Source organism: Anabrus simplex, chromosome 1 (assembly GCF_040414725.1).
Source record: "Anabrus simplex isolate iqAnaSimp1 chromosome 1, ASM4041472v1, whole genome shotgun sequence".
Classification (NCBI taxonomy): Eukaryota; Metazoa; Arthropoda; class Insecta; order Orthoptera; family Tettigoniidae; genus Anabrus; species Anabrus simplex.
This window is the reverse complement of record NC_090265.1, coordinates 1,637,212,040-1,637,500,397: the sequence shown is the minus strand read 5'-3', so window position 1 is coordinate 1,637,500,397 and position 288,358 is coordinate 1,637,212,040. Positions and strand designations below refer to the sequence as shown.

At 40.6% G+C, this 288,358-nt stretch overlaps 1 protein-coding gene across 1 annotated transcript; it reads right to left on the bottom strand.

Moving 5' to 3' along the window:
* Positions 1-85,867: 85,867 nt before the first annotated feature.
* Positions 85,868-208,832, bottom strand: LOC137497052 (myrosinase 1-like). Its single transcript, XM_068225645.1, has 11 exons — positions 208,634-208,832; positions 165,948-166,081; positions 165,732-165,866; positions 144,858-144,980; positions 126,629-126,818; positions 118,306-118,400; positions 105,408-105,555; positions 96,671-96,822; positions 90,196-90,330; positions 87,874-87,980; positions 85,868-86,071 (listed from the first exon to the last, which is right to left on the bottom strand). Exons 1-11 carry the CDS (start codon positions 208,791-208,793, stop codon positions 85,954-85,956), a joined length of 1,497 nt encoding a protein of 498 aa, XP_068081746.1. The 5' UTR covers positions 208,794-208,832; the 3' UTR covers positions 85,868-85,953.
* Between the last annotated feature and the right edge of the window lie 79,526 nt (positions 208,833-288,358).

Below are 288,358 nucleotides of genomic sequence, written 5' to 3'. Positions count from 1 at the left end.
CATCTCAACTACCCCGAAAACTATGGATTCGACACTATTTTCGATTTTTGTATCTCACTCCCCCTTCCCAAAAGGGGGCTGAACTTGGGCATTAAGAAATTCCGGAGTGTCACCATTCATCTCAGCGACCCCGAAAACTATGGATTCGACACTATTTTCGATTATTTTTATTTCTCACTACACCCTCACCCCCCACCGCAGAGGGGGCTAAACTTTGACTTTAAGAAATTCGGTGTGTTACTGTTCATCTCAGCGACCCAGAAAACTATGGATTCGACACTATTTTCGATTACTTTTATATCTCACTCGCCCCTCGCCTCGCACCCAAAAGGGGGATTATCCTGGATTTAAAAATTTCCGGACTGTCACTATTCATCTCAGCAACCCTCAAAATTATGGATTCGATACTATTTTCGATTATTTTTATATCTCGTTTCCCCCCTCGCCCCCCCCGCAAAGAGGGCTGAAGTTTGACTTTAAAAATCCGGAGTGTTACTATTCATCTCAACGACCCCGAAAACTATGGATTCAAAACTACGATTAATTTTATACCTCACTGCCCCCTCGCTACCCCGCAAAGGGGGTTGAACTTTGACTTTAAATAATTCGGAGTGTTACTATTCATCTCAGCGACCCCGAAAACTATGGATTCGACACTATTTTCGATTATTTTTATACCTATCCCTCCTGACCCCCTACCCCTAAAGGGGATAGAGATGGCTAACCCCTGCAATGCTCCTCTCCAGATAGCAATAATAAGTGTTCAAAATTTGATTGAAATTACTCCAGTGATTTAGGAGGAGATGTGTCATTTACACACATAAATCCATCTATACTTCTATACTAATATTATAAAGAGGAAAAATTTGTTTGTTTGTAACGAATAGGCTCAAAATCTACTGAAACGATTTTAAAAATTACTTCACCTATAGAAAGCTGCATTGCCAGTGAGTAACATGGGCTATATTTTATTTTCAAAACAATTCCTGGTGGGGGGTACAGGGGTGGGGAGGTATAAAAATAATAGGCTAATATAGGCAAAATATCGAATTTGTCGTATAAGGACGAGACAAAGCTCGATTTAATCCTCTTGACGCAAAGAACAAAACTCGGTAAGCCATACGGGCCCGAAAACCATGTTTTAAGGCCCTAAAACCAACAGTTACGGAGATATTGGCACCACATTACCCCTATTCTAGGAATCCGATAAAGTAATGAACTGCCGTAACCATGGCAACGTCAGCTTCAGGATTCTACAACAGCGAAATTATCTTACTATATATAAAAATGGATGTATGTGTGTAAATGACACATCTCCTCCTAAACCACTCGAGCAATTTCAACCAAACTTGGTACACTTATGATTTACTATCCGAAGACGAGCACTCTGGGGGTAAGCCATCCGTAGCTCCCTTAGGAGTGGGGGTCAGGGGGGCAAGGTATACAAAAATTGTAAAAGGTGTCGAATCCACAGTTTTCGGGGTCACTGAGATAAATAGTGACATTCCCGATTTTTTTAAAGTCAAAGTTTAGCTCCCTTTTGGGTAGGGGGCGAGGGGGGAGTGATATATAAAATTAAACGAAAATAGTGTCGAATACATAGTTTTCGGTCTCGCCGAGGTTGAATTGTACACTCCGAATTTTTAGTATCAGGAAACAAATCACGTGGGGGTAAGACAGCCCAGGAACCCTTACGGGCGAGGGGGGAGAGGGGGTCAGATATACAAATTAACGAAAATAGTGTCGAATCCATACTTTTCGGGGTCGCTGAGATGAATAGTGACACTCCGGATTTTTTAAAGTCTATGTTCAGCCCCCTCTGGGGTGGGGGGCGAGGGGGAGTGATATATAAAATTAAACGAAAATAGTGTCGAATACATAGTTTTCGAGGTCGCCGAGGTTGAATTGTACACTCCGAATTTTTAGTATCAGGAGACAAACCACGTGGGGGTAATACACCCCGGGAACCCTTTGGGTCATGCGGGGCGAGGAGGCTGAGATATAAAATTCATCGAAAGTAGTGTCGAATCCATACTTTTCGGGGTCGCTGAGATGAATAGTGACACTCTGGATTTTTTTAAAATCTCAGACCAGGTCCCTTCTTGGTGGGGGTGGGGGTTGATGAGAGAGTGATACATAAAAATAATCTAAAATAATTTTGAATCCATTGTTGTCGGCGTCGCTGAGATGAATATTGAGAAACCGGATATTTTATAAGTCCAAGTTCATCCCCCTTTGGGGTGGAGGGCGAGGGGGGGAGTGATATATAAAATTAATCGAAAATAGTGTCGAATACATAGTTTTAGGAATCGCCGAGGTGAATTGTACACTTCGGATTTTTAGTATGAGGAGACAAACCACTTGGGGGTAGGACACCCCAGGAACGCTTAAGGGCGGCGATCTAGGGGATATACTGTAAAAATCGTCGAAAGTAGTGTCGAATGCACACTTTCCGGGGTCGCTGAGACGAATAGCGGCACTCCGGAATTTTTTAAAGTCCGAGTTCAGACCCCTTCGTGGTGGGGGCGATGGGAGAGTGATATATATACAAATAATCGAAAATAGTGTCGAATCCATAGTTGTCCGGGCCGCTGAGATGAATAGTGAGACTCCGGATATTTTATAAGTCCAAGTTCATCCCCCTTTGGGGAAATAGTGTCGAAGACATAGTATTCGGGGTCACCGGGGAGAATTGTACACCTCGAATTTTTAGTATCAGGAGACAAACCACGTGAGGGTAGGACACTCCAGGAACTCTTAGGGGCGGGGGACGAAGGGGCTGAGATATAAAAATAATCGAAAGTAGTGTCGAATCCATACTTTTCGGGGTCGCTGAGATGAATAATGATACTCCGGAATTTTTTTCAAGTTCAGTCCCCTTCGTGATGGGGGGACGATGGGAGAGTGGTATATAGAAATAATCAAAAATAGTGTCGATTCCATAGTTGTCGGGGTCGCTGAGATGAATAGTGAGACTCCGGATATTTTATAAGTCCAAGTTCATCCCCCTTTGTGGTGGGGGCGAGGGGATTGAACTTAAAAATAATCGAAAATAGTGTCGCTGAGATGAATACTAACACACCCGATTTTTTAAAAATCAATGTTTAGCCCCATTTAGGGTGGGGGAGGGGGGAGTGAGATATAGAAATAATCGAATATACTGCCGAGTCCATAGTTTTCCGGGTCGTTGAGATGAATAGTAACATTCCGGATTTTTAAAGTCCGACTTCAGCCCCCTTCGTGGTGGGGGCGATGAGAGAGTGATATATATACAAATAATCGAAAATAGTGTCGAATCCATAGTTGTCCGGGCCGCTGAGATGAATAGTGAGACTCCGGATATTTTATAAGTCCAAGTTCATCCCCCTTTGGGGAAATAGTGTCGAAGACATAGTATTCGGGGTCACCGGGGAGAATTGTACACCTCGAATTTTTAGTATCAGGAGACAAACCACGTGAGGGTAGGACACTCCAGGAACTCTTAGGGGCGGGGGACGAAGGGGCTGAGATATAAAAATAATCGAAAGTAGTGTCGAATCCATACTTTTCGGGGTCGCTGAGATGAATAATGATACTCCGGAATTTTTTTCAAGTTCAGTCCCCTTCGTGATGGGGGGACGATGGGAGAGTGGTATATAGAAATAATCAAAAATAGTGTCGATTCCATAGTTGTCGGGGTCGCTGAGATGAATAGTGAGACTCCGGATATTTTACAAGTCCAAGTTCATCCCCCTTTGTGGTGGGGGCGAGGGGATTGAACTTAAAAATAATCGAAAATAGTGTCGCTGAGATGAATACTAACACACCCGATTTTTTAAAAATCAATGTTTAGCCCCATTGAGGGTGGGGGAGGGGGGAGTGAGATATAGAAATAATCGAATATACTGCCGAGTCCATAGTTTTCCGGGTCGTTGAGATGAATAGTAACATTCCGGATTTTTAAAGTCCGACTTCAGCCCCCTTCGGCATAGGGGGTGAGAAGGTTAAAAAATAAATTGTCAAAAATGACCGAGATAGTGGACGTGTGTATGTTCCAGTGTGACTTTCAAGTATGACTTACTACCTGGAAAACATACTTTGGGAGTAAGACGCCCCTAGAACCACTAGGGAAGCGGGTGAAATATAATCTGTATTAATGAATGGAAGTCAGTTTGGAGCGATCTATATATACTGTACTACATATACACTGACTGACAGAGCAAATGCAACACCAAGAAGGAGTGGTCAGAACTTTATGCCAACTGCAGGGTAGACTGACGTCACTGAGGTATGCTCATGATGTGAAATGCGCCGCTGTGCTGCGCACGTAGCGAACGATAAATGGGACACGGCGTTGGCGAATGGCCCACTTCGTACCGTGATTTCTCAGCCGACAGTCATTGTAGAACGTGTTGTCGTGTGCCACAGGACACGTGTATAGCTAAGAATGCCAGGCCGCCGTCAACGGACAGACGACTTTACGAGGGGTATGGTGATCGGGCTGAGAAGGGCAGGTTGGTCGCTTCGTCAAATCGCAGCCGATACCCATAGGGATGTGTCCACGGTGCAGCGCCTGTGGCGAAGATGGTTGGCGCAGGGACATGTGGCACGTGCGAGGGGTCCAGGCGCAGCCCGAGTGACGTCAGCACGCGAGGATCGGCGCATCCGCCGCCAAGCGGTGGCAGCCCCGCACGCCACGTCAACCGCCATTCTTCAGCATGTGCAAGACACCCTGGCTGTTCCAATATCGACCAGAACAATTTCCCGTCGATTGGTTGAAGGAGGCCTGCACTCCCGGCGTCCGCTCAGAAGACTACCATTGACTCCACAGCATAGACGTGCACGCCTGGCATGGTGCCGGGCTAGAGCGACTTGGATGAGGGAATGGCGGAACGTCGTGTTCTCCGATGAGTCACGCTTCTGTTCTGTCAGTGATAGTCACCGCAGACGAGTGTGGCGTCGGCGTGGAGAAAGGTCAAATCCGGCAGTAACTGTGGAGCGCCCTACCGCTAGACAACGCGGCATCATGGTTTGGGGCGCTATTGCGTATGATTCCACGTCACCTCTAGTGCGTATTCAAGGCACGTTAAATGCCCACCGCTACGTGCAGCATGTGCTGCGGCCGGTGGCACTCCCGTACCTTCAGGGGCTGCCCAATGCTCTGTTTCAGCAGGATAATGCCCGCCCACACACTGCTCGCATCTCCCAACAGGCTCTACGAGGTGTACAGATGCTTCCGTGGCAAGCGTACTCTCCGGATCTCTCACCAATCGAACACGTGTGGGATCTCATTGGACGCCGTTTGCAAACTCTGCCCCAGCCTCGTACGGACGACCAACTGTGGCAAATGGTTGACAGAGAATGGAGAACCATCCCTCAGGACACCATCCGCACTCTTATTGACTCTGTACGTCGACGTGTTTCTGCGTGCATCGCCGCTATCGGTGGTCCTACATCCTACTGAGTCGATGCCGTGCGCATTGTGTAACCTGCATATCGGTTTGAAATAAACATCAATTATTCGTCCGTGCCGTCTCTGTTTTTTCCCCAACTTTCATCCCTTTCGAACCACTCCTCCTTGGTGTTGCATTGTCACTGTCAGTCAGTGTATATATAAATTAAGGCATTAAAATGAAAACAAACGTGATTTAATGAGACCATTCTAGGCATCTTAGAAACTTAAAACTTGGTACCAGACAAGCTGATGACTTCGGGATCCCTAGAAAAATCTAAAATTCTCATAATTCTCTGAGGGGGACACGCTGGGAGTTTCAAATCTGCTTAAGAACACAGTTGGTGATATTTATCCAGAACGATAACTTATAGGTTTCATGGGCTTAAAAGTTTCCTGAAAGTCCTCATTTTTAACCCCCTCCTCCATACCAAGATGGCGGTACAATCTGCCAGACAAGTTAGAAAATTGAAATTTGGCATAATTATAGCTTTTTGTACGTTAAATTTGGCTGTATTTCTGGATTTACCTAAATTTTCCACTTTGTACGCGTGTAATTGATGGTTTGATTCACTTATAGGAAAGGCGGGATCATCAACTTCTACACGAATATTGGCCCACCCAGTAGCCATATGTGAGCCAAATTCTATGTTTGAAGCTGTATGAAAAGTAATTCACTGTGTGAAAATCTTACACAAATTTCACCCTATTCAACGTTTCTGCTCAATCATACCTTTAAAGAGATGAGATACGAGGAAATATGAGGCCAGAGGTGTCTTACCGTACAATCCGCTTTTCGATATCATGCACCGTTTAGCAGCAGATATTCTGTAAATGTAGGTGAACATGCATACACTTCCGTATGTCGATCTACGTTTATTCATTGAAGTCGATTTGTAGCGATCTAGAAGAGGGTGTGTCTGACATTGTAATTAATACTTTACAAATCAATAGTGAATGTCAGCTGGAGGGCGTCTGCTGTAGTAATCAGTACTCCCCACATCGACTTTAACTGGCAGTAGGAATGGGGACCTCCTCCAACGCCTGTGTACAATTGTCTATATATATATATAAAAGCAAGTCGGGCTGGAGCGATGTATATATAAATATTTAAAAATGAAAAAAGACGTGAATTAATGAGGCACTTCCAGAAATCTCAGAAATTTGAAACTTGGTACGAGGGGAACTGATGACCCCAGGATCCCTAGAAAAATCGGAAATTCTCAAAATTCCCTGAAGGGGGCACGCTGGGGGGGCTCAAATTTTGGGCTCAGTATAAGAACACAGTAGTCATGCTTATCCGTCATCTATATAAATAAAATCGAAACGACCGTGTGTCTGTACATTGATTATTTTGGCGAAATTTCGGTACAGTTATCCGTTTTAGGTGTAATAATGACCATCTGCATCATTTTTAGCTTTGGTGTCTGTTTGTCTGTTTGTCTGTTTGTCTGTTTGTCTGTCCTTCTATAACTTGAAAACTACTGGAAATATTTCCACCAAACTTCATATTTAGAATCCACCTGTCCTTGGGTAGGTTTTAGCGCAAACTGTGTGTCTGTACACTGATTATTTTGGCGAAATTTCCGTACAGTTATCCGTTTCAGGTGTAATAATGACCATCTGCATCATTTTTAGCTTTGGTGTCTGTTTGTCTGTTTGTTTGTCTGTTAGTCTCTTTGTCTGTTTGTCTGTTTGTCTGTCCTTCTATAACTTGAAAAATACTAATTATATATTTCCACAAAACTTCATATTTAGAATCCACCTCTCCTTGTGTAGGTTTTAGCGCAAATATCGTTTCTAAATCCCTGAACTGAGTGGGGATTTTTACGAAACCGAGACCGTGATTTTGCACTCCCTCAAAGTATACACAACCGAACTTAATGGAAATCAACCTGCCTTAATGAAAATTAATTTTTAAACCTTTTTTCTCATGTGCATCATTTCGATAACAGGATTTAGTAAGGGAGATATCATTAATGGACCGTTTTTCGGTACAAATCCCAGCGGACTTAACGCAAGAGCGGGTGCGTGTAAAGCGTACTTCTTACAACTTGAAAACTAACAAGATATTTGAACCAAATTTTATATATAGCATCCATCTGTCCAAGGGTAGGTTTCCTTGGTGTCTGTTAGTTAGTTAGTTAGTTAGTTTGTTTGTTTGTTTGTTTGTTTGGTCTGTTTGTCTTTCTCTAACTTGAAAACTACTGGATATTTTTCCACCAAACTTCATATTTAGAATCCACCTATCCTTTGGGGAGGTTTTAGGGCAAATATTGTTTCTAAATCCCTGAACTAATTGGGGGTTTATACGAAACCGAAACCGTGATTTTGCACTCCCTCAAAATACACACAACCAAACTTAATGGAAATCTACCTGCCTTAATGGAAATTAATTTCTAAACCTTTTCTTCTCATGTGCATCATTTCAATCACTTACAGGAAAGATAGTATGATCAAACTCTACACGGACATTGGCCCACCCAGTACCCATATGTGAGCCAAATGCTATGTCACATAATTATCCGAAAAGTAATGCAATGTAAGATAATATTACACAGATTTCAACCTATTCAACGTTTCCGATTCAATCTGACCCATGAATAGATTAGATGCGAGAAAATATCATAGGACCAGCCATTTAGATCGCTAAATACTGCGCCTTACGGTACAATCCTTTGTCGATATGACGTACCGTTTAGCAGCTGTTAATCTGTAAATGAAGGTCTGCAATATTGTAAACATTCATATACTTTCGTATGTCCATCTGTATATATTCATTGATGTCGATTTGTAGCGATCGAGAAAGGATGTGTCTGCTATTGTAATCAGTACTCCCTACACCGACTTTGACTGCTGGCAGTAGGAATGGGGTCCTTCTCCAACTCCTGTGTAACTGGCATTAGTAAGGAGGGCCTACCATTTTAATGAATAATTCACTTTTCGTTTTGTCTTGCAGAAGGCAAGGGATCATGCAGTTTTGTTCGAAAGTCCCCTACTCTATTGTGTTTGGCTCTAGGCCAGGGTGCCCGCCATTATAAACAAATGTTCCAATCTAAAATTTGACTAGCATTAGGCATAGTGGCCTGCTATTTTCATGGAAACTCACTAATTCCGTGTGACTGGCAGTAAGCTGGCTAGCAGCAGTAAAAAGGGACTGTCATTATAATGATAACTGCACAACTCAATTTTGACTGGTGGTAGGGAAGTTGCCTGGTATTATAATAAAAACTCCTCAACTGTAACCTGTCTGAAAGTAGGAAATGGGTCTGCCATTGTAACTAAAACTCCCCAAATCGATTGTGACCGCGCAGTAGGCATTGGGGCCTGCAATTATAATGTAAACTTGCCAACTCGATTGTGAATGGCAGTAGGCAAGTGAGCCTGGCGTTATCATCACAACTCCGCAACCCTCACTTTACATTGGAAACAACGTATGTGGACCTCCCCATGCTATTTCTCGGATAAGGCTAAGAGACATGCAATTTTAAAACAATCTCATTTGCTGCACGCACAGTATTTACGTCGATATCCGTATACAATGTAGAATACCGTAGCGAAGCACGGGTACATTTGCTAGTAATGTATAATTCCCTTCTTGATTTGACTAGCAGACAGCAAGGGAGCGTGCATTTTTCAAAACTCTTTTAGCTGATTCTCTTTATCGTTAGGAATAGGTGCCCCATTGCAAGGGTGCCACCGATTATAAAAAAAATTTACCCATCAAAATGTGACTGATGTTACGCATAGTGAATTGCGGTAGACAAGTGGACCTGTCATTACCATCACAACTCCTCAACTCGCACTTTACATTGGAAACAACGTCTGCGTACCTTCCTATGCTGTTTCTCGGATAACGTCAAGAGACATGCAGTTTAAAAAATTGTATTCACTTCATGTACAGTAATTTACTTCGATATCCGTATACACTGTAGAATACCGTAGCGAAGCACGGGTATATTTGCTAGTCTACAATAAATCACAAAAACTTAACATGTTACAGACATGAAAATTGATATTTGCAATCCTCTTTAAAAATAAAAGAACACACACATTCGTTTTTAGTAAATCCACTTATATAGGGGGGGGGGGGTGAAGAGAAGTGAGGAAGGAGTTGAATTATTTATATGAGGATACATATATCTCAAAAAATGAAGATGTTACAGACTTTAAAATTGGTACTTGGATCTCTTTTAAAAATGAACACACTCTTTTTGGAAAATCCACTTAAGGGGGTGAAAAGAATAAAAAAACGGGTGAATTTTAAAATGAGTATCTTTTTCTTCTATCGCTTTACCCACACCTGTGGGGTTGAGGGTGCGAACTGTGTCGCACATGTGGATTTGACCGTGTTTTACGGCTGGATGCCCTTCCTCACGGCAACCGTATGTGTAGGGATGTAATCTATACTTCTATACTACTATTATAAAGAGGAAAACTTTGTATATTTGTTTGTAACGGATAGACTCAAAAACGACTGAACCGATTTTAAAAATGACTTCACCTATAGAAAGCTACATTACTAGTGAGTAACATGGACTGTATTTTATTTTCCATACAATTCGATGGGGGGGGGGGGGCGACGGGGGAGATATAAAAACATTAAATTAATAGGCTAATATATGCGAAATAGAATTTGTCGTACAAGGACGAGACAAAGCTCATTTTAAGCACCTTGACGCAAAGAACAAAACTCGATAAACCCTTAGGGCCCGAAAACCATGTTTTAAGGCCCTAAAACCAACCGTTATGGAGATATTGGAACCACACTACCCCTGCTCTAGGAATCGGATAAAGAAACGAACGGCCGTAACCATGGCAACGTCAGCTCCAGGATTCTACAGCAGCTAGATTATGCATGTACGTTTGGGCATAGCTGCCAACCAAAATTGATACACATATGACTTACTATCTGGAAAAAATAAACTGTTGTGTAAGACGCTCATAGCTCATAGCACTCCTTTCGTCGGGGATGGAAAGGGAGTGAAGGAGATCTCCGTAGTACAGCGACCAGCGGTAGCCGACGGGCCTCCGTTTTTACGTACTGGCTTAGGTTTTAGCATTATGCGGAGTCTGTTACCTATAGTTTAAACTATTTTCTATCAAATCACTGATGTTATTTGTGCCGATATTTTGGTCCACTTTTACAATCACTGTAATCATGAAAACAACCTATATACTGTACACAATTGTCAAGTTGGTGCGCCCATGACTTGAAAAAGTTTCTCAACATTTATACTCAGATTCATTATATGATGTGCGACATGAGTGATAAGCCCTGAGATTTATAATTCTCGATAATTATAGTTGTTTCTTTTATGCATCGCGTATTTCCTTGATTATTTGTAATAGTTACGAAATGTCAGATCAAACAAATACATTCAATAATATTTATATTTGTGGTACTATCTAGCGGACGTATACTTGCACTAAATCTGCAGCTTTGTGAAGGGAGCAGATATATCTAGGTGGGAATGAAGGAAAAACATGGTAGCAAAAGATCTTAGAGGTCGACGATAATTAGGAACTAATATTTAGAGGCCCCCATGAAGAAAAGTAGAAGAAGATACACTATAATTCCTAACATGACAAATAATTTCTACGTACTTACGTAAATACACCAGTGATATAAATATCTAATGAAGTCAGTCACACCGATATTATGAGTAACTAAAGCCAGTTTCTGATAACCCATACGAAGAACGGGTACTTCTACTAGTTTTTATATATAGATAGCAGGTAGACAGATTTTTATATCTCACTTCCCCCTCTCCCTCACCGCAAAGAGGGCTGAACTTTGACTTGAAAAAATCCGGAATATTACTATTCATCTCAGCGACCCCGAAAACTATGGATTCGACCCTATTTTCGATTATTTTTATATCTCACTGCCCCCTCGCCCCCCACCACAGAGGGGGCTGAACTTTGACTTAAAAATATTCGGAGTGTTACTATTAATCTCAGCGACCCCGAAAACTATGGATTCGACACAATTTTCGATTATTTGTATATCTCACTTCCCCTCCGCCCCCACCACAAATTCAAAGTGTCACAATTTACCTCAGCGACCCCGAAAACTATGGATTCGACACTATTTTCGATTATTTTTTTACACCTGACCCCTCTAACCCCCCATCACTGGGGGAGCTAGAGATGGCTTACCCCCACAGTGTTCGTCTCCAGATAGCAAATGATAAGTGTTCAAAATTTGATTGAAATTACTCCAGTGGTTTTGGAGATGTGTCATTTACACACACACACACACACACACACACACACACACACACACACACACACACACACACACACACACACACACACACACACACACACACACACACACACACACACACACACACACACACACACACACACACACACACACACACACACACACACACACACACATTTTATATATAGTAAGAATAAGAGTTTTGTCTGTACATTGCTCATTATTAGAAAAGAATGGTATTTCTGTATCGGTCGTGTCCACAGTAACAAGGAAATGCACTTTTTACTTTTCCGTAATTTCTCTCTATCTGCATGTACTGTATGTACACGCATCACGAGAAAACGGCTGGAGAGAATTTAATGAAAATCGGTATGTGGAGTCGGGGGATGAGCCACTACAATCTAGGCTATAAACCATTTAATTCCAGCTGAGTGAAATGGTAGTTTAGGGGAAGGCCTACAATTACATTCTCAAATATTTATATTATTAGCGGTCCTATCGATAAATACTGCATAAATAATGTTATATAGAATTCAATTCATTTATGCCTTATGCATTTTTACCGTACCGGCTGTGATAACACAGATATTTATGAATTTGTATTTTTGTAGCTAAGTCTATATGAACGCCGAGCCACGAGAAAATGGGTTAACAGAATTTAATGAAAATCGGTATATAGAGTCGGGGAATAAGAAACTACAGTCTAAGCTATAAACAATTTTATTCACCCTCGATAAAATTGTAGTTTAAGGGAAATCACCTAAAATTAATTTTTTAATACCTATGTTACTGGTCCTATCGGAAAGTACTACATAATAAAAGTTATAGAGAATACAATTTCCGATCATTTATGTTTTATTCAGTTTTATCGTACGACTATGATAAGAGTGGTATTTCAGAGTCGGAAGAAAACTAAATGTGAAGGCCTACAATATCGAAAGCGCATAAAATTGATCAACAATAACATTACATTGACCATTGTTTGTTGTCATATTCTTTGCCTCTTATGCTGCCACTCAACTCCGATATACCGGGCGAGTTGGCCGTGCGGTTAGGGTCTCGCTGCTGTGAGCTTGCATCCGGGAGGTGTGGGTTCGAATCCCACTATCGACAGCCCTGAAGATGGTTTTCCGTAGTTTCCCACTTTCACACCAGACAAATGCTGAGGCTGTACCTTAATGAAGGCCATGGCCGCTTCCTCCCCACTCCTAGGCCTTTCTTGTCCATCGTCGTCATATGACTTATCTGTATCGGTGCGACGTAAAGCAAATAGCAAAATAGCAACTGCAACTGCTGCGTACCGAGTATAACAGCCTGACTGAAGAAATATCAGAGGAGTTAGAAAACTTTCTTCTTTAACATGCCATTCCTCTGGTTCATACATTTTCTGCTACTGCTGGTACGTAATACACTGGTTCATCATAGTATTCCAGCTACCGAGCTCGATAGCTGCAGTCGCTTAAGTGCGGCCAGTATCCAGTATTCGGGAGATAGTAGGTTCGAATCCCACTGTCGGCAGCTCTGAAAATGGTTTTCCGTGGTTTCCCATTTTCACACCAGGCAAATGCTGGGGCTGTACCTTAATTAAGGCCACGGCCGCTTCCTTCCCACTCCTAGCCCTTTCCTGTCCCATCGTCGCCGTAAGACCTATCTGTGTCGGTGCGACGTAAAACAACTAGCAAAAAAAAAAAAAAGTATTCCAGCTATTCGACCCCTACTCTGAGGCGCTGATTGGAATGAGCAGCGTACACACTTACGGCAGAGGCTCACTTATGACCTGGTCTAGAATTACAACTTAGGCCTATTCCAAATTATAGCACCACAAATAACTCAAAATTCAACCATGAAAAGAACCGTTTCTTAAGAAAAGCTTCTTCCTCTTCACTTTTATTAAATTCTACATTCATTTTATTCCAAATTAGCAGTGAAGAGTGTGTTTGTCCTCTGGATTGGAGGAAAAATTTGCCAGATAGTAAAAGGGCATAGTTTTTGCCCTGGAACTCTCCACTATTCGACCCCCGCCGAGAACAGACGAGTGTTCACGGATCACGGCTGTCTGCGGCTTGGTCGTTCCAGTTCTGGAACTTTGCACTGTTAGATCGGCAGTGTAGTACTGTTCGCTAAAAGTGAGAAAATGTGTTGTTTTTTCATTTGATTGTATCATATGAAAGCATTGCTTTTAATCGCGCCATTTCTACTGACGTCATGTAATGACCTATGCTCATTTCAGTCGGGAAAACCACTAAGATAGTCTTTCTGAGGATGTAAAAAGGCAGGTGGAACGTGTCTGCCATTACAATGAAAACTCCCCAACCTGATGTGACTGATGGTAGGCATGCGGGCCTACCATTACAATGGAAATTCCCTAATCCAGTCTTCATATGAGAAAAGATGTTTGGTGACTTCTCCGTCGCGTTTCTAGGGTAAAGTTAAGATCTATGCGATTTAATACAATCTTGCTCACAACGTGTCCACTACCTAGCCTAGAATTCTGTATTCAATGTAGAATTCCGTAGCGAAGCACGGGTACATCAGCTAGTATAAAAATATTTTCATGTTATCGAGCCGCTATATTCTTTTAAAAAAGGTATCAAACCTGTAAATATTTGAATACTTATAGAGAAAGAAGTTGTTTCCTCCATTTTTAAACAAACGACTGAAATCATTGTCTCGCGCCCAGCAGATCTTTATGAATTTATCATTCCACTTAACTTACTGAGTTGTAAACGGTACTGCTCTAACACTGTTTAAAACTTTCCTTTCATTAAAATCTATTTGAAAGTAAAACATATCTGTTATTTCAGTTTTTTTTTTACGGAAGCCCCACTTCCGCCGAAAAATCCTAATTTCCTAAGAAAATATTTTCTGGGTGCGGCCTTGCGTAGTCTTCATATTTTATGCGAGGATTACCCTTGGTCATTGTAAGAAACTCCACAGTGCACTACACAGAATTCACAGCAGAAATGTAATAAAGCAAATATTTGATAACGAAGCAGTGGGTTTAGAATTTACTCCCAGAGCAGTGAGTGATATGCAGGTGCGCTATAGGGAACATTCCATTTGAGCGGATTATTCACAACCTTCCATTCAAGTGGAAACTTCACTGAGCCCACTTTCATGAATTAAAAATTCTCAACCCAGGATCGAACGGGATTCCAAACCCAGCCTTCCGGGTTAGAAGCCAACAGTCACGCTACTGAGCTAATCACTCCCCTCCCCCCAGTCCATTTGACCTCCTGAATCTAAGATATGTACTATATCTTGTTCGAATCCTGCAAGATGAGCCTCATTGGAATAAACTTTCCTAAACCACTTATTAATTTTAGATTATATCTGTATTTATATTTAAAATAATATTATTACCGGTATTTTATTACCAACCAATAATAATAATAATAATAATAATAATAATAATAATAATAATAATAATAATAATAATAATACATAAAAGGTTTGTGATTACCAGATTGTTGTTCACTTTTGAAGCAGGTCATAACTTTTGCTATTCACTTCCAATGTTAGAAACTGGCAATCCTAAGGGAATAGACCACTTTTACAAGTGAATAATTGTCTTTCCAGATCATCCTGAATCACAGCTTATTTTTTTTAAAGTTGAGGATTTGTGCAACGTGCATCACTAGCTCCTATGTTCCTGTACCTTGGCGCTAATCGGAGCTTCATCAACTGACTTGACCCACCACATTCGTTGAACTCGTTAAGTAGATTAGATATTCTATTATTCAAAACAACAAACAACTTGACTTTGGCCTATCAGAAGAGTTGAAATGACACATCCCACAGTACTGTGGAATAATCTGAAGACCTATTGTGCTTCAGCATTTGAGTGTGAAGAAAACACTCACGTTCCTCCTTATCATACTGGAGGTGTGTTAGCAATTCACTTGATGATAAGAAAAATATCATTGACGGAAAATACCGTTGACGGAAGATAAACCCATATTATCAGCTGTTGTCCGAAACTTAAGCGAGTTGAGATTTCTTGTTGTTATTTTTACGGCTGCTGCTCGATGTAAGGAATTTGGAACAACGTTCACAAACTAGAACTAATTCTTCCTGACCACTCTACCAATATGCGGGGTGATCTTGAAAATTGTTCTAATATTTACAGATGAGGCAGCACGCAACAAACGAAAGAAGAAAGAGCCTATAAACATTCTTCTTCCTCTGTAAACCTGGTACATTTTACAAGGACACCTTGTATATTGCAGTTGACACTTGATATGGATTTAGCCCTCTTTTATGACCGGGTGTCCTTTGAAACGCCAACACTACGTGGAAAGAAATATTCATAAGTACGTGTTTCTATGGCGGTTGGTAGCGTGGAGTGTTGTACGTAAATGAAGACTATTTTATTTACAAACTAGCAAGATACCCGTGCTTCGCTACGGTATTATACTGAAATTTATAATTGAATGCTTACTGTTTTAGATATATAATCCGCCGAAATTCGCGATCTGACTCGTTTTCTGCGAGAATCCGCCAAAATCCGCGACCTGACTCGTTTTCTAATAGGTTACGGCAAGTTTCCTCCCATTTTTCAACCTTTCTTTCCAGCAATCGATTTCATACTTCCAGGGCTAGGTCTAGGTATTCCACCCTGTCAGTTGGGTCCCTAAATCTTTGCCATCTTTTCCTTTATGCATTTTTAATATGGATCAAAACCTTCACGAGATCCGGCATGGTGTCGTCTTGGGTGCCTTGGCGGTACTGAACCCGCGTCCGGACTGCATTCTTAGTCATTACCCGTCCAGGACCCGTTTCCAGCGCGGTCCGCACATTTGACGACGGTCCAGAACATTATTATTATTATTATTATTATTATTATTATTATTATTATTATTATTATTAATATTATCATCAGATGTTCTGGACCCCACAGCAAGATCCAAGACCACTACTTGGCGATAACTTACATCTGCTGCCATTGTCATTGTTGACAATGTGACCAGCACTATTGTCGCGCGTAGGCAAGTGTGCGGGATTTCTGGCGATACGAATGACATACTTCCGTGAGGTGAACAATTTGACGGTCATTGCTATCGTTTATTTCAAATGTGTTTGAATTCTTATTTATATGCCAGGAGAATCTACTGTAATCTAAGAAAGTTCTCCGAAGGAAAAGATGGCTCTTGAAAACATACCCAGGAAAGATTAAATATGATCGGTTTATGATCAGAATAGGTACATCGAAAACCTACAGCCTGTTTCCAGTCATTCGACAGGGTCAGGAGTGGAATGAATAAAGCCCCATCTAACGGCGACAATAGGAATTATGCCGGCTTCCGAAGCACTCCGCTGGGGCGATGATCGATGAATGACAAATGAAATGAAATATTGGAGAGTGTTGCTGGAATGAATGATGACAGAGAAAACCGGAGTATCCGGAGAAAAACCTGTCCCACCTCCGTTTTGTCCAGCACGAATGTCACATGGAGTGACCGGGATTTGAACCACGGAACCTAGCTGTGAGAGGCCGGCGCGCTGTCGCCTGAGTAACGGAGGCTCCTTTTAAGTTTATTATGAACAGTAAAATCAATTGGTCTCACCTCCTTTTACACCCCACCGCCGTTAAGTTTATTTACCCCCCCTCTTTAATAGTAAAGGATCTTCTAAATACCAATTATCACGACTCTTTCTTCAGTTTTTTATTTATGTGTCCTCATGAAAGGAATTCAACTCCTTTTCACTCCCGTCCCGCGAGATGGTTTCCCCCGCAAAACGCGTTTTTCTTCGTTTTTAAAGGAGATCCAAATACGAATTTTCACGTCTGTACCAACTTTAGTTTTTATTAGATGTATGTATTCTCATACAATTAAGTCAATTAATTTTTCAATTCTTTCCCCTCCCCCCCTTCATTGGAATTTCCGAGAATACGTGTTTCTTTACTTTTAAAGAAGATTCCAAATATCAAATTTCACTACTGCAACATCTTCATTTTTGAGATATCAAGAGCCTAATTAAAATAATTCAACACCATTTTCAGTCACTTTTACCCCCCCCCTTCCACCCAAATGGTATTTCTGAAAACTAAAAATACACGTTTCTTTTTTATTAATAGAGATAAAAATACCATTTTTCACTTCTGTAACATGTTAAGTTTTTTGAGATATGCTGTAGAATTTCTCATTTTAAAATTTCACCCTTTTTTTAGTTCCCCTTAAGTGGTTTCTCCAGAAACAAATCACCTATGTTTCTTTACATTTACAGGAGATTCCAAATACCACTTTTTACGTCTGTAACATTTTACGTTTCTCAGATATTATGTAGATATAGTCTTTCAAAAAATTCACCCCAATTTGTCACTCCTGTTTAACCGCCATTAATTGGATTTTCCAAAAACAAAAAATACATATTTCTTTATTTTTAAAGGAGATTCCATATACGAATTTTCAGTTCTGTAATATATTCAGTTTCTGAGATATATGTACCCTCATTAAAGGCATTCAACACATTATTCACTCTTTTACACCCGTCCTATTGGGATTTACAGAAAAAAATACTTCCTTTATTTTTAAAGGGGATTCTAAATAATAATTTTTACATCTGTAAACTTTTAAAGTTTTAAGATGTAGACACACTCATTTTAAAAATTCACCCCCCCATTTCACCCCCATTATTTGGATTTTTCATAAACGAAAAAATACCTGTTTATTTATTTTTAAAGTAGATCCCAAATACCAATTTTCAGGTCTGTAATATCTTCAGGTTCTGAAATATAAGTAGCCTCATTAAAGGCATTCAACCCATTTTTCACCCTTTTCCCCACTTTCTATTGGGATTTTCCGAAAACAAAAAAATACGTGTTTCTTTATTTTTAAAGGAGATTCTAATTACCAATTTTTACATCTATAAATTTAAAAGTTTTGAAATATAGATACATTCATTTTAAAAATTCACCCTCTTTTCAACCCCATTAATTGGATTTTCCAAAAAAAATACGTGTTTCCGTATTTTTAAAGGAGATCCCAAACCAATTTTCAGGTCTGTAATATCTTAAGTTTCTGACATATAAGTATCCTCATTAAAGGCATTCAACCCCCTTTTCACCCCTCCTATTGGGATTTTCCGAAAACAAAAAAATACGTGTTTATTTATTTTTAATGAAGATTCTAAATACCAATTTTTACACCTGTAAACTTTAAAAGTTTTGAGATATAGATACACTCATTTAAAAAATTCACCTCCCCCTTTTCACCCTCCCATTAATTGGATTTTCCAAAAACAAAGAATGCATGGTTTTTATAATTAAAAGAGATCCAAAGTACCAATTTTCATGTCTGTAATATCTTCAGTTTCTGAGATATAAGTCTCGGTATCCTGATTAAAGGCATACAACCCCTTTTTCACTCTTTTCACCCTCCTATTGGGATTTTCTGAAGAAACAAACAAACATGTTTCCTTATTTTTAAAGAAGATTCTAAATACCAATTTTTACATCTGTAAACTTTTAAAGTTTTGAGTTATAGATACACTCATTTTAACATTTCACCCCCCTTCTCACCCTCTTAGCGACGGAATTTTCAAAAATCCTGTCTTAGCGAGCACCTACATCTTAATATAAATGTATCCCCAAAATTTCATTTCTTTATGTCCAGCAGTTTTGGCTCAGCGATGATGAATCAGTCAGTCAGTCAGTCAGTCAGTCAGTCAGTCAGTCAGTCAGTCAGTCAGTCAGTCAGTCAGTAGATAACTGTAGATAACTTGTCCTGACTGACTGACTGACTGACTGACTGAGATCTTTTATAATAAAGGAACAGGTATTTTTTCGTTTTTGGAAAATCCAAATAATGGGAGGTGAAAGAGGGGGTGATATTTTAAAATGAGTGTATCTATATCTCAAAACTTAAAGTTTATAGATGTAAAAATTGGTTTTTACAATCTCCTTTAAAAATAAAGAAACATGTATTTTTTGTTTTCGGAAAATCCCAATAGGAGGGGTGAGAAGGGGTTGAATGCCTTTAATGAGGATACTTATATCCCAGAAACTGAAGATATTGCAGACCTGAAAATTGGTATTTGGGATCTACTTTAAAAATAAAGAAACAAGTATTATTTCGTTTTTGGAAAATCCAAATATAGGGGGTGAATTTTTAAAATGAATTTATCTACATCTCAAAACTTTAAAAGTTTGGACATGTAAAAATTGATGTTTAGAATCTCCTTTAAAAATAAAGGAACACTTATTTTTTTGTATTCTGTAAATCCCAATAGGAGGGCTGTAAAATGGTGAATAATTGATTACATGCCTTTAATGAGGATACATATATCTCAGAAACAGAAGATATTACAGAACTGAAAATTCGTACATGGGGTTTCCCTTAAAAATAAGGACACAAGTATTTTCGGTTTTTGGAAAATCCAATTAATGGCGGTTAAATGGGAGAGACAATTTGGGGCGAATTTTTGAAAGACTATATCTACATAATATCTGAGAAACGTAAAATGTTACACACGTAATAAGTGGTATTTGGAATCTCCTGTAGATGTAAAGAAACATAGGTGATTTGTTTTCGGAAACTCCACTTAAGGGGAACTAAACAGGGGGTGAAATTTTAAAATGAGAATTTCTACAGTATATCTAAAAAAACATAACATGTTACAGAAGTGAAAAATGGTATTTTTATCTCTATCAAAAATAAAGAAACGTGTATTTTTAGTTTTCGGAAATACCACTTGGGTGGAGGGGAGGGGGTGTAAAAGTGACTGAAAATGGTGTTGAATTCTTTTAATTAAGCTACTGATATCTCAAAAATGAAGATGTTACAGACGTGAAATTTGATATTTGGAATCTGCTTTAAAAGTAAAGAAACACGTATTCTCGGAAAATCCAATGAATGGGGGGGGGGGGCTGGTGAAAGAATTGAAAAATTAATTGACTTAATTGTATCAGAGTACTTACATCTAATAAAAACTAAAGTTGATACAGACGTGAAAATTGGTATTTGGATGACCTTTAAAAACAAAGAAAAGCACGTGTTGCGGGAGAAATCATCTTGGGGGGCGGGTGTGAAAAAGAGTTGAATTCCTTTCACGAGGACACATAAATCGAAAACTGAAGAAATTAGAGTCGTGGTAATTTTTATTTAGAAGATCCTTTACTATAAACAACAAGTATTTATTGCCCGAAAATTCACTGGGGTTGGGGGAGTGTGAAAGGAAGTGAAAAAAGTTAATTATTTTTATGGGGATACTTATATCTCAAAGCTGAAGGTAGTACACGTGAACATTGGTGTTTGAAATCTCCTTTAAACATAAAGAAACACGCCTACTTTTAATTTTTTTTGTGGAGGGGGAATAAACTTAACGGCGGTGGGATGTAAAAGGAGGTGAGACCAATTGATTTTACTGTTCATAATGTCATTATAAGGAGCCTCCGTTGCTCAGGCGGCAGCGCGCCAGCCTCTCACAGCTGGGTTCCGTGGTTCAGATCCCGGTCACTCTATGTGACATTCGTGCCGGACAAAACGGAGGCGGGACAGATTTTTCTCCGGATACTCCGATTTTCCCTGTCATCATTCATTCCAGCAACACTCTCCAATATCATTTCATTTCATTTGTCATTCATTAATCATTGCCCCGCAGGAGTGCAACAGGCTTCGGCAGCCGGCAAAATTTCTATTGTCGCCACTAGATGGGGCTTTATTCATCCCATTCCTGACCCTGTCAAATGACTTGAAACAGGCTGTATATTTTCGATGTACTTATTCTGATCATAAACCGATCATTTATAATCTTTCCTGGGTTCGTTTTCAAGAGCCATCATTTCCTTCGGAGAACGTTCTTAGATTACAGTAGATTCTCCTGACATATAAATAAAAATTTAAACACGTTTGAAATAAACGATAGGAATGAGATTGACCGTCCAATTGTTCACCTCCATAATAAGGTCAATAATGCACGGAAGTATGTCATTCGTAACGCCAGAAATCCCACAAACTTGCCTACGCGGGACAATGGTGTTGGTCACGTTGTCAACAATGACAATGGCAGCAGATATAATATACCGCCAAGTAGCGGTCTTGCATCTTGCTGTGGGGTCCAGAACATCTATAATAATAATAATAATAATAATAATAATAATAATAATAATAATAATAATAATAATAATAATAATAATAATAATAATAATAATAATAATAATAATAATAATAATAATAATAATCTGGACCGTCGTCAAATGTGCGGGCGTGCTGGAAACGGGTCCTGGACGGGTAATGACTAAGAATGCAGTCCGGCCGCGGGTTCAGTACCGTCAAGGCACCCAAGACGACACCATGCCAGATCTCGTGAAGGATTTGATCCATATTAAAAATGCATAAAGGAAAAGATGTCAAAGATTTAGGGACCTAACTGACCGGGTGGAATACTTAGTCCTAGCCCGGGAAGTATGAAATCGATTGCTGGAAAGAAAGGTTGAAAAATGGGAGGAAACTTGCCGTAACCTATTAGAAAACGTGTCAGATCGTGAATTTTGGCGGATTCTCTCAGAAAACGAGTCATATCGCGAATTTCGGCGGATTATATATAAAACAATAAGCATTCAATTATAAATTTCAGCATAATACCGTAGCGAAGCACGGGTATCTTGCTAGTTATATATATTGAACCATTCTGGTCATGGTCGAAAAATATGGATTTTAGCATAAAGTTTTGGAATTGCATGAGACCACCATGAAAGCCCTTTGTCTATCATTTTATTAGGTAAGAGGGTATGAGATTGTGCGTCTTTCGTGGGAATATAGCACCAGAAGCGTAATGAAGATTTCGGAGACTCATAAAAGGGATTTATTACCCAAGCGAAGCTTTTTCATTAGTGGCGTGGGAAGCTCATCACTCCGTGTATTTCGCGGGTAGTTTTTTATCTTGGAGGGAAGAGGAAATTAATTAATATTTCCACCTACATACGAGATGCACAGGATTTGATATAAAAACTGCAACCTGGACAATTTCCTGTAAATTTTGATATCGTAATGAGTGCAAACGATAAGTGAGACACTTGTCACTAATTGTGGGGGAGAAATTTCTATGAGCGGGCGCGCGAAAGGCAGACCACCCACATTGGAGCTTTGTGATGAGGACGCGAGCCTGATTATTTATATGGCGGCTAGGCGCGCCAGATTCATTCATCAGGTGAACCGCTGCAGGAAGAAGATCGTCACGCTGCAACTCGGCGAATAGAAGAGTATCTTTATCGACGAGCTGCGTACGCCAAGTTCAACCAAGTCTTGGGAAAAGTAACTAACCACCATGGATAATTGAGCTTAAGTATGGAAACAACAGGCGTTGATCTGTTTTTCATGAGAATGCATTCTGCTGATAATGATGCTATTTCTGACTAGTCGCTTCACATTACTTGAGGTTCACATTGTATCAAACGAATGACACATATTAGTGTAGGCGCAGGTTATCGATTGGGTTCGAAAGTTCGGTTGAAGTGAGAGCAATATTGTGACACTGCTATCTTGTAATGTGGAATAAAAAAAAATTGAATATCAGGTGTATACTTGGAAAGGGACTTGATTACCAGACCCCATAAAGTTATGGTGGTAGAGGAGACAGGCGTCAAACCAAGGATATAGTGTAATGTAGATTTTTTACAGTTTTCCCTACGGCATCACGGAACGAGATACTGCTCATGTGGTTTGGTGGAGCGGTGACTAGAACTGAAGCGGACAAGGAGTCTTCACGGCATCAACAGTCGACCCAGGACCACCAGGCACGTCGACTCAGCACGACATCGAAGGGGCGATCGTCCAACCGCCAGAAACAGCTGTAGGAAATGCTACTGCCAGACAGGATGTCTACAGCCATCAAACCGTGTGTGCCACCGGCATCTAAAGGCGACAGGATGCAGTAATTTGAGACGTCCATAGAAGAGCCGTTCCGTAATGTTTACAGACACAGGTCAGAGCTATCCAATTGTAATTGTAATAAGCATGATATAATAGATGCCAAAACAGGGGAGAGGTTGGCCTTCTGCCAACATGTAAATATGTCAGGATATATAGTCGTGTATATAGCGTCTATGCCTCAGGACTCGAACTCAGTTAGGCTAATAGCAAGTAGCATGTTGTTGTTTCTTTGTTTCGGGTGATACTTCTTGCCTATGGTATCGCAATTGTTGCGTATTTGCTTTATAGATCTCGCATATCGGACCAGCGCAGTCTTTATACACTAGTTAGACAGATATAGTTATGTGGATATGTGTCATAGTCATGTAGATAAAATTCGTGGACTATGATAGTACGTGTAAGATCTTTATAATTCCCTTAAACCTGCTCGGGTTGACGTATCAGGTGGAGTGAGTAAAATCCTATGATACATATGAGAATTCAGCTGATTGTGTATGGAGAGGTAAATGAGGTCATATCGCATATTGTTGGGAAGTATGTTTATGATATGTATGCGCCCTTATGATGGACAGGATATGACTGCGCTATGGATAGCGCCATGTAAAAATGATATATAAGCTCATAGTAGGTAGCAGCTAAAAATATGTAAGTTGATAATGTCATAATCATGATGGCTGGTAGCCCGTGTATATTAATGAGCGCGATAGGATGGCCAGATTCGTGGGTGTGGAGGCAGAATGAGATTTCCCGCTATGTGTTTACGTTTCGTCAGCTGTAGGCTATTTTTAAAACCAGAATTGCCGCCCACTTATCACGTGCCCGTAGTGAGGGGTGAAGGGTAGCATGTGACGTCAGTACCCAGGCTCGCTGAGGGTAAAAGCAGGCTGGTATCTGTCTAGTGTTTTGTTGAGAACAACAACCTTTATGTTGCGGTCCAAGTAGAGATATTGCAGTCCCATTTGTCAATGTAATTTCTGTGCGACCACCCTTAATTTGATGTGTGTTGGACGAGATATTAGAGTTCCTACTATTTTATCTTATATGATAGGTGCCTTGCTCTTGGAAGACCGAGGGATCGATTCCGCGTTGGAGCTGTGTAAATAGCATGTTTATTTTATATTAGTAGGATGTTTGGAGCACTGAGGCATGGATTAGTTTAGATAGAAGGATGTATGTGAACTAGGAGAATTGTCTGTTGTGCAGTTACTTTTCAATACTCAGTTTCTTACAGCATTTTGTTATGCTTGTTACAGCACTGGATATGAAAGGACGGAGTTTCCCTCTACCCCAAAATGTAGGATATCTTATAGACGTCTCCAAGATAATGAATCAAAGTCATGCGTATTATACCTCTCACATTTGCTTGTACATTTGTATCTCATCGTAATCCACTTTATTGTAATGAACCTTATTGTTATAAATTTGAATGCAGCAAATTTTGAGTTAATTTCGTTAGGATTGCTTAGACCCTGCATATTTTTCTGTAGTATCCTCTATATTTAAAGTTATTTTGGTACCTCGTTTATACCCATTATCCCTGATTCATGCTGTTTTTCCTGAGCTGCTGGAGGATATACTCACTGCAAGGTAATCTATGTGCCATTTATATTCACTTTGGGTGGATGTATTGTACACTATGGTGCACTTAGTTCGATCTCGGCGCTTGCCTGACTGGAACTAAGTCATTATAGGGCACATAGTTTTATGGCGCCGACACGTGGTGCTCGATATTCTGTAAAACGGGGCCGTGCGACCATAGGTCTATGGCAGGCAAAGTGGGCTCGATATTTCAGTAAACGGGCTCATACAACCATAGTTATGGAGCCGATATATGGAGCTCGAGACTTCCGTAAAGAGAGTTACACAGCCATAGTTTTGAGCATAGTTAATGCTGCATACATTTCCGTAAATAGGGTTATAGATCATATCTTATGTCGGTGAATGCAGGACCTGATATTTATGTAAACAATGGTTGTGCAAGAATTTGATCTCAGGCATATGTTATGATCAAGCTGCATTTACTTATAACCAGTACAGGAGCACCAAGATTGGTCTGTGATCTGTACGGTTAGCTTCGCGATATTGTACGGGCATCCAGTGGATGGTCGGAACAGTATTATGACTTCCAGTTCGTAGTGGTATTATATGCTGGCATACGTCCTTTAGGTCTCATCGTTAGGAGGTGGATACTGCAGTTGATGTGGCTTAGAGATGATGTGCTGATTGGTTGATTGCAGTGGATTGTAGGATGGTATTAGGATTGAGAGAGAGAGCTTAGTTGACTTGTGTGGTGTTTTGTATATTATGGATAGTTCATTTGTTTTCTTTATTGCATGATAGAGATTTGGTGTCCCTATGTTTTGTGTCATTTGTGGAAAATTATGTGCCTGTGAGGTCTATGTTTTGTATAACATTTATTGTGATGGAGAGATGTGAGGCTGCTTAGGTGTATTATTGCTTATGCTTTGGAAGCTCTAATTTTTGGCAGTTAGGAACATTTATTGTTAAATTATGTCGGATGAAATTTATAGTAATAGAAAGTAGATCTGTGACATGCGGAACGGCTCTTCGCCGGACTTTATTATAAGTGATTGTATTATGTCGGTCGACATTGGAGAGGTGCTGCGGCACGTAAGTGAACAATTAAGGGAACAGTTTAAGGAGCAGGTAGCGATAAACACGGAACAATTGAGGGAACAGTTTAAGGAGCAGGTAGCTAAGAACACTGAACAGTTGAGGAAACTCGAAGAACTCTTAGCCGAAAAATTCACGGAGATGTTTGCGAAGTGTGAGGAGAAAATAACAAATACATGGACCGAACAGTTAGCTAACACAGAAACACGCGTGTCGAGTCAGACAACTGAGCTAATAGAACACACTGGCGTTCGTTTGGAACAATTGGCCTCGGAGAGTGAAGCGACTAGGGAGACACTAGCAAAATTGGATGCTAAGATAGAGAATGTGCGTCCATGCTGTGTTGCCACTACAGAGGAGTTGCGAAGGCAGTTTGAGGAATCGCACAAGACGACAGATGAACAGATCAGTGAAGTAAAGGGCAGGATAGCTGGAATAGAACAGAGGATGGAAGAAAAAGACGCGACAACGAAGGAGTTAAGTACGGTCACAGAGAACTTGATTGCAGTGGTGATTAGAATGGATCACACGCAACAAGAGGTAGAGAGGATAGAGAAGAAATTAGAACAGCAGATCGAGTTTAGGACACAGGAAATAGCCGATAAATGGGAGAAGGCTACGGAGAAAAGTAAGGCAAAGGTAGCGGTATTGGAACTAGATCTCCAACAGACCAGGAAGGAGGTTAAGGCCGAAGTACTGGGTTTGGAAAACCGCAGGAAGCAGACGCAGAAAGCGACAGAAAGGCGCATGCGGGGATTGGAGCACGAAATAGAGGAGATCCGAGATAAGTTAAAACGGTTAGAATTTCCAGATGAAAGCGAAGTAAAGAAAAGGAAACTGAGCCTCCCACATAATACCGCCGAAAATAGATATGAGCGCGACAGCATGAATGAGAGTCACGGAAGTGAGCATGGGCTGTTAGGGGAGTCATTTAGCTCCAAGCCTAGAGTAGGAAATACAACCCTGTTTAGCAGTAGCCATGCGATTCCGGTTTACGGATTGATGCGGTCTCCGGAAGACAGGCCGAAGAAATTTGAGGCTAATGGGGAGATCACGCCAAGATCATTTCTCAGGAAATTAGAGACATATATGGATGAATGCCAAATTCCACAGGAGAGGAGGCTACGTCCTGCAGAGAAATTTCTCGGAGGAACAGCAGGAGCTTGGTTTAGAGCTTTTAGACAGATATTTCAGACCTATGAAGACTTCAAACGTGCATTTCTCAATAAGTTTTGGAACCAAGGACATCAATTAATCTTACGAATGGAGTTATACGCGCGAAAATATCCAAGAACGACTCCAACAAGGCTGAGCGAATATTTTTTAGCTCAATACATACGTTTACAGGAGTTGGACCATCCCCCAGACGAAGAAGAGATTGTGATCACCATTATTAAGCAATTGCCGATTGAAGTACAAAGGACTCTAATCGCGGCGAAGGTCAAGATGGCAGTCGAAGCTAAAGAGGCCCTAAGGTTATGGGACCAGACGTCCACGTTACACCAACCGAGGGTTCGAACAGTGGAAGCCGTCCATCACGTGGATGTCTTGACGGGAGAACAGCAAGGAGAAAGAAATGTAAAGGACTGTCAAAACTCGGGTACACAAACTCCGATGCCGATGGAAAGGGAACAAGGAAACTTGAGGTACCGGGAGAGTCGAACTGGCGGGCCAGAAGATGGGACACTCAACTGGACAACACCGAGGGATGGAGAAGGCGAGATAGAAGTAAATATCTTGAGAAACGGAGAGAAAATAGACCATCTTGGAATCAATAAAATAATTATCGCGGCTCGAAGCGAAATTACCATCAGTGGAGCGAGAACAAAGCGAACAGTGTCAGACTGCGAGAAGGGCAGATACACTCGCATGACACAGGCAGGCGAGAGAGCTATTTCCACACTCGAGAAAGAGAAGAAAAAGGTCTACCTCCCCAGACTCACTGGAGGGAAGCTATTCATACACACGCGGCCGCTAACTCTCCCGGAGCGGCAAGTCTGGCATATCAAGAGTATCATAACGTTTCAAGACCTCATGATTTGAATCCGAATGCGACTGCGTATGGAGAAAACAGTCGGGATGATAAAAAACTTGGGATGTAGGTGAAAGAGGTAGCCTGAATCACGAGGGGCCGAATGGACGACAATAGCCATACACAGTTGGGTAATCAAACCAGAAGATTTACTTGAGGATCCAGTCAAAAACAATTTACCTGTACCTAAAGAGTTGCCAGTCATTTACACTAGGGTTCATGGGTTAAACGTTCGTTCTTTGACAGATACAGGTGCCACTATCAGTGTGGTGTCACAGGCACTTGTTTCGGAACTACAAAGCAGAGTTCGAATCCCGTCAATACCTATTTCAAAATTAAAGGTTAAAGGTATAATCCCAGATAAAGCGACGACCTGTAAGGAGCAGGTGTTACTGGATATTCAGATTGGTAATCTGCTAGTCTCTCATCCGTGTATAGTACTCCCAAGGATGGAATACAATCTCATCTTAGGAGCGGGTTTTCTTCGGGAATACGAAGCCGTGATTGACATGGGCTCTAACTCAATAAATTTGAAGACGGACGGGAGTCATGAAGAGATAGAATTAAACAAGAACAAGAATTACCACCCTGAAGAACGCATATGGATAGCAGATTTGCAGAGGGAAAATAGCTTTTCGGAAAGCTGGTTAGAGGGACATGAGGAGATAATACCGGACTTTGAAATCATGCTATCAAAATTGGAAGAACAAAGGGAAAAGGAAAAATTCTTAGGGCTTTTGCCTGATAAGGTGGACGAAGCAAAGATTGTTGCTGAAGACAAGGGGAGGCTGAAAGAATTCTTGTTAAGGTACGAAGCAGTATTTGGATCAAAGCCTGGAAAAATTCCAAATTATCAGTATAAATTATGCGTAAATAATTGGGAACCTTTCAAGCAGAAACCATATCCTATTCCAGAGAAAGTGTTTCCCCAGGTCCGGGAAATTATTGAGGACATGGAGCGAAATGAGATAATCGCTAAATCCCCGAGTCCGTTTCTAAACACATTATGTATAGTACCAAAGCCAAACGGATCTATACGTGTGTGTATGGATGTGCGTTCTCTCAACCGTCGTCTAGTGACAGAGTACGAACGGGCCCCTAACCTTAAGGACATTCTAAAGAAATTTGGAGATATGGAATATTTTAGCACGGTTGATCTGACATCCAGTTTTCACCACATAGTGTTGGACCCGAGTACTAGTATGCTCACAGGCTTCCTATTTGGCAACCAAACGTATATTTTCTTGAGATTGCCCTTTGGGATAAAAAGGAGCAGTTCCGCGTTAGTAAGGGCATTAGAGAGAAACCTTAGCCAAGAAGTAAAAGACTTTACCATTCGGTACATTGATGACACTTTGATTTGTACCAAAACTTTGGAGCAACACTTGGAAAAATTGAATTTATTATTTCTGGACCTACATAGAAGCAACATTAAAGTAAATTTAGAAAAATCACACTTCTCTCAACGCAGTGTGTTATTTCTGGGTGATATTGTGGATGGCCAAGGTATCCGACCGAACCCAGCAAAGATCGTGGCGATCCAGAATTTTCCAAAACCAGTGAGGATAAAACATGTTAGGCAATTCTTGGGCCTAACCAACTTTTTCGCGGACCACTGCCCTGTTTATACTGACACGGTGGCACCCCTTCAACTAACTAGAAAAGTTATGGAAATATTAAGATAAAATTGGTATAAAATTAAATTAACATGGTATCCAGTCTTATACGTTGGTAATTTAATTCAGTTATGAGTATGACAATTATTCATTACAAGTCTAAATAATGAAACATTTAAAAGCTCTTTTCTTAGTAAGTACGTTTAGAACACAACATTTACTTTTAGTTTTTGTTCTTGTAATTTTAAGGTCATAAAGGTTTTTAAGGTCATAAGTGCCTTATTTACAGATAATTTAAAAAAATATTGATAGGCCGTTAAATCCTAGTCCTATGTATGACTATCGCGGAGCACTAGAGCATTGGTTTGCTTTTATTCACTTGAGCTCCTTTCCTTTCTTTATTCAGAATATCTTAGTGGACTGGTGATAGGGTGTTCGACCTACCTTGGTTGAAATGGCCAGCTGCTGTTTATGGAATTTTATGCCTAGGCGGGTGGCAAAGGTGTGCTCAGTTCACGTGATTTAGGTTCCCCATCAGGGATTTGAAACATTTAAGAAACGAAATTTCCACACTGCACTGCACGGCTCTGAGGTTCACACAGTCTAAACCTAAAATGAGTACTAGGGAGATTTCTGCGGGGCAAAGGTGGTCGGACATAGGGCTAACAACTCTATCCCACAGAGTGCCGAGGTTAAGGAATAGTGGAAGTATTTACCTCCCCCTACTCTAAGGGCCTTCTTGACTTGTGTGGAGATGACTTTGCTTTTTATGAAATTCTATACCCGATCTTCCGGTGTTGAAATGAAACAAGTCATGCTTATAAAGGATGACATTTCCGTGTTTATTGTTGAATGACCGAATTCACTCTTTTCGGGGGCCCCGTGGGGAGAGGTTGCATCCTTGCTTTAAATTTATCATTGGGACATTTGATATTAATAATAACAGTAGTTTTAAGTCCTACTAACTACTTTTACGATTTTCGGAGACGCCGAGCTGCCGGAAGTTTGTCCCAAAGGAGTTCCTTTTACGTGCACGGGGATGACGTATTTGAGCAACTTCAAGTACCACCGGACTGAGCCTGGGTCGAACCTGCCAACTTGGACTCAGAAAGCCAGGGCTTTAACCGTCTGACCCATTCAGTCCGGCATTGTGACATTTAGCTGTAGTGGTGGTGGTAGGAACTTTTATTTGAGAGGAAGTAGTACTAGGTAATCATCCTCTCTAAACAAACTAAATAGAAACCAAAAGTTAAAATGAAATAATATATATTCTATAGAGGAATTTGAAAATTAATTTAAAAACAAAAATTATTGTATTTAGCCGAAACTGTCACAATCGCATCAAAGGGGGAACGTACCTTTGATTGATCCACTTTCACACATAATGCGAATTACGAGATCACCTGTACTGGCGTCATCTGCTGGTATGAGTTCGAGTGTCTCCTGCATCTGAGATTCCGTCTTATTCCAGAGGGCTCGGCGCACTCTGTGAGGATGTGGGTCACGGTGAAGTGGTTACCATAAAACCATTCTGGGAGGTCTTCCCTCTTTAGGATGTAAGAGTGCGTAGATCTGCCAAGACCTATCCTCAGCCTACACAAAACTACGGCCTCTCCCTGTGAAGGGCGAAAAGTGGACCGCCTCGCGGTACTTGTCTTCATAATTGCTCTCAGCTTGTTGGGAGTACGGATAGCTAGCCACTCCGATTTCCTGGCCACCAGGATGGTTCGACGCGGCTGGGAAGAAATATCCCTAGCTGGTACATTCACAGGTCTAGGAAGTAAAAATATCGCTTCTTTTTCTGCTTCGCCCACAAGTTTATTTCCCGCAATCTCAACGTGGCTTGGGGGCCACGCGAAAGTGATTCTAGTGCCAGCATCATATAACCTGGTTAGAAGGTCATAAATCTGCCGTACTAGTGCGTTTTGCGGGATACACATGCCAGTAGACAGCAGAGGGAACTTACCGAGTCGCTACACACGAGAAAATAGTTTCTTTCGTCACCCAGTGCAAACTGCAGTGCTTCTAATATTGCGAAAAGCTCCGCAATAAACATGCTACAGGCACTTCGAACCATCCGCGAAGGCATGTCGCACGGTTGGATACTGACGAGCGAAATCCTGGAAATACCACCGGTGAACAAAGGCATTCGTGTTAACCTTGGATCCATGGAGTAGATCAAGCCGTATATCCGGCTGCGGAACTAACAACGGAGGTATTTCGCTGGAGGTCCCCTCAAGGCAACGACCGATAGCCACATTTAACTCAAGACACAAGCTATCATTCGAATCCCAACTGGAAGTGTGGTATTCGGTCAGTTTGTGGTACCTATGACGGTATTGCACCCATCTGATCGAGTCTGATTAAAACACAACATTTTCTTTAATGAATATTAAATGGTATTGCAACAAGTGCAGCAAATGTCAGCCCAAACTCGCCGGTCAAACTTCAAAGACCTCCCTGGTAGAGCTTTTAAGCTCGCCAAGTCTCCAAATGTCACGCATCTTTTGATCCTAAAAGTATTACCTTTGAGAAGATAGCGCTCCCTTTCCGGTGCACCTGCAGGTGAAAGCTACGACAAGGAAGCAAACGCTGGAACAGTCCCGTGGACAGTTGACAAAGGAGCAGGAAATAGGCAGCGAAGGAAGGTCAACCCCCCTTCTTCATCTTGGAATCGTTCAGACAGAGAAACATCGACAACCTTTGAGCCAATGAAAGTGCGCCATTTTTACAGTTTTAAAACTAGCGGGCAGGAATAATCAATTGATCTGTGAAATGTGACCGAAATTAAAGCAGTATTTCTGTGGTCCCAACATCAGGTTAAAATATTATAATTTATGTGCAAGTGGCAACTTAAATTGTGCAACATGTAATTAATAATCAGAAAGCGTGTAGTAGTGACACATGGGTTGGAGGATAGCGCGAGTTATCCGACATCAAATACTGTGCCAAGAAACTTATCACCACCACAGCCATCAAAGCCATCTAAAATAGATGATCAATTTCTGAATCAAGGTATATACATTTTTGTTTTGTTATTTGCTTTACGTCGCAACGACGCATATAGGCCTTATGACAACAATGGGGTAGGAAAGGTATAGGACTGGGAAGGAAGTGGCTTTGGCCTTAATTAAGCTACAGCTTGGCGTGAAAATAGGAAAACAGGAAAATTATCTTCAGAGCTGCCGATAGCGGGGTTTGAACCCACTAGCTCCCAGATACAAGCTCACAGCTGCGCGCCCCTATCCGCACGGCGAACTCTCCGGGTTGATATATCAATCCAAACACAGTAATTTTGCCAGGTAGGCAAGGCAAAATGTGAAGTGATACGACTTATGGTATGGCAAGTGAAAGATCTGAGTAACTCAATCTATTGTATTGTATTGTATTGTATTGTATTGTATTGTATTTTATTTCGTCCAACTGATCATACAGTGATATGGGACACGTCAATAATCATATTTACAGTAACAAAGGATAAAACAGTAATATACATGCCATGATAAATAAAGAGAATTATACAATGTGGTAAAGAGGCACAGATTTAAAAAAAGTGATACATGAGTTAATTTTCAAGAGCTAAGTATTCTTCAATCGAATAAAAACAATGCTTAGAAACAAATTTGAATAATTCTTTCTTAAATTTTGAACATGGTTTTATCTGCTTAATGTAGTCTGGTAATTTATTAAATAAATGTACTCCTGCATAACTCAAACTTGATTCATATAGCTTAGTTTTGTGTGGTTCTATCTGCAGACTGTGTTTATTTCTAGTATTATACCTATGTACATCAGAGTTAATGGTGTAGCTGTTTACATTCTCCTTCATATATACAAGTGTATGGAAGATATAAAGGCTAGGCAATGGTAAAATAAAATAAAGTTTAAAGTATTTCTTGCAGCTTGTCCTCCTGCCGACACCGGCCATTCCTCTAATTATTTTCTTTTGTAACTTAAAGATGACTTCGCTATATCGTGAATTCCCCCAGTAAATGATTCCATAGGTTAGTATGGGATGGACATATGCAAAATACATAATTTGGCAAGCCTTTAAATTAAAACTATTTTTCAAAGATATTATCATGAAATAAATTCTACTAAGCTTTTTCCCTATAAACTCTGTATGTTTATCCCAGGTTAATGATTCATCCATCCACAAGCCAAGAAACTTTGTTGATGATGAGTACTCAATTATGGTCTCTCCAAATGATATTGGACTAACTTCCATATTGAAATTAATCTTATGGTGAAATCTAATCACAGAAGTTTTCTGTTTACTTAAAATTAATTTATTATCTTCAAGCCAGCTCAGGATATTACTCACTATATTGCCTGCCTTCAATTCTAACCCTTCAGAACTTTCATCAGCTACAAAAACAGTAATATCATCTGCAAACAAAGTTAATTGCACTCCTTGAATATCATCAACAATTTGGACGATATCATTAATAAATACTAAAAATAATAATGGTCCTAAAACTGACCCCTGTGGAACACCATGATCTATGTTTCTGGCACAGGAATACACATTCTTAATTACATTTTTGCTCAAATCAGTACCGGTATATGATATTTCAACAATCTGTCTTCTATCCCCTAAAAATGATTTGAACCAGTCATAGGCCATTCCCCGAACTCCATACATGTATAACTTTTCTAAAAGCAAGCTGTGGTCAATTATATAAAAAGCTTTTGTTAAGTCCAAGAAAATACCTAAACATGCACCCTTCCCATCTAGTGTGTCATATATCCGTTCAATAAAGTTAATGAATGCTGTGGTAGTTAATCTATTTTTACGAAAGCCATTCTGGCAACCAGCTAATATATTATGCTTCTCTAAGAATGATAACAGTCTATCGTACATAATTCTTTCCAGTATTTTGGAGAATACAGAGGGGAGGCAGACAGGCCTATAGTTACTAGCATCTTTTTCACTACCCTTTTTATGTATTGGAACAACTTTGGTTACCTTGAATTTGTCTGGAAATTTACCAGTGGTTAGTGACAAATTTATCAAGTAACAGAGAGGCTTTGTTATGTATTGGTAACAGCATTTAATAAGGTAGTTTGAATAACCATCTAAACCAGAAGACTTCTTTTTACCCATCTGTTTTATTATCTTAACTATCTCTTGCTCAGTCACAGGAGTAAGAAACATGGATGATACATTCCTGTGAACTGTATTCAAGTTTGTTCTTGTCACTGATGTTTGAAAATTTTCCGTTAACCTCAAAACTGCTTCTATAAAATAGTTACTAAATATTTCTGCAACTTCTTCTGGATCACTGATTTCTTTCCCTGCATTTGTAAGAGTAATATTATTTTTTAATGGAACTAGAGTACCTTTCTCCCTTTTTATAATGTTCCACATACATTTAGACCTGTTTTTAGAATTTTTTAGCTCATTCTCATTATGCAATCTTTTGGCAGCCTTCAAAACTTCTTGATATATGTTCTTATATTTCTTATAATAATCCTTCAATTCAGATGAGGTGTTACTCCCTTTCACACATTTGCTTAAAAACCTTAATCGTCTACTTGAATTTCTAATTCCTGTTGTAATCCACCCATTCCTATAATTCTCTACAATTACCCTTTTGACTGGTATTGCCACTTGATAATAATAATCGAACAAACCCAAAAACTCACTGAAGGCCTCATTAGTTGAGTTATTTCTATATACACTCTCCCAAGTTTCCTTGGCCAATAACTGGTTAAAATATGAAATATTTTCCTTGTTGCACATCTAGTTTCCCTGTAAATTACATTGTTATTTTTTAAATTATGGTTTCCTATTACCCTAAAATTTAGATGCACAATTTGAGCAGAATGATCTGAAAAACCTGTATCATAAACTTCTATTTCATAGTTCCACATTTCCTCATTCAATACAACTTGATCTACTGCTGACTTTGTATCCCCAGATATTCTAGTTGGTTGATTTACAACTGCCTTTAGACCGTACAAGGAAAACAACATTTCTAGCCTTTGCTTATCTCGCCCACCATTATTCCCTAAAAAATCTACATTGAAGTCACCCATGATTATTACATTTTTGTTATGATTCTGTAGGTCATCTAAAATAATTTCAATATTATTATAAAAAGTTTCAACATTACTAGAAGGATTTCTATAAATGCATATAAGTATTAACTTATAATCCACTAGTTCAACAAAGCTAGCCTCGAAATGCTCCTCTACATTCAGATATTCAAATTTATCCAACTGGTTACATTTGATATTATTATTCACATATATACATGAACCTCCACACTTCATTTTCTTTCTACAAAACTTACTTGCAAGAGCATAACCTTTTAATATAAAATTTGAAATCTCATCCTCTATCAACCAATGTTCAGTTAAGCATAAAACATCATACCCTTGTAGGTTATCTGCCAACAGAACCTCCATACTTAGAATTTTATTTCTTAAAGATTGAACATTCTGGTGGATCAAATTTAGCTCTCCCTTTAGATTATAACTATTGCTACCTTTTACCGTAAAAAAACCTGCTCTAGTAATACTGGTCGTTTCCTTGTCCTACTTGACGTTCTTATTTCTGGTTGTTTAGCTTGCCCTCCTTCAGTTCGTCCTGATGGTGCTCCAACATCCAACTTCTCCAGTAACTCCTCTCCTCGTTCATCCAACTGACTGCTACTGACGATCTCAATGGTTTCCTCACAAGTTTTCCCTGAGTACTCAGTGCTTTCTGGCATTGCTGTCTCTGATGATTGTGGTAGAATCACATTAATCCCTTTCAGCTGATTTTCTTCTCCTAGGCATCCTTCTTTAGTGGTAGCACTCACCTCAACTACTTCCTCAACTTTTCTTACTTTCATTACCTGCAAATGTTCTACAACTTCCTCATCTTTATCGAACAGCAGTGGTATGGCATTAGTTGTGATAGTTGTTCCTGAAGTCTGTTGTATTTTCTCTCTTATCATATTACATAGCTGCTTTTTCCCTCTTCTGCTAAGATGCATGCCATGATTTGTGAAATATCCTCGATCCATATTGCTCATATCAATTATTTCTGTATTTTGAAAGCATTTGACAATTTTCTGTAGCCGCCTGTTTGTATCATGAACTAACTTATTTACACAAGACCATTCAATTAAATCATGTCGATGTGGAATATTACATAATATTACATTGGTGGTCTTTAATTTGCAAAGTGCTTTCTTCACCCCAGAAATCACATTTGATGCTTCATTTCTGGCAATATCATTCGTCCCTGCCATAATAACCACGTAGTCATTCTCATTAAGTGTCCCCATCTCTTCCATATCTGACTGAAGAACCTCTTTGAACAGAGCACCTGGCTTGACAAAACCTACAACTTCAGTCTCCGGTAGCATATCACCAAGTTCGACAGCAATACCCCGACCATGGCTATCCCCGTACACAACTACCTTACATTCTTTCTTCTTCAACCCCAGTGCAGGCTTCCTTGTAATGGCTGGAATGTTATTAATCTTTACACATTCTTCTTCACTAGAGGTAATTGATTCAAGGACCTGGAACTTATTCCTTAATTCAATACCTAGGCCTACGCCCCGATCATGTTTAATTTTAGGCCTACTGTTACAACACCTCGTACTTACTTCCGACCATGTCTCAGTTTGCACTTCAGTCACACCATTTAAACTAAGTCTATTACGTTTAATACTTTCAATGTCTTCCCTTAACATTCGAATAATTTCATCCCTTGAGGCCAATTCGGATAATAAAGTAACACAGTCAACACACTTTCCCGCTTCCGCATGCATGATGCGTGCGTCACATATACAAACACTTCGCGAATTATTTTTCCTTTGGCCTATGACCTGATCCACACTTCCACCGGTATCTGACACCTTCTTCTTCCCGTCGTTAAATTCCATGCACTCACTACTTTCCATTAAACCATTACATTTCTGAAAATTCTCAACAGCTTGAGGAGCAACACGACCGGCAGGCGCCATATTATTAAAAATATGCAAAAACGTGCAGTAATATCCTTCTGCCATAAGTCGAGGGTAATATACAGAGCAACTGACAGTTCAGTTGTGCTCCGAGTCGTCGTCAATTGTGATCGGTCTCCACAAGTGAGTGAGTTGGAGTGTACAGGCCAGGAAAGGATGGCGCAGATGCTGATTCAGAATTATTTGATAAGATAATCAGCTATGTGGGAAACGATAAGGAAAGGAACGTGATTGTAGCGGGTGATCTCAATTTACCAAATGTCAATTGGGAGGGTAATGCGAACGACAGGAATCATGACCAACAAATGGCAAATAAGTTAATATGGGAAGGGCACCTGATTCAGAAAGTGATGGAACCAACTAGAGGGAAGAATATTCTGGATGTGATGCTGGTAAAACCAGGTGAGCTCTATAGAGAAACCGAAGTAACAGATGGTATTAGTGATCACGAAGCTGTTTTTGTGGTAATTAAAAATAAATATGAAAGAAAGGAAAAGATTAAAATTAGGACTGTTAGGCAGTACCATATGGCTGATAAAACAGGCATGAGAGGGTTTAAAAAAAGTAACAATGATCGATGTAAAATGGTAAATAAAAATGTAAACAGACTCTGGGGTGGGTTTAAAGCAATTGTTGAGGAATGTGAAAATAGGTCTGTACCTTTAAGAGTGGTAAGGAATGGTAAAAATCCACTATATTATAACAGGGAATTTAAGGAGACTAAGAAGGAGGTGCATGTTGGAACGAAATAGAGTTAGAAATGGTTATGGATGTAAGGAGAAATTGAAGGAACTTACTAGGAAATTGAATCCAGCAAAGAAGTCAGCTAAGGATAACATGATGGCAAGCATAATTGGTGGTTATACTAATTTTAATAAAAAATGGAAGAGTATGTATAGGTACGTTAAGGCAGAAAAAGGTTCCAAGAAGGACATTCCAGGAATCATTAATGAACAAGGGGAGTGTGTATGCGAGGATCTTCAAAAGGCAGAAGTATTCCGCCAGCAGTATGTAAATATTGTTGGTTACAAGGATAATGTCCAGATAGAGGAGGTGACTAAAACTAAAGAAGTATTAAAATTTACCTATGACAGCAATGACATTTACAGTAAGATCCAAAAGTTGAAAACTTGAAAAGCAGCTGGAATTGATAAGGTTTCGGGGGATATACTAAAGGCAATGGGTTGAGATATAGTACCATATCTGAAGTACTTATTTGATTATTGTTTGCATGAAGGAACTTTACCAAATGAATGGAGAGTTTCTATAGTAGCCCCTGTATATAAAGGAAAGGGTGATAGATATAAAGGTGAAAATTACAGGCCAGTCAGTTTGACATGCATTGCATGTAAGCTTTGGGAAAGCATTATTTCTGATTATATTGGACATGTTTGCAAAATTAACAACTGGTTTGATAGAAGGCAGTTTGGGTTTAGGAAAGGTTATTCCACTGAAGCCCAACTTGTAGGATTCAAGCTAGATATATACAAACATCCTGGATTCAGGAGGTCAATTGGACTGTATCGCGATTGACTTGTCTAAGGCATTTGATAGGGTAGATCATGGGAGACAACCGCAAAAATGAGTGAAATTGGACTTGACAAAATGACTGAATGGGTGGCTCTGTTTCTAGAAAATAGAACTCAGAGAATTAAAGTAGGTGAAGCTTTATCTGTCCCTGTAAAAATTAAGAGGGGAATTCTTCAAGGCAGTATTATTGGACCTTTATGTTTTCTTATATATATCAATGATATGTGTAAAGAAGTTGAATCAGGGATAAGGCTTTTCGCAGATGATGTTATTCTGTACAGAACAAAAAATAAGTTACTAGATTGTGAGCAACTGCAAAATGACTTCGATAAAGTTGTGAGATGGACAGTAGTCAATGGTATGGTAATAAACGGGGATAAAAGTCAGGTTGTGAATATCACAAATAGGAAAAGTCCTCTCAGTTTTAATTACTGCGTTGATGGGGTGAAAGTTCCCTTTGGGGATCATTGTAAATACCTAGGTATTAATATAAAGAAAGATCATAATTGGGGTAATCACATAAATGGAATTGTAAATAAAGGGTACAGATCTCTGCACATGGTTATGATAGTATTTAGGGGTTGTAGTAAGGATGTAAAGGAGAGAGCATATTTGTTTCTGGTGAGACCCCAACTAGAGTATGGTTCCAGTGTATGAGACCCTCACCAGGATTACCTGATTCAGGAACTGGGAAAAATACAAAGAAAAGCAGTTCGATTTGTTCTGGGCGATTTCCGATAAAAGAGTAGCGTTACAAAAATGTTGCAAAGTTTGGGCTGGGAAGACTTGGGAGAAAGGAGACGAGCTGCTTGACTAAGTGTTCCGAGCTGTCAATGGAGGGATGGCGTGGGAGGTCATCATTAGACGAATAAGTTTGAATGGTGTCTTTAAAAGTAGGGAAGATCACAATTTGAAGATAAAGTTGGAATTTAAGAGGACAAATTGGGGCAAATATTCGTTTATAAGAAGGGGAGTTAGGGATTGGAATAACTTACCAAGGGAGATGTTCAATAAATTTCCAATTTCTTTGCAATCATTTAAGAAAAAGCTAGGACAACAACAGATAGGGAATCTGCCACCTGGGCAGAAGATATTCTGGGGTTAGACACTGGCAAAAGTCAAGCAACTTCGACTTTGGTACGACCCTGCCAGTTTTAAAGCAACGATCTTAAGGACCGAAGGGAAGATTTCTAGTAACGAAGTTATTCTGAATAGGAGGTTTTGTGGGAGGAATCGACACTTCAAGTCTTATTTCAGTATTTAGCTGTTATAATCTCGCTGCGTAAACATTTTTCGGGAGGCGAGATTCATGATCAGTATTACCGAGGTACATCTAGGTACAGACTTTTCATTTCATTCATTTGGAAAAGAAAGTGGTAAGGAATGTCCTGTAACAATTGTACAAACTGTTTCTAACATTTCTCAGTGGAACCGAGGTTAGCCACGTGTACAGGGACACCCAGAAGCGAGGGGTTAACGACCAGACAACCAATATAAATATTACGAGTCGACCTTGCAGTGGGGGCGCCCTAATTTGGCCATTCAGACTCACAACCATGGGGAAAATTCTAGTAAGACAGCTGACAAAACAGTAGTTCACAAAGAACATGTTCGAGTTAGTAACTTAGGATCAGAAGTATATCCGAGTGTATATTTAAGTATATTAGAGAATGCAAGTGTATTAGTATCGAGTATCATAGAATGTGTTTAGAATGAAGACTTCAAGACATATATATCGAGTATATAATCAATTTAATGAAGGCCATTTGTGGATACAGCAAGATTATTGAAATGCCCTCCACCCAGGTCAACATGTTCTAAATAAGCAGAACGGAAGCTGGCAGACCAAGAATGAAATAAGCAATGGGAAGGTTAACGCTGACGCTTGATTCAAAATTATTTGATAAAATAATCAGCTATGTTGGAAATGATATGGAAAGGAATGTGATAGTAGCAGGTGATCTCAATTTACTAAATGTCAATTGGGAAGGTAATGTGAATGACAGGAAGCATGAACAACTAATGGAAAATAAGTTAATGTGGGAAGGGCAGCTGATTCAGAAAGTGATGGAACCAACTAGAGGGAAGACTATATTGGATGCGGTGCTGAAATGAAATGAAATGTCGTATGGCTTTTAGTGCCGGGATATCCCAGGACGGGTTCGGCTCGCCAGGTGCAGGTCTTTCTATTTGACTGCCGTAGGCGAACTGCGCGTCGTGATGGCGATGAAATGATGATGGAGACAACACATGTACCCAGCACCTGTGCCATTGGAATTAACCAATTAAGGTTAAAATCCCCGACCTCGGCCGGAAATCGAACCCGGGGCCCTCTGAACCGAAGGCCAGTACGCTGACCGTTCAGCCAACGAGTCGGTCGATGCGGTGCTGATAAAACCAGATGAGCTCTATAGAGAAACCGAAGTAATAGATGGCATTAGTGATCATATAGCTGTTTTTGTCGTAGTCAAAAATAAATGTGAAAGAAAGGAAGGGATTAAAATTAGGACTACTGGGCAGTACTATATGGCTGATAAAACAGGCATGAAGGAGTTAAAAAAAAAGTAACAATGATCGCTGTAAAATGGTAAATAAAAATGTAAACAGACTCTGGGATGGGTTTAAAGCAATTGTTCAGGAATGTGAAAATAGGTTTGTACCTTTAAAGGTGGTAAGGAATGGTAAAAATCCATTATATGATAACAGGGAAGTGAAGAGACTAAGAAGGAGGTGCAGGTTGGAACGAAATAGAGTTAGAAATGGTTATGGATGTAAGGAGAAATTGAAGGAACTTACTAGGAATTTGAATCTAGCAAGAAGTCAGCTAAGGATAACATGATGGCAAGCATAATTGGTGGTCATACAAATTTTAGAGAAAATGGAAGGGTATGTATAGGTACTTTAAGGCAGAAACAGGTTCAAAAAAGCACATTCCAGGAATCATTAATGAACAAGGGGAGTGTGTATGCGAGGATCTTCAATAGGCAGAAGTATTCAGTCAGCAATATGTTAAGATTGTTGGTTACAAGGATAATGTCCAGATAGGGGAGGTGAGTAATACTAAAGAAGTATTAAAATTTACCTATGGCAGCAATGACATTTACAGTTAGATACAAAAGTTGAAAACTAGAAAAGCAGCTGGAATTGATAAGATTTCTTAGGATATACTAAAGGCAATGGGTTGGGATATAGTACCTTATCTGAAATACTTATTTAATTATTGTTTGTTTGAAGGAGCTATACCGAATGAGTGGAGAGTTGCTATAGGAGCCCCTGTGTATAAAGGAAAGAGTGATAGACATAAAGATAGACATAGACATACAGGCCAGTCAGTTTGACATACATGCTGTAAGCTTTGGGAAAGAATTATTTCTGATTATATTGGACATGTTTGGAAAATTAATAACTGGTTTGACAGAGGGCAGTTTGGGTTTATGAAAGGTTATTCCACTGAAGCTCAGCTTGTAGGATTTCAGCAAGATATAGCAGATATCCTGGATTCAGGAGGTCAATTGGACTGTATCGCGATTGACCTGTCTAAGGCATTTGATAGGGTAGATCATGGGAGACAACTGGCAAAAATGAGTGCAATTGTACTTGACAAAAGAGTGTCTGAATTTCTAGAAAATAGAACCCAGAGAATTAAAGTAGGCAAACCTTTATCTGACCCTGTAATAATTAAGAGGGGAATTCCTCAAGGCAGTATTATTGGGCCTTTATGTTTTCTTATATATATCAACTAGCGCTTTACCCGCGGCTTCGCTCGCGTCATAATTGAGTTATGTCCCATTATATTATTTTATTTCCCATTTTCTTTTGAAGTCAATCGAACCAACCTTATGCGTTTATCGACTTTCGTAAGAAATGTAAGACATGAACGTAAATTATGCGTTTTCCCGTCCCGGCTTCGGCCGGAATTGAAAATTTTCACGTGTATTCCGAGTTCGTTGTTGAATGAAATTCTCCTGTAATAACAGTAGTTTCTATTATTTTTTAACCCTGTCACACGTAATCTAGTGCCATTGCACAACTTAGGTGGTTTGAGGTTACGTAACAACATTACAGGTGCTCCTACTTTCAAACGAAATTTGTGATATGGGAATCGTGTAGGATTAAGAGTATTTAGGAATTCTACTGGATAATTGACAGCATCTTCCGTTTGTGATACCGTGTCGACCGATTTAGACTCTATTTCTTATGCATCAAAATATGTAAGCAAAGCTTCATTTAAGTCAGTGCCTCTCAAACCCCCAAAATCTCAATCGTGCAAATCGAGGCACAAGAGCTCCGTGCACTGTGCATCGGTCCCGCTCGGCTCGGACCAACGCTTCGTCTCTGGGCTACTCGGCTCGGATTTGGAGCGCTACGGAGCAAGTGAGGAAGAGGGAGACAGGGAGATAGAGCGAGATAGGTGTGGGGAAAGAGAGAGACAGCGCTATTGCTCCAAACCGAGGAGTGGGGTCTCCACTCTGGTCAACCAAGCGAAGTCGTCGTTTGCACCGTGCACAGTGCATGCATCAGGCGCATGCACCCTGAGAGGCCTTGATTTAATTCATTAGCCGTCTCATTAAAGTAAATCTGCAAAAATCCAGGATCTTGATGAGCATTTGGCAATAGACTGCCTATGAAATGCTAAATTTGTCCTTGTATTTTGAAGGTTGGCATAAAACCGGGTTGGATGACTTGCTTAGCACCAAAAAAGTCATTTGAAAACAGCTGCCTTTTCTAATTCGATCAAAATAATGACCATGATCTGGATGGGCACCCATTAGTAACTGTGCAATGGTTCAGGTAGAGATTAGAGTGGTGGCAGCTGAACCTTGCCAGAATCGCAACGCATGCCTGGTGTTTCATCTTTCCACTTGAGAGCATTGCAGAATTGGCATTTATGGATCATTGTACCAGTGATTATCAAGCTGTTATTTTCCTAATTAATTTCAGGATCGTAAGACATCCCGGAACGAAACTTAATTTTACATGGACGCAATCGTCTTTCTTTTCGGACCCCAGGGTGATGTTGCTCATATCGTATTTGAATTGCTTTGTGATATTCGCGATTATTTTTCTGGTATGTCGGTGCCGCTGCTCTATGAACCTTGGTGTTATTCTTCTGGTACGTGACTGCCGCTGCTCTATGAACCTTGAGATTATTCTTCTGGTACGTGTCCGCTGCTGCTCTATGGACTTCGGGATTTTTCTTTTTGTATTTACTTCCAGGTCCGCCTCTGTGGTGTAATGGTTAGTGTGATTAGCTGTCACCCCCGGAGGTCCGGGTTCGATTCCCGGCTCTGCCACGAAATTTGAAAAGTGGTACGAGGGTTGGAACGGGGTCCACTCAGCCTCGGGAGGTCAACTGAGTAGAGGTGGGTTCGATTCCCACCTCAGCCATCCTGGAAGTGGTTTTCCGTGGTTATCCACTTCTCCTCCAGGCAAATGGCGGGATGGTACCTAACTTAAAGCAACGGCCGCTTCCTTCCTTCTACCTTGTCTATCCCCTCCAATCTTCCCATCCCGCGCAAGGCCCCTGTTCAGCACAGCAGGTGAGGTCTTCTGGGTGAGGTGCTGATCATCCTCCCCAGTTGTATCTCCGACCCAGAGTCTGAAGCTCCAGGACACTGCCCTTGAGGCGGTAGAGGTGGGATCTCTCGCTGAGTCCGAGGGAAACGCCAACCCTGGAGGGTAAGCAGATTAATAAAGAAAGAAAATTTACTTCCAGCAATGGTACGTGTGGAAGGATTATTCTGTAAAAATGTGGCTGCTTCTTTTTTAAATTATATTTTTCTCGTAGCATTTGAGTATCGAGTACGACGTTTTTCAGAAACTTTTGTAACAACGAATGAAGCACTTGTTTCTTCGCACAGACATTCATATGCAGTACTTCAAAATGTCCGTTAGAGAGATTACCAGTAAATCGCAATCTTTTTACGGGATTAGCTTCATCACTAAATGTCCAGTATAACATTTTATCACGATAAACTTCAACGCGGAGTGGAAATATTTTTCCTGCTGCCGTCAACTCACATGTTCCACCATAAGTTTAATCTTCTGACACGAAAAGTCGGCACTATTCTGAAGAGGAATAGTTATTACCAGGATGATTTTCGGACAAAATGGAGACAACTTACGAAACAATAGCTTCACGAACTTCTATATGCCGTAACTGAGTAGAATATAAAATGTAAGAAAGAGATCTAATTAGACGCGCACCGTCACCTACAATAGAAACAATGTTATGTGGCAACACTTCACCATTAATGTTTAGATAAGTTACTCCCATTATGCTGTGTGCGTTAAAAAGACGTTATCGCGCTGCAGTCTGTTATTTAGCTGTCTCCCTGAATCTTCTGATATGAAATGTTGGTACTCTTCTGAGGAGGAATAGTTATTAGCAAGCATTGGAAAAATTCAAACACCTATTGCTCATGAGTTCTATGACACTCACTTCATTACTGGTCGACAATATTATTCAAGTTGCCTCCTTTGTCAATATGAGTGACATATCTTCGAACCATAGACGCATGCACGCGCCGAACCGGTACTGCTTTCGCCTAGCTTGTTTTAACAGTTGTACGGATGAAACAATTCATTTAAACTGTAAGCGGCTGCAGAACTCACTGACAAAATATAAAACTGTAATAAGTCTCATTGATAAAACAATATTTTTGTGTTAAAAAAGACTGCCAACAGTCAGATTCGAACCTGCGTTTTTGCAGTCTGTTGTCCGTTGACTTAACCATTGCGCTATCAGCGCAGTGCAGACCGGTTTAGTCATGAATTAACTCACAATCAATCGTATATGTAGGCCTATATACTGTTAATTGTATTTTCTTTTCTTTAAGGATTTGGTTTATTACCGTCCTAAAATGCACGGAAGCGGAGTGAATTGACGCGTACACTTATGTGTTGGAGGAAGTGCCGCGGCCATTTTAATTGGCAAAAGCCAAAGATTCATGCGCGCAAGGGAAGTATTTCATCTGGAAAATCTTGAAAATAAATATATTTCCGTTGACCTTTCAAGGAATGCAAGACTTTTGCTGTACTATTGAGACGATTTGGAAGACTGAATGAATATATATGTACAATATTGTTCAAAAACGGAGATTTTGAACACAAATGTAAAATCACTTATCACCTCTTTTCACCCCCTTTAAAATCGGTATTTTAAAAATTTCTTTTAAAATAGTATTTATGATATATGGTCCGCCTCTGTGGTGTAGTGGTTAGCGTGATTAGCTGCCACCCCCGGAGGCCCGGGTTCGATTCCCGGCTCTGCCACGAAATTTGAAAAGTGGTACGAGGGCTGGAACGGGGTCCACTCAGCCTCGGGAGGTCAACTGAGTAGAGGTGGGTTCGATTCCCACCTCAGCCATCCTCGAAGTGGTTTTCCGTGGTTTCCCACTTCTCCTCCAGGCGAATGCCGGGATGGTACCTAACTTAAGGCCACGGCCGCTTCCTTCCCGCTTTCTTGCCTATCCCTTCCAATCTTCCCATCCCTCCACAAGGCCCCTGTTCAGCATAGCAGGTGAGGCCGCCTGGGCGAGGTACTGGTCATACTCCCCAGTTGTATCCCCCGGCCAAGAGTCTGAAGCTCCAGGACACTGCCCTTGAGGCGGTAGAGGTGGGATCCCTCGCAAAGTCCGAGGGAAAAACAGAACCTGGAGGGTAAACAGATGATGATGATGATTTATGATATATGAAAATAAATATCTGAATGAATATAAGTACAATATTTTTCACAGAAATGGAGAAATTCAACAAAAAATAAAATCCCTTTCAAATAGGAATTTTTAAAAATCCTTTCTTAGTGCGCATCTCAGCTACGGTAGAAACATGTCCTCAAATTTTCATGCAATTATCTTCAGTAGGTTTAGCTGTGCGTTGATTATCAGTCAGTCAGTCAGTCAGGACACTTGCTTTATATGTATTGTACCGGGAACGCCGCTACAGAAGACAAGTTCGAAGTATGTTTATTGAACTTCGCGCGAGGCGTTGGATAGGCAGCCCGCCGAACTCAATGACGTACGCAGCGAGTGACGTAGCCGCCTCGAGTGAGCTCCCATCTGCAAAAGTCTATTTTGCGTTAAAATATTGCTATTTTGACACTGCCATCGTAAAGACCATTATAATGGACGCAACCTGTCAAATTCTTAGGAAAATCCACCGTGTACTTTAGGCGTTATAGGGGTAGATAATACCCATGTTCTAGATACTTCCCCACAATCTGGTATAAAAGGAGGGCGATCCGGACTACAATTTCAGTATATGTCACTCCACCGTCTCTGCAGCACGGGTGACGGGAGGAGCGCTACGAGTGCGGACTGAACCTATAGTCAGATAAGTCTTTGAAATTCGAGTGTTGGAACTTTGTTATTTTCTTCAAGTGTCGCGTTAGGACTTGTGCTCCGGTGACTATTGAAGGAACTTAGAATTCTCGTGAGTGTCGTGACTTCTGCAAGTACCACGTTTGAACTTGCATTTCGAACTTGTACTTTCGTGAACCGATTTCAGGAACATAGAAATTCTCCGAGTGTGTAAGTTGGACTTGTGTTCCACAACAAAGCTGTGGCAACGTAAACTTTCGTGTGAATGGTATGGTGTTTTTTTCCAAGTACCACATTGAACTTATGTTTCATGACAAACTGTGGAACTTGGGGTATTTTCAAACATTGCGTTCGATTGTGAAAACATGAAATACTTTCTGAGTACTGCAACAGGAGTGTTTAGACTCGTGTCAGCATAGTAGACTGTGACAACTCAGAGTACACATGCCATGTTCCGACGGAACATAGAACTTTCCAGCGTTATAAGTGAACTCACAATTTATGGAGTTAGACTTTTCCCAAGTACCATTTTTTTAAAGTTACTTTGCTTATCGACGGAATAAGACATTTTCCGAGTACTATTTCATTTACTAAGCTTATTGCAAATGTGCCAGTGTGTTTCGAACCTTCATAAACTGTGCATTGAGAACTGTGGTGACTATAATCAGTAACCCTATAGAACATTCTAGTTTACCATGCCTGTGTTAGTAAACTCACGTCATGAACTTGACATTTTACACATTAATTCGACCAAGACAAGGTCAAATATTCAGTTCAATCATCCTGTTTTTCAAGTGACGATTTATGAACATTTTCGATTCAATGAAATGTTTTGAGTCAAGGATTTAGTAACACTGGCCATATTACATTGTACGAGTAGATGCAATAATTTAAAGGTCATATCTATTTAACAATGCTACAAATAAGTGGAGTGCCGTACGGGGAACTTGTGTGTGAATCACGTCTCAAAGATCGAACCCCGGAACGTGTGCGTCTGGAGAATCGAGAACTCTTAATGACAAACTGTGGAACTTAGGGTATTTTCAAACATTGCGTTCGATTGTAAAAACATGAAATACTCTGTACCAACTCCAATGTTTTTAAGCCACACCCTAAGATATAGCCCATGCTCATCAAATTAGTGTCAAGCGCCTCAAATATAAACATTTTTTTCCTGGTACAATATAGATGATATGTGTAAAGAAGTGGAGTCAGAGATAAGGCTTTTTGCAGATTATGTTATTCTGTATAGAGTAATAAATAAGTTACAAGATTGTGAGCGGCTACAGGATGACCTTAATAGTGTTGTGCGATGGACGGTGGGCAATGGTATGATGATAAACGGGGTTAAATGTCAAGTTGTGAGTTTCACAAATAGGAAAGTTCATGTCAGTTTTAATTACTACGTTGATGGGGGTGAAAGTTCCTTTTAGGGATCATTGTAAGTACCTGGGTGTTAATATAAGAAAAGACCTTCATTGGGACAATCACATAAATATGATCGTTAATAAAGGGTACAGATCTCTGCACGTGGTTTTAAGGGTATTTAGGGGTTGTAGTAAGGATGTAAAGGAGAGGGCATATAAGTCTCTGGTAAGACCCCAATTAGAGTATGGTTCCAGTGTATGGGACCCTCACCAGGATTTCCTGATTCAAGAACTGGAAAAAATCCAAAGAAAAGCAGCTCGATTTGTTCTGGGTGATTTCCGACAAAAGAGTAGCGTTACAAAAATGTTGCAAAGTTTGGGCTGGGAAGAATTTGGAGAAATAAGACGAGCTCTTCGACTAAGTAGTATGTTCCGAGCTGTCAGCGGAGAGATGGCGTGGAATGACATTAGTAGAAGAATAAATTTGAGTGGCGTCTTTAAGTGTAGGAAATATCACAATATGAAGATAAAGTTGGAATTCAAGAGGACAAATTGGGGAAAATATTCATTTATAGGAAGGGGAGTTAGGGATTGGAATAACTTACGAAGGGAGATGTTTAATAAATTTCCAATGTCTTTGAAATCATTTGAGAAAAGTGTAAGAAAACATCAGATAGGGAAGCTGCCCCCTGGGCGACTGCCCTAAATGCAGATCAGTATTGATTTATTCATCAAAACAACACATAAGTTTCATTATGTTTAAAGTGCACGGATTTAAGAAGATTCTATATGTAATTGTTCGTGCGTCCGCACACTGAGTCTACCAACTGCCTTAAGAATGTAACATGATTGTTGCGGCTCAAATCAATCGGGTAAACAAATGATGAACGTAGACCTGCGCATGTCAATGTTACCAAACGTTGAAAACGTAAGACAGTAAGAGACAAAGATTATAGACCAAACATTTCTACGTGTCCAAGAAGTGCCGCTTCCAAGGTTTTAATCATATATATAAAACCAATGTCCTGACTGATTGACTCATAAACGCTCAGCCGAGACCATTGAAGCTAGAGACGTAAAAGTTTTAGGATATGTTCGTATACGTGTGCAAGGGAGTGCTAAGAAAGTGTTTTATAAAATTTTGATTTTAAATGGTTAAAATTGGGGTATACCTCGTATTCGAAATTTAACGTTGTGCCCATAGCATTTTCGGACGTGTTCCAAAATGGCACCTAAGAAATGTATAGACCACTCAAACTCAAGAGAGTATACAACAAAGTATTAACATTCGGATACAAGAGGAGGCCATGATTAACTTGGAACGACTAAATTTCAAAGGCGGTGCAGAACAGAGTAAGGTCAAGCGAATTGTTTAAAAAAACGTAAAATAGAATAGATTATTGAAAAAACTTGACTTGAAAAACTAAACTCAAGAGAACAAAAAGCAAATTGCTATTGCTCTGTAGAAGGAAGGGAATTGTCAAAATTGAGGCGGAAATCCTGAAGAAAACTATTGTAATTTAGAAGAACACGGCAAAACAACTTGCAGAAACACTGTGGAGGATATAAATACAGGGATATGTACGTGAATTTGAATTTATTGAAATACGTATACTGATAGACCCGAGGCGCAAGACCAGCGATACTTCGGAAAACATAAATTGGAAGCCGTAAGAAGAAAAAAGGATAGGAGAGAATTATTTCATTACAAGAAAAGTCGAGGAAGGAATATTATTTTAGGAAATAAATAATTTAAATTTGAAGATTTTCACAAGACCAAATTTCTTACGCGGACTTCGAGATTTGGTCGATTATAACACCAAAGAAGACTAAAAATAGTTTAAAAAGAAATATTATTCTAACAAGAAACTAAAATGAATATTTTCTTCTCGAAATATTTGATTTTATTGGCAGTTATTCCGAGAAGAAGATGATCTGCTAAGCGTCCAGATGGACCAACCTGGAGGAAGATATCATCCGAACAGCTGAACCTACCCGAGATGAGAGGTGGAATCGCCCAGCTGAACCTACCTAGGATGAGATGAGGAGTCCAGCCGAACCTCGAACCATGGCCAATGAACCAGCGATGTGACGAGCAGAAGGAGAGCAACCCGACGGCTGATATGATGAAAGACGAGCTAAGTGTTTATAATAAGTAATATAATTCTTAATTTAGCTAGGCATATGCAATAAAATAGAATGTTCCAAGTGTGAAATATTTAAGTGTGCAAGTGAAACGGTGAAGAGTAGTGGGAGAATGGGGTCTAAAATCAAATTCAAGGTCATTCTTTTGGACGTTGGCTGTCGTTTTCTGTGCGGCGCCATCTTGGGTGTTGGCTGTCGTTTCCCGCGCAGGCGCCATTATGGGTTGTGGCTGTCGTTTCCCGCCCAGATGCTAGGGCCTTGGCGGTAGCATATCCTGCAGGCGTTGGTTAGACGAGTACTAGTTTTACGCCCGGATGGCCTTCGTATGTCGTGTCCACCATGATGGTGATGTGTTAGCGGTGGATTACCCTGCAGGCGTTGGTGAGACGAGTACTAGTTTTATGCCCGGATGCCCTTCCAACGTCGTGCCCGCCATGGCGGTGTGTGTTGGCGGTGGCTGACCCGGCGGGCGTTGTGAGACGAGTACTAGTTTTACGCCCGGAAGCCCTTCCTACTTTGTTTTTTCTTAGTTTCTGCCATGCCCAGAAGGTGTTGATGAGACGAGGACTGGTTTTACGCCTGGATGCCCTTCCCACTTTTCTTTTCTTAGTTTCCGCTATGAAGGTGACCGACTTGCTGTGGTTACCCTGCAGGGCGCCACGGTAGGAGGGTTGGCCCCTGGGTGTGCAAGATGGCAGCTGAGCGGGAAGCTGTTTTTGGTGGTCTCTAGCATATGTGCTAGGTCACTCAGATGGCAGCACACAGTGCAGATGTAACTATAATAGGAAAGGCTTTGTCATGATAGCTAACGGTTAAAAAGGAAAACGATGTCTAACGGTTGTATGACTAATGCTTTGAAAAAGTGTTACAGTGCACGCTTCTGTTACAAGAAGTATATGTATGTAACGAATAAGTTCCCGAGAGACAGTGTTTGAGAAGATATTGTGAGTGGTAGATGTGAGTGTGTGAAAGCAGCTACGAGTCTAAATAAAATATCGCGAGAACATTAATTGTAGATGTACAAGCGTTTAAGGTGAATGGCACGTTTTTACTGAAGTAAGTTGCTGTTATAGGTTGTACAACGCTGTGGTGGTCAAGTATAAGCGGCGTTTCTTTTGAACCACCCTATCCACTCCATATGCAGTCTGAAAAAGATAGAAAACAAACGGCATGATTAAGGAAACATCCAGGATTGAAATGCGAAGACGGAGATATTCCCTATAAGTTTGTGTCTATGATTATGAAGGCCTATTTTGTTGGTGCTCATGTAATTTTTGTGAAAGGTGGTGAGAAAAAGGAATGGCTACGTCCTTATGTACCGGCATCGTGTCAGCTGGTTGATTTACATGATGTGGGATGTCCTTCGCTACAAACGCTTAGTCATGATGACAGTGACGGTAATAAAAAACGTTCATTACTACATGTATGGAAGTTATTTGATTGGCTGTGTTACAATGCATGCCGGGAAGTAAGCGAAAAGGTTAAAAGGCAGTGTGAGAACACAGAACAATGTATTGAGGAAAAACGTGTTGATATGTAAAGACGAGTTTTTCTTTGTGTGAGGAAAAACAATTATGTGTGCTGTATTTTTGTCTGATGGTTTCGACAGCATAGAGGTTAGTGATACTGAGAAGGCTGCATACGTTCACAGAAAAAGAGTTAAAGTGTTTACCCAAAGCATTTCTTGTGTACATAACTGCTAATGCAGGAAAGGACATTTGGGACCGTGTACCGCACGAGTTGAAAGAAGATTGCATACTTTCGGAACTGCAGCCCTGCACTCAACATCAACACCATCATGAAGTAACATTGGTGAGGCAGCCTTCTGTGAGACAGTGTCGTACTTGTCAGCTTATAAAACTTTACCACAGAGGTAATGAAAGCGAGTGTAAAGACTATGTAGCATCATACCATGACTGCGAAGCGAAACAGGACAGCAAGGCGACGTACAGCGAGGAGAACTTTTGCTGATCGTGGAATCATTAATACAGTGACTGACTGGCTTCCTTTTGAACTACATTTGCCAAACTATCAGTACTGTGGGCCTGGTACAAAGCTCGACCTCCGATTGGCACGAGGGGATCCAGGTATTAATGCTTTAGATATAGACTTCAAACAGCACGATTTAGCTTATTGTGTAAGTAAACGTGACAACCCAGAACTGCGTCGTGTTGCAGACCAAGAACTGTTAAGAGAAGCACTACAACGTGTGGCGTCGAAGGACGCCACTGCTTTGGAAAAAATAGCGGCTGTAGTGGTAGCGGGTGCAATGAAGGGAAAGCTGATGCTAGGAGCTGGAATAAAACATGGACGTAAGAAGAGAAAAAGCTATAGACTTACCTGATGGTGTGTTCATAATTCTTTTGTGTGACCTTTGTAAAATCTTTTACCATTGTAAAATGTAAAAATTAAAAATTGACTTGAGATAAACGTTTGCGCTTTTTATTTTGAAACTAGTTTAACTTAGGTAGGATTGCTGGGAAATAGATTAGGGCGGGAAAATATAGGGTAGAAAAGTAAACACAGTATATATAGTTATCATGTATTTAAGTATATAGATTTTCATGTAGAGTATGTATACATTTTTTTACAAAAATAAGAAATATCATTTTATATATACCTATGTTTACATTCTAGGAAGATAGAAATAGCTATTAAAATGTACAAAGCTTGTGACTGTTAGAAGCTACTTGTTGTAGTCCCATGGTAAACTAGTGAGACCGTCAGCGGACCACTGTCGTTTATCATCCAACATACTAAGAGAATATTTTACTTGTTCTACAAGAAACACTTCATGGGAACGGGAGAGTATTCGCATCTGAATATGCTGAGTAGCTGTATCTTTATGTAAAACATCGAGGTAGTCATCAACACGTAATATTTTTACTAAGTTTTACTGCACACCTTTTGCTTCAGCCGTTTCATTATGCTGTTCTGTTCGATAAGCGTACGTTTTTGGTGCCAAGCCTACGAAATCAATCATAATATCAACACCAAATACATCTTTCATGAGACCCATGACTTTTTTGTTGAGTGGTTGAATCTGATAAACATTATCTGATGGATAGGAAGATGTATCAAATTGGTTTGAGTGCTGGCGCATGACGTCATACACGCCACAATTAGAAATGAAATAGATGAAAGAAACCGTATCCATGTAGAGCAAGGAAATGTTTCCAAAGTGTGCTTTAGCATAACCGTAGTGAAAGTCATACATGACTAATTTAGAAAAATCAAGAATAGTCATGCCTAAGTAGATGGGCTTATTGTACAGGATTTCTACCTTGCTCATCTCTACAGTTACAAAATTATTTGCAATAACCCGTTTAGATTTAAAATTTGACTTTGAAATGTTCTTTCGAATTCCCCATCCACCTTCCCATGTGTTATGCAAATGTATGTTTCTATATTTTCGCACATTTTCCATAGATTTACCATAGATACAATTATTCATGAGTTTAAAGAAATTAGTTTCAAAATTGCTAGTAGCACGTTGTCGGTTCTAGGTGTTTAAATCCATGTAAGATTTTAACCAAGGGCGCTGTTTGAATGACACTACTCGATGGATTTTGAGTAGCAACAGACCATACATGAGACATTGCACTAGATTCTGAATGTGCAACACATACCGTTCCTTCGGATATAGTGTTCCTAACAATTTACTATGTTTTGCTGTTGGTGAAGGAGGAACTTTTGACTCAACACAAAACGGCAAGTCAGGATTTGCTTCTTGAATGGTAGGTGGATAGTCTAGATCTACTTCCAGAATATAACCCTGTTCATGATTACTAGCTGCTTTATGGGCATCAAAGTCAGCTACTTCTTTTTCTGACAGCCAACGAAAATCTTTATAGGGGAGAGACTGACTCATAGCGTGCCCATATAAATTATTCACATCAAGTAGGCAAGAAAAGAAACGGGTTTCTCAGGATCTTGACTTTCCATGTAGACGTTATTAGCTTTGGCATGCCTTTGGTTGAGTGAAACAAAACCTCCTCTTACACCCTTTTAAAAACAAAAGCATGTCTACATCAGTGAGGAGATCTAGTTCAACTCCAGTCATCCGTAACATAGCATCCCACGATAATGCTGGGCTTGTAAAGTAATGGGCAGGATCGAGATGGTAGATAGATAAGCACATGTTTCGAAATTTTTCGAAAACATCGGTGAGTAAGAGAACATCTATTTTCAGATATAAATCTGCATAGGAACCCAGCGACTTTATGTTAAACATTTCCCACACTCGACTGGCATGCTGGTAGTCCTCGTTTGATACTGTGGTGTGATTTAAAATAGAAAAGAATATTGACTGATCAGGTAACTTGGTGTTTTCTAAAACTTCCTAGTTATTAACATAATCACAGGGGAAAACCCCTTTTCAGATACATAGCTGAAACTGCTCTGGATTAGGAAAATACTGCTTTGTGTAGATGAGGTCATCAGCATGCAGACCTTTTACAGGTGCATCGAGCGAAGAGACCATAAACTTGTAAAAATCCAGGAAGCGAAGCACATTTTTCCTATCCAATACGAGAAAGGAATAAACCGTTCATGGTTTTGTGGTAGAAGAGAGAATTTGCTCTTATCCAAGTTAGCAAACTCTTGAATAATAAAGTGACTGTCATAACCTGAAAGGTTATGGAAGAAACAGGGGATGAAGCTGGGTGCACGAAACTGCAAGTTACACACCTGATGGGCTACTCCTAGGTAACGTCCTGAGAAATGACAGTGATTTCTTACTTTAACATCTGTCGGCATAAAGGGATTTTCACAAATGTGACAGATGGTAGCAAGGTCGAAGTTACGCAAATCAACTTCGGTAAACACCATAGGTGTGGGTGTTTGTGTATAGGTTTCAATATGCCGTGCTAATGTTTAAGGCTCACTGAGAAGCCATGCTGTGCAATTAGGTTCACGAAAAGTTCGAAAATATGATTGCTTACTATCAAAAGAACAAACAACGTGATAGGCAACAAAACGGAATGTGATGTTGTATTGCGTCAGTATACGAACAAGATGGATCTGGTGCACATCGCTGAATTGGAACAGTAAAGCATTCAAAATCGGCCTAGACGACAAATGGAACTGGAATTTGCTTGTGAATGTTCACAAACTTCATAGTTGCCTTTTCAGTTTCCGGAAGAACAAGTTTTACCCGGGATGAGTAGCACAATTATCAATGTGTTTATCTAAACGTGACTGACTGCTCATAGAGTTTAAACACCGATCACAAACAAACTTCTTACTTTTATGTGTAGAAAGTTGTGAACCTACAAGTCTTGAAAGGTTAGTTGTTAAACAATAGTGGTTCACGTCGTTGTTCGAGAGGTATAACAGGTGAATATGATAACGCTTGTGTTGTTTTGTTGCACACAAGGGGCCTACAACAGTATTTCCTTCAATCCCGTAAACCATAAAAGAAAACTCTGGATTGATTTTCTCAAAGAGGGAAATATCTGTTATTTTCTTGGGAAAAGTTACACCGACAAAATTAAGTGTTTCTAGTAACCGGTTAAAGGTGACCTCATACTGTTTTGGACGGTTCTTATTTATACGCACTGGTTGCAAAACTGCAGCTATACACCACAGAAAGCAAAATATATCTGTGTTTTGAATATTTACTACAGCACGTTTGCCGAAGTTAGCAGGTAAAGGAATATAACTCGATCCGGAATTGAGTGGATCATACCTACAAATGTTGATAGATAAAAAATTGATGTTTTCAAGGGCAAGTCCACTAGGTCCCTCTTGAAATTTATCAAATTTAGTAAGCAGTGCTTTTAGGATATGCATGCAGTACCATTCATAAATATTATCAGAACGATAAAGTGCAGTCATTTTAGTATTCAGGTAAACCACTAAAAAGATGGATAAAAATATAACTTTGAAATAGAATATAAAACGTCTATAAAATGTTTTCTAGTACCAAGGTATAATAGCTGAATTATGAAACTATCTACTACTTTATATATAGTTTTATTAACTAGCAAAGATCTTCAGTCAGTATGAAGATTATTAAGCAGCTACACACTCTGCCAGTCACTAACCTTGTTTCCTGTCTGCTCTCTAAATTGAATACCAAACGTCCTCACGGTCGGCTCTTTCCATCTACTATTCGCTGCATCATTGCAGGCCGCTCAGGATTTGGAAAAACGAACCTTCTATTAACGGTAATTACCTCTCTAAATGGGGTGCGGTTTCAAAACCTTTACATTTTTGGCAAGTCGCTGTATCAACCTTTGTATATATTTCTCCAGAGGGTAATGGAGGGCCTTTGTCATGTTAACATTCCATTTCACACCCATGAAGAGGTAATTCCTCCAGACTCTGTTCGACCTAATTCTCTTATGACTTTTGACGATGTTGCTACAGAACAGGAAGCTATTATTCAAGCCTATTTTAGCATGGGACGAAATAAGTATATAGATTGCTTTTACTTGTGTCAAACGTATTCTCGTATACTCAAGCAGTTGATTCGTGACAATGCTAACATGATCATTCTCTTTCGACAAGACGAACGTCACATGTAAACACCGATATGACTTTTCATGAGTTTAGACGTCTGTGTGCCACGTGTTGGTCATCACAGCGACATGGCTTTTTAGTCATCTATAAAGAGAGCGATATTAAACATGGACGCTACCGCACAGGTTTTGATTACTTTGTACGTATTTAAGGCTTATTTTTAGGTTTAAAGAACTCACTTACTCGGTGACCATGGAAAGAGCTAGCAAGCAGGTGACACAACAAATTATACGTGCACAAAACAACATCCGGCGTAAATTTAAAGAGTTGAAACGTATCCAAGCAGACACAGATTTCTTTTTAAAAACACACTGCAACAGCTTCTTCAGTCTACATCATCGTCTAAGCCCACTACAAGTTCAGTTACTACACAAACATCCTACGTTAAAACTATGCAAGATAAAGAAGAAGAATAAGAAGACGAGGAGGATGTCTTTACACCAACAAAACAAGTAAGGCGGGTTCAGTTTTCGCCTGCAGATGTTATTACAGAAACACCTACTACGTCAAAACAACGACAAGATACACTACTAAAACAGGCAAAGCAGGTGGAGTTTTTGCCAACTGATGTTGCAGAAACCCCTACACAACAACAACAGCCTTCTTTATCCGAGGTCTTGGCTACACCAGAGTATCATGCACAGTTAAAGCAATTTCTTAAAAGTACCTACGGTCCACTTACCGCTCCCTACTTAGAGAAGCATTTTACAAGGAAAACTGACACTACTTATGGCATTCGTTACGAAGAAGAATGTTTTCGCATAGGTAATGCAGACATTACAATTGATGGTCACAGTCTAGTCGTAAAAAATGTCACTTACAAACCTACCAAGGGTCTCCTCGTCCTCCTGTTTTCACGAATACCTGACCTAGAGAACATATCTAAGGCAGATCTTCAGAAGTATAAATCTATTCTTATTGCTACAGAAGCCTTACGGCGTAATTACGAGACTTCAGAAGCTGTAAATGATAATAAGAGCTTCAAGTATCGTGAAATTATTTCTAAGCTGTTTCCTACACGTCACATGTCAGCACGTGGTTACTATGTAACTTACAAGCCTCTGTTACCCTATGTAGATGTAACGTATTGGAATGATCCTAACGAACTTGTAAACCGTCTGCAATTGTTAAAAGCCTCACAACACGTTGGTCATACAGGACATGAAGCAGAAATTTTAGAAATAGAAGAAGAATTGCGTCATGCAGGTATTATCGTGTAATGGCTCCTCAAAGCAAGACGCCTTCACGCGTGAAAATAGCGATTGCCCACGAATTGCATAAACCTGCTCGGCGCACTTACCTTCGAAGACGAGTCATTACACGTGGGAAGGATGAACTTTGGCAAGCTGATCTTGTTGAAATGATTCCTTACGCTGGCAGTAACCATGGCTACAAATATTTGCTTACCGATATTGATGTGTATTCTAAGTATGCCTTTGCTGAACCAGTTCGTTCAAAGACTGCCTCTCTAGTAACAGAAGCATTTAAACGTATTATCCAGCAGGCAAAGCGTCGTCCCCGTCTTCTTCAAACCGATCGGTGTAAGGAGTTTACAACCAGGTGTTTTCTTCCTATCTCAAGACGCTTGGCATTCATCATTATTCTACTTATAGTAATCTTAAGGCAGTGTAGTGAAACGCTTTAATCGCACACTCAGAACACTCATATGTCGAGAATTTACAGCTCGGGGCTCTTATCGGTGGATAGAACTTCTACCTAAACTTGTTTCTACGTACAACGATACATTTCATCGCACCATTGGCACAAAACCTCGTCTTATTATCAAGAGTACACCACGCTTAGATACTATTCATCACGTGATTAAAACAGCTGACCCTCAACGTCATCGATTTCAAAAAGGTGATCTTGTCCGTATCAGTAAACACAAGTCTGTCTTCGCTAAAGGATACACACCAAACCGGAGTCTATCAAAGGAGGATTCTACGCCGAAGAGCTACAAAAACCAAGTATCCTAACCATTATTTAGTGGAGCGTGCACTTCGCCGCCGTTGTAATAAACTTTATATTAAATGGCTTGGTTTCAATAATACCTTCAATTCTCGGATTAATGCAAAATATATTGTGTAGCTTAAACGTTTCAACAGAGAAATAGTCTATCTACACTGACTGACAGAGCAAATGCAACACCAAGAAGGAGTGGTCAGAACTTTATGCCAATTGCAGGGTAGACTGACGTCACTGAGGTATGCTCATGATGTGAAATGCGCCGCTGTGCTGCGCACGTATCGAACGATAAATGGGACACGGCGTTGGCGAATGGCCCACTTTGTACCGTGATTTCTCAGCCGACAGTCATTGTAGAACGTGTTGTCATGAGCCACAGGACACGTGTATAGCTAAGAATGCCAGGCCACCGTCAACGGAGGCATTTCCAGCAGACAGACGACTTAACGAGGGGTATGGTGATCGGGCTGAGAAGGGCAGGTTGGTCGCTTCGTCAAATCGCAGCCGATACCCATAGGGATGTGTCCACGGTGCAGCGCCTGTGGCGAAGGTGGTTGGCGCAGGGACATGTGGCACGTGCGAGGGGTCCAGGTGCAGCCCGAGTGACGTCAGCACGCGAGGATCGGCGCATCCGCCGCCAAGCGGTGGCAGCCCCGCACGCCACGTCAACCGCCATTCTTCAGCATGTGCAAGACACCCTGGCTGTTCCAATATCAACCAGAACAATTTCCCGTCGATTGGTTGAAGGAGGCCTGCAATCCCGGCGTCCGCTCAGAAGACTACCATTGACTCCACAGCATAGACGTGCACGCCTGGCATGGTGCCGGGCTAGAGCGACTTGGATGAGGGAATGGCGGAACGTCGTGTTCTCCGATGAGTCACGCTTCTGTTCTGTCAGTGATAGTCACCGCAGACGAGTGTGGCGTCGGCGTGGAGAAAGGTCAAATCCGGCAGTAACTGTGGAGCGCCCTACCGCTAGACAACGCGGCATCTTGATTTGGGGCGCTATTGCGTATGATTCCACGTCACCTCTAGTGCGTATTCAAGGCACGTTAAATGCCCACCGCTACGTGCAGCATGTGCTGCGGCCGGTGGCACTCCCTTACCTTCAGGGGCTGCCCAATGCTCTGTTTCAGCAGGATAATGCCCGCCCACACACTGCTCGCATCTCCCAACAGGCTCTACGAGGTGTACAGATGCTTCCGTGGCCAGCGTACTCTCCGGATCTCTCACCAATCGAACACGTGTGGGATCTCATTGGACGCCGTTTGCAAACTCTGCCCCAGCCTCGTACGGACGACTAACTGTGGCAAATGGTTTACAGAGAATGGAGAACCATCCCTCAGGACACCATCCGCACTCTTATTGACTCTGTACCTCGACGTGTTTCTGCGTGCATCGCCGCTCGCGGTGGTCCTACATCCTACTGAGTCGATGCCGTGCGCATTGTGTAACCTGCATATCGGTTTGAAATAAACATCAATTATTCGTCCGTGCCGTCTCTGTTTTTTCCCCAACTTTCATCCCTTTCGAACCACTCCTTCTTGGTGTTGCATTTGCTCTGTCAGTCAGTGTATATAGCATGTTATCTCTATATAACTTTCACATCAGTCGAAACATGGACTCTTTCGGCCGAACACAACGCTCTAGAAAAAGAGTAATACCATCTCAGCATGTAGATAATCCACGTCAAGGTACCGAACGGGTCAATAAACGCTATGTAAATACGTGGGCTATACAGCGCACAGCAGACGGACATTATGACTTGAAGGAGAAACGATTAACGAACATACAAGACCCAGTAAACCCTTCTGATGCCACTTCTAAAAAAATATGTAAGTTATTATCGTTTAAGGCGAATAAAAGGAGAGTATGAGGCACAGCATAAACGAATCACGAACGCGGCTGGTCCTATAGATCGTCAAGACGTCTGTACGAAAGCATATCTAGTAGCACATGCTGTAGTAACAACAAAAGGCTATGACTATGATGTGTAGGAACGTCGAGTAATACGATTAGCTTCCCCGACAAACGACACAGACGCAGCTAGAAAAGATTATGTGGATAATAGGGTAAACGGTTTACAGCGAATAGCGCCAGTCCTAACTGAGAATGGTTATTCAGCAAACAATAAACAAGTTGCTGATCCTGTTAATGAACAAGACATCTGTACAAAAGGTTTAGATTAGAGTAAACTCGGAACCAGTCAATATGGGATGGTTTATATGAACAAGCTGGGACTGGCAGATGCAGCTGATGCAAGAAATCCTTTTGATGTTGTTACCAAACAATACTTAGAAAACAGGCTTTCTTTATACAAGGAAAAAAGAGATGTTAGCGATTCTTACCACGTTGAATTCAAACCTAAAAAACCCTAGATTATTTAGCAGTAATATGATAGATAAACGAATAAAATCAAGAGGTACCTATCAGTTGGTTAGTAGGTGTTGACGAGAGAAGTTGTGTGCAGGATGGTAAAAAAACGTTATCCTGACGTTGTAAAGAAGAAAACGAAGGCAGTAGGATGGCAAGCAGCTGTAAAAGCAGCACTACAGTCTTTTCGAGGAGAAAAAGATAATAGGATAGCCATTACTAAGGCACTGAGAGCAGCAAAAGCACGAGTTCGTCCTAGAAGTAAAGTGTTGTTTCACAAGCGTGCGCGGATTATCCCCGTACCAAAACGTGGAGGATTTTTAGCTGCATTATTTGCTGGGATAGCTGCCCTTGGCTCCCTCCTTGGTGGAGCTAGTGCTGTAGCAAGAACAGTTAAAGCCGTAGAACAGGCAAAGCAGCAGTTGAAGGAGAGTGAACGGTGTAATAAAGCTATGGAAGCAATTGCATTGCGTGGTAAAGGAGTACACATAAAGCTGGCGCCATACAAAAAAGTACTGGGCATATACATTTCACCAAAAAATGCCTACTGAATGCACTGCCACGACGAGCCCTGACCCTTGAAGAAGTGACTAAGTATGCCAAACAACTCGGAATTCGTGACTTCCGCGGTGTTTTTATGCGAAATCAGCTACCAGCACATCCACGTTACAACGAGAGTGCCGTCATCAACTTTTTTTTGCTAGTTGCTTTACGTCGCATCGACACAGATAGGTCTTATAGCGACGATGGGACAAGGAAGGGCTAGGAGTGGGAAGGAAGCGGCCGTGGCCTTAATTAAGGTACAGCCCCAGCATTTGCCTGGTGTGAAAATGGGAAACCACGGAAAACCATTTTCAGGGCTGCCGACAGTGGGGTTCGAACCTACTATCTCCCGAATACTGGATACTGGCCGCACTTAAGCGACTTCAGCTATCGAGCTCGGTCGTCATCAACTTAGATTACATTCACGGTCCAGGAACACATTACGTTGCTTACGTCAAACGTGGTCAACATGTATGGTATTTCGACAGTTACGGAAACTTATCTCCTCCAGCAGAGCTCATACGTTATTTCCGAAGCAGTGCAGTTATTGTTTACAATAAAAACCGTGTACAAGAATTTCATACACACACGTGTGGTAGATTGTGTTTAAAGTTCCTATATGAAACTCAAACATCGGACCAAGTGCATCAGTGTTCACATGATGTTCGGCAATGCAAGAACGTTTACAATACACGGGCAAGGACCTGAAACCACCGTCTACTTCAACCCACCGATTGAACTTGGACATCGACCTTACAGGCTTAGACTAGTATCTTTTGAAGGTTATAATAAAATCTATAACGTGCGAGAAGGGTCAAACGTGCTAACTTTACGGCAGGGTACTTATTCTGTAGATGATATTTATGAATACATTGAAAAGAAGTTAATTCAACAGTTTAGTCTCGAGAGCTTTATTATTAAAAACAACAGTTCTCTCTCACAGCAAGCAACGTGACTCATAAGTGTATTATCGAATCATCATTTAAAATCGATTTTAAAACACAACCTGACTCGATTGGACCGTTGCTCGGATATTCTCCAAGAGAACTAGCACCGGAAGTACGTTACGAGTCTGATCTCCCTACAACACTTTTAGACGATCATCACGTGACTCTCACCTGTAATATTATTACAGACGTGTACAGCGATCAACAAACTTCGCACGCCCTGCACGATTTTATTATTGAGAAAGAAGGTGGATATAGCATACGTGAGAAACCATCAGCAGTGCTCTATCACCCTGTAACTGTGACACGCATCAGTGACATTACCCTTCAGCTTGTCAATAAAATCAATCAGCTTGTTCATTTAGACCCTCTCACACACGTCACGTACAAACTTCATCTCAAGCCAACATAAAACTTATTTACACATCTCGATACAAAACAAAGAGTTCACCGAAGAAGCGTCTCACTTGTTCCCAACAACTCATGAGGCTAACACGTGCTCATCAACAGGTGTTAAAAGATCTAGGTTACACCTTACAGCACCATGGAAAACATTCTAGACGTCGTGAGCTCAGCGGAAACGCAAGGGGGCGTAGTAAGAAGTGAGCTTCATTCCTATCAACCCTTTACGTTTGGATTAAACAAGAACGATGAAATTCGCACGGTCATTCATCAACAAGATGTGTACACCCTACCCCATGAAAGTTACATTTACATTGAAGGACAGATGGTAAAAAGTGATGGGACTAGTGGAAGCACCTCAATCCTAAACAATAATGCACTCGCTTTCCTCTTTTCGGAGGCTCGCCTTGAAATTAACGGGGTAGAGGTAGACAGTACAAGAAATGTAGGCATTTCAAGTGCTATGAAACAGTATCCATCGTACGGAAGTGAAGAAAGTAAACCATTACGCACGGCAGGATTGTGTCCGGGAGCTACTAATGAGTGAATGGTTAATACAGACGGAACCTTTACCGGAATGTTACCATTAAAACACATTCTCGGAATTGCTGAAGATCATAAGCGTATTATACTCAATGCAAAGCAAGAGCTCATTCTTGTTCGCGATCGCAGTGATTACAATGTGCTCAAAGCAGCATCAACATCTATCGATTCAAAAATTATCCTACAACGTATTCTATGGCGAGTGTCCCATGTTACCTTATCCGACAGAGCAAAATTACGTATTCTTAAGATGGTAGAGACTGACATGGCAATACCGATTCGCTTCCGAAGCTGGGAACTACATGAGTATCCGGTACTACCAACTAAAGATAAACACAGTTAGTCTGTAAAACATCTCGCTTCACAGAAAGATCTCTTTACATCCTGTTCGGTTTTCAAACCAATCGTAAATTTGTACACAGTGCTGATGCTTCACAAATTATTTGATCATTGTCAATTTAGAAACTTTCGGCTGTATCTGAATGGAATTATCTATCCTTACGAAAACATGGAACTAAATTTTGAAAAAAAACAAACAAATATGGACCCCTATACGCTATGTTCTGCAATTTTCAGTTTTCGTATTATCAGAAAGAAAATAGTCCTTTGTTTTCTCCAGAGGAGTTTAAAAACGGAGCACCTTTAGTTGTCATAGACTGTTCTACTTAGAAGAAGCTATGAAGGAGTCACCGGTCGACATTCGTCTTGAATTTGAAACAGCTGAAAACATTCCTGCAAATACAACCGCTTACTGTCTTATTATTCACGAAACGGCTATCACATATTATCCTATGAACTGCACCGATTGTATGGCCATGGAAGAAAACAGTTTTAGTAATACCGCAAGTCTACCTACCGACCCGTCTTCCACATGTAAGTGTGAGGCCTGCGTCTTTGAACAAGCAAACAACACATTAGTGAGTGAGACTATAGATGCCTATAATAAACATAAGTTTTTGTGGTATGTGCCAAAATATTTAATACCCTATCTACCATCTAGTTTTGTGGCAAAGTATGCCTCTAAGGATGTAGAATATTCATGGAACCTGCTACCACTTCAACTTAAAATTGCACCAGAATTTGCCGCATGCCGGTACTGTAATCGACATTATAATTAGAGAGGTAAAGACGACTCTGATGACTGGGACGGACCAAACCCTATGATTAAAGACTGTTTAGAATGTACTTTACGATAATGTAATCCATTCATGTTGTGTATATCTATAGTTATGTTTCAATAAACAACTGCATTGAATCATCTACCAGGCTTAATGTTTTGTTATACTCCTCCTACTATAAGCAGTTACATCTCAAGGTGCTTACCATTTATAACGTCTCACATCTTATCTTTTATGTTAAATTTAAGACTTACCTTATTTTAGCAAACATGTCGCTTCCACTCTCGCTGCCAACTCAGTACTATTTCACATTCAGCATGTTATCTTGCGTCAAGGATACAAACAAAGTACTGTTTGTTATCCTGGCATTACTATTCAGAACAATATAAAAATGTATACAGAGCAGGTAGTAATCTAAGTATTGTTTGGCATTAGTCATTTATAAAGCCCGGATTTTTATGCAGTAAGAGGTTAGATTGCAAAATAATTTGGTTAGTAGAAAGTGTCGGCTACCCGCTCTTTCATAATGTAGCAAGGGTAATATAAACTATAGGGGTTCTGATGGGCCGTACCCCTAATGTTTTTCAATCCCCATAGCATAGCCGTTGTGGGGGTAGACTATACTAGCTGCTCGCTTCAGTAACCTTGCATTCTAACCTATTAATGCATAAAAGTCTGGACTCACGTCATTTACTTTTCCTGTTCGTGACAGCAGGTGATAAGAAAATTAAGGCCAAGCAGCTATCAGACATGTGCATAAACAGGAAAAAGCAGATAAAGAATAACCTTAGTTTATGCTAATCGTTGCACACTGCACTAACTCAGTAGTAATAGGTGCTAAAGAATATACTTCTAATGTTTTCCACGACAACAGAATATAAAATAGAATAAAATATAACATAATAATCCTTTACCATAATTTCCACACATTAAAACAGAAGAAAAAGCTATCCGTATGTAAAACAGGTAAGCGATCGCCAGCGCACACCGTTATAGCGGAAACTATTTATTTATTTATTTAATAAATGTGCCACCAACAGAGACACGCTCCAATTATAGGTCGCTTTTACAAATTATTTGAACAAATAACATAGAAATTCCAAAAAGAAGAAAATGTGAAAACGCTATGTAAATGAGATGATAATGCTCTGTATGAAATGGATGAAACAATATATCATGGATGAAACAATGTAAAAAACAAAGTGGGAAGGGCATCCAGGCGTAAAACTAGTATTCGTCTCACCAACGCCTGCGCTGAGTAAGCCACCGTCCACGCACACCACCATAGCGGAAATAAAGAAAAACAAGGTGAGAAGGGCATCCAGGCGTAAAACTATTACTCGTCTCACCAATGCCTGCTGGGTTGGCTACCTCCAACGCCTGCCGGGTTGGCTACCACCAACGCACACTGCTATAGCGGAAACAAAGGTAAAACAAGGTGAGAAGGGCATCCATGTGTAAAACTATGCTCAGCAAACAGCCCCTTAATTTTAATTACGTAGGCTGAGCAAACTCCGATCTAGTCTCCATATCTAGGTAAAAATTCCCTGTCCTGTTCGGGAATCAGACCCGGAGCCTCTAATTAAAATACAAGCACGCTACTCCCGCGCTGCAGTGCTGGTGCTATTACTTTAACGCTGTTCGTTTATTTGCTATCATTACGTTTTTAAAGTCACTACAGCTAAAACACGTTTTTAAAAAAATGTTTTGTTACTCACCAAAAGTCCTCTAGTATTCGGCGTTGCTAAACACTTCAAACACACACTGTTCAATGAGCCATTGCAGTCCGTCAACTTCCTGCACTTTCTCAATAGAAACTTGCCAGAGATAACGTGTGTCCCACATACATAGATAACTACCGGTACTTAACATGCATACGGACTAACCGTTGGTCACCCTGTCGAAGCTTTTTCGCGCTATTTTTTACCACCCAAGATGGCGCCTGCGCGGGAAACAGCGGCCATGGCCCAAGATAGCGCCTGAGCGGGAAACGACAGGGAACGCCCAAGAGAATGACCTTGAATTTCATTTAGAACTCTTCATCTGTCACTACTGTGAAGTGCGTTACATTTAAGCTGCTAATAATATATTAAGTTAGTGTATAATTAGATAGATTTCTCGTGAAGTATGACTATGTATGAACAAGTGGATCAACGAGGTAGTTGAGAATACTAGTAGGAAGAAAAGTTATATAACAGCTGATAGCAAATGTTGTCATATGATGAATAATATCCATGAATCTCGCGAAACCATTCAGTCAAAGATTACGTCACAGGTGGATCGCGTGTGAGAAGTGATAGATAGAGTCGAGTTATTCCGTATAAAGTAATGTTGTTAAATGCACAAATACAGTATTTAATGTTAAGCATCGTATTTTTGGAAGAGAATTGATCCATGTAAAGGAGTATTTACGTACAGAAGAATATTATGTCTCAGTAGTTGCAAATACTATGAAGGAGGTTATGAGTGATGAGAATAGATATTGAGAAAGATGAATTGAAATTAATTGGAGGTTGTATAGTGTAGTAAGAAGTTATATGAGTTGATTATAGTATAATAATGTGCGTTGTGGTTATTATGAGACATATATATGGATGGTAGACGTTAAATATGAATGATATTGGATCAGTTAGAAGATGCCAGCACTGGAAGAGAAATTCACTGCAGGAGTGACTTGAAGTAAGGTATGGATTGTGGATATTCGTATATATTTGAGATCTGAGAGGTGATGTAGTATCGAATACAGCTGTTAATATATATAGTGAACCCATGACCTTTGTGCCCTAAGAATATTATGTATTAAATTGTCAATTGGAATAATAAGTTCGATTCTTGATAGCACGGATCTGACACGTGACGAGGGGGTGGCTACCTTTTGTCCAACGCTCTGGGACACGACGGCGGAAGAATCTTAAGTCATTTTGAGGGCTATTTTAGAAGAATGCGTGTGTATGGCGTGCCCAAGCCAAGTCGACAAAATATAGTGCCTATCTAATGAGGTCATTTATCCAGCTAATTGAATATGTATAAATTTTAAATGTCCATGAACACTACCGCCGGAAATGTAGCAAGTATGTAGTCACCTTCAGAACTCTTGTAATTACAGTTTAGTTAAGTCAGAAAAGTTACAGAAATTTTCTTGGCGGCAAAGGGAGATGCCCGGAGAGAGGGGAAATTTCTATAAATAAGAAGTGACGCCATGATGAAGCCCCTGCATTTTGTATCACGAGGATGAAGACAGAAGGTTGAGCTGCTCTGTAAAATCGAACGACAAAAGTAGACTAAGTCCAACCAAGAGATTTTAGCCGTTGTGGCTGGGGTCTTGACTCCATGTGGAGATAGTTTTTCTTGAGTGGAAATAATTGTACCAAAAGGACTGTCGAGGGACGGAATAAATTTGTATGTGATAAAGAAAGTAATTCGTGTGCGGAAATAATTACAGTCCATCGTGTGCGCTCAACAAGAACAAGTGAAGGGCATTTTCTTTTTTAATGCTTTATTTCCAGGAAACCGGAAGAATAAAATGATCTGTACAGCCAGAAATGTAAAAATGGCTAAATAAAAATGCCAGGATCACAGGTGAGCCCTATGATGAACGCTGGAGCGACTTAAGGTATGTGACTTACCATCTTACCACCTATTATATCTTGTTTCATGATATCTAAATTGTATGTATTTGAAGGGGGTATATACGACGCAGTTGGTCGTCCCTATGTGGTTTTTGTAAATGTCAGAATACGACGAAAAAGGGTCATTTGTACCGGGCGAGTTGGCCGTGCGCGTAGAGGCGCGCGGCTGTGAGCTTGCATCCGGGAGATAGTAGGTTCGAATCCCACTATCGGCAGCCCTGAAGATGGTTTTCCGTGGTTTCTCATTTTCACACCAGGCAAATGCTGGGGCTGTACCTTAATTAAGGCCACGGCCGCTTCCTTCCAACTCCTAGGCCTTTCCTATCCCATCGTCGCCATAAGACCTATCTGTGTCGGTGCGACGTAAAGCCCCTAGCAAAAAAAAGGGTCATTTGTTTTATTTTCCACTTGGATAAATTTTCGAAGTCTTGCGAGTGCCGTATGATGTTGTAAAAAGTTATTAAATAGGGTTTCGAAGTGATATCACGTCCAATGTAGATCGTCATTTCCGTGTGTTTAGTGCCTATATTTTGTGATGTCAAATTAAGATGTTCATCCGACGTAAAAATTTTCTGTCTGAATTTTTGACGTAAATAATATAAGAAATCCATAGTTACCCATTTTCAATCGAGTGGAAGCGCGCTGTCGGGTGAGAGTATAGAGTGATGAATTTGGTCACGGAGTGAACGTTTTTCTAGGCCCATTTAAACTGTGTCTGATTGACAATAAAAGAGATTTAGTAGAATTTTACAGTCATTTTCGTGAAAATCCAGTTATTAAAATACGATATCATTTTATGCGAAGTTATTCATTATTAAAGCATTGTGCGTTATTAGACGTCATGGATTCTAGTAAGGATTTTATTCCAGTTTTTTTGTCAGTGATAGTCGTGAGTTTGGGAAACAGAGGTTAGTTTTGTCGTGTGAGTCGAGATGAGATTTATGAATCAGGTGTTGGAGACCTGTCAATGAAGCCGGGACTTGTGGAAGCCTGAGGAAGATTTTATAATGTTGGGAATGGAAAGCAGTATACAAGAATCCGCGCCGGTATTAATTTGCTACGTGTACAATTATTATGGGCATTTTGAAGTATAATCTATGTGCATTTTGTTGGTTAGAATATCGTATTTGTGTAATTATGTCGGCAGAGTTTAAAGGTTGCATTCTGAGAGGCTAGTCAGATAGAACGACCAGATGTCTCATATCACTGCCAAGCGAGGGTTGGGGCGAAATGCCGTCAGTTGATAGGGGTTCGCCTCCCGGATATCGGAACATGCAGAGTGTGTTACGCATTGATTTGAGATTGCATTTCTCGGTAGAGGATAACGTTAAATGTTGGATTTAGTTGACATTTTCAACCGGGAATAACGTATGTGTTATTAGACATGGTAAATTTGTTTAATTGAGAACGTAACGTGCATTTGAGACCACGAACTTAGAGTCTAATGAGCAAGATTAGCCAAATTCAGGGTTGTCCAGAATATAGAGTGATGGTAGTGATGATTGTTGTCTGTGAGGGGTGCGCAAACTTTATGGAATGTTATGACGAGATATGACATCGTAATTGGCTTACATGATACGGCTAATTACTTTGGTTTGTACGTAAATTATTAGGGTTATCCAAGTGTTAATACTGGCTAGGGTTAGATTAGATTTAAAGTGTGAGGTCATGAAACAAGATATAAACTGGACATGAATGATGTAATAGTTCTTTTCCAGCTACTGGAATCAACGATAGACATCCGACATGATTAAATTAAATTATGTCCAGACTTGTGCAGGGACATGTAAAAGAAACTATTAGTCCGCGGAGATAGAATTTGTTGTTCTTTAAGATTTCATTAAATCATTTAAATTTATTTAATTATTAAATTCAGTGAAAAGCGTATTTTGAAATAACTTTAAAGCAAGCGAATAACTTGGAGATGCATTCTGGAAATCTTAGTTTGTTTTCTGGGGAATGTGTAAATGTTGACGTAACGATTAAGGGGACATATCCGAAGGTAATGGATTTTACTGCCACAAGGTATTGTGAGCATTGCTATTGTTGTATTAACTTATTTAACTTTGATTGATTGAGCAGTGAATGTGCTGGGGATAGTAAAGTGGAAACTTTGGCAACCGATGTAACTTAAATGTTTAGCCTTCAGCTAGAAACTTGGATGGTCAGGGGGTCATCAACCTCAGTGACTTAGATTAGGGCCATATGCCACTGTAGCATCATTTTCCTTGCGGTCATCATCCACAATGACTTTAAAGTAACTTAGAAGTTTAGATGTCGGTCCATGACATAGTCGCAGGTCACATCGATTCAATTAAGGGTCCATGCCGTATAACCACTGTGTGGCACACACCGATTGGACTGCCTTAATTATACCCAGAGTCCAGAGTTCGTGTTACGAGGGCTGGACCATAAAGAATCACTATGATGGTACATGTAGTCTCACATGGAAGCCGAATTTAAGGATTTCCAGACATTCCTTTCTTTAATTAATAATTGAGACAATGGTTTCTAGTAAGAATGCCCATCAGGCAGTTACGTCAAAGGCTCACACCAGTGTTCTGACTCTCTATGTAAAATAATTGTGTTGTCCAGTGGACACGATTGAGTTAAATGATACCGTTGATAAATCAGAAATGCTTCATGAAATACTTGAATAAATAGGAACATTTTTAAACAAACCTTTCATTTGAGTAGATAGATTAGAATTACTGAACCCTACCTTTACCTTAGCAAGTGATGAAGAACGCGATACGACCCAAGAGACAGATCTCATGAACTTTGCTGATAGGTAAGAAAGGTAGGTATCCTTCGGTATGGACCAAAAGGGTTCAATAGATATGTGAATTTTGTGACGTATTCTCATAATATGTGAAGTGTGAGGTATATAAGACGATATATATATATATAGTGGAGGCGACGTATACACATAGTACCGAGATATCATAACGCGGATACTTGTTGAATTACTTGCACACATGATATATTTGAGATTAACTTAACGAATGAATGCATATCGAGCCGAATTGCAATAAATTAAGTATTATATAGATAGAATAGTGAGATAGATTATTTTATATTTTGAGTGTGGTTTTATAATTCATGCTAGAATTTTAAATGAGAAGACAGTAGATTAGGAGCTGTGATTTAAGAGGCAGTAGGGATGAAAACCTTAGCATGTCAGTCGTCATAATACAGTTCTTCGGAATGATATTCTACATTAACGAATTCAGATTTCATGACTTAAAAGTGTATAAATTTTAAGGAAGAATTCCAAATTGTCCTAATTCCAATGTAATTGTGTTACATTGATGCATGTGAATGACTAATTTAATTTTTCAAGGATGATTATAGATAAATTAAGTTCATTTCAGAAATATTGAACTCAGATTATCATGTTCTTTTTTAGTAAGCCAGCGCTGACTTAAATATTGAATTTCATGAATGATTATTAATTATAAGCAACAATTGTGGAGTTTTCATAATTATACGAGTTCTCAGTTCTTTTGAGTTTTCCCTTAGTTTAATAAATATGTTTCTTCATTATTTTATAATTTAGTGAGTGATAATTTATAGTAGTTGTAAGTAGATTGACTTAGTGTGTAAGGTGTTTTTCATGTCATTTGCGTTAAGAAATTGCGGTGAGTGATGAATTTAAATTTTTAAGCGATAGGATGGAGACGTTCATAGGTGATTATCGCGTACTGTCCCTATGTTTTTCTCGGAATTCACGTAAAGCCTAACCTATAAGAAAAATTAAATATTTTTCTTAATTGATGAGATACCCTGAGATTACATCTGACTGTCGGGAATTGGTAGCGAGGGAAGGGCTCAACGTTTTTGATATCCTCGGCCGCGGAATAAATTTAAACTTCGTTCATGAACCAAAACTTTCTTCATATAAATTACCAAAAAGAAAAAAAATGAATGAATCGCTTTCAGCTATTTTAAAAATTGGACTTAAAATGGGTGCAAAGGATTGGACAACGCTATATTCGAAATTTACATTATTTTTCGATTTTCTAGGCCGCGAAATAAAATACAACTTCATTTTTGCACTAACAATTTCCTTATATAAATCCTTAAAATACAATTTCGGAACATCTTGAAATTCGACTTACAAGGGTTGAGCAAAGTAAATTTTTATTATAATTTATTGTTCTCGATAGTGTGCCGAACCAAGTTTGCCTTGGTGACGCACTTGTTAGAACATACCACATTCTTTGACCGCTATCGACAATTTTGTCGATCTATTCCCTGGACGTGACGTATGACTTGTTTTATCCTTGACAGAGAGCGTTTCCGGCCATCAGCCTAAGTGTCTCCCAAGAGTCTTGTGCTCGCCTTCTTTGGAAAGAAGATCGTTAGACGGTGAAGCCAACATGGCGGTCTATAAAACAATGAGCATCTTGAGATGTGAAATATTTTACTTGTGTCGTTTCGTTTACTTCTCCTGCCGTGGATTTATCCACTCAATTGCCCGACTCTTCCTTTGACTCGCTATTTTGTGACTACCTAAAGGCACTGCACTCTGCCCGATTATTCAGGTAATTTCCATTCCTTGGCTTGCTATGGTTGCGTGGGCATATTAGTTATATATTTTTCTGCTAACTTCACGTTTAGTTTTACTGTAGGTTTCCATTGATTTTTTGTGTGCTCTATTTTTCGTGTCATATAAATCTGTGAGGATGGAGGATGATATTGGTCTGCTGTGTGATTGTTTTGCTTGCATGTGATATGATGCTTGAGACCTACTACTTTTTATCACTCGTCTATATATCTTTCATGGTCGAGCTCTGGATGTGTGATGCTGTGTTTTGACGCTATGACTGGTATTCATGTTCGTCCAAGGCGAGGCGATATGGATACGTTGAGGGCGTACTGGTTATGATGATGTTGCGGTGATTTAAGTTGCGATATGCCTTGCCTCGATGCGGTGATCCTTTATCGTTCTTACGCATCTTGTATTGAGCTTCGATTTTGAAGTAGGTTTCTAATGGAACAAGTCAGATGAAAATACTATAAGATATGTTCTGATTCCTTTCAAATAGTTCATATGCAATATGGAAAGTGTAACTTTTATTCATAACATCTATTTAAATATTCTAGTTACTTAGCAATAATTACAACTGTGTGCCTTATGTAAGTTTTATTCATAAGATACATTAACATGTTCCTTTCATATTCCAATTACTTAAAACTGTAATTTCAAATGTCGATGACAGGCTTACGTACTAGTGTGAAGATAAATTTGGAATTCAAGAGGACAAATTGGAGCAAATATTAATTTATATGACGAGGAGTAAGGGATTGGTATAATTTATTAAGGGATGTGTTCGATAACTTTCCAAATTATTTGAAAACTTTTAAGGAAAGGCTAGGTAAACAATTGATAGGGACATGATATGGGCTTTTGGGCTTATGCCGTGTCAAAATATCAAGGTGAGACTCTACGTTTCGCAGAGAACTTCGCTCCGCGTCTTCAGAAGAAAATCTCGACTGTTCACCGGAGGATTTCTACAATAATGAGGGTTTGAATTTAAGATTTTTTTTACCGTTGGAGCTGTAGTGGTACGCTCATTCGTCACCAGGTGGCCCGCTCTATGTAAGCACAGCGCTCCAAGCGGGAGCCGTCGACAACATTAAGCTCCAATTAAAATGATCTATCTGGTGAGTTTCGATGTCGAGCCCTTGTTCACTAAAGTGCCGATTGACTCGGTCATGTCTCTCATTGAGCACCTGTTCCCTAAGGACACTACTAGGCTATTTCGCCACTGAATGACTTGGAGCCATTTCTTGTGGAGTGAGCAATTTTACGAACAGATGGAGGGAGTGGCTGTGGGAAGTGCACTCTCGCAGGTAGTGGCTAATTCCTTTATGGAGCATTTTGAGAAGGAGGCTATTGCTTCGGCGCCCGTCAAACACTTGATTTCGTGGAGGTATGTTGATGACACATTTGTGATATGGACACAAGGTCCTGAGAAACTTCATGTATTTTTCAACCACTTAAATCAGCAACATTCTTCAATTAAATTCACTATGGAGATGTAGTCGGACGGATGCCTTCCTTTGTTGGATGTTCTAGTACGAAAGAAACGGGACGGGTCCTTAGGACATATTATATATCGTAAGCCTACCCCCGCAAATTGCTATCTCCACGCAGATTCTCATCACCATCCAGTACAAAACCAGGACATTTCCACGACACTCACCACGAGAGCGGCACGAATTTGTGAGCCATCAACTATTCAGGAGGAGATGGACGCACTACAATTCACGTTCGAGGGTAATGGTTACAAAGTTGTACAGATTCACAGAGCCCTGCATCCGAGAGGGACAACTAAGCAAAGCTCACAGAAAGAAGAAGTGAAGGGAACTGGCTACCTGCCTGACATTCACAAGACCACAGACCGAATTGGCAAGGTCCTCCGCAAGCACAATATAAAAACCATGTTTGGCACCGTCACCAAAATTGCTCACAGTTTAGGTAAAAGCAAGGACAAATTGTCCCTATTATTACACCCTGGGTTGTAAAAAAAATCCTTGTACTTGCGGCACGGTATACATTTGTCAAACATGCGGGTCCACTGGGACTCGCATCAAGTAACAACATAGAAATATCTGTCTCAACCAGCCAGACAAGTCAGCAATAGCTGAGCACGCCCTATCTTCGGGTCATGATGTCGCATTCCAAGATGTTCGAGCCCTTAGCCGCATTAAACATTATACGTCCAGGATTATACGGGAAGCTATGGAAATACGTAAAAATCCTAACAATTTCAACAGGAATACTTGCTATCGATTAAATAATACGTAGTTACAAGCCATTAAGGATTTACGTAGGTAGTTCTCATCCCTGTCCTTTCTATATTGTTATTTCGTTTCGGTGTTTTCCAAATTCGTACGTTCGTCATCACCAGATTGTTCATTCCAGGCTAGGTGTTTCGTGCTAAGTGTCATACCTCAGTAGAGGGGATTTAAGGACTCTGGACCACAAGGAGTCTGGACCACTAAGGAGACTAGACCAGCTGCAGCTACTGCGCCTGCGCGTGGGCTTCCCTCCCTGCGCGGGCCTCTCACTTGCTAAGGCGCGTGTGGAGGGCGCCTCACGCTGTCAAGGCTACACACAAGTGTGGAATGTCGCTCTTTGCGGTAGCTTTTTACTGCTATGGCTAGGTGGGTGGGCGTATAGGTAACATCACTTGTTATGGTGTGTATTGTAAGAGCAAAACAAGTTCACTATTAACCTTACTCTTCTAGTAGCTAGATTAAAAAAAACTCTACTGAGTGTAAGTAACTGCTTAGTTTAATTACCAAAAAAAAAATTCTACCCTACTTGCCTATGTGATTACCTCTTAAATTGTTTATGTTGGTGTCAGGAAAGACATTTAGACATAAATCACATTGTTTACTAAATTTGTGTTTTTTTGCACAGACCTCTCACTTGCTAGGGCGCATGTAGGAAATGTTAACTACACTTACCCGGAGGTCATTATGTAAGAGGTAAATATTTCTTGAAAGGTGTTGGGGCAAGGTTCTGTGAGTAGATTTGCTTCTAAAAAGTTACTTGCTGAAGTGCCTCTCACTGCTCAAGGTGGGGCAGCTACATGCGAAATAATTGCAGCAACTGGATTTGCTTTACAAGGTTACTTGCTGGCGAAAGGTGAACAGGATGTGAGTTTTTTGTAAAAAAGAATCGCTCCTCTCCTCCTGCTTTGCTGTCTGTTGAAGGTTAGCTACTAACGACTCTAGCCAACTGGTGATGAGTGAAGGTCGACACAAAAGTGCTTAGTTTAATTAAATAATAATAATAATAATATTTTTCTCGACTACTTACCTTTAATTATTTTTCAACAGGATGCACATCTAGCTGTAATTCTTGACGATAGATACACACATTGTTTACTAACCTTACATCAATAAATGACATCTATGAAATATCACTGTACTAGTTAAAAACAAATAAAAACTCAGATAAAGTCTGAAATCAGAGGTTGATTAAGAAATTCCGTCGTTACGAACGTGATAGTATGAATTTTTACATACGGAATAAAACAAAAAACAGCTCGCCATTTTTGTTTGTTGGATACGTCGCCAACTGTTTGTACTCTTCGAGGTCAAACAGCCCGTACATGAGAGTGTCATGTCTGTGATTTCTTATTATCATTGTCCAAGATGGCTAACACAAATAGTTTTTTGTTTAAAAAATGCATTATGATCTCTGAACTAATAAATTAGTTAGGGTAACACATGATGTGCTATCTCATCAAAAATTATATCGTATATATATGTTTAGCACGGAAGATGAAATAATAAATCGTCTAATGAATCAGTTAGGGGCACGTCATAAAACAACAGCAAAGAACTTCCGTGAACAAAGACATCAAACACGACAGTGTTTTAACAAAACAAAAGAACGTGCTGCTACGTAGCCGAAATATTGGTTGAAAAACTGTAAAGCATGGTTTCTTTTAAAATAAAATATTACGAATTATTTCTTAATCAACCTCTGAATTGAGACAGTGTGTGAGTGAGAGCTAGAATTTGTCACACCTACACAGGTTGGTGATTTGATGATAGAAAAATAAAATGTGGTTGGTGTAAAAAAATATGTGTATGCGTAAATATAGGTTGGGATGAATTATTCAAGCAACTCGAATAATAAGTGGAACATCACACTGTTTTATTTACCTGTTAGTTCAAAATACATGATTAAATTCTTTCTTGCATCCCTCACAGTCCTTAATCATTGGATTAGGGCTGTCAAAATCATCAACTTAATCTTGTCCTCTGTAGCAATAATGCTTGACACATCCCCTGCACACCGCGATTTCCATTTTCGATCTTGTGTAGAAGGGAAGTTTCTCCCATGCTTCATCTAAATTTTTAGCAGCATATGTTGAGAGAAACCCAGATGGTAAATAGTGAATTAGATGTTGTGGCATTCGAAGTAAACTACCATATGTATAGTATGATGTAATAGCCTCACTTACTAGTGAGAAATATATTGTACGTAAAGGATCAGGTTTAATATTTGGTGTACAAAGTTCACATTTACACTGGATGTTACGGTTTCTCTTCTCACCAAACTCATTCTTTACTTGTTGCTCCATGATTGATGACACACAGACACTGTTGTCAACAAGGACAATACCTTGGTATTTATTCACACACTTTTTTAAATAGTGTGCTACAGTTCACATTACGTCACACTGACATGGCGTATAGTCCAGTTAGCTTTAAGGTATACTTCCCTTAGCAGTTGCCTAGTGTGAAAATAGCGAACTAGAGAGAATTATTTTATGATTGCCAACGAGGAGGATCGAACTTGCACTCTTCTAGATGTGAGCGAATTCACTTGTTTTATATAAAAAAATTTAATGCTAGGTGTAAGATAATCTCACATTATATTACCAGATGCGACTTTATTGTGTGTAAAATTATTATTTTGTAGACATATGTTTGAAGCAGAACGTTGCTTTGTAGTGTATATCTATCCCGGATGTTTCCTGCAAGCAGCTTTCACTAAACCAGTTAACGCCTAACCTCTTTCGCGGTCATTGCTGGTCATGGCCGTGCTTGGACCACGGTTTCGTCCCCCCAGGCTACAAAAAGGATGCGTAAACTGAGGTCCGGGACGCCACTCAGCTTACTAGCAGATGTTGTATCCAGGCAGGTTTTTTGAAACTAGCTTTGGTTTTTTTTTCAAATTACATGTCGCCGTTAGAACGGGTATATATACTGCGAATCGCTTGCTGTAGATACGTTAAAGTTTCGAAATGTCTGCAGTACAACGTAGCCTGCGGGATGTAATTAGACTAAAAGAAGAATGTGAATCAAATAACATTGTAGAAGTAGAGGGTGCGTTTGAACGCGCTATTGTGAATAGAATGAGGGAGTTCACTAGCGAAGAGTTTCTGCTCTTTATTAGTGTGTATTCTAACATTATACCACGGCGCCATAGCCCTTATTTCCACCTATTTTTAATTCAAAAATTTAATTACTTTCTCTGCTGCGCGTTATTAGCAGAGCTAAGAGCGATGATAGAAGAAAGTAACGAAGATGATATTGGTGAGTTTCAACTTCTTTTAATTTTAAGAAATTCGTTTATTGTAGGATCGCGAAAGATTTTAATTGTATATTATCTTTTTCTTTAATATAGTAGATGAACAAGAAGTAGAAGAGCCTGTAAGAGAAGAAGAATTTAATTTATTTGAACCGATATAGGTGAGTGTAAAAAAATATTTTTCTTGCTTGGTGTTAATATCAGAAAAGACCTTCATTGGGGTTATCACATTAATATGATTGTTAATAAAGGGTACAGATCTCTGCACGTGGTGATGAGGGTATTTAGGGGTTGTAGTAAGGATGTAAAGGAGAGGGCATATAAGTCTCTGGTAAGACCCCAGCTAGAGTATGGTTCCAGTGTATGGGACCCTCACGAGGATTACTTGATTCAAAAACTGGAAAAAATCAAAAGAAAAGCAGCTCGATTTGTTCTGGGTGATTTCCGACAAAAGAGTAGCGTTACAAATATGTTGCAAAGTTTGGGCTGGGAAGACTTGGGAGAAAGGAGACGAGCTGCTCGATTAAGTGGTATGTTCCGAGCTGTAAGTGGAGAGATAGCGTGGAAGGACATCAGTAGACGAATAAGTTTGAGTGGTGTCTTTAAAAGTAGGAAAGATCACAATAAGAAGATAAAGTTGGAATTCAAGGGAAAAAATTGGGGCAAATATTCGTTTATAGGAAGGGGAGTTAGGGAATGGAATAACTTACCAAGGGAAATGTTCAATAATTTTCCAATTTCTTTGCGATCATTTTAAAAAGGGCTAGGAAAACAACAGATAGGCAATCTGCCACCTGGGCGACTGCCCTAAATGCAGACCAGTAGTGATTGATTGATGGAATGGAAACATCCCGGATCCCCAGTCAAAAAGAAATTCAAGAGTCAACCTTCTGCGGGAAAATTGATGCTCACAGTGTTTTGGGACTCTCAAGGGCTAATCCTGGAACATTACAAGGGGAAGGGGAAACATTAAACAGTGAACGTTACAGTGATATGCTATTAAACAAGCTGAAACCTGCAATTCGCAACAAATGTAGAGGTAGATTGTCGGAAGGAGTCCTTTTGTTGTTTGACAATTCGCGTCCACATACCGCCACCCAAACCGCTCAAAATCTTCAGATACTGCGTTTCGAGGTGTTGGGGCATCCTGCGTACAGTCCCGATCTCGCCTCGTCGGATTTCGATCTGTTTGGTACACTTAAAATGCTCTAAGAGGCCGTTGATTCAGCTCCGATCAACAGGGGAAGGAAGCGGTGCATACGTGGTTTGCTGCACAACCAAAAACCTTTCTTGCAGCGGGTATCAGAAGGCTTGTGAAACGGTGGACCATGTTCATTGAAAATCAGGGTGGATATGTTGAAAAATGATGTCAATAAAAAGTATGTACTCTTTCTTTAATAAATTATAAAAATTGATTACAGATAATTATTGACTTGCCCTCGAACTTTCTTTCAATTCTTCAGCTCTGTTCCATTCTATCGTGTGTCTTTCGTTTCAATGGATTTTATTTTATTAGTTTCTGTTTATTTCTTTTACCACATTCGTCCCTGATTCGTCTGATGTCCTCTCCCCACACACACACGGTGTGATGAACATCTTAATTATAGCTGAATGTTGTCGTCAGCTCCCGCATGGAGCGCTGTGCCAGCATACAGCGAGTCACCTGGTGACGAATGAGCATACTACTGCAGATCCAATGGTAATGCATTCTTAAATTTAAACGCTCATTATTGTAGAAGTCTTCGTCGTGAACACTCCAGATTTTCTTCTGAAGGCAAGGAACAAAGTTTTCTGCGAAATGTAAAGAGTTTCACATTGTTTTCTTGACACGGCGTAAGCCCTAATGCCTATATAATGTCTGCAAGTATAGTCCGTGAAAGCATCAGTGTTAAAACTGATAGGGAATCTGCCACCTGGGCGAGAAAGTACAAGTCAGAAGTCAAAAAGACTTCTAAGAAATCTTGGAGACAGTTTTGTGACTCCATTGAGAGTCAACATGAAGCGGTAAGGCTTCATAAAATTCTAACCTTCGATGGAAGGGCAAGGCTGGACTCATTGGAGTCACCTTCGGGTGGATATATATCCACAGAGGGGGAGACCCTGAACGTATTGCTTGATGCCTACTTTCCAGGTTCAGTAGTCACAAATAATGAAGTAGAATCGAGAGGATCCTTCAGACCCGATAGAAGTGGCTGGAACGAAGCTGCAGAGATTGTTACCCCAAGAAGGGTGAAGTGGGCATTAGAATCATTTGCCCCTGATAAAAGCCCAGGAATGGAGGGGATCATCCCTGCGCTTCTCCAGGAAGCGGGCGCGGTCCTTATACAATACCTGGTTAGAATTTTTAGAGACTGTCTCACTATGTGGTATGTGTACTCCTTGTGGAGTCAGGCGAAGGTAGTGTATATACCTAAACCCGGAAGGTCTTCATATACTAGACCCAAGGATTATAGACCCATTAGTCTAACGTCTTTTCTCTTTATGACTTTGGAAAGACCGGTGGATACACCTATCAGGGAGAAAATATTAAGAGACTGTCCCCTGCATCCTCATCAACATGCATACTAACCAGGAAAGTCGGTTGAGACGGCACTACACCAGCTGGTTTCTAGGCTGGAGAGTGCCTTGGATCAGCAACAAAATAAAATTGATTATGGCCTCACTGCAGGGCCTTCAAGTTCTGTTTACCCTCAACGCGGTAATGTTGAGAGCTAATATAGACAGGGGGTGTCCACAGGGAGGAGTATTATCACCAACACTATGGTGTCTGGTAGTGGATGAACTACTTACCAGGTTAAATGTTGGAGGAATTTACGCCCAAGGCTATGCAGATGACATTAGCCTGATGGCGGTGGGAAATTCTCCAGTACGGTTTCAGAGCTCGTACAGAGCTCTCTACGCAGGGTGGAAAGATGGTGCCTTGACACTGACCTGTCGGTTAATCCCGACAAGACGGAGCTCGTGGTATTTACCAGGAGGAGAGGCTAAACGGTCTGTCAGAGCCTTTCCTATTAGGGAAAAAATTAGTTAAGACAACCTCAGTTAAGTACCTATGGGTAATCCTTGAGGCAAGACTGAGTTGGAAGAAACAGGGAGGAGTATTATCACCAACATAAGGTGGATAATGCTCGCAAGATTATGTGGGCCTGTCGCAGAACCGTCGGAAAGACTTGGGGCCTAGGACATAAGGTGGTCCAGAGGATCTATATTTATATTGTACGCCCCACGATCACCTTTGCATCTTTAGTCTCGTGGCCAGGTTCGGAGAGTAAAACTGTGACCACCAAGTTAAACAATGTCCAAAGACTTGCGTGTCTAGGAATAACAGGGGCACTGGATACCACACCATTATGTGCAATGGGGGCCATCCTAGGTCTTCCCCCCTTACATTTATATGTTAAGGAAATAGTGGGAGTGAGTGCTTACAGCCTCTGGTCACTCGGAGGATGGTCCTTCAAGAATCCGAATAGAGGTCATGCTTCTATTCTTACAAGGCTTCTCCAGACCTGCCCTATGACAATGATGATCGCGGACCTGATGAAGCCTAGTTTCAATCTGAATTATAAGTTCACAGTGGTGATACCCACAAGGGAGGAGTGGGCCGCGGATACTGGGGCCCGTTTTAGGTCTGGGGTCTGTATATGGTACACAGATGGCTCGCGGACAGAGACGGACACAGGCGCCGGGGTCTGGGGCCTAAGACAAGGCCCTCCCTTCCCATGGGTAAATATGCTACTGTTTTCCAGGCCGAAGTATATGCAATACTTGGCTGTGCTGTATATATATGGAACATGCCTGGACATAGAAGATGCATCACCATTTGCAGTGATAGCCAGGCAGCGTTAAAAGCACTATGTGCAGTTAGAATAACATAAAAAATGGTATGGGACTGCCAAAGGATGTTAGATCAGCTGTGTGAACTTTGCCCAGTTACCCTATTATGGGTCCCTGGGCACACAGGTATCAGTGGAAATGAAGAAGCTGACAACCTAGCGAAACAAGGCTCAAAAGGTCCTTTCATAGGACCAGAGCCCTTCCTAGGAGTATCATTCCGAAGCGTGAAACTGGTAATACCCCAGTGGACAAACCAGTCTCAATTGGACATTTGGAAGAGGATAACTATAGCAAGGCAGGCACGTGAACTTATCAAAGGGCCTAGCCAATGTTATAAAAAGGTCCTGATAAACTTTAATAGGACCAGAATGCGAAAGGTAGTTGGACTGTTGACAGGCCACAATACCTTACAGAGACACCTACACATCATGAAAATCAGTCAGGATCCGATATGTAGAAGATGCGGAAGGGAGGAAGAGACCTCCGCGCATGTGTTGTGTCAGTGCGAGGTTCTCGCGAGCACTAGACATCCATATCTTGGCTCACATTTTGTGAGCCTGGAAGACATTAGGAATGCCAACATCAGGACACTGGTATCCTTTATAGGAGCACTGGGGATGGACTAGGCAAACCCGTTTAAGGGACACAAAGGGTCTTCACAGACCTGCGTGTGGAGCCCTGCGAAGGCAGGGCTCACCCATTCTTTATCTATCCATCTATCTATCTATCTATCTATCTATCTATCTATCTATCTATCTATCTATCTATCTATCTATCTATCTATCTATCTATCTATCTATCTATCTATCTATCTGCCACCTGAGCGACAGCCCTAAATTCGTATTGATTGATTGATTGATTGATTGATTGATTGATACTTTGAAGTCTTCCTGGCCCAAAGTTCGCATCATTTTGGAAACACTACTCTTTTGTCGGAAACTGGATACTTGAGTGGAGCATTTCCTTACAAACCACGTTAACAATCAAAACTCCACGTCATCAATCAATCACTCACTACTGATCTGCATTTAGGGCAGTCGCCCAGCTGGCAGATTCCCTATCTGTTGTTTTCCTAGCTTTCTCTTAAATGGTTGCAAAGAAATTGGGAAATTTGTAGAACATCTCCCTTGGTAAGTTATTTCAATCCCTAACTCCCCTTCCTATAAACGAATATTTGCCCCGATTTGTCCTCTTAATTACAGCTTTATCTTCATATTGTGATCTTTCCTACTTTTAAAGATACCACTGAAACTTATTCGTCTACTGATGTCATTCCACGCCATCTCTTCACTGACAGCTCGGAACATACCACTTAATACGTGACCTACATCTATATTGTTATCAGTGTGTCATGCTGTCAGTCATATTTATGGAGTTCTTGAAGAAGTGTTCTTTCTTTCTTTCTTCCTTAATCTGCTTACCCTTCAGGGTCAGCTACTGTATTCCCTCGGACTCAGCGAGGGATCCCACCTCTACCGCCTCTCTGGAGCGTGAGACTTTGGGTCGGGGATACAACTGGGGAGGATGACCAGTACCTCGCCCAGGCCGCCTCACCTGCTATGCTGAACAGGGGCCTTGTCGGGGGATGGGAAGATTGGAGGGGATAGACAAGGAAGAGGGAAGGAAGCGGCCGTTGCCTTAAGGTAGGTATCATCCCGGCATTTGCCTGGAGGAGAAGTGCGAACCCACGGAAAACCACTTCGAGGATGGATAAGAAGAGAATCCACCCCCCTTACTCACTTGACCTCCCGAGGCTGAGTGAACCCCGTTCCAGCCCTCGTACCACTTTTCAAATTTCGTGGCAGAGCCGTGAATCGAACCCGGGCCTCCGGGGGCAGCAGCTAATCATACTAACCACTACACCACAGAGGTGGACGAAGAAGTGTTACTATATTTTATTGTTCCAGCAGCTACAAACAGTTGTAAGACAGTCATGTTGCCAGTCTTATTTATTCATTGTATAACTGAAGGAGGGACTATAAACTTTGTCATAATACGGTCTCTGTACTGAAATTAGCGTACACAAACTGTTTTCAGTTCTTGGGCTTTGCGTTTATTGGGCTATGTGGTAATAGCTTTACAGGTATCATCGAATGTGCCAGATTAGACTGCGCTTCACTTTACGAATTACCATGCCTATCAAGCATGGAATGGTCGCACCTGCAACTACATGCGAAAGGATGGTGTTATGCGCGATAGCATAACACGGCACGAGTTATATATCTTCACAAGGAGACCGAACCAGTCTGACTGTGTGCTTGTACAATATTCTATTATTTGCAGAGGGTATTAGCTAAGTAAGGCCCGGTCAACAGGATACCATTTTTCCTGTTCGAGATAGAATCTTTTATGTTCTACCATAAATTATCATTTCATATAATAATAATAATAATAATAATAATAATAATAATAATAATAATAATAATAATAATAATAATAATAATAATAAATATTATTATTCTAAATTGAGGTGTCTTTTGGTGACCTATATTGCCCATTTACCGGAACTCTCGGCAAATTATTATTGATAATCCTGGTAATGTTGCAAATCGTTCCCAAGCATGGGGCTAATATATTTATTAGTAAGAGAGAAACGTTTTCTATGCCCAAATATTGACACAAGTATTTTGTGAAGTTACAAGAGGTTGGTTTCCCGGTAGTCCTTCTTCTTGACACTTTAATTACCACCAATAGAATGTAATGAAGTCGAGGATACAGAAATAGAATAAGAGGTAAATAGGAATGTACTGCCACAAACAAGAAAGATTGACCTTAAAACAAATAAGAGCTTTATTTTAATGTTCATATTCATGTTTAAAACATGCAGTAAATATTGCCTTGAAATGTAGAACTCTAGCAGTTAGTCCTGTGGTATTTCACGAGCCTGGATGAGCTCCTTTAGAAATTGAGACGATGCCTTGGGAATCCTCGGCCGTGCTGGATCGGTGATGTTCACGTAATACACGCCGAACCTTTGCCTGAAAATTTTAGATTCACCTGAATTACTTCCAATTTTAATCCAATAACACTGGTCTGGATGGCAGACATAATACAATTGAAATGAAGAACGGAAGAAAAATGTGTGAGTTTAGAACAAACGTCAATACCTTGAGATGAGCATGTGACATTTAAACAGATTATCATTCTTATTCTTCCAAATCTACACATTAGAATTGTTAGCAGCAAAAAACCGGTATGATATGGAATGACTAGTATTGTCTAAAATCTTAAAATCCAAAGGGGAAAGTACGAAAGGCATGTTCTTCCACACTCTTCCCAGTTGTAAGAATAACGAAATCAAAGCAGGCAAAGTGTGAAACATTATTTTTCATGATCTTTTTGCTAGAGCTGCATAGCATACTGGCCCAGCTCACTAATTCCTCAGTGTTGTTCAAAATGGCGAAAAGGATTTTTACACCTGAGTCTGAATCTCCATAAAATCTGATTGACTCGATTAAGTATTGCCTTTGTAATGAACCCCTTGGATTAGAATTAATGCCATTAAAATTGTGTTTTCTTCACAAAAGAAGGTTATCAAAAGTTGGTGTGTTTAAGGGTACAGCGAACACGAAGAAGGACTCTCGAGACTGTTGGTTGCTGAAGAGGTACGATGTTGTGCTTTCTGGGCAACAGCCCTAAATATAGATAATTGATTGATTGAGTGATTGATAAATGGATTTATCTAGTTAAAGACGGAACCAGTAATTTTCGGGTTTATGTTAAAAATCCTGACCTACTTCACGTAGTTCATGAGTTTTATTTGGCAATAGCTATGTGTTACAAGGTGTTGTAATTGAATCATAATGAGGCATGATAGCCCATTTAATGTCATATGGAGGAAACTCTAAAGTCCAAGATGGTGCAGATATTCAGAATTCCTCGACCATGGGTGTCATGTATTTACCAGGAAAACATCCACCCAGTGTAGGAATTATCAGTATTATTGTCCGGCTCCATGGCTAAATGGTTAGCGTGCTGGCCTTTGGCCACAGGGGTCCCGGGTTCGATTGCAGGCAGGGTCGGGAATGTTAACCTTAATTGGTTAATTTCGCTGGCACGGGGGCTGGGTGTATGTGTCGTCTTCATCATCATTTCATCCTCATCACGACGCGCAGGTCGCCTACGTGAGTCAAATCGAAAGACCTGCATCTGGCGAGCCCAACTTGTCTTCGGACTCTCCCGGCACTAAAAGCCATACGCCATTTCATTTCATCATTGTTATTGTTATTATTTATTGCTCAAAATTACACTGACTTCATCCTCTTCTCGGCATCGGCAATCTATGTGCATGGCCTGTTTTTACAGCCAAGTATAGCCATTCCGAATCCAACCCTTCGTGGAGGGATGCATCCACAAGTATGTGTTTCTTTGGAGGTTAGTAGTGAGGTATATCGAGTGTAGAGTAAGAGTGTGTATTAAAATGAACACAAACGCCCAGTCCCCGAGCCAGAGGAATTAACTAGACATGATTAAATCCCCGACCCGACTATGGATGGAACCCATTTCCTTGTGAAACGAAAACCATTATGCTGCCTGTTTACCCAAGGAGATGGACAGCAATAACAACAAAAACAACAAGAATTTTAACATAGAATTCCACTGACATCACTACTCATTTCTAACAGCAAGCGGTCTTATCATTATATTTTGAAAAAACGTATCATGATTAAATTAGAATATACACTCTCGTCTCCGATTTGCTACGGACATACATAATACAGAATCCCTTTACGAAACTTATTCGAATTACATGCTGGAACATTTCGATAATGTTACTTACGTATAACCTTTGTTCCATTCCAAATTGTCCAGTAGACTCCAGGCTGTGTAACCAATAACATTAGCTCCATCCACATACACTGCCTTCAACAACTCCGTTAAGTGACTCTGTAAATGAAAGACATTCAATTATATATCAGGTTGTTGTGCCTTTCTGTAGTAATACAATTACATTTTTGTAGATCGTGTTGTATTTATATTTTTTTTAGCAAACCATTACAGAATAAAACAAGTACGGTGATGATAATAAAAGTACATAAATATAAAAGAAATAAAATACATAACCTACTGTATACGGAGAATAAAACTTCCGGTTTGGAAATATACTGTTTTATTTTTACATTTAAACTCCTTGGGCTGCAGTTCCACCCCACCAATATGTTGGCTGTCAGCTCCATCAGAATAACACAGCTACATACTGTTGATTGTGCGATCTGTGGTCAAATGTATTAGTGAAGATATTTCAGAGCACTATTCCAATGGATTTACGTGATAAAATGAAAGTGATAACACTAAAACGCTAAACAAATGATGATTAGCTATCGATTTGTACAAGTTACTGATATTCTTATACCAAATTGGTAACTGGAGCAAGGAGGGGAAAAATCTTCTTTTTATCTCAAGAATCCGAAGACCAGGCCCAAAAATTATATGTTCATTCTAGGTAATTGTAGGTCAGAAAATGGTGGGTTTTATTTGTTCGTTTTTTACCTTTTACTGCGTTTTTGGCTTATGATGTTTCGAATTGAGAATAGGCAGTAAAAATGTAGTCGAAAGAAAGTGGGGTTGAAAAAGGCGTTAAGACCATAAAAGGTAAAAATAACAATAAGTTCATCCTTTACTCCTTAAACATATTTTTTTAGTAAATACATATTTTTCAACCGTATCTGACAAGAGAGAAGTTGAAATGAAATGAAATGAAATTAAATGAAAAATGAAATTATTGCTTAGAAAACAAGGGTATGAAATTATGTGCAAGATAAGTGAAATATTTAAAGGAGAATGTTTTGATGTGTGTGCCTTTGAAAAGAAAGATGTCACTTGCTTCAAGTATGAACCCTTAACATCTGTATGTGGAGAGAAGCGTTTCGGTGTTTCGCAACGTACTGTCTGAAAAGCGAAGATCCTTTACACTTAAGAACCTGGAGATTTTGGGATTGGAATAACTTACCAAGGGAGATGTTCAATAAATTTCCAATTTCTTTGAAATCATTTCGGAAAAGGCTAGGAAAGCAACAGATAGGAAATCTGCCACCTGGGCGACTGCCCTAAATGCAGATCAGTATTGATTGATTGATTGATTGATTGATTGATTGATTGATTTTGATATACTGCAAAGACCACTGAGGTAAAGTTTCCAAATCCTAATTTCTGTAACCCTCGTGTGGTTAAGCCAAATATGATTCCAGTTGTTCCAATTTCAATTTCTTTCTCCAAGATGTCCATTGCAGGTTCGCTGAATTCATTCTAGGTGGAAAAAAATATTGTATTGCAAATTCTGCGAGTACTTTATAACAAACATGGAATTACTTTCTTTAAAATTTGTTAATCTAAACGTGTATAATGTCTGAAAGAATAAGTGTTTCACTAATATATTTTTGCACTGTTTGTATACTACCAGAATTTTACATTTTTAAACATTATATCTCTTCATTAAATATATAATAAAAACTAAAATTATGAATGAATTTCGATCGGTATTTTTACGTCCGTTTTTGTCAGTTTTAGGATCATTTTTGATATTTTGAGGTCTCTTTTTAGCCAATTTATAGGTCTTCAACTTTCGAGCCCTCTTCATAATAAATAACACCTCAGTGCCGTGTAGTGTATTGAATAGTATAGTTAAAATATCCATAGGCAGCCCTGACAATTTTCCATGTTGTACCATTTTACAACCTGACTTACCTTAATGAAAGCCACGGCCACTACCTTTCCCTAACTTGAGTCACTGTAAATCTTCCCTGTATTAATGCTACGTTAACCCACTATTAATATACAGTAATGTTTACATGTCCGATGGAAACTGAATGCTTTTAGTGGAAAGAACTTCTCTTGGAAAGAGGAAAAATGGCATCGATATGGGAAGAAAAACTTTCCTCAACTGAGTGAATTTTTAGGCCTAAGTATGAAGTCGGGTACCTTTGATCCTTCTCGAACAATATGGTCATACGTAAATACATCTAGTGAGAACCATGCTTTATATGCAATTCTAGATACCGTCACGTCAATATGGCGCAATCCACTTCCATGCCGGTGTATCAAATGTCATATCAACGATCTCCACTATTCCCTGTGTACAGCAAACCCATGCCATCAACCTTACCTTGAAATAGCTAATTCGGTCTGTATCTTCAAGAGTTCCAGCGTCTGAAAAGCCATTCTCTGTGATGAGGATATCAGGAGCATTGTAATTCTCATGGATCCAAGTGATCAACTTGCGGAACCCCCAGGGCACAACCTGAAAACAGAAATAGAATATCAAAAATGAACTTCTAACTAGCTCAGTATTTATAATAAGGTACATTTGGGGAGATTTGTGTAACTGAGGAAGTACAAGAGTAAGTATTCCATATCCACCCTCGTGATAGAGAATTGCTACAAATTGTAATTGTAATTGTAACATTTTATGGCGAACATAGGAGCACTCTAGTCGATTATGCAAAGGAAATTTAGCTTTTCTACGCTTCCAATATTTCTTTATCCTCTGAGATGCCAACATCCTTTCTCAGTTGAGAACACTCTACCTATCGCCCTTTTATTAATTTTATTTTGTAGTCTCACATGTGAGTCATTGAGAATCTTAATTTTGTCTATTTTGTCCTTGAGATCATTTAGTGTTATTTATAGTTCATTAATATCATTCTTAATTTCTGTGATCCATTTAATCCTGGTATTGCCATTCCATAATTTTTCTGTTATCGTTCTACTATTTCTGGTTTCCGGTGTTATAATAAGATATCAAAAAATTGAGATGCGCTTCTTTCTAATTGTAATCAATATTGGTTTGATTTCCTTATACACTGTGTTATTTGAAGCTATTATCCAATGACCATTAACTTGATATTGTTTATTTATACACGTTATAACTTCTTAAGTATTTTATCAATATCAGCCGTATTAGTAGTTTTGAAAATAGATTCATTTGCTGCAGAGACTTCTGTCTGTGTAGTTTATAATGTCTTAATTTGGCTGCAATCGATAAGCTTTTCCTCTTGTATGTGTTTTCGCTGAAATAATTTGCTTTATTTTATTTATGCATTCTATTTTGCCAAGTTGGATTTTTGTTTGGATTATAAGTTATAATTTCACCTAAATACACTGACTGACAGAGGAAATGCAACACCAAGAAGGAGTGGTCAGAACTTTATGCCAATTGCAGGGTAGACTGACGTCACTGAGGTATGCTCATGATGTGAAATGCGCCGCTGTGCTGCGCACGTAGCGAACGATAAATGGGACACGGCGTTGGCGAATGGCCCACTTCGTACCGTGATTTCTCAGCCGACAGTCATTGTAGAACGTGTTGTCGTGTGCCACAGGACACGTGTATAGCTAAGAATGCCAGGCCGCCGTCAACGGACAGACGACTTTACGAGGGGTATGGTGATCGGGCTGAGAAGGGCAGGTTGGTCGCTTCGTCAAATCGCAGCCGATACCCATAGGGATGTGTCCACGGTGCAGCGCCTGTGGCGAAGATGGTTGGCGCAGGGACATGTGGCACGTGCGAGGGGTCCAGGCGCAGCCCGAGTGACGTCAGCACGCGAGGATCGGCGCATCCGCCGCCAAGCGGTGGCAGCCCCGCACGCCACGTCAACCGCCATTCTTCAGCATGTGCAAGACACCCTGGCTGTTCCAATATCGACCAGAACAATTTCCCGTCGATTGGTTGAAGGAGGCCTGCACTCCCGGCGTCCGCTCAGAAGACTACCATTGACTCCACAGCATAGACGTGCACGCCTGGCATGGTGCCGGGCTAGAGCGACTTGGATGAGGGAATGGCGGAACGTCGTGTTCTCCGATGAGTCACGCTTCTGTTCTGTCAGTGATAGTCACCGCAGACGAGTGTGGCGTCGGCGTGGAGAAAGGTCAAATCCGGCAGTAACTGTGGAGCGCCCTACCGCTAGACAACGCGGCATCATGGTTTGGGGCGCTATTGCCTATGATTCCACGTCACCTCTAGTGCGTATTCAAGGCACGTTAAATGCCCACCGCTACGTGCAGCATGTGCTGCGGCCGGTGGCACTCCCGTACCTTCAGGGGCTGCCCAATGCTCTGTTTCAGCAGGATAATGCCCGCCCACACACTGCTCGCATCTCCCAACAGGCTCTACGAGGTGTACAGATGCTTCCGTGGCCAGCGTACTCTCCGGATCTCTCACCAATCGAACACGTGTGGGATCTCATTGGACGCCGTTTGCAAACTCTGCCCCAGCCTCGTACGGACGACCAACTGTGGCAAATGGTTGACAGAGAATGGAGAACCATCCCTCAGGACACCATCCGCACTCTTATTGACTCTGTACCTCGACGTGTTTCTGCGTGCATCGCCGCTCGCGGTGGTCCTACATCCTATTGAGTCGATGCCGTGCGCATTGTGTAACCTGCATATCGGTTTGAAATAAACATCAATTATTCGTCCGTGCCGTCTGTGTTTTTTCCCCAACTTTCATCCCTTTCGAACCACTCCTTCTTGGTGTTGCATTTGCTCTGTCAGTCAGTGTACTTAAATTTATCAACAATTTTGATTTCATGTTATCTTCATTTTATTTTCGAGTGGTGGATCAGCTACTATTGAAAATTATATTTAACTATCCGAACCCGTCAAGACATGACGGTCAATAGGCCAAATATTTATTGAAGGATTTACTTGCACTTTACTGTTTTTGCAATTTTTTACGTCGCACCCACACAGGTAGGTCTTACAGCGACGATGGAATGTGGAATGGCTAGAAGTGCAAAGGAAGTGACCGTGGTCGCAATTAAGGTGCAGCCCCAGCATTTGCCTGGTGTGAAAATGGGGTACCACGGAAAACCATCTTCAGAACTGCCGACAGTAGGGTTTGAACCCACTATCTCGCACACGCAAGCTCTTAGCTGGGCGACCCAAACCACGTAGCCACTTGCTCGGTGCATTCCTTGTACAGTTACCTTTTGGCACTATTGCAACTTAAAAATATAGTTTTCTTGACATTGCAAAATTTACCTGGCCTTGGCTGAGAACTGACTGAAGAGACCTTCACGTCCCTTGAGATTTATTGATCGTGATTCAACATGCCAAGAGAACTGGAAATTCATGCCTTTTGAAAGAAAATGGAAGTGTTTTTTCAGATCTCGTAAAGTCAAAACGAGGGAATAGAGCTCTCTGTCCCGCTTTATCTCCACTTATTATTTCCAAGTCTAAACAATTTTCGTACTTACTTCTTAGAATTAGGCCCTAATATAGTTCTGTTTAGGAGCCGTTGAGAAACGTTACGATTACCAAGGAACATAGCTGTGGCTCCAATGTTTCCAATAAGAATATGTGGAGGCAAACCATTAACCTCAAAGAATTCAAGAATTATGTAGGAAATTGAAGAAGCTAGCTTTTCATCTTCAGTAATGTGTATTGTTTTGAACTACCGGGTATTTCAAATTAATTAAGAATGGCAACTTTCGAGAAAATTGTGACACCTTTCACAGAAGTGAATGTTTTGCTATCAATTTCAATCACGACATCATCATGTGCTAAAATTCTGGTGGGTACCGTATTTCTATAACGTTTGCTCCATCAACATTTACAAAGGGGTAGTCGCCGTTACCGACTTCTTGCAAAAAATCAGCGAATACCATTCTTTGTGGTTTTGTTCGCGTATTTTTTATAAGCGGCGTGTGTGAAGAAGGGTCAAAGATGAAAGTGTTCAAGACAATTATTATAATAAATCATTGTTTGGCGATAAGCATTTGGCAAAACGGGCAAAACCTTTATGGAATCTTCTCAAAGAAGAATAATTTTCCCAACAGAGGGAATAGAATGCCGTTGCCTGTGATATGTTTTAGAAGACGATTCACACACATTAATGAAAGACTATTTGCCATTGGGGCTTTATGTTATATTGAGCCGGGCTGATCGAATATAGTCAGTTGCTTTGGAATTTCATTTTAATCCAGACACCGAACTCTCATTTAAATGCAGAGGAATTCTGTGCACTGGGCAGCAAAATAGCGGCTATTCCTTTCCACGAAGTACAGATAACCAGGAAGACGTCTGACTGCGTATGCGTGCCTACCCCTTTCCACGTCCCCTGTCGTGCCACCTGCTCAGCGCTCTCACGTTTCAGGCGGCCTTGAAGTACTGCGAGCACTTTAGTCAGTCAAAAAGTTACATTTTCCTTTAATAATTTAAAAAAATGTACGGCAAGAAATGTTTATGCTTTTAAAGTTACTCTGCAAATCTACAGGCCAAGAGCTTTTATCAGAATGCTTTTCGATGTCGGTCGGTTCAGCCGTTCTCTCAATATCACGGTCACAAAAGTCAGCCTAGTATTTTAAATTTATGGACGAGCAAGGAGAGGAGTGATCACCATTACTACACTGGCTATGATTCACAACGAAATATTTAGTATAAAAGGAAAGCAGTATACACAGAAAACATTTGCAAGGCCACCTGGGCGACTGTCCTAAATGCAAATCAGTACTGATTGATCGATTCAAATTCCCGATCACCTTCCAGTCAGTATCCCTCCTCCACTGATAACATTCTGCGCTCCTTTAAACTGCTCCCAGACTGCATTAACCAGATGTCACACATCCCCAACTTCGTCCGAGTCCAGTCATTTTCTACACGTGTCGCACCTCGCTTGGGAATGCGTTATTGTGCAGCCTTCGGTGGCTTCAATGATTGTAGAAACCATAGAAGACCACACACATCAAACTTATGGCCAAACCGATTGTTACATATTTGTGAAATTTGTGGTTGGTGCTTCCCAATGTCTTTCCGTGGTCAGTGATTGCACAAAGCCCATTTCCATACATTGTGACGTTGACAGCAGTAATTTCATTATCTTCTTGTATGAAACTCTCCAGCTACATTACAGACGACTACTTTGTTACTCTTTTGGAGTGTCTGTGGCTTAAATTCATGCAGTAGCATAGCCAGATTCAACCGATGGGGAAGAGGGGGGTTATAATTACAGAATGATGATAGGACATAATGGAGGTGCTTGTGCGTGTTTGGAGCACGCATACGTGAGTGTTATTATAAGGGCACTGATACTAGTAAATTATGTTGATATTCAGATTGCAGTACCGGTACACTACACAATACAGAACAAGAACAATGTGATCAAGATCAGTAGTTTTATGGCAAATAGTATGTTCAGTTTACAATCTAAAATCCAATATTCGAGAAATCACCAGGGGGGACGGCACAGCCGGTCAGTAAGGTAGTTATAAGGGTGGCGCTCACATGTGGATAGGTTTCCCGCCCATGTGAGCGTCCACATAGTAGATTTAGTTTATTTTTATGTTTTAGGAGTGGCGCTTGCTTGTGGTCTGGTTATCTGCCCATGTGAGCGACCACATTGTAGACTTAGTTTCTTTTTATTTAGCGTCCACATGGTATATTTAGTTCATATCTGTTTCTCTTTGTAATTGGAACATGTATTTGGGCCGAAAGCCTGTAATGTTCTTCAATAAATACTATACAAATTTCGAGGATTCTTAGAAAATGGATTCAGGAGATCTGCTGGTTTAACAATTATTATGTACCTGTGAATGGTCAATAGAACTAACCCATTGAGTCGACATTCATTTGTTTATTGTCAGTTTCTGATTATCTTTTCGTAAAAATTCCATTGAGAGGTCTTGGGGAAGGGGGAGATGTTCCAACTCCTTGTAACCCCTCCCCCCTCCATGGCTACGCCGCTGAATACATGCCACCTTTCAGTCGGGATATTTCTAACTCGAGAGAACATCATAGGATGTGACTGGGCTATACACTCTAGCGACCAACTAGATACACTGAAAAACAGAAGAAAAAAAGGAAAGGAAAAGAGGGAAAGGTGTATGGTGCTTAAGTAGGACTTCATTGCAAATATGCACTAAGGATCAAAATAGGCATTTATAGACACTAGCATTGTTACCATTCCTTGATGGATGTAGTACTTCAGCATCTGTCTCTTGGTATAGGCCAGTGCGAAATGTAGCTTCCACGGACAAAGACAATATGGAACATGCTAGGGTATGGGTAGTGCTGAGTAATACCATTCATCATCGCCATAAGAAATATTTGGGTCGGTGCGAAGTAAAGCGAATTGTAATAATAATAAAACAACTTTCGTAGCATGACCAGTGCATTAGAGTGTTACGAAAGGTGTCCTCATAGGAACAGTGGTGCTGTATTAGCATTTTCAGGCCCAATGAGGAAAGCAATGGCAAAAAAATCAGTTCGGATTAACGGAGTTTGCGGGTTGTCAGGTTCCGATCAGCGGGACTCTACAGTATTATTAATCATTTAATTAATTAATTAATTAATTAATTAATTAATTAATTAATTTATTTATTATTAGCAAGGTGGGTTAAAGTGTGTTCCATGGAGGATGCAAAAGCTGAGTGACGTCGTCGCCGGTTTCACGCGAAGACGGCCGCGGTTCGAATCCCAGGCAATGCATGTGGGATTTTTGCAATGCTTAATCATATCCCTGTATTTTGGATTCCACGTAAAACTAACGGTCCCATGGCTATGAACATGAATGTTATCAGAGAATAAAATGAGGGACATTAATATCGTTACAAATTCAATATATTTCCTGCTAGAGATACCTTCAGCCAAGATGTAACCGATGATGCGGGCCAAGACGGATCAACAGAGGTCACCACCTCAGAATCCCTATCCCTGGATGGATTTTTACCAGTTTCTCCGGAGGTGACGAGTCTACTGGTATAGTAGTTCAGACCAAAAAAGTCGTAAGTGCCTGAAAAAAAAAGAAAGACGTTCATTAGATTTGATTGAAACTGAAGTATTTTAGAAATTTACCCTGAGTCAAAATTGATCTAAATGAATCACAGAAATGAGAGGGATTCATTTATGTTGTATTTTTATTTATCGTATTGAAGGAAAACAAATAGTAATACATAAAACTATGGCAATTTAGAGAAACAAATATGAAAGAAGTAATAAACAAATGTTGAGATATGATGAATTACAAGAAAAAAGATGAAGTAAATTTTACAGAAAGAAATGTGACAATTAAGAAAACCTTCAACAAATCCACTAACTCTAATATTGCGTATCTATTGGATCCAGTTCAGCTCTATCGGTGTAGCCTCGCCCATATGGCGCCATTAAAAAAATCAAATTCTGGATTTGCGACGATTTTGAGGAAAAGGCAATTTATTTCATGTATCGAGGGATCGTATGGGGAATTAACGTGGTGTAATTTCCAGTCATATTAGTTGTGGTGACGTAATATTGCTAATGGTGTACAACAAACAAGGGGTAGGTGTTGATCTAAAGAGTTCCAGTTATTATCCTTATCGATTCTTTAGCAGCGTACACCATTGTCAAGCCGAAGGGTAGATGATCGGTTCTCCATGAAGTGCCAGGCAGTTTCTTTATGATGTTATTATGGTTCTTTAGTTTCTTTCTGGTATTGTCTAAGTTGTTGTTGTTTGTCCAACCCTTGTCCTGTTTCCCTACGGGGTCGGGTATGAGGTGAGATGAATTTGTCGTGGCGGTTTTTTATGACCGGATGCCCTTCCTGACGTCAACCTCATCAGAGGAGTTAATGGGAGATGAAATGAATGACGTGATATATGATAGTAGGGAGAGGGTGAAACCCGGTGCCGGCACATAGCCTACTCCTGTCGAATAGCACCAAGGGGTCTGCTCAAGGCTTAACGTCCCCATCCGACGGACGAATCACCATCAACAGCGTCATATGCCCTCACTCCATATGAGCACTGCGGAGAGGTTTGGAATTTAATCCAGGCTTTTGGCACGCAATCTAGTGATTAGAAATTGTATACCACCACCTCCCCTACCCTGCCGGCCAACATTCAGATGGTGACATTTTTTTCGACCAACGGGACTCGAACCGGCTAACCTCGGTGTTAGACCGTTTTAGACTTCAGCGCCTTAACGATCATGGCCACCAGGCGGGCTTTGGTATTGTCTAAGTGATTTCCTTTAAATCGGGGATCGGTCCAATATAACACCAAGGTATTTAGGATTAAAATGTTGTCTGACTATTTCCTGACTCTTTCAGTCGTTGATTTGCTGTTCTGTTGCTTAGGTGATCAGTAACGCACAAAGTACTGTTTACGAGGGTTGGGGCACAAGCCATTGCAATTACTATTTTCTTGCAGATATGCAAGCGGATCAACAACTGCTAATGGTAGCGCAGAAGCTATGCAGGCATAGTGTGTATTCACAACAACAGATGGCTCTGTGGTTGCTGGTACTAGCATAGAGGGAGCTGTAAAATCAGTTGTGTGGCGAGCGTCGTGAGAGGTGAAAATAACCCGTATTGAGCAACGCGCGTACTTCAAATTAGCCGTTCTCCGGGGGAGAAATGCGAGAGAATGTCACAGTGGAAGGCCTTGGGAATAATGCCCCCCCTCCCATACCATACAGTATCATCATGGTGGGTAGGCAAGTTTCAACAAGAACGTGTGGCAACCGGTGATCAGTAACGCCCGAGACGACCTGTCAGTGTGAGGACTAACGTGGCACGTGCCGTCATCGAGCAGCTCCTGGAAGAAGACAGACGATGGACACTACTGGAGTTAGAGAGGGCAAGTGGCGTCGAGAAACGCTTCATCGATGGCGATTATTCGTGAGAGGAAGTGGTCGCCATCCTGTTGCGAGCATGCTAGGTGGTCAGAGCATGTTGCAAATCGCATCCACCGTTGAACTTCCGTCAGTGCATGCGGTGCCCACTGCGATGCGACTTTGTGCAGTTGCAGCTCTGTCCGCAATATCGTGGGGATGATGCCACTTGTAATACCACCATCTCTGTCTGAGAAAATGTTTCTAAAACTATCCCACATGAGGGGTTGCTATTATTCATTTAGGAGGTCAAATTTATGATTTTTCAAAAACAAATGCGATTTCAAAAGTTGGAATTCTCCCTTGAAAGTTGATCTTTTGGGATTCAGACCATTTTCGTATGCGAATGTAAGGCGTAAAATTTCATATCTTTAGACATCTTAACCACTGGCGCATGTCATTTGGCTTTGGGGTTATTAATAAAAAAATGTACCTCAAATTCAACACTTAAAATCCCCCTCCAACCCCGTGTATTTAACTGAGTCGCACCGAGTGTCATGTATTCTCTCGTATTTACAATTCCAATCAAACGGTGCCTAAACTATTGGGATGGAATCTTTAGTTCTGGAGTTATAGTATGCGGCAAAAGAAACAACACTGAAATTATTGATCATCGGTTGTCTACGTTTCCCTGGCAACGAAGTATTTAAACTAGCTGTATTACCCGGCGCTGCCCGGGTATTTTAATACCTGTTAATTATGTGCGAAGAGAATTTTTGTAGATTTCGTTATTATGACGTTGACTGATTAAGAACTGCATTGTATTTTAGAAGTTATTGCTGTGTTTAATTTCGAGTCTTATAGATTATTTTCTTTCTCGTAAATCAAACTAATCTCGGTAAGTTTGGACATTTTCTTCATCAACACTATTCGCCATGCTTACGCAGATGAGCTGGTACTTAAACGGCATCCAGAGTGCCCCAATGTAACTCAGCGACCACGGAAACTATGGATTTGACTCTAGTATTGATCGTTTTCGATTATTCTTGTACGTCATTTCCTCCCTGAAGTTTGCTAGAAGGTGTTTTACTCCTCCAGTATTTTTTACAGGTAGTAATTCGTATTTGTACGAAGTTTGGTTGAGAACTATTCTGGAAGATATTGTACACGCGTACATCTGTAATTTAAGTAATTTTCTCTTTTACTTTTAGGATTCGTATTACTTATTTCCAGTTTTTTAAAAATTTTCTTAATTGTGACATTGATTGTTTATGAACTCTTTTGTACATTTTTAAATTGAAATTTTGTTATGTGTTTAATTTTTGTTCTAACTTAAGATTATTTTGTTTCGCCTTGAGGTATTTCCTTCTGGCAGCCCAGATAGTTTAGGAAGTAGTTGATCCTTTCAAACAAATAATAACAGTAAGTTATAACGTAAAGTATTTACGCGTCGCATTATAGATATAGCCTCCGTGGCTCAGGCGGCAGCACGCCGGACTCTCACCGCTGGGTTCCGTAGTTCAAATCCCGGTCACTCCATGTGAGATCTGTGCTGGACAATGCGGAGGCGGGACAGGTTTTTCCCCGGGTACTCCGGTTTTCCCTGTCATCTTTCATTCCAGGAACACTCTCCAATATCATTTCATTTCATCTGTCATTCAGTAATCATTGCTTCAGAGGAGTGCGACAGGCTTCGGCATCCGGCGCAATACCTATTCTCGCCGCTAGATGGGGGCTTCATTCATTCCATTCCTGATCCTGTCAAACGACTGGAAACAGGCTGTGTATTTTCATTTTCATTTCTTACACAAAGAAAGCTTTCATAAGAAAACAGCGTGTGCTATCCAACTGCAAAAACGACTGGCTAAGCGTTACATATGGGGTGTTCTGTTTTATGAATCTGAATGTGGACCACCAGGATAATGGCAGGGAATAAATGATTGGAAGTTCTTGAAGATGAATCCATAAACTGGGCCATTTTAGACTTTTTTCATCCCTTCTCACTCCCATGCCGATGGGAACTGAACTTGGACTTAAACGACATGCGGAGTGTCACCATCTCAGCGACCAAGAAACCTTTGGTTTCGACACTATTTTCGATTATTTTTATATATGCCACCCCTTGCCAACCACGTACCCCAGGGGTGGCTTACCCCCACAGGGCGTTTTTCGAGACAGTTACATATGTAGCAGAATCTCTCCTTTGGTTAGCCTACATTTATGCACGCGCCTACTTCGAACACCAGGCCTATATTCTACTGCAGAATCCTTGAGCTGACGTTGCCATGGTTACGGCTGTCATTTCTTCATCCATTTCCTAAGAGCGAGGAAGTGTGATGCCAATATCTACAAAACGGTTGGTTTTAGGCCCTTAAAACGTGGTTTTCGGGGCCCGCAGGACATTACCAAGTTTTGTTCTACAGGTTGTGAGGCTCAAAATGAGCTTTGTCTCGTCCTTGTACGGCAAATTCAATATTTCGCCTATGTTAATGTGGCAAAGGGCCTAAATCTAGGAAATGGAGAGGGTTGTTAAAATTTCTTGTACATGGGTTTACCCGCAAGGTCCTAAATATTAAGTACACAATATTGGTTCAAATTGGCGGAACGATATGGATTTGTATAAGGTCCAGACACACAGACAGATTTTCTAATTTCTATATACAGATTAATACAACTTCCCCCCATTTGCTACAAGGATAAAGAATATCGATTAACATACTGTATATCTTCAAAGTCATTGGTGAATTTGTTAGAATCCCCCCCATGGCACTACAGCCCTTGAAGGGCCTTGGCCTACCAAGCGACCGCTGCTCAGCCTGGAGGCCTGCAGATTACGAGGTGTCGTGTGGTTAGCACGACGAGTCATCTCGGCCGTTATTCTTGGCTTTCTAGACGGGGGCCGCTATCTCATCGTCAGACAGCTCCTCAATTCTAATCACGTAGGCTGAGTGGACCTCGAACCAGCCCTCAGGTCCAGGTAAAAATCCATGACCTGACCGGGAATCGAACCCGGGGCCTCCGGGTAAGAATGCGTCAGGTAGAAGAGTAAGCCAAAAAACACACGGTTCAGAAATGAATGAGGAAATATAGAATGCTTTACAGTTCTTCAAATGTTATAAAGATGATTGCTATTTGCTTTACGTCGCACTGACACAGGTAGGTCTTACGGCGACGATGGAATAGGAAAGGCCGACGAGTGGAAAGGAAGCGGCCGTGGCCTTCATTGAGGTACAGCCTCTGCATTTGCGTGGTGTGAAAATAGGAAAGCAGGGAAAACCACCTTCAGGGCTGCCGACTTTGGGGATCGAACCCACTATCTGCAGGATGCAAACTCACAGCCGAGCGCCCCTAACCGCTCGGCCAACTCACCTGGTAAATATGATTGCAGAGTATGGTTATTCTACCTCGTTTTGCCTCCTCTGCGAACCTTGTGACCTTGCCGCGGTGGGGAGTCTTGCGTGTCCCAATGATGCAGATAGCCGAGCCGCAGGTGCAACCTTATCGGATGGGTATCTGTTGAGAGACCAGACTAACGAATGGTTCATCGAAAGGGTTGTAGCAGCCTTTCGGTAGTTGCAAGGGCGGCAGTCTAGATGATTGACTGATACGGCCTTGTAATAATACTCAACATGGCTTAGCTGTGTTGACACTTCTACACGGCTGAAAGCAACGGGAAACTACAGCCGTAACTACCTCCCGAGGACATGCAGCTCTCTCTGTATGAATGATGTACTGATGATGGCTTCCTCCCGGGTAAAATATTCCGGAGGTAAACTAGTCCCCCATTCGGATCTCCGGGTGGGGACTACACGAGAGGGGGCGATCATCAGGAAGATGCATACTGACATTCTGCGAGTCGGGGCGTGGAATGTTAGAAGTTTGAATCGTTGTGATAGGTTAGAGAATCTGAAAAGGGAGATGGATAGGCTAAAGTTAGATGTAGTTGGTATAAGTGAAGTACGTTGGCAGGAAGAACAAGATTTTTGGTCAGGCGACTACCGAATTATCAACACAAAATCAAACAGAGGAAATGCAGGAGTTGGTTTAATAATGAATAAAAAATAGGGCAGCGGGTAAGCTACTACGACCAGCATAGTGAAAGAATTATTGTCGTCAAATATAGACACCAAACCAATGCCCACCACAATAGTGCAGGTCTATATGCCTACTAGTTAAGCGGATGATGAAGAAATCGTAAGAATATATGAGGAGATAGAAGATTTAATACAATACGTAAAAGGTGACGAGGATCTAATTGTGATGGGAGACTGGAATGCAGAGGTAGGCCAAGGAAAAGAAGGTAGTACAGTAGGAGAATTTGGATTGGGACAAAGGAACGAAAGAGGAAGTCGGCTGGTTGAATTCTGCACTGATCATAATTTAGTCCATGCCAATACTTGGTTCAAACACCACAAACGGTGGCTGTACACGTGGACGAGACCTGGAGACACTGGAAGGTATCAAATAGACTTCATTATGATTAGGCAGAGATTCAGAAACTGGGTGTTGGATTGCAAAACTTTCCCAGGGGCAGACGTGGACTCTGACCACAACTTGTTGGTCATGAAATGCCATCTGAAGTTGAATAAATTGAAGAAAGGAAAGAATGCAAAAAGATGGGATCTAGACAAATTGAAAGAAAAGAGTGTGAGGGATTGTTTCAAGGAACATGTTGCACAAGGACTAAATGAAAAGGCTGAAGGAAACACTATAGAGGAAGAGTGGAGGGTCATGAAAAATGAAGTCAGTAGAGCTGCTGAAGAAATGTTAGGAAGGAAGAAAAGATCAACTAAGAATCAGTGGATAACTCAGGAGATACTAGACCTGATTGATGAACGACGAAAATACAAGAATGCTATAAATGAAGAGGGCAGAAAAGAATACAGGCGATTAAAGAATCAAGTGGATATATAGTGCAAGGTAGCTAAGGAAGAATGGCTGAAGGATAAGTGCAAGGATGTCGAAGGCTGTATGGTCCTGGGAAAGGTAAATGCTGCATACAGAAAAATCAAGGAAACCTTTGGAGAAAGGAAATCTAGGTGTATGAATATTAAGAGCTCAGATGGAAAGCCACTTTTAGGGAAAGAAGACAAAGCAGACAGATGGCAGGAGCATATCCAACAGTTGTATCAAGGTAAAGATGTAGATAATTTGGTTCTGGAACATGAAGAGGCTGTTGATGCTGATGAAATTGGAGACCCGATTTTGAGGTCAGAGTTTGACAGAACTGTGAATGACCTAAATAGGAACAAGGCACATGGAATTAATGACATTCCCTCTGAATTACTGACTGCCTTAGGAGAAACCAGCGTGGCAAGGTTATTTCATTTAGTGTGCAAGATGTATGAGACAGGAGAAGTTCCATCCGATTTTCGGCAGAATGTTGTTATACCTATTCCCAAGAAAGCCGGTGCTGACAGGTGTTTAGTATCTCATGCCTGCAAAATTTTAACACGTATTATTTACAGAAGAATGGAAAAACAAGTTGAAGCTGAGTTGGGAGAAGATCAATTTGGCTTCAGAAGAAATGTAGGAACACGTGAAGCAATCCTGACTTTAGGTCTGATCTTAGAGGATCGAATCAAGAAGGACAAGCCCACGTACATGGCGTTCGTAGATCTAGAAAAGGCATTCGATAATGTTGATAGGACCAAGCTATTTCTGATTCTGAAGATGATAGGGATCAGATACCGAGAACGAAGAACTATCCACAATCTGTATAAAAATCAGTCTGCAGTGATAAGAATCGAGGGCTTTGAAAAAGGAGCAGCAATCCAGAAAGGAGTGAGGCAAGGCTGCAGTTAGTCCCCTCTCCTTTTCAATGTTTACATAGAACAGGCAGTAAAGGAAATCAGGGAGAAATTTGGAAAGGGAGTCACAGTCCAAGGAGAGGAAATCAAAACCTTGAGATTTGCCGATGATATTGTTATTTTATCTGAGACTGCAGAAGATCTTGAGAAGTTGCTAAATGGTACGGATGAATTCTTGGGTAAGGAGTACAAGATGAAAATAAATAAGTCCAAAACAAAAGTAATGGAGTGCAGACTAACGAAGGCAGGTGATGTAGGAAATATTAGATTAGGAAACGAAGTCTTAAAGGAAGTAGATGAATATTGTTACTTGGGTAGTAAAATAACTAACGATGGCAGAAGTAAGGAGGACATAAAATACAGACTAGCACAAGCAAGGAAGAGCTTTCTTAAGAAAGAAATTTGCTCACTTCAAACATTGATATCGGAATTAGAAAGATGTTTTTAAAGACTTTCGTGTGGAGCGTGGCATTGTATGGAAGTGAAACATGGACGATAACTAGCTCAGAAAGCAAGAGAATAGAAGATTTTGAAATATGGTGTTACAGAAGAATGCTGAAGGTGAGATGGATAGATCGAATCACGAATGAAGAGATACTGAATCGAATTGGTGAGAGGAGATCGATTTGGCTAAATTTGACGAAAAGAAGAGATAGAATGATAGGAAACATCTTAAGACACCCAGGACTGGTTCAGTTGGTTTTTGAAGGAAGTGTAGGTGGTAGGAACGGTAGGGGTAGACCAAGGTATGAATATGACAAGCAGATTAGAGCAGATGTAGGATGCAATAGTTACGTAGGAATGGAAAGGTTAGCACATGATAGGGTGACATGGAGGGCTGCATCAAATCAGTCTATGGACTGATGACTCAAACAACAACCACCTCGTATTGCTGTGGGGGTGGTGATGTGAAGTCGTGTCCGGCTTAAAACACTTACTGCATTCATATCAATTCACTCGTAATCCACACATTTCTCACCTCTGATGTACTCGACCATCTCCTTGCTGAAGACAGGTAAACGGGAGCGAGTCCTTCCTTCAGCCTTGCTCTTCTTGTCCACAAGCTCCCGAACTATAGCTGGATAGTCACCCTCGGTACTGAAGATGGGATGTGCGATCATTCCCAACTGTACAGCAAGAAAAAAATACCTCTATAGGAACAATACATACGTAAAGAATGTGTTGGTTCATAAGTAAATGTCGGAATGTATTATTTGACATTGTGGATTGCATGTCTTAATTTGCCACAAAAAAAAGACGGGATATCTTGCAGAACATAGACAATAATTCATGATTGTTTTGCATTAAATTCACATTTTTGTTTTCTAGAATCAGTTACTCAACTTACTTACGATAATTATTTCACCCATTTTAACAATAAGAACTAGGAATGGAGGCTCATGTGCCAGCCTCTCACCGCTGGGATCCGTGGTTTAAATCCCGGTCACTCCATGTGATATTTGTGCTGGACAAAGCGGAGGCGGGACAGGATTTTCTCCGGGTACTCCGGTTTACCCTGTCATATTTAATTCCAGCAACACTCTCCAATATAATTTCTTTTTCATATGCCATTCATTAATCATTGCCCCAGATCAGTGCGACAGGCATCGGCAGCCGGCACAATTCGTATCCTTGCCGCTAGATGGGGGTTTCATTCATTCCATTCCTGACGCGGTCAAATGACTGGGCTGCGGATTTTCATTTTATTTTTTTAAACTAGGAATGGCACAACAAAGAAAGCTTTCAGAAGGAAATGACGTGTGCTATCCAAATGCAAAAACGACTGCTAAGTGTTACATATGGAGTGTCCAGTTTTATGAATCTGAACGCGGACCACCAGGAAGAATGGCAGGGAATAAATGATTGGATGTTCTTGAAGAAAAATTAGAGAAGACTGCTAAAAGCAAATTAAAACCAATTATTACAAATGAGGAAGTTCTAGCTCGGGTAGGAGAAGACAGGTTTCTAAGTAAAGCAATGGTCGAAAGGAAGACGACCTGAATTGGATAAGTATTAAAAAGATACATTTTTCTGAAGGACGATCCGGAAGGATTAGTTGAAGGAGGAAAGAATTGAGTATGAGGAAGTACAAAACTTACAGATGACTGAATGAAAATTATTATTATTATTATTATTATTATTATTACTATTATTATTATTATTATTATTATTATTATTATTATTATTATTATTATTATTATTATTATTATTATTATTATTATTATTGATTATTTTCTATTCAGGAAAGGCAGGTCGTGCGCAGAACATATTCTTAACCTCAAGACCATCCTACAAATTCGTAAAAGCAGGCAAACGGTGATTACGTTTGTGGACTTCAAAAAGGCACATGACTCTATAGACAGACCGACACTTTTCTGTGTACTGGAAAAATTCAAAGTAGACAGGAAAACAAGGGAATTAATCATGCAAACACTAACGGGCACCACTTGCAAGGTTGCATTTTTAGGAACATTTTCTGAACCATTTGATGTTAAAACAGGAGTACGACAAGGAGATGGGTTGTCCCCTTTACTGTTTAATCTTGTTTTGGAAAAAGTGATTAGGACTTGGGAAAAAGAAGTTGAAGGAATAGCCGTTGGCAGATTACGTGAAAACAAAATTAATTTACTGTGTTTGGCCTTCGCTAATGACTTAGCGGTGTTGTCCAATAACAGACAGGATCCATAGAAACACTCCATGAAATTGCACCCAGGAAAGGACTCCAGATCTCATATCAGAAAACTCACTACATGGAAGGATCTCTTCGGTACCTAGATCGACAACCAATGAGAACTCAATATGGCAAAATACCTCAAGTGTCTAAATTCAAATACCTGGGAGAAGTCATTCAGGACTGAAGCAAACAAAGAAAGTGTCTCTAAACTTCAAAGAGCATACAGACTCACTTGAAGCAGCTATAATAAAACATCTCTATCCCGAAATGCAAAATTAAGACATTATAACACTATATTCAAGCCTGAAGCACTATACGCATCTGAAACATTGATCGTTGGGGGCAGATCATTGATTAAAGATGTAGAAAAGCAAGAAAGAAAAATCCTAAGGAAATTTTTTGGACCAGTCTGTATACGGGGAATTTGAATAATAAAGAAATCTCATGAGCTGTACCAACACTCAGAGAAAATCTCGGATACATTTAGGAAAAGACGCTTGAAATTTCATGGATTCATCAGAGATTGACCAAAATAATTCTGAACCTTGCCCTATCAATGAAAGTAAAAAACAATTGGCTGCTCGAAGATGGAAAAGATCTTCAGGAAATAGGCATCACAGATGACATTGTGTTAGACAGATCTAAGTTCAGATAATTAGTCAACAATGACCGCAACAAAACCTGGTCAGAAGATCGCAAGAAAAGCCACAGCGTGAAGATGATGAGATTTTGGGAGAAGGAAAAGGCAAAGACATTACGCTTCTTAGTTGGGTATAACGAAGAATGTAGAAGAATGGACTATTATTTACCTTAACATTGTTTAAAACGCACACATAGATGAATGAAACCTGTAATATATTGTACCGGGAACACCGCTACGAGAGAAGTTCGAAGTATGTTTGTTGAACTTCGCGCGAGATGGAAGGTAGGCAGCCCGCCGAACGCAGTGACGTACCCAGCGAGTGACGTGGCCGCAGTAAGCCAGCTCTCCGCTACCATATATGGTAATGATCCAGCTCGTCCTCAAAAGTACATCTTTGAGCTAATTTATCGCTATTTTGAAACTGCCATCTTAAAGGCCCTTACAATAGACATCATCTGTTCAGATTTCAAGAAAATCCACCGAGTATTATAGAAGTTATAAGGGTAGATAGTACCCGAGTTCTAGACACTTCCATGCGAACGTGTATAAAAGGAAGACCACCCGACCTACGAATTCAGTGTCTGTCACTCCGCCGTCTCTGTGACACGGGTGACAAGAGAAGTCTTGTGTGTGTCGAACTTCTAGTCGACAGTCTGCGATATCCAAGTTCGGTATTTCTCTAAGTGTTGTATGAAGACTTTGCCATATTCTTGAAGTGCCTGAATGGGACTTTGTTTTCTGCGAGCATCGTATTGGAACTTTGTCATATTGACACATTGGGACTTTGTTTTCTTTGTCGTGTGTCGTGATTGGACTTCGGTTTTTTTCTTAAAGTGCCATATAAGAACTTTGTTTTTTTTCTGAAGCGTCTCATTGGAACTTAGTTATTTTCGCCAAGTGTCGCGATAAGTCTTTATTATTTTCTTAAGGTGACATACTGGAACATTGTCATCGAAACTTTATTTTCTTCGAGTGTCGTGTTGGGACTTTAACATTTCGGCACATTGGAACTTTGTTTTTTTCTTAAGTGCCACATAAGGACTTACTTATTCGACGACGATTGAATTTTCACGTGTGTTGTGTATCACATTGAACTTACGCGAACTTATACTTTTGAATCAATTTCTGGAACATTGAACTTAGGGGACATTAAACATTACGTTTAATTGTGAAATATGCAATGCTTTCCAAGTGCTGCACAGGGACTTATGTTTTGATTCTTAAAGACTGTGACAATTCGGAATACGCATATCGCATTTCCAGAAAGCCTAGAACTTTCCAGTATTTTGAGTGATCCATAATTTATGAAGTCAGACTTTTTCTTTCAAATATTACTTTCTTTAATGGCTATTCACTTCGCTTATTAATGCAACAGGACAGTTTCCGAGTGCTACTTATTCAGTTCATTGCCAATATGTTTTAAACCTTCAGAACTATGCATTTAGGACTGCAGTAACAGTAATCCTCTAGAACATCCTGACTTACAGTGAGCTTGCCTTATGAACTTACATTTCTACCAGTACTTGTTCTTCGAGTGATTATTCTAGAACGTTTTAGCAGTAATCATAATTAAAAGGTCATATCTGTTCAGACAGTGCCCTGAATGTGTGGAGTGCCGTACAGGAAATTCAGGTGTGAATTACGTCTCGAATCGAACCCAGGAACGCGTACCAATCTTCGAGACATTCCAGAACGTCGGGACATTCCAGAACGTCGAGACTTCCAGAACGTCGAGACACTTCCAGAACCTCCAGACGTTCCAGAACTCCTCATCCGAGCAGGTGTGGTCCCTGCCCAGTCGATGTCCAGCACCATCCCAGGACTTGGAGGTACCAACCAGCCACGACATTTCCACGCTGCTGTATGAAGGTGATATGAACTTGCTTTGATTATCAATAAACTCAATTTATCAAAATAATCTCTCCATTTGATAACTATACCTCTCTCTGTACCAGCTCCAATGATAAAGCCACAACCGAGATTAAGCCTCATGCTCGTTCATCTAATATCAAGTGCCTTAAAGATATGAACACATTTTTACGGGTACAGAGAGGAGGGAGTATACGTGGCGCCCAGCGTGGGGCCAGATTTCATTGGAGCTTAACATGAAAGACTTACATACAGCTCAATCTATGGTGACTAAATTCAATCAGAATAGGAGTGTTTTAAATTTCAGTGGACACTAACTTAACTGAAATATAAGTGCATAATTTAAGTGATTTGGTAGAGGTGATTTGCAAAGACTTGGTTTAATTAATGTGTGTTGAAACATTGGCACTAGGACTTAAAACTTTGAACTTTTGACTGAATGCAAGTTTCGAAAATCTTTCAATTTTTTTTTGAAGTGTGTCAATCATTATTTCTGTACTTGGTACTAGCGTTATATATTTTAATAAAATGGAGGAGATTATGGCAGCGATTGAAGCCCTTAGGCTCAGTATGAAAGTAGCAACTGAAAACTTAGAACATCGACTTACTGAGTCCAGCTCTAATCTTGAACGTCAGCTTAATGAATCTAGTTCTAATCTCGAACACAGATTTAATGAGTCATTGAGAGAACAATTAAATGAGTCTAATTCTAATCTCGAACATCGGCTTAATGAGTCTAGTTCCAATCTTGAATATCAGCTTAATGAATCTAGTTCTAACCTTGAACGTCAACTTAGGGAATCCGTAGTTCAAATTAATGCTGAAGTAGATAAGAAGTTTGTAGAAGCGAATGCCAACCTAGAACAAAGGCTTACTCAGGCTGGTGCTCGCATTGAACAAAAATTTAAAGAGTCCAACGCTAGGGTAGATGAAAAATTTTCCGAAATCAATGACCAATTGAAAAGTAACATGGAGGTCATGAAAGAAGAAATTAAAACCCAAGTTGTAGCTCTTCTTAAAGATGACTTCAAAGCCATTCTCCCCACTTCTCAGGCAATTGCTAAAGAGATGGAAGGCTTAAAAACTCAGTTACAGGAATCACATTCACAATTATCTTTAGCCCAGGTTAAAATAGCCTCTATACAGGAGAATCTTAGAGATACGCTTAAAAATGACATTCAAAGAGTAAACAATGAAGTCAGTCTTATAAAGAGTAAACAGGGAGAGTTTGATAAAACATTTACATCTCAATTAGATACTACACACACTCAGGTTACGCGTATATGTCGAGACGTATCCGAATTAAAAAAGGATCTCCAAGATGAAGTTAAGGTAGTAGAAGATACTATTAAACAACAGGTGAAGGATGTTAAAACAGAACTACAAGAACAGATAGAAACCCTTGGTAGTAAAGTCTCTAATTTAGAACTGAAGGATACTCCCTTACTTTCTTCTAGTCTATTAAAAACTAATGAAAACGCAAACATTACTACTATCATCCGAATGACCGATGAAAAACCTGCCAAATTCTCTGGGAAGGAGCAATACACCGCTAGGGAATTTTTACTCAACATTGAAGAATATTTTCAAGAAAATAAAATCAGTCCTGATCGACAGCTTCGTGTCGTTTCCAAGTTACTAGAGGGACGCGCTCTATCATGGTATTCCGCTTTTAAATATTGCTTTAACACTTATTCTGAATTCAAGGAAGCTCTATTGAAGCGCTTTTGGAATTCAGAGACGCAACATTTAATTAAGTTGCAGTTGTATGCTAAGTAGTACAATACTTCTATAAACACATCCCGTTACTCAGATTATTTTATCGGGCAACTTAAGAAGATGCAATTTTTGGATCCACCATTGCCTGAGCAAGAGCTGATCCAGGCGATCACATTGCAATTCCCAGCCCAAGTTCAGGAGATTTTGGTAGCTGCTAACATACAATCTTTAGAACAAATGGATGGGATACTTCGTAGATTGGACACAGCCCACGCTCAATGTTTACCGAAAGGGAGTAAGACTAAAGAAGTGACTACCAGTCCTGTCGCCATTGTGACACAAGGACGCCCAGATCCGGAAGTACCAGAGGAACGGCCTACATCACGAAACACACCTACCCGATATCGAGGGTATAAAGGACGGCCGGACCGAGGGAAAGCGCCATACCAAAATAGATTAACATGGAAAAAGCCAACAGAGGCCCAACAAGTAGAGGATAGGGTTTCTTATCGAGATGAATTGAATAGACGATGGCGAGATACTCAAGAGTACTTGAAAGAACAGCGAAAGGGCGAGGATCAAGAAGGAGCCGCCTCGCTAGAGTATCAGCAAGCCGCTGGTAAGAAAAACGAAACGCCTGTCCCGAACCCTAACACGACGGGTGCAAAAAAAACTCCAACGTTTTCTTAAGAAGATTGCCTGAAAATGGAAGGAGGGAAGAGCCGCTCTGCGTAACTCAGGTACATTATTGGCACGTAGAGGACGCGGAACTACTCCATGAAAACATGACACCGTCTAGGCCAAGAATCCAACGTAGCTTGCCAGTAATCACCATTAGGGTTGGCAATATTAAAGTTATGTCATTGGTAGATTCAGGAGCTCAAGCCTCACTTATTTCAGCCAGACTATTAGAAGCCATAAAGGAGAGACGTGATGTACTTGTGATGCCTGTTTCCCAACTTAGGATCAAAGGGATTATTCCAGATAAGTGCATTAAATGTAAACTACAGACGTTTATGGAATTCGTCGTGGGACATGTTCAATTTGAGCATGTTTTTCTAGTAATCTCTCAGATGAAATTCAATGTTATCCTTGGATCGGATTTTCTCATCAAATATGGAGGAGTGATTGATTACACAGCAAATGCCATTACATTTTATAACGTTGACCCTGTAGAATTACAGCTGATCGAAGGAGACGACGGTCGGATACAAGGGATAGATACCCCGCAAGAAGAATTCGATGGTGGAAATAGCGATGCTGCACCAGTCGGAGATGAAGAGGGTGATCCCGAAGAAGTGGGACACGTCGGAGATGTACCCCTAATAGATGAGATGTACGACGACGGTCCCGACTATGTCAGCTCCGTAATCAGTGTGATTGAAGATCCAGTGGCCAACAAACATGTTGCGGATTCAGTCAAGGAAATCTTCGAAACTTATCCAGACGTGTTCAATGATAAACCCGGAGAGATCCGAGATTTTAAATATCATTTAGATGTCAAAGATACTTCCACTTATAAAAGACGTCCCTATTCCATAGTATGGAGATGCAGAGCATAAGCAAGAACACACATCATGGAACCACTGAAGACATATACAATGCTTCTAGCCTAAAAACATACTTCGAGAAAGAAGCCTAAAGAAAATCCTTGTCGAATTTTCTTTGCCCTAAGAGGGGGGGGGACATGTACCGGGAACACCGCTACGAGAGAAGTTCGAAGTATGTTTGTTGAACTTCGCGCGAGATGGAAGGTAGGCAGCCCGCCGAACGCAGTGACGTACCCAGCGAGTGACGTGGCCGCAGTAAGCCAGCTCTCCGCTACCATATATGGTAATGATCCAGCTCGTCCTCAAAAGTACATCTTTGAGCTAATTTATCGCTATTTTGACACTGCCATCTTAAAGGCCCTTACAATAGACATCATCTGTTCAGATTTCAAGAAAATCCACCGAGTATTATAGAAGTTATAAGGGTAGATAGTACCCGAGTTCTAGACACTTCCATGCGAACGTGTATAAAAGGAAGACCACCCGACCTACGAATTCAGTGTCTGTCACTCCGCCGTCTCTGTGACACGGGTGACAAGAGAAGTCTTGTGTGTGTCGAACTTCTAGTCGACAGTCTGCGATATCCAAGTTCGGTATTTCTCTAAGTGTTGTATGAAGACTTTGCCATATTCTTGAAGTGCCTGAATGGGACTTTGTTTTCTGCGAGCATCGTATTGGAACTTTGTCATATTGACACATTGGGACTTTGTTTTCTTTGTCGTTGTGTCGTGATTGGACTTCGGTTTTTTTCTTAAAGTGCCATATAAGAACTTTGTTTTTTTTCTGAAGCGTCTCATTGGAACTTAGTTATTTTCGCCAAGTGTCGCGATAAGTCTTTATTATTTTCTTAAGGTGACATACTGGAACATTGTCATCGAAACTTTATTTTCTTCGAGTGTCGTGTTGGGACTTTAACATTTCGGCACATTGGAACTTTGTTTTTTTCTTAAGTGCCACATAAGGACTTACTTATTCGACGACGATTGAATTTTCACGTGTGTTGTGTATCACATTGAACTTACGCGAACTTATACTTTTGAATCAATTTCTGGAACATTGAACTTAGGGGACATTAAACATTACGTTTAATTGTGAAATATGCAATGCTTTCCAAGTGCTGCACAGGGACTTATGTTTTGATTCTTAAAGACTGTGACAATTCGGAATACGCATATCGCATTTCCAGAAAGCCTAGAACTTTCCAGTATTTTGAGTGATCCATAATTTATGAAGTCAGACTTTTTCTTTCAAATATTACTTTCTTTAATGGCTATTCACTTCGCTTATTAATGCAACAGGACAGTTTCCGAGTGCTACTTATTCAGTTCATTGCCAATATGTTTTAAACCTTCAGAACTATGCATTTAGGACTGCAGTAACAGTAATCCTCTAGAACATCCTGACTTACAGTGAGCTTGCCTTATGAACTTACATTTCTACCAGTACTTGTTCTTCGAGTGATTATTCTAGAACGTTTTAGCAGTAATCATAATTAAAAGGTCATATCTGTTCAGACAGTGCCCTGAATGTGTGGAGTGCCGTACAGGAAATTCAGGTGTGAATTACGTCTCGAATCGAACCCAGGAACGCGTACCAATCTTCGAGACATTCCAGAACGTCGGGACATTCCAGAACGTCGAGACTTCCAGAACGTCGAGACACTTCCAGAACCTCCAGACGTTCCAGAACTCCTCATCCGAGCAGGTGTGGTCCCTGCCCAGTCGATGTCCAGCACCATCCCAGGACTTGGAGGTACCAACCAGCCACGACATTTCCACGCTGCTGTATGAAGGTGATATGAACTTGCTTTGATTATCAATAAACTCAATTTATCAAAATAATCTCTCCATTTGATAACTATACCTCTCTCTGTACCAGCTCCAATGATAAAGCCACAACCGAGATTAAGCCTCATGCTCGTTCATCTAATATCAAGTGCCTTAAAGATATGAACACATTTTTACGGGTACAATATGAACAGGTGTATTTTTCATACTCTGAAGTTATAGGCTACTTGGCAATGGTTTACAGCAGACCGTCCCAAGTAGGTAGCACCGTGGACTACCCCGGAGGCTGGGGGCGGTAGAATAACACCCACGGTATCCCCTGCCTGTCGTAAGAGGCGACTAAACGGTGCCCCAATGGCTCTGAACTTTGAAGCGTGTGTTGGCAACCACGGGGCTCTTAGATGAGTCCTGGCATTGCTTCCACTTACTGTACTTTTGCCAGGTCCTCAGTTTCATCTGTCTTATCAGAACTCTCTTGGTCAACTCTTGTTCTTCTCCGACGCCGACGGTATTAGAGCACTCGAGGCCTAGGGAGTCTTTCATTTTCACGCCCTTCGTGGCGCTTGTCTTCCTTTGGCCCATAAATTCATTTTTCGAAGTATGGGATTTCTTCCAATTTTCTCTCTCTGGTGTTAATAGGAGATGGTTGCCTAGTTGTACTTCCTCTTCAAACAATGACCACCACCACCACCATCAGGCACCTCCGTGCTCTCCGAACCGAGAGCAAGCCCCGAAGGAGAGAGCAAGTCCGTGGGAAAGAAACGGAGCAGAGTATAATGTATGCACGGCACATTTTAGGAGACAGAGAAAGAAATCAACTTGACCTTATCTTAAGAAAAAAAAACGGAGCCGTTCATGTTTGTCATTCTCAACTTTCGTAGTTCATAAAAAATACGATAGATTTTTTTGTCAATCTATATATATATATATATATGTAGGCCTATATATAACAAGAGTTTTGTCTGTACATTGCTCAGAATTTGAAAATAGTGGTATGTTTATATAGGTCGTGTGCACATGCACTTTTTAATTTTCCGTCATTTCTATTTCTCTGTCTGTCTGTCATCACGAGAAAATAGCTGAAGAGAATTTGATGGAAATCGGTATGTAAAATGAGCCACCATAATGTAGGCTATAAATAATTTTATTCACGCGGAGTTAAATGGTAGTTTAAGGGATGGCCTAAAATGTAATTCTCAAATATCAATGTTATTAGTGACCCTATCGATAAATACTACATAACTAATGTTATATAGAATAAAAATTCCGATCATTTAAGCCTTTTCAATTTTTATCGTACCAGCTGTGATAACTCAGGAGTTCATGAATTTCGATTTTTGTTGCAAAGTTCATATCAACGCCGAGCTACGGGAAAATGGGTGAACAGAATTTAATAAAAATCGGTATGTAAAGTTGGAGAGTAAGGCACTATAGTCTACACTGTAAATAATTTTATACACGCTGCATGAAATGGTAGTTTAGGGGAAAGGCCTAAAATGTAGTTTTAAATACCTATATCATTGGTCCTCTTGTCCGGCTTCATGGCTAAATACAGTAGTTAGCGTGCTGGACTTTTGTCACAGGGGCCCGGGTTCGATTCCTGGCAGGGTCGAAAATTTTAACCTTAATTATTGGTTAATTACACTGGCACGGGGAGTGGGTGTATGTGTCGTCATCATCATCATTTCATCCTCATCACGACGCGCAGGTCACCTACGGGAGTCAAATCAAATGACCTGCACCTGGCGAGCCGAAGTACTCGGACACATCCCGGCACTAAAAGCCAACGCCATGCCATTTCATTTCATTGGTCCTCTCGAAAAATACTACATAATGAAAGGATCATTTGTGTCTTAACATAGTTTTAGCGTACTGTGATAACAGAGTTCATGAATTTAGACTTTCGTTGCTCAGACAATGTCAACACCAGCACTAATTAATGGCGTGTGGCCGAGTGCAGGTCTTTCGAGTTGACGCCGTATATGAGAATGGGGCTCCACCTGTGATGAATTCTCATGCTGAAGGCGGCACACACAACCAACTCCCGAGCCATTGGAATTAACCAATGAAGGTTAAAATCACCGACCCGGCCGGGAATCGAACCCGGGACCCTCTGGACCAAAGGCCAGAACGCTAATCATTTAGCCATGGAGCCCGACAACACAAGCACTGGTAACATGGAAATATTGTTCAATGTGTTAATTGGCGATGGTTTTTGTCCTGATTGTCTTAAGGTGTATACCTGCGCGGTTATTGGTCCATATCGACGAGGAAAATTGTGATGATGATTATAAAAATGAGAAAAAACCGTAAAGGAACGATCTCTTCAGGAATAAGACGAGGGAATCATGAGAGATGCCTTAATATCACCGAGTCGGAAGAAAATAAATGTGAAGGCCTACAGCAGGGCCTCTCAAACGCTCAAAATCTCACGTGTGCATATCGAGGCGCAGAGACTCCGTGCACTGTGCATCGTTCCGACTCGACTCAACTCGGATGGTGTAGTGCGCTGAGAGCGACGAAGCGTTCGGTGATAGACGGCTTGTTTATCAGTGAAATAGATAAGCCAAAGACAACAACATAATAATGGAGCAAACTTTTTCAAAGAAAGCAAAGACGTCCGAAAGTCCATTTCAATCGAACTTGGAACTTTCGTATTTCTTTGTCAGTCGTGACGATAAAGCCAAATGCTTAATCCGTGGGGCAATAATTATGTGATAAGTTAATCAAAAAGATTTTCCAATACAAAGGCTTTGCTCAAATTCTACGAGAATTTGTCGAAGGAAGATTTTTCTAAGCTGCATCGAGAAGCAGCTAAGATTATTTCTATATTTGGTTCCACATGCATATGTGAAAGGTATTTTTTTCTGCTTTGACTTGTATGAAAACTAGATTGCGTGCGAGTAGGCCTATTTCTGATTGTAATTTAAAGAAGGCTCTCAAATTGCTGTCAGCCTGTCCCTTGTTGCAGGCATAACTGATATCATTGCAAAGATGAAGGGAAAGAAGGGCTAGAGAAGATAAATTTTCTGCTCAAACCAAATTGAAAGAAGAGTGTTTTAACACCGGTAACGTTGTCCCATACAACAGTGTCACTGCTCACCGCAAATAAACATTTCGCAGTGAGGGGAGGATCAGCGGGGAAGGTGGAGAAGGCGAAGACAGGCCGAACGGGTGAGACAAGTGTAGGGGAAGTGGAGTGGGGGTTTGCATTCAGGTCAACCTAGTGAAGTTGTCTCCTGCACCTTGCGCCCGTGCACTGTACGGCGCATGCACCCTGAGAGGCCCTGGCCTACAATATCGAAAAATCATCAAATTGAATAACAATAATATTATATTGATCATTGTTTGTTGTGATATGCTTTGACTCTTCTGCTGCCACTCATCTCTGATAGATGAGATTAGTGCTGCGTCCCGAGTAAAACACCTTGCCTGGCGAACATGTCTGCGTACAAGCCATGAATATCCCTTTGTGTTAGGTAGCATATTCTTTCTGTGAGAGAACTAGAGTATTTCAGATGAAATTATACGTCAAAACATTTCATGTTCCTGTGATTAGTACCTCCATTTTCAGATAAGTCAGATAAGTGAAACGTTGGTTACATTTGCATTTTATTGAAGATAGCAAGACTTACGTAAAACTGTCTGGCACGTTCGGCGGCAGCGATATCCTCTGTAGAGTTGGTCAGGGGTTCATGCCAGTCTGAGTGGATAGTGATGGACACCTTTCCTGGAAGAAAGTAAGTAGAGAACTTGACAATGGTAGTGCACACTACCTGTTTTCTAGATTCCATAATGTTATTTATTAATAAGTTAAAGAAGAAGACAGAAGCGCTGCAAATATGAGTCGACAGTCGAGTTCAGCACTTATCTTGGACGGAACACAAGACCAACATATACCGGTATATACCGGGTGGTTCACCAGCCCCTTACTTTTTCCGAGGTAGGTAACCCAGTCCACCTCTGTGTGTAGTGGTTAGTGTGATTAGCTGCCACCCCCGGAGGCCCGGGTTCAATTCCCGACTCTGCCACGGAATTTGAAAAGTGGTACGAGGGCTGGAACGGGGTCCACTCAGCCTTGGGTGGTCAAATGAGTAGAGGTGGGTTTGATTCCCACCTCAGCCATCCTGGAAGCGGTCTTCCGTGGTATTCCGCTTCTCCTCCAGGCAAATACCGGGATGGTACTTAACTAAAGGCCTCGGCCGCTTCCTTCCCTCAACCTTATATATCCCTTCCAATCTCCCTATCCCCCACCAAGACCCCAGTTTAGCATAGCAGGTGAGGCAGTCAGAGCGAGGACTGGTCCTCCTCCCCGGTTGTATCTCCCGACCCAATGTTTCACGCTTCAGGACACTGCCCTTGAGGCGGTAGAAGTGGGATCCCTCTCTGAGTCCGACGGAAAAATCAACCCTGGAAGGTAAACAGAGAGAAAGGAAAGGTAGATAACATTAGTACCTGCTTCTTTATGGCTTTAGTACAACTAGGCCTATACCGTTTTAATAATGTTCGCGAATACGTTAGAAAACATTAGCGCCAGTGTTATTTAACTAAAATGAATGTGTAAACCGATCACTCCTTCTTCTTTATCAGTTTACCCTCCAGGGTCGGTTTTTCCCTCGGACTCAGAGGACTCCATAAGGACTTCGACGTGCTATGTACGCAACACGGCTCGCGGTAGCTAAGGTGGTTAATCACACGTCATTGCTGTTGCGTCAGGCAATCTGTGTAGCAGTAGTTGAATTCAGAGGATGGTTCCCTCTTTATAGTCTGTTAACGCCGTTTACAGTGACTGTAATACAGCCGCATATCATTCTGTTTCGAAGAGTGAATTTTTATTTGGTCTTGAAAAGTGCCATTTTAATCCGATGTTACGTAGCCAGGTTGGACTACGACATGATCGTCTGTAAGTAGGAAGTAGGCTACCCTGCACATTCAGTATGAGCAAGTATTCCTTGGTTTATGCAGACTTCAGTACGTCGTAGTAATAACATTCTTACACGTTGTAACATGTCAAGTGCAATAGCATGGCATGCCTCGGTGATCAGTTGCCGGAGGTGACCAGGATTTTCAGGCTGCTGTGCAAACGCTACCTTCTTTAAGCGACCGCTCAGGAAGAAGTCAAACGGCGTTAGATCGGGTAATCTAGCGGGCCAGTGAACGGGTCCTCCCCTTCCTATTCATTTATTTGAATATGAAGGATGAAGATGGTTCCGTACGACTGCTAATTCGCGAGGTGGGGCCCCGTCCTGTTGATTTTTGCAAGTTGCTTTACGTCGCACCAACACAGATAGGTATTATAGCGGCGATGGGACAGGAATGGGCTAGGGGTGGGTAGGAAGCGCCTGTGGCCTTAATTAAGGTATAACCCTAGCATTTGCTTGGTGTGAAAATGGGAAACCACGGAGAACCATCTTCAGGGCTGCCGACAGTAGGGTTCGAATCCACTATCTTCCGAATACTGGAAACTGCCGTCCTGTTGAAACCACATTCGTAATCGCTCACGCAGCGCCACGTTTTCCAGTAACTGTGGGAGATCATTTTGATAAAAATAAAGATACCGTGTTCCCAGTCGATGTCCTTTGAGAAATATGGTCCGATGAGAGAGCCACCCCATATCCCATACCAGACATTTACCCCCAACTGCACTTTAAATCGGCCCTGTCTTTGGATTCTCCGCGATCCAATAATGCATATTGCATATTTACGATGGTATTTTTGTGAAATCATGACTGGTCTGAAAATAGTATTCTTGACAAAAATGCTGCATTATTCGTCACACTGCGTGGTGCCTATTGAAAGAATGCTACTCAAGCATTGAAATCACGTCCGTGGAGCTGCTGGTGTAACTGCAGATGGTATAGGTGAAATTTATTGTTATGCAGTATGCGCACGACTGATGACCGGCTGATGTTTGCCTGTTGTGCAAGTTTCCATGTACTAATATGGGGGTTGTTCTAGACAGCGTACAAAACAGCTTCTTCATTTGAACCAGGCGTTATAGGAGCATCTCTCACTGAAGGTACACTTCCAAGTGTCCCTGTTGACCGCAATCTCGTCCAAGGTTTCGGAACGTATTGGTAGTCGGTAGTCTTCTGTCAGGAAAACGCTCATGGGCGAGCTGGGCGAGCTGGCAGTGCAGTTAGGGGCGCGCAGCACTGAGTTTGCATCCGGGAGATTGTGGGTTCGAGCGCCACTGTCAGCAGCCCTGAGGATGGTTTTCCGTGGTTTCCCATTTCCACAAAAGGTTAATGCTGGGGCTGTACCTTAATTAAGGCCACGGCCGCTTCCTTCCGACTCCTAGCCCTTTCCTGTCCCATCGTCGCTATGAGACCTATCTGTGTCGGTGCGACGTAAATTCAATTGTAGGGAAAAAGGAAGACGCTCGTGATAGAGACGTTGCGACTGGACTGGGTTCTGCTTTGTTTTCCTATAAATGAGCAACATATCAGTGTACTCGTCACTGGTTACTGAGTGAATGAATACGTGCTGTGATGCGACCTTGTAAGTGTGCATAAACGTTGTGTGTCCGTTAAAATACGGCATGGTCTGTGGGTTATTTGGGTTGCCTATCTCCGAAAAATAAGGGGCTGGTGAACCACGCTGTCTATTATATAACCTAAAGATACTGATAATTTAGTTTTATGAACACCAATTAACTTGAAATTTCCCTTTATGGTCGACAAGGCTCTCCGCTAACTGTGTGTCATCACAGTAAATTGATCAATAAACCTAGCAAAGAAGAAACTACTATGCACAATTCCGCGCCAAATATTAAGGACCATTCTGCAAACATGTGATTTATTGCGCCTTGAAATAAAACTGGTACCCGTATTACGATCGAATTAATACGTTATGCCACGTGTTCTGTAATCTAAAGAAGTTAAATGAAAACTGTAAAACATCACTGAAGACTTTGACACGGATATTAACCTTCTAGGTGGAATGGCCGTAATTAAGTACTAAACCTCTAACAAATATGAAGTATGTTGACTTCGTCGCCGAATCAGTTAAGGGATGAAGAACAAAATGTGTGGTTATCGGCAGCGTCGCGGTTCGAATTCAGCGTAAGGCGTTTTTTTGAACGGTAGAGTTGCTCCATTTTAACGCGGATAAAATACTAATCAGTATTTTTTCCCATTGGTCTTAAGGGATGCGCTCTGATTTGGCGTCTTTCCCTTAAAGATGGGTTGGGGACGGATAGGGAAGGAAATCGGCCTTGGTCTTTTACTAAGGTGTCATCTCGGTATTTTCCTGGTGGTGAAAATGAGAAACCTAGGAAAACCATTTTCAGGACGGCTAGCATGGGACTTGAATCCAGAACCTTCCGAGTCCAGCGCACAAAAATATTAATTCACACCTACGAGGTCACATCACAGCACTTATTCATTTCCTCACGATATATTCCTACGAAGAGTACGTTGAGTTATTGCTAATTTATGGAGAAAATACGGTCGAATTAAAATGTATGCCACGCGCTCCGTAATGGTAAAAAGTTGAATGGACACTGTAAAGCATTATTGATGACTTTGACACGGATATTAACTTCGATGTCGAACGGTCATATTTAAGTAATAATCCTTTAACGTGCGTTTTGTATGTTGTAATTGTGGCTGGTCGGTTAAGGGCCGATGACGCAAGGTGTCTGAATGCCGGTATTGCAGTGGCTCGGTTTTCTGTTTATTTTTGACCGACATATAGCACCCCACTTTAGCGGACACACAATGTTTATGCACACTTACCAGGTCACATCACAGCACATGTTCATTCATTCATTCATTCATTCATTCATTCATTCATTCATTCATTCATTCATTCATTCATTCATTCATTCATTCATTCATTCACGATGTATTCCAGTGACAAGTACATTGATATGTTGCTCATTTATGGAAAAACAAGGCGGAACGCAATCCATTCGCAACGTCTCTATCACGAGCAATTTCCTGACATAAGACTACCGACCACCAACAATTTCCGAAACCTTGAACGAAGATTGCGCTCAACTGGGATGCTTGGAAGTGTAATTTTCGTTAGGTATGCTCCTCTAATGTCTGGTCCAGATGAAGATTCTGTTTTGGATGCTGTCCATATGAACCCTCATTTAGTACTTGGACACTTGCACAACAGACTAACATCAGCCGGTCATCAGTCGTGCGTATACTGCATAAGAATAAATTTCACTCATACCATCTGCAGTTACACCAGCACCTCTACGGACGTGATTTCGATGCTAGGGTAACATTTTGTGAACGGGCATTACGCAGGGTGACAAATAATGCAGCCTTTTTTTTCAAGAGTCCTGTTTTCAGACGAATCAAGATTTCCCAACAATGGCGTTGTGAATCGGCACAATATGCACTATTGGAGCGCGGAGAATCGCCATTGGGTAAGACAGGGCCCATTTCAAGTGCAGTGGGGAGTAAATGGCTGGTGTGGGATACTGGGTGACTGTCTCATCGGACCATATTTCTTCGACGGACATCTAACGGTAGCTCGCTACCTTCATTTTCTTCAAAATTAACTCCCACAGTTGCTGGAGAACGAGCCACTGCATGAGCGATTCTGAATGTGGTTTCAACGGGACGGGGCACCACTTCACGGATCAGTAGTCGTCCGGAACCATCTTCATTCTTTATATCCAAATAAATGGATGGGAAATGACGGACATGTTCACTGGCCCGCCAGATCACCCGATCTAACGCCACTTGACTTCTTTCAGTAGGGTCACTTAAAACAGGTGGTGTTCGCACAGGAGCCTGGAGATCCTGGTCATCTTCGGCAACTGATCACCGAAGCATGCCAAGCTGTTACACCTGGCGTATTACAACGTGCAGGAATGTCTTTGAAATGTGATGCTGAAATCTACATAAGCCAAGGTGGCCAACATATCGAGCATTTATTACACTAAATATACAGGGTACCCTACTTCCTACCTACAAACCATCATGTCGTAGCCCTACCTGCCTACGTAACATCGGATACCCTCTCACACCGTATGTAGCATATACTGTACAGGCAGTATTTTACCTGCAATAATACAAAACAATATAAGTAATATATAAATAAGCAAAAGCAAAGTCACCTCCGTACAGGCCATGAAGGCCCTTGGGGGAGTGGAAGGTAAAGGCTTCCACCATTGTTAACCCCGGCACGTGATGGGGTAGAATAGTTAGCTCTACGCCCGGTCGCCTTTGCCCCCAGGAATGAACCTGGTACTCATTTTTGGTGTAGGCTGAGTGAACCTCAGGGCCATATGCATCTCCGGAAGTGGAAATCTCGTTTCTTAAATTTTACGACTTCCTGACGGGGATTCGAACCCACGTCCTTCTGGGCGAACCGAGCACGCCTTTACCGCCTCGGCCAGGCAGCTCCTAATATACAAATAAGGGCAGAAAAAATCAACTCTTGAGTCCTGATGTAGCACGTATGCTACAAATCATTAAAAAAACTAGTAAAAGGTAATTTTCTTTGGGGAATATTTTAAAGTAATTTTAGCAATATATAACACAATGAATGCGGAAACATGTTCGGAACTGAAGAGGATACAAAGGAGGAACATTCACTCTTTGGAACAGGATGACATGTGGCCATAATACAGCCACTGTAAACACCGTTAATCAAATAAAAAGTGTACTAAACTGTGAACCGAACCTACTACCCGATAGATTGGCTGATACACTAGCAGCGAAGCGTGATTTAGTCGCCTTAGCTATCGCGAGCCGTGGTGCTGAACTAGCACGTAGTAATCCTTACAGACACTTCCGGTCCAAAAGTAAGACACTGTTATCCACAGCTGCGATTGTTTTACAATTCAATATATTTCAAATCATAGAAATAATACCGGTCCGCGTCTCTGGTGTAGTGGTTAGTGCGATTAGCTGCCACTCCCGGAGGCCGGATTCGATTCCCGACTCTGCCACGAAAAATGAAAAGTGGTACGAGGGCTAGAACGGGTCCACTCAGCCTCGGGAGGTCAAATGAGTAGAGGTGGGTTCGATTCCAACCTAAGCCAGCCTGGAAGTGGTTTTCCGTTGTTTCCCACTTCTCCTCCAGGCAAATGCCGGGATGGTACCTACCTTAAGGCCACGGCCACTTCCTTCCCTTTTCCTTGTCTATCCCTTCCAAACTTTTCATCCCCGCAAGGAGCCTGTTCAGCATAGCAGGTGAGGCTGCCTGGGTGAGGTACTGGTCATTCTGTCCAGTTGTACCCCGACCCAATGTCTCACGATCCAGGACACTGTCCTTGAGGCGGTAGAGGTGGGATCCCTCGCTGAGTCCGAGGGAAAAACCAACAGATTACGAAGAAGAAGAAGAAGAAATAATACTGCTGCTAAAGAATCATTTTCGAGAGCTTTATATAAACGGTATAGTTGTACTAAGGCCATAAAGGAGCAGGTACTAATGTTTTTCGGATGAGTATGATATACGCGCTAGTTGGGTTGCCTACCCCCGATAAAAGTAAGGGGCTGGTGAAACACCCGGTATACAGTTTATATAAAATTTTATAGCCCTGATATACTACTGGTAAAATAGGGTTTGTAACTGGATATTCAATAATAATAATAATAATAATAATAATAATAATAATAATAATAATAATAATAATAATAATAATAATAATAATAATAATAATAATAATAATAATAATTTACGTATATATTGTCCACCTCTTCAGTGCAATAAAATATTACCATTTAAATTAAATGGCCTGTCTGAACATTATGTCTAAGGACATGTTTGAACTATGTTAAGATCATCTTCAGCTTGACGTAGAAGAAATAAGATATACATAATTACAAAACATTAGTACATAAGAATGAAGCTAATAGGAGAGAACCATTATAAGCAACAAAATTAAGTTTTTATTGTATATACTGTTATAATTGTGTTGGATTATCAGTATTTCTGCACAACTTTCCGGCGTCACGATATTATTCTAGAGAATTATACGTGAGATTTGGTTGTTTAAAAACCTTTGAGTTCTCACCCCCGGAGACCCGGGTTTGATTCCCGGCTCTATCATGAAATTTGAGGAATGGAATAGGGTCCACTCAGCCTCGTGAGGTCAACTGAGTACAGGGGGTTCGTTTCCCACCTTAGCCATCCTCGGAGTTGGTTTCCCACTTCTTCTTCACGCAAATGCCGGGATGGTACTTAACTTTTTTTGCTGGGGGCTTTACGTCGCGCCGACACAGATAGGTCTTATGGCGACGATGGGATAGGAAAGGCCTAGTAGTTGGACGGAAGCGGCCGTGGCCTTAATTAAGGTACAGCCCCAGCATTTGCCTGGTGTGAAAATGGGCAATCACGGAAAACCAGGGCTGCCGATAGTGGGATTCGAACCTACTATCTCCCGGATGCGAACTCACAGCCGCGCGCCTCTACGCGCACGGCCAACTCGCCCGGTGGTACTTAACTTACGGCCACGGCCGCTTTCTTCCCTCTTCTTGGCTGTCTCCTTGCAATCTTCCCATTCCCCCTGTTCAGCATAGCATGTGAGGAAGCCGCCTGGGAATGGTATTAGTCCTTTCTCCAGTTGTACTCCGACCAAATATCTCATGCTCCAGGACACTGCCCTTGAGGCGGTTAGGTGGGATCCCTCGCTGAGTCCGGGGAAAACGAAGCATGGACGGAAATAACACGCACACGCACACGCACGCACACACACACACACACACACACACACACACACACACACACACACACAAGCAGAAAAATAAAAACAAAACCAACACCATGCCTTTGTCCTGTTTTACTTTCAGAAACTAATTTGACATTTTGCTGTCTATGTGTGTCTTCCCAGAACGTGCCTGCCTTTCTTTCGTGCAGGCAGGTGTAGGTATGTTAACCATGTGATCTGCGACGTCATAAACATGACTGACATACCATTTTCTTAGCCACACCTGAAATGGCGACGGCCCAGTTCTTTACTAAAACCCTAGTAGAACAGTAACTCACCTTGCTGCTTGGCGCGGTACTGCTCGTCATAGAGATGGTAAGCCCTAGCATGAGCGATAAGCAGGTGATGAATGGCGAGGTAGTCCCCGACTCCGGGCTTATTGATCCATGGAGGTTGAATGAATGGTCCATCGTTGGAGTATCCAGCTACGAATGTTAAGGGTTCATTTAATGTGATCCACCATTTCACCTGAAATCAAACACAATTTATTGTACCACTTGGAAGTTATGAGTGTTATGACCTGTATGCTATGAAATCTTTGCTCTAACCGAGGGTTATCATAATTGTCCATGAAAAATCCAGGGCCCTTAGCCATACTGTAAAGTTTAAAAACTGGGAGAACTCATATCAGTGGTTTATTTTACAAATTTGTCACTGGTTTGGACTTTTTTTATTTTTACAAAGTCCATTTTAAAGACAATGTTGTTATAGTACTACAGGGTGTATCTGAATTATTTTCGTTTTTATTAATCTGTTTACCCTCCAGGGTTGGTTTTCCCCTCAAAATCAGCGAGGGATCCCACCTCTAGCACCTAAAGGGCAGTGTCCTGGAGCGTGAGACATTGGGTCGGGGGATACAACTGGGGGGATGACCAGTGCCTAACCCAGGCGGCCTCACCTGCTATGCTGAACAGGGGCCTTGTGGAAGGATGGGAAGATTGGAAGAGATAGACAAGGAAAAGGGAAGGAAGCGGCCGTGGCCTTAAGTTAGGTACCATCCCGGCATTTGCCTGGGGGAGAAGTGGGAAACCACGGAAAACCACTTCCAGGATGGCCAAGATGGGAATTGAACCCATGTCTACTCAGTTGACCTCCCGGGGCTGAGTGGACCCTGTGCCAGCCCTCGTACCACTTTTCAAATTTCGTCTCAGAGCCGGGAATCGAACCCGCGTCTCCGGGGGTGGCGGGTAATCACACTAACCACTACACCACAGAGGCGAACGTATATTAATTATATCGACAAAAATCTGGTTTGGTCTTCGTGTTATGTAAAGAACGATGGCGCAATCTGATTGGCGGACAAAATTCTTCTTTTCGTGGAAATGAGGTTGATTTATTACTCTCGGGCGCGCGATTCAAATCGTCAAACTCGCCGTATTTGCTGTGTCGCCCGCTGTTGATCTTCAGAGGACGGAGGGGAAGTGGGGTGTATGATAGACGGAGGCAGAGATAATGCTCGATGTGAATGTACAAGTTTCTCATTAGTTTAGCGCAGTCACTCCCCAGCCCCAGTATGCAGGGTACACTTTAGCTACTGCGGTATAAATTGGTGAGAATGGCTCCATTTCAGCACACCAACAAAGAAATAGCTGATATGATCTTAGCCTATGATGCAGCAAATGGTAAGCGGAGAGAAGCCACGCTGATTCATAGTGTTGGGCAACCTAATCACCGCCAACCTCATCTTTCAAACTTCGTGATAATTGGCAGGCGACTGCGTGAAGGAGGGTGGAAGGAACCCCTCACCGCTAATGCGTACATATCAGCATCGGTTTAGTGTCAATATCTGGGCCTGGATTTTTGGTGACTATTTACTTGGGCCGTTGGAATGCTACCATTTCTCGGTAGAATCACTGCCTGGATTATTGGAAAATATTCCTCTGGATATTAAGCAGCGAATATGGCAGTGTCGTAGTGGCTCTCCATAGCATTTCACTTGCCGTGTCACACAGCACTTACATGATCATTATCGAGGGAGATGTGTAGGCCGTGGTGGCCCAGTTAAATGGCCTCCGCGCTCGGCTTATTTCACTCCCATGGAATTTTCCTGTTACGTGAAGATCGAAAGAAAAGGAGGAGAATATTGAATATTTACTGTAATCCAACCATTGGGTGTATTGCTTCTTTCGCTCAGTATTTCATTCCTGTTACAGTATTGTGGGTAAAGGAATGCGCGATCGTGTGGCGGCAGCGATGCAACTTTGCGCATGTTAAATAATAAAGAACGTTACCGTGACCAACAGACGAGGGGGGGGGGGAAATGATCGGGTGCATGACAAGTGTGTCTTAATTACTGCGTGTTCTTGTACTGTGTGTGCTGCTTAATAAACAAACTGTGGATATTCCATTTAAGAGACAAGGACAATACAGGATGTTTGAAAAGAACTCCCTAGTTTAAAGTATAAATTTAATGGGAAATTAATGAAAACTACATCAATGAGTATATACCGTGAAAGAGAGTTCCTTCAAGTTTTGTTTAATGTTAGTAGACTTCAACGTGGGATCCATTTGTTGCCCTGCACACTTCGAGACAATATTCCACTTCTCACCACGTATTCACCAACATTACAGGTGTAACTGTCCCAACCGTCGAGACCATTCTTTCCCGTAAATGATTGATGTCACGGATCTTTTTACCGTACACAACATCTTTTATGTGGCCCAAAAAGAAAAACTCCAGTGGGGATAAGTCTGGGCTTCGTGGTGGTCAATGTATTGGGCCATCCCTGTCTATCCACCTTCCTGGAAAGCGAGTGTCAAAAGCAGCACGCACATGGTTACTGTAATGAGGTGGGGCGCCATCTTGTTGGAAAAACACAAGCCCCTTGTTCGCCTCAATATCGTCCATTTGGGGAAAGACATACTCTGTCAACATGTCACAGTAAATGTCCCCGTTTAAAGTTTTTTCTACAAAAATGAAAGGACCAATCACACGATCTTCCATCAAACCTCACCAGACATTAACTTTGGGAGAGTCACGTTAATGCTGAATAACTTCATGTGGATGCTCTCCCCCCCCCCTCTCCAAATTCTGCAGTTATGACGATTAACTGTTCCACTGACATGAAATGTAGCCTCTCTGAAATGTTGTTCTGCACTGCGCTGCACGCACGCCTGGACTGAACTGAGGGAACAGAGGAAACAAGCAGCACTGGCGCCGTCTCAAGGTCAAGCAGACCTGCCAACTGCAGGGGAGCCAAACTTGCAGAGTTGGTGAATCACACACCAAAAACTAGAGTAGTGTATGTCACTTTGTACAGATTCTAGGGCACATTAAAACTAGGGAGTACTTTTTCAAACACCCCGTATTTTGCGTGAGTCGAACGAAGAAACTTGTTTATCGCAAGGAGCATTATCTCTGTTTCCGTCTATCATACACGCCACTTTCCCACCCTTCTCTGAAGAACAGCAACGGGAGGCGATTAGCGCTCTGGCGCAGCAAATATGGCGAGTTCGTCAATTTGAATCCCGCGCCCGGAACTAACGAAGTAATCTCAATTTCTCGACAAAAAATATTTTCTCCGCCAATCCTATTACGCCATCGTTCTTTATACAATACGAAGAGTATCCCTGATATTTTTGTCGCTGTATACACATGGACCGGCCCCGTGGTGTAGGGGTAGCGTGCTTGCCTCTTACCCGAAGACCTCGGGTCCTATTCCGGGCCAGACCAGGGATTTTTACCTGGATCTGAAGGCTGGTTGGAGGTCCACTCAGCTTATGCGATTAGAACTGAGTAGCCATCTGACCGTGAGGTATCAGCTCCAACCTAGAAAGGTAAGAATTACGGCCGGGAGGAATCGACTGTACGACACCTCGTAATCTGAAGACCTTCGGGCTGAGCTAGGCCAAGGCTCTTCACGGGCTGTTACGCCATGGGTTTTGCTTCTTTAGATTTTTAGTATACAAATGTTCCGTTTTTCATGTTGTACAGTAAAATTAATAACAATTTGGCATTTTCAGGTGTGAGCTCGTCCGTTCACTGAAAATTTAGGAGAGAAAATATTCTCTATACAGCTACGTTTCCTTTATGTCCCTAAGAAACAGGAAGAAACAAAACTTGAGGATGCTGAAATGTGGTTTTGGAGAAGAATTACAAAAACAAGTTGGGCAGATGAAAAACAAATTACTTTGTTTTAAAGAACGTAAATGAGGATCGATGTTTACTAAATACGATAAAGAAGAGGAAAACAATGTTCCTTGGACACGTACTAAGACATAACTCTCTTCTGCAAGCCATCATTGAAGGTAAGAGTCCTGGGAAAGAGACCTGGGTGTCACATATCAAGAACTCCTTCTGTGAACTGGCATGTGGTTCATATAGCAACACGAGGAAGCTAGCAGAAGATCGTCAGATCAGGCCACAGCGACAAGGCATTGCTTTTAGTGGATGACGATGATGATGATGATGAAGACAGCTGCGTTATATGCAGGTATGGCAAAGTGGTACTGTATCACTCTTAACAATTATTCAACACAATCCACTTTATTGGACATGTATTGATGTCATTTCTCTGCAACACTTTTCCCTGCTAAAGTTAACAGTTCATCTCGTGCCATGTTCTTAAAGCACTTATTTCATAAAAGGTAAAGAGTCATCAATAATAATATTGACACCCTTTAAAAATACCACACTCTACTTTTTCCACTACTTGCCAGTCCGGCAGGTTAACCAGGGAAATGCATACAAGAACTGAGTGGCACCTTCAGTATTCTCATCTTTAAACTGAGTTCAGCAAACACTCGCTAGAGGACAGGCATGATAGCAAATATACTCAAATCTAAAATAAATACGGAGTGTGAAGAATTACAGTAGATAGAAGGCTAGACGAGCTTAGGTAGTTGTATTCCCATATATTGACTGCTAGGGATCCAAAATTAAAATAAGAAATACAGGGTGGTAAATATAAAACTGGCCAGGAAAAATATTTGTAAGACTGAGGTGGAATTGACCCTTGAAGCACGATTCGTGGAGAACATGCGCGGAACTGTTTGCACAGGAGTTAAGATTTGAAATATTTTGGCGAAACCTCCAGCAAAGTCTGCAATGCAAAACCTAGTGGCAAAATGGCGTGAACAGGTATCTGTAGTGAGCTGTCCGAAAAGAGTTCGAACACCAGAAAGTAATGCTCGAGCGAAGGAAAGCCTGGAACGAACTCCAACGAAATATCAACGCCGTTTATCTGTGCAAGTGGGAATTAAGATGTCGCTAAGCCGAAACGTTATCGGAAAGGACGTGCAAATTTACTGTTGCGCATGCGTTGAAGCGTCCAGACGAACCTTCACGTATTGAGTTCTGTCTGAAGTGGAGTCAGGCCTTTGTGATCCTCAGTTTTTCATTTCTTCAGATGAGGCCATCTTCAGCATCTTCTGGGACTGACGAGGGCCAATACCCCGTCAATCCTATTGTAAATATTTTTTCGGGCCAGTTTTATTTTGTCCACCCGGTATATAGCCTAAGATAATTTGATGGTAGAAGAAAAATCCTGAGAATCTATCACAACTTAACGGAGGTTCGAGGAAGGGTCTGAAAAATGGGTGGCCGCGGTAAAAACGGGTAAAATGGAAACCTTAGACTGTATCCTCACCATCCGTCTTCCATTCCTTATGCTCGTTCCTTTCTTTGAGGTACGTTTACAATCGCGATTACAAGAATTCCAGGTGGAAAAGGAAACAGGTGACGTTTGGGCGAATATTTTGGCCAACCATGAGGATGAAGGAGAAGTAACGACGACAACGGCACATGTGTTCGTCTTCCAGCTGGTGTGGCTTGCGACGTTGTGCACTCGGAGGCCACTCCCAACTTCATATTTTTTCGGTACCTTATTAAGATGTTTCTATGGTTAAACATTCTGGCTATACTAGCTTTTCCTAAGCAAGGAAAACAATTAATTAACTGTGATTTAATTGCGATGAAGTGCGCACGATGTAATTCCACCCCAATGTATGGCATTTAATTGTTTGATGTCCGGATCCATGGCTAAATGGTTAGAGTGCTGGCCTTTGGCCACAGGGGTCCCAGTTTGATTCCCGGCACGGTCGGGAATTTTAACCATCATTGGTTAATTTCGCTGGCACAAGGACTGGGTGTATGTGTCGTCTTCATCATCATTTCATCCTCATCACGACGCGCAGGTCGCGCACGGGTGTCAAATCAAAAGAACTGCATCTGGCGAGCGGAACATGACCTCGGACACTCCCGGCACTAAAAGCCATATGCCATTTCATTTGTTAGGGTGCTGGCCTTTGGTCCAACGGGTCGCGGGTTCTATTCCAAACCGACTCGGGGATTTTAACCTTATATGATTAATTCCGTTGACTCTGGGACTGGATTTGTTGTCGTCCTTAACATTAGAATTCAGCACAGGTAGTCCCCTACCCTCATAGACATGCTGGTCACCTACAAGTGTCGATTCGGAAGACCTGCACCAGGCCTCTCCGGAGGCAACACGCCATTATTAACGGAGCTCTTCAGTCGTTATTAAACGATAGATGGGTCGACCGACGGCAGAACTGCCTAACCTTATTAGTAGTCCTGACCTATCAGGTCTGTACCATTAGTGTAGAGCAAGTTAAATTCCTCCTCCAAATGTATGCCGCGAGTAACATTCCTTCCGCGTGTGCCAGTCTATTCTCTTACCACCTTCTTGAGTCAGTGCATGTTCTTTTCTGACAGCAACGGTATTAGGTTTTTGATGGCCTGGGGAATTTGTTTTTTTCTGTCTTTCATGACCTCTCTACTTCTTCTTCCTATACCTTTATTCTTGTGGAGGTCATGCACTCTTCCTATAGGTTGCAGAACGCCAACATATTGTTTTTTCAAATTTCTAGGGTGAATTCGGTGAGAAATGGACCAATTAGAAGACACGGCAACCATTACACTGTAGATCAGTGGTTCTCAAACCGTGGTACGCATATCTTTAGTGTACGCCGGAGACATTTAGTGGGATACGCGAGTAGCCTTCAGGGGAAAAATGAAGAAAACTTGAAATATGGAAATACACTGACTGACAGAGCAAATGCAACACCAAGAAGTGTAACGTTCCAGACGTTACAGTGTAATTATGTTAATTTTATTATGTGTAATTAATTCAGAAATTTAACGTCATGATATTTATTTGGTATGTAATTGTATTATAATTCATGTTTAATCATTTGCTCACTATCATTTCATTGCTTTGTAACTACGACTTGTAAACGAGGGCTGAATATCCTCATATTCACTTAGATTCTTGCGACAGTCGGTTAAAATTAACTTGCAGTAGATTTCCTCTATCTTGCCACATCACCGAGGAGAAAGGAAGGACAAATTTAGACATCAAGTTCTGAGAAAAGCGAGCACGTGTTCACGCGTCCTAACGTAAGCTACCGTATTTCGACCAGAATTATTCAAACTAATCAACGCCTATATTTTGAAAGGAGCGTCATATTGCCATGGATACTGAGAGAATGGACCAATAGAAGAACAGTTAATATCAGAGTTAAGACCCGTCAACTCTAATATCTGGAGTGGGGAGAGACATGTCATCTGATTGGACCACGTGGAGCGACCTGTAATTAGCGCCAGTGAAGGTTATAAAAGGACGTGCTGGAGCTCTTGGCTTCATCTTGATCTCTACTACTGGACTCGGCTGCATTCTACTTGATCTTCTTCGTTTGATTCTACGTTAGTATTTTACTTCATTACCACGACGTGGTACTTAGAAATTCCGAATGAGGGGTGTATAGCCACTCTCATCAGGAAGTACGTACAGCTCAGCTACAAGACCGGTTTGAACCAGTCTAAGTCAATAAGTAGTATTAATCTAGATAGAAATGAAACTTCAGCGAATATTTTCCGTAAAGTTGGAAGGATTCTTAATTGAGTATCCTCTCCAAATAACCCAAGGTGGTTTTGCTAACTATGACTTAGGGCTTATCTCCAATATACGGGATAAAGCATAATAGGGAGTGTTAGTTTTGAAGTCATCTTCCAATTAGTGGTGGATGCAATTTGCAAGGCAGGAATGGTACTTAGCTGCAGATGAAGAGATATCAAAGACGACCGGTGATGTTCCAGCTACCAGGAGGGAAGCTTCCCAAGGACCAGCAGACCAAGACTAAATGGTGAGCAAGCGAGTTAAAGATATTGCAAGTTTTCGCGAAGTAGAGTCATTCAATTTTTTATTAAATTCATTTTCTATTTTAAATTCAGTTCTCGTTAAACCGTCGTCATTTATATTAAATATAATAAATATTATTTTTCAAGTTCACTTTAATCAATTTGCCTTAATTAGCCTTTTGATTTTTAATTCTCCTGCTTAATGATTAGTGCACTATCACCCCACCCCTGTGATAAGAGTCCGTCCAAGCTTGATTATAAATTTTTATCTTTAAGTCCTCAACTTAAAGATTGGCGCCCTTAGCTTGAATGGTTGCATTTCTCATTTGATGATTGTTCTCCGAGAGGGGAGGTCACATAAATGCCGCTCCAACGTGTGGCGAGAAAATCATTAAGTACGGAGCAGTTAATGACAGTAACGATATCAGAATTCGTATTATGGGCAAAATTTGGATATCCACGTTTCATTAGGAGTGTTTGATTGTGGGAAGGGTCATGGCTGATCAGACGAAAGAGGAGAGGATGTTGCGCAGTGGACGGGCGATAAAAGGCAATAATGTATTGAGTTCAGAGGAAGAGTTGTGTAGTCTAGTAGAGGAAATTGAAGATAGAAGTGTAAGTAGTATGGAGAGTGAAGGCAAGCAGAAAGAAGTCAGTATGGAGTCAGATGATAGTAGGATGGGGGGCGAAGCGGAAGTAAACACTAACAATGAAAGTAATAATAATGATCAGTTAATGGGAATGATGCAGTTAATGTTAAGTAAGATAGAGGACAGTAAAACTGAAATAAAAAGTGAATTGGAACAAATTAAAACAGATGTAGAACAAACTAAATCTGAGCTTAAAGGTGAATTAGAACAAACTAAATCTGAGCTTAAAGGTGAATTAGAACAAACTAAATCTGAACTGAAAGAACAGTTAGAACAAACTAAAGCTGAATTAAGTAGGGAGATGAGGGAAAATAAGGAGGAAGCGAATCGGAGAATGGACGAACACAGTAGGCAGTTACGCGATCTGGTGGTAAAAAATGAACATTTTAATAAGCGATTAGAGGACCAGGAAAGTGAATATGTACGGCAAGGGAAAAAGGTAGAAGAAAAGTTTGCGGAACAGAGAAGTGAATTCCTGGAATTAATGGGGAAGGAAAACAACTCTACTAGGGAGGAAGTAATGAGGCAGGTCACTAGTATTGATAAGAGAGTTGAGACTCAAAGAGGGGAAATACGGATATTTAAAGACCACGTCCAACAAGAGATTGACACGGTAAAGCTTAGAATAGAAGATGAGACCCGGGCAAGTGAAGAAAGGTTTGCGATAGCTGAAGAGAATAAGATTGAAATTAGGACATTGAAAGAGAAGCAGGTTAATTTGGAGAGAGAAATTGATAGGGGAGACAGAGATGTAGAATGCCGGATAGAGAAAGCAGAAAATAAGTTAAAACAGGTGGCAAAGGATAAACAGGTTTTCACGGGAAGGCACTGTCTAGGAAATAGCTACATTAAGGAAATTGAACTACCTAAATTTAATGGGAAACAAACGAACCCGCTAGATTTCCTTAAGATGATTGAAAAACGATTTGAAAAGCGTCTAGAGGAAGGGTCTATGGACTGGGAAGACGTTATGGAAAATATTGACCATGCTTTTGTAGGAGAAACTCGGTCTTGGTTCATGGTATATAGGCAAACGATGACGAACCTGAAAGAATTCAGAAATAAATTTAGAGAGAAATTCTGGAATGAAGCGATACAAGCTCGGGAGAGAGAAAGGGTGGTATTTGGGAGGTACAAACAGCATGAAGGAGTTACTATGACCGAGTACTTCCTGGCACATGTCATGATTTGTCAGAACTTAGATGGTATAACCGAAGGGTCTGATGTAGTAAGACTACTTTTGAGACATTTTCCGGACAGGGTGAGAGAAGCGGCCTGCATGCAAAAAGTTGGTACTATTCAGGAGATGGAGAACCTACTAGGCAGTTTTGATGCTTTAGGTAACCTTAGGAGTAGAACGGAGAATATTCAGAACTTTAGTCATCACAACGGAATGAGACATAACGGTAGAATACAGAATCACGAAGCTCGTAATCAGTTCAGACCTAAGCAGAACAGCAGGAGCGGAGCATCTGAATATAGGACAGGAAATTCCCAACGGAGGCCAGAGCAATGTACTAATGAGTCCAACGTCAATACACAAAGGGAACCTTTAAACTAACTAGAGGCTGTAATGTTAGGTCAGAATTCCAGCCTAGTATGAAGGTAGCGAAGTGTCTTGCCATGAAAGTGTTACCATATGACCTCGATGTTAGAGACGATTTGTTGTATGAACCCGAGCAGAATAATGGAGATTCAAATAATAAAGTAGTCAATCCCGTTGTTAAATTGAAAGTCTGGGGGGCGTGGGTTAAAGTTTTGATTGATTCTGGTAGCCAAATATCATGTATTAGTTCTCAGTGGTATGAGTCATTAGTGAAACAGGGTATTCAGTTGGAGGAAATGCCTGTTAAGTCTACTTTTATCATTACGGCTGTTGGTAAGAAGTCTAAGCAAATTTGTAAACAAGTAGCTGTCCCGATTTGCATTAATAATTCTATTAGCGTTCAGATATGTTTGGTAATTCCGCATTTGATATTTGATTTTATCTTGGGATCTGACTGGTTAACGTTAAAATTGGCTCAGTTAAATTACAATGATCTTATGCTAAATTTGAGGTGGAATAATGAGGATATCAAGGTCAAGTTTGAGGAGGAAATTCAGAGGAAAACGGAAGTTAGTACAGTGTGGAGAATGAGAGAGGTTTCTAAAGTTAATGAAGAGGCTAGTGAGGGCCTGAAGTTGTGCCAGTTGTGGATTAATGAGGATAAAATATGTGGCTTGAAAGAAGCCGTAAGTAGAAATGAGTTAAATGAAATCCAGAAGGACAAGTTATTTGAAGTGTTATGTGAACACGTGGAGATTTTCTCCGAGAAACCTGGTGTTACCCATCTGTATGAACATTCTTTTTCTGTGCTGGATAAGACTCCATTCAGCGGACCGCGGTATCCGATACCACACAAATATGCAAAAGCCGTAGAGGATCAAATTCAAGCTATGTTAGCAGACGATGTGATTGAATTATCAAACAGTCAATATGTTAATCCCTTAATTGTCGTGCCTAAGTCTGATGGATCAATACGTCTGTGTATTGAATACGAGAGCGTAGTGAGAGTGTTAGGTTTGCCTGAGGAACCACCTTGTAATGCTGAATTTTACGTCCGACTAGCACGGGAGAACCTGATTAAATCTGGAGATAAACGTAAAAGACAGCAGAAACGTAAGGTACTTGATAACTTTGAGGTAGGTGATATGGTTTTGGTGAGAGTTCCAATGTTGTCAAATAGTGAGGATAAGGTAACAAAGAAATTTTTTCTTTTATATCAAGGCCCTTATAAAGTACATAGAAAACTAGGACCCTGTGCTTACAAGTTAGCGGATGGCGAGAGCGTAATGAATGGTTCATATAACATTAGTAGTTTACGGAGATACCTGTCGTGTGAGGTGGCTGAACCGGATTGTGAGATATAGGTCAGTAACTCGGGGAAGTTGCTACTTGTTATGTCAGACTACGAGTGGGATGAGTTTACGGCTCTATTGTGGTGGTATTTCCTAGTTGTGTTTGTAAACAAGGGAGGTGTTTGTGTGACGGTAGATTTACGCTTGTTCATTGACGAGAGATCATCTGTTTTCCGTATGTGAGGCCATGAAATTTGATATATTTGTTTTCTAAGATGTTACAGAAGGCTAACTAAAGCTGACGACGGCAAATAATTAATTTTCCCGTATGTGCATTTCTAACTTGCAATAATTTTACCGTGAGCTTAAATTACGTGTGTATTTGTGTGAAGTGTATTGCATCCTGCTTCAAGATAAGGTTGAAACATTCGAAAGAGTGATAAAAGTGTAAATTGTGTGTATCATTTGTTTTCCATTTTTTTAATGTAAAAGATTGGAAGAGACCGTGTTACTGCTATCTAGCAAAGAATGTCGGAGAGGTGGGGAGTAAAAGGACAAATAGACACTCGGCAGAGTTTGTAATCTGAATTGTATATATATTATGTGATATTCTCTAGGGTAATCTTGTTTTTTACAAAAATGGAAAGTTGCTTGTGTTGGGAATAATTTTGTATCTAAACCTCAAGATGAACTGAAATAACAGACATTCGCAATGGTAAGCAGTCTAAGAGAGATATGGAAAGAGTGAGATATAATTAATTGTATGAAAATACTGTCGCTCGTAATGGGCAGGTAATAGAGGTATTTCAAGTCAATGTGGGAGTAAGTGTGTGAGTTCTCAACTCATGTGATATTTGTTAAGAACTCATGGGGGCGTATGTAACGTTCCAGACGTTACAGTGTAATTATGTTAATTTTATTATGTGTAATTAATTCAGAAATTTAACGTCATGATATTTATTTGGTATGTAATTGTATTATAATTCATGTTTAATCATTTGCTCACTATCATTTCATTGCTTTGTAACTACGACTTGTAAACGAGGGCTGAATATCCTCATATTCACTTAGATTCTTGCGACAGTCGGTTAAAATTAACTTGCAGTAGATTTCCTCTATCTTGCCACATCACCGAGGAGAAAGGAAGGACAAATTTAGACATCAAGTTCTGAGAAAAGCGAGCACGTGTTCACGCGTCCTAACGTAAGCTACCGTATTTCGACCAGAATTATTCAAACTAATCAACGCCTATATTTTGAAAGGAGCGTCATATTGCCATGGATACTGAGAGAATGGACCAATAGAAGAACAGTTAATATCAGAGTTAAGACCCGTCAACTCTAATATCTGGAGTGGGGAGAGACATGTCATCTGATTGGACCACGTGGAGCGACCTGTAATTAGCGCCAGTGAAGGTTATAAAAGGACGTGCTGGAGCTCTTGGCTTCATCTTGATCTCTACTACTGGACTCGGCTGCATTCTACTTGATCTTCTTCGTTTGATTCTACGTTAGTATTTTACTTCATTACCACGACGTGGTACTTAGAAATTCCGAATGAGGGGTGTATAGCCACTCTCATCAGGAAGTACGTACAGCTCAGCTACAAGACCGGTTTGAACCAGTCTAAGTCAATAAGTAGTATTAATCTAGATAGAAATGAAACTTCAGCGAATATTTTCCGTAAAGTTGGAAGGATTCTTAATTGAGTATCCTCTCCAAATAACCCAAGGTGGTTTTGCTAACTATGACTTAGGGCTTATCTCCAATATACGGGATAAAGCATAATAGGGAGTGTTAGTTTTGAAGTCATCTTCCAATTAGTGGTGGATGCAATTTGCAAGGCAGGAATGGTACTTAGCTGCAGATGAAGAGATATCAAAGACGACCGGTGATGTTCCAGCTACCAGGAGGGAAGCTTCCCAAGGACCAGCAGACCAAGACTAAATGGTGAGCAAGCGAGTTAAAGATATTGCAAGTTTTCGCGAAGTAGAGTCATTCAATTTTTTATTAAATTCATTTTCTATTTTAAATTCAGTTCTCGTTAAACCGTCGTCATTTATATTAAATATAATAAATATTATTTTTCAAGTTCACTTTAATCAATTTGCCTTAATTAGCCTTTTGATTTTTAATTCTCCTGCTTAATGATTAGTGCACTATCACCCCACCCCTGTGATAAGAGTCCGTCCAAGCTTGATTATAAATTTTTATCTTTAAGTCCTCAACTTAAAGATTGGCGCCCTTAGCTTGAATGGTTGCATTTCTCATTTGATGATTGTTCTCCGAGAGGGGAGGTCACAGAAGGAGTGGTCAGAACTTTATGCCAATTGCAGGGTAGACTGACGTCACTGAGGTATGCTCATGATGTGAAATGCGCCGCTGTGCTGCGCACGTAGCGAACGATAAATGGGACACGGCGTTGGCGAATGGCCCACTTCGTACCGTGATTTCTCAGCCGACAGTCATTGTAGAACGTGTTGTCGTGTGCCACAGGACACGTGTATAGCTAAGAATGCCAGGCCGCCGTCAACGGAGGCATTTCCAGCAGACAGACGACTTTACGAGGGGTATGGTGATCGGGCTGAGAAGGGCAGGTTGGTCGCTTCGTCAAATCGCAGCCGATACCCATAGGAATGTGTCCACGGTGCAGCGCCTGTGGCGAAGATGGTTGGCGCAGGGACATGTGGCACGTGCGAGGGGTCCAGGCGCAGCCCGAGTGACGCCAGCACGCGAGGATCGGCGCATCCGCCGCCAAGCGGTGGCAGCCCCGCACGCCACGTCAACCGCCATTCTTCAGCATGTGCAAGACACCCTGGCTGTTCCAATATCGACCAGAACAATTTCCCGTCGATTGGTTGAAGGAGGCCTGCACTCCCGGCGTCCGCTCAGAAGACTACCATTGACTCCACAGCATAGACGTGCACGCCTGGCATGGTGCCGGGCTAGAGCGACTTGGATGAGGGAATGGCGGAACGTCGTGTTCTCCGATGAGTCACGCTTCTGTTCTGTCAGTGATAGTCACCGCAGACGAGTGTGGCGTCGGCGTGGAGAAAGGTCAAATCCGGCAGTAACTGTGGAGCGCCCTACCGCTAGACAACGCGGCATCATGGTTTGGGGCGCTATTGCCTATGATTCCACGTCACCTCTAGTGCGTATTCAAGGCACGTTAAATGCCCACCGCTACGTGCAGCATATGCTGCGGCCGGTGGCACTCCCGTACCTTCAGGGGCTGCCCAATGCTCTGTTTCAGCAGGATAATGCCCGCCCACACACTGCTCGCATCTCCCAACAGGGTCTACGAGGTGTACAGATGCTTCCGTGGCCAGCGTACTCTCCGGATCTCTCACCAATCGAACACGTGTGGGATCTCTTTGGACGCCGTTTGCAAACTCTGCCCCAGCCTCGTACGGACGACCAACTGTGGCAAATGGTTGACAGAGAATGGAGAACCATCGCTCAGGACACCATCCGCACTCTTATTGACTCTGTACCTCGACGTGTTTCTGCGTGCATCGCCGCTCGCGGTGGTCCTACATCCTACTGAGTCGATGCCGTGCGCATTGTGTAACCTGCATATCGGTTTGAAATAAACATCAATTATTCATCCGTGCCGTCTCTGTTTTTTCCCCAACTTTCATCCCTTTCTAACCACTCCTCCTTGGTGTTGCATTGTCACTGTCAGTCAGTGTAAATAAGGAGAACATTAAATATGTATATGTGGAGCCACGCTTCGTTTGAACGTTTCGCTTGGACTAAGACACATCAGAAAACTGTCTCACGCCAAGCATGCACACCCATCCCATTGAAATTTTGAGGTTTCATAATGTCTGATTTCCAGAAACAAAATCGGAAACTTTTCATCCTTATTTATTAATTTTATTTTGATAATAAAATGTAGCGTTTTGTGAAACTTTCATACAAACAGGGTACCGTGTGGTGCTTTATTATCATTGTATTATACTTGATACAGACACAAACGTTTAGATTTCTTGTGATGTGTTATACAATGTATTTAATTTCACAATCTCTTCTTATTTATGATGTGTATGATTTGTCATAATAAATTAAAATGCCTTATTAATTAGGAAGTTACGAATATATTTTTAACCTATCGTTTAAGGATTTTTTCTGTGGGGGTTACATTCAACTTTTAGCCATGGCTGAGGGGTACACTCTCATAACAGTTTGAGAACCTCTGATGTAGATGATCCATGTCCATCCGTCTACGAAATTAACCACTGATTAGAATGTGCAGGCATTTTAATAAAATAGCCCTGACAGTTGATGATATTGACGCTGCAATCTCAGTTCATGATTTTTGGTTCCACATTGGTTTACATGTATTTGACTTATGAAGTTTCTCCACGGGAACATATAGCTTATTTTTAACACACAGAAATGTTGAAAGAATATCATGATATCTTCTTTCTTTCTGTACGTCCAATATATGTTATTTATCCATAGATTCAGTATAAATGTTGTAGAAGTGTGAAAATCGCTGAAAGTGGACGAATTCTAAAACACCACGATCGAGATGAAACTCTAGCACTGGCACTTCCACTACATGGAAGGTACTTCGGATGGCTTTGGATTCCGCAGTGAGCAGAAAGAAAGAAAGAAAGAAAGAAAGAAAGAAGAAAGAAAGACAGTACAAAACAAAACATCTCTTGTTAGGAAGAAACCAACAGTGGACCTACGCGTGGTACCCGTGGCCTGATTCATTGTTCATATCTCTAGCTGAGAGACGGTATTATCAGCTCCTACTGAACGAATGAAGATGAAACCAAGTGAAGGGAAAATCGGGATGTGTCTAATATTGGGAAATTTCATGACAACTGGGTTAACATTTTATGCAACCCTAACCGAATGACAGACCGGTGAAAACCAAACTTTCAAAATTAAAGGATATCGTTGGTTAAGAAACCAAACCTCGTATGTTAAAATGCTCTTCGTACTTAGTAGAGGATACAACGGCTTGATGACATCCTTCCCAATCGAATCAGTGCGTGCATGCTTCCAAACCAGGAAGGGGTGCAACGTCATACAGATACGTGGGCTCGTAAATTTGACTCAATGTTGTAATCACTGAGATCACATCACATACTCTCTCAAGATGTGAAGTTACATCTCGTTTCCTCCTCCCCTTCTTGGCACTTCAGTTTGTTTGTCAGGCTGTGTATTTGCCTGCATTCATAGGCCCATACTTCAGTTATCCTCAGAGATTTAAAAGTGTTTTAATCTTTCATGCAGATAATGAAGGTTTCTTAATTACCGTATATGTAAACTGAGTGGGCTGGTCACGGTATTACTGAGATAATCATTATGTTGTTAATTTTATCTTTCTTTCTTTCTAAATCCGTTTACAGTCCAGGGTTAGTTCTTCCCTTGGACTCAGCGAGGGATCCTACCTCTACTGCCTCAAGAGCAGTCTCCTGGAGCATGAAAATTTGAGTTGGGGGTATACAACTGGGAGGAAGACCAGTACCTTACCTAGGTCGCCTCACCTGCTATACTGAACAGGGGCCTTGTTTAGGAATGGAAAGATCGGAAGGGATAGACAAGGAATAGGGAGAGATGCGACCGTGGCCTTAAGTTGAGTACCATCCCGGCATTTGCCTGAACAAGAAGTGGGAAACCGCGGAAAACCACTTCGAGGATGGCTGAGGTGGGAATCGAACCACTCTACTCAACTGACCTCCCAAGACTGAGTTTACCCCGTTTCAGCCCTCGTACGACTTTTCAAATTTCGTGGCAGAGTCGGGAATCGAACCCGGGCCGCCGGGGTTGGCAGCTAATCACACCAACCACTACACCACAGAGGCGGAGAAGTTAATTCTATGTTCAATTAACATAAAATATACGAATATATCAATGCTTTTAGCTTCGCAGATGAATCATATTTCTCTTGCATGATGTACAAATAAAATTTAATGAAGAGTTAGTATGGTGATAATGGCCTCCCACAAGAAGTTCTTAGCAATGCAGCGCGTTTTAAACTGAAGTGGGCGGACTGTAGTTCGTGTAGGGTTGCGTAAAGTTCAGGAGCGAGTTTCGAAAATTGAACAAACACATTGACTGTCATTCAATTTCACGAAGGCCCCAAAAGTTTTGCAAATTCAGTCTGCCTCTCGCTTTTAAGAAGAAACTATAGTGATTACGAAAATACATTTTAATGTGAGGAAGTCGGACAAAGTTAAGAAACATGTCTGTAGAACTTATTAATAAATAATTTAACTCCTAAGACAGTTATTATTGTATTCTAAACAGGGTTTATCATAATTAATAGCGAAAAATGAAACAGCTGTAAGTACACGATTCTAGAATAAAACAAGACTTCGTAAACAAGGGTCTTTTGCGAGATAATTAAGAATTTGTGCTAACTAACCACCACTGACTTGAGCCTAGTTAGGAAAAGGTACCAATACAACAACTGCACTTACACCAAAGTATCTAATACATTTTCTTAATGTCGTATTAGTGGCTTTTCCTAACTAGGATGACGTTTCCACACAATAAAGTCAAAGGTGGCTGGCAACACAAGTTCTAAATTATCTCGCAAATGGCTCGTCTGCGGACGCATGTTTACTAAGACGTTTTTGTAATTACAGCTGTTTCAATTTGCACTGTTAATTATGATACACCATGTATACAATTTTATTTGCAGACGTAAAGAAATAAACGTCTTATTTCATAGTTTGTTTATAACAATGTCTGTAAAAAGTCACTAACGGAAAAATACTAAGTATATTCAACATTTGATGTGATGAAATCTGTTGGACAGAGTAAACTGGTATAACTGTGACGTTTAAAAAATACGTTAGTCCTCAAGGGACTATCTTCTGAGCATTTTAATTCCCTGATAACCAGATGTATGACACGATTCCTTCTCAGTCTACAGCTAAACAGATTAACTCACCCGATCACCAAAGTTCTCGTACAAGACTCTAGCGTAGTCCTCGAAGTAGTCAGCAATGATGGGGTTGGTCCATCCTCCTAGGTCCTGAAGCCACTGAGGGAGATCCCAGTGATACATTGTGACCTGTGAATAAAGATAACATTAACAATATAAAACTTGCTTTTTGGTACACGTTTTGAATGTAAACCATATCATATTCATACTGTGGACAGGGGATAAATGCAGGCGCTAGGACAAAGACGTGAAACGAGGCAATGGCTTATACTAAAACTTCCTTATGGAACTTTCAAACAATTAGTGTTTTTTGTTATAACGGATTGTTTATAATTCGTGATCCAAGTGCTGTGTGTGTATTTTTGAATATTTGGTTTGGCTATGTCTTTAAAATTGGTATCCACGGAGAGGAACATTTAGGAAAGTTGAGTGTTGCATAAAATGGGGTATGTTCAACATAAACATCTCGAAAAATAAACCAGCCAGATAAATGTGCTATATACCATTAGGTGGACGAATTAATAAAGATTGAGCTCAGTCCCTCTTCTCCTCGCCATGAGTTATTTAACTAAATATTGTACTGTACTTTCATGTGCATTAAAACTGGACTAGTGAAGTGAGCGAAATTAGAGTCTGAAGAATTGTTACAAACTAACGAAATATCACCATTACTAACTTAAACAGCGGGGCAAAATAAAACAATTGGGTATAATTTATTGGAAGAGGCAGGATCTATTGCACTGCAACATTGGAATAGATTGATTTATGGTAACCCTTCATGCTAGTCTCTCCTATGCCAACTTCAAAACTTCTACAGAAATGTAGTAGAATACATCTACTGTAATTTGTTAGTCATATTGAAGTATTAGTCTCCCCCCTACTATTCTTTATCCATACACTTCCGACCAAAACCAACTGAACAAGTCCTGTGTGTCACAAGACATTTCTTATCAACCTTTCTCTCCTTGTGATAAACTTCGTCTATGTTCTAAGTTTCATATCTCCCTAACGTTTGTTGCTAGAATTACACATGAACGAAACTATGCATACATATTTTCATCGCGTATACTAAGCGGTATTATACGAAATTCGTTTAATGTTTTAGATCCAAATTCTTTCTTACTCTCTTGCTATAATGTTTTCGAAGAAAAAGTGACTTCTTTGCTGACTGTGCATACGGCGCTTAAACTAAACGCCAGTCTTGCTTGTTCCTTCATTATTTTCAAAGATAATCAGAAAATTCACGAAACATTTTACATTTCTTCTAAAATGACGAAACTCTTATGATCGGACAATATTTCGGAATGGTTTCGCAAACACATTGTCGACGAATTGCTCGCTAAATATCAGTTTGAAGAGGGTGCGAGCAATAAAACACTCGAGAGTATTTCGCATCTTCAAATTAATGTGTGTAAATTCGATCCCTTGAATTCAGGTAGGCAATACATTAAACTTCCTCAAGCTATTGTAAATAAGAGAGCAGTGATGAATATTGAGAATAACGGTGACAATGGCTTTCTATGGTGTATCGCAATGGCGTTAAAACCAGGAACAACACATAATCCATCAAGAACTTTTCAGTATAAGGATATGTTTATTCAGTTGCACCAGTCATTAAATTTTGAAGGTGTTTCTTTTCCCGTGGATTTAACAAACATATCTACGTTTGAGAAAAACAACCCCAATTTTTTCTTTTCTGTATACGGTGTCAACGGAGACAGTATTTTAGGACCACTTAACACAGCTTCTTCTCTAAAACAACACCATCTTCATGTTTTGTATGTTTGCAATGAAAACACAAGCCACTACTGCCTTATAACTAATCTTTCGCGCTTGTTAAGATCTCAGCTTTCATCACACGAAAAAAATTTATATATGTGACAGATGTTTACAGTACTTTTCTATAGAAAGCCTGTTAACTACACACATAAATGATTGTGTAACACATCCAGCCGTAAAACTTATTCTGCCAACCAGAGAAAATGCAGAAATGAATTTTGAGAATTATTATCGTCAGAAACCTGTTCCTTTTACTGTTTGTGCAGATTTTGAATGTTTTACTGTACCTTTTCATCATTGCCAACCAGACTTGAGCGAACCCTACACTCCGTTTTCAGTAGCTTACAAAGTAGTTTGTTCCTACGATGCATCTCTATCCTTTTTTAAGGTGTATCGAGGAGAAAACTGTACTGCATGGCTGTTAAAATAATAAGATTTAGCACAACGCGTTCATACTCTTATTTCGCCACCAGTGCCAATTCAAATGACATTGGATGAGATGATTGTGCATGATGAAACCGCAATGTCACATCTGTAAACAGCCACTTATTTTCCCACAGATTAAGGTTAGATATCACTGCCCCTTTACCGCGAAATATCGTGGATCTGCACATGATTCGTGCAATCTTTCATATCGTGTGCCTAAATTTATTCCTTGCTTTTCCGTAACTTGTCAGGCTATGACAGCCACTAAATTGTTCGTGACTTTTTACAATTAAATTGTACAAATTTCACCGTGATTGCGCAAAGTCATGAACGCTTTATGTCATTCAGTTATCGTGTAGGCGATATTAGCATTCTCTTTCTAGATTCCTATAAATTTATCAGCTTTTCACTTGATACACTTGTAAATGGAGATGTGATGCGAAACCATTCTCAATACTTTGACACTTCATCCTTTTCACCTAGTAATCCATTTAACATTCGGCCACAAAATAAGAAGTCATAGGGCTTATAAGATGAATGTAGCATGAATATCACGACTGAGTTTATTGGTTTAGCACCAAAAATATATGCCTATGACACTCAAAATTCACAATTTGTTAAAAAATCAAAAGGTGTACGTCCAAGCGTCGTTAGCCGTTTACATGTTCAACACTATCGCGATGTACTAACATCTAGAAATGCCGCTCTCTGTACGCAAAAAAGGATTCAATCACGCAAACATCATGTATATACGATCGAGCAAAATAATTTTTCATTGCTTCCTTTCGATGACAAACCTGTATGGGATAGTGATTCCCTTAAAAATGTTCCACGGGGGTACAGCAACACGTACAAGATGCATAATTAACATTGCTGTACATACATGATCTGTAAGAAGGGCAAATTACATTATCATTTAAGAAGAGAGGGGTACACCGCTATGTATACAAAATTACATTATCATTCAAGATGCAGAGAATGATTAAGTTGCACATATAAGAAGGGAGAATTACTAATGCTGTAGTACAGAAAATTATATTATCATTCAAGATGCAGAAAAAACTTGTACATACAAGATGCAATGTTAATAATTAATGTAGAATTGGCATATTACTTTATTTTAGATTATGTATTCCTTTGTCCACATGTGTATTACCTTCTCCTCCTCATACTCCTCCCACCGCTCCCTCCTTTTGTTTGCAGGATAAGGTTAGGATCATATGCTTAAATTCTACGTCTGCATATCACTCAAGGAGGAGGTCAAAAACATCAACTTCGTTTAAGATTGTAAGTTGTCAACAAAAGAAAGGTCTTAGAGTGTTCAGAAGAGCATCTTGCTTTAAATCTATGTTGAAAAACACCAGTCTATGTTCTATAACATGTCAAAAACAGCAGCTTCTTTTAAGATGGTAAGTATGTCAACAAAAGAAAGGTCTCAGAGTGTTCAGAAGAGCAGCTTGCTTTAAATCTATGTTAAAAAAACACTAGCTTGGTTTAAGTATGCTGAAAAACTAGGTTCTCTAAGAGAATAGTATGTTGAGAAGTGTAGCTCGGTATAAGATGGTAAGTATGTTGAGAAGGTAATTTTTTCTCTCTTGTTCTAATCGATCTTCTTAGGACAAAGGTATTCCTTGCTAAGCAGTAAACATGTTCTGAACACAACAATCGGTGTTCTGAACACCTGTTGATCTACGATAGTGTTTAATTCTAGTCTTGTTATCATTGCAGTACACGATATTTTTTCTCTCTGTTCGAATCCATCTTCTTAGGACAAAAGTATCCCCTGCTAAGCAGTTAAACATGTTCTCAACGCCTGTTGTAGGTAACAGCAACAGCAGATTCGTTTAAGATAGTAAGTATGTGAACAAAAAGAATGTCTTAGAGTGTTAAAAACAGCAGCTTGGTTTAAGTACACCTAAAAACTAGGTTCTCTAAATTAATAGTATGTTGAGAATAGCAGCGCGCTATAAGATGGTAAGTATGTTGAGAAGGGCACCTTGCTATAAGATGGCGGTATGTCGACAAGAGCAGCTTGGTTGTGCGCAGCGTAGCTAAGTCCCGTTAAGATCTATTTAAATTCCGCGCTATAAAGTTTAATTCCGTCAAGATAGCAGCACTCAAATAAGCCATGTTCAAAAACAAGTGCACGTAGTTAAAGATAGTGGCTGTTATCTTGACAGCCGTTAAAAAGACACGTAGAAATTCGAATTTCGCGCGCCCATGTGCATAAGGTAGCAGCTATAAGGATTTAGCCCCGTCAATATGCCAGCACTGAAGTTAGCGATAGTGTATTGTATTAATGATGGCAGCTGAGAGCTGGCAAGAAAGCACGAGGAATTTCAAACTGCACGCTACTACATGCATAAGATAGCAGCTGTGAAGATTTAACCCCGTCAAATGCCAGCACTGAAGTTAGTGATAGTCTATTGTTTAAAGGTGGCAGCTGTTAGCTGTCAAAAAAGCACGTGGAATTTCAAATTTCCCGCTACACGTGCATAAGGTGATAGCCATGAGGATTTAGCCCCGTCAATATGTCAGCACTAAAGTTTGCGACAGTCTGTTGTTTAAAGATGGCAGCTATCACCTTGACAGCTATTTCAAATTGCGCACCATCACGTGCCTAAGGTTGAAGCCATGTGAGGTTTTGTGCCGTCAAGATGGCAGCACTGAAGTTAGCGATGCTCAAGATCTCAGCTTGACAGCTGTCAAAAAGCACGTGGCTTTGTTTACAAAAAAGAGCACGTGGCTTTGTTTATGAATTCAAATTTCGCGCGCGCCGAATTCCAATTTCCCGCACTGCTGAGTCAGCAGTCACGTGACCCGCTCCGCGGCCTCTGATTGGCCCGGGAGTAGAACCGCCTTTGTCCTACTACTATACATATATCTCTGAACCTGAAGAATTTGCAGTCGCGATAATTGGTATTTGTAAGCTCCTTTATAGATAAAGAAACATGTATTTTTTGTTTTCGGAAAATTCACTTGAAGGAGAGGATGAAAGGAGTGAAAATATTGAATTACTTTTATGGGGATACTTAAATCTCAAAAACGGAAGATCACAGATATGAAAAATGGTACTTGGAATCTCTTCTAAAAATAAAGAAACACGTTTTGTTGGGAAATCAATTTAACAGAGAGGAGGGGGGGGGTGGAGACTGGGGTGGAAATGGAGTTGAATTCTTTTTTATTAGGATACTTATATATCAACAACTGGAGATGTTACAGACATGAAAATTTGTATTTGGAATCTTTTTTCAAAGTAATGAAACCCGTATTTATTTTGTTTTCGGAATATCCACTTGGGAGGGGGGTGAATGATTTCAGTAGTTGAATTCTTTGTATGAGGATACTTATAGGCCTACCTCAAAAATAAAGATGTTACAGACGTGAAAATTGGTATCTGGAAACTTCTTTGAAAATAGAGGAACACGACTTCTTTTGTTTTCGGAAAGTCCAATTAAGGGGTGTGAAAGAACTGAAAAATGAGATGGATTATTTTCATGAGGATACTTATATCTAAAGGAACTAAGCATGTTACAGACGTCAAAACTGGTATTCGGAATCTACTTAAAAACGTATTTTATGTTTTTGGAAAATCGAACATATATTTTTGTTTTGTTTTCGGAAAAGGCACTTAACGGGGATGAAAAGTGTTACCGTGTTTTGGTGGTAGGTAGAGGTGAAAGAAGGTGCGGGCGTGAATGAGTCTCAAACTACGGAATCAAAGTTACTATAAAATTTAACAAGGTTATATTTTCTTTTCAAAATTAAGTAATAACAAAGAACAGGTACTTAGTAGCCGAAACACAATTTGAAATGTACAATTACAGAGATTACAGAATTTGGGCTTCGAGCCCTGAGTTCACAATTCTTGAGCAACTAGCCCAACTTTCCGATATACAAAATTTTAACCAAGGGGCAGAAGACCCCAATCAAACCCTGGAGCACTTGCTCCAAATTACACAGTAAAGCCTCCCCGAGGCATACAAAAATTGAATTCCAAAAGCGCAATCTGCTCTCAAAGTGTAAGCCAATCACAGGCCACACCAAACTTCACCTTCAAGCTGTCCTCTAAGGACATATACACAGGGGTAAAATACCCAACCTACTGAGGTCTCTTAAATGAAAAAGAAGGTTAATAAAATGACCTCTAAAATAACAATTTGGGAGGAGGCAAACTTGCACTCCTAGTACACTTTGATTAAGACCTACTTGGCACTAGGCCGTTAACACAAGGGCTAATCCCATACTAAAGAGGTGACTTAAGAAGAGAACACTTGTTTTACGTTATCGAAGAATAGGTTGAGAAAACTAAGTTCACCTCACAACAATATGAGTGGGAGCTCGAGAGGGTTAGCACTCTCTATCCCAATATGTCGTTTTACAAGAGAATAGATGAAAAGAGAAGTTACATTTTAGGAAAAGGTTACATGGTTGGACGCTTAGAACCCGCCCCGAAAGTTAAACTGCTGAGCTAGCAAAGAAAGAAGTTATTAATCGGCCATTACCTTGTGTTGAACGGCTGGATAAGAAAGAGGCGCTTCCCGCCCCCTGCTATGTACTAAACACACTGAAAGATGGAACAGAAGTGGCCCGGAGACCCAAAAATCAGCAGTTTATAACCTCTCGTGGAAGGTTCTAGGCGTTAGGGGAAAGAAAACACCCGCCCACAACGTTTTTATTGGATAGGACCCCGCAACAGATTCAAGTTGGGGGAAGATACCCCTGATTGGTCAGAAATTAATGAAAGAAATTCGGGATTGGTTACATTCATAACAAGGGGAAGAAAGGGGTAAATATTGCCAACTTAAACAATGACAGAAAGAAATTTAACAAAGAACAAACTCTTGAAATTAAATTTTCTCCAGCAAAATAGTTCTTTGACTCCGCACTAGGTTGCACTATTGTAGATCTTCAGTAGTGTCCTCTAGAAGAGAAAGTTCACACTTCTTACTTCAAGCGAAACAAAAACACATCAAAAATGACACAGTTCAAAAACTCAAATTTTTCCACATGGTGACATCTTTTGAGAAAGTAAAGAATTAACAGCGTAGATAAAGTTCAGCCCTCCTCCAGCAGAGGAGTTCCAACAGGCGCACATTTTAAATTAACGGAGTGGAGGTGTACCGCCCGGTACAGACCTCCCCCCCCCAAAAGTTCCTCCAGGGATTTCACATGAAGTCAGTTTGAAAACAAAGTCCAAGTTTTGACGTTGATATTAAAATAAATTGCAGAAGTATTTGAGAAATTCTTAATTCAGTTCCAAAATTTTTGTTGTAATTGGTAACGTAAGGTTTTTATGTTTGTAGAAGGCGAATTTCTGAAGATAATCTTTTAAAATGTGATGAAAAATTTTGCAATGTCCACCAAATTTGTTGTTGAATTCCCAAGTGTAGTCATCTCTTATAGTGACTGTCCATGTAGTTGATGTAGGCTAAGATGAATGGCCAGACCGGCCGTTGCAGCTTGCGTCCAAAGGAGGCCGCTCGGACCCCTCAAGTACCCTGAGATACCGCTCGCCCGCACTATGAGGGGAGCAGAGGTGTTGAAGTACGCCGCGCCCGCGGTGAACATATACAGGCTGCGGGCAAGTAGCAGGTTGTGCGCCGCACATCAGCCTTGGCCGGGAGGAGAGCTCCGGCTCGCCGTGCACATGTCGTCCTCGCTGGAGAGGAGGGGGCCCATCCCCCTCCCCAGTTGCTGCACGGCGCTGCGCGGCTGCGGGGGCACTGAAACATAAAAACTCGGCGGCAGAATTGTGTTGGACCATCATGTTTCTTTGAGGGCACAGGCTTGGTGAGGAGGTTGAGGGGTCAGCGGCGTGCAGATATCCATGGCATTTACTCAAATTAAGCCACAGTGTGTATTGAAGCAGGAGACGGGAGCGTGGTAATGGCCGAGGCAAGGACAGAATGGCAGTTTAACGGATCGGGGAAGGTTTTACAAGAGGATTACATATAAGACCAAAATATTATAGAAAGGGCAGAAAGCCTTAAAGTTGAACTCAAAAAAAAAAAAAAATATAACCTTCATATTCCTTTCAAATTATATGAAGCAAGTTGACACAAAATTTACACCGGTTTCACCTGGGACAGGTGAACCCTAAATATCCTCTCGGTGGCTGGATTGCTTACTAACAATGTAACCGGCGTGAGAAAATCGAGAATTATACAAGGCCCATGAAATCTGGGGGCAAGCTTGCCCGCGGGAACAAAATTCTTGACCATAACTTGGTCACCTACCTTCAAAGGGGTGGGTCTCCGTCCACGATCATACCTTTCCCTAACCTTTTCATGAGACACTTTAAGATTGGCTTTAGCCTTCTTCCAAAGATCTTTAATGTTATCCGGATCTATTGTCTCGGGTAGAATGTCACTCAGAGACCAGAGGTTAGAGAGCGGCGAGTTGGGAACAAACTTGAACATCAAAGAAGCTGGAGTAAACTTGTGAGATTCATGAACCGCCGAATTCAAAGCAAAAGCTAACCAATGCAGGGACGTGTCCCACCTGGAATGATCATCATGATGATAGGCAATCAGTGCGGACCTGAGATTACGATTAACCCGTTCAGCCAGAGATGGTTGAGGGTAATACGCCGAAGTAGTTACATGAGAGATGGATAAGTCAAAACAGAATTTACGAAATAAATTAGATGTAAAAGCCTTAGCATTATCAGATACAATATATTGGCACGGACCAAAAGAAGCAAAAATAGAATTTAAGCAAGTAATGGTAGACTGAGCGGTAGCCAGCTTAGTCGGAAATAACCAGGAAAATCTAGTAAAGCCATCTACACACACAAGGATGAACTTGTTGGCATTACCCTTTGACTGGGGGAATGGTCCTACATAATCAATATACAGGCGTTCCATGGGGCGCGATGCTTGATGCGAAGACAAAAGGCCTACCTTGGTGGACATGGTGGGTTTACTGAGCAAACAAGATTTACAAGCTTTTACAAGTTCACGGATTTCACCGTCCATACCTTTCCAGATGAACATTTCACGAATCTTTTCACGAGTTTTAAAGATACCCAGATGCCCTCCTAATGGGGTCTCATGATAATACTTGAAGATCATAGGCACAAGAACAGCTGGAACGACAACTTTCATCATCTTATCATGCCTCGAAGGGCAACATAAAACACCATTCCTCAGAACATAAGGGACAACATGTTCCCCAGAAGAAAGGGTTTCCATTATCGGAGCCAGCGTCGGATCTTCACGTTGGTATTTCTCAATATCCCTAAAAAGCATGGGAGCATCTGTTAAGATGGCATTAACACCAGATAGCATGGACTCGGGGGGTGATGAACTGTCGACCTGTTCATGGTTCTCAACGTCGTCTGAAAACATACGGCTGAGTCCATCGGCAACAACATTTTCGGTACCTCTAATATGCCTGACATCAAATTGGAAGGCAGAAATACGGATGGCCCAACGGGCTATACGACCAGTACGACGCGGCCTACCTAAGACCCAGCTTAGGGCTTGATTATCTGTTTCCAGGTCGAATTTGACATGTTCCAGATAGAGACGGAACTTTTCTAAGGCAAATAAGACTGCCAACCCTTCGAGCTCATAGATGGAATACTTGGCTTCTTGAGCCGATAGAGTCCTAGATGCATAGGCGATGGGTCGCCTCCCTAGTTCAGTCTCTTGAAGAAGGACTGCAGCTACAGCTGACGATGACGCGTCCGTTTGGACGATGAATTTCTTTGAGAAATCAGGCATAGCAAGGACAGGGGCATTACAGAGAGCTAATTTCAGATCTTCAAAAGCGGCTTGTTGAGAAGGTCCCCACTCAAATTTGATGCCTTTCCTACGAAGAAGGTTTAAGGGCGCCGCTCTATTAGCAAAGTTAGGAATAAACTTTCTGAAGAAATTCACCATACCAATGAACCTGGCGATACCTTTAATGTCCTTGGGAGGTTTTAAATCACGGATGGCCAGTGTTCTAGAATGATCGACTGCTACCCCATCGGGTGACACAATATGCCCTAGGAATGACATAGAGGGCTTAGCAAAGGCAACCTTGGACAACTTAACAGTTAACCCCGCCTTACGAAGGCGATCGAGAACTTCTCGCAGATGATCTAGATGTTCTTCAAAAGTCTCTGAAAATACGACGACATCATCTAAGTAGTGATATAAGTACTCGAATTTGATGTCGGAGAAGACCCTATCTAGTAGCCTAGTGAGCACAGCTGCTCCGGTGGGGAGCCCGAAAGGCACGCGGTTGTATTCGTATAAATTCCAGTCCGTGGCAAACGCTGTAAGGTGTTTAGACTCTTCGGCAAGGGGAATTTGATTATAGGCCTGATTCAAGTCCAAGATGGTGAAGAACTTGGCCTTACGAAACCATGAAAAACAAGAATGAAGGTCAGGAAGGGGCACAGATTGCAACACCACCTTCCGATTGAGAGCCCTGTAATCAATGACAGGCCTGAAGCCTCCTTGGGGTTTCGGGACTAGAAAAATAGGCGATGAATACGCCGACTTAGAGGGCCTAATAATACCATCCTTCAACATCTGATCGATAATTTCTTTCAGAGCCTTCATTTTAGGTGGAGATAGCCTATAAGGTGGAAAACGGACAGGAATCGAATCCGTGACCTCAATTTTGTATTCAATAAGGTCAGTAACACCAAGAGTATCAGAGAACACCTCGGGAAACGACTGACACAGTTTGCGAATACTATTAGCCTGCTCCTCAGGTAGATGTCTAAGGTCTAACAACATCTCATCCTGGGTAGGCGAAATAGAAGAACATGACACAGAATTACACTTTAATAGTGGTATTTTACAATTAGAAGCAAATTTGAATGTGCACGACCTAGACTGGAGATCGAGCACAAGACCAGTGTGAGAAATAAAGTCCGCTCCCAATATAATGGGGCTAGACAATTGCTTGGCCACAAACAATTTAACTTTCCATGTAAACTTAAAAACACGAATTTTGACCAGTAAGGAACCTAGAATTTCTAATGGAGATGAATTAGCCGAAACGTATTGAACAGGAGAAGAGACATAGTCAGGAAGTTTACAAACCGTTTTCAATTTAGAATACCATTCAGCCGAAATAATCGAACAAACACTGCCTGAATCTAAGAGAGCTGTTATAGGCTCGTTATTTAACTCAATCTTAAGAAAAGGAACAGGTGCGGGGGAATCCGCCGCAATCCTAAGACACTCTTTGGGGCATTCAAAAGATGAATTTGAAAATTGCTCGTTCCCTGAATTTACAACCTGTTTACCCGGGGCTGAGTCTCGGGAAGATGGATTAGTCGACTCAGCCGAAGCCACTAGTCACTTTTTATTATTGGCATAGGTGGAATTTGCACCAGAAGTTGAGCAGGAGGGGGTGCTATTCGAGTTTGGGCAATTCTTGGCGATATGTGAGAAAGCCCCACATTTAAAACAGCCTTGTGCTGAACCAGCTCCATTATTTGCCCTACTAGACTTGATCAGTGGACACTTATTGCGCAGATGGTCGGGCGACCCACAAGCATAACATTTACGGGGTGTGACTGGTCGGCGAGGTGGAGGCCGAGTATTACTAAACGAAGGAGGGGGTTCTTTCGCGACACGCAAAGAATCGGCGTATCTAACTCCTTCCGCTGAGACGGCCAATGCTTCAAGTTCAGAAAAAGTTTGCGGGCACGCCGCGAAACACAAATATGACCTGTACGGTGGTGAAATCCCTTCCACAATAGCTTGTACAATTTGATCCTCAGGGAAGTGAAGAGCAAACACCCTGGTATAAAACTTCATGTCTTGTATGAAATCAGCCAAGTTTTCATCCAAGCGCTGTACCCGATAATAGTACTTCTGAATAAGGGAGGACCTAGCCCTAGCAGGGATGAAGTTAGCTAGCAAATGGGCATGGAAATCCTCAATAGATGATTGCTCGGCAATGGCTCTTACGATTTTATCAGAAAGAATACCAATAGCATACGGATAGATAATCTGCAAAATTTGACATGGAGAAAGAGAAAACACGAGGGCATGATCCTGAAATTCAACTAGAAATCTTAAAAAAGAAATTACATCACTGGTGGTATTAACGGAAAACTTAGAGATATCTCTGAGCAACATTGCCAATGGATGAGGCAAGCTGCTAAACCCGGGTGACATAGTAGGTAAAGGTTTCAATGGCAAAGAAGTTAATTCAGAACGGATGTTACTCAATGATGCACGATGTTCAGATTCGTTGTCCAATGGGGCAGGGATAGTTTGAGCAGCAACGGTTATCCTATTAACTTCTCCCTTGGGAGGCGCTTCCTCACTACCTGCATTCACTGTGGTGGGTAGATCGCTTTTGGGAGGAACCTCCCCTGTTAACAACTGAGTGACCTTGCTAGATAATTCAGACATATTTTCAAGCAGCGTACTAGCTTCCTTCCTCTGAACGTCATTCAGTTTTAGAGACAACAGATCGTTAACCCTATTCGAAAAATGATATAGCCTGCCTTGCACACGCTTAATTTGATTAGGAGACGGATCATTTTCATCAAAAAAACTAACTACAGAAGCTAGCCCAGTAATATTCTCGACGATCGTGGAAAGAGAGTCATCAATTTCTTTCTCTCCCAAATTGGGGATGGAAATGGGCAAATCTAGGGACTCTCTAAGCTTGTTAGTGTCTACTGCAACCGTGCCTCCAGATTGTACATTTCTAATAGTCAATTCATATATCAACTCCTCCTTGCGCAAATAATTAAGATGGGGAACATCGCGAGGGCCTGGCATGATGACAAAACAATTTTGAAAAGGTCAAAAAATTCCAGCAACTGAGAAAATGGTTAGAGTTCGGATCAAAACAATGTGTAGCCGTCAAAAGGGGCTAAATTGAGACCCATTCAACCACGCTCTGCTACCACTTGTTACCGTGTTTTGGTGGTAGGTAGAGGTGAAAGAAGGTGCGGGCGTGAATGAGTCTCAAACTACGGAATCAAAGTTACTATAAAATTTAACAAGGTTATATTTTCTTTTCAAAATTAAGTAATAACAAAGAACAGGTACTTAGTAGCCGAAACACAATTTGAAATGTACAATTACAGAGATTACAGAATTTGGGCTTCGAGCCCTGAGTTCACAATTCTTGAGCAACTAGCCCAACTTTCCGATATACAAAATTTTAACCAAGGGGCAGAAGACCCCAATCAAACCCTGGAGCACTTGCTCCAAATTACACAGTAAAGCCTCCCCGAGGCATACAAAAATTGAATTCCAAAAGCGCAATCTGCTCTCAAAGTGTAAGCCAATCACAGGCCACACCAAACTTCACCTTCAAGCTGTCCTCTAAGGACATATACACAGGGGTAAAATACCCAACCTACTGAGGTCTCTTAAATGAAAAAGAAGGTTAATAAAATGACCTCTAAAATAACAATTTGGGAGGAGGCAAACTTGCACTCCTAGTACACTTTGATTAAGACCTACTTGGCACTAGGCCGTTAACACAAGGGCTAATCCCATACTAAAGAGGTGACTTAAGAAGAGAACACTTGTTTTACGTTATCGAAGAATAGGTTGAGAAAACTAAGTTCACCTCACAACAATATGAGTGGGAGCTCGAGAGGGTTAGCACTCTCTATCCCAATATGTCGTTTTACAAGAGAATAGATGAAAAGAGAAGTTACATTTTAGGAAAAGGTTACATGGTTGGACGCTTAGAACCCGCCCCGAAAGTTAAACTGCTGAGCTAGCAAAGAAAGAAGTTATTAATCGGCCATTACCTTGTGTTGAACGGCTGGAGAAGAAAGAGGCGCTTCCCGCCCCCTGCTATGTACTAAACACACTGAAAGATGGAACAGAAGTGGCCCGGAGACCCAAAAATCAGCAGTTTATAACCTCTCGTGGAAGGTTCTAGGCGTTAGGGGAAAGAAAACACCCGCCCACAACGTTTTTATTGGATAGGACCCCGCAACAGATTCAAGTTGGGGGAAGATACCCCTGATTGGTCAGAAATTAATGAAAGAAATTCGGGATTGGTTACATTCATAACAAGGGGAAGAAAGGGGTAAATATTGCCAACTTAAACAATGACAGAAAGAAATTTAACAAAGAACAAACTCTTGAAATTAAATTTTCTCCAACAAAATAGTTCTTTGACTCCGCACTAGGTTGCACTATTGTAGATCTTCAGTAGTGTCCTCTAGAAGAGAAAGTTCACACTTCTTACTTCAAGCGAAACAAAAACACATCAAAAATGACACAGTTCAAAAACTCAAATTTTTCCACATGGTGACATCTTTTGAGAAAGTAAAGAATTAACAGCGTAGATAAAGTTCAGCCCTCCTCCAGCAGAGGAGTTCCAACAGGCGCACATTTTAAATTAACGGAGTGGAGGTGTACCGCCCGGTACAAAAAGAATTGGAAAAAGAGTTGAATTATTGTTTTATGGGAATACACATATCTAAAACTGAAGATGTTACATACGTGTAAATAGGTGTTTGAAATCTTACTATGTATAAAAATTGATGTATGTATGTATGTATGTAAATGACACATCTCCTCCTAAACCACTGGAGCAATTTCAATCAAATTTTGAACACTTATTATTTGCTATCCGGAGACGAGCACTGTGGGGGTAAGCCACCTCTAGCCCCCTTAGGATTGGGGGTTAGGGATGTCAGGTAAAGAAATAATCGAAAATAGTGTGGAATCCGTAGTTTTTGGGGTCGCTGAGGTGAATAGTGACACTCCCGATTTTTTAAAAGTCAAATTTCTGCTCCCATTTAGGTGGGGGGCGAGGTGGGACTGATGATGGATGTATGTGTGTAAATGACACATCTCCTCCTAAACCACTGGAGCAATTTCAATCAAATTTGGACACATATTATTTTCTATCTGAAGACGAGCACTGTGGGGGTAAGCCACCACTAGCCCCTTAGGTGTGGCGGTTTAGGGGTGGGGGGTGAGGGGGAACTGATATATAAAATTAAACGAAAATAGTGTCGAATACACAGTTATTTGCTATCTGGAGACGAGCACTGTGGGGGTAAGCCACCTCTAGCCTCCCTAGGAGTGAGGGGTAACATAATCGAAAATAGTGTCGAATCCATAGTTTTTGGGGTCGCTGAGGTGAACAGTGACACTCCCGATTTTTTAAAAGTCAAATTTCTGCTCCAATTCGGGTGGAGGGGCGAGGGGGGTGATACATAAAATTAAATGAAAATAGTGTCGAATACATAGTTTTCGGAGTCGTCGAGGTGAATTGTACACTCCGGATTTTTAGTATCAGGAGACAAACCACGTGGGGATAAGACAACCCAGGAAACCTTAGGGGCGGGGGGCAAGGGTTCAGATACACAAATTAACGAAAATAGTGTCGAATCCATACTTTTTGGGGTCGCTGAGATGAATAGTGTCACTCCGGGTTTTCTAAAGTCCAAGTTCTGCCCTCTTCAGGGGGGGGTGAGGGGGGAGTGATATATACAAATAAACGAAAATAGTGTCGAATACATACACTTTGGATTGTTGGTATCAGGAGATAAACCACGTGGGGGTAAGACAGCACAGGAACCCTTAGGGGGATGAGGGGTTCAGATACACAAATTACCGAAAATAATGTCCAATCCATACTTTTCGGTGTCGCTGGGATGAATAGTGACACTCCGGATTTTTAGTATCAGGAGACAAACCACGTGGGGGTAATACACCCTAAGAAACCTTAGGGGCAGGGGGGCAAGGGGGCTCAGATACAAAAATCATCAAAAGTATTGTTGAATCCATACTTTTCGTGGTCGCTGAGATGAATAGTTACACTCCGGATTTTTTTTAAAGTGCAAATTCAGGCCCCTTCGTGGTAGGGGGCGATGGGAGAGTGATATATGTAAATAATCGAAAAGAATGTCGAATGCATAGTTGTCGGGGTCGCTGAGATGAATAGCGAGACTCCGGATATTTTATAAGTTCAAGTTCATCCCCCTTTCTGGTGGGGGGTGAGGGGGATTCAGATATAAAAATAATCGAACATAGTGTCGAAGCCATAGTTTTCGGGGTCGCTGAGATGAATAGTAACACTCCCGATTTTTAAAACTCAAAGTTTAACTCCCTTTAGGGGGGAGGGGGAGTGAGATATAATAATAATCGAATATAGTACCTAATCCATAGTTTTCCGTGTCGCTGAGATGAATAGTAACATTCCGGATTTTTAAAGTCCCACTTCAGCCCCCTTTGGCATAGAGGGTGAGAAAGGGTGAAAATATAAATTGTCAAAAATACCCCCCTTTGGCATAGAGGGTGAGAAAGGGTGAAAAAATAAACTGTCCAGAATGCCCAAGGTAATAGACGTGTGTATGTTCCAGTATGACTTTCAAGTATGACGTACTACCAGGAAAACATACTATGGGAGTAAGACGCCCCAGAACCACATAGGAAGCGGGTGAAATATATAGTGTAATCCATATTAATAAATAGAAGTCAGTTTGGCGCGATCTATATATACTGTACTATACATGTATAAATTAAGGCATAAAAATGAAAAGAGGCGTGAATTAATGAGACCATTCTAGGCATCCTAGAAACTTAAAACTTGGTACCAGACAACCTGATGTCTTCAGGATCCCTAGAAAAATCTAAAATTCTCAAAATTCTCTGAGAGGGACACGTTGGGAGTTTCAAATCTGCATAAGAACACAGTCGGTGATTTTTATCCTGATCGATAACCTATAGGTTTCATGGGCTTAAAAGTTTCCCGAAGGTCGTAATTTTTAACCCCCTCCCCCATATCAAGATGGCAGCACAATCTCCCAGACGAGTTAGAAAATAGAAATTTGGCAAAATTATAGCTTTTTGCCTGTAACCGATGGAAAATTTGCGAGATGTTTAAAAATTTTATTCCCCCCCCCAAAATTATCGAAATATGGAGGCAATTTTAATGACGGTGCAGACCTTCCTTTCGAGGTATTTGGGGGCTAAACGGTAAGTCGTATCACAAAACGGATAGCACAATCTCGGTTCAATTTGGAGTGATTTACAACTTTGTTCCTAAGACTTTTAGTCGTATCTCTATCCCTTATTTGGCTCTATTTCTGGATTTACCTATATTTTGCACTTTGTGCACGTATAATTGATGGTTTGATTCACTTATAGGAAAGATGGGATCATCAAATTCTACACGAATATTGGCCCACAAAGCCAAATTCTATGTTTGAAGCTGTCGCATAAGTCTCTGAAAAGTAATTCACTGTGTGAATACCTTACACAAATTTCACCCTATTCAACGTTTCTAAAATAATCTTGCCTTTAAATAGATGAGATACGAGGAAATATCATTGAGCCAGCCATTTAGATAGCTAAATGAGGCCAGAGTCGTCTTTTTATACAATCCGTTTTTCAATATGAATGCACCGCTTAGCAGCAGTTATTCTGTAAATGAAGGTGAACATGCATATACTTCCTTATGTCGATCTACATTTATTAATTTAAGTCGATTTGTTGCGATCTAGAAGGGGGTGTGTCCTACATTGTAATTAATACTTTACAAATCAATAGTGACTCTCAGCAGGAGGGCGTCTGCTGTTGTAATCAGTACTCCCCACATCGACTTTAACTAGCAATATGAATGTGGTAGTTCTCCAACGCCTGTGTACCATTGTAATGCATAATTCCCTTCTTGATTTGACTTGCAGAAGGCAGCGTGCATTTAAAAAAAAAACTCTTTTACCTGATTCTCTTTATCATTAGGTATAGGTGCCCCCGATTATAAACAAATTTACCCATCAAAATGTGACTGACGTTACGCATAGTGAATTGCGGCAGACAAGTGGACCTGCCGTTATCATCACAACTCTGCAACTCGCACTTCACATTGGAAACAGCGTCTGCGGACCTCCCTATGCTTTTTGTCGTATAACGCCAAGTGACATGCAATAAAAATTTTTTTTATTCACTTCATGTACAGCAATTTACTTCGATATCCGTATACATTGTAGAATACCGTAGCGAAGCACGGGTACATTTGCTAGTAATACATAAAAAGCGTTTAATATTTGAACAGTACCGCGGAGTGTAGCCCATTATTTCACACTGTAAGGTGTTTTCTGGAATTTGCTATAATTTTACTGTATTTCCATTCTTCATCTGTTTTCCGCTTTAATTTCTTGCCTCTACCTCGTATCTTCAGGCTTAAGTAATAACACCATAACTTAAGTCATCTTCCTATCTGTTTATCTAAGAATCCCTGCGCGTAAATTTCCCCTCTTACCCGCTTCTTATATCCGTAACTCATAACATCACAATTTAGCGAGGGACATTTGATTTTCCAATACTACATCCTCTTGGTACTTATATGTTCTCCCTATCCGGCTGTCCTCAGTTATAATCCTATTTTCTGTTAATTTCAATTTCCTTTACTGTATTACTTTCCTCCTTATTTACTCCGTATGTATGCGAGTTCTAATCCAGAAACCTGGACACATTTTTCTTTGAGGAAAGTTTCCAAGGTGTTCAAATGTATAATTTTTGCCCCGAAAAATTTCAAAATATGGATATATTTTAATGACGGCACAAACCTTCCTTTCGGGGTAGTTGGTGGCTAAACACCAAGTCTCATTACAAAACAGATAGCTGTTCAATTTGGAGAGAAACTTTGATCCTATGACTTATTTTCGTGTCTCGCTTGTTGATACATTAGATAGCGGTGCATTTCTCGACTGTAATCAAATCTTTCGAAATCGATTGTTGCTTGCATTACGAAAAGGCGCCTGCCTTTATAATGAATACTCTCCATCTCTATTGTGAATTGCAGTTGCCGTGAGTCTGCCGTTATAGTAGAAACTCCGAAACTCGAATGTGATTGGCAGTAGGAAAAGTGGCCTGCAATTATCAACAGAACTTTCCCAATAGCCTACCTTACGTCGGAAACAGCGTATGGTGTCCCCCCTATTTTCTGTCTTGGATAGCCCTATGAGAAATGCTATTTAATATTATCTTACTCGCCGTCTTTAGAGTAATTTACGGAGATATTCGTATACAATGTAGAATACCGTAGCGAAGCACGGGTATATTTGCTAGTTTAAAATAAAGAAACATGTATTTCTTTTGTTTTCGACTTGAGAGAAGACTGTTTCTTACATGTACAGTTCTATATCACATGGCCATTTTAGCCCCAAAAGGTAGTACCACAAACGTTGTTTAAGAGGATTTTCTGGGGTAAATGAAACTTAGTTTTTTTTGTGAGTTTTTATACTTTAGGTGTATTTAGATAATGTTTTAGTACAGTACCGATTACTTTTATCAAATTACCAATTCCATGCGAGCAAAGCCGCGGGTAACTACTAGTGTACCTCTATAATCTTTTCATTTTACACTCGACAGGTTGTGGTGATAAGTCAGGAGTGTTTACAGAGTTTCCATCATGCTGAATCGATCTTTTTCTAGCTGCGAAACTCCGAATGAAGACTTTCCAATAAGTGCCCTTATCCCGATCAATCCATCGCGTGGGTGCTCATCCTTTGAGGTCTCCCTTCTGGAACTGTCCCTTCTACCACCATCTTCTCCATGGATTCCTTCCCTCTTGTAACAATGCTGAAATAATGTCATTTCACGCCATCTCTCCACTGACAGCTCGGAACATACCACTTAGTCGAGCATCTCGTCTCCTTTCTCCCAAGATTTCCAGGCCCAAACTTTGCAATACTTTTGTAACACTACTCTTTTGTCGGAAATCACCCAGACCAAATCGAGCTGCATTTCTTTGGATTGATTCCAGTTCTTGAATCAAGTAATCCTGGTGAGGGTCCCATACACTGGAATATACTCTAGTTGGGGTCTTACCAGAGACTTACATGCCCTCTCCTTTACATCCTTACTACAACCCCTAAATACCCTCATAACCATGTGCAGAGATCTGTACCCTTTATTTACAATCACATTTATGTGATTACCCCAATGAAGATCTTTCCTTACGTTAAGACCTAGGTATTTACAATGATCCCCAAAAGGAACTTTCACCCCATCAACACAGTAAATAAAACTGAGAGGACTTTTCCTATTTGTGGAACTCACAACCTGACTTTTAACTCCGTTTATCATCATACCATTGCCTACTGTGATAATGCCTCGTAGATACGATAGCTTTACAACCGAATGGCGAAGGAATAAGGGAATTCACAGACTATGTCATCAGTAGCCGCCGGATTGCCTCCTGTCACGTGGTCGGTACAATCATCATCCATTAGACGCACCACCCTGAAATACGAATCATTTCAATGCAGATTTTTCACCGCCAGCCTTCCAAACATATCATTTCAGTGACGTTCTTAAACAAGCACAGCAAGACACCAGTCTTTCGCTAAGAAGCCTGGAAAAATAATTAGTATAATAAGATAAAATAACTGTACTTTGGCAATAACAGATTACTCGACTTGAATTCGCAGGGCTGTTTTTATAATCCTCGCCTGTTTAAAAGCCAGTATTTAATGACTGCAGACACATTTTAAGTTTTATGACGAAGTTCTTCTAACTGAAGCTGATGACATTTTGACAATACCAGTAATTTGTGCGAATTTCGCTCGAAAGCCGGAGTCTGGAAATGGGAATGAAAATGTGGTTCAATTTACGCACCGTAGCTCATGCAAACGGGAGGCATTTTACGCCATATTTTGACCAGGCGAGGCAATTGATCGGCTCCAATTCAACATTAGTAGTATATGAAAAACCCACTCACCACTGGCAGTATCCCGTTATCCAGCAGCTCGTTAATCAGGTTATTGTAGTAGTCTATTCCTGCTTGATTAATGTTATTTGCCTCCCCTGTTGGCATTATACGAGTCCATGCAATGGAGAAGCGGTAATGATTCATCTGAAATGATATCGAAGTTCGGAAGTAAGTTTCGGAACAACATAATACATTATTCATAAATTAGAGAAGAAAATTACTCACCCCCATTTCTTTTAGTATCCTTACATCCTCTTTGTAGAGATGATATGAGTCATCTGCCACGTCTCCATTCTGGCGGTCCGCTGAGTATTCCGGATGTTCGTGCAGCATGTGATCCCATATACTCTCGCCCTTGCCTGCAATAGAGATGTTTCTTCTCTTTAGCCTTCTAAGGGAGGTATCGCACAGAGATGCCAACGGGACGCCATGGTGCAGCTTCTGACATATCCGCCTTATACAATATTAAATAGAAGGAAGGATCAACCTTTTCAATACTCTGTTATTAAGTTGAACCAAATAGAAGTTACAACCTGTTCATTTGGGACCGGTTTCAACACATTTGAAGTGTCATCGTCAGCCAATTAGCAAGACAGAGCAAAAATTAAATCATGAAGCTCTAAAAACACATAACACAATGATCACAGCCAAAAAGAGTATATAGAATAATCAACACTATTTCGTGTCGAAACAATTCCAGTTGAAGTTCATAAGCAGGTCTTGTATAATCTTGTTGGGCTGCATTTACATATGAAGACGTATGAAGACGTTGTATTAAAGGTCAATAACGAGTTAAAGGATTTGTTCTAAGATGAAAACTTGAAGGATAACTCGTTATGAAATTGAACTTGTGATATGCACTTATGTATAGTTGCTGTTAGGCAAGGTCTTGTAAGCATTTGTATTTTCACCGAAGAGTGGAAAGAGATTTAATTGAAGTCTAAGAAATACAGTGTAGGACTTAATGCCAACAATTCAAACCGGATATATGAATCTTGAAATGAAATTTGAATCATTAAGACAGAATAAAACCAAATAAAATATTTTAAAAATTAGGAAGAACATTTTAAATAATTACAATGTGAGGATCAACTCGAATAGTTTGCCGTGGTGATTGATAAATGTACGGGAGACGATAAATAGAGAAAAGATTGGGGAATAATGAGCGCTTAGTAGAGTGAAAGGGCGCGGGATATCTAAGGAGGATCATGGGGACGTTTTAGAAGGGGCAAGTAGCATGAGAAGGTATTGTGTAAATTGTGAAATATTGATCGCTTACTTGTTGAGTTGAGATTAGTTAAAATGGAGATGAGAAAATCGAAAAGGGCGTTAGGCTTTTCAAAAATATCATTCAGGTTAAGGTTTGGATTGAAAAACTGGTCAAAGTGTATAACACAGTGTTCAGTGATGTCTAGGAGAGGACCTTTAATTAGTGTGTTGAGAATTTCTATATCCTGGTCTATTGTAGTGAAAATATGTTTTGTGTCATGTATGTGTTGCCCCACTGGCAAAAATCTGTTGTATTTTATTGCATTAACGTGTTCAAAGTATCTAATTTTGAACTTACGACCAGTTTGCACTCTAATAAGCGCTCATTATTCCCCAACCTTTTCTCTATTTATCGTCTCCCATACATTTATAAATACCACGGCAAGCTGTTTGAGTTGAGGCTCACATTGTAATTATTTAAAATTTCCTTCCTGTTTTAAAAATATTTTTATTTAGTTTCATTCTTTTTTAATGATTCAAATTTATTTTTAAGATTCATATATCCGCTTTGAGTTGTTGACATTAAGTCCTACACTGTATTCCTTAGACTTCAATTAAATCGCTTTCCACTCTTCGGCCGAAACAACAAATGCCTACAAGACCTTGCCTAGCAACAACTATACATAACTGCATATCACAAGTCCAATTTCATAACGAGTTATCCTTCAAGTTTTCATCTTAGAACTAGTCCTTTAACTCGTTATTGACCTTTAATACAACGTCTTCATACGTCTTCATATGTAAATGCAGCACAACAAGATTATACAAGACCTGCTTATGAACTTCAATTGGAATTGTTTCCGCACGAAATAGTGTTAATTATTCTACGCACTCTTTTTGACTGTGATCATTGTGTTATGTGTTTTTAGAACTTTATGGTTTAATTTTTGCTCTGCCTTGCTATTTGACTGATGATGACACTTCAAATGTGTTGAGACCGGTCCGAAATGAACAGGTTGTAACTTCTATTTGGTTCAACTTAATAACAGAGTATTGGAAAGGTAGATCCTTCCTTCTATTTAATATTGTATATTTCTCTATTCAATACGGAACAATTATGAAATTTTTAACTTTAAATCTCCACCTTTCTGAAGGGGTAATTTAGGAGTCATACATCGCATCTGGCATCCGTGTGGCAGCTCTTCCAATTTAGCATCGCAACTAACCAAGATTTCAGGTGAAAATGCTCCTGACATCGGTGACCGGAAGGTCTACTCACAGGATAGTCCATTGCCGTTCGTCCATGGATGCAGTATATTCCTATTTCTTAAAAAAATGGGCAGTTTTGACACCGAAAGAATTGAAATTCAGTCCCGGCCATCACTGTTTCATTGTTACTAACTTTCATCAACAGACCATTCGGAATGAAAATCTGTAAAGTTTATAGGAATATATAAGATGATACGAACCTAAAGGTGGCGAACAGTTTCTTTTCCGGACTTTCTAAGAACAGTATCTTGTATTGTCAATCATTTACACATAACGCTATAGTTAATTTTTTTTTTGCTAGGGGCTTTACGTCGCACCGACACAGATAGGTCTTATGGCGACGATGGGATAGGAAAGGTCTAGGAGTTGGAAGGAAGCGGCCGTGGCCTTAATTAAGGTACAGCCCCAGCATTTGCCTGGTGTGAAAATGGGAAACCACGGAAAACCATTTTCAGGGCTGCCGATAGTGGGATTCGAACCGGATGCAAGCTCACAGCCGCGCGCCCCTACGCGCACGGCCAACTCGCCCGGTACTATAGTTATTAATACGTAAAATGATCCTATGGATAAACGCAGATTGCTAAAGAACTACAGTACGCTTGTAAGACTGTTGACTACGGAAGTATGCACCTACAATTTGCATTTAACTTTTACTTCCTACGCCGCACATACGCTATTACTGCTATCATCTCTTCAATAACCATCTTGAAATTCCTGTGCGCTCGACTGGCATTGAAGCCGACCCTCAAATCTAATAAAACTTCAAACCTTCAAAGTAGTACACGGTTTTCATAAAAGAACTCCGGGGTTTTGAAAATTCATATCTTAATAACTATAGAAGATAGCAAAATGTAGTTAATTTCTCTGAAACGAGTAGCTCATCAAGTTTTACTCATACCAATAGGGAATGTTTTCATCAACAGTTGGCAGCTCTGCGGAGGGTTGACCTTGAAACAACGTAGCGGCAGTCAGTGCTGTCTGGATTGCCGCGGTATGGCGATGCCGGAACAAAAGGCTCAGTGTGTTATTTGGCTAATGGAAACTCAGTCTGTTGTTACGGTACAAAGAAACTTGCGACGTAATTGTGGTGTTGACCCGCCTACGGATAAAACCATTCGCCAATGGTTAAGTGCTTTCAAACAAACATGAAGTGTTTTAAAACAAAAGTCGCCGGGTAGGCCGCGTGTGTCACAAGAGAATGTGGACAGAATACGAGCTTCATGCCTTCGAAGCCCTAAGAAATCATTGACCAGACGCAGTCTGGAGTTGGGGTTACCAAGATCAACAGTTCGTAAGGTAGTTCATAAAAGACTTCGTTTAACTGCTTACAAACTTCAACTGTTACACCACATTAAACCGACAGACAAGATTAAGAGATTTGAATTCTCTGTTTTTATGCTAAACGAAATCGATGTTATTTTTATGATGAAGCGACTTTTCATGTGAACGGGTCTATAACAGAATTTGGGGATCAGAGCCGCCCCATGAGTTCGTAGAGTATGAACGTGACACGCCAAAAGTGAATGTTTGGTGTGGTCTTATGCATGATAGAGTAATAGGTCCCTTCAGTTTGTTGAAAGAAATATCAATGGTGATGTCTATTGTGACATGTTAGAGGAATATGCTTTTCCTCAGTTAGATGACATTGAGGCGGAGAAGCGTATAGTCTACTTCCAACAAGATGGGGCACCGCCACACTTCAGTTTGCGTGTGCGTGAGGCACTTGACGCTCGACTCGGCAACAGATGGATTGGAAGGGAAGAACCTATTCCATGGCCTCCAAGGAGCACTGATATGACTCCGTTGGACTTTTTCTTCTGGGGGCATATCAAGAATAATCTTGTGTATGCGGAGAAAATTCGTGATGTTGGCCATCTCAGGGAACGAATAATCAATTGTGTGGCAACCGTCCCCCCAGACATGCTGGCCAGGATATGGGAAAAGGTGGAATACCGTTATGATGTGTGCCGTGCCACTAAAGGGGCTCATATTGAACATTATTAAATTGTTAAAATCTTGAAAATGAAACCATGTATTAAACATTAATATAAGTTTTTTACTTCATTACAATATTTTGCCTCAAAACCCCGGAGTTCTTTTATGGAAACCCTGTATATAAAACGTTGTATGATACTCATATCCTAACATCCTATTACAATACTCGATGGACGTATTAAATAATTTCAGAGTTGGAAATTTATCGAATATTTCCCTGGGTAAATTATTCCTATCCCTAATTCTTCTTCCTATGAACGATTACTTGCCCCAATTATTGCAGTTCAGCTCCAACTTCTTCTTCTTCTTCTTCTTCTTCTTCTTCTTCTTCGTCTTCTTTTATCTCCTTACCCTCCAGGGTCGGTTTTTCCCTCGGACACAGCGAGGGATCCCACCTCTACTGCCACAAGAGCAGTGTCCCGGAACTTCAGACTATGGGTCGGGGGATACAACTGGAGGGTAACCAGATTAAGAATAATAATAATAAGAAGAAGATATTTGCTATTGATGTACGAAACTAATCTTATCCTCTCCGCCAATCGTACGAAACTTTGAATAAGTAAGAAAGGTATTTGTCCTAAGAATTGAACGCAGACTTACGGTAAAATGAGGAGTGTCATACGACAACAAAATTAAGTGCTAAATTTCATTGATATTAACTCATGCGAATTTGATTTATATGATTTACTATGAAAGTGAAGCAGATATCCAGTTCAATGTTGATATTAAGGAGACAGGCACGCGCCCCGTACACCGTGAGGGCGGCATCATTTACTCATAAAAGGAAAATACCTTGGACAACATGTGTAAATATGGATTGAGGATCCAAAATTAATCAATTAGCTCAGTATTATAAGTTTGAATCGTTCATACATAATTATTATAATTATTAATTTTGGATCCTCGATCCATATTTACACATGTTGTCCATCGTATTTTCCTTTTATGAGTAAATGATGCCGCCCTCACGGTGTAGGGGTCGCGTGCCTGCCTCTTACTCGGAGGCCCCAGGTTTGATTCCCGGCCAGGTCAGGGATTTTTACCTGCATGTGAGGGCTGGTTCGAGGTCCACTCAGCCTACGTGATTACAATTGAGGATTATTAATAATCTTGACCATGATGGTCGGGACTGGATCCGTATTGACTTAGTAACAGTAAATATGTTGGAAGATAGTCCGCCTAGTCAATAGTATTGACTTGACTAGGCGGACTATCTTCCAACATATTTACTGGTACAATTGAGGAGTTATCTGACTGTGAGATGGTGGCCCCGGTCCAGAAAGCCAAGAATACCGGCCGAGAGGATCCCTCGTGCTGACCACACGATACCTAGCAATCTGCAGGCCTTCGGGGCCATGGCCCTTCGGGGCTGTTGCGCCACGGGGTTTGGAGGGGGGGGGGGGTCGAATAAATGATAGTGAGTAAGATATATTTGAGATGTCATTCATAGCTACTTAGTAAAATATATAATTTTGATTTAAATATTGCATAATTTAATATGTCTGGTCTCTCGATGACTCGTTTGATGGAGACGTCCATCACTGTTTTTCTTAGTCAACGAAATATTTAGTTACGAGTCCGGCCTTTTTTTGCACACACGTTAAAGTACTACGATATTTTCCCTGAGATACTCGCCGACCCTAGCTGGAGTTTTCTTGTACGCCATCCATCCTGGACGTGGGAACGGCGCAATTCCATGCACCAGTACTTTGATGACATCTAAAAACAAACAGTCTTTAAACAAGATGCGCGTTTTTGAAATGAAAATCTTGATATTTGAGAAACACGTTCAATGGTTTCTATCCGTCCAGCTCTATGCCTTGATGGTTAGCATGCTGGCCTTTGGTCACAGGGGATCCCGGGATCGATTCATTGAAGGGTTGGGAATTTTAACCATTATTGATTAATTTCACCGGCACGGGAGCTGACTGAATGTGTCGCCTTCATCATCATTTCATCCTCATCACGACGCGCAGGTTACCTACGGGTGTCAAATCAAAAGACCCGAATCTGCCGAGCCGAACATGTCCTTGGACACTCCTGGCACTAAAAGCCATACGCCATTTTATTTCATTTCAATAGTTTTATCAGAAATTATGGTATACCCGGTGGTCCACCAGCTCCTTGCGATCCAGTTTTATGCATCCCTTCACATTTATTACAACTCTGAAAGACATCGGTCCTTCTCCCTAAACTGGGGTAATATAACGAGATGTGTGTTTACGGGCTAGAAGACGTCAGGAATCGTGAGCGCCACTGTTAATTCATTATGGGTAGGCCCTACCTCGAAAGAACCCGTAAAACGAATACAGATACGCAGGTCACGCACTTTAAAACTTGAGGTGGACGCACAGACCGGGAGCACGGTAATGTATAGGCAGAGAAGTGGGCGCCTTCGGTGAAGTGTCGCAGTAGCTCACATGGCAAGCGGGTGAGGTGATATGTGATAGTGGGCAGCGTTCGAAGTCGGAGGTTCGAATCCCACAGAAGATTTCTTTTTTAAGAGCCAGTTGCCTGCGATGTGGTAAGGTTGCATACTTGATAGCTTCCAAGAAATGATTTGTTTATTTGACCCTGTAAAAGACCGTATGTATCGTTGGATTGGGTATGGTGATGGGTTGGACGAGGATGTTGAGATGATGGTCTGTAGCTAGTATATGCTGGGAAGTGGGCGCCGTAGGCTAAGTGTCGCAGTAGCTCACATGGCTAGCGCGTGGCAGGATGTGTGATAGTTGACAGTGCTCGAGGGTTAGAAGTTTCAAGTCCCATGCAAGTACGGTATGTTTTTAGCCAGTTTCCTGGGATGTGGCACGGTTTTATACTTAATATCGGGATTTTTCACAGAATGATTTATTTATTTGGCCCTGAAAAGGGCCGTTGGTATGAAGCTGGTTTGATAGAGGAAAGGGAACATGCACCAGGATATCAGTTATCCACGTCGTATAGCGCAGCATCTCCTCGAACTGACGACCTTCATGGTCGATTAAGAGCTACGCGCGATGTTGTAAGGACCGTCTGGCCCGTTGCAACATCTCTGGCGAAACGGATCGGCAGGTCTCGGTGATGAGCTGTCTAAGGTGACAAGGACTGGCCGCCTCCTGTTCGTACACCAGTTGTTTTACATAGCCCCACAGAAAAAATCCAGGGGCGGAAGATCGGGCGATCTGGCGGGCCAGGGGACAGGTCCTCCACTTCCTATCCATTTATCAGGATACGTCGCATGGAGATGGTTCCGGACGACCACCGCCGCGTTCGGCGAAGCTCTATCATGTTGAAACCACATCCTGCAGCGGTGAAGGAGTGGCACATGCTCCAAAAACGGTGGTTGTTCATCTTAGAGAAACTACAGATAGCGCTGACTCGTCACATGCCCCTCAAACGAATGGAGACCGATGAAGTGATCACCCATGATTCCACACCATACATTCACACTCCACTATACCTGAAAAGCTCTCTGTCGTACCCAATGGGGATTATCCACACTCCAGTGATGCATAGTATGGCAATTAACGGTTCCACAACAGTGCTTTGTCCGCAAATAACAGAGTCACTAGAAACGCAGGATCAGTGTCCACATGCTGTAGGATCCATTGACAGAACGCTACCCGGGCATGGAGTTCCTGGTGTAAGTGCAGATGATACGGGTGAAACTGGTGGGTAATGGTTATGCAATATCTGCATAACAGTCGCTCGGCTGCTGTTCGTCGCCTGTGCAATAGCCCGTGTGCTAGTATGAGGGTTACGCCGGATAGCGTCAAACACGACCTCTTCATTGTGAACAGACGTCACGGGATGATCTCGATTAGGCTGTGTCTTTCTCAGGGATGCAGAATCCTGCAGGCGTCTTTCCACACTCCGAAATGTCATGCCCGTCGGTTGTCGTCTATCCGGATAGAGTTCTTGGTACTGGCGTTGTGCCTGGTATGCATTCTGTCCAGCTTCTCAATAGATAAGTAACATACCCACACACTCGTCGCTGGAATACATCGCGAGGCAGTGAATAAACTTTGTGTTGTGAATTGCTTCGAAGGAGGGGAGTTCGCGCAGCTACATATTTACCTGCCATCGCATGTTGTTGTCGTTGCAAAGGGGCATACTTTGCTCTACTTTGGTCTACGAAGCTTGTATGATGTAAGAGGCTAGATACTCCTATTTAAAATCCTAGTTTTGCGTCAGTAAGGGCAACTGGGTGTAAAACAATAGTTCATGATGTAAGACACTGGATACTGCGATTTAAAATGTTTGCACCAGAAAGAGCATCCACCTGTAAAACTCCGATTTTTACGTTAAAAAGGGTATCTAGTTATAGAACAGATTCTTAATCCAGGTCCTTTGAGGTCAGGAAGGGCGACCAGTCGTAAAACAATAGTTCGTGATGTAAGACACTAGATACTGCGATTTAAAATATTAGTTCTTGCAACAAAAAGAGCATCTAGCTGTAAAACTCCGATTCTCATGTTAAGAAGGGTATCTAGTTGTAAAACAGATTCCTGATCCCAGTTCTCTAACGTCAGAAAGGGCAACCAGTTGTAAAACAATGGATTATGATGTAAGACGCTAGATACTGCGATTTAAAATCATAGCTCCTACATCAAAAAGAGCATCCAGCTGTAAAACCCCGATTCTCGCGTTAAAAAGGGCATCTAGTTGTGAAACAGATTCTTGATACTAGTTCTTTACGTCAGGTAGGGTAACCGGTCGTAAAACAATAGTTCGTGATGTAAGACACTAGATACTGCGATTTAAAATTTTATTTCTTGGGTTAAGAAGAGCATCCAGCTGTAAAACTCCGATTCTCGCGTTAGAAAGGGCATCTAGCTGTAAAACAGATTCTTGATCTCGGTCCTTTGACGTCAGGAAGGGCAACCGGTCGTAAAACAATGGTTCGTGATGTAAGACGCTAGATACTGATACTTAAAATTTTAGAAGGGTATCCAGCTGTATAACTCCGATTCTCGCGTTGAAAAGGGCATCTAGTAGTAAAACAGATTGTTGATCTCAGGCCTTCGACGTCAGGAAGGGCAACCAGCCATTAAACAATGGTGTATGATTTAAGAAGCTAGATACTGCTATTTAAAATCCTAGAAGGGCATCCGGTTGTAAAACAGATTCTTGATCCCAGTTTTTCACCAGGAAGGGCAACCGGCCGTAAAACAGAGTCTCGCTATTTAAAATCTTGCGTCAGGAATGGCACCCGGCTGTAAAACAGATTTTTAATCCCGGTCCTGTTACGTTAGGAACCGCATCCAGTTGTAAAACAGGAGCTCCTAACATTTACAGTGTAGTTCGGGTGTAAGAGCAGGCTATGTGCTCGCACTGGGTTACATCTTTTGTTGTTAACATAGCAGGTTCGATTCTTGTTCCGCCGCTTAGAACACTGTCTTTGACGTTGTATCTGTGTAGTCAATCAGAGCGAGGTGAGGAATGCATGCGTTGACTGAAATTGTACACTAGTCTTCCCGCTGTAGTGACCTTCAGCAATAAGGCACTTGTAACTCAAGGAGCATTTAGCTGGTGCAAGTTCCTAAGATAAAATATTATGATTGTACGGAGAGGGTAAAAGCCATTGCCAGCACATAGCCTCGAATAGCATTAAGAAGCCTGCACATAGCCAACTCTTGTTGAAGGAGCCGGCATAAGGTTTAACGCCCCCATCAACAGCGTTATATGCCTTTAGTCTTATCTATATAAATAAAATTGTTTCTGTTTGTCTGTTTGTCTGTCTGTTTGTCTGTTCCACCATCACGTCGAAACGGCTGGATAGATCTCAACCAAACTTCATATTTAGAGTATACTGACCCCGGGGAAGGTTTCGATATGCATATCATTTTAAAATCTTTGAAAAGACGGGGGTTTTATAGGAAAAACGGTTTTCCTTCATTTTCTCTTATACTATTATAGGCAAAATATCGAATTTGTCGTATAAGGACGAGACAAAGCTCAATTTAATCCTCTTGACGCAAAGAACAAAACTCGGTAAGCCCTACGGGCCCGAAAACCATGTTTTAAGGCCCTAAAACCAACCGTTACGGAGATATTGGCACCACACTACCCCTGCTCTAGGAATCGGATAAAGAAATGAACTGCCGTAACCATGGCAACGTCAGCTCCAGGATTCTAGAGCAGTGAGATTATGCATGTACGTTTGGGCATAGCTGTCAACCAAAATAGGTACAAATAAGACTTAATATCTGGGAAAAAAATATACTGTTGTGTAAGGCACTCATAGGACTCCTTTGGGCGGGGATGGAAAGGGGGTGAAGAACGAGTGTAAAAATCTATATAAATAAAATTGTTTCTGTTTGTCTGTCTGTTTGTCTGTTCCACCATCACGTCGAAACGGCTGGATAGATCTCAACCAAACTTCATATTTACGGTATACTCATCCCGGAGAAGGTTTTGATATGCATATCATTTTAAAATCCTTGAATAGACAGGGGGTTTATAGGAAAACCAGAATGGTTTTTCCACCATCACGTCGAAACGGCTGGATAGATCTCAACCAAACTTCATATTTAGAGGATACTCATCGCGGGGAAGTTTTCCATATGCATATCATTTTAAAATATTTGAATATATGGGGGGTTTATAGGAAAATCAGAATGGTTTTTCCACCATCACGTCGAAACGGCTGGATGGATCTCAACCAAACATTGTATTTAGAGTATACTAATCCCGGGGAAGGTTTAGATATGCATATCATTTTAAAATCCTTGAATAGACGGGGGGTTTATAGGAAAACCAGAGTGGTTTTCCCACCATCACGTCGAAACGGCTGGATAGATCTCAGCCAAACTTCATATTTAGAGTATACTCATCCCAGGAAAGGTTCCGATATGCATATAATTTTAAAATCTTTGAATAGACGGGGTGTTTATAGGAAAACCACAGTGGTTTTCCTCTATTTTCTCTTATACTATTGATTTTCTGTAAACTTCGTTTACCGTACGTGAAACGTCTCTTCATTATAAACAACTTTCGTAATGTTCATAATTTACCTTACTCTTCACATGACGGAGAAATTTACAATTTTCTGCTGGTATCATGCTCTGCATTTAGTGACCGACAGACCGACAACGAACCTACAGGTTACCATGGCAACGTCTCTGACTGCATGCCAGTAGGGAAGTAACGTATTGCCATTTTCCTCATCATGCTTTTAAATTCGTGGTTGTTCCTTGGGTAGATGGCAAGAGAGGCATCAATCGGCTCATCTGCGGGATATTGGCGGAATATCGTTGGAGGTTATAACCGCCCTCGAATAGATTAAGTAATAACACCATTAGTCATCTTCATATTTGTTTACCTAAGAATCACTGAACCTAAATTTCTCCTCTGTTAGCGCTTTATTATATCCATAACTCACGGCATTTATTTATTTGTCGTTATCCGGCTGTCCTCAGTTATAATCCATTTTCTATTAGTTTCAACATTCTTAACTGTATTATTTTCTTCCTTAATTACGCCGTATGTACGTGAATGCTAGAAACTACTGGTTGCATTTCCACCAAGATTCGTATTTATAATACACCTGTCCTTGATAGGTTTCAGGGCAAATATTGTTTCTAAATCCCTGAACTAACTGGGGGTTTATACGAAACCGAAACAGTGATTTTGCACTTCCAAAAAATATACACAACAAAAGTTTATGGAAGTCTACCTACCTTGGTAGAAATTAATGTCTAAACCTTTTTTTCTCATGTGCATCATTTCGATACGAGGATCAATAAGGGAGATATCATTAAAGGACCGTTTTTCTGTACAAGTCCCATCGGACTTAACTCACGAGCGGGTGCGTGTAAAGCGTATTCCTTACAACTTGAAAACTACTGAAGACATTCGAAACAAAATTTATATTTAGCATCCACCTGTCCAAAGGTAGGTTTTAAACGTAAATAACATTTCATGTTCCGGAATGGACTGGCGGTTTATAAGGAACCGAAATGGTGATTTTACTCTTCCACAATATATACAGAACAAGACCAACCTGACTGGAAATCGACCAAACCTGATGGAATTCCACCTCTAAACCTTTTTTTTCATGTGCATTTTTTCGTCAGGAGGATTAATAAGGGAGATATCATGAATGGTCACTTTTGCAGGTTAAGTCCAGCGGACATAGCCCAAAAGGTGTTTTACATGGAGCAGATTCCTTATCTATATAAATCAAATCGTAACGACTGTGTACCTCTACACTGACTATTTTGGCGAAATTTTCGTACAGATTTCCGTTTAAGGGGTAATAATAACAATCTCCATAATTTTTGATTTCCTGAAAGTCCTAATTTTTACCCGCCTCGCCCAAAATCCACATTGTGGCATAATCTGCCAGAAGAATAAGAAGATAATTGAAATTTGACAAAATTATACGTTTTAGCCTGTAACGAATGAAAAATCCTATATCATTAAATTTTTCATTTTTTATCCCCGAAGAATATCGAAATATGCAGGCAATTTTAATGATGGTGCAGACCTTCGGAAATTCCTATCACGTAACGGATTGCACAATCTCCGTTCAATTTGGAATGATCTACAACCTTGGTCTTATGACTTTATGCCGTATCTGTATCCCTTTTACGTTTGATTTTTCTCTATTAATCGATGTTAAGTCAATTTGGAATTTTCACATGCATTATTCATACTTTCAATTACTTATATGAAATACAGAATCATCAAACTCTTCACGAAAATTGGCCCACTCAGTAGCCATATGTGAGCCAAATGCTACGTATGTAGCTGTCACATTATTATCCGAAAAGTAATGTAATGTGAGATGATCTTACAAAACCTTTACCCTGTTCCACGTTTCTAAATCTGACCCAAGAATAGATTACATATCATTGGACCAGCCATTTAGGCCACTAAATCCGGCGTGTCTTATGGTATAATCCTTTGTCGATATGACGTACGTTTAGTAGCAGTTAATCTGTAAATGAAGGTCTTCAATATTGTAAACACGCATATACTTTCGTATGTCGATCTATATATATTCACTGATGTCGATTTAGCGATCGAGAAAGGGTCGGTCTGCTATTGTAATCAGTACTCCCCACACCGACTTTGACTGGCAGTAGGAAAGGGTTCCTTCTCCAACTCCTGTGTAACTGTCATTAGTAAGGAAGGCCTACAATTGTAATGAATAGTTCCCTTCTCGATTTGACTTGCAGAAGCTAAGTGAGCATGCAGTTTTGTTTAAAACTCCCCTACCCGATTGTGTTTGGCAGTAGGCAAGGGTGCCCGCCATTATAAAGAAATGTACTCATCTAAAATGTGACTGGCATTAGGCATAGTGGCCTGCTATTTTGATGGAAACTCACCAACTTGGTGTGACTGGCAGTACGCTGGCTGGCAGTAGGAAAATGGGCCTGTCATTATAATGATAACTGCACAACTCAATTTCGAGTGATAGTAGGGTAATTGCCTGCCATTATAATAAAAACTGTAATCTGTCTGGAGGTAGGAAAGGGGGGCTGCCATTTTAACGAAAACTCCCCAAATCGATTCTGTCCGCATAGTAGGCAATGGGGCCTGCAATTATAATGTAAACTTCCCAACCTGATTGTGAATGCCAGTAGGCAAGTGAGCCTGCCGTTATATCACAAATCCGTAACAAACACTTTACATTGGAAACGTACGGGGACCTCCCCATGCTCTTTCTCGGATAACGCTAAGAGACATGCAATTTTAAAACTATCTTATTTACTGCATGTACACTATTTACTTCGATATTCGAATACAATGTAGAATACCGTACCATGGCAACGTCAGCTCCAGGATTCTACAGCAGCGAAATTATCTATATAAATAAAATTGTAGGGGGTCCGCTGTCTGTAATTTCTTTTGTTTTGCCAATTTTTCAGATATTTATCCGTTTTAGGTCAACTCAAGACCGAATCGGTGGTTTTTACGTTTCGTGTCTGTTTGTTTGTTTGTCTGTTTGTCTGTTTGTCTGTTTGTCTGTCTGTTTGTCTGTTCAACCAAACTTCATATTTACAGTATACTTATCCCGGGGAAGGTTTCGATATGCATATCATTTTAAAATCTTTCAATACACGGGGTGTTTATACGAAAGCCATCACGTCGAAACGGCTAAATAGATCTCAACCAAACTTCATATTTAGAGTATGCTCATCCCGGGGAAGGTTTCTATGTGCATATCATTTTAAAATATTACAATAGATGGGGGGTTTATAGGAAAACCATTCTGGTTTTCCTCCTTTTTCTCTTATACTATTGATTTTCTGTAAACTTCGTTTACCGTATGTGAAACGTCTCTTCATTATAAACAACTTTCGTTATGTTCATAATTTACCTTACTCTTCACATGACGGAGAAATTTACAATTTTCTGCTGGTACCATGCTCTGCATTGAGTGACCGACAGACCGACAACGTCCCCCTGTGGGTGGGGGCGGTAGAATAACAAGAGAGGTGTCAATCGGCCATTCTGCGGGATAATGGCGGAATATCGTTGGAGGTTAGGCCTATAACCGTTCTCGAACAGCTTCAGTAATAACACCATTAGTCATCTTATATGTTTACCTAAGAATCCCTGCGCCTAATTTGCTCCTCTGTTACGGCTTTCTTATATCCATAACTCACACCAGCATAATTTATTGAGGGGCATAAGTAAGAGCAATACATTCACTTGGTATTTACATATTTGTCGTCATCCGGCTCTCCACAGTTATTATAATCTATTTTCCATTAATGTCAGATTTCTTAACTATTATTTTCTTCCTTAATTACTCCGTATGTTGATTGATTGATTGATTGATTGATTGATTGATTGATTGATTGATTGATTGATTGATTGATTGATTGATTGATCGATTGATTGATTGATTGATTGAATCCCAGCAGAAAGGCGTAATTGTTCAATACAATCCTCCACATTCGGTTGGCCTCAGGAACGGCATACGATCTTAAAATTGGGCCAACTCCCGAGATCTCTCAAACATAAGAACACAAGTCGGATGAGAGAAGAGAGTGGTGATGGTGCTGATTTTTGTTTCAAGAGGAACTACAACGGGGCAACCATCCTATATTAACAGTAATCAGTGACAAAAATGGAGGAATCCGACTCTTCCGAAATTAAGTTATCCGCGAAGGGCGTGGAAATGAGGCCTCGAATGTTCTTATGCCGTCGGAGTCTGCAAAGAACAAGAATAGACCACGGAAGTTCGGATAATATAGCTAAAGTGAGGAGCGTGGCATAAGTAAGTGCACCTAAAAGGGTCCGTGGTCGCGAGCCCACCCTGCCAAGTTAAGGACCCCTGGGGCGATTTCAGTCACCTGTTACGACAGGCAGGGAATAACCCGGATGTATTCCTCCCCCCCCCCCCTCCCACCTTCACCACGCAACAGGCGGTTCACAGAAACGAACTACGATGCACACGCTACGCAAAATACAGTAGGTCACTATACACACCAACAGCAATATAAGGAAAGAAATTACGTACAGATGTTACATGGAAATCTTTCCTTTATAAGAGAGACAGCTATAAACAAAGAAATAAGATACACGTGCGGTTGTGTGCTACACAGTCACGGTGCTCCTGTGGGGAAAACCAACATCTACTGTCGTTCTCTATATGCGATTTTCTATTTTACGCAATAAAAATATCACACGAGAACACTTTTACGTATTCTAAAAGCAACTTTATTATCGCTACGAACTTATCCTGTCAGATAGAAGAAAACATTCAGTGCCTCTCTCGGAATACAAAAAAGAAAACAATCGCTCTCTAAAACAATCTACATAGAATTTATACATGTTTTACATCAGAGATCTAATGGTGCTGTTCCTTGACGCCATATTGGAAATCTGTGTGCCGTACGTCCGCACGTTATACGTCCATGGACACGAAACATAAATATAATAACATAATAATTTCGGCTCATCATAAACCTTCAAAATACCAGTATTGAAGGTTTTATCCTAATTAGGATACCTGTCCTACGACACTACTGCGCAACCAATCTGGGCCACCCATGAGTCACAGGCAACAGCTACTTCGGTCAGCTTCAGCAGTCTATATCATCCATGTCGATAAGCGTAACCGAAATCAATATTGCTCTGAGCAAAAGGAACTTGACTGCTTAATGGTATTCACACTGGTGGCGCTTAGTTCTTCTCTGTATTACATTGTTACTTTCTAACTGAGATTGTTAACATATCTATGTGAGTGTTCATGTCAGTTATTGCGTTTAAAAATATCTGAAATATTGTTTCCTGTTTCAGAAGTGTTGCGACGGTACGTTAATTTATTTCCACTTTAGAAATTTTCGGATACTCTAATTTCATTGGGAACCACTGCATCTGAAATTCTTTTCTGGGCGGGGTTTGTGGTTGTTATTTGGAAGCATTTTGCGGCCTTTCCCTTTCTTTTGCCGATATCTTCATTCTTCGAAGTATCGGATCTCTTTCAATTTCGTTCTGATTAGTGATAAGGCAGGATTGTTGAGGAGTTGTCCTTCCTTTTGAAACAATCACCAATACGGCCATTTCAATTCTGTTGCTGATTGCGATTTTTAACCCCTTTGTGGACTTTATCTTCCTTTTCCGATATCTTCATTCTTCGAAGTATCGCATCTCTTCATATTTCGTTCTGATTAGTGTTAACAGAAGATTGTTGCGCATTTGTACTACCTCTCGAAACAATAATCACAACTACCTCTACTTTGTTGACTATTACCCCTTAGTACTTCCTGCCTTCCCAGTTTCTGCTCTGGGAGGGGTTTCTGTTTTTGATATTTTCGAGCTCATTGCGGCCCTTCCCTTTATTTTGCCGATAACTTCATTCTTCGAAGTATCGGATCTCTTTCAGTTTTCTTCTGATTAGTGTTAATAGAGGATAGTTGCCCCGTTGTACGTCCTGTTAAAACAATAATCACCAACACCACCGTCACCAACAGAAAATAATCACCACCACATGCACTTTGCTGCCCATTACAGAGTTACTGATTGGGTTTCGACACTTTTGTGACTGTTCCTTTGACCATGCCTGCTAGGAAGCGAATTAACATTGGACGGTCCATATCAAAAGCTAAAAAAGTTAAGATATTGAGGGCTTCCGAGACTGCTTCAGACCGCGAGGCCAGACTCAATGCAGACAGACTGAGGAAGAGCACTCACCGTGATTCGGAGAGTGCTTCTGAGCGCGAGGCCAGGCTTAGCTCACAGAGAGCACGCCAGTCCACATCTAGGGCGTCTGAGACTGCTTCAGACCGCGAGGCCAGACTCAGTGCAGACAGACTGAGGAAGAGCACTCACCGTGATTCGGAGAGTGCTTCTGAGCGCGAGGCCAGACTCAATGCAGACAGACTGAGGAAGATCACTCACCGTGATTCGGAGACTGCTTCTGAGCGCGAGGCCAGGCTTAGCTCACAGAGAACACGCCAGTCCACATCTAGGGCGTCTGAGAGTGCTTCAGACCGCGAGGCCAGACTCAGTGCAGACAGACTGAGGAAGAGCACTCACCGTGATTCGGAGAGTGCTTCTGAGCGCGAGGCCAGGCTTAGCTCACAGAGAACACGCCAGTCCACATCTAGGGCGTCTGAGAGTGCTTCAGACCGCGAGGCCAGACTCAGTGCAGACAGACTGAGGAAGAGCACTCACCGTGATTCGGAGAGTGCTTCTGAGCGCGAGGCCAGGCTTAGCTCACAGAGAACACGCCAATCCACATCTAGGGCGTCTGAGACTGCTTCAGACCGCGAAGCCAGACTCAATGCAGACAGACTGAGGAAGAGCACTGACCGTGATTCGGAGACTGCTTCTGAGCGCGAGGCCAGGCTTCGCTCACAGAGAGCACGCCAGTCCACATCTAGGGCTTCTGAGACTGCTTCAGACCGCGAGGCAATACTCAGATCGCAAAGATTTAGACAGATGCGTTTAAGAGAAACAGAATCAGAGGATCAGCGGATGGCTCGAATGGAGCATGACAGAGAGCACCATTCCCTCACACGCGAAAACCTAGCTGCGGAGGAATATTCTCAGGCGTTAACACAACGACGAAGTACCTACGCATCGTTAAACGAAATGCAAAATGTCCAGCAGGAAGAGAAAAGACAACGTGCAGCAGAAAGACGTTCATCAGAGACCACTGATGAATATCTCAGACGGTTAGATGAAGATAGAGTGAGACATGCCAATGTTAGAGAATTACATTCAACGTCAATTGAATCTAGGTGTCCTAATATGATTCCATGGCATGAAAAGCAGCGAAGTGCATTTGCTTATAACCCTCTTATCGACTACCATCCAAGAGCCCATATAGGGTCTTTGAGTAAAGTGTGCCCTTTCTGTAGGGCTCTCAAATGGAAGCAAGAGCCAGAGGGAATGTGCTGCTCTTCCGGAAAAATTAAATTAAATCATGTAACTCCTCTACCGGAACTTCTTATTTCTCTGTTAAATGGGACGCATACTGACTCTCGCCATTTTCTTCAATTTGTGCGAGCCTACAACAGCGCATTCCAAATGACAAGCTTCGGAGCTACTAAAGTAGTGGAAGGAAATTTTATGCCAACATTCAAAATTCAAGGACAAGTATACCACTTAATAGGTTCACTTCTCCCTGCAAACAATGAAAATTCTAAATATCTTCAAATATATTTCATTGCAGACCACAAAGCACAGGTAGATCAAAGAACAGCAATAATACCAAATTTAAAAACCCATTTAGTTAATGATTTGCAGGGCATGTTACATGATGTGAACCCATATGTCAAGGAACTGAAGACAACTCTAGAGACAATGCCGGACGGTGACACCCACAAGATTGTGATCCACGCCGACCGAGTTCCTGCTGGTGAGCACAGAGGCTGTTGTAATCAGCCGACAACAAACGAGATAGCTGTCATATTGGTTGGACACGAATGTGATAAGCGAGACATCGTGCTTCGGACAAGAGACCAGGGCCTGAGACGAATATCTGAAACCCACCGATCATACGACGCTCTTCAATATCCCCTGATGTTCCCTCGTGGAGATGATGGCTACCACTTCCTACTGTACCACGTAGACCCACGAACCGGAGAACTAAAGACCCCTCTCAAGAAAACATCTTCTCTTCAGTTTTATTCTTATCGTATAATGATAAGACAAGGCGAGGTAAACTACTTACATTGTTACCGTCAACTGTCCAATCAGTTCTGGGTAGACATGTATGCTAAAATAGAGACTGAAAGGTTAGTCTATATCAGAACACACCAAAGGGAATTAAGGGCTGAGAGCTACATTCACCTTAAAGACGCCCTGAGGAAGGACGAGGGTAACATGGCAGATTTGGGACGGTTAGTCATTTTACCGTCCACTTTCACTGGAGGACCCCGATATATGCACGAGCGATCTCAAGATGCACTCTGTTATGTGCGAAAATACTCATGTCCAGATCTTTTTATTACAGCTACAACTAATCCAAAATGGGAAGAAATTGGTAATGCCGTATATAATGGTCAGTCAGCGAATGATCGTCACGACATTATTACACGTGTATTTCACATGAAATTAAAATCTCTCATGGACTTACTAACCAGAGAACAAATATTTGGGCCAACTCTTTGTTTTATGTACTCTGTTGAATGGCAAAAGCGTGGCTTGCTTCACGCCCACATATTATTATGGCTTGAGGACAAGATACGACCCGTCGATATTGATAAGGTTATTAGTGCTGAATTTCCAGATCCTGATAAAGATCCACAGCTTTTTAACATAGTTAAATGTCACATGGTCCATGGACCATGCGGATCCTTCAACGTAGGCTCACCATGTATGAAAGGTGGACGATGCTCAAAACGATACCCACGAGCATTCGTCAATGAAACTGTCACAGGGAACGATGGGTACCCATCCTACAAGCGCAGGATTCCTTCTATGGGTGGCTTCACTGCACGCCTTATGATAAATGGACAGGATATGGAAGTGGATAATAGATGGATAGTGCCATACTGTCCTGTTTTGTCTAGGGTATTCAAAACACACATCAATGTTGAATACTGTAGCAGTGTTAAGTCCATCAAATACATCTGTAAGTACATCAACAAAGGAAGCGATCAGGCAGTCTTAGGTTTGCAAGACAAAAATGATGAAGTGTGCCAGTATCAGAGCGGAAGGTACATATCCAGCTCAGAAGCAGTTTGGCGAATTCTTTCATTTCCTATCCATGAAAGGTATCCTCCAGTAATGCATTTAGATGTTCATCTACAAAATTTTCAAAGAATTGTCTTTACTGCAGAAACGGCTCATGACATAGTAGAAAATCCACGTAACACCACCTTAATGGCATTCTTTAACTTATGTCAGACAGATGATTTTGCTAAGACACTGTTGTATGAAGACGTTCCCTCTTACTATACGTATAACAAACAGCAAGGTACATTTGTAAGAAGGAAGAAAGGAGTACCTGTGGTAGCATTTTCGGGCGTTAGAAAGCAGCACGTAATTAGCCGAGTGTATGCAGTCCATCCTAATAATTCCGAGTGCTTCTATTTACGCATGCTTCTGTTCACTGTCAGGGGACCAACATCCTTCACTGATCTTCGCACCGTCAATGGCATACTTCACCCTACATATCGGAGTGCATGCAAAGCCCATGGATTACTCCTGGATGACTCTCAATGGGAAGAGACACTGAAGGAGGCGATAGTTTCACAAAGCCCAGCAAAACTTCGCCGGCTTTTTGGCATATTGTTAGTCTTTTGCAGTCTCTCTGATCCGTTGGATCTGTGGAACAAATATAAGGAGAGCCTAGCAGAAGATTTCTTACGACAACTTTCCCCCTGTAACGACGGTACTGCTCATGAAATGATCGCCCATGTGGAAGACAGATGTCTTCAAGACCTCGAAGAATACGTTCTATCGATTGGCGGTCAGCCTTTGAACATTTACGGCCTTCCTTCCCCTCAGATCTTACAAACGTTAAATGCTGACTATCTCAGGGAAACAAATTACAATAAAGAAGCGTTAAGGTCTTTTGTTCTATTAAATGAACCAAAACTTACAGATGAACAGACTGTAGTATATCGGGAAATATTAAACTGTGTTAGAAATAAGGAAAGTAGAATGTTTTTCTTAGACGCTCCGGGCGGAACTGGAAAAACATTCCTGATTAACTTACTGTTGTCTAAGATCAGACAGGATAGTAAGATTGCTGTAGCAGTAGCCTCTTCGGGGATCGCAGCCACTCTTTTACCCGGTGGCAAAACTGCTCACTCGATGTTTAAAGTGCCTATAGATCTTGACTGCACAGAGTCACCAATATGTAACATCACAAAACAAAGTAACATATCCAAGGTTCTGCAAGACTGCAGTCTTATAATTTGGGATGAATGCACTATGGCTCACAGAAAGGCGATTGAAGCAGTTGACCGAACGCTGCGGGACATCCGAAACAGTGATAACTTCTTTGGAGGTGTCCCTATCCTCTTTTCTGGTGATTTTCGTCAAACTTTACCGGTTGTTCCAAGAGGGAGCAGAGCAGATGAAGTGAACGCTTCATTAAGGAGATCATCACTTTGGCCAAATATCAAAAAACTGTCTCTGACACAGAATATGAGGGTACATCTAGGTGGTGATGAAAACATACATACATTCACTGAAATATTGTTGTCGATTGGGAACGGCTCACTGGGAGACAGTAACGGGATCATTACTCTTTCTGATGAATTTTGTTTGTCGCTTTCTAACCTTGAAGCTCTCATTTCATCGGTGTACCCGGACGTAGAAAATATTAGGAGCAAACCCATCTCATGGCTCTGCTGCAGAGCGATCTTAACTCCAACTAATGAACAAGCGGCGTACATTAATTCGACTATCCTCACAATGTTCCACGGCGAGGAGACAGTTTATACGTCTGTCAATGAAGTAATCAACTCTGACGACGCAGTTCACTATCCTCCTGAGTTCCTGAATTCTATAACGGCTCCGGGGCTTCCATCGCACAAAATTACCTTAAAGATCGGCGCACCAATCATACTCATGCGCAATCTCAGCCCACCTAATTTGTGCAATGGGACAAGACTTCAGGTAAACGCCCTCCACAAACATGTGATAGAGGCAACTATCATGACTGGATGCGGTGAAGGAGACTCAGTTCTTATCCCGCGGATACCACTAATCCCAACCAACTACCCGTTTGAGTTCAAGCGTCTGCAGTTTCCAGTCAGCCTCTGCTTTGCGATGACTATTAATAAATCCCAAGGCCAGACGTTGAGTATTGCTGGACTTGACCTCAGATCACCCTGCTTTTCCCACGGGCAACTGTACGTCGCATGTTCCCGAGTCAGCAGCAGCAAGTCCCTGTTTATATGTGCACCAGAAAATAAAACACGAAACATGGTTTATCAAGAGGTTCTTCAATGACTCTGTTCTTCCTTCGCTTCAGTACGTGTACTGGTGACAAATTAAATGAAATTGATCCCATAAACGAATAGACTCCTAATTATGGGAAGATCATCAGTGTTACTTAATTTTTCCAAGCACACTGTTGATTATCTGGAAGTTGAAATGGGGGCATGCCAACATAATGAAAACTGGCCAAATCGACACTGACTGGGAATAGGGAAGAAGACCTACGTTAAAATGGGAATTCTCCGAATTGACTGCGATTGGCCCTAGGTAAGGGGGTCTGCCCTTAAAATGAAAACTCTCGAGCTTGATTGACACTGGTGGTAGGCAAGGGGGAGTACTATTATAATTAAAACTCCTCAACTCGATTGTGAATTGCAGTAGGTAAGGGGCTTGCTATTATAAAAATCCTTCCCAATTCGACTATGACTGGAAATAGGAAAGGAGATCGGCCGTTATAATAGCAACTTCAAACTCGACTGTGACTAGCACTGGTAAACTCTACCAGCATTGATGATGAAAACTCCCCATTTTGAATGTGACTGGTAGTAGGCAAGGGGAACTGCTACTATAATTAAAACTCCTCAACTCGATTCTGACTCGCAGTAGGCAAGCGGGACTACCATTATAACCAAACCTCGCCAATTACACTATGACTGAATATAGGAAAGAGGGCTGTGGCTATCGATAGGCAAGTGGGCCGGCCATTATAATGAAACCTGCGCAAGTCCATTGTGACAGGCAATAAGAGAAAGTATGCCTGACATCATAACTAAAGGGTGTATTCTGCCCGAAGGCAGGTCCGAACCTCCGTAGAGGTGTGCCTGAGCCGGAGTTTACGTACGGTAGGGTGGCCAGTCCCTTTCCGCTCCTCCATTCCCTTAACCCCACCTAACAGCGCGTGGCAACCCATCCAAATCTTGACCACGTCCAGTGTTGCTTAACTTCGGAGATCTCACAGGATCCGGTGCTTCAACACGGCTACGGCCGTTGGCTGTCATCATAACCAAAGCTGCTCAAATCTACTGTCTGTAGCGGTAGGGAACCTTCCACCTCGACTGTGACTGGCAATAGGCAAGAGGATCTGCCACTGTAATGAAAATACCCCACGTCGGTTGTGACTGGCAGAAGGTAAGGGGGCCTGCCAATATAATTTTAACTCCTCAACTCAATGTTTTTCGCAGTAGACAAACTGAAATAATATTACAATGAAAACTGTCCAACTTCGTTGTGACTGCCAATACGCAAGGGGGCCTGGCAATATAATCAAAACACGATAACCGGAAATAGGAAAGAAGATCTGCCGTTATCATGGGAACCCCCAAATTGACTGGGTTTGGCAGTAGCAAGGGGACCTACTTTTATAACCCACACGCCCGAACACATTTTTGATTGGTAATAGGCAAGAAGGCTTGACATTGTCATGAAAAGTCGCCAACTTGATACTAACTGGCCATAGGCAAGCGGAAATGCCATTTCAATGAAAACTTCGCAAATCAACAGTGACTGGGGATAGCAAAGACGACCTATAATGATAATGGGAACCTTGAAATTCGATTGTGACCGCCTGCCCACCAGTGGGCCTGCCATTATATTGAAGAACCCTAAATACATTTCGCTAACAGTAGACAAATGGGCCTTCTTTTCTAACCGAAACTTTCCAACTCATCTGACTGGGAATAGCAAAAATGATCTACCGTAATAACGGAAACCCTCCACCTCGACTGTGACCGGCACTAAGTAAGCAACCGAGCTCGATAGCTGCAGTCGCTTAGGTGCGGCCAGTATCCAGTAATCGGGGGATAGTGGGTTCGAGCCTCACTGTCGGCAGCCCTGAAGATGGTTTTCCGTGGTTTCCCATTTTCACACCAGGCAAAAGCCGGGGCTGTACCTTAATTAAGGCCACGGCCGCTTCCTTTCACTTCCTAGGCCTTTCCTATCCCTTCATCGCCATAAGACATATCTGTGTCGGTGCGACCTAAAGCAAATATCAAAAAAATAAGTAAGCAGAACTGTCATTATAATTAAAACTCCCAACTCGACTCTGACTTCTACTCGAACTCCCCAATTGGACTAATACTGTCGGTAGACAAGTCCGCTTGCCATTATAGTTAAAACTCCCCAACTGATTATCATTGGAAAAAGGAAACAAGATATCCCATTGTAATGGGAACTCTCCAACTCGACAGCGACTGGAAGTACACACGGTGGCCTGGCATTAAAACGGAAAAACTCCATCACGTTTTTGATTGCTAACACCCAAGGCCACCTGCGATTTCATGATACTTCCCCAACTACACTATGACTGGAAGTAGGGAAGGTATTTTCATTATAATGGCACGTTCCCTTTACTACTGTCAGTCGCAGTCGAATTCGAGTGCTATCATGATGCCGTGTCATAAGAGGCGACTACAAGCAACCTCAGGGGCTGTTAAATAGGGAGTATGGGTTGGCGATCGCGGGGCCTTAGCTGAGTCCTGACATTGCTTCTGTTTCCTTGTGCTAGGCTTCTCACTTTCATCTATCCTTTTCGACCTCCCTTGGTCAACTTTCGTTCTATTTCAACTCGCACGGTATTACGTGTGGAGGCCTTTCATTTTCACGCCCTTTGTGGCGAGGGGGGGAGTGATATATACAAATAATCGAAAATAGTGTCGAATCCATAGATTTCGGGGTCGCTGACATGAATACTGACACTTCGGATTTTTTAAAGTTCAACTTCAGCCCCCTTTGCGGTGGGGGCGTACAAATATAACCTACTATGTGGAAAAAGTACTGTGGGAGCAAGACGCCCCTAGAACCCCTCGGTAGGGGGGTGAAATATAATATATATATTAATAAATTGAAGTCGCTTTGGAGACTCACCTAAGGGTCCGTGGTCGCGAGCCCACCCTGCCAAGTTACGGGCCTACTCACTGCCTTTACAGTAATTTACGGAGGAATCCGTATACAATGTAGAGTACCGTAGCGAAGCACGGGTACATTTGCTAGTATAATTTAATGCTGGCTTTTTGCACACACTCTAGTTATTCGAAATTGTATACTACTATCTGCCCGAAGATGTAATATACGACAGTAGGGAGAGGGTAAAACCCAGTGCCAGCAGATAGCCTCGAATAGCATTAAGAAGCCTGCGCGGTGCCGGAACATAGCCTACTCTTGTTGAAGGAGCCTGCACAAGGTTTAACACCTCCATCCAACAGATAAATCACCATCAACAGCGTTATATGCCCTTACTCTTAAAGAATTTAATGCTAGCTTTTTGCACACACTCTAGTTATTCGAAATTGTATACTACTCTCTGCCTGAAGATGTAATATACGACAGGAGGGAGGGGGTAAAACCCAGTGCCAGCACATAGCCTACTCCTATCGAAAGAGACATGCATATGGCTTAACGCCTCCATCCGACAGATGAATCACCATCAACATATCGTGCCCGCAATCATTCTCGCTACTTCAAGAGATACCGGGTTCGAACCCCTACTGTCGGCAGCCCTGAAGACAGCAAATGCTAGGCGGGGTAGCTAGCCCTTTCCTGCGCGATCGTCAGTCTTCCTGACAAGGATCTGGCCGGATGCCCTTCCTGACGGCATAAGTTGCCAGGATTTGAATCGCGATATCTATCATTGTGTCTGACTTGCGTGTATGCGAGGTCATGCGTAGTTTTTCTGAGATAACATGCTACTTCTGTTCACGTTCTACGCAAGCAGAAACCCACACTATACCGGTACTGCTTCTATTTGCTCTTACAACTTGGAGGAGACAACATGCGTACGAATAATTTATGATTTTTCATTCTCCCTTTTTTTAAAACATGTAAGTATGTAGTATCTCGCAACATTCTTGTTCGTGTGTGTTTCGGTGATGTATTTGCAAATACTAAGCGAGTTGGCTACGCATTGTGCTTTCTTGATTTTTTACATCACGTATGTTAGTGTATTTGCAATTACTAAGCGTCTTAGCAGTGCGGTGAGCGAGTTAACTACGCAGTATGGTTTTTTATTTTCAAACTACGCAAATAATTGAAGTTATATCGTTTACTGAGCGAGTTAGCTACGCGATATGTGCACAGTGTGTTTTTGAATTTCGTACTAGGCAATTCATTGAAGTGTTGCTATATCGTTTACTAAGCGAGTTAGCTACGAAGTACGTTTTTTGATTTTCGCACTAGACAATTCATTGAAGTTATATCTTTTACTGAGCGAGTTAGCTACGCGATATGTGCACGGTGTGTTTTTGATTTTCGTACTAGGCAAATCATTGAAGTTATACCGTTTACTGTACGAGTTAGCTATGCGATATGTGCATAGTGTGCTTTTTATTTTCGTACTAGGTAAATCATTGAAGTGTTGCTATATCATTTACTAAGCGAGTTAGCTACGCAGTATGGTTTTTTATTTTCGCACAAGACAAGTTATATCGTTTAATAAGCCAGTTAGCTACACAGTATGTGCACAGTGTGTTTTTGATTTTCGCATTAGGCAAATCATTTAAAGTGTTGTTATATCGTTTACTAAGCGAGTTAGCTACGCAGTATGGTTTTTTATTTTCGCAATAGGTAAATCATTTGAAGTATTGCTATATCGTTTACTGAGCGAGTTAGCTACACAGTGTGGTTTTTTGTATTTTCGCACTAGGCAAATCATTTAAAGTGTTGCTATATCGTTTACTGAGTGTGTTAGCTACGCAGTATGGTTTTTTAATTTTCGCACTAGGCAAATCATTGAAGTTATATCGTTTACTGAGCGAGTTAGCTACGCGATATATGCATAGTGTGTTTTTTATTTTCGCACTAGGCAAATCATTGAAGTTATATCGTTTACTGAGCGAGTTAGCTACGCGATATGTGCACAGTGTGTTTTTATTTTCGTACAATGCAAATCATTTTTAAGTGTTGCTATATCGTTTACTAAGCGAGTTAGCTACGCAATACGGTTTATTTTTTTCACTAGGTAAAATCATTGAAGTGTTGCTATATCGTTTACTGAGCGAGTTAACTACACAGTATGGTTTTATGATTTTCGCACTAGGCAAATCATTTTGAAGTGTTGCTGTATCGTTTACTGAGCGAGTTAGCTACGCGATATGCATAAGATCGCGTTGTATGTTCGGTAAAGCTATGCCTTGATAGAGCTGGAAGAGGAAAAGGAGGTTATAGCAATCGCTATCTTACGCAAGCTGTTCAGAATTCTAGTCTTATTATTATTTTTCTCTTAGAACAAAGGTATACCCCAGATATGTTGTAAACACATCAACCGATGTTCTGATCATATGTTGAAGTTAACAACATCGATTTTAGTCTTGTTATGATTATTTTTTAATCTACAAGTCTAAACCATGCAAAATGATGTTATCGCTGCACACTCTTGCCTTCGCGATGCGTGTTCGATAAAGCTATGCCTTGATAGAGGATGAGAAGGAGGTAGAGGAGGCCGAGGAGGTAGGGGAGGAGGAGAGTCTCCTTCAAGATAGTAGATGAGAGGTTAAGTTTGCGAATGCACTAATGTTTAATGATTGTAGCTAACAGAATTTTAAATTATCCGCCACCACAATTCAATTTCACAAAGGTATAGTAGCACGGTGCTCAGTAGATTAAAGATGGCATCGGGATAGAATTTCAAATTGCCACCACTACATGTTAAATGTATGTAGCTAAAGATAGCAGCACGGTGCTCCCATGATTAAAGATGGCAGCCGTCAAAAAAGCACATTACCCACCACCAGAACGATAAGGTTTAGTACCGTAAAGATGGCAGCACTGGGGTAAGCGATGCAAGATGGCGGATAACAGCTGACGGAATTTTTCAAATTATCCGCCACCACATGTTAAATGTATGTACCTAAAGAGTGCAGCACGATGCTCTGTTGATTAAAGATAGCAGCTTGTCAAATAGAATTTTTCAAATTGTCCGCCTCAAAGGTATGTAGCTGCTGTCAAATAGAATGTTTTAAATTGTCCGACTCAAAGATAAGTAGCTAAAGAGGGCAGCACAAAAGTTAGCGATGCAAGATGGCGGATGACAGCTGTTACGCAGAAACTGCCCACTACTACGATAAAGATGGCAGCACGGTGCTCTGTGGATTAAAGATGGCAGCTTGTCAAACATAATTTTTGAAATTGTCCGCCTCAAAGGTATGTAGCTAAAGAGGGCAGCACGATGATCTGTTGATTAAAGATGGCGGATGACAGCTGTCATAAAAAGCACGTGGATTTGTTTCCAAACAAGAACACGTGAAATTTACAGCCACCACATTTCAAAATCAATCAATCAATCAATCAATCAATCAATCAATCAATCAATCAATCAATCAATCAATCAATCAATCAATCAATCAATCAATCAATCAATCAATCAATCAATCAATCAATCAATCAATCAATCAATCAATCAATCAATCAATCAATCAATCAATCAATCAATCAATCAATCAATCAATCAATCAATCAATCAATCAATCAATCAATCAATCAATCAATCAATCAATCAATCAATCAATCAATCAATCAATCAATCAATCAATCAATCAATCAATCAATCAATCAATCAATCAATCAATCAATCAATCAATCAATCAATCAATCAATCAATCAATCAATCAATGAATGAATGAATGAATGAATGAATGAATGAATGAATGAATGAATGAATGAATGAATGAATGAATCAATCAATCAATCAATCAATACTGATCTGCTTTTAGGGCAGTCGCCCAGGTGGCAAATTCCCTATCTGTTGCTTTCCTAGCCTTTTTCTAAATGATTTCAAAGAAATTGGAAATTTATTGAACATCTCCCTTGGTAAGTTATTCCAATCCCTAACTCCCCTTCCTATAAATGAATATTTGCCCCAGTTTGTCTTCCTGAATTCCAACTTTATCTTCATATTGTGATCTTTCCTACTTTTATAAACGCCATTCAAATTTATTCGTCTACTAATGTCATTCCACGCCATCTCTCCGCTGAGAGCTCGGAACATACCACTTAGTCGAGCAGCTCTTCTTCCTTCTCTCAATTCTTCCGAACGCAAACATTGCAACATTTTTGTAACGCTACTATTTTGTCGGAAATCACCCAGAGAAAATCGAGCTGCTTTTCTTTGGATTTTTTCCAGTTCTTGAATCAGGTAATCCTGGTGAGGGTCCCATACACTGGAACCATACTCTAGTTGGGGTCTTACCAGAGACTTATATGCACTCTCCTTTACATCCTTCTTAGTACAACCCCTAAACACCCTCATAACCATATGCAGAGATCTGTACCCTTTATTTACAATCCCATTTATGTGATTACCCCAATGAAGATCTTTCCTTATATTAACACCTAGATACTTACAGTGATCCCCAAAAGGAACTTTCTCCCCATCAACGCAGTAATTAAAACTGAGGGGACTTTTTCTATTTGTGAAACTCACAACCTGACTTTTCTCCCCGTTTATCAACATACCATTGCCTGCTGTCCATCTCACAACATTTTCGAGGTCACGTTGCAGTTGCTCACAATCTTGTAACTTATTTATCACTCTATAGAGAATAACATCATCCGCAAAAAACTTTACCTCCGATTCCACTCCTTTACTCATATCATTTATATATATATAAGAAAACATAAAGGTCCAATAATACTGCCTTGAGGAATTCCCCTCTTAATTATTACAGGGTCAGATAAAGCTTCACCTACTCTAATTCTATGAGATCTATTTTCTAGAAATATAGCAACCCATTCAGTCACTCTTTTGTCTAGTCCAATTGCACTCATTTTTGCCACTAGTCGCCCATGATTCACCCTATCAAATGCTTTAGACATGTCAATCGCGATACAGTCCATTTGACCTCCAGAATCCAAGATATCTGCTATATCTTGCTGGAATCCTACAAGTTGAGCTTCAGTGGAATAACCTTTCCTAAAACCGAATTGCCTTCTATCGAACCAGTTATTAATTTTACAAACATGTCTAATATAATCAGAAAGAATGTCTTCCCAAAGCTTACATACAATGCATGTCAAACTTACTGGCCTGTAATTTGCAGCTTTATGTCTATCACCCTTTCCTTTATACACAGGGGCTACAATAGCAACTCTTCATTCATGTGGTATAGCTCCTCTGACCAAACAATAATCAAATAAGTACTTCAGATATGGTACTATATCCCAACCCATTGTCTTTAGTATATCCCCAGAAATCTGATCAATTCCAGCCGCTTTTCTAGTTTTCAACTTTTGTATCTTATTGTAAATTTCATTGTTATCATGTGTAAATTTTGTTACTTCTTTGGCCTTAGTCTCCTCCTCTATCTCGACATCATCCTTGTAACCAACAATGTTTACATACTGCTGACTGAATACTTCTGCCTTTTGATTATCCTCACATACACACTCCACTTGTTCATTAATTATTCCTGGAATGTCCTTCTTGGAACCTGTTTCTGCCTTAAAATACCTATACATACCCTTCCATTTTTCACTACAATTTGTATGACTGCCAATTATGCTTGCCATCATGTTATCCTTAGCTGCCTTCTTTGCTTGATTCAATTTTCTAGTAAGTTCCTTCAATTTCTCCTTACTTCCACAGCCATTTCTAACTCTATTTCTTTCCAGTCTGCACCTCCTTCTTAGTCTCTTTATTTCTCTATTATAATAAGGTGGGTCTTTACCATTCCTTACCACCTTTAAAGGTACAAATCTGTTTTCGCATTCCTCAACAATTTCTTTAAACCCATCCCAGAGTCTTTTTACATTTTTATTTACCGTTTTCCACCGATCATAGGTAAGTAGCTAAAGAGTGCAGCACGGTTATCTGTTGATTAAAGATGGCTGCTGTCAAAAAAGCACGTGGATTTGTTTCCAAACAAGAGCACATTTCAAAGGTAAGTAGCTAAAGAGTGCAGCACGATGCTCTATTGATTAAAGATGGCTGCTGTCAAAAAGCATTTTTCAAAATATCCGCCTCAAAGGTATGTAGCTAAAGAGGGTAGCACGGTGCTCTGTTGATTAAAGATGGCTGCTTGTCAAAACAGCGTGTAGGTTTGTTTCCAAACAAGAGAGCTAAAGACAGCTGACGGAATTTTTTTAGCAGTGCCGTAAAGAGGGCAGCACTGAGGTTAGCGATGCAAGGTGGTTGATGACAGGTGTCAAAAAAGCACGTGAATTTGTTTACCAATTCAAATCTCGCGCTAGTGAGGTTACGTTGGCACCACTAAGGTTTAGGCCCGTCAAGATAGCAGCAGTGAGGTTAGCGATGCGTTGTTGTAGATGACAGCTGTCAAAAAGCACGTGGCTTTGTTTACAAATTCAAATTTCTCGCGGGAAGGCCTCCCGGGTGGCGGTGGTAGAGCGGGCCCCTGGGAGCCAGGTGGCGGCCGCCGAACTCTCCATATTATCTACTAGACAGAGTATAAAAATATTTCACATATGAATCTCCGGTCAGCAAATACGATATATGGATGTCAACATAGCACATTATTAACCTTACATGAAATACTATCTAACACCACGATTAACCATAGCCCATTATGTAAAAAACGCAAAATAATTTCTCTAACAAAATTTCAACCCTCCAAAATCCACCTGTATTGTTGAGTAGATACAAGCGATATTTGTATGATACACTTGACCATCTAAAGCACTCGTCAGCTAAAAACTCGCCAGAATTGATGGCATAATTGTATTTTATATTAAAAAAAAACATAATCCTCATGTTCACTCTACGGGAAATGGGGTTAGGTTTAGTTTACGCATGTTCATTGTAAACCGTTGAAAATTAATTACATCATTCTTGCGCCACCGTTTAAGATTAATTTAGTCTCTAAATAATAAATTTTAGTCATAATATCTGGGACTGATTTAATGTTCTTTGTAGTAAGGTACGTTGGCTGATAAGACAAATGCTAGGATAGGCATCATTAGTTTAAACTTCGGAAGTTTGCGTGGCACTCGAATTAGATCATCTCCTTCTATGGGTATATAATCCATTCCCTAACAATGCATTTGATTTCAAAATGATAAAATGATTAATGCACACAACATTATTAGTCCTATGAATCGGTTCATAGTTTTCCTTACGAATGCTCTTAACCCAATTTTGCCTTGATACTAGGTCTTTTGGAAACGGAGATACTGAAGCTGTTACTTACATCCAGGCACACAGCACATTAAACTATAAACACATGGCATAGGTAACTAAAACTGAAGAGAAAAACTTTCAGAGAAGAACACAAGAATCAACATTAACCTAATCACCACCGATATTGTTGGAATAAATAAGCTCTTTGAGAACAAACAGTTTCTTACGGCACTGAAAGAGGATCTATAACCTTCTTAAGACTATAAATAGATATAAATATAATGTACGATTAATAATATTCAAATTTCCGTAAATATTTGGTAACAACATGGCTTACACAAATCAAAACAAACGCATGCTAGCACTCCAGCTGCCGCCATTATGGACAGTTTCAATAGGTCGGTTAAGGTCTGAGATATTATAGTTGGTCTTGGTCTGAGGATTGGGGTCGTTCTTGGTTTAGCCGCCCTAATCGATTAGCTGATGGTCTTGGCGCGTTTTCTTCTTGTGGGTATGGATTGGACTATATGAATTTCGCCCAGTCACTCTATCTGTGTACTTTGGAAACAACATCAATGCTATGGAGTTTATTCTCTTTGTCTTGTACTGTGACTGTTGGATATTCTCCTCTTAGAGCATAGAAATAGATAGAGAGGGCGCTCCGTATGTTTCTACCGGCCAAGCGTGGCACCAACATCAAGCTCTGACCGATCAGCTGATTTAGGGCAAATCCCGATTTAAGCGTGCAGCTTATGATTAATTGATTTAAACGATTGAAGATGGTGATAAATCCAATTCCGTAGGAATATTTCCGTTCCTTTTTGTATGATAAGTGTTAAGTATAATGTGTAATATTCTGATGTGTTTATGTATTAGTTAAACGACACGATGATGTGAATAGGTCTGACGGTGTTAACCTATTTTAGTTACTTGTGCCTAATTTCACAAGTTTAGTTTTTCTCCGTAATATTAGTCTGAAATAGTTATTTTAAAAATATTTTCACGGTGCTGCAAATAATAAACTCAACAAAACATACCTATAACCTGCATTTCTAATAATGCCGATTTTATGCTGGTTAAGCCTTATAATTCAAGAAACGTGACCGATAATAACGCAATCGTCCCCACTGCACCTATAATCATTATCGTCAAAGAAACTTTGAAATTACCAATACCTAATGCAGGTGATAACCTCAAGGTTCTGTCGTTACAAAGACCAAACATAAATAACCGGCTATCACCATTATCACACTTATTAAAAGACCTTCACGTTTAGTTTGCATATGTAAATTTAGTCATGATGATAATTATTGTTTTACAGGGCCTAACATCTAGGTTATCAGCCAATATCATGCATGAACGTACATAGAAAAACCTAACATCTAGGTTACCAGCCACTATAGATATGAATAAGCGCGCACACACGCCCATTGTTATTCCCCCTCCCCAAACATTTATATCTTACATTAAATAAATGATGTTGTTGTTACTTCACTTGAGTGGCTTGGGACATATCGGCCATCATCCCCTTATACTGAGGTGTTTGTTGAATTTGTCTGATAACCCAGTGTATGTAACTAGCTTTTAAGGTCTAGGATTCAGGTAGGTGGGGGAGGGGCCTTTATACGACGTACCATCCCGGCATTTTCCTGGAAGGAGTATTGGAAAACACTGGAAAAACCACTACTCTAAGGGTAGCCAGTCAGCACCGGGATTCGAACTTTCTATCTCTGGACATCCGGCTCAGCCGTGCAGTCATGGTGCGGAACTTACAGCTGTGCTGTGAGGTCCAGAAATAAATGTAGGCTACCAGGAAAAACGAGTATGTCAAAAAAATTCAAAGTAAGGTAAGTGTACGATGTAGTCATAAGTCAGAACTAAACGATATGTACCTAGGCCTAATATTTCATTTGGTCCCAACGGTACAAGTAAACGTGTTAATATATATCTATGGGAGAAGAGCACAAGTCATTTTCTGACTTATACTCGTTTTCCCTGGCAGTTACAGATTTTAATCCTTACCTGTGAAAAGATATCAATCAATCAATCAATCAATCAATCAATCAATCAATCAATCAATCAATCAATCAATCAATCAATCAATCAATCAATCAATCAATCAATCAATCAATCAATCAATCAATCAATCAATCAATCAATCAATCAATCAATCAATCAATCAATCAATCAATCAATCAATCAATCAATCAATCAATCAATCAATCAATCAATCAATCAATCAATCAATCAATCAATCAATCAATCAATCAATCAATCAATCAATCAATCAATCAATCAATCAATCAATCAATCAATCAATCAATCAATCAATCAATCAATCAATCAATCAATCAATCAATCAATCAATCAATCAATCAATCAATCACTACTGATCTGTTTTTAGAACAGTCGCCCAGGTGACAGATTCCCTATCTGTTGTTTTCCTAGAATTTTCTTAAATGATCGCAAAGAAATTGGAAAATTATTGAACATCTCCCTTGGTAAGTTATTCCAATCCCTAACCCCCCTTCCTATAACCGAATATTTTCCCCAATTTGTCCTCTTGAATTCCAAATTTATCTTCATATTGTGATCTTCCTACTTTTAAAGACGCCACTCAAACTTATTCATCTACTGATGTCCTCCCACGCCATATCTCCACTGACAGCTAGGAACATACCACTTAATCGAGCAGGTCGTCTCCTTTCTCCCAAGTCTTTCCAGCCCAAACATTACAACATTTTTGTAACGCTACTCTTTTGTCGGAAATCACCCAGAACAAATCGAGCTGCTTTTCTTTGAATTTTTTTCCAGTTCTTGAATGGAGTAATCGTGGTGAGGCTCCCATGCAATGGAACCATACTCTAGTTGGGGTCTTACCAGAGACTTATACGCCCTCTCCTTTACATCCTTACTACAACCCCTAAACACCCTCATAACCATGTGCAGAGATCTGTACCCTTTATTAACAATTCTATTTATGTGATTACCCCAATGAAGGTCTTTTCTTATATTAACACCTAGGTACTTACAATGATCCCCAAAAGGAACTTTCACCCCATCAACGCAGTAATTAAAACTGAGAGGACTTATCCTATTTGTGAAACTCACAACCTGACTTTTAAAACCGTTTATCATCATACCGTTGCCCACCGTCCATCTCACAGCACTATCGAGGTCACCCGGCAGCCGCTCACAATCTCGTAACTTATTTATTACTCTGTACAGAATAACATCACCTGCAAACAGCCTTATCTCTAATTCCACTTCTTTACACATATCATTGATATATATATATATAAGGAAATATAAAGGTTCAATAATACTGCCTTGAAGAATTCCCCTCTTAATTATTAGAGGGTCAGATAAAGCTTCGCCTACTCTAATTCTCTGGTTTCTATTTTCAAGAAATATAGCCACCCATTCAGTCACTCTTTTTTCTAGTTCAATAGCACTCTTTTTCGCCAGTAGTCTTCCATGATCTACCCTAGCAAATGCCTTAGATAGGTCAATCGCAATACAGCCCATTTGGCCTCCTGAATCCAGGAGATCTGCTATATCTCGCTGGAATCCTACAAGCTGAGCTTCAGTGGAATAACCTTTCCTGAACCCAAACTGCCTTCTGTCAAATCAGTTAATAATTTTGCAAACATGTCTAATATAATCAGAAAGAATGCTTTTCCATAGCTTACATGCAATGCATGTCAAACTGACTAGCCTGTAATTTTCAGCTTTATGTCTATCACCCTTTCCTTTATACACAGGGGCTACTATAGCAACTCTCCATTCATCTGGTATAGCTCCTTCAACCAAACAATAATCAAATAAGTATTTGAGATCAGTGGCGAAGCTAGCTATATTACTTGGGGAGTCTAAGAATATTGTTCAAGCTTAGCAAGTGTATGCGGCGCTCCTTTCTCTCTGCAAATGCATCAATGACACGGTCCCTGAAGCTCTGATTATTTGACAGTTCGTGGAATAGAGATTTCTCTATCGCAAGTGTACTTAAATTACATAGTCTACTGTTGGTCATTGAATTCCTCAGGAAGGTTTTTATGCGTTTTAGCGCACTCATACTTCTTTCACTCGAACATGTTGTCACTGGAAATGTGAGAACTAAACGAACCAAACGTGTTGTTTGTTCGTAAACCTTGTCCAGACCATTATCCAACATATATTTTAGCAGTATTTGGTAGATGTTTAACTTCATCAGAGTACACATTCACAAGTTCATTTGTCAGTTGTTCACTTTCGAAAAAAGGGTACATCTTCAGGAGTTGTTTTATTTTCATTGAGGGAAAACTTGTGTTGTAAGGCTTAAATTGATTCTCATCCAATAATTCTGCAAAATGGAAGTTTTCAAAGTCACAGAACCGTATTTCCATCTGTACCACGGTGGTATCAATTATTTCATATGCTAATGTACTACAAATGATTCTGTTGCCATTGCGGTATTGAGAGCTTTGCTGGTGTCTATGCATTCATTCACTGTTTCTTCATTTCTCAGATTGTTTAAGTTATTTATGGTTTGCTTTATCTCATGGTTGCAGATATTTACACTAGATGAGCATTTTGCTTGCAGCACCTTGAATAAATGATCCGTGTAGCAAAATATCTTGTTGAAGACGCACAACAGGAAGAGGAAATTAAGGTCATCTAATCTCTTAACCAGTCCCATAGCACCATTAACAGATTCGCCATCCCATTCTTCATCTTTATCAACAATGTGTGTAAGAGCTTCTTTCAAGTCCTTGAAATGGGATGCTATTGTTAGTGTTGCTCTGGAGTGGAAGTTCCAACGTGTCGTACATGCCGGGGAAAGTTTAAAGCCTTTATCTCTTAGGACTTGAGTTATATTTGATGACTTGCTGAAATATGTATGGAAGGCAGTCAAATCATAAGTAAAGAGACGCACTTTCTTTATAGATTATGCTCCATACAAGAGTACCAAATTAAGCTTATGTGCATAGCAATGTATAAACATTGCATGTGGGCAAACTTGCTTTACGATAGTTTGAACACCCCCTGTAGAACCCGCCATTACGGAAGCCCCGTCGTAAGTCTGACATATTAACTTCTTTTCTACACCCCAGTTTCGTAAGACATCCAATATTACGGCTGACAGTCCAGTGGCACTTTTATCTTTTGAGACGTCGTAGAACCCCACAAACCTCTCTTGAACGTTATAACAAACACAATACCGAAATATAATGTTCATCTGATTCTGACAAGATGTATCTAATGTTTCATCCGCCTGAACTGATACAAATTCACAAATAGAAAGTTCTTTCTGAATCTCTTCATTCATCACTTGAGTTACACAGTCAATAAGTTCATTCTGAATGTCACTAGAAGTTCCTTTAAATCCTGAAGTTGCTCCCAGATGCTCTCTCATGAATTGTTCTTCTTATGCTAGCAATTCCAAGGTCTCGAGGTAATTACCTTTATTTACGGAGTCACTACTCTCGTCATGCCCACGGAATGGAAGTTCTTGTTCTCCGAGAAAACACACCACTTGAACTAACCTGCCAAGAACCCGTCTATTATGATTTACTAACTCATTATGCTTTAGAGCTGCAAGACGAGCCGCTTCTGATATCGCATGATCTATTCTACTCCTGCCGAGAAGAAGAAAACGCTCACTGTTCTGAATATGTCTTTTTGAAATCTGGTGTTTACGTGCTCTTCTATGAAAATTTTTTAGGGTACTGATGCCACCCTCATTCCATTCACTATCACCTCCAAATAATATGCAAATGTAACAATAAAACTTACAATCTGTCACACTTGCTGTAAGCCATGTATAATCCTTATACCATTGGGACTGGAAAGTTCTTATTTGGTTTCCATCCTTTTGCACAATTTTCAATAATGGCTGTGGCCGCTTGTCTTTCAGGGCACATTTTTCTTCGAAAGACAAAGAAGAAAATGGAGTTCGAAGCAAGTATGTAATAAGATCATTACTTTCATTCATTATAAACGGATTAAAAAAATACTGGCAACTCTTCACAAAACACGGACCACTCATAATAAGTTGTAAACTTCACAGATCAACAGATCAGAACGTAAACATTAACTCGTAACTCGAGACTTGGAGACTAGACTCCCAGCTAGGTTTCAAAGCGAGCACTTACCGCTGCATGACGTCATACGTTGTCATAGCAACCAGTACAAGCCCCGCCCGCTAGCAGAAAGGTAAGAGTCTGGCTGAAGCCAGACTCAATGGCTAGGCTCAGTGCTCTGCGAGTAGCGCGGCAGATCGGAGAGCCGTGAAGTCTATTAAGTTTATTAGACATAATTTTCGTGCCTTATATCAATAATTTACTATTCGTATTTCGTCTGGGGAATCTGAGACTCTTAGATTCCCCCCTAGCTTCGCCACTGTTTGAGATATGGTACTATATCCCAACCCATTGTCTTTAGTATATCCACTTTTCAAATCTCTGACTGCATTTTTACTATATTTCTTCAGACTGGTGTACTTCACTTATCACAACAACGAAAATACGTGTTTTTTATGTTTGTAACACATTAAAATTGCATAGAATAAGTCTGGTTTGTCGACGTTGAATCCTTGAAATCTACGATTTACGATAGGTGCCCAAAATCAGCTGATTTGTATCTTGGCGACATGTTCTGCTCGCAGCGCCCTCTCTGTACTCTCCTCGGAAACAATATAAATCTTTATTTACAAAGTGTGATTACTTGTATTTGCTTCGTTTCTTTCAATAACTTCTCGTTGTTTTGATTCTGTTTATTTAAATTGATTTAAATCATGGCACGACCACGAAAAGTTCTTAAAAATGTGTAAGAAGCTGTCGTCGTGACCACATGTTATCCACAGACGAATATCCCAAAGAGAATGTGTGCCCCATTAATTGGTGTCGTTATAAACTTGGTCAGAGAGATGGCATTCCTTACAATCACAAGAATAGTCTTCCGGAATCGATCCTGAAAGTCATCAAACCAATATTCAGGTTTCTGTCCAGTTCCGAGTTACTAAAAATGTGTTCGTGGAAAAACGCAGAATCTGAATGAGTCTTTGAATCAGTGGCGGCGCGTGACTTTCGTCACTGGGGGTTCAACAGAAGGAAATATCCCCCCCTCAATATCTCCTCTCCCCCCTGTCACCTGTGCCATGACTAAGTTCAGAGAATGGGCATAACGGTGCACATAATGTGCATGCCTAAAATCTTCCCTGATTAGAACTTGCACCCTGAATGGTGACCACTCATTACATTTGCTCCATCGTAACCTTGTGAAATCAACTTATCTCTATTATCCACAACTTCGCTCAAAGAAAATTTTAAATAGTCTGATATTGTCTTAGCATCATGACTAGAGGGTAGAGGAAACCCCAGAATCTTTCAACTGGCTTACCGTTGGGAAGAATGATAACAAATTGTGCTGTAGTTGATATATCGGTGGTCTCATCTGCGATTACCGAAATGAAGTGCGCTGTGGTGATTTTTTTCCTCACGGCAGATTTCATACCTGCACGAAAGCAAATCATTCTGAATGTCTTTCGAGGTGCCTTTGAAAACAGTAGCTTTGAACAGATGGTCTCTTAATGCAACGTCAATTTCAGAATTAAAATTGACGAGGCTTCGAAATATGCCAGTATTCGATGATTCACTTGTTTCGTCATGCCCGCGCAATGCCATCTCAAACGCGCCACAGAACTTTACACAGCACATAACGAATTTTTCGTACTTGGTCGTTGTCTCTTTCCACAGACTGCCTGTAAGCACAGTCAAATTACTGACGGTTATCGTGTATTCCCAGGAGATCGAATTGTAAATGGGCAAGCATATGAGATTTAGAACTTCTGTGTTACTTTATTATTATTTTTTGGGCAGATATCCTATATCTACCACTCCGACTTTGGTCCAAGTCCCTTTGCTTTCATCACTCATGAATCATAAAAAAGGAAAAAAATCAACATGTTAGTAATTTCGCACCCACAGATCCATTCGATTATTTTATACGGTATAAATCCAATCTGAATTTACGCACGATTTCATTACTTTTACTTTTAGGATGCCTCGTTATATCAAGATCAGGCATTGGGCGTCCGGCATCCTTAATCTAAAGTTTACGCTCAAGAGAGAGAGAGAGAGAGAGAGAGAGAGAGAGAAAGAGAGGTTGTCTTCTTAAGTGTCATATCACTCTTCAAACTTATTATGTCCAGAACAAATATTATGGACGCAACTACAGTGCACAAAAATACACACACGGAGAAAATATTGTTACTTCTTTATGTCCTAAAAATTATGTTTCTGAACGGCACAACAATGCAGAAAAACACTCACACGCTTGCACAGCGTACAATAATATTACAAATTATGATAACTATTGCAAACTGTTGTAAACACTAGCATCACACTTGAAAAACAGAGTAAACTTTATGGATGCATGTTCGAAATGTTGGTAACTTAATTTTAAGAACTCCTGTGGCTAGGCAGTTAGCGTTTTCTTTGGTATTACATTCCCGCTACTCTTTGCCTCGGTGAGTTTTAAGTTAATTTTCTCTCCAAAAAGTAATTATTCCAAAGAAGGCAAAATTTTGGAAAATACATCAATTGGAATTTGGCAGTTTAATGTGACTGCTGGCAGTAATGATGCTCTTCAGCACTAGCGCTAATTATGTGCACTATTTTCTGTTACGTAGTTGAATTCCTGTAAGGGCAACAGATGGCAGACACATACCCCAACACAAGGTCAGTCTACCTTGCCCCAACACCCCCGACAAAACTAGAGAGAGTGGCATATTGCGCATGCGTAAACTACAGATATCTGTTTCTGCGATATCCTGGTCTTGTCTACGTGCCGGCCGATATCCCCCCGCACCTAGCCACTCCCTTCGCCCAGGTACGGACGGAGAGAGCGCCTTCGAAGGGGGTTCATTCCAGACAAGTATCCAGCCACGGAACGTGCGCAGTTCACATGAAATGAAAGCCAATACGAGTATATTACGGATAGATGGGCTAAGCAAGAGCTTCGAGATTGACAAGGGAGTTATGAATATTAAGTAGTTGAATAAAATTTGATATAAACTGGAGGTTCATTGCTCCATTGCGCTATACCAGAAACCGCCACTGCTCCTCTGAATGCCCTTGTATGTAGATAACATTTTTACACAGCTATGGTAGTTAAATGGCAGTTTGTGATGCAGTTCTTGCATTTAATGGTGGCAACTCAGAGAGGATAAAAGTCTTGCAGAGAATGGGCTTCAAGTTTGGAGCATTCACTCGAGATATCTTGAAGAGAATTGACAGACAATGTATAACTGCAGCTGAGAAATCCATCGAAGACCATGAAAAGAACACAAGACAGAAAAGAAGATACAAGAAGAGAAATATTGAAGGAAAGGAGGACACTCAGTACAGTTCTGGAGAGCCTTTTGATAAAAAGAATGGCAAGGAAAAATGGAGTTCAACTTTAAAGTGCACTTTGTCAGAATCACCATTTTCATTATACAGCAACACTTTTCTCAGAAACTGGGAAAGGAAGAGCCATGATTCGTGGCACACCAATTACTGAGTATAACAAACATATACACTGGGGAAAACTTTAAACACCGAGATATACAAGAAAAATATCAAGTTATTCCGGATAGTTTTCAGTTTACAAAGTAATTAAACAATAAAATTAATTAAATAACAATATATTAAAAATGCTTCTCTGGATTATTTTCTATACATATTGAGATCATACTGTGAAATTTCCTTGACAATTTGTTGGGAAGTTTATGAGAAAGAGGTACTTTTGTTAATCATGGAGTCATCAAATTTATAAATTGCAAAACACTTGAATTCTTTTGTTAACATATACACACATCCATCATCATTATGGACCGTTATGTCTTTCAGCGTTCAGTCTGCAAGCCTTTGTGAATTTACTAAACGTCGCCACAATCCTCTATTTGCAACTAGTGCTGTGGCCTCATTTAGTTCTATACCACTTATCTTTAAATCGTTAAAAACTGAGCCTACTTATTACGGTATAGTCGAGAAATATATCTTACCATCCGCGTTCCAACCTCCCTCCACTTGATACGCCGCGGTAGCAGAGCCGAAGAGGAAGTCATCAGGGAAGCTGTTGTTGGCCGAGCGGGACCTCGCCGCGCCGTGAACCAGTACTACTAGAGCCAGCAGCAAGAGACATGATCGCGTTGAAGAGCCCATCTTGTCAGTGGTCCTCTACCACACCCAATACCTTTTTTATACACTAGGTTCTACCGTGATAAGGTGATAAGCCCTCAGGAAAGGAGGTACGGAAAGTTTGTGTTATACATATCAGCTTGTTAGTGGTTAACTAGAAGTGATACTGCGATATGACTGGGTAACTCAAGGCTACGGCTAAATGTTACAATTATACACTTAGCGCGATAATGCAACGTCCGGGGGCCTTATCCCTTTCAGACCTGAAAGAAAACTGGCGGTGTGAATTTTTGTTTGTTCGTCAAAACTGACTAAAATGCTCTTAAATACATATATTTTTAGTTTATTCTGCAAAATAAAAATTAACATCTGAAAAAAGCACCCGCACAATTGTGCGTGTCAGGACTTACTTCACTACTTACAAAAAAGAAAAATTACCTCAATGCATGTGTATATACATATGTACATGATGAAATGTTCTATTTTACAGTGGGGAATAATTTAGAAAAATTAAATCTTCGTTCAAACACAAGTAAACGTTACATTTTCTACATTGAGGAGGAGTTTTTCTATTAATGCCCTTTTGGCAGCAACAGCTTGTCATCAGACCTGAAAGAAATCTGGAGGTGTCAAAACGTCAAAAACTTACTAAAATGCTCTCAAATACATGTTTTTACAGTTTATTTTACAAAATAAGAACCATCGGCTGAAAAACAGAACCCACACAATTGTGCGTGTCAGGACTTCATTCACTACTTGCAAAAAATAAAAAATTGAAAAAAAATCAACTCAGTACATGTGAATATGCACATGAACATGATCAAATGTTCTATTTTACAGTGTGGAGCGATTTTAAACAATTAAAATCTTATACATTACATTTCTCGTGTAGAGTAAGAGTTTTTCTTTCACAGTCCTTTTTGTGACAGCACCCAGCACTCCTGCATGCATTGCCTGTAAGGAAACCTAGCCCGTACATATGTGCGTATCAACATTCAAAACCTCATGGTATTACGTACGATATTGTAAGTTCACAATTTACTTTTGCTACACTTCATTGATTATATTCTGATATTCAGTAAAGCTTCTAGATTAATATGAATGCAATAAATAAATACTTACTTTAGGCATTACTGCTTCCCGCCATATTGCTAATGAACTGTATTTTTAAACTCTTCTTCCTGCTCCCTGGTGGTCATGTACTAAATAAAAACAGCTGAAGTACATGCTACGTGTCCCGCACAAGCACCGCAGTACGGTCTAGCGCCAATAAAAAGTCAAATAAGTTCAGACATAAATAAAATACGAACCCGCATAATTGTGCGTACACGGTCTGAAAAGGTTATGCTTTGAGAACTGACTACACGTCGGAGCAGGTAGTATCATTAGACCAGTATTCTTGGACCTTTATTTATTTATTTATTTATTTATTTATTTATTTATTTATTTATTTGGGAAACCAAAACAGCGAGAAGCCGAATTACAGAGTTCCGCAAAGGAAAAAGATATTTACAGTGGAGTAGCACAAGGCAAACATAAAAAAATAAGTGGAAGAACAATGAGGAAATAACATCTAATGGTAAAAATAGAGGAAAAAAATTAAAAACTAACAAAATATTAAAATAACTGTAGACACAACAATTAAGAACAAAATATAAAGGCAAAAGAAACAACGAGGAAAATTGAAGATTGAATGTAAAACGAAGAGAAGAACTTATAGCTAGGCACAGTAAGATAAATACAGATATAACACATAAGTAATGGTATAGTACAGTAAAACATTAATACATTATGTACAAAAGAGAAGACAGCAATGAGAAGAGAAAAAAGGAATATGAAGAAAATGAACTCGGTTAAGGAAGAATCGATTAAAGGAGGCATACGAGGAAAAAACGTCCAAGTTCCTGTCAGAAGATAAAGAGTTAAGGAGGGTTGGTATGCGGATAAATAAACTTTTTTGAACGAGAGAGAGGGGGGAATACGGAATATGAAGGGGCGGATTAGTCCTGGTTTTGCGAGATGGAACATGTAAGGAAAAGAAGGATGCAGGTTCGCGGGAACGAAATAAACCGTTAACAGCGTTATGTAGGAATCTAAGGTCGGCTACTTTCCTGCGACTAGAAAACGGGCCAAGGTTTAACTTATCCAGTATCTGATTACTGCTCAAGTTTCGACAATCAGATACTCTGGCTCTAACAATGGCACAGAAGAATGACTGCACGCGGTCAATGTGATTCAGAATAGTGGGTGAAGGGGTAGACCAGATAGGAGATGCGAATTCAATAATCGGTAGGACGCAAGATACATTAGGCTCGGAGGGCGTGGATATCGGTGATGTCAGAAAATCTATACAACAAACCGAGAAGTGACATTGCTCGTGAGGTTATCTTTTGTGTATGGGGGACAAATAACAATTTGCTGTCAAACAACACTCCTAAGTCATTTTGTTCTGTTAGAGTTGGGAACGGGTTACCAAGGAGGGAGTATTTACTGTGAATAGGGGATTTACGAAGCGTGATCGAAATAGAGGAACACTTGGTAGGATTAGGCTTAAGACGCCATGTGGAGCACCATTCAGAGAGTGAGTTAAGCTCACTCTGTAAGGAGTGTACGTCTGATAATGAATCGATTTGTTTGAATATTTTACAGTCATCTGCAAATAGTAGAATTTCACAATAAACGTAGGATATAGTATTAATGAGATCGTCAATAAATAAGACAAAATGAAGCGGACCTAGGACACTGCCCTGTGGGACGCCAGAATGTACCATAACAAGAGTCGAACTGAACCCATCAAGAACCACACGCTGAGATCTGGTATTGAGGAAACTCTGCAGGAGGGTTAGGAAGCGACCATGGATATCAAAATGTTCTGAGAGTTTATAGGAAAGAAGTGCGTGGCCTTCGGTATCAAAAGCCTTTGCAATATCAATGTAGCACACGTCCAGCTGAGAACCGGCATTAAGAGCAGATGTTGCACGATGGAGAAGAAGAGACAGATTAGTTAGGCAGGAGCTACCAGGAAGAAAACCATGCTGCTGGGATGATATATAAGGAAATGTGAAAGAAAGAAGATGCTGGTGGATAATCTTTTCATAGATGTGTGACAGGGTGGGTAATATAGAAATCGGACGATAGTTTCTGACATCAGACCTCTTTTCACTTTTAAAAACAGAAGTGATGTTAGCGATTTTCCAGTCGTCAGGAAAGTAGCCGGATAAGAAGCAACGGTTAAATATAACAGCGGTATTTTTAAGGAAGATAGGACTGAGACCATCCGGACCAGTAGGTTTATTTTCTGGCAGGGAGGAAAGTAAAGAATAGACTTCCGACTCAGAGGTGGAAAGATTACTGAGACTATGAGAAGGAACAGAATCAATACACGGAAAATCTGGGAAATGAACAGGTGAAACAAAATTGGACGCAAAGTAATCGTTGAAAATTTCCGGTCTATTACTACCACTGGCTAAATTATTACCCCAAGTCACTGTGTCTGGCACACGCTTTGTATTTTTCCTGCTGTTTATCAGAGAACAGAATATTTTGCTATTGCTTCTCACTCTTAGGCAGGCAGAGTTTATATAGTCCTGGTAATCCCGTTTTAGAAGCTGTTTATAGTATCTGCGAAGGTCAGAAAAAGTTTTATAGCTGGCTTCAGAAGGTGAAATTTTCCAGTCTTTCCAGGATTTCGTTTTATTAATTTCTGCAATTTTGGTGTCACTTTCCTTCCAAGGTGGGCATCTGGCGGATGTTTTACGAGAGGGAAAAATGTCACGGATCACAGCACGGGTCCTGTCGTAGAACAGGTCCGCTGCTTCTTGGACTTCACCCACTTGCAGCAAGTGCCAAGGAAGAAGAGAGAGGGTGTGATTGATAGCCTGCCAATCAACCTTTCGCCATATGGGTACACAGTTCTTGGTATAGGGTCAATGACATTTCGGGCGGCGGGGAGGGGCAATAGAGAATGTTGCCTCTACAGACTTGTGGTTCTATTTAAAATTATTTCGTTCCACAGAAATAACCGAAGGCTCAACGGAGCAAAGCAGGTAGTCAAGAAGACTATCCCCACAGGTGTTCTCAAGGACGTACTGTTGCAGGCCTAGACCCGTAATATAATGGTCGAGATACCACTTGTCGAGGCTATTAGAAGGGAAACCTTGCGCAGGGGGATTCCAAGATATTGAGAAGTTAAAGTCGTCCAGTATTATTATATTAGGATTCAGATTAATGGCTTTCATTACAGAAGGGAGAACATTTTCAGAATAATTGATGGTTGATCGAGGTGTTCTGTAAAATCAGGCAAATAGATATTTGGAATGCTGAAATTTCACTTCTACCCAAATGGCTTCACAGTCACTACTTAAATCAGTACGTAGGTTAGCGTGCCATTTAGACTTAACTGCCAGGAGAACATTCTTATATATTGCACCCATAAGCGAATGTGCATAATTAATGCATGAATTAAATGTTTAATAATTCGCATATGGGAATACAGCAGTAGGCTGGAAAAAGATTGCGTCTCACAAAGCAACAGCCAGGCGCCGTTCAGACTGAAAATATATCCACAGAATACGTCTTAAGGCACGAACAGGAAGTAGCTAGCCTGAGTGGTACGTCCAATTATGTTTTATGATGCCGACGAGAAGTGGAAACTTTCATCAAGTTCCCACGTGAATCCGCACGTCGGAGTTTGCCCTGCCTAGAAGAGCGAGTGAGACACAAATAATACCCGTCATCCCTTAAAAGAAAATGGAAGAACCCAAACTACTAAGAGAGCGAACGTCTCAGCCAATCACAAAATTGCAAATTTTAATGTCTTGTCATAGCTGGAATCTACAGCTAGTATTTCGCGATTTGGTGCCCGAAGTAGCTGTGAAATATTGTGTCCTGACTTCCAAGCAATATTTAAGGATTTATCAGTGCAAGTGTGTGGTTAATCAGTGGTTAAATAAGAAATTTTCAACTTTACATGGAAGAGTGGTATCGCCCAGGAAATGAACAATCATGGCCGGGAAGGCGCCATACTCTGACAGAAAATAGAGCCATTGACGCGCGCCGTCGTATGAATTAACCTGTGATCGTTTCTCATAACGCAATGTAACAAATAAATCGGACCAAAACTAGGAATGTTTTGAGCACATTTCCTAAAATTCTAACCTACGGACACATGATAAATCGATCCCAAGTGCAGAATTATTACCCCACATCCCTTCCACAGAACTATTTTCGAAGTGGGGGGAGGACTGTTTACAAAAACGAAGACACCAGTGAGGTAAACCTCAGTCTCGTAGGAAATCCTCAGTCTCGTAGGAAATCTTCAGTCTCGTCGGAATTCTCAGTCTTGTGGTGAATCGCAGTCCTGTAAGAATTCGCAGTCTTGTAAGAATCTTCAGTGTCTTATACACTAGTTGACATCCGAATTTGTAATGTATTTATTTGTGTGAGTAATGTCTTAGCCGAAATGAACACTTTGACAAACTTTTATTCTACTTTAGTTTATGCAGAGATAATCAGGCAATTAAATTAACAAATGGCAGTGGTAGTTATATTCTCAACACTTGCCATGAATGAACTTAAAGTGCTAGGACCGAGGTGAACATTGAATCTCGTCGTAACACGTAGCTGCATAACATTTTCCCTATTTCACGTGTAGCTTGTATATTTCGTGGAAAAGTCATATTTTGGAGGACGATTATTATAAAATTCTCCACATCATCGGGAACATTACATTTAAAATTTTCCACACTCTCATAGAACTATTATTGCAAGGGAGATATTTGGGAGCAGAATTAGTCAAGCCAGTTACAGGGAGAAGAATTTTGTTTTCAATAAGTGGAATGCTGCCGCACTAAGACCTTGAGTCCAGTGTTATGGTCAGAGAAGGTGAATAACCAATAATCCTTTACACAAACAAACTGAGTGGGGAGAGAGAGAGACGACAGCAGGCACGTAGCGGAGTCCAGACTTCACATCAGGTGCTCAATGCAGTGTCATTGAATATTCTTCGTAGGAGTGTTAAAATGCGAGTGCTAATATAAATATGGAAGTGTGCAACGATATTGTAAAAATGCATCAAGTTTGCGTGTGTGACCTCTTGGATAACATCAGCTTGAAGATGAAGTACTAAATTCATCATGACGGGGTCCGGAGGATGATCTGACCTGCCTCCAGCACAAATACGGTAAATGAGCAAAATGTATATATGTAAATATGTAGGGCTATGAACAATCGATGATCAAAAATGTAGTTTAGAATTTTAGATAGGATTGTAAATAATTCACGGATCGGATGGTAATTATAAAAATTAGGATCGTAATAATAATAATAATAATAATAATAATAATAATAATAATAATAATAATAATAATAATGATAATAATAATAAATAAGTGTTAGCGAGTGTTACTTGCGTAGTTTTCTTTTAAAGTAAGTCATTTTGACATATGAGAATCCTATTTTACAAAGAAATTTACATACGGTGTAGTGCAGATTTTTAAAGTGATGATAAAATAATAATTGTGGTAATGAGTGTTATTTTGTTGACGCTTTGATTTTGTGGATGCCGCCATGTTAGTTTAAATGTTTATATTTGCTATTAGCACATTAGGTTTATTATTTCATGTTCTGTAATTATTATCAGATGACCGTTTCCGGTAGCTCCCATACTTTGTATTTGGCGACGATCTGGTTGATACGCGAAAGTTAATTTCTTTATGTAAACGTGGTTACACATTTCGATAGCCGTGTTTTTGAGAGGCACTCTCGTTATTTTAGTTAATTAATTAGTGACAGGAAGCCATTGATAAGTTAGCTCTGATATTTCATAATATGTGAAACGGTGGATGATCAAAATAACGAGCAAAGTAATAGTAATATCTCTGATGTTCTGTGTTGAGAAATGGAAAATGTGATATTTGGACCATGTCATTAATAATGTCGTATAAATGGTTGCGTGAACGACACAGTTATTTCGCCCGCCGGATACGAGCGAGGCCGTATTATGAGTTACTACGTCGAGAATATTGATGAATAAATAGAATTGAGAGATGAATAATTTAACCGAGAGTGTTAAATATGCGACGACATGTGTTATGGTTGTAGGCGGAAAGCCTGTATTGCTTCAAATAGTTTCCAGGGAAAATAAATGCTCGGAAAATATGCAATTGAGAGCCCGAGATAAATTGTGAACAGAGCGACTGATCAATGCGTGTTTCGACAGTCAAGTATAATCATTGATGACATGCAATACGAATAATTATTGTCCGTAAAGATTGAATAAGGTCATGTCCAGACATTTTAGTCTGAGGTTAGAAGATTGCCATCAAATTCACGTAATTTTGCTACTTGGATCAGGGTAATATTTTATACTTCTTCATTGCGCATTTTTATTTTAAATTTTATTAGGCAGCGATTTGTGGGATCTAGATTTTTATTATGATATCATTTCTTTGTATATATTTTATCACCGTATTATTTTAAAATCTGATACGTGAATTGTGTTTGATTTAATGTCTGTAAATAAAATAAAATAGGTGTAGTCAGATTATTTTAATTTCAGTATTTCTTAGGAGCAGTGTTTCTCCATTGACATGTTCATTTATGTAAATAAGATTTCATGTGTTAGGGTAAGAGATCATCGATTAGTTCATAGTCAAAACCATTGTAGTGGTATGCTCATACAAAGACAGTCAGTAATCACCAAGTCTTAGAAATCCACTACATTTCAGTTAGGCAAATGAAGCGATCTTTAGTAAGTAATTGTATCACAAGTGGCGCAGATGACTTATAAAAATAAGATAAAATCTGCCTCCATCTAGAGTTGGTACCACACAAATATGCATGCCCAATGAAAACGCAGACAGCGGCAAACTAGGTAAAGTTAACGATGTAAAGGGGTCGCTTTCACTTGAGATGTAAACCTGAGGCACTTGGCCTAATTAATTTAAGTAATTTTAAGCGTCCAGACTATCACAGTTAAGTAAATACGGTTTAACAAACTAAAGGAGTGGTGGTAGCACTCAGGTGTTCAGTTCAATAAATTTTCTTGTTTTCAGCCACGAGCAGTTTAAATATGTGGCAAAGGTTATATAACGGAAAAGTACCATGTTCATGGTTGTTTTGTTTTGTTTTTCTCTCCTTTTCGTTATTATTACACATGGTTAGTGTATTCTTGTATTACTTTAGAGTTGGGTGCTTCCCGAATGAATTTTAACATGGGTTAAATATTTGATAGACACCTTAAAGTCAATGTCAATTGGATGAATTAACGAAATTAACTAATTAATTACTGAATTTATTGTGAGATGACATTTTCCAAGGTATTATAAATCATTCATTCAAATGAGACTGTATTTCTGACCGGTGTTTAAATGTGGTCATGTCACCGTCATGGAGACAGTGGTTCGATATAATCCAGAACATAAAAATTTAATCGACATTCAGTCGAAATTTTATTAAGGCAGATAGTTAATTTATTGTAATGCAGATCTTTTAATTGTTTTAAATTTTAATTTCATTTCACATTATTTTATTTTACGCCATTTTACTTTCATTGACACTTTGCAAATTTTGTTAAATAAACCATTTTATTTATTTCAATTTTAATTCAGTCTTTGGGTACCGTCATTTAATAGTTTAGTTTACCCCATCTTTCATTTCCTCACCCCCGATCGACGTGTGGCCCATCAAGCCGAGCGATCGTAGGACGCACCACCCTTGAGGAAGAAGAGTCTACATGAGGCGGTAGGTATTTTTAAATGTCATTATTTTCAGGAGCAGCCAGCGCACATGTCAAGAAAGAAGACCACCGCCTTGGGTGCCTTTAAAAGGGCACTATATATATATATATATTGTACCGGGAACGCCGCTACGAGAGAAGTATGTTTGTTGAATCTCGCGTGAGGTGGAAGGTAGGCAGCCCGCCGAACGCAGTGACGTACCCAGCGAGTGACGTGGCCGCCGTAAGTTAGCTATCCACTACCATATATGGTAATGTTCCAGCTTACCCTCAAAAGTACATTTTGCGCTACTTTATCGCTATTTTGACACTGCCATCTTAAAAACCTCTACAATAGACGTCATCTGTCAAGATTTCAAGAAAATCCGCGGAGTATTATAGAAGTTATAAGGGTAGATAGTACCCGGGTTCTAGACACTTCCATGCGAACGTGTATAAAAGGAGGACCACCTGACCTACGAAATCAGTATCTGTCACTCCGCCGTCTCTGTGACACGTGTGACAGGAGGAGTATTGTTCGCGTCGAACTTCTTGTCGACAGTCTTCGAATTCCAAGTATTGGAACTTCGATATTTTCGTTAAGTGTTGTGTCGGGACTTTATCATATTCTTGAAGTGCCTGATTGGGACTTTGTTATTTTCTGCGAGTATCATGTTGGAACTTTGTCATATTGACACACTGGAACGTTGCTAATTTTTTTTCGTGTGTCGCGATTGGACTTTGATATTTTCTTAAAGTGTCATATAAGAACTTTGTTATTTTTCTGAAGCGTCTCATTGGAACTTAGTTATTTTAGCCAAGTGTCGCGGTGAGACTTTATTATTTTCGTAAGGTGACATACTGGAACATTGTCATCGGAACTTTATTTTCTTCAAGTGTCGTGTTGGGACTTTAATATTTTGACACATCGGAACTTTATTTTCTTCGGGTGTCGTGTTGGGACTTTAATATTTGACACATTGGAACTTTGTTATTTCTGCACATTGGAACCTTGTTATTTTTTTGAAGTGCCACATAGGGACTTAGTTATTCGACGACGATTGAAAGGACTTTGAATTTTCATGAGTGCTGTGTACCACACTGAACATACGTTTCGAACTTATTCAAACTTATATTTTGTGGATTAATTTCTGGAATTTTCCGAGCTTGTGGGATGAACTTGTGCCCTACCGACATAAACTTTCGTGTGTACGATATGACTTGTTTTCCCAAGTGCCTCATTGAACTTACGTCTTGTAAACTGTGGAACTTAGGGGACGTTCAATATTACGTTTAATTGTGAAATGTGCATGTTTCCCAAGTGCTGCACGGGAACTTGTGTTTCATTCTTATGCTCGTCAAAGACTGTGACAATTCAGAATACGCATCTCGCGTTCCTATAAAGCCTAGAACTTTCCAGTAGTTTGAGTGCATCCATAACTTGTGAAGTCAGACTTCTTCTTTCAAATATTATTTTCTTTAATGGCTATTCACTTCGCCTATCGACGGAACAGGACAGTTTCCGAGTGCTATTAATTCAGTGCATTGCCAATGTGTTTTAAATCTTCAGAACTATGCATTTAGAACTGTAGTGACAGTAATCCTCTAGAACATTCTGACTTACAGTAAGCTCGTGTTATGAACGTTTTGATTGAATATCCAGAGTGCAGTAACAATCATTAAAAGGTCATATCTGTTCAGACAGTGCCATGAATGTGTGGAGTGCCGTGCAGAAAACTCCAGTGTGAATTACGTACCAAATCGAATCCTGGAACGTGTGCGAATCTTAAAGACCTTCCAGAACGTCGAGACATTCCAGAACTCCTCACCCGAGCAGGCGTGGTCCCTGCCCGGGCGTTGTCCAGCGCCATTCCATGACTTGGAGGTACCAACCAGCCACGACACTTCCATGCTGCTGTACGAAGGTGATATGAACTTGCTTTTGATGATCAATAAACTCAATTTATCAAAAGAATCTCTAAAATTGATAACTATACCCCTCTGTGTACCAACTCCAGTGATAAAGCCACTCCCTGAATTAAGAGTCATGCTCGTTAATTTAATATCAAGCGCCTTAAAGATATGAACACTTTTTACGGGTAAAATATGTGTACAAATGATATGAGTAAAGAAGTGGAATCAGAGGTAAGGCTTTTTACGGATGATGTTGTTTTGTATATAGAGTAATAAATAAGTTACAAGATTGTGAGAAACTGCAAAATGACCCGTATGGTGTTGTAAGATAGACAGTAGGCAATGGTACGATGATAAATGAGGTTAAAAGTTTGTGAGTTTGACAAGTGGGGAAAGTCCTCGCAGTTTAAATTACTGTGTTGATGGTGTGAAAATTCCTTATGGGGATCGTTGTAAGTATAGTACGCGCACCTTTTAGTGATACTTGCACACCCTAGTGCTGAATTGGTCGATCTCGGTTATATTCGAGATTCGTACTGGCAACGTTTGAAACACAAACTATGAATCGCTTATGCTTGGCGAACACTTTACTGTTGTTGTTTACACAGCAAAGCCAAACTATAGAATTCTTGCTAGGAACAAAATTCGCATTGAGAAATGTTATATAATGTTAAATAATGTATGTGTGACACAGTTTTTGGCGTAAGATAATAAATGTTTAGAAAATTCATATTGATCGGTCATATTATCGATTCAATTCATATTACAAAGTAATATCGTAAAGGGTGGGCGGACTATAGACCTACCTGGGTGTTAATATAGGGAAAGAACTTCGTTGGGGTAATCACATAAATGGGATTGTAATTAAAGGGTACAGATCTCTGCATATGGTTATAAGGGGATTTAGGTGTTGTAGTAAGGATGTAAAGGAGAGGGCATAATGCACCCAAACTGCCTCATTTCCAAGGGTTCAATATACGTCTCTGATAAGACCCCAACTAGAGTATTGTACGATTCAGGTGTATGAGACCCTCACCAGGATTACCTGATTCGAGAACTGGAAAAAATCCAAAGAAAAGCAGCTCGATTTGTTCTGGATAATTACCGACAAAAGAATAGCGTTCCAAACAAGTTTCAAAGTTTGGGCTGGGAAGACTTCGGAGAAGACTAAGTGATATGGTCCGAGCTGTCAGTGGAGATATGGCGTGGAATGATATTAGTAGACGAATAAGTTTGAGTGGTGTCTTTGAAAGTAGGAGAGATCACAATATGAATATAAGGATGGAATTCAAGAGGCAAATTGGGACAAATATTCGTTTATAGTAAGGGAATTTAGGTATTGAAATAACTTACAAAGGGAGATGTTCAATAAATTTCCAATTTCTTTGCAACAATTTAAGCAAAGGTTAGGAAAACAACTGATAGGGAATCTGTCACCTGAGCGACTGCCCTAAATGGAGATCAGTAGTGATTGATTGATTGATTGATTTATTGATTGATTGATTGATTGATTGATTGATTGATTGATTGATTGATTGATTGATTGATTGATTGATTGAGCGAGTGAATTCGTCGACCGATATGAAACATTCCGGTCTCGTTTTGTTCGGTAAACGACAGGCCAACTAATATAGCGAAGACAATTACATTTTGTGAATATATAACAATAATACCCCCTCTAGTCGCATCATGACCTTAATGTCGTTGTGGGGACTTGTGTGCTTGTTGATCCCGAGGCTGTGCCAGCTAAGGTTACTCATGACTCGTGATATATTGGCCTCGGAGTAGGGCCAGTAGGGCCAGTAGGGCCTCGAGTTGCCTGAGAGGTGTCTCTGCTCTTTTTTCTTCATTTCTGTTTCCTTCCTATCCTAACCTCGTGACTTTTCAGTTCTCTTACTGTTCAGCCAACCTTTCTGCCTCGGGTATATCTCAGGGTCTCTCGACTTGGGAGCGCATGTTGACGACAGCGGGGCGCTTGGCTGAGTCCTGACATTGTTTCCTCTTTGCTTGCGCCTGGCTCCTCACTTTCATCTGACCTCTTCGACCTCCCTTGGTCGATTATTGTTCTTTTCCGACCCCGACGGTGTTGCCTGTGGAGGTCTAAGGAGTCATTCTTTTTCGCGCCCTCCGTGGCCCTTGACTTTCTTTGACCGATGCCTTCGTTTTTTGAAGTGTTTCACCCCTTTAACTTTTACTACCTGATTGGTGTTGTGTGGAGGATGGTTGCCTAGTTGTACTTCCTCTTAGGGCTGCGGTCACACCACCATTGCCTCGGGTAGTACTTTCCCTTGTGGACGGGGGAATGTTAGAATTAGATGTTAGTTGTTTCCCCTGGTATTCCCTGACTTCGTAAGAGGCGACTACAAGGGGTCCATGGGCTATTAACTTGAGAGCGGGGATTGGCGACCACGGGGCCATTAGCTGAGTCCTGGCATTGATTCCACTTAGTTGTGCCAGGCTCCTCACGTTCATCAGACCTCCCTTGGTCAACTCTTACTCTTTTCCGACCTCGACGTTATGACGTATGCAGGCCTAGAGAGTTTTTAATTTTCAAGCCATTCGTAGCCCTTGTCTTTCTTTGGCCGATACCTTCATTTTCGAAGTGTTGGATCCATTCCATTTTTTCTCTCTGTTTAGCGATAATAGAGAACGTTTGCCCAAGCGGCTCCGGCTCCAAAGCAAAAAAACAAAAATAAAATAAAAAGACTCATTACTTACGCGAATCCATGCAGTTTAGTTTGCCGTTCACGAATGCTTCTAACCGTACTACAGGTAATTTTCCCCCAAATTCTGAAGGAGCGAGGTAAATGACCCCGAAGATCTGGGCTCTCCGCCCCTCATTTCAACACCTGCTGATTCCGAATGAACGAACTGGGATCCATTGTCCCCTCCGTTTCCGCCACCACGACCAGCAGCTGCTCCGACTTTACCTCTGTTGACATCTAATGTTCAAGATTCCTTGCCACTAGCCCATGAACAGTCCGCTAATACTTTGCCTGAATCGAGGCAACTGTCACAGTCCAACCCTAAACAGATTTCTCGAAAGCAACCAACAAGGAAGAAAAGAAGTAAAACTTATCTCCGAAAGTGGCGTTGACAGAACAGTCCCAGAGTACTACGCTGCAGTCCAAAGCCGGAACGAAGGAAGGAACTGCACAGTTTCTGAACGTTCTTGTTCCGACCTTCTGACACTGTCTGATCCTCAATTACGAACCTTCAAAAAAAGGACACTCCTAACTGGTGAAGTAACAGGATGGAATCTATTTGTGGAGCTAGCTACCCAGTTCTTCAGAAACACCTTCACCGGCTAGGTAGGTACCTTCTTGTCCTCATATGATCATTGTGCCCCAACTAGCCCACAAATGGAAATACCAGCCTCCAATCATATGACCTTGATCATGCCCTTGAATATCCACTGGAATCCAACCCTTCACAGCGTAAAAACTTATAATTCATATAAGCGCAATCGAGAAACCTAACACTATGTAACATAAAGTATTGATTAGGTGGAGAACTCATCCTTCATACTTGTACTTGAACTATCAATACGGACAATGAAACTAATAGATTATAGTATAAGATTCTAGATTCTATAAAATGTAAGAAATGTGACGTCACTTTCGTGCAGTTCGTTCGCTGCAACGCATAGCCTGTATCGTGTGTTCCTTTGATTCTAGGATTCAACCCAATACTTCCTTCTGTTTTTTCGTCGGGATCTAATGTACCTCACTTGATTCACTCGAAATGATGAACCGACAAAAATATGTGGGACCTTCGAAAGCCTTTAAAAAACACTACTATAATATATCGTAGGTAAAGTACGAGTTGCCTGTCTAAAATGTTGCCCGTGTGCGAATGCCCTGCTGCCCAGACCACGGTGATCGCCAGCACCACCTAGTGACTTTTATTGCTTTCGTGTTTCCCCGTGTGCGGACGGTGTAAGTTATAAGCACGTTTGTTGTACTTCTTTAATGCTGGTACGCGTAGCCTCAATGCCGTACCCAGGGTCTGAGGGTGGTTAGGGGGTTCAGTCCTTCTCCCACACGAAACAGATCTAAACAGCACATACGGGCTTTTAAATACAATACATTAGAACTACTATGAAAACAATTTTGAAAAATAAATGAATTTGACCTATAACATCTATGCCATATTTCAATGCTTCTCTGTGAATATTCTTGTAGTTAACACATTTACTGAAAACAAAAGTGGAATATTTGATTATGATGAGATATACGGAATGTTTTTAAGACATTTTGGACCATCATTCAATTATTTTCATTACACACCAAGTTATTCTTTCTGAAGTGTTTTACTAGGCATTTTATTAGCCTAACGGCCGTAGCCGTGTTGAAACACTGGATACCGTGACATCTCCGAAGTTAAGCCACATTGGGCGTGATCAAGATTTGGGTGGGTTGCCACGCGCTGTTGGTGGAGGGTAAGGGAATGGAGGAGCGGAAAGGAACTGGCCACCCTCCCGCACGTAAACTCCGGCTCAGGCACACCTCTGCGGAGGTTCGGACCTGCCTTCGTGCAGAATACACCCGTACCTTTATTAGCGTCGTACAAATATAGAAAACGGAAAACATAAAGGCTATTTTCTTAATATCATAAGTATTGAAAAAAAAAAACTAGTGTCAAATCAAGTCATGAACAGAGGTAAAGGAACAATAAGGAACACTCAATAGGATGAACATAACGGTAGGTAAGTTTGGGGCGGGTGACCCGGTGCTGGAAGACGGGGAGTACTAGAGACTTAAAAATTCATACCTCTACCCGACGATAAAAGGCTCTCTGACTATCCTGGCAAAACAACAAAGTTATTATAACACAGCTGATAGCGACTGAGAAGGACATAAAACAATTGGCTGACAGCCTTGCATAACAAACAGGTTGTGAGACAGATCCTGAAGAAAGTCCGTGGTTTTCAGGAAAAATCCAATGTAGAAGAAGGGTGCCCCCAATTTCAGAAGAAAGGGAGTAGTTACACGGGAAGAAGATGCAACAATACTGGGTAAAGATGAGCGCCGTATACTGAGCGCTACCAAGTCTATCGACGAAGCCCACACCTGAAATGAGAACCATAGAAATCTAAAGCTCATTATAATGTAAGCATCTAGCACATTGTTCCATTTACAAAACTTGAAAGCAATGAGAAAACACGTCACACGTATATCTGAGAACAAGGCATCGGAGACTGATATTGCAGTCCAAACGTTGCGTTCCTCTTCGTTCGCCTCACCACGTGCGGCTTGCCGCTGTATGTCCGGTAGGTGTGGAAGGCGGGGGGATAGGTGTACTAGGCTTCGCTCCATTAGATCGCCACTGGTAACGAGCAACCATGCGTTCCTCATCGTATATACTTTTTCACCTCATACTTCTGACTTAATAATATAGATAACAGAGTGCTGGTATTTCACTCCCTTTTACTTCTACATCCTTGTAGGAAGACACTGTAGGGCTGCTGTTTTAGGAGTAATATAGTTCTAGGAGTAACAGACTATATTTTTTAATACATAGATCTGCTAAAATAAAATGCAATCTTTAAGGTATAGTGTTGCCTTTTGTTGGACGGAACAGAATCCGTGATGATGGGTCGGACACCACCACTGATCGCTCGAGGAAGCTAATAAACCGGTGAACGATGGATCTTAATTGTAATAGTGTAAAATTAAAAAAAAATAATCTAATAATCATAATAATAATAATTCACCATGTGAGGGTGCAAATGAGGATGAAATCGACAAGTTTTATGAAGCATTGAGTGACATTGTAATCAGGGCCAACAGCAAGGATAGGATAGTGCTAATGGGCGATTTCAACGTAAGAGTTGGAGATAGAACTGAAGGATATGAAAGGGTGATTGGTAAATGTGGGGAAAATATGGAAGCTAATAGGAATGGGAAGCGTCTGCTGGACTTCTGTGCTAATATGTGTTTAGTAGTTACGAATACATTCTTCAAGCATAAAGCTATTCACCGCTATACGTGGGAGTCTAGGGGTACCAGATCAATAATATACTATATCATAACCGACTTCAAATCTGTTAGGAATGTACGCGTTTTTCGGGGATTTTTCTATGAAACAGACCACTATCTTATCTAGGCCTAGGGTAGAGAAAGTGAAATCTGTCTGCAAACGAACAAGGGAAGAAAATCTCCTGGACGAGGAACTAGACAGGAGTACATGGATATAATTAGTGAGAAGTTCCGAACAGTAAACAGTAAGCAGGTTCAGGATATAGAAAGAGAATCGGTGGCATACAGGGATGCTGTAGTAGCAACAGCAAGGGAATGCCTAGGAACAACTGTGTGTGAAGATGAGAAAAAGCGAACATCTTGGTGGAATGATGAAGTGAGGGCAGCTTGTAGACGTAAAAAGAAGGCTTATCAGAAATGGATTCAAACAAGGTCTGATGCAGACAGGCAATCGTCCGCAGTTGAAAGAAACAGAGCGAAACAAATAGTTGTTGAATCCAAAAAGAAGTCGTGCGAAGATTTTGGTAATAACCTGGAAAGGCTAGGTCAAGCAGCAGGGAAACCTTTTGGACAGTGATAAAGAATCTTAGGAAGGGAGGGTTAAAAGAAAAGAGCAGTGTTTTGGGTAATTCGGGTGAAATCTTAATGTATCTCAGTGAATCACTGGACAGGTGGAGGAAATATTTTGAAAATCTTCTCAAAGTCAAAGAAAATTTTCATGGCGGTATGGGGAACAAAGGCCTTTGCTGGCAAGGTGTAGTGTTTACAGTGCACCATGTCTGTTGGCATGGGCTAGAATAAAATTGTTTACTTTCATTGACCTGTCTCAGTCTTATTCTTGGCTTTGACAATATGAAAGTGGCTGAGGTATGAGTGACACAACTAATGCCATTCCTTATGCAGCCAGTCGCTGCTATGAATGGTGTGAAAATGTTGCTCATAGGATCGGTTGGTGCACGCATTTCAGTGGGCTTGGCAGACTGATGTGCAATAGCAACTTCTGGCTCAGTGAGGAAAGCAAAGGGAAACTACCTCACTCCTCATTTCCCTAGTACGCCTTTTCAGTGACACCTAGGCCATCTATGACAGCTAATGGTGAACCTGTTGAGGATCCAACTAGCCTTCGGGCTGAATACCCAACATACACACATGGGGAACAACGGCGCTCATGAAAAGGAGGCAAATCATGTTGGTGATATTACGCTTGAGGAAGTGGAAAGGTTGGTAAATAAACTCCATTGTCATGAAGCAGCAGGAATAGATGGAATTAGACCTGAAATGGTGAAGTATAGTGGGAAGGCAGGGATGAAATGGCTTCATAGAATAATTAGCATGGAGTGTTGGTAAGGTACCTTCAGACTGAACAAATGCAGTAATTGTACCTATCTATAAGCAAGGGAACAGGAATTATTGCAAGAACTATCGAGGCATCTCATTGATTAGTATACCAGGAAAAGTATTCATTGGCGTCTTGGAAGGGATGGTGCGACCAGTGGTCGAGAGGAAGTTGAATGAAAACCAGTGTGGTTTCAGACAACAGAGGGGCTGTCAGGATCAGATTTTCAGCGTGCGCCAGGTAAATGAAAGATGCTAAGAGAGGAATTGACAGTTGTGTTTATGTTTCGTTGATGTAGAGAAAGCATATGGCAGGGTACCGAGGGAAAATATGATCTCCATACTGGGGGACTATGGGATCAAGGGTAGATTATTAAAATCAATCAAAGGCATTTGTGTTGACAATTGGGCTTCAGTGAGAATTGATGGTAGAATGAGTTCTTGGTTCAGGGTACTTACAGGGGTTAGACAAGGCTGTAATCATTCACCTTTGGATCATCTGTTGAAAGGTATAAAGTAGCATGGAGGGATTCAGTTAGGTGGAAATGTAGTAAGCAGTCTAGCCTATGCTGACGACTTGGTGTTAATGGCAGATTTTGCCGAAAGCCTGCAGTCTAATATCTTGGAACTTGAAACTAGGTACAGTGAGTATGGTATGAAAATTAGCTTTCGGAGGCTAAATTGATGTCAGCAGGTAAGAAATTCAGCAGAATTGAATGTCAGATTGGCGATACAAAGCTGGAATAGGTAGATAATTTCAAGTATTTAGGATGTGTGTTCTCCCGGGATATAGTAAGTGAGAATGCATCAAGGTGCAGTAAAGCTAATGTAGTGAGTTCGCAGTTGCGATCAACAGTATTCTGTAAGAAGGAAGTCAGCTCCCGGATGAAACTATCTTTATATCGTTCTGTTTCCAGACGAACTTTGCTTTACGGGAGGGAAAGCTGGCTGGACTCAGGATATCTTATTCATAAGATAGAAGTAACAGACATGAAAGTAGCGAGAATGATTGCTGGTACAAACAGGTGGAACAATGGCAGTAGTGTACTCGGAATGAGGAGATGAAGACTAAATTAGAAATGAACTCGATGTATGAAGCTGTATGCATAAACCAGCTTCGGTGGTGGGGTCATGTGAGGCGAATGGAGGAGGATAGATTACTTGGAAGAATAATGAACTCTATTATAGAGGGTAAGGGAAGCAGAGGGAGACAAGGACGACAATGGTTAGACTCAGTTTCTAATGATTTAAGGATAAGAGGTATAAAACTAAATGAGGCCACAGCGCTAATTGCAAATAGAGGATTCTGGTGACACTTAGTAAAGTCACAGAGGCTGAAGAGCATAACGGTCTGTAATGAGGATGTATATGTTTATGTATAATAATAATAATATTATTAATTTAAAAAAATGCCAAGAAAGGACTCCTTGAAGAACTGGAGAAAAAAGAGCGCAAAATTGTGAGAGGCATCTTGGGATCAAAGTATAGAAATGGAATCCATCAAAAAATATATCCAACAAGGAAGTCTACAACAAAATAGAGTAAAATTACCGACGCAATCAGAAAAAGACGGGCACGATTATACGGTCATCTGAAAAGAATGGATGGAAGAAAGTTAACTAACGAAATCTTTCACTTTTTTGATTCAAATCCCGAAACCACAATTCCCTGGTTTAGAAATACCAAAGAAGTCCTGCAAATGCTACATATCTCACCTGAAGACGCCCTTAACAGGGCTTCCGCAAGAAAATATTGACGAACGGGCTAAACCGAGACGAGCAACCGAAGAGAAGACACGGTGCCCTTTGTTCAGAGGAGCGTAAGCAGGCCCACTCACAAAGAATGAGGGAAATTTGGGCTCTAAAGAAGGCCAAGTTCAGTGTCAAATGCAACCAGACTTCACGTGGTCGTTGATGGCCCCAGCGAATTATACAGTGGACAATGTAATGCACAAGACCAAGTGAAGATAGACAAGCAGTCAGATCCTGAACCTGACATCCTCCGAGATGAAGTAGAAATGGCTTGGAAAATGCTGAGAACTGGAAAAGCGTGTGGACCTGATGGAATAAGTGCAGAAGTCTTGAAAGCTACAGACGGTGCTGGAATTGAAATGCTGTTGAAAATCTGCCAAGCAATATGGAATTCTAGAAGATGGCCCGAGGAATGGGTACAGTCAATCTTTGTCCCAATCCACAAGAAAGGATCGAGGAAAAATGTGAAAATTATCGCTTAATTGCTTTGATTTCACATGCCAGTAAAGTTATGCTTCATATCCTGCACAAGAGACTCCGGGCATTTCTAGAGTATCAAATTCCTGAAGTCCAGACTGGATTTATGAAAGGAAAAGGTACTCGAGAACAAATCTTAAGCCTAAGACAAATCATAGAAAAGGCTAGAGAATTCAATGTTCCGGTATATCTGTGCTTTATTGACTACCAAAAGGCCTTTGATACTGTCAAATGGAACCATCTTTGGAAAAGTTTCGATGACATGGGTTTGCCACTCCATTTAATTGATCTCCTCAAGCCCTTGTATAAGGAAAATACAGCCACTGTGAAGATTCAAAACAAACAGTCTCAGCAGTTTCGTACAAGGGCTGGAGTTCGCCAGGGATGTATCTTGTCACCGTTACTTTTCAATATCTATGGTGAATATGCAATGAGAACTGCATTAGAAGGCTGGGACAAAGGGTTTTCCATTGGGGGATGCAAGATCAACAATCTGAGATTTGCTGATGACACCCACCATGATAGCATCATCTGAAGAGGAGTTGACAGAGCTGATCAAGAGAGTGGAGGAAGCAAGCCTAGAAATTGGATTACGCCTAAATCGACAGAAAACCAAAGTCATGATTGTTGATCGTAAGAACAACAACAGTCCACATATCAAACAGATTGGAGGGTGTGAATTTGTACATCAGTATGTATACCTAGGCTCCTTACTATCCAATTCTGGTGGTTCCAAAGATGAAATAAAGCGCAGAATTGAAATAGCAAAGGTAGCAATGATCCGTCTGCGGAGGATCTGGAAAGATAAGAACATCACCATTAAGACAAAAAAGAAGCTCGTTGAATCTCTAGTCTTCTCAGTCTTCTTGTATGGCGCAGAGACGTGGACCATCCTCAAACGTGGTCGTGAACGGATAGAAAGCTTTGAAATGTGGTGCTGGAGGAAAATGTTAAGGATTCCTTGGACAGCTCATCGCATGAACACATCAATCCTGAACCAACTTCAGATAAAAGTTCGTCTATCGTGTAAGGTCTCTCAACGAATTGTATGCTACTTTGGACATATAATGCGCCGAGATGGTAGTCTACAAAAGCTGATTGTTGAGGGCAAAGTCCAGGGAACCAGACAACGAGGACGAATACCAACGCGATGGATTGACATGGTGAACGGCCCCCTACAGTGTTCTCTCTGAGTAACTACATTGAAAGCTTTAGATAGGGAAGAATGGCGGAGTATGGTTCATCGGCTAGAGGGCTGAATATTATGATAGTCACGACGCCTCAGTCATGAGGCAAAACGAAGAAGAAGAGAAGAAGAATATATATATTCTTCTTCTCTTCTAATAATAATAATAATAATAATAATAATAATAATAATAATAATAATAATAGTACATGGCATCTGTATAAGTTTGTTGGTGACTTAATGAGGATGGAATGAATGGGAAGGCGTCATAAACACACATTCCAAAAGGCAGAGGAATTAAGAGTATGAGGGGGTTGATTCTGAGAACTGAACCGGGGCCATCGGACCAATGACAAGCATTCTATCCGTTTTGCCACGGACCGGACTTCAATTTGCTGAACTTTACGCTACCAAGTCCACTGATGAGGTGTTGAGTATTGACGGTAGCAGAGGCCAGGGCAGTAGCTTGTAAAACAGCCTCGATAACAACTCAAGCTACTCCGGTGGCTATCGGCTGCAGCTCAAAACGCTCAACGCTTGACGTTCACTAAACCAACTATCTAGTAGTAGCCCACGTCTTAATCCCGGCATACGCAAGATCAAAGCCAAATGATTGAACAAGCGTGGTCCCAAGGACCTAGGTATAGGTCTATTCCCAAGAAAAATGATGATCTTTTATGCAATTAAATAATTAACTTGTCTATAAATGTAAGTTGTAAATTAGTGAAAATGAAGTATAATATATACCGGTACACAAGAACAAACTACTAAATATGACTATTAAAAATCAATTTCAGTAATCATATCGAGATGTGGGGTGTGAATAGCTCAGTGGCTGAGCTGCTGGTTTCCGACCCGGAAGACTGAGACTCGAATCGCGGTCGATCCTGGGTCAAGATGTTCATCCCAAGAATCACGTGGTGTCAGGAATGGCATCCGGTTTTAAATCCACGGCCAACACCAAAATGAGCCTGGGTGACTCGAGCGACCCCAGAAATAACTAGTATAACCAGAGTAAAGTGTATATATAAACTAGCTGCAGTACCTGGCGTTACACGGTTATTTGTTTGAATGTTTAGCTTACAGATTTGTATGACAAGTTAGTTTTGTTTGAAGTGAATTTTTATAGAATTCCTTTTTGAAATATTGATTGATATTTTATGATCTATGATGTTTTAGAGTTATTGAAATGTATTCGGTTTAAAGTTTTTTTTTGCTATTTGCTTTACGTCACACCGACACAGATAGGTCTTATGACGACGATGGGACAGGAAAGGCCTAGGAGTGGGAAGGAAGATTTTTTTGCTAGGGGCTTTACGTCGCACCGACACAGATAGGTCTTATGGCGACGATGGGACAGGAAAGGCCTAGGAGTTGGAAGGAAGGGGCCGTGGCCTTAATTAAGGTACAGCCCCAGCATTTGCGTGGTGTGAAAATGGGGAACCACGGAAAACCATCTTCAGGGCTGCTGACAGTGGGGTTTGAACGATTTAAAGTGTTATATTATTTAATTTTCGAGTAAAACTTTATCGTTATGGAAGCTCGAATTGACTGGGAAGTATTTGACCCTGTCAAAAATATAATAAATGATAACTATATGTATTTACCCGTCGCACTATAGATACGATGTACACGATTTCAAGTGTCATTGGGACTGCCACCAATCAGCCTTGCGATTCAACAGAACGTAACAATAATTTATCTCAGAGACACGTAAACAATGGAGTCGACATTAATATTAGGTTCTTCTACGACTTTTCCCACATCTGTGGTTTTGAGGGAACGAACTGCGTCGTGCTTGCGGATTTATCCCCGTTTTATGACCGGATGCCCTTCCTGACTCCAATCCTATATGGGGGAATATCATCACTATTGCGTGTTCCTGTCGTGGTTGGTAATGTAGTATGTTGCCTGATCATGAAGAAGTGTTGGGACAAACACAAACTCCTTGTCCCCGAACCACAGTAATTAATCACAAGCGATTAAAATCCCATATCCTGCAGGGGATCAAATCCAGGACCCACTTAACCGAAGGCCGCTAGGCTAACCGTTCAGCCAAGGAGTCGGACGACATTAATATTGGTTACTTTCCATGTCATCCCCTCCCACTCCGGGGCTTTGGATGTTGCGTCTACACAGGTTTTTCTTTTCTACTGATCGTCATATGTATATGAAGTTTTGTTGAGAGCTATTCTGGAACATAGTCACGTGCAACCATAATCTCTGTTATTTTTACATTAATTTTCACCTCTTCTCAACCTCCATTCTCATTGCGGCCGAGGTATGACTTAACCAGCATACAGAGTGCCACAGTTCAACTCAGCGACTTCGTAAACAACGGATTCAACTTTGATATCAGTCGTTTATTTTTATATTTCACCTCCTCCCTTAGGAGTGCTAGGGGTGTTTTCTTCCAACAGTATTTATTACAGATAGTAAATCATATGTGTACCAACACTGTATGAGGGCTATGCTGGAAGAATCATACATATATGCGTAATTTCCATAAGTTTGGATATTTTCCTTCTCTCCCCTTCTCATCCTCATGCCAATGCTGGCCGAATATGGACTTCCAAGACATCCGGAGTGTCGTTATTCACCTCACCACTATGGATTGTACATTAATATTTGTCATCGTTTAATATTTTAATATTTCAACCCCTCCACCGCTAGCTATGCTTGCTGAATCGTATCTCTCTAGTAATTTCTTCCAGGTAATTCATATACAGTATGTACCATGTTCGGCTGAGAGGTATGCTGGAACCTACACACGTATGTCCGTACACTCAGTCACTTTTGGCATTTTCTTTTCTTCACTCGTTCTCACCCCCTCTGCCGATTGGGATAGAACTATGTCTTAAACGGCATCCAGAGTGACACAATTCATCTCAGCTATCCCGAAAACTATGAATTCGTCTGAAATATTGGTCGTTTTCTATTATTTTTACATTTCACCTCAACCCTAGAGGGCTAGGGGTCTCTTACCCCTACAATATTATTTTTCCCAGGTAGTAAGTCATACTTGTATCAATACTGCTAGAGAGCTATGCTGTAACGTACACACATACGTCTCTTTTCCAGACAGTAAGTCATACTTGTATCAATATTGCTAGAGAGCTATGCTGGAACGTACACACATACGTCTCTTTTCCAGACAGTAAGTCATACTTGTATCAGTACTGCTAGAGAGCTATGCTGTAACGTACACACATACGTCTCTTTTCCAGACAGTAAGTCATACTTGCATCAATATTGCTAGAGAGCTATGCTGTAACGTACACACATACGTCTCTTTTCCAGACAGTAAGTCATACTTGTATCAATATTGCTAGAGAGCTATGCTGTAAAGTACACACATACGTCTCTTTTCCAGGTAGTAAGTCATACTTGTATCAATGTTGCTAGAGAGCTATGCTGGAACGTACACACATACGTCTCTTTTCCAGGTAGTAAGTCATACTTGTATCAATATTGCTAGAGAGCTATGCTGGAACGTACACACATACGTCTCTTTTCCAGACAGTAAGTCATACTTGTATCAATATTGCTAGAGAGCTATGCTGGAACGTACACACATACGTCTCCTTTCCAGGTAGTAAGTCATACTTGTATCAGTACTGCTAGAGAGCTATGCTGGAACGTACACACATACGTCTCTTTTCCAGACAGTAAGTCATACTTGTATCAATATTGCTAGAGAGCTATGCTGTAACGTACACACATACGTCTCTTTTCCAGGTAGTAAGTCATACTTGTATCAATATTGCTAGAGAGATATGCTGGAACGTACACACATACGTCTCTTTTCCAGACAGTAAGTCATACTTGTATCAATATTGCTAGAGAGATATGCTGGAACGTACACACATACGTCTCTTTTCCAGACAGTAAGTCATACTTGTATCAATATTGCTAGAGAGCTATGCTGGAACGTACACACATACGTCTCTTTTCAGACAGTAAGTCATACTTGTATCAATATTGCTAGAGAGCTATGCTGGAACGTACACACATACGTCTCTTTTCCAGACAGTAAGTCATACTTGTATCAATATTGCTAGAGAGATATGCTGGAACGTACACACATACGTCTCTTTTCCAGACAGTAAGTCATACCTGTATCAATATTGCTAGAGAGCTATGCTGGAACGTACACACATACGTCTCTTTTCGAGACAGTAAATCATACTTGTATCAATATTGCTAGAGAGCTATGCTGGAACGTACACACATACGTCTCTTTTCGAGACAGTAAGTCATACTTGTATCAATATTGCTAGAGAGCTATGCTGGAACGTACACACATACGTCTCTTTTACAGACAGTAAGTCATACTTGTATCAATATTGCTAGAGAGCTATGCTGGAACGTACACACATACGTCTCTTTTCCAGACAGTAAGTCATACTTGTATCAATATTGCTAGAGAGCTATGCTGGAACGTACACACATACGTCTCTTTTCCAGGTAGTAAGTCATACTTGTATCAATATTGCTAGAGAGCTATGCTGGAACGTACACACATACGTCTCTTTTCCAGGTAGTAAGTCATACTTGTATCAATATTGCTAGAGAGCTATGCTGGAACGTACACACATACGTCTCTTTTCCAGACAGTAAGTCATACTTGTATCAATATTGCTAGAGAGCTATGCTGTAAGGTACACACATACGTCTCTTTTCCAGACAGTAAGTCATACTTGTATCAATATTGCTAGAGAGCTATGCTGGAACGTACACACATACGTCTCTTTTCCAGACAGTAAGTCATACTTGTATCAATATTGCTAGAGAGCTATGCTGGAACGTACACACATACGTCTCTTTTCCAGGTAGTAAGTCATACTTGTATCAATATTGCTAGAGAGCTATGCTGGAACGTACACACATACGTCTCTTTTCCAGACAGTAAGTCATACTTGTATCAATATTGCTAGAGAGCTATGCTGGAACGTACACACATACGTCTCTTTTCCAGACAGTAAGTCATACTTGTATCAATATTGCTAGAGAGTTATGCTGGAACGTACACTCATACGTCTCTTTTCCAGACAGTAAGTCATACTTGTATCAATATTGCTAGAGAGCTATGCTGGAACGTACACACATACGTCTCTTTTCCAGACAGTAAGTCATACTTGTATCAATATTGCTAGAGAGCTATGCTGTAACGTACACACGTACGTCTCTTTTCCAGACAGTAAGTCATACTTGTATCAATATTGCTAGAGAGCTATGCTGGAACGTACACACATACCGTCTCTTTTCCAGACAGTAAGTCATACTTGTATCAATATTGCTAGAGAGCTATGCTGGAACGTACACACATACGTCTCTTTTTCAGACAGTAAGTCATACTTGTATCAATATTGCTAGAGAGCTATGCTGGAACGTACACACATACGTCTCTTTTCCAGGTAGTAAGTCATACTTGTATCAATATTGCTAGAGAGCTATGCTGGAACGTACACACATACGTCTCTTTCCCAGGTAGTAAGTCATACTTGTATCAATATTGCTAGAGAGCTATGCTGTAACGTACACACATACGTCTCTTTCCCAGGTAGGAAGTCATACTTGTATCAATATTGCTAGAGAGCTATGCTGGAACGTACATACATACGTCTCTTTTCCAGACAGTTAGTCATACTTGTATCAATATTGCTAGAGAGCTATGCTGGAACGTACACACATACGTTCATTATCTCGGTCAATTTGGAGATATTCTTTTTCGCCTTTACTCACCCACGATGCCAAAGGAGGTTGAACTTGGAATTTAAAACATCCGGAGTGTCACTATCATCTCAGCCAGCCCGAAAACTATGGATTCGACAGTATTTTCGATTACTCTTTTTTCTCACCCCAAGGGTGCCAGTGGTGCCTTACCCCCACGTGGTTAGGCCGCGTGCACACCGAGCGCGCTTCGCATAGTGTGTCGCGTGTTGCTCAACGCTAAGCGTCACGCTAAGCATAACCAGTGCTTTGTTCGTAATCCAGGTGTTCACACCGTCCGCGCTCTGCTGCACTGAATGCCTATTTTACAGCTAAGCGAAGCGCCAGACAACGCGCAGTGTTGGTTAATTGCTTAGCGTTACCTAGATGGTTCTAAATCTATAGAAGAAGAAATTATTCATGCAGTGTTTCAAAGAGAAGAAATATGGAACCCAAGACACAAAAACTATAAAAATGTAACTGTTTTGGAAATAAGTGGACTTAAGTATCTACAACAGTTGTATCGCATTCCTACAGTAAACATGTACAGTAATATTACTTCTACTGTCACACTTTACTGGGCTTAACATTGAGACAGGATGAAATTGAGTATGAATTTTAGTGTCGGAAGTGTCCGAGGAGAAGTTCGGCTTGCCAGGTGCAGGTCTTTTGAATTGACGCCCGTAGATGACCTGCATCATGATGAGGATGACATGATTATAAATACACACATACACCCAGCCCCCGTGCCAATGCAATTTACTAATTATAATTACAATTTCCGACTCTGCCGGGAATCGAACCAGGGACTCTGTGACCAAAGGCCAGTGCGGTAACCATTAGCCATGTAGCCGGACACTTTGTGACAAGGTCATAGAATCTCCCAGACTCTGTCATATCGGTTTATAATTTTGCCAATGGAGGGTGGTAACATGGAGAATATCACTCAGCAGGCTAGTAGTGGGCTTGGAAGTAAATATTTCTGTTTATTAATTATATTTGTCACACATTTACTCCACTTTTGTTACGATGATTAATTGTGTATGCTAATTGTAACAATATTGCAAAATACTATTTATAATTATTATATAAAGAGCGTGATTTAGTTGGAAATTTAATTTTCACGTGTTTGTGACACGGTGTTCCTAGATAATTCGGAAAATTGAATTTCTCCCAATACTTCTCTGCTACTTGACGCCACATTTCAGTTGCAGTGTTTGGAAGGTCAAAGGTATTTATTGTCATTCTTAAGTAATCATAAAATTTATCGCGATAAAGTTTTGCATCTCTGTGCAAACGATGGAATTCTCTGAAAGTAATTCGTTCTTCATTAAATTCATGAACCCACTTTCGATTCTTTTTCCTAATGTTCAATTTTAGGTAACTGTTATCCATCAGTAAACTGTGTCCAGTGTACTTGGATAACGGCATTAGTTTGTGACCACCCTAAAACGCCTCGCACCAACCTAAGCTGAAAGCACGGCGTAGAGTTTTCGGTGTGAACAGCAAGCACGCCTTGCGCTATGCATAGCATTTCACGCTACACGCGACACACTATGCGAAGCGCGCTCGGTGTGCACGCGGCCTAAGTCTTCTGATAGTAAGTCATACGTGTAGCAAGTTTGGTTTAAATCGATCTCACTCCCCCCCTCGCCTCCCACACAAAAAGGGGCAGAACTTGAACTTTCAAAAAGTACGGAGTGTTACTATTCATCTCAACAACCCCAAAAACTATGGATTCGACACTATTTTCGGTTTTTTGTATATCAGTACCCCCGCCCCCTTCCTAAAAGGGGGATGAACTTGTACATTAAAAAATTCTGGAGTGTCACCATTCATCTCAGCGACCCCAAAAACTATGGATTCGATACTATTTTTGATTATTTTTATATCTCACTCCCCCTCCCCTCGCCCTCCCACCTCAAAGAGGGCTATAATTTGACTTAAAAATCACGGAGTGTTACAATTTATCTTAGCTACCCCGAAAACTATGGACTTGACACTATTTTCCAATTTTTTTTATATCTCACTACCCCCCTCGCACCCCACCGCAAAGGGGGATGAACTTTGACTTTAAGAAATTCGGAGTGTTACTGTTCATCTCAGCGACCCAGAAAACTATGGATTCGATACTATTTTCGATTACTTTTATATCTCACTCGCCCCTCGCCTCCCGCACAAAAGGGGGATTATCTTGGATATAAAAAATTTCCGGACCGTCACTATTCATCTTAGCAACCCCAAAAATTATGGATTCGATACTATTTTCGATAATTTTTATATCTCACTCCCCCCCCTCGCACCCCACCGCAAAGAGGGTTGAACTTAGATTTGAAAAATCCGGAGTGTTACTATTCATCTCAACGACCCCGAAAACGATGGATTCGACACTATTTTCGGTTTTTTGTATATCACTAACCCCGCCCCCTTCCTAAAAGGGGGATGAACTTGGACATGGGCTATAGGTGGCTTACCCCCCACAGTGCTCGTCTTCAGATAGCAAATAATAAGTGTTCAAAATTTGATTGAAATTACTCCAGCGGTTTAGAAGGAGATGTGTCATTTACACACACACACACACACACACACACACACACACACACACACACACACAAACACATACATACATACATACATACATACATACATACATACATACATACATACATACATACATACATACATACATACATACATACATTCATACATACATACATACATCCACCCATCTATATATATAAAATAGCTTGTCCTGACTGACTGACTGACTGATTCATCATCGCCGAGCCAAAACTACTGGACATAATGAAATGAAATTTTGGGGATACATTCATGTTAAGATGTAGGTGCTCGCTAAGAGAGGATTTTTGGATATTCTGTCGCTAAGGGGGTGAAAAGGGGGTTGAAATTTTAAAATGAGTGAATCTATATCTCAAAACTTTAAAAGTTTACAAATGTAAAAATTGGTATTTAGAGTCTTCTTTAAAAATAAGGAAATACGTATTTTTTGTTTTCAGAAAATCCCAATAGGAGGGGGAAAACGGTGAAAAACGGGTTGAATGCCTTTAATCAGGATACCGGTACTTATATCTCAGAAACTGAAGGTATTACAGACCTGAAAATTGGTACTTTTGATCTCTTTTAAAAATAAACACATATCTTTTTGTTTTTGGAAAATCCAATTAATGGCACTGTGAAAAGGGGGTGAATTTTTAAAATCAGTGTATCTATATCTCAAAACTTTGAAAGTTTACAGATGTAAAAATTGGTATTTAGAATCTTCATTAAAAATAAAGAAACACGTATTTTTTTGTTTTCGGAAAATCCCAATAGGAAAGGTGGAAAGGGGTGAAAAATGGGTTGAATGCATTTAATGAGGATACTTATATCTCAGAAACTGAATATATTACAGACCTGAAAATTGGTGTTTTGGATCTCCTTTAAAAATAAAGAAACACGTATTTTTTTGTTTTTGGAAAATCCAATTAATGGGGGGGTGTGAATATTTAAAATGAGTGTATCTGTACCACAAAACTTTTAAAGTTTATAGATGTAAAGAATTAGTATTTAGAATCTCCTTTAAAAATAAAGAAACATGTATATTTTTGTTTTCGGAAAATCCCAACAGGAAGGGTGGAAAAGGGTGATAAATGGGTTGAATGCCTTTAATGAGGCTACTTTTATTTCAGAACCTGAAGATAATACAGACATGAAAATTGGTATTTGGGATCTACTTTAAAAATAAAGAAACAGGTATTTTTTCGTTTTTGGAAAATCCAAATATGGGGGTGAAAAGGGGGGTGAATTTTTAAAATGAGTGTATCTACATCTTAAAACTTGAAAAGTTTACAGAGGTAAAAGTTGGTATTTAAAACCTCCTTTAAAAATAAAGAAACATGTATTTGTTGTTTTCGGAAAATTCTAATAGGGGTGTAAAAGGGTGAATAATGGGTTGAATGCCATTATTTTAATTAAGCTACTGATATCTCAAAAATGATATTACAGACGTGAAATTTGATATTTGGATTCTGCTTTAAAGTAAAGAAACACGTATTCTCGAAAAGTCCAAAGAAGGGGGTGGGGTGAAAGAATTGAAAAATTAATTGACTTAATTGTATGAGAATACTTACGTCTAATAAAAACTAAAGTTGTTACAGACGTGAAAATTAGTATTTGGATCTCCTTTAGAAACAAAGAAAACGCGTTTTGGGGGGGAATATCTTGGTGGGCGGGTTTGAAAAGGAGTTGAATTCCTTTCATGAGGTCACACAAATAAAAAAACTGAGGAAGTTAGAATCGTGATAATTGGTATTTAGAAGATCCTTTACTATTAAAGAAATAAGGTTTTTGCCGGAAAATTCAATTAGGGGGTGGGGGGAGAAGTGTGAAAGAAAGTGAAAAAAGTGAATTATTTTTATGCGGATACTTATATTTCAAAACTGAAGGTAATAGACGTGAACACTGGTATTTGGAATCTCCTTTAAACATAAAGAAACATGCCTCTCTGTTATTTTTGTGGGGGGGGGGGGGGTAAATAAACTTGACGGCGGTGGGGTGTAAAAGGAGGTGAGATTAGTTGATTTTACTGTTCATAATGTACTTATAAGGAGCCTCCGTTGCTCAGGTGGCAGCGCGCCTGCCTCTCACAGCTGGGTTATGTGGTTCAAATCCCGGTCACTCCATGAGACATTCGTGCTGGACAAAACGGAGGCGGGGCAGGGTTTTCTCCGGATACTCCGGTTTTCCATGTCATCATTCATTCCAGCAACACTGTACAATATCATTTCATTTCATTTGTCATTCATTATCCATTGCCCCAGAGGAGTGCGACAGGCTTCGGCAGCCGGCACAATTCCTATTGCCGCCGCCAGATGGGGGCTTTATTCATTCCATTCCTGACCCTGTCGAATGACTGGAAACAGGCTGTAGATTTCCGATGTACTCATTCTGATCATAAACCTATCATTTTTTTTATCTGTTCTGGGTTCGTTTTCAAGAGCCACCTTTTTCCTTCGGAGAACGTTCTTAGATTACAGTACATACTCCTGGCATATAAATAAAAATTTAAACACCTTTGAAATAAACGATAGGAATGAGATTGACCCTCCAATTGTTCACCTCTATAATAAGTCAACAATGCACGGAATATGTCATTCGTATCACCAGAAATCCCGCACACTTGCCTACGCGCGACAATGGTGCTGGTCACATTGTTAACAATGACAGTGGCAGCAGATGTAATTTACCGCCAAGTAGCGGTCTTGCATCTTGCTGTGGGGTCCATAACATCTAATAATAATAATAATAATAATAATAATAATAATAATAATAATAATAATAATAATAATAATGAGGAAGAGGTGGGAGATTATAAAGTGTACTTGACGGGTGTTAGAAAGGGAAGGGCAGAGTCTGGGGTAGGGCTCTTTATCAGGAATACCATTGCACGGAATATAGTTTCTGTTAGGCACGTAAATGAGCGAATGATGTGGGTAGATTTGTCAGTGGGAGGAATTAGGACAAGAATTGTGTCCGTGTATTCACCATGTGAGGGTGCAGATGAGGATGAAGTTGACAAGTTTTATGAAGCATTGAGTGGCATCGTGGTCAGGGTCAACAGCAAGGATAGAATAGTGCTAATGGGCGATTTCAATGCGAGAGTTGTGAATAGAACTGAAGGATACGAAAGGGTGATTGGTAAATGTGGGGAAGATATGGAAGCTAATGGGAATGGAAAGCGTTTGCTGGACTTCTGTGCTAGTATGGGTTTAGCTGTTACGAATACATTCTTCAAGCATAAGGCTATTCACCGCTACACATGGGAGGCTAGGGGTACCAGATCCATAATAGACTATATCTTAACAGACTTCGAATTCAGGAAATCTGTTAGGAACGTACGAGTTTTTCGCGGATTTTTCGATGATACAGACCACTATCTGATCTATAGTGAACTAAGTATCTCTAGGCCTAGGGTAGAGAAAGTGAAATCTGTCTGCAAACGAATAAGGGTAGAAAATTTCCAGGACGAGGAAATTAGACGGAAGTACATGGATATGATTAGAGAGAAGTTTCGAACAGTAGACAGTAAGCAGGTTCAGGATATAGAAAGTGAATGGGTGGCATACAGGGATACTGTAGTAGAAACAGCCAGGGAATGCCTAGGAACAACTGTGTGTAATGATGGGAAAAGGCGAACATTTTGGTGGAATGATGAAGTGAGAGCAGCTTGTAAACGTAAAAAGAAGGCTTATCAGAAATGGCTCCAAACAAGGGCTGAGGCAGACAGGGATTGGTACGTAGATGAAAGAAACAGAGCGAAACAAATAGTTGTTGAATCCAAAAAGAAGTCATGGGAAGATTTTGGTAATAACCTGGAAAGGCTAGGTCAAGCAGCAGGGAAACCTTTCTGGACAGTAATAAAGAATCTTAGGCAGGGAGGGAAAAAGGAAATGAACAGTGTTTTGAGTAAGTCAGGTGAACTTATAATAGATCCCAGGGAATCACTGGAGAGGTGGAGGGAATATTTTGAACATCTTCTCAATGTAAAAGGAAATCATCCTGGTGGTGTTGCAAACAGCCAAGCTCATGGTGAGGAGGAAAATGAGTTTGGTGAAATTATGCTTGAGGAAGTGGAAAGGATAGTAAATAAACTCCATTGTCATAAGGCAGCAGGAATAGATAAAATTAGACCTGAAATGGTGAAGTATAGTGGGAAGGCAGGGATGAAATGGCTTCATAGAGTAGTAAAATTAGCGTGGAGTGTTGGTAAGGTACCTTCAGATTGGACAAAAGCAGTAATTGCACCTATCTATAAGCAAGGGAACAGGAAGGATTGCAACAACTATCGAGGTATCTCATTGATTAGTATACCAGGCAAAATATTCACTGGCATCTTGGAAGGGAGGGTGCGATCAGTCGTTGAGAGGAAGTTGGATGAAAACCAGTGTGGTTTCAGACCACAGAGAGGCTGTCAGGATCAGATTTTCAGTATGCGCCAGGTAATTGAAAAATGCTACGAGAGGAATAGGCAGTTGTGTTTATGTTTCGTAGATCTAGAGAAAGCATATGACAGGGTACCGAGGGAAAAGATGTTCGCCATACTGGGGGACTATGGAATTAATGGTAGATTATTAAAATCAATCAAAGGCATTTATGTTGACAATTGGGCTTCAGTGAGAATTGATGGTAGAATGAGTTCTTGGTTCAGGATACTTACAGGGGTTAGACAAGGCTGTAATCTTTCACCTTTGCTGTTCGTAGCTTACATGGATCATCTGCTGAAAGGTATAAAATGGCAGGGAGGATTCAGTTAGGTGGAAATATAGTAAGCAGTTTGGCCTATGCTGACGACTTGGTCTTAATAGCAGACTGTGCCGAAAGCCTGCAGTCTAATATCTTGGAAGTTGAAAATAGGTGCAATGAGTATGGTATGAAAATTAGCCTCTCGAAGACTAAATTGATGTCAGTAGGTAAGAAATTCAACAGAATTGAATGTCAGATTGGTGATACAAAGCTAGAACAGGTCAATAATTTCAAGTATTTAGGTTGTGTGTTCTCCCAGGATGGTAATATAGTAAGTGAGATTGAATCAAGGTGTAGTAAAGCTAATGCAGTGAGCTCGCAGCTGCGATCAACAGTATTCTGTAAGAAGGAAGTCAGCTCCCAGACGAAACTATCTTTACATCGGTCTGTTTTCAGACCAACTTTGCTTTACGGGAGCGAAAGCTGGGTGGACTCAGGATACCTTATTCATAAGTTAGAAGTAACAGACATGAAAGTAGCAAGAATGATTGCTGGTACAAACAGGTGGGAACAATGGCAGGAAGGTACTCGGAAAGAGGAGATAAAGGCTAATTTAGGAATGAACTCGATGGATGAAGCTGTACGCATAAACCGGCTTCGGTGGTGGGGTCATATGAGGCGAATGGAGGAGGATAGGTTACCCAGGAGAATAATGGACTCTGTTATGGAGGGTAAGAGAAGTAGAGGGAGACCAAGACGACGATGGTTAGACTCGGTTTCTAACGATTTAAAGGTAAGAGGTATAGAACTAAATGAGGCCACAACACTAGTTGCAAATCGAGGATTGTGGCGACGTTTAGTAAATTCTCAGAGGCTTGCAGACTGAACGCTGAAAGGCATAACAGTCTATAATGATAATGTATGTATGTATGTATGTATGTATGTATGTATGTATGTATAATAATAATAATAATAATAATAATAATAATAATAATAATAATAAAAATAATAATAATAATAAATGATCTGGACCGTCGTCAAATGAGCAGACCGCGCTGGAAACGGGTCCTGGACGGGTAATGACTAAGAATGCAGTCCAGCCGCGGGTTCAGTACCGCCAAGGCACCCAAGAGGACACTACGCCGGACCTCTTCAAGGATTTGATCCATATTAAAAATTCTTATAGGAAAAGATGGCAAAGATTTAGTGACCCAACTGACCGGGTGGAATACCTGGACCTAGCCCGGGAAGTACGAAATCGATTGCTGGAAAGAAAGATTCAAAAATGGGAGGAAACTTGCCTTAATCTGTTAGAAAACGAGTCAGATCGCGAATTTTGGCGGATTATATATAAAACAATAAGCATTCAATTATACATTTCAGTATAATACCGTAGCGAAGCACGGGTATCTTGCTATTTTTATATCGGTCGTGTCCAAAGTAACAAGGAAATGCACTTTCTACTTTTCCGTAATTTCTGTCTGTCTATATGCATGTATGTAGCCTATGTATGCACACGCATCACGAGAAAACGGCAGAAGAGAATTTCATGAAAATCGGTATGTAATGTCGGGGGATAAGCCATACAATCTAGGCTATAAATAACTTCATTAAATACTACATAAATAAAGTTATATAGAATTAAATTTCCGATAATTTATGCCTTATGCATTTTTACCGTACCGGCTATGATAACACAGATATTCATATATTTGTATTTTTGTTGCTAAGTCCACATCAACGCCGAGCCACGAGAAAATGGGCTAAGAGAATTTAATGAAAATCGGTATAAAGAGTCGGGGAATAAGAAACTTCACTCTAAGTATAAACAATTTTGTTCACCCTGGAGGAAATTGTAGTTTAGGGGAAAGCACCTAAAATTTAATTTTTTAATAGCTATGTTACTGGTCCTATCGGAATGTACTACATACCAAAGTTATAGAGAATACAATTTCCGATCATTTATGTTTTATTCAGTTTTATCGTACCGACTATGATAAGAGTGGTATTTCAGAGTCGAAAGAAAACCAAATGTGAAGGCTTACAATATCGAAAGCGCATAATATTGATCAACAATAAAATTACATTGACCATTATTTGATGTCATATTCTTTGCCTCTTATGCTGCCACTCAACTCCGATATACCGGGCGAGTTGGCCATGCGGTTAGGGTCCCGCTGCTGTGAGCTTGCATCCGGGTGATAGTGGGTTCGAACCCCACTGTCGACAGCCCTGTAAATATTTGAATACTTATAGTGAAAGAAGTTGTTACCTCCATTTTTAAACAAACGACTGAAATCATTGTCTCGCGCTACCTAACAGACCGCTATGAATTTACCTTTCCACTTAACTTACTGAGTTGTAAACGGTACTGCTCTAAAACTGTTTAAAAGTTTCCTTTCTTTAAAATCTATTTGAAAGTAAAAATATCTGTTATTACAGTTTTTGTTTACGGAAGCCTCCCTCCCGCCCCGTAAAATCCTAATTTCCTCAGAAAAAAAATCCTGGGTATGGCCTTGCGTAGCCTTCATAGTTTATGCGAGGATTACCCTTGGTCGTTGTAAGAAACTCCACAGTGCACTACACAGAATTCACAGCAGAAATGAAATAAAGCAAATATTTGATAACAAAGCAGTGGGTTTAGAATTTACTCCCAGAGCGATGAGTCATATGCAGGTGCGCTATAGGCAACATTCCATTTGAGCGGAATATTCACAACCTTCCATTCGAGCGGAAATTTCACTGAGCCCATCTTTCATGAATTAAACATTCTCAACCCAGGATCGACCGGGATTCCAACCCCAGCATTCCGGGTTAGTAGCCAGCATTTAAGCCACTGAGCTAATCACGCCCCTCGCAGTCCATTTGACCTCCCGAATCTAAGATATGTACTATATCTTGCTGGAATCCTGCAAGATGAGCCTCATTGGAATAAACTTTTCTAAATCCTAAGTGTCTTCTATAAAACCACTTATTAATTTTAGATTATATCTGTATTTATATTTAAAATAATATTATTACCGGTATTTTATTACCAACCAATAATAATAATAATAATAATAATAATAATAATAATAATAATAATAATAATAATAATAATACATAAAAGGTTTGTGGTTACCAGATTGCTGTTCACTTTTGAAGCAGGTCATAAATTTTGCTATTCATTTTCAATGTTAGAAACTGTCAATCCTAAGGGAATAGACCACTTTTACAAGTGAATAATTGTCTTTCCAGATCATCCTGAATCACAGCTTATTTTTTTTTAAGTTGAGGATGTGTGCAACGTGCATCACTAGCTCCTATGTTCCTGTACCTTGGCGCTAATCGGACCTTCGTCAACTGACTTGACCCACCACATTCGTTGAACTCGTTAAGTAGATATTCTATGATTCAAAACAACAAACAACTTGACTTTGGCCTATCAGAAGAGTTGAAATGACACATTCCACAGTACTGTGGAATAATCTAAAGACCTATTGTGCTTCAGCATTTGAGTGTGAAAAATACACTCACGTTCCTCCTTATCATGCTGGAGGTGTGTTAGCAATTCACTTGATGATAAGAAAAATATAATTGACCGAAAATACCGTTGATGGAAGATAAACCCATATTATCAGCTGTTGTTCGAAACTTAAGCGAGTTGAGATTTCTTGTTATTTTTACGGCTGCTGCTCGATGTAAGGAATTTGGAACAACGTTCACAAACTAGAACTAATTCTTCCTGACCACTCTACCAATATGCGGGGTGTTCTTGAAAATGGTTCTAATATTTACAGATGAGGCAGCATGCAACAAACGAAAGAAGAAAGAGCCTATAAATATTCTTCTTGCTCTGTAAACCTGGTACATTTTACAAGGACACCTTGTACATTGCAATTGACACTTGGTATGGATTTAGCCCTCTTTTATGACCGGGTGTACTTTGAAACGCCAACACTACGTGGAAAGAAATATTCATAAGTACGTGTTTCTATGGCGGTTGGTAGCGTGGAGTGTTGTACGTAAATGAAGACTATTTTATTTTCAAATTGTTTTTTTAACTTCGCTCCGACACAAATAGGTCTTACGGCGACGTTAGGATAGGAAATGTCTAGGAGTGGGAAGGAAGCGACCGTGGCATTAATTAAGGTACAGCCCGAGCATTTGTCTGGTGTAACAATGATAAACCATGGAAAACCATTTTTACGGCTGCCAACAGCGGGGATCGAACCCACTATCTTGATGTATCTGTTACACTCGCATCAATCTCCCGTATGCAAGCTGAAAATTTCTTTATTTACTTAACTTATGGGTTTTTACTACCGGAAGTGTCTGAGGACATGTTCGGAGGGGGTGAAACCTTCTTTACGCTAATGGGGAGTCTTATCCTTCGAAGAATGAGGGATTCCTCTAATGAAATGGAAGAACTATGAAAAACACACCGTTCTGGAAGTGTATGACCTAGGAATAGAATGAAAAATAGTCCTTACATGTTTTGTGATAAAGGAAGTATTTTAAGATATGTTGGTTAATTTTAATTTTTGTATTTTCTCTCTTAAGAACGTTATTTTTAGTTTCTTTTGGTTTGGAGGGCATTTCAGTTGGATTTTATCCAGAAATCTTTATTAATGCCATGATTTTCTCCTTTTCCCATTTCCATTGAAATTCCATATTTGCTCTACACACTTTTGCCATTAATACCTATGATTTTTCATACTTTAATCCTTACTTTTAACGTTTTCCATTTAATATTCATCCCTATGTAATAGACCAGTCCAGTTACCACTTCAATGAAGATTCACAATGATGTGCTCCCTATCTACGTAGAAAGGGCATTGTCTACTATTTGACAATCGTCAGAGTTTCAGTTTTGAAAACTCACATCAAGTATTTATTGAATATGGAACTTAGGAAATGAAAATAAAAATAACAACTAACTAGAAAAATTATGGAAATATTTAGATAACATTGGTATAAAATTAAATTAACATGGTATCCAGTCTTATAAGATTGGTAATTTAATTGTTATCAATCAATCAATCAATCAATCAATCAATCAATCAATCAATCAATCAATCAATCAATCAATCAATCAATCAATCAATCAATCAATCAATCAATCAATCAATCAATCAATCAATCAATCAATCAATCAATCAATCAATCAATCAATCAATCAATCAATCAATCAATCAATCAATCAATCAATCAATCAATCAATCAATCAATCAATCAATCAATCAATCAATACTGATCTGCATTTAGGGCAGTCGCCCAGGTGGCAGATTCCCTATCTGTTGCTTTCCTAGCCTTTTCCTAAATGATTTCAAAGAAATTGGAAATTTATTGAACGTGTCCCTTGGTAAGTTATTCCAATCACTAACTCCCCTTCCTATAAATGAATATTTGCCCCAGTTTGTCCTCTTGAATTCCAACTTTATCTTCATATTGTGATCTTTCCTACTTTTATAAACGTCATTCAAACTTATTCGTCTACTAATGTCATTCCACGCCATCTCTCCGCTGACAGCTCGGAACATACCACTTAGTCGAGCAGCTCTTCTTCTTTCTCTCAATTCTTCCCAACCCAAACATTGCAACATTTTTGTAACGCTACTCTTTTGTCGGAAATCCCCCAGAACAAATCGAGCTGCCTTTGTTTTTTTTTTCCAGTTCTTGAATCAGGTAATCCAGGTGAGGGTCCCATACACTGGAACCATACTCTAGTTGGGGTCTTACCAGAGACTTATATGCCCTCTCCTTTACATCCTTACTACAACCCCTAAACGCCCTCATAACCATGTGCAGAGATCTGTACCCTTTATTTACAATCCCATTTATGTGATTATGAGTATGACAATTATTCATTACAAGTCTAAATAATGAAACATTCAAAAGCTCTTTTCTTAGTAAGTACGTTTAGAACACAACATTTACTTTTAGTTTTTGTTCTTATAATTTTAAGGTCATAAGGGTTTTTAAGGTCATAAGTGCCTTATTTACAGATCATTAAGAAAGTAATTGATAGGTCATTAATATCCTAGTCCTATGTATGACTATCGCGGAGCACTAGAGCATTGGTTTCCTTTTATTCACTTGAGCTCCTTTCCTTTCTTTATTCAGAATATCTTAGTAGACTCGTGATAGGGTGTTCGACCTACCTTGGTTGAAATGGCCAGCTTTTGAAGGGCAAGCCCTTGCCATAATCGAATTGTCAGTTGCTGAAACCAAATGACAACTGCTGTTTATGGAATTTTATGCCTAGGCGGGTGGCAAAGGTGTGCTCAGTTCACGTGATTTCGGTTCCCCATCAGGGATTTGAAACATTTAAGAAACGAAATTTCCACACTGCACTGGACGGCTCTGAGGTTCGCACAGTCTACACCAAAAATGAGTACAAGAGTGATTTCTGCGGGGCAAAGGTGGCCGGACATAGGGCTAACAACTCTATCCCACAGAGTACCGAGGTTAAGGAATAGTGGAAGCATTTACCTCCCACTACTCTAAGGGCCTTCTTGACCTGCGTGGAGATGACTTTGCTTTTTATGAAATTCTATACCCGATCTTCCGGCGTTGAAATGAGACAAGTCATGCTTATAAAGTCAGGATGACATTTCCGTGTTTGTTGTTGAATGACCGAATTCACTCTTTTCGGGGGCCCCGTGGGAAGAGGTTGCATCCTTGCTTTAAATTTATCTTTGGGACATTTGATGATAATAATAATAATAATAATAATAATAATAATAATAATAATAATAATAATAATAATAATAATAATAATAATAATAATAATAATAATAATAATAATAATAATAATAATAATAATAATAATAACAGTAGTTTTAAGTCCTCCTAACTACTTTTACGATTTTCGGGGACGCCGAGCTGCCGGACGTTTGTTCCACAGGAGTTCCTTTTACGTGCCTGTAAATCTACCTGCACGGGGCTGACGTATTTGAGCAACTTCAAGTATCACCGGACTGAGCCTGGGTCGAACCTGCCAACTTGGACTCAGAAAGCCAAGGCTTTAACCGTCTGAGCCACTCAGCCCCGCATTGTGACATTTACCTGTAGTGGTGGTGGTAGGAACTTTTATTTGAAGAGGAAGTAGTACTAGGTAATCATCCTCTCTAAACAAATTAAATAGAAACTAAAAGTTAAAATGAAATATTATTTATTCTATAGAGGAATTTGAAAATTAATTTAAAAAACAAAAATTATTGTATTTAGCCGAAACTGTCACAAACGCATCAAAGGGGGAACGTAGGTTCCCTGAGTAACAGAACACTTGAATTTTACGTACCTTTGATTGATCCACTTTCACACATAATGCTAATTACGAGGTCACCTGTAGTTGCGTCATCGGCTGATATGAGTTAGAGTGCCTGCTGCATCCGAGATTCCGTCTTATGCCAGAGGGCTCGGCGCACTCTGTGAGGATGTGGGTCACGGTGAAGTGGTTACCATAAAAACATTCTGGGAGGTCTTCCCTCTTTAGGAGGTAAGATTGCGTAGATCTGCCAAGACCTATCCTCAGCCTAAACAAAACTACGGCCTCTCCCCGTGAAGGGCGAAAAGAGGACCGCCTCGCGGTACTTGTCTTCATAATTGCTCTCAGCTTATTGGGAGTACGGATAGCTAGCCACTCCGATTTCCTGGCCACCAGGATGGTTCGCGCGGCTGAAAAGAAATACGTATCCCTGGCTGGTACATTCACAGGTCTAGGAAGTAAAAATATCACTTCTTTTGCTGCTTCGTCCACAAGTTTATTTCCCGCAATCTCAACGTGGCTTGGGGGCCACGTGAAAGTGATTCTAGTGCCAGCATCATATAACCTGGTTAGAAGGTCATAAATCTGCCGTACTAGTGCGTTTTGCGGGATACACATGCCAGTAGACTGCAGAGGGAACTTACCGAGTCGCTACACACGAGAAAATAGTTTCTTTCGTCACCCAGTGCAAACTGCAGCGCTTCTAATATTGCGAAAAGCTCCGCAATAAACATGCTACAGTCACTTCGAACCATCTGCGAAGACATGTCGCACGGTTGGATACTGACGAACGAAATCCTGGAAATACCACCGATGAACAGTGGCATCCGTGTAAACCTTGGATCCATGGAGTAGATCAAGCCGTATATCCGGCTGAGGATCTAACAACGGAGGTACTTCGCTAGAGGTCCCCTCAAGACAATGACCGATAGCCACATTTAACTCAAGACACAAGCTATCATTCGAATCCCAACTGGCCGTGTGGCATTCGGTCGGTTTTTGGTACTTCTGAAGGTATTGCATTCATCTGTTTGAGTCTGATTAAAACAACATTTGCTTTAATGAATATTAAATGTCATTGCAGTAACTACAGCAAATTTCAGCCCAAACTCGCCGGTCAAACTTCAAAGACCTCCCTAGTAGAGCTTTTGAGCTACCCAAGTCTACAAATGTCACGCTTGTTTTGATCATACAATTATTACATTTGAAAAGACAGCGCTCCTCTTCCGGTGCACCTGCAGGTGAAAGCCACGGAGAGGAAGCAAGCGCTGGAAAAGTCCCGTAGGCAGTTGACAAAGGAACATGAATTAGACAGAGAAAGAATTTCAAAACAAGCATACCCTACACCCCTTATTCATCTTGGAATCGTCCAGACAGAGGAACATCGACAACCTTTGAGCCAATGATAGTTCGCCATTTTTAGTGTTAAAACTATCGGGCAGGAATAATCAGTTGATCTGTGAAACGTGACCGAAATTAAATAAGTATTTGTGTGGTTTTAACACCATGTTAAAATATGATAATTTATGTGCAAGTGGCAACTTTAATTGTGTAACAGGTAATTCATAATTAGAAAGCGCGTAGAATCGACACATGTGTTGGAGGATAGCGCGAGTTACCCGACATCAAAAAAACTGCGCCAAGAAACTTATCACCACCCCAGGCATCAAAGCCATCTAAAAATAGATGATCAATTTCTGAAAAAAGATATACAAATCTTTTTATTTGCTTTACGTCGCACCGACACACATAGGTCTTATGGCGACAAGGGGATAGAATAAACTAGGACTGGGAAGGAAGTGGACGTGGCCTTAATTAAGGTTCAGCCCCAGCATTTGCCTGGTGTGAAAATGGTAAACCACGGAGAATCATCTTCAGTACTGCTGATAGTGGGGTTCGAACCACTATCTCCCGAATGCAGGCTCACAGCTGCACGCCCCTAACCACACTGCCAACTCGTACGGTTGATATATCAATCAAAACAGTGTGATTTTTTGAGTTAGGCAAGGCAAAATGTGAAGTGATACGACTTATGGTACGGCAAGTGAATGCTCTGAGTAACTCAATCCATAACGCACACTAATGTCCTTCCGCCATAAGCCGAGGGTAATATACAGAGAAGGGCTGTGCCTTGAGAGTTCAGTTGTGCTCTGAGTCGTTATTCTGTTAAAACGTCAATTGTGATCGGTCTCCGCAAGTGAGTGAGTTGTCCTATACTTTGAAGATATTGTGGGGTTAGACACAGGGCAATGTCAAGTAACTTCGACTTTGGTACGGCCCTGCCAGTTTTAAACCAACGATCTTAAGGACCGAAAGGAAGATTTCTAGTAACGAAGTTATTCTGAAAGGAGGTTTTGTGGGAGGAATTGACACTTCAAGACTTATTTCAGTATTCAGCTGTTATAATCTCGCCCCATAAACATTTTTCGGCAGACGAGATACATGATCAGTATTACCGAGGTACAGCTAGGTACAGACTTTTCATTTCATTCATTTGGAAAAGAACGTGGTAAGAAATGTCGTCTAACAATTGTACAAACTGTTTCTAACATTTCTCAGTGGAACTGAGGTTAGCCACATGTACAGGGAGTTCCAGAAGCGAGGGGTTAACGACCAGACAAGCAACATAAATATTACGAGTCGACCTTACAGTGGGGGCGCGCTAATTTTGCAATTCAGACTCACAACCCTGGGGGAAATTCTAGTAAGACAGCTGACAAAACAGTAGTTCACAAAGAACATGTTCGAGTTAGTAACTTAGGATCAGAAGTATATCCGAGTGTATATTTAAGTATATTAGAGAATGCAAGTGTATTAGTATCGAGTATCATGGAATGTGTTTAGAATGAAGACTTCAAGACATATATATCGAGTATATAATCAATTTAATGAAGGCCATTTGTGGATACAACAAGATTATTAAAATGCCCTTCATCCAGGCCAACATGTTCTAAATAAGCAGAACGGTAGCTGGCAGACCAAGGATGAAACAAGATTGCAATCAATGGGAAAGGGAGCGCTGACGCTGATTCAGAATGATTTGATATAGATAATCAGCTATGTTGAAAATGATATGCAATGTGATAGTTGCAGGTGATCTCACTTTACCAAATATCAATTGGGAAGGTAATGTGAACGACAGGAAGGATGAACAACTAATGGAAAATAAGTTAATATGGGAAGCGCAGCTGATTTAGAACGAGATGGAACCAACTAGAGGGAAGAATATATTGGATGTGGTGCTGATAAAACCAGATGACCTCTATAGAGAAACGGAAGTAATAGATGGTATTAGTGATCACGAAGTTGTTTTTGTCGTAGTTAAAAATAAATATGAAAGAAAGGAAGGTATTAAAATTAGGACTATTAGGCAGTACCATATGGCTGATAAAACAGGCATGAGGGAGTTTTTAAAAAGTAACTATGATCGCTGGAAAATGGTAAATAAAAATGTAAACAGACTCTGAGATGGGTTTAAAGCAATTGTTGAGGAATGTGAAAATAGGTTTGTTCCTTTAAATGTGGCAAGGGATGGTAAGGATCCACTATATTATAACAGAGAAGTAAAGAGACTAAGAAGGAGGTGCAGACTGGAAAGAAATAGAGTTAGAAATGGTTATGGAAGTAAGGAGAAATTGAAGGAACTTAGTAGGAAATTGGATCTAGCAAAGAAGTCAGCTAAGGATAACATGATGACAAGCATAATTGGTGGTCATACACATTTTAGTGAGAAATGGAAGAGTATGTATAGGTACTTTAAGGCAGAAACAGGTTCCAAGAAGGACATTCCAGGAATCGTTAATGAACAAGGGGAGTGTGTATGCGAGGATCTTCAAAAGGCAGAAGTATTCAGTCAGCAGTATGTAAAGATTGTTGGTTTCAAGGATAATGTCGAGATAGAGGAGGAGACTAAGGCTAAAGAAGTAATAAAATTTACATATGATAAAATGACATCTACAATAAGATACAAAAGTTGAAAACTAGAAAAGCAGCTGGAATTGATAAGATTTCTGGGGATATGCTAAAGGCAATGGGTTGGGATATAGTACCATATCTGAAATACTTATTTGATTATTGTTTGGTTGAAGGAGCTATACCAAATGAATGGAGAGTTGCTATAGTAGCCCCTGTGTATAAAGGAAAGGTTGATAGACATTAAGCTGAAAATTACAGGCCAGTCAGTTTGACATGCATTGCATATAAGCTTTTGGAAAGCATTCTTTCTGATTATATTAGACATGTTTGCAAAATTAATAACTGGTTTGACAGAAGGCAGTTTGGGTTTAGGAAAGGTTATTCCACTGAAAATCAGCTTGTAGGATTTCACCAAGGTATAGTAGATATCCTGGATTCAGGAGGTCAATTGGACTGTATCGCGATTGAATTGTCTAAGGCATTAGATAGGGTAGATCATGGGAGACTACTGGCAAAAATGAGTGCAATTGGACTTGACAAAAGAGTGACTGAATGGGTGGCTGTATTTCTGGAAAACAGAACTTAGAGAATTAGAGTAGGCGAAGCTTTTTCTGACCCTGTAATAATTAAGAGGGGAGAGTAAAATATAAGTTACAAGATTGTGAGGGGCTGCAGGGTGACCTCGATAGTGTTGTGAGATAGACGGTGGCAAATGGTATGATGATAAACGACGTTAAAAGTCAGGTTGTGAGTTTCACAAATAGGAAAAAGTCATCTCAGTTTTAATTACTGCATTGATGGTGTGAAAGTTCCGTTTGGGGATCATTGTAAGTACCTAGGTGTTAATATAAGAAAAGGCCTTCATTGGGGTAATCACATAAATATGATTGTTAATAAGAGGTACAGATCTCTGCACACGGGTAGGAGGGTATTTAGGGGTTGTAGTAAGGATGTAAAGGAGAGGGCATATAAGTCTCTGGTAAGACCCCAACTAGAGTATGGTTCCAGTGTATGGGACCCTCCCCAGGATTACTTGATTCAAGAACGGGAAAAAATCCAAAGAAAAGCAGCTCGATTTGTTCTGGGTGATTTCCGACAAAAGAGTAGCGTTACAAAAATGTTGCAAAATTTTGGCTGGGAAGATTCGGGAAAAGGAGACTAGCTGCTCGATTAAGTGGTATGTTCCGTGCTGTCTGTGGAGAGATGGCGTGGGAGGACATCAGTAGACGAATAAGTCTGAGTGGTGTCTTTAAAAGTAGGAAAGATGACAATATGAAGATAAAGTTGAATTTCAAGAGGACAAATTGGGGCAACTATTCGTTTATAGGAAGGGGAGTTAGGGATTGGAATAACTTACCAAGGGAAATGTTCAATAATTTTCCAGTTTCTTTGCGATCATTTAAGAGAAGGCTAGGAAAACAACAGATAGGGAATCTGCCACCTGGGCTACTGCCCAAAATGCAGATCAGTAGTGATTTATGGATTGATTGAAGTAAGTCATATACAATCTAAGATGCAATTTACACTAAATGTACATTATCGTCATGCGAGTTGTCTGTAGTAATGTTTGATCAGTCTATTGTTTGTCTCACAGTTTGGATCGCAGTCAGTAACATCTTATAGTAATGTATCCCTATTCACGCACAATAATAATAATATTAGTAATAATAATAATAACAACACAAATGTAGGGTTTATACAGTGATGACGGTATTTAAATAGTGATATGACATTAAAGAAACCGAGTTTTCAATCAGTATGATAAATTGTCATGGCATTTATGTTGTCATATGGTGCAGAAGAACCTGCGAGAGTTCCAAATTACAGAAGAGGTGCTTGTAGATGGATCCGCACGGACAATAACCAACGATAAAATAAAGAGATTTCAGGACAGTGTGAAGCCCAAGCGACTATACTGAATTTCTGAAGAAGAGAGGGAGGCAAGATCTGAAAGGATGAAGACGTACTGGGGGGAGAGGCAAACAAGACTCACTAAACATTGATTGATCTATCGTACCCCGAAGTGGGTGAAACGGACAAGAAGACTAACACAAATTTAGAAGTTATTGCATTTAAATCTGAATAATGCGCCGTGAATGTTTAAATTGACATTGTTGCAGAGACGAATAACTTTTGCTTTAAAATTAAATGATAAATTTGATGCAGAGCGCTAAACCAAGTGAGTTGCGTTATAGAAAATTAAAAAACAAATATTTAATTATTGAAAAAATAGCCACATCTTTGTGTTCAAGGAGATTAACTAAGCGATGTAGGTAAGCAAACGCAGCTAAGTGACGGTTATAATAATATTGGATCGCCGGAAACAGTCACGATAATGAAGCGATTGAATCTCTAGTAAAGTATTCATTGGGTTATCTTTGAGGAAAATCCGGGAAAACCAGTTGGGATTTATTCAAGTTTATGAACTGGAGGAGTCATTTAATTTACTTATAGGTGCTGTAAGTGAGTGGCAGAAGGTTTGGTGTGAATGTGGCAGAGGTCCAGATAAGCTGATTTACAGAGCATTCTGGTTAAGTCTTCTCGATGGGAATAACGAGTTAAATGAGAGAAGAAAGATGAATTTCTATGCCAGCGTATAAGTTGATGGAAATAATGAAATGAGAGATGAAACGTGAATTTCTATGCCAGCGGATATGCTGAAGGAAATTATACAAGTAAGAAAATTAAGGAAGTGCTCACCGAAAAGTATAAGGACCATATTGCCCCCATTATTGCCGAGCTAATCCCATCCGGTGCGCGAGAGATCCCGGGGTGGACCGTTCGTTCTTGGTTTTCCAATCTTTAGAGGAATTTAAGGGAAAAGTGGGTGACGACCAAGCACAAAAAATTTATAAACAACACTCTTACATTTATTAACACAAGCATCCAAAACACAAAAATATCCTTGCTAGGATTTGATTACAATGATGTTTCATAATGTCTGGTCTTCCTGTAGCAATTAACAACCAAAATGTAATCCTTGTCCTCCAGTTTTACTGTTCTAGAATGAAAATTAACAAAGATTAGGCTTTCATTGCCTTCAAAAATTAAAATATTTAAATGAAAATATCCAGAGACTTCAATGAGAATCTGCACAAAATTAGTGGACAGCTATCTCTCTTATTATTCCACAATAAAATTAACTTAAGGTTATAAAAATGTATAGCAACCTCAACACGTGGTCAACGTTGAATTCTGATGAATTTCAATAAATAAAATGTATAATGTTCGTTAATAACACCAGTGGAAACTCTGATGAAAAATCAAAATTAATTCCAAAATTAAAATGTATTATTATTATTATTATTATTATTATTATTATTAATCTATAACCTACTAAAATATTCTCATGGTAATTGTAATACACACTTTTCTTTTTAAGTAGATTTCCAATTAATTAGTATTATCATTACTCGTTATCACCTAAGTTCAAGTTGATTATGCCATTTGTGAACATTAAATTTATATTTGCATGGCATTTAAAGTTTCAAGTCAGTTCGAAAATATTTTGGAATTTTAATATAAATTCATTAAACGTTTTTTCATATCGACGTGTGAGTTAGTTAAAGATTAATTTGTAAATCATTTGCCTTTGCGGAAAAATAACGAGACGATCTTTCAACTAAATCTTTATAAAATGTAAATTACATCTTAGCCTAGTCTTACTCGACACTAATCTCATCACATTGTTCCTTAAGGTGTGCGAAACAAGTCATCATGGTGGAAAACAACGTTGAACACACACACACACACACGTCACATTCACACAAGGTAACACGTACTTTTTATATACACAATATTTACAACGAATCCTGCCCTTATAAATTTATTCATTATTCTTAGCGTGGTCGCGTCAACAATATCCGGAGGATGAATTCGTGTCTGGAAATATTCTTACTCCAATAGTGGCTATTGATCGAAATTCGTGGTATCACTTGACATGAACTACTCCTTAAATAGCAAAGGAGATTCATCTTAATTTCTGAAATTAATTTGAAGATTCTTATAGAATTCCATAATCATCACCATCACATGGGTTACAAGTCGCAAATGTAGCGTTCGTGAGCCTTAATTACATTATTATTATTATTCCCTTTTCAGGAAATATACTCAACGTGTGCTCCAATTATAATAAATCACACTGTGCTCCCAAAGACACAACAAGTCATTGACAAATAATAAATTGTCCAATTAATATATTATTCAATTAACATCCCGCAGGACTGCCATATTCCAGGCGCACCATGAACTGAGCACATTAAATCTCAAGGAATCAAAGATAATTTATAGCTCACGACCGTTTAATTCCATTCTTCACCCGATCTTTACTTAATTTTATTATTATTTTAAGTGATTATTAGGTCCATCAGACCTCCTGAAATATCGTGAAATTAGATGACTCGATCCTAAAGAATGCAAGTGATCGGAAATGACACTAAATTCGACCCTTTCTCGCAAATTTTACACGTAACTCCAATCCAGATTATTTCCAATATCACAGGTAAACAAATGAAGTTTATCGCGTGGTCAGTGATTTTTAAATCTGTCTAAATTCTATACATGAGAACTCATTCACAGGCAGACTACACAGCTAATCTAAAAGATTTCAAATTTCAGTCACACACACGTAACTCGACTACCATGATATCTCAAGAAATGGAAAATGAAATAACTCAATCTACAACAAGAACTAATAGAGCTACGATTGAGAGAAGAAAGATCCTCTAGCTTTACAAAGATGAGAAAGAAAATAAACAGTTAAAAATGGACTCAAGTTTAGCTGAGGTTTCATTACAGGTTGAAGTCAGTCATTCCGGCATTTTCCCGGTCAGTCACCCTCTCCGACAAGAGGTGCCTTACATGTCTAGAAGGTCATGGAGACACGGCAGTAGACGTCCCACCATGAATTTAAGATGCACATTGTAGAGGAAGAATCCATCTTGATGTACACGGCGATTCACTGGGATGAATTCCGTCATGTTCCAGAAGTGTAGGCTGTAACTAATACAACAGATATTAAAATGTGTACACACACACTGGAGTACTAAATGTTCTCGTGGAGAAATAAACTTAACTTGGATCGCTAATGTTGAGATTCACTCCATAAGGTTTGATAATAAAATAGCACTAATTTTAGCAGAGCGGATGTCTGCTTGCACGGCAGAATTTTCTTCCCACGTGGTTGCGATGAAAAGTTGCGTTGACCAGAGCAGCAGCAGCAGAGCAGAGTAAAGAGTGATTTTCGCTCGGGAGGCGATTACTTTTTAGAGACGATCATTGGTTTACGGGGTCTCTTGTAACTGGTTGTGACTGTTTCTCGAAGTTTGCTCGCAGCACAGGTTGTCGGCGCCTGGCTCGCTGGGAATACTGGCTTGTCACGTGATCTACCCTGCACTCAGTCGTACACGGATCAATACCTTGTCTCTCTCAGCTTTCCAAATGATGAATACAACTCCCGGTGAACAATAAATTTTTTTATGTTGACTGTCGTAAATAATCTAAAGATAGCCAAATTTGAAGAGGACAATATGATTATAGACAAAAACCGATCCAACGCAACATCGCATGCCACTGTGATTACACACCTAGATGGACTATAGATATTAAAAATCACGATACCATTGTTGAGTTACTCCAAATATCCAATTGAGTTTACTGGTTATTTTGAGAAGGGATATTTTATAATAATCATGACTATGCCTTTGGTTTTATGTTGCCATCTGAAATAATTTCATAAAATATAATAATTATTGACTTCGAAGGTTTTTATGTTGTAAGTAAATCTATTTCATTTCAGGGTAAGAACGCAACATTTTATCTCATTTATGCAACCTCAGAGAACAGCCATGAAACGATATTCCTATTTTCATGGCAGGCGTTAATTTCAGTGGTGAGAACTCCATGAACACTTAAATTAACAAGCGTCGTAGAATCAGGTATTTAAACAATTTGGTACTAGGGTGTTTATGTACAGACAAGTGCGTGGATCAGTAAGTAAATAAGATAGTGTAGCATTAGAAATAGGATATCCTTTTATTTCAGCTGTGTTTGTTTGTATTTTGAGTAGCTAGTGTAGACGAATTTTGACTCCGACTCTCAGTATAATATAGTTTGTTTCCCTTTTAAGTGGAAGAGTTACCCACAGCATCTCATTTAGTGTTAAGACAGGTGGCAGCTCACGTAAAATTAGGAAAACAACTTCTGAGATTCATTGATGATACTCAAGCAATAACCACAGCCGTAAACATGTTGATGAACAGGAAATTTCTAATTGATTTATAAGATAAAACGATGGGGTCAACTCATGTCACTTAATCAGTGTCACTGATGCCTGTTCAGTTGATCGAGGGGTAAAATTAAAATGTGAGACGGATTGAAACCTCCGTACACAGGGTTTATACATTGGTTGCGTTCACAAAATACTACTCTCCAACTCCGAGTAAACTCGGAGTTAAATCTATCCGTTCATAAAAGTAAAGAGTTAACTCTACAAGGCGTTCAGAAAATGCTTTCGAGTTAACTTAGAGTATACTCTTTTTACTCTGCGTAAATAGGTGGGTAGATTTAATTCGACATGCGCAGTAATGCATTCATTGGTGGCGGTGAGAAATATTAACTGCGGCTATATTGACATGGTACTCAATTCAAATTATTTTCAGTTGTTGACAAAGAAGGGCGTTATGTATTGAATAAAGAAGGGTATATTTTCGTTTAAAACAGGAAAAATAGGCACCGTGCCAATTTTAATAATCGGCGGAAAAAACATGATTGAATTTTTATAAGAAAACCCATGTTATGAATGAGCAGCTGATTTATTAACCTCAACTTTATGAGATTTCCTTGGGAAAATGCAACATAACGTTTTAATATTTTAGATGACCTTCTGAATGAGACCATTTAATTATACGATCAGAAATACCACACAGTGCATTTATAATTCTCACGAAATCGATCTGTACGAATCAGGTGCTAAGAGCCAAATTACAACCAGAATTCTTTTTCGTGGGTCTTGCAATTGTCTTCCTCGTTCCCCGATTTTGCATTTAGAAAGTTTAGGGCAAATGACTGAGTAGATGTTCGAATGCTGATCCGGCAATCGGAAATGTTGTTTAAATTCAGTTTCGTCGTAGTTGTTAACAACATAATCTTTACAGTTAGTTGTCCTCAATGGCTTATCGTGCATCAGTGCGGAGCCGATGTATTGGTATTCATCATCAATGTAATCAGATTGTTCCTACGAGGTAAAGAATAACGGATACTGTTTTAAGGCACAACTTGGTGAGGAAAGTAGTAATAACTCATATAGCACGCTGCTATGAAGAAACTCGCCTGGAAATTAGACATTAAATTCCTCGCAAATGAGGTTATGGTAAAACAAATAACCTTCCTTTACTGATTAGCCATATTCTGTTACTCTGTATTCGCTCGAAGCGTTCACGAAATACCGTTACTCAGAATTAACTTTACCAGTTACTCCGCGATACTCTACTGTACTCTAACTCTACTCGGAGTCGTATTTTGTGAACGCAACCATTGACGACGGTATTTAAATGGTGATGTGATATTAAAGGAACCTAGTTTTCAATCAGTATGACAAAATGTCATTGGTATTCATGTTGTCAGATGGTGCAGCTGAGCCATACAAAAGTTACATCGAAAATTCAATTGTAATGATGTTTAATGTAATAAAAATCACAATGGGAGCAATGACTCCATCACCTTGAATGTTCTGAGGTGTAATAGTTACACACCCACACCATACCAAGTTATCTGCAAAAATTGGTGAATGACTGCAATTATTATTAATTGATTCATTTTAATCCATTTTGAAACTTCGCTGGTTATCAATTCAAGTTATGTTACACACGTCGAATGGGCAGGAATCGGGTTGTCTCGGCATTTAATTTATTAGCGACATTAATAAACATTTTCTAGTGATTCATTGTATAATTTCTGTTGAGTTTAGATATTAGACGGTATCACTACAGTTGCTTAATTGGATTATTTGCTACACTGCCACTATACATAACTATTCTCCAGTTTATTTTCAAGTTCATATTTGGTAAGATAATGTTTATCTTCGTTAATTAATATTATATGAGAAAACGATAAGTCTGTGTCAGAGTATCATTATTTCGTAGAATAGCATAGCCCTCATACAGGTAATCCCAAAATGGACTCAAGAAGACGAAAAACTGATCGTGCCTGAGAAGAGAGTCTCCACGCGGTAAGTATTCTATTGCCGCTGAGCCAGTCACCGCGAGCTCTGCACCTTACAAGGGCAGTTTTCAGAAGGTAACTATGATCATTGGAAAATGGTAAATAAATACGTAAACAGACTCTGGAATGGGTTTAAAGCAATTGTTGAGAAATGTAAAAACAGGATTGTACCTTTAAAGATGGTAAGGAATGGTAAAAACCCACCTTATTATAATAGAGAATAAAGTGACTAAGAAGGAGGTGCAGATTGGAAAGAAATAGAGTTAGAAATTTCGGTGAAAGTAAGGAGAAATTGAAGGAACTTACTAGGAAATTGAATCTAGCAAAGAAGGCAGCTATGGATAACATGATGGCAAGCATAATTGGACGTCATACAAATTTTAGTGAAAAATGGAGGGGTATGTATAGGTACCTTAAGCCAGAAACAGGTTCCAAGAAGGACTTTCCAGGAATAATTAATGAACAAGGGGAGTGTGTATGTGAGGATCTTGAAAAGGCAGAACTATTTAGTCAGCAGTATGTAAAGATTCTTGGTTACAAGGATAATGTCCAGATAGATGAGGTAACTAATGCCAAAGAAAAATTAAAATTTACATATGTTGGAAATGACGTTTACGATAAGATACAAAAGTTGAAAACTAGAAAAGCGGCTTGAATTGATGATATTAAGGGGATATACTAAAGGAAATAGGTTGGGATATAGTACCATATCTAAGGTACTTTCTTGATTAATGTTTGGTTGAAGGAGCTATACCCAATGAATGGAGAGTTGCTATAATAGCCCCTGTGTATAAGGGAAAGGGTGATAGACATAAGGCTTAAAATTACAGGCCAGTAAGTTTGACATGCGTCCATGTGACCTTTGGGTAGGCATTGTTTCTGACTATATTAGACGTGTTTGCTAAATTAATAACTTGGTTCGACAGAAGGCAGTTCAGTTTTAGGAAATTTTATTCCCCTGAAGCTCAACTTGGAGGATTCCAGCAAGATATAGCAGATATTTTGGATTCAAGAGGTCAAATCGCGATTGACCTGTCTAAAGCATTTGATAGGCTAAATCATGAGAGACTACCGGCAAAAATGAGTGCAACTACTGGACTAGACAAAAGAGTGACTGAATGGGTTGCTATATTTCTAGAAATTAGATCTCAGAAAATTAGAGTAGGCGAAGCTTTATCCGACCCTGTAATAATTAAGAGGGGAATTACTCAAGGCAGTATTATTGGATCTTTATGTTTTCTTATATATATAAATGATATGAGTAAAGAAGTGGAATCGGAGGTAAGGCTTTTGCGAATGATGTTATTATGTATAGAGTAATAATTAAGTTACAAGATTGTGAGCAACTGCAAAATGTCTTCGATAATGTCTTGAGATGGACAGCAGGCAATGGTATGTTGATAAACGGGGTTAAAAGTCAGGTTGTGAGTTTCACAAATAGGAAAATTCCTCTCAGTTTTAATTACTGCGTTGATGGGGGTGAAAGTTCCTTTTGGGGATCATTGTAAGTATCTAGGTGTTAATATGGGATTGTAAATAAATAGTATAGATCTCTACAGGTGGTTATGAGGGTGTTTAGGGGTTGTAGTAAGGATGTAAAGGAGAGGGCATGTATGTATCTGGTAAGACCCCAAACTAGAGTATGGTTCCACTGTATGGGACCCTCACCAGGATTACCTGATTCAAGAACTGGAAAAAATCCAAAGAAAAGCAGCTCGATTTGTTCTGGGTGATTTCCGACAAAAGAGTAGCGTAACAAAAATGTTGCAAATTTTGATCTGGGAAGAATTTGGAGAAAGAAAACGAGCTGTTCGTCTAAGTGGTGTGTTCCGAGCTGTCAGCGGAGAGATGGCGTGGAATGACATTACTAGATGAATAATTTTGAGTGGCGTCTTTAAGTGTAGGAAAGATCACAATATGAAGATAAAGTTGGAATTTAAGGGGACAAATTGGGGCAAATATTCATTAATAGGAAGGGGAGTTAGGGATTGGAATAACTTACGAAGGGAGATGTTTAATAAATTTCCAATTTCTATGAAATCATTTAAGAATAGGGTAGGAAAACATTAGATAGTGAATCTGCCACCTGGGCGACTGCCCGAAATGCAGATCAGTATTGATTTATTGATAAAAATAACACATCTGTTTTATTATGTTGAAAGTGCACAGATTTAAGAAGCTTCTATATGTAATTATTCGTGCGTGCGCACACTGAGACTACCACTGCCTTAAGCAGGTAACATGATTGTTGCAGCTCAAATCAACCGGGTAAACAAATTATAAACGTAGATATGCGCATGTTAATGTTACCAAACGTTGAAAACGTAAGACAGAGACAAAGATTATAGACCAAAAATTTCTACGGGTCCAAGAAGTGCCGCTTCCAAGGTTTTAATCATATATATAAAACCAATGTCCTGACTGATTGACTCATAAACGCTCAGCCGAGACCATTGAAGCTAGAGACGTGAAAGTTTTAGGATGTGTTCGTATACGTGTGCAAGGGAGTGCTAAGAAAGTGTTTTATAACATTCTGATTTTAAATGGTTAAAATTGGGGTATACCTCGTATTCGAAATTTAACGTTGTGCCCATTGCATTTTCGGACGTGTTCCAAAATGGCACCTAAGAAATGTATAGACCACTCAAACTCAAGAGAGTATACAACAAAGTATTAACATTCAGATACAAGAGGAGGCCATGATTAACTTGGAATGACTAAATTTCAAAGGCGGTGCAGAACAGAGCAAGGTCAAGCGAATTGTTTAAAAAAAACCTAAAATAGAATAGATTATTGAAAAAACTTGACTTGAAAAACTGAACTCAAGAGAACAAGAAGCAAATTGGTATTGCTCTGTAGAAGGAAGGGAATTGTCAAATTTGGGGCGGAAATCCTGAAGAAAACTATTGTAATTTAGAAGAAGACGGTAAAACAACCTGCAGAAACACTGTGGAGGATATGAATACAGCGATATGTACGTGAATTTATTTAAATACGTATACTGATAGACCCGAAGCGCAAGACCAGCGATACTTCGGAAAACATACATTGGAATCCGTAAGAAGAAAAAAGGATAGGAGAGAATTATTCCCTTACAAGAAAAATCGAGGAAGGAATATTATTTTAGAAAATAAATAATTTAAATTTGAAGATTTTCACAAGACCAAATTTCTTACGCGGACTTAGAGAATTGGTCGATTATAACACAAAAGAAGACTAAAAAATAGTTTAAAAAGAAATATTAATCTAACAAGAAACTAAAATGAATATTTACTTCTTGAAATATTTGATCGTATTGGCAGTTATTCCGAGAAGAAGATGATCTGATAAGCATCCAGATGGACCGACCTGGAGGAAGATATCATCCGAACAGCTGAACCTACCCGAGATGAGAGGTGGAATTCGCCCAGCTGAACCTACCTAGGATGAGATGAGGAGTCCAGCCGAACCTCGAACCATGGCCAATGAACCAGCGATGTGACGAGCAGAAGGAGAGCAACCCGACGGCTGATATGATGAAAGACGAGCTAAGTGTTTATAATAAGTAATATAATTCTTAATTTAGCTAGGCATATGCATTAGAATAGAATGTTCTAAGTGTGAAATATTTAAGTGTGCAAGTGAAACGTGAAGAGTAGTGGGAGAATGGGGGTCTAAAATCAAATTCAAGGTCATTCTTTTGGACGTTGGCTGTCGTTTCCCGCGTGGCGCCATCTTGGGTGTTGGTTGTCGTTTCGAGCGCAGGCGCCATCTTGGGTATTGGCTGTCGTTTATCGCGCAGGCGCCATTATGGGTTGTGGCTGTCGTTTCCCGCGCAAATGCTAGTGCCTTGGCGGTAGCATATCCTGCAGGCGTTGGTTAGACGAGTACTAGTTTTACGCCCGTATGGCTTTCGTATGTCGTGTCCACCATGATGGTGATGTGTTAGCGGTGGCCTACCCTGCAGGCGTTGGTGAGACGAGTACTAGTTTTACGCCCGGATGCCCTTCCAACGTCGTGCCCGCCATGGCGGTGTGTGTTGGCGGTGGTTGACCCGGCGGGCGTTGTGAGACGAGTACTAGTTTTACGCCCGGAAGCCCTTCCTACTTTGTTTTTTCTTAGTTTCTGGCATGCCCGGAAGGCGTTGATGAGACGAGGACTGGTTTTACGCCTGGATGCCCTTCCCACTTTTCTTTTCTTAGTTTCCGCTATGAATGTGGCCGCCTTGCTGTGGTTACCCTGCAGGGCGCCACGGTAGGAGGGTTGGCCCCTGGGTGTGCAAGATGGCAGATGAGCGGGAAGCTGTTTTTGGTGGTCTCTAGCATATGTGCTAGGTCACTCAGATGGCAGCACACAGTGCAGATGTAACTATAATAGGAAAGGCTTTGTCATGATAGTTAACGGTTAAAAAGGAAACCGATGTCTAACGGTTGTATGACTAATGCTTGAAAACAGTGTTACAGTGCACGCTTCTGTTACAAGAAGCATATGTATGTAACGAATAAGTTCCCGAGAGACAGTGTTTGAGAAGATATTGTGAGTGGTAGATGTGAGTGTGTGAAAGCAGCTACGAGTCTAAATAAAATATGGCGAGAACATTAATTGTAGATGTACAAGCGTTTAAGGTGAATGCCATGTTTTTACAGAAGTAAGTTGCTGTTATAGGTTGTACAACGCTGTGGTGGTCAAGTATAAGCGGCGTTTCTTTTGAACCACCCTATACACTGCACATGCAGTCTGAAGAAGATAGAAAACAAACGGTATGATTAAGGAAACATCCAGGATTGAAATGGGAAGACGGAGATATTCCCTATAAGTTTGTGTCTATGATTATGAAGGCCTATTTTGTTGGTGCTCATGTAATATTTGTGAAAGGTGGTGAGAAAAAGGAATGGCTACGTCCTTATGTACCGGCATCGTGTCAGCTGGTTGATTTACATGATGTGGGATGTCCTTCGCTACAAACGCTTAGTCATGATGACAGTGACGGTAATAAAAAACATTCATTACTACATGTATGGTATTTGATTGGCTGTGTTACAATGCATGCCGGGAAGTAAGCGAAACTGTTAAAAGGCAGTGTGAGAACACAGAACAATGTATTGAGAAGAACGTGTTGATATGTAACGACGAGTTTTCTTTGTGTGAGGAAAAACAATTGTGTGTGCTGTATTTTTGTCTGATGGTTTCGACAGCATAGGGGTTAGTGATACTGAGAAGGCTGCATACGTTCACAGAAAAAAAGTTAAAGTGTTTACCCAAAGCATTTCTTGTGTACGTAACTGCTAATGCAGGAAAGGACATTTGGGACCGTGTACCGCACGAGTTGAAAGAAGATAGCATACTTTCGGAACTGCAGCCCTGCACTCAACATCAACACCATCATGAAGTAACATCGGTGAGGCAGCCTTCTGTGAGACAGTGTCGTACTTGTCAGCTTATAAAACTTTACCACAGAGGTAATGAAAGCGAGTGTAAAGACTATATAGCATTATACCATGACTGCGAAGCGAAACAGGACAGCAACGTGGCGTGCAGCGGGTAGAACTTTTGCTGGTCGTTGAATCATTAATACAGTGACTGACTAGCTTCCTTTTGAACTACATTTGCCAAACTATCAGTACTGTGGGCCTGGTACAAAGCTCGACCTCCGATTGGCACGAGAGGATCCAGGTATTAATGATTTAGATATAGACTGCAAACAGCACGATTTAGCTTATCGTGTAAGTAAACGTGACAACCCAGAACTGCGTCGTGTTGCAGACCAAGAACTGTTGAGAAAAGCACTACAACGTGTGGCATAGAAGGATGCCACTGCTTTGGAAAAAAATAGCGGCTGTATTGGTAGCGGGTGCAATGAAGGGAAAGCTGATGCTAGGAGCTGGAATAAAACATGGAGTAAGAAGAGAAAAAAGCTATAGACTTACCTGATGGTGTGTTCATAATTCTTTTGTGTGACCTTGGTAACATATTTTAACATTGTAAAATGTAAAAATTAAAAATTGACTTGAGATAAACGTTTGTGCTTTTTATTTTGAAACTAGTTTAACTTAGGTAGGATTGCTGGGAAATAATTAGGACGGGAAAATATAGGGTAGAAAACTAAACACAGTATATACAGTTATCATGTATTTAAGTATATAGACTTTCATGTACAGTATGTATATTTTTTTTACAAAAATAAGAAATATCATTGTATATATACCTATGTTTACATGCTAGCAAAATAGAAATAGCTATTAAAATGTACAAAGCTTGTGACTGTTAGAAGCTACTTGTTGTAGTCCCATGGTAAACTAGTGAGACCGTCAGCGGACCACTGTCGTTTATCATCCAACATACTAAGAGAATATTTTACTTGTTCTACAAGAAACACTTCATGGGAACGGGAGAGTATTCGCATCTGAATATGCTGAGTAGCTGTATCTTTATGTAAAACATCGAGGTAGTCATCAAAACGTAATATTTTTACTACGTTTGACTGCACACCTTTTGCTTTAGCCGTTTCATTATGCTGTTCTGTTCGATAAGCATACATTTTTGGTGCCAAGCCTACGAAATCAATCATAATATCAACACCACTTGCATCTTTCATGAAACCCATGACTTTTTTGTTGAGTGGTTGAATCTGATAAACATTATCTGATGGATAGGAAGATGTATCAAATTGTTTTGAGTGCTGGCGCATGACGTCATACACGTCACAATTAGAAATGAAATACACTGACTGACAGAGCAAATGCAACACCAAGAAGGAGTGGTCAGAACTTTATGCCAATTGCAGGGTAGACTGACGTCACTGAGGTATGCACATGATGTGAAATGCGCCGCTGTGCTGCGCACGTAGCGAACGATAAATGGGACACGGCGTTGGCGAAAGGCCCACTTCGTAACGTGATTTCTCAGCCGACAGTCATTGTAGGACGTGTTGTCGTGTGCCACAGGACACGTGTATAGCTAAGAATGCCAGGCTGCCGTCAACGGAGGCATTTCCAGCAGACAGACGACTTTACGAGGGGTATGGTGATCGGGCTGAGAAGGGCAGGTTAGTCGCTTCGTCAAATCACAGCCGATACCCATAGGGATGTGTCCACGGTGCAGCGCCTGTGGCGAAGATGGTTGGCGCAGGGACATGTGGCACGTGCGAGGGGTCCAGGCGCAGCCCGAGTGACGTCAGCACGCGAGGACCGGCGCATCCGCCGCCAAGCGGTGGCAGCCCCGTACGCCACGTCAACCGCCATTCTTCAGCATGTGCAAGACACCCTGGCTGTTCCAATATCGACCAGAACAATTTCCCGTCGATTGGTTGAAGGAGGCCTGCACTCCCGGCGTCCGCTCAGAAGACTACCATTGACTCCACAGCATAGACGTGCACGCCTGGCATGGTGCCGGGCTAGAGCGACTTGGATGAGGGAATGGCGGAACGTCGTGTTCTCCGATGAGTCACGCTTCTTTTCTGTCAGTGATAGTCACCGCAGACGAGTGTGGCGTCGGCGTGGAGAAAGGTCAAATCCGGCAGTAACTGTGGAGCGCCCTACCTCTAGACAACGCGGCATCATGGTTTGGGGCGCTATTGAGTATGATTCCACGTCACCTCTAGTGCGTATTCAAGGCACGTTAAATGCCCACTGCTACGTGCAGCATGTGCTGCGGCCGGTGGCACTCCCGTACCTTCAGGGGCTGCCCAATGCTCTGTTTCAGGAGGATAATGCCCGCCCACACACTGCTCGCATCTCCCAACAGGCTCTACGAGGTGTACAGATGCTTCCGTGGCCAGCGTACCCTCCGGATCTCTCACCAATCGAACACGTGTGGGATCTCATTGGACGCCGTTTGCAAACTCTGCCCCAGCCTCGTACGGACGACCAACTGTGGCAAATGGTTGACAGAGAATGGAGAACCATCCCTCAGGACACCATCCGCACTCTTATTGACTCTGTACCTCGACGTGTTTCTGCGAGCATCGCCGCTCGCGGTGGTCCTACACCCTACTGAGTCGATGCCGTGCGCATTGTGTAACCTGCATATCGGTTTGAAATAAACATCAATTATTCATCCGTGCCGTCTCTGTTTTTCCCCAACTTTCGTCCCTTTCGAACCACTCCTCCTTGGTGTTGCATTGTCACTGTCAGTCAGTGTAGATGAAAGAAACCGTATCCATGTAGAGCAAGGAAATGTTTCCAAAGTGTGCTTTAGCAAAACCGTAGTGAAAGTCATACATGACTAATTTAGAAAAATCAAGAATTGTCATGCCTAAGTAGATGGGCTTATTGTACAGGATTTCTACCTTGCTCATCTCTACAGTTACAAAATTATTTGCAATAACCCGTATAGATTTAAAATTTGACTTTGAAATGTTCTTTCGAATTCCCCATCCATCTTCCCATGTGTTAAGCAAATGTATGTTTCTATATTTTCGCACATTTTCCATAGATTTACCATAGATACAATTATTCATGAGTTTAAAGAAATTAGTTTCAAAATTGCTAGTAGCACGTTGTCGGTTGTAGGTGTTTAAATCCATGTACGGTTTTAACCAAGGGCGCTGTTTGAATGACACTACTCGATGGATTTTGAGTATGAACAGACCATACATGAGACATTGCACTAGATTCTGAATGTGCAAGACATACCGTTCCTTCGGATATAGCGTTCCTAACAATTTACTATGTTTTGATGTTGGTGAAGGAGGAACTTTTGAATCAACACAAAACGGCAAAGTCAGCATGCGCATCATGAAGGGTAGCTGGAAAGTCTAGATCTACTTCCAGAATATAACCCTGTTCATGATTTCTAGCTGCTTTATGGGCATCAAAATCAGCTACTTCTTTTTCTGACAGCCAACGAAAATCTTTATAGGGGAGAGACTGACTCATAGCGTGCCCATATAAATTATTCACATCAAGTAGGCAAGAAAAGAAACGGGTTTCTCAGGATCATGACTTTCCATGTAGACTTTATTAGCTTTGGCATGCCTTTGGTTGAGTGAAACGAAACCTCCTCTTACACCCTTTTTAAAAAACAAAAGCATGTCTACATCAGTGAGGAGATCTAGTTCAACTCCAGTCATCCGTAACATAGCATCCCACGATAATGCTGGGCTTGTAAAGTAATGGGCAGGATCGAGATGGTAGATAGATAAGCACATGTTTCGAAATTTTTCGAAAATATCGGAGAGTAAGAGGACATCTATTTTCAGATATAAATCTGCATAGGAACCCAGTGACTTTATGTTAAACATTTCCCACACTCGACTGGCATGCTGGTAGTCCTCGTTTGATACTGTGGTGTGATTTAAAATAGAAAAGTATTTTGACTGATCAGGTAACTTGGTGTTTTCTAAAACTTCCCAATTATTAACATAATCATAGGGGAAAATCTCTTTTCGGATACATAGCTGAAACTGCTCTGGATTAGGAAAATACTGCTTTGTGTAGATGAGGTCATCAGCATGCAGACCTTTTACAAGTGCATCGAGCGAAGAGACCATAAACTTGTAAAAATCTAGGAAGCGAATGCATATTTTTCCTATCCAATACGAGAAAGAAATAAACCGTTCATGGTTTTGTGGTAGAAGAGAGAATTTGCTCTTATCCAAGTTAGCAAACTCTTGAATAATAAAGTGACTGTCATAGCCTGAACGGTTATGGAAGAAGCAGGGGATGAAGCTGGGTGCACGAAACTGCAAGTTACACACCTGATGGGCTACTCCTAGGTAACGTCCTGAGAAATGACAGTGATTTCTTACTTTAACATCTGTCGGCATAAAGGGATTTTCACAAATGTGACAGATGGTAGCAAGATCGAAGTTACGCAAATCAACTTCGGTAAACACCATAGGTGTGGGTGTTTGTGTATAGGTTTCAATATGCCGTGCTAATGTTTCAAGCTCACTGAGAAGCCATGCTGTGCAATTAGGTTCACGAAAAGTTCGAAAATATGATTGCTTACTATCAAAAGAACAAACAACGTGATAGGCAACACAAAACGGAATGTGATGTTGTACTGCGTCAGTATACAAACAAGATGGATCTGGTGGACATCGCTGAATTGGAACAGTAAAGCATTCAAAATCGGCATAGACGATAAATGGAACTGGAATTTGCTTGTGAATGTTCACAAACTTCATAGTTGCCTTTCCAGTTTCCGGAAGAACAAGTTTTACCGCGGGATGAGTAGCACAATTATCAATGTGTTTATCTAAACGTGACTGAGTGCTCATAGAGTTTAAACACCGATCACAAACAAACTTCTTACTTTTATGTGCTGAAAGTTGTGAGCCTACAAGTCTTGAAAGGTTAGTTATTAAACAATAGTGGTTCACGTCGTTGTTCGAGAGGTATAACAGGTGAATATGATAACGCTTCTGTTGTTTTGTTGCACACAAGGGGCCTACAACAGTATTTCCTTCAATCCCGTAAACCATAAAAGAAAACTCTGGATTGTTTTTCTCAAAGAGGGAATTATCTGTTATTTTCATGGGAAAAGTTACACCGACAAAATTAAGTGTTTCTAGTAACCGGTTAAAGGTGTCCTCATACTGTTTTGGACGGTTCTTATTTATACGCGCTAGTTGCAAAACTGCAGCTATACACCACAGAAAGCAAAATATATCTGTGTTTAGAATATTTACTACAGCAAGTTTGCCGAAGTTAGCAGGTAAAGGAATATAACTCGATCCGGAATTGAGTGGATCATACCTACAAATGTTTATAGATAAAAAATTGATGTTTTCAAGGGCAAGTCCACTAGGTCCCTCTTGAAATTTGTCAAATTTAGTAAGCAGTGCTTCTAGGATATGCATGCAGTACCATTCATAAATATTATCAGAACGATAAAGTGCAGTCATTTTAGTATTCAGGTAAACCACTAAAAAGATGAAGATAAAAATATAACTTTGAAATAGAATATAAAACGTCTATAAAATGTTTTCTAGTACCAAGGTATAATAGCTGAATTATAAAACTATCTACTACTTTATATATAGTTTTATTAACTAGCAAAGATCTTCAGTCAGTATGAAGATTATTAAGCAGCTACACACGCTGCCAGTCACTAACCTTGTTTCCTGTCTGCTCTCTAAATCGAATACCAAACGTCCTCACTGTCGGCTCTTTCCATCTACAATTCGCTGCACCATTGCAGGCCGCTCAGGATTTGGAAAAACGAACCTTCTATTAACGGTAATTACCTCTCTAAATGGGGTGCGGTTTCAAAACCTTTACATTTTTGCCAAGTCGCTGTATCAACCTTTGTATATATTTCTCCAGAGGGTAATGGAGCGCCTTTCTCATGTTAACATTCCATTTCACACCCATGAAGAGGTAATTCCTCCAGACTCTGTTCGACCTAATTCTCTTATGACTTTTGACGATGTTGCTACAGAACAGGAAGCTATTATTCAAGCCTATTTTAGCATGGGACGAAATAAGTATATAGATTGCTTTTACTTATGTCAAACGTATTCTCGTATACTCAAGCAGTTGATTCGTGACAATGCTAACATGATCATTCTCTTTCGACAAGACGAGCGCAACCTGCGTCACATGTAAACACCGATATGACTTTTCATGACTTTAAACGTCTGTGTGCCACGTGTTGGTCATCACAGTGACATGGCTTTTTAGTCATCTATAAAGAGAGCGATATTAAACATGGACCCTACCGCACAGGTTTTGATTACTTTGTACGTATTTAAGGCTTATTTTTAGGTTTAAAGAACTCACTTACTCGGTGACCATGGAAAGAGCTAGCAAGCAGGTGACACAACAAATTATACGTGCACAAAACAACATCCGGCGTAAATTTATAGAGTTGAAACGTATCCAAGCAGACACAGATTTCTTTTTAAAAACACAACTTGGTGCACCACTGCGAGAGCTTCTTCAGTCTACATCATCGTCTAAGCCCACTACAAGTTCAGTTACTACACAAACATCCTACGTTAAAACTATGCAAGATAAAGAAGAAGAATAAGAAGACGAGGAGGATGTCTTTACACCAACAAAACAATTAAGGCGGGTTCAGTTTTCGCCTGCAGATGTTATTACAGAAACACCTACTACGTCAAAACAACGACAAGATACACTACTAAAACAGGCAAAGCAGGTGGAGTTTTTGCCAACTGATGTTGCAGAAACCCCTACACAACAACAACAGCCTTCTTTATCCGAGGTCTTGGCTACACCAGAGTATCATGCACAGTTAATGCAATTTCTTAAAAGTACCTACGGTCCACTTACCGCTCCCTACTTAGAGAAGCTTTTTACAAGGAAAACTGACACTACTTATGGCATTCGTTACGAAGAAGATCGTTTTCGCATAGGTAATGCAGACATTACAATTGATGATCACAGTCTAGTCGTAAAAAATGTCACTTACAAACCTACCAAGGGTCTCATCGACCTCCTGTTTTCACGAATACCTGACCTAGAGAACATATCTAATGCAGATCTTCAGAAGTATAAATCTATTCTTATTGCTACAGAAGCCTCACGGCGTAATTGCGAGACTTCAGAAGCTGTAAATGCTAATAAGAGCTTCAAGTATCGTGAAATTATTTCTAAGCTGTTTCCTACACGTCACATGTTAGCACGTGGTTACTATGTTACTTACAAGCCTCTGTTACCCTATGTAGATGCAACGTATACGAATGATCCTAACGAACTTGTAAACCGTCTGCAATTGTTAAAAGCCTCACAACACGCTGGCCATACAGGACATGAAGCAGAGATTTTAGAAATAGAAGAAGAATTGCGTCATGCAGGTATTATCTTGTAATGGCTCCTCAAAGCAAGACGCCTTCACGCGTGAAAATAGCGATTGCCCACGAATTGCATAAACCTGCTCGGCGCACTTACCTTCGAAACGAGTCATTACACGTGGGAAGGATGAACTTTGGCAAGCTGATCTTGTTGAAATGATTTCTTACGCTGGCAGTAACCATGGCTACAAATATTTGCTTACCGTTATTGATGTGTATTCTAAGTATGCCTTTGCTGAACCAGTTCGTTCAAGGACTGCCTCTCTAGTAACAGAAGCATTTAAACGTATTATCCAGCAGGCAAAGCGTCGTCCAGGTCTTCTTCAAACCGATCGGGGTAAGGAGTTTTACAACCAGGTTTTTTCTTCCTATATCAAGGCGCTTGGCATTCATCATTATTCTACTTATAGTAATCTTAAGGCAGTGTAGTGAAACGCTTTAATCGCACATTCAGAACACTCATGTGTCGAGAATTTACAGCTCGGGACTCTTATCGGTGGATTGAACTTCTACCTAAACTTGTTTCTACGTACAACGATACTTTCATCTCACCATTGGCACAAAACCTCGTCTTATTATCAAGAATACACCACGCTTAGATGCTATTCATCACGTGATTAAAACAGCTGACCCTCAACGTCATCGCTTTCAAAAAGGTGATCTTGTCCGTATCAGTAAACACAAGTCTGTCTTCGCTAAAGGATACACACCAAACTGGAGTACCGAAATTTTTCAGATCGACAAGGTTAAGCTTACCTACCCATTGACTTATTTACTCCATGATCTTCCAGGACAGCCTATCGAAGGATGATTATACGCCGAAGAGCTACAAAAAACCAAGTATCCTAACCATTATTTAGTGGAGCGTGTTCTTCGCCGCCGTGGTAATAAACTTTATATTAAATGGCTTGGTTTCAATAATACCTTCAATTCTCGGATTAATGCAAAACATATTGTGTAGCTTAAACGCTTCAACAAAGAAATAGTCTATCTATATAGCATGTTATCTCTATATAACTTTCACATCAGTCGAAACGTGGACTCTTTCGGCCGAACACAACGCTCTAGAAAAAGAGTAATACCATCTCAGCATGTAGATAATCCACGTCAAGGTACCGACCGGGCCAATAAACGCTATGTTGATACGTGGGCTATACAGCGCACAGCAGACGGACATTATGACTTTAAGGAGAAACGATTAACGAACATACAAGACACAGTAAACCATTCTGATGCCACTTCTAAAAAACATGTAGATTATTATCGTTTTTAGACGAATAAAAGGAGAGTATGAGGCACAGCATAAACGAATCACGAACGTAGCTGATCCTATAAATTCTCAAGACGTCTGTACGAAAGCATATCTAGTAGCACATGCTGTAGTAACAACAAAAGGCAATGACTATGATGTGCTGGAACGTCGAGTAATACAAACGACACAGACGCAGCTAGAAAAGATTATGTGGATAATAGTGTAAACGGTTTACAGCGAATAGCGCCAATCCTAACTGAGAATGGTTATTCAGCAAACAATAAACAAGTTGCTGATCCTGTTAATGAACAAGACATCTGTACAAAAGGTTTAGAATAGAGTAAACTCGGAACCATTCAATATGGGATGGTTTATATGAACAAGCTGGGACTGACAGATGCTGCTGATGCAAGAAGTCCTTTTGATGTTGTTACCAAACAATACTTAGACAACAAGCTTTCTTTATACAAGGAAAAAAGAGATGTTAGCGATTCTTACCACGTTGAATTCAAACCTAAAAATTCCTAGAGTATTTAGCAGTAATATGATAGATAAACGAATAAAATCAAGAGGTACCTATCAGTTGGTTAGTAGGTGTTGACGAGCGAAGTTGTGTGCAGGATGGTGAATAAAACGTTATCCTGACGTTGTAAAGAAGAAAACGAAGGCAGTAGGATGGCAAGCAGCTGTAAAAGCAGCACTACAGTCTTTTCGAGGAGAAAAGATAATAGGATAGCCATTACTAAGGCACTGAGAGCAGCAAAAGCACGAGTTCGTCCTAGAAGTAAAGTGTTGTTTCACAAGCGTGCGCGGATTATCCCCGTACCAAAACGTGGAGGATTTTTAGCTGCATTATTTGCCGGGATAGCTGCCCTTGGCTCCCTCCTTGGTGGAGCTAGTGCTGTAGCAAGAACAGTTAAAGCCGTAGAAGTGGCAAAGCAGCAGTTGAAGGAGAGTGAACGGCATAATAAAACTATGGAAGCAATTGCATTGCGTGGTAAAGGAATACACATGAATATGGCGCCATACAAAAAGGACTGGGCATATACATGTCACCAAAAAGCGCCTACTGAATGCACTGCCACGACGAGCCCTGACCCTTGAAGAAGTAACTAAGTATGCCAAACAACTCGGAATTCGTGATTTCCGCGGTGTGTTTATGCGAAATCAGCTACCAGCACATCCACGTTGCAACGAGAGTGCCGTCATCAACTTAGATGACAGTCACGGTCCAGGAACGCATTACGTTGCTTACGTCAAACGTGGTCAACATGTATGGTATTTCGACAGTTACGGAAACTTATCTCCTCCAGCAGAGCTCATACGCTATTTCCGAAGCAGTGCAGTTATTGTTTACAATAAAAACCGTGTACAAAAAGTTTCATAAACACACGTGTGGTAGATTGTGTTTAAAGTTCCTATATGAAACTCAAACATCGGACCAAGTGCATCAGTGTTCACATGATGTTCGGCAATGCAAGAACGTTTACAATACACGGGCAAGGACCTGAAACCACCGTCTACTTCAACCCACCGATTGAACTTGGACATCGACCTTACAGGCTTGGACTAGTATCGTTTGAAGGTTATAATAAAATCTATAACGTGCGAGAAGGATCAAACGTGCTAACCTTACCGCAGGGTACGTATTCTGTAGATGATATTTATGAATAAATTGAAAACAAATTAATTCAGCAGTTTAGTCTCGAGAGCTTTATTATTAAAACATCAGTTCTCTCTCACAGCAAGCAACGTGACTCATAAGTGTATTATCGAATCATAATTTAAAATCGATTTTAAAACACAACCTGACTCGATTGGACCGTTGCTCGGATATTCTCCAAGAGAACTAGCACCGAACGTACGTCACGAGTCTGACCTCCCTACAACACTCTTAGATCCGCTGTGTGAACTTTGCCTAGTTACCCTATTATGGGTCCCTGGGCACACAGGTATCAGTGGAAATGAAGAAGCTGACAACCTAGCGAAACAAGGCTCAAAAGGTCCTTTCATAGGACCAGAGCACTTCATAGGAGTATCACTCCGAAGTTTGAAACTGGTAATATCCCAGTGGACAAACCAGTCTCAATTGGACATTTGGAAGAGAAAATAAATGAAATGTTAGAGGGCATTCGACCAGTGCAGGATATTGTAAATAAAAACGTGTGTGAATAAATTAATTCCATCCCCTAGTCTAAGGAGTTTGGACAGCCAAAGTAGGGGACTGCCTGTAGGGGTGAAGTACAGTGGGGACTTCGAGGGCCCTGGGACCGCTACGGTAGCTGTGAAGGCCCTTCAGGAACTCTGAAAAGTGGTGGCAAAAGGGGCTCTGGTTAAGACGCAGCAGGTCGTTATGCTACTTAGGTTCCAGAATGGGTAAAGGGAAGAAGAAAAAAGTAAATAAATGCAATGTAAATTTTAATCTTATACCAGTTGTACAGTATCATTTGAAGTAATTCCACATTCTGTATATCAGTTGACTACATTTGTAAGTAGTACAGGAGATATTATTAGTAGAATTTTGTAAACAATATAAATTTACTAAGGATGAGCTGTGTGTTTAATAGAAAAAATTGTTAGCGTAAATTGTATAATATTGTATTATAGGAAAATTTTGTTCTCTTGTTAATTTAATATTTAGTGCTTGACAATAATGTATTTTAGTGTACCATTTGCCACCGAGGTAGGCACCTCATTTGCAAATAAAGAGATTTTGCTTTGATTTGATTTGATCAGTCAGGATCCGATATGTAGAAGATGCGGTAGGGAGGAAGAGACCTCCGCGCATGTGTTGTGTCAGTGCGAGGTTCTCGCGAGCACTAGACATCCATATCTTGGCTCACATTTTGTGAGCCTGGAAGACATTAGGAATGCCAACATCCGGACACTGGTATCCTTTATAGGAGCACTGGGGATGGACTAGGCAAACCCGTTTAAGGGACACAAAGGGTCTTCACAGACCTGCGTGTGGAACCCTGCGAAGGCAGGGCTCACCCATTCTTTATCTATATATCTATCTATCTATCAGCCACCTGAGCGACAGCCCTAAATTCGTATCATTGATTGATTGATTGATTGATACTTTGAAGTCTTCCTGGCCCAAAGTTCGCATCATTTTTGAAACACTACTCTTTTGTCGGAAACTGGATACTTGAGTGGAGCATCTCCTTACAAACCACGTTACCAATCAAAACTCCACGTCATCAATCAATCACTCACTACTGATCTGCATTTAGGGCAGTCGCCCAGCTGGCAGATTCCCTATCTGTTGTTTTCCTAGCTTTCTCTTAAATGGTTGCAAATAAATTGGGACATTTTTAGAACATCTCCCTTGGTAAGTTATTTCAATCCCTAACACCCCTTCCTATAAACGAATATTTGCCCCGATTTGTCCTCTTAATTGTAGCTTTATCTTCATATTGTGATCTTTCCTATTTTTAAAGATACCACTGAAACTTATTCGTCTACTGATGTCATTCCACGCCATCTCTCCATTGACAGCTCGGAACATACCACTTAATACGTGACCTACATCTATATTGTTATCAGTGTGTCATGCTGTCAGTCATATTTATGGAGTTCTTGAAGAAGTGTTCTTTCTTGCTTAATCTGCTTACCCTCCAGGGTCGGCTATTCCCTCGGACTCAGCGAGGGATCCCACCTCTACCGCCTCGCTGGAGCGTGAGACTTTGGGTCAAGGATACAACTGGGGAGGATGACCAGTACCTCGCCCAGGCCGCCTCACCTGCTATGCTGAACAGGGGCCTTGTCGGGGAATGGGAAGATTGGAGGGGATAGACAAGGAAGAGGGAAGGAAGCGGCCGTGGCCTTAAGGTAGGTACCATCCCGGCATTTGCCTGGAGGAGAAGTGGGAACCCACGGAAAACCACTTCGAGGATGGATGAGGAGAGAATCGACCCCCCCTTACTCAGTTGACCTCCCGAGGCTGAGTGAACCCCGTTCCAGCCCTCGTACCACTTTTCAAATTTCGTGGCAGAGCCGTGAATCGAACCCGGGCCTCCGAGGGCGGCAGCTAATCATACTAACCACTACACCACAGAGGTGGACGAAGAAGTGTTACTATATTTTATTGTTCCAGCAGCTACAAACAGTTGTAAGACAATCATGTTGCCAGTCTTATTTATTCATTGAATAACTGAAGGAGGGACTATAAACTTTGTCACCGAGCTCGATAGCTGCAGTCACTTAAGTGCGGCCAGTATCCAGTATTCGGGAGATAGTAGGTTCGAATCCCACTGTCGGCAGCCCTGAAAATGGTTTTCCGTGGTTTCCCATTTTCACACCAGGCAAATGCTGGGGCTGTACCTTAATTAAGGCCACGGACGCTTCCTTCCCACTCCTAGCCCTTCCCTGTCCCATCGTCCCCATAAGACCTATCTGTGTCGGTGCGACGTAAAGCAACTAAAAAAAAACAAAAAACAAATAAACTTTGTCATAATTCGGCCTCTGTACTGAAATTAGCGTACACAAACTGTTTTCAGTTCTTGGGCTTTGCGTTTATTGGGCTATGTGGTAATAGCTTTACAGGTATCATCGAATGTGCCAGATTAGACTGCGCTTCACTTTACGAATTACCATGCCTATCAAGCATGGAATGGTCGCACCTGCAACTACATGCGAAAGGATGGTGATATGCGCGATAGCATAACACGGCACGAGTTATATATCTTCACAAGGAGACCGAACCAGTCTGACTGTGTGCTTCTACAATATTCTGTTGTTTGCAGAGGGTATTTAGCTAAGTAAGGCCCGGTCAACAGAATACCATTTTTCCTGTTCGAGATAGAATCTTTTATGTTCTACCATAAATTATCATTTCATATAATAATAATAATAATAATAATAATAATAATAATAATAATAATAATAATAATAATAATAATAATAATAATAATAATAATAATAATAATAATAATAATAATAATAATAATAATAATAATAATTGTACCGGGCGGTACACCTCCACTCCGCTAATTTAAAATGTGCGCCAGTTGAAACTCCTCTGCTGGAGGAAGTCTGAACTTTATCTACGCTATTAATTCTCTACTTTCTCAGAAGATGTCACCACGTGGAAAATTTTGAGTTTTTGAACTGTGTCATTTTTGATGTGGTTTTGTTTCACTTGAAGTAAGAAGTGTGAACTTTCTCTTCTAGAGGACACTACTGAAGATCAACAATAGTGCAACCTAGTGCGGAGTCAAAGAACTATTTTGTTGGAGAAATTTTTATTTCAAATGTTTGTTCTTTGCTAAATTTCTTTCAGTCATTGGTTAAGTTGGCAATATTAACCCCTTCTTTCCCCTTGTTTTAAATCTAGCCTATCCCGAATTTCTTGAATTAATTTTCCACCAATTATGTGTTTCTTCTTAGTATTGTGTAGGGGGTTTATTGATCTACCAATAAAATCATCGCGGGAGGGTGTTTTCATTCCCCTAACGCCTAGAACCTTCTGCAAGAGTATTTAAACTGCTGATTTTAGGGTCTCCGGGCCACTTCTGTTCCATCTTTCAGTGTATAAAGTACATAGCAGGAGGCGGGAAGCGCCTCTTTCCTCGGCAGCGGTCATCAATAAGGTAATGGCCGATTAATAAATTCTTTCTTTGCTAGCTCAGCAGTTTAACTCTCGGGGCGGGTGCGAAGCGTTCCTCCATGTAACCTTTTCCTAAAATGTAACGATCTTTTCTTCTATTCTCTTTTAAGCTGCATATTGGGATAGAGAGTGCTAACCCTCTCGAGCTCCCACTCACATTGTCTTGAGGTGAACTTATTTTCTCAACCTATTCTTCGTTAATGTAAAACAAATTGCTCTTTTCTAAAGTCACCTCGGTAGTATGGGATTAGCCCTTGCATTAGTGGCCTAGAGCCAGATTAGGTTTTTAAAAACAAGTGTATTAGGAGTGCAAGATCGCCTCCTCTCAAATTGTTATTTTAGAGGTCATGTAATTGCCCATTTTTATTTAATAGACCTCAGTAGGTTGGGTATTTTACCCCTGTGTCTATGTCCAGTGAGGACAACTTGAAGGTGGAGTTTGGTGTGGCCTGGGAGAGGCTTAAATTTTGAGAGCGAGTGGCTCTTTTGAAAATTGAGTGTTGTATGCCTCGTGGAGGCTTTTCTGTGCAATTTGGAGCAAGGGCTCCTAGGTATGAATGGGGTTTTCTGCCCCTCTGTTAAAACTCGTGTTTGGGGTAAAACTGAGCTGATTGCCCAAGCAGTGTAAAATCAGGGCGCGAAGCCCAATTCCTGTAAATATTGTAACTACCCTTTTTGATTTGCTACTTTGTACCTGCCATGCTTGTTATTTCTTTGTTTTTGAAAAGAAAATATAACCTTGTTAAATTTTAAATTAATTTTGCTTTCGTAGCTGGTGACCTATTCACACCCGCACCTTCTTTCACCTCTACCTACCACGGAAAACTCCGTAACAAGTGGTAGCAGAGCGTGGTTGAATGGGTCTCAATTTAGCCCCTTTTGACGGCTAAACATTGTTTGTTCCGAACTCTAACTATTTTCCCAGTTGCTGGAATTTTTTGAGTTTTTCAAAATTGTTCTGTCACCATGCCCGGCCCTCGCGATGTTCTCCATCTTAACTAATTGCGCAAGGAGGAGTTGATCTATGAATTGACTATTAGAAATGTACAATCTGGAGGCACGGTTGCAGTAGACACAAACAAGCTTAGAGAGTCCCTAGATTTGCCCATTTCCATCCCCAATTTGGGAGAGAAAGAAATTGACGACTCTCTTTCCACGATCACGGAGAATATTACTGGGCTAGCTTCTGTAGTTAGTTTTTTTGATGAAAATGATCCTTCTCCTAATCAAATTAAGCGTGTGCAAGCTAGGCTATATCATTTTTCGAATAGGGTTAACGATCTGTTGTCTCTAAAGTTGAATGACGTTCAGAAGAAGGAAGCTAGTACGCTGCTTGAAAATATGTCTGAATTATCTAGCAAGGTCACTCAATTGTTAACAGGGGAGGTTCCTCCCAAAAGCGATCTACCCACCACAGTGAATGCAGGTAGTGAGGAAGCGCCTCCCAAGGGAGAAGTTAATAGGATAACCGTTGCTGCTCAAACTATCCCTGCCCCATTGGACAACGAATCTGAACGTCGTGCATCATTGAGTAACATCCGTTCTGAATTAACTTCCTTGCCATTGAAACCTTTACCTACTATGTCACCCGGGTTTAGCAGGTTGCCTCATCCATTGGCAATGTTGCTCAGAGGTATCTCTAAGTTTTCCGTTAATACCACCAGTGATGTAATTTCTTTTTTAAGATTTCTAGTTGAATTTCAGGATCATGCCCTTGTGTTTTCTCTTTCTCCATGTCAAATTTTGCAAATTATCTATCCGTATGCTATTGGTATTCTCTCAGATAAAATCGTAAGAGCCATTGCCGAGCAATCATCTATTGAGGATTTCCATGCCCATTTGCTAGCTAACTTCATCCCGGCTAGGGCCAGGTCCTCCCTTATTCAGAAGTACTATTACCGTGTACAACGCTTGGATGAAAACTTGGCTGATTTCATACAGGACATTAAGTTTTATACTAGGGTGTTTGCTCTTCATTTCCCTGAGGATCAGATTGTACAAGCTATTGTGGAAGGGATTTCACCACCCTACAGGTCATATTTGTGTTTCGCGGCGTGCCCGCAAACTTTCTCTGAACTTGAAGCATTGGCCGTCTCAGCGGAAGGAGTTAGATACGCCGATTCTTTGCGTGTCGCGAAAGAACCCCCGCCTTCCTTTAGTAATACTCGGCCTCCACCTCGCCGACCAGTCAATCCCCGTAAATGTTATGCTTGCGGGTCGCCTGACCATCTGCGCAACAAGTGTCCACTGATCAAGTCAAGTGGGACAAGGAATGGAGCCGGGTCATCACAAGGCTGTTTTAAATGTGGGGCTTTCTCACATATCGCCAAGAATTGTCCCAATTCGAATAGCACCCCCTCCTGCTCAACTTCTGGTGCAAATTCCACCTATGCCAATAATAAAAAGTGACTAGTGGCTTCGGCTGAGTCGACTAATCCATCTTCCCGAGACTCAGCCCCGGGTAAACAGGTTGTAAATTCAGGGAACGAGCAATTTTCAAATTCATCTTTTGAAGGTCCCAAAGAGTGTCTTAGGATTGCGGCGGATTCCCCCGCACCGGTCCCCTTTCTCAAAATTGAGTTAAATAACGAGCCTATAACAGCTCTCTTAGATTCAGGTAGTGTTTGTTCTATTATTTCGGCTGATTGGTATTCAAAATTGAAATCTGTTTGTAAGCTTCCTAACTATTGTTTGTCGGCGATCCAATACGTTTCGGCTAATTCCTCTCCATTAGAAATTCTCGGTTCCTTATATGTCAAAATTCGTATTTTTCAATTCACATGGAAAGTTAAATTGTTTGTGGCCAAGCATTTGTCTTGCCCCATTATATTGGGAGCGGACTTTATTTCTCACACTGGTCTTGTGCTCGATCTTCAGAGTAGGTCTTGCACTTTCAAATTTGCCTCTAATTGTAATATCCCTCTATTAAAGTGTAATTCTGCATCATGTTCTTCTATTTCGCCTACCCAGGATGAGATGTTGTTAGACCTTAGACATCTACCTGAGGAGCAGGCTGATAGTATTCGCAAATTGTGTCAGTCGTTTCCCGAGGTGTTCTCTGATACTCTTGGTGTTACTGACCTTATTGAATACAAAATTGAGGTCACGGATTCGATTCCTGTCCGTTTTCCACCTTATAGGCTATCTCCACCTAAAATGAAGGCTCTAAAAGAAATCATCGATCAGATGTTGAAGGACGGTATTATTAGGCCCTCTAAGTCAGCGTATTCTTCGCCTATTTTTTTAGTCCCGAAACCCCAAGGAGGCTTCAGGCCTGTCATTGATTACAGGGCTCTCAATCGGAAGGTGGTGTTACATTCTGTGCCCCTTCCCGACCTTCATTCTTGTTTTTCATGGTTTTTTAAGGCCAAGTTCTTTACTATCTTGGACTTGAATCAGGCCTATAATCAAATTCCCCTTGCCGAAGAGTCTAAACATCTTACAGCGTTTGCCACGGACTGGAATTTATACGAATACAACCGCGTGCCTTTCGGGCTCCCCACGGGAGCAGCTGTACTCACTAGGCTACTAGATAGGGTCTTCTCCGACATCAAATTTGAGTACTTATATCACTACTTGGACGATGTCGTCGTATTTTCAGAGACTTTTGAAGAACATCTAGATCATCTGCAAGAAGTTCTCGATCGCCTTCGTAAGGCTGGGTTAACGGTTAAGTTGTCCAAGGTTGCCTTTGCTAAGCCCTCTATGTCCTTCCTAGGGCATATTGTGTCACCGGATGGTGTAGCAGTCGATCATTCTAGAACACAGGCCATCCGTGATTTTAAACCTCCCAAGGACATTAAAGGTATCGCCAGGTTCATTGGTATGGTGAATTTCTTCAGGAAGTTTATTCCTAACTTCGCTAATAGAGCGGCGCCCTTAAACCTTCTTCGTAGGAAAGGCTTCAAATTCGAGTGGGGACCTTCTCAACAAGCCGCTTTTGAAGACCTTAAATTAGCTCTTTGTAAAGCCCCTGTACTTGCTATGCCTGATTTCTCGAAGAAATTCATTGTCCAAACCGACGCATCGTCGTCAGCGGTAGCTGCAGTCCTTCTTCAAGAGACTGAACTAGGGAGGCGCCCCATTGCCTATGCGTCTAGGATATTGTCGGCTCAAGAAGCCAAGTATTCCATCTATGAGCTCGAAGGTTTGGCAGTCTTATTCGCCTTAGAGAAGTTCCGTCTCTATCTGGAACATGTCAAATTCGACCTGGAGACAGATAATCAAGCCTTAAGCTGGGTCTTAGGTAGGCCGCGTCGTACTGGTCGTATAGCCCGCTGGGCCATCCGTATTTCTGCCTTCCAGTTTGATGTTAGACATATCAGAGGTACCGAAAATGTTGTTGCTGATGGACTCAGCCGTATGTTTTCTAACGACGTCGAGACCCACGAACCGGTCGACAGTTCATCACCTTCCGAGTCCATACTATCTAAGGTTAATGCCATCCTAACAGATGCTCCCATGCTCTTTAGGGATATCGAGAAATACCAACGTGAAGATCCGACGCTGGCTTCGATAATGGAAACCCTTTCTTCTGGGGAACATGTTGTCCCTTATGTTCTGAGGAATGGTGTTCTATGTTGCCCTTCGAGGCATGATAAGATGATGAAAGTTGTTGTTCCAGCGGTTCTTGTACCTATGATCTTCAAGTATTATCATGAGACCCCATTAGGAGGGCATCTTGGAATCTTTAAAACCCGTGAAAAGATTCGTGAAATGTTCATCTGGAAAGGTATGGACGGTGAAATCCGTGAACTAGTAAAGGCTTGTAAATCCTGTTTGATTAGTAAACCAACCATGTCCACCAAGGTAGGCCTCTTGTCTTCTCAGCAAGCGTCGCGCCCCATGGAACGCCTGTATATTGATTATGTAGGACCATTCCCCCAGTCAAAGGGTAATGCCAACAAGTTCATCCTTGTGTGTGTAGATGGTTTTACCAGATTTTCTTGGTTATTTCCGACTAAGCTGGCTACCGCTCAGTCTACCATTACTTGCTTAAATTCTATTTTTGCTTCTTTCGGTCCGTGCCAATATATTGTATCTGATAATGCTAAGGCTTTTACATCTAACTTATTTCGTAAATTCTGTTTTGACTTATCCATCTCTCATGTAACTACTTCTGCTTATTACCCTCAACCATCTCTGGCTGAACGGGTTAATCGTAATCTCAGGTCCGCACTTATTGCCTATCATCATGAAGATCATTCTAGGTGGGACACGTCCCTGCATTGGTTAGCTTTTGCTTTGAATTCGGCGGTTCATGAATCACATAAATTTACTCCAGCTTCTTTGATGTTCAAGTTTGTTCCCAACACGCCGCTCTCTAACCTTTGGTCTCTGAGTGACATTCTACCCGAGACAATAGATCCGGATAATATTAAAGATCTTTGGAAGAAGGCTAAAGCCAATCTTAAGGTATCTCATGAAAAGGTTAGGGAAAAGTATGATCGTGGACGGAGACCCACCACTTTGAAGGTAGGTGACCAGGTGATGGTCAAGAATTTTGTTCCCGCGGGCAAGCTTGCCCCCAGATTTCATGGGCCATGCATCATTCTCGATTTTCTTACGCCGGTTACATTGTTAGTAAGCAATCCAGCCACCGAGAGGATATTTAGGGTTCACCTGTCCCAGGTGAAACCGGTGTAAATTTTGTGTCAACTTGCTTCATATCATTTGATAGGAATATGAAGGTTATATTTTTTTTTTGGAGTTCCACTCTTAAGGCATTCTGCTCCTTCTATTTTATTTTATATGTAAGCATTTCTGTGAAGCCTCCCCCGATTTGTTAAACTGCCATCCTGTCCTTGCCACGGCCATTACCACGCTCCCGTCTCCTGCTCCACTACACACAGTGGCTGGCTTAGATGAAATGCCATGGATATCTGCACGCCGCTGGCCCCTCAATCTCTCTACATGCCTGTGCCCTCAAAAGAAACATGATGGTCCAACACAATTCTGCCGCCTAGCTTTAATGTTTCAGTGCCCCCGCAGCCGCGCGGCGCCGTGCCGCAACTGGGTTTGAGGAAGGGCCCCCTCGGCCCCAGCGAGGACGACATGTGCACGGACGAGCCGGAGCTCTCCTCCCGGCCAAGGCTGATGTGCGGCGCACGACCTGCTACTTGCCCGCAGCCTGTATATGTTCACCGCGGGCGCGGCGTGTTTCAACACCTCTGCTCCCCTCATAGTGCGGGCGAGCGGTATCTCAGGGTACTTGAGGGGTCCGAGCGGCCTCCTTTGGACGCAAGCTGCAACGGCCGGTCTGGCCATCCAACTTCATCAACCT

Coding starts and splice junctions, on each gene's coding strand:
- LOC137497052 (XM_068225645.1), bottom strand. CDS start 208,793: ATGGGCTCTTCAACGCGATCATGTCTCTTGCTGCTGGCTCTAGTAGTA. Junction 126,819..144,857: donor ACGAGAACTTTGGTGATCGG/GTGAGTTAATCT, acceptor GTTTGATTTCAG/GTGAAATGGTGGATCACATT. Junction 90,331..96,670: donor CGGTTACATCTTGGCTGAAG/GTATCTCTAGCA, acceptor TTCTGTTTTCAG/GTTGTGCCCTGGGGGTTCCG.